The 274,951-nt window shown below is 49.9% G+C and overlaps 15 protein-coding genes, 3 long non-coding RNA genes and 2 other non-coding genes across 80 annotated transcripts; 5 read left to right on the top strand and 15 right to left on the bottom strand.

The window, feature by feature from the left end:
* Window positions 1-45,425: 45,425 nt before the first annotated feature.
* On the bottom strand, window positions 45,426-54,658 carry CHRD (chordin). Of its 21 annotated transcripts, XR_010943616.1 has the most exons (24): window positions 54,388-54,654; window positions 54,053-54,156; window positions 53,445-53,574; window positions 53,178-53,306; window positions 52,982-53,081; window positions 52,772-52,859; window positions 52,272-52,413; window positions 52,016-52,156; window positions 51,849-51,931; window positions 51,625-51,772; window positions 51,361-51,467; window positions 51,117-51,236; window positions 50,317-50,473; window positions 49,750-49,970; window positions 49,198-49,311; window positions 48,602-48,874; window positions 48,430-48,523; window positions 48,260-48,316; window positions 47,873-47,976; window positions 47,300-47,402; window positions 46,500-46,654; window positions 46,235-46,337; window positions 46,011-46,067; window positions 45,801-45,886 (listed from the first exon to the last, which is right to left on the bottom strand). XR_010943616.1 is itself a non-coding variant. In XM_067738302.1 (23 exons), exons 1-23 carry the CDS (start codon window positions 54,533-54,535, stop codon window positions 45,831-45,833), a joined length of 2,805 nt encoding a protein of 934 aa, XP_067594403.1. In that variant the 5' UTR covers window positions 54,536-54,655; the 3' UTR covers window positions 45,678-45,830. The 21 variants fall into 21 exon arrangements, 13 of the variants coding, with proteins under 13 accessions (XP_067594397.1, XP_067594396.1, XP_067594395.1 ...); XM_067738302.1 differs by lacking the exon at window positions 46,011-46,067 and having other exon boundaries at window positions 45,678-45,886; window positions 46,500-46,582; window positions 54,388-54,655; XM_067738298.1 differs by lacking the exon at window positions 46,011-46,067 and having other exon boundaries at window positions 45,678-45,886; window positions 54,388-54,653.
* A 1,755-nt stretch (window positions 54,659-56,413) lies between these two features.
* LOC137224987 (uncharacterized) lies at window positions 56,414-57,658 on the bottom strand. The gene is made up of 4 exons (XR_010943615.1): window positions 57,423-57,658; window positions 57,109-57,225; window positions 56,874-57,001; window positions 56,414-56,551 (listed from the first exon to the last, which is right to left on the bottom strand). It is a non-coding gene; the product is annotated as an uncharacterized lncRNA (long non-coding RNA).
* Window positions 56,460-66,084, top strand: THPO (thrombopoietin). 6 transcript variants are annotated; one of them, XM_067738286.1, is made up of 7 exons: window positions 57,635-57,996; window positions 58,092-58,266; window positions 58,502-58,629; window positions 58,921-59,007; window positions 60,508-60,675; window positions 60,915-60,995; window positions 61,112-61,808. In XM_067738286.1, the coding sequence occupies exons 2-7, from the start codon at window positions 58,254-58,256 to the stop codon at window positions 61,493-61,495; spliced, it is 861 nt and encodes a 286-aa protein (XP_067594387.1). In that variant the 5' UTR covers window positions 57,635-57,996; window positions 58,092-58,253; the 3' UTR covers window positions 61,496-61,808. The 6 variants fall into 6 exon arrangements, with proteins under 6 accessions (XP_067594386.1, XP_067594387.1, XP_067594390.1 ...); XM_067738285.1 differs by lacking the exon at window positions 57,635-57,996 and adding an exon at window positions 56,460-56,763 and having other exon boundaries at window positions 60,915-61,808; XM_067738289.1 differs by lacking the exons at window positions 60,915-60,995; window positions 61,112-61,808 and adding an exon at window positions 65,619-66,084.
* On the bottom strand, window positions 58,953-60,996 carry LOC137224986 (uncharacterized). Its single transcript, XR_010943614.1, has 3 exons — window positions 60,838-60,996; window positions 60,467-60,741; window positions 58,953-59,349 (listed from the first exon to the last, which is right to left on the bottom strand). It is a non-coding gene; the product is annotated as an uncharacterized lncRNA (long non-coding RNA).
* On the bottom strand, window positions 65,532-70,979 carry POLR2H (RNA polymerase II, I and III subunit H). Of its 3 annotated transcripts, none has more exons than XM_067738291.1 (5): window positions 70,791-70,979; window positions 69,249-69,715; window positions 67,921-68,004; window positions 67,743-67,836; window positions 65,532-65,898 (listed from the first exon to the last, which is right to left on the bottom strand). In XM_067738291.1, the coding sequence occupies exons 2-5, from the start codon at window positions 69,319-69,321 to the stop codon at window positions 65,781-65,783; spliced, it is 369 nt and encodes a 122-aa protein (XP_067594392.1). In that variant the 5' UTR covers window positions 69,322-69,715; window positions 70,791-70,979; the 3' UTR covers window positions 65,532-65,780. The 3 variants fall into 3 exon arrangements, with proteins under 3 accessions (XP_067594392.1, XP_067594394.1, XP_067594391.1); XM_067738293.1 differs by lacking the exon at window positions 69,249-69,715 and adding an exon at window positions 66,861-66,944 and having other exon boundaries at window positions 70,791-70,974; XM_067738290.1 differs by lacking the exon at window positions 70,791-70,979 and adding an exon at window positions 66,861-66,944.
* A 63-nt stretch (window positions 70,980-71,042) lies between these two features.
* Window positions 71,043-85,485, top strand: CLCN2 (chloride voltage-gated channel 2). 6 transcript variants are annotated; one of them, XM_067738276.1, is made up of 24 exons: window positions 71,048-71,473; window positions 73,723-73,879; window positions 74,022-74,153; window positions 74,497-74,625; window positions 74,712-74,845; window positions 74,951-75,028; window positions 75,118-75,208; window positions 75,299-75,424; window positions 75,522-75,606; window positions 75,697-75,798; window positions 76,668-76,752; window positions 76,890-77,045; window positions 77,429-77,498; window positions 77,737-77,847; window positions 78,067-78,280; window positions 78,606-78,739; window positions 78,982-79,154; window positions 79,281-79,395; window positions 79,613-79,686; window positions 79,919-79,978; window positions 80,121-80,159; window positions 80,332-80,436; window positions 84,686-84,772; window positions 84,904-85,484. In XM_067738276.1, exons 1-24 carry the CDS (start codon window positions 71,399-71,401, stop codon window positions 85,096-85,098), a joined length of 2,727 nt encoding a protein of 908 aa, XP_067594377.1. In that variant the 5' UTR covers window positions 71,048-71,398; the 3' UTR covers window positions 85,099-85,484. The 6 variants fall into 6 exon arrangements, 5 of the variants coding, with proteins under 5 accessions (XP_067594381.1, XP_067594379.1, XP_067594377.1 ...); XM_067738277.1 differs by having other exon boundaries at window positions 71,049-71,473; window positions 75,118-75,196; window positions 84,904-85,483; XM_067738278.1 differs by lacking the exon at window positions 79,919-79,978 and having other exon boundaries at window positions 71,047-71,473; window positions 84,904-85,485.
* A 615-nt stretch (window positions 85,486-86,100) lies between these two features.
* On the bottom strand, window positions 86,101-94,237 carry FAM131A (family with sequence similarity 131 member A). Of its 2 annotated transcripts, none has more exons than XM_067738283.1 (6): window positions 94,046-94,237; window positions 91,641-91,783; window positions 89,381-89,474; window positions 88,964-89,146; window positions 88,691-88,807; window positions 86,101-87,169 (listed from the first exon to the last, which is right to left on the bottom strand). In XM_067738283.1, exons 1-6 carry the CDS (start codon window positions 94,080-94,082, stop codon window positions 86,694-86,696), a joined length of 1,050 nt encoding a protein of 349 aa, XP_067594384.1. In that variant the 5' UTR covers window positions 94,083-94,237; the 3' UTR covers window positions 86,101-86,693. The 2 variants fall into 2 exon arrangements, with proteins under 2 accessions (XP_067594384.1, XP_067594382.1); XM_067738281.1 differs by lacking the exon at window positions 94,046-94,237 and adding an exon at window positions 92,423-92,704.
* Window positions 94,238-94,875: 638 nt separating this feature from the next.
* EIF4G1 (eukaryotic translation initiation factor 4 gamma 1) lies at window positions 94,876-113,376 on the bottom strand. Of its 7 annotated transcripts, none has more exons than XM_067738268.1 (34): window positions 113,221-113,376; window positions 112,344-112,400; window positions 112,028-112,121; window positions 111,650-111,736; window positions 111,109-111,129; window positions 110,351-110,527; window positions 110,022-110,121; window positions 108,828-108,940; window positions 107,946-108,038; window positions 107,681-107,747; window positions 106,537-107,358; window positions 106,183-106,271; window positions 105,904-106,090; window positions 105,678-105,811; window positions 105,391-105,549; window positions 105,051-105,239; window positions 104,666-104,863; window positions 104,313-104,459; window positions 103,864-104,100; window positions 103,549-103,653; window positions 103,276-103,435; window positions 102,972-103,072; window positions 102,027-102,129; window positions 101,686-101,788; window positions 101,226-101,458; window positions 100,964-101,082; window positions 100,666-100,838; window positions 100,245-100,370; window positions 100,005-100,086; window positions 98,363-98,461; window positions 98,115-98,249; window positions 97,908-97,989; window positions 97,627-97,767; window positions 94,876-95,506 (listed from the first exon to the last, which is right to left on the bottom strand). In XM_067738268.1, the coding sequence occupies exons 3-34, from the start codon at window positions 112,085-112,087 to the stop codon at window positions 95,322-95,324; spliced, it is 4,827 nt and encodes a 1,608-aa protein (XP_067594369.1). In that variant the 5' UTR covers window positions 112,088-112,121; window positions 112,344-112,400; window positions 113,221-113,376; the 3' UTR covers window positions 94,876-95,321. The 7 variants fall into 7 exon arrangements, with proteins under 7 accessions (XP_067594369.1, XP_067594370.1, XP_067594371.1 ...); XM_067738269.1 differs by having other exon boundaries at window positions 105,051-105,236; XM_067738270.1 differs by lacking the exon at window positions 111,109-111,129.
* On the bottom strand, window positions 103,152-103,227 carry LOC137225628 (small nucleolar RNA SNORD66). The gene has a single exon (XR_010943940.1). It is a non-coding gene; the product is annotated as a small nucleolar RNA SNORD66 (small nucleolar RNA).
* LOC137225629 (small nucleolar RNA SNORD66) lies at window positions 106,427-106,484 on the bottom strand. Its single transcript, XR_010943941.1, has one exon. It is a non-coding gene; the product is annotated as a small nucleolar RNA SNORD66 (small nucleolar RNA).
* A 4,138-nt stretch (window positions 113,377-117,514) lies between the features above and the next one.
* Window positions 117,515-126,428, bottom strand: PSMD2 (proteasome 26S subunit ubiquitin receptor, non-ATPase 2). Its single transcript, XM_067738255.1, has 21 exons — window positions 126,259-126,428; window positions 125,753-125,809; window positions 125,205-125,369; window positions 123,954-124,075; window positions 123,564-123,788; window positions 123,123-123,281; window positions 122,825-122,969; window positions 122,583-122,643; window positions 122,182-122,328; window positions 121,905-122,011; window positions 121,580-121,707; window positions 121,280-121,367; window positions 120,323-120,485; window positions 120,096-120,197; window positions 119,785-119,930; window positions 119,463-119,546; window positions 119,082-119,250; window positions 118,895-118,989; window positions 118,539-118,665; window positions 118,002-118,120; window positions 117,515-117,853 (listed from the first exon to the last, which is right to left on the bottom strand). Exons 1-21 carry the CDS (start codon window positions 126,391-126,393, stop codon window positions 117,671-117,673), a joined length of 2,727 nt encoding a protein of 908 aa, XP_067594356.1. The 5' UTR covers window positions 126,394-126,428; the 3' UTR covers window positions 117,515-117,670.
* Window positions 126,429-132,105: 5,677 nt separating this feature from the next.
* On the bottom strand, window positions 132,106-165,482 carry ECE2 (endothelin converting enzyme 2). 6 transcript variants are annotated; one of them, XM_067738261.1, is made up of 20 exons: window positions 165,227-165,482; window positions 160,895-161,178; window positions 145,386-145,472; window positions 144,903-145,038; window positions 144,467-144,682; window positions 143,885-144,009; window positions 143,622-143,768; window positions 143,404-143,469; window positions 139,442-139,630; window positions 138,603-138,745; window positions 138,205-138,319; window positions 136,721-136,831; window positions 135,683-135,781; window positions 135,498-135,575; window positions 134,867-134,970; window positions 134,578-134,688; window positions 134,385-134,452; window positions 134,013-134,203; window positions 133,810-133,905; window positions 132,106-133,101 (listed from the first exon to the last, which is right to left on the bottom strand). In XM_067738261.1, exons 1-20 carry the CDS (start codon window positions 165,420-165,422, stop codon window positions 132,925-132,927), a joined length of 2,739 nt encoding a protein of 912 aa, XP_067594362.1. In that variant the 5' UTR covers window positions 165,423-165,482; the 3' UTR covers window positions 132,106-132,924. The 6 variants fall into 6 exon arrangements, with proteins under 6 accessions (XP_067594362.1, XP_067594357.1, XP_067594359.1 ...); XM_067738256.1 differs by lacking the exons at window positions 160,895-161,178; window positions 165,227-165,482 and adding an exon at window positions 145,741-146,621 and having other exon boundaries at window positions 145,248-145,472; XM_067738258.1 differs by lacking the exons at window positions 160,895-161,178; window positions 165,227-165,482 and adding an exon at window positions 145,741-146,617.
* On the top strand, window positions 156,936-159,424 carry CAMK2N2 (calcium/calmodulin dependent protein kinase II inhibitor 2). The gene is made up of 3 exons (XM_067738267.1): window positions 156,936-157,491; window positions 158,377-158,449; window positions 158,684-159,424. Exons 1-2 carry the CDS (start codon window positions 157,323-157,325, stop codon window positions 158,445-158,447), a joined length of 240 nt encoding a protein of 79 aa, XP_067594368.1. The 5' UTR covers window positions 156,936-157,322; the 3' UTR covers window positions 158,448-158,449; window positions 158,684-159,424.
* A 550-nt stretch (window positions 165,483-166,032) lies between the features above and the next one.
* ALG3 (ALG3 alpha-1,3- mannosyltransferase) lies at window positions 166,033-171,472 on the top strand. 4 transcript variants are annotated; one of them, XM_067738262.1, is made up of 9 exons: window positions 166,033-166,390; window positions 168,271-168,370; window positions 168,468-168,615; window positions 168,725-168,885; window positions 169,377-169,497; window positions 169,920-170,125; window positions 170,266-170,343; window positions 170,937-171,080; window positions 171,224-171,472. In XM_067738262.1, the coding sequence occupies exons 1-9, from the start codon at window positions 166,048-166,050 to the stop codon at window positions 171,384-171,386; spliced, it is 1,464 nt and encodes a 487-aa protein (XP_067594363.1). In that variant the 5' UTR covers window positions 166,033-166,047; the 3' UTR covers window positions 171,387-171,472. The 4 variants fall into 4 exon arrangements, with proteins under 4 accessions (XP_067594363.1, XP_067594367.1, XP_067594366.1 ...); XM_067738264.1 differs by having other exon boundaries at window positions 166,204-166,427; XM_067738266.1 differs by lacking the exon at window positions 171,224-171,472 and having other exon boundaries at window positions 170,266-170,364; window positions 170,938-171,073.
* Window positions 171,473-171,548: 76 nt separating this feature from the next.
* On the bottom strand, window positions 171,549-184,122 carry VWA5B2 (von Willebrand factor A domain containing 5B2). Of its 12 annotated transcripts, none has more exons than XM_067738245.1 (20): window positions 183,916-184,119; window positions 183,205-183,313; window positions 182,855-183,000; window positions 182,600-182,770; window positions 180,481-180,712; window positions 180,163-180,320; window positions 179,506-179,637; window positions 179,199-179,323; window positions 178,101-178,925; window positions 177,812-178,020; window positions 177,612-177,723; window positions 176,977-177,162; window positions 175,933-176,104; window positions 175,533-175,846; window positions 174,825-175,014; window positions 174,367-174,723; window positions 172,969-173,106; window positions 172,785-172,868; window positions 172,466-172,686; window positions 171,549-172,379 (listed from the first exon to the last, which is right to left on the bottom strand). In XM_067738245.1, the coding sequence occupies exons 3-20, from the start codon at window positions 182,991-182,993 to the stop codon at window positions 171,831-171,833; spliced, it is 4,314 nt and encodes a 1,437-aa protein (XP_067594346.1). In that variant the 5' UTR covers window positions 182,994-183,000; window positions 183,205-183,313; window positions 183,916-184,119; the 3' UTR covers window positions 171,549-171,830. The 12 variants fall into 12 exon arrangements, with proteins under 12 accessions (XP_067594346.1, XP_067594344.1, XP_067594342.1 ...); XM_067738243.1 differs by having other exon boundaries at window positions 182,855-183,110; window positions 183,916-184,118; XM_067738241.1 differs by having other exon boundaries at window positions 182,855-183,064; window positions 183,916-184,118.
* A 22,984-nt stretch (window positions 184,123-207,106) lies between these two features.
* Window positions 207,107-215,637, bottom strand: ABCF3 (ATP binding cassette subfamily F member 3). 3 transcript variants are annotated; one of them, XM_067738235.1, is made up of 21 exons: window positions 215,483-215,637; window positions 215,107-215,254; window positions 214,887-214,966; window positions 214,350-214,396; window positions 214,086-214,183; window positions 213,862-213,984; window positions 213,430-213,696; window positions 213,037-213,117; window positions 212,894-212,953; window positions 212,736-212,792; window positions 212,601-212,623; window positions 212,435-212,490; window positions 212,116-212,316; window positions 211,939-212,015; window positions 209,334-209,378; window positions 209,121-209,253; window positions 208,405-208,493; window positions 208,209-208,300; window positions 207,889-208,021; window positions 207,663-207,750; window positions 207,107-207,573 (listed from the first exon to the last, which is right to left on the bottom strand). In XM_067738235.1, exons 1-21 carry the CDS (start codon window positions 215,553-215,555, stop codon window positions 207,415-207,417), a joined length of 2,130 nt encoding a protein of 709 aa, XP_067594336.1. In that variant the 5' UTR covers window positions 215,556-215,637; the 3' UTR covers window positions 207,107-207,414. The 3 variants fall into 3 exon arrangements, with proteins under 3 accessions (XP_067594336.1, XP_067594338.1, XP_067594337.1); XM_067738236.1 differs by lacking the exon at window positions 207,889-208,021 and having other exon boundaries at window positions 207,431-207,573; XM_067738237.1 differs by lacking the exons at window positions 213,862-213,984; window positions 214,086-214,183; window positions 214,350-214,396; window positions 215,107-215,254; window positions 215,483-215,637 and having other exon boundaries at window positions 214,887-214,909.
* LOC137224974 (uncharacterized) lies at window positions 215,142-215,808 on the top strand. The gene is made up of 2 exons (XR_010943612.1): window positions 215,142-215,289; window positions 215,460-215,808. It is a non-coding gene; the product is annotated as an uncharacterized lncRNA (long non-coding RNA).
* Window positions 215,809-217,329: 1,521 nt separating this feature from the next.
* Window positions 217,330-226,395, bottom strand: AP2M1 (adaptor related protein complex 2 subunit mu 1). Its single transcript, XM_067738240.1, has 11 exons — window positions 226,241-226,395; window positions 224,184-224,300; window positions 222,067-222,332; window positions 221,275-221,357; window positions 220,528-220,663; window positions 220,296-220,437; window positions 219,668-219,787; window positions 219,427-219,562; window positions 219,226-219,323; window positions 218,602-218,713; window positions 217,330-217,936 (listed from the first exon to the last, which is right to left on the bottom strand). Exons 2-11 carry the CDS (start codon window positions 224,255-224,257, stop codon window positions 217,802-217,804), a joined length of 1,302 nt encoding a protein of 433 aa, XP_067594341.1. The 5' UTR covers window positions 224,258-224,300; window positions 226,241-226,395; the 3' UTR covers window positions 217,330-217,801.
* A 1,186-nt stretch (window positions 226,396-227,581) lies between these two features.
* Window positions 227,582-244,326, bottom strand: DVL3 (dishevelled segment polarity protein 3). Its single transcript, XM_067738239.1, has 16 exons — window positions 243,921-244,326; window positions 238,457-238,526; window positions 237,812-237,933; window positions 237,582-237,691; window positions 237,258-237,393; window positions 236,987-237,080; window positions 236,702-236,771; window positions 235,928-236,067; window positions 235,684-235,760; window positions 235,508-235,575; window positions 235,203-235,352; window positions 234,472-234,603; window positions 234,110-234,277; window positions 230,620-230,835; window positions 230,110-230,520; window positions 227,582-229,254 (listed from the first exon to the last, which is right to left on the bottom strand). Exons 1-16 carry the CDS (start codon window positions 244,079-244,081, stop codon window positions 229,223-229,225), a joined length of 2,157 nt encoding a protein of 718 aa, XP_067594340.1. The 5' UTR covers window positions 244,082-244,326; the 3' UTR covers window positions 227,582-229,222.
* Window positions 244,327-249,578: 5,252 nt separating this feature from the next.
* Window positions 249,579-259,334, bottom strand: EIF2B5 (eukaryotic translation initiation factor 2B subunit epsilon). Its single transcript, XM_067738238.1, has 16 exons — window positions 259,099-259,334; window positions 257,860-257,984; window positions 256,837-257,022; window positions 256,568-256,745; window positions 255,992-256,072; window positions 255,639-255,716; window positions 254,805-255,117; window positions 253,778-253,923; window positions 253,408-253,549; window positions 253,181-253,282; window positions 252,892-252,999; window positions 252,665-252,755; window positions 252,237-252,360; window positions 251,392-251,517; window positions 250,849-250,959; window positions 249,579-250,673 (listed from the first exon to the last, which is right to left on the bottom strand). Exons 1-16 carry the CDS (start codon window positions 259,306-259,308, stop codon window positions 250,614-250,616), a joined length of 2,181 nt encoding a protein of 726 aa, XP_067594339.1. The 5' UTR covers window positions 259,309-259,334; the 3' UTR covers window positions 249,579-250,613.
* Window positions 259,335-274,951: the final 15,617 nt, after the last annotated feature.

Here is a 274,951-nt window from a genome sequence, read left to right as displayed (position 1 = left end):
TGATTCTCAGAAGAATCCGTGACCCAAAAGAGATTACAAACCATTACCCAGCAGAAAAAAAATTAGTCCATGATAATTAATTCTAAATGTTGAGCAAACGTTCAAGTTCTGTTTGTAATTTTAAGCACCTGGTTGTGGCATAGGGTTCATTCTGACTCCCAAGGAGGCTGGAGAAATTCTCAGAGCATGGAAGAGGCAAGACAGAGGGCACTATAGCAGGAAAAAGACAGAAAAGCTAGAGCTGAACACATGACCAGGTAGATTTATTTCTCTTTGGCCTCATATAGCTTCAAATGTGACTAAAAGAGGAAAGATTGAAAGTAAATATCAAAGTTCATTTATTATTTGTGCTATATAATATACATAAGTCCATATATAAAACAGTATACCTAGTTAGTTTTACCTGTTTGTTCTCAGGGCAGCTGTATGGACAGAACCAGTCTCAATTCATCTTTCTTGTTACTTTTACGAAACCCTAAATTAAAAGAACTCCACCCTGGACTTCCCTGGTGGTGCAGTGGTTGAGAATCCACCTGCCAATGCAGGAGACACAGGTTCCATCCCTGGTCTGGGAAGATCCCACATGCTGCAGAGCAACTAAGCCCGTGCACCACAACTACTGAGTCTGTGCTCTAGAGTCCGCAAGCTACAACTACTGAGCCCGCGTGCCACAACTACTGAAGCCCACGCTCCTAAAGCCCGTGCTCCACAACAAGAAAAACCACCTCAATAAGAAGCCCATGCACCACAACGAAGAGTAGCCCCAGCTCGATGCAATTAGAGAAAGCCTACGTGCAGCAACGAAGACCCAACGCAGCCAAAAATAAATTAATTAAATTAAATTAAATTAAATTAAAAAAAGAACTCCACCTGAGAAAAAGGAACCCTCCTACACCATTGGTGGGAATGTAAATTGGTGCAGCCACTATGGAGAACGGCATGGAGGTTCCTCAAAAAACTAAAAATAGAGTTGTGATATGATCCAGCAATCCCACTCCTGGGCATATATTCAGACAAAACTATAATTTGAAAAGATACATACACCCCTATGTTCATAGCAGCACTATTTACAATAGTTAAGACATGGAAACACCTAAACGTCCATCAACAGATGAATGGTTAAAGATGTGGTACACATATACAATAGAATACTACTCAGCCATAGAAAAGAATGAAATAATGCCACTTGCAGCTACCTGGATGGACCTAGAGATTATCATGCTAAGCAAAGTAAGTCAGAAAGAGACAGACGAATACCATATGATATTGTTTATATGTGGAATCTACAATATGACACAAATGAACTTATCTACAAAACAGAAACAGATTCACAGACAGAGAGAACAGACTTCTGATTGCCAAGGGGGAAGGTTGGATTGGGAGTTTGGGACTAGCAGATGCAAACTATTACATAGAGAATGGATAAACAACAAGGTCCTATTGTATAGCATAGGAACTATATTCAATATGCTATAATAAACCATAACAGAAAAGAAAATGAAAAAGAATAAAAATAAATAAGTGAAGAAAACAACTCCACCTAAAATTAAAATCAGGAGGACCTAGGCATAAAATAAATAAGATACAAAGATATGTTGTACAGCAGAGAGAATATAACCAATATTTTAAAATAATTATAAATTGTAAATAATTATTATAAATGGAGTATAATCTAAAAATTGTGAATCACTATGTTATATACCTGAAAATTATATAATATTGTAAATCAACTATACCTCAGTAAAAAAAAAAAAACACAAGGAGACAGCCCTATACACCTATTAAAATATCTAAAAGTAAAGAGATCGACTATACCAAGTGTTATTGAGGATGTGGAGCAACTAGAATGCTCTACAATGCTGATGGGGAAGCAAAATGAAACAACCACTTTGGAAAACAGCTTGGTAGTTCTTCTAAGAGTTAAACATATACCTACTATATGATCCAGCCATTCCACTCTGAGGTAGCTACCCAACAGAAATGAAAGCACATGCCATACGAAGACTTACACACAAATATTCATAGCAGCTGTGATAGCTAAAAACTGGAAATAAGTCAAATGCCTGTCAACAGATGAAAGGATAAACAAATTGTGGTATGTCAATACGATAGAATACTATTCTACAACGAAAAGAAAAGAACTATTGGTATGCCTACAACACCATGAATGAATCTCAAACCAATAATGTTGAGTGAAATGTCAATATATACGTATGATTTCATGTATATAAAATTTTAGAAAATTCAAGCTTCTCTACAGTGACAGAAAGCACATCCATTATTGTCTAGACAGGGGAGAGGAGGCAGAATTACAAGGAGACACAAGGACACTTTGGGGGGTAATGGATACATTCATTATCTTGATAGTAGTAACAGTATCGCAAGTGTATACATATGTCAAAGTTTATTGAATATCAACTACACATCAATAAAGCCACTTAGAAAAAAGAACCCCAAATGTTCACTACACCTTTCTCCTTTTCTTCCTGGAACCTTGTGCTTAGGGCCTTATTTTAAATTCCCCCCTTTCTTCCCTGTCTCTCCTTCAATTTCATAGTCTGCCTAAATTACGCAGGATTCTCCACTCTGGGCTGGGGAGTAATGTCATTCTTTCATGACAGTGAGATCGATACTGGGAAAGCTTTATCCAAAGTCCAGGCTCTTATTCAACTCACCCAAAAGAATTTGGGCACAGAACACAAAACACAAAGGAATTAAAAAAAACACACACACACACACACACACAAAGGAAGAAACACACACACACACACACACACACACACACACAGAGGCTGAGGAACAAAGAACAAAGAAGCAGTTTATTGAGGCAAAAGCAAAGGACACAGTCAGAGAAGAGTGCGGTGTCCTCGAGAGTGAGGGGTGCACCACAGGGTTTTTTCCTCCCCCATCTTATTTTCAGCCCTTTGAATGGGGGGTGGTCTTTTTGAATAGGGATGGAATGCTCTTTGAGGGTGGCCTGGATGGCACCAGGTTGCATCAGCTTCTGGTCCTGTGCATTTGTCTCCTGAAGCCACTGTTCCTGGGCTCTAAGAGCTATTTTCCCTTAAATTTTCCCTTTCTAGTCGAGCACCACACGTGGGAGGTCATACTGGGTCATCAGCAACCTGTGCATTTTTATTTGCGCATGCTCCACTGTTTTCATGGTGAGGGTTTCTTGCCCAGATGCTACAAAGTTTCTGTTTTAGATGCCATTCCTCCATGTGTCATGGACTCATTAAGTGCAAAACAAGGAGGTTGTTTGCCTTCTGCCTAATGCCTATACATGAGGAGGCTGTCCTTGGACCTGGCCCTGTCTTTCCTGCCTCAAGATGAAAGTGTCAGGGCTCAACTAATCAGAGTCCATTCACAGCATTGACCGACCCCATATTTCCTCTCACGGTGCCAATCAATTCCCAGAAGTTAACCCCACTGATCTGGCCCTATGCCAGAGGTCCGAGTTCTTTGCTAGTCTAGGCAGCTGTGGATCTCAGAGCTGGGATGGCTCTCCTGGAAGCAGAGTAAACAGAGAGGAGTGTTTTCTGAACGGCATGGCCAAGCTCAGAGCAATAGCCCCTTACCTGTTCCAAAGGCAGAAGATGTTACTACACCTTTTATTACTTTCCCCAGGGTAAAAAGTGTGACACCTAATGCTATGTATCTTGCATCAATGACAAAATGGAAAAATGTTCATGAAAAGAAAGCTGGAAAGCAAACAAAGATGGCTTCTAAACAGAGATGGATTTATAACAGGATATTACAAGTCTTTCTAAAACACCTCTTGCTGTGTACATTACACACAGAAATAATAATCAAAGCTGTTAATTCCATCTGCTTTCTATACCAAGGAAAACTTCCTTATGTGTGGGAGTCAGGAGGCCTCAGATCAATGGACGGGGTTTCCCGAGGGTCTCTCAGAACCCCCTCCTGGCTGGCTTTTTGCCTTCAAGGTCCCCTCCACTTTCCCACTGCTGTCACAGAAGGACACCCTCTGCCTCAGCTTTCTTCTCATCACCTGGCCCTTAACTCACTGCTGTTTGGCTTTGGCCCCAGCCCTCCAGTGAGGCAGCTCTCGAAGGCCCCCAGCATCCTCAGTGTTGCTCTCACGACCTTTTCTCGGGGCTGATGCTGTCATCTCTCTGTAGTGCTTACACCTCCTCTCTCTCCTGCCCTTCCACAGGTCTCCTGCTACCTCTCCCACCACTCCTGCCCACTGTTCCTCGTTTTATCCCAACCTCTTAAGCATGGGTAATTTCCTAAATTCTACCTAGGTTGGCTTTTTTCCCCTCTCTCTGCACAGGCTCTCTCTGAGTATCTTTTACCCTTCCATGCTTCAAGTTTTATTTTATTCAAATGACTCCCAAATCTACATGGCTAGCCCTAGGCTCTCTCTCCAAGCTTGAGATTAACAGATGGTGGCCTATAAATAAGCCATATTCCTAACAAATGAAAGAAAAGATATTTTTTAAATCTGCAACTCAAAATTATGAAAGGGTCCCTTGGTGGATTAGAAACTGTGGAGATTTTCTAAAGATAAAATGCTGATGAAATGATGATGGGATTGGATTGAAGAAAGAAAAAACAGTCCAAAATGTGGATGGGGGAGCACCATGCCCGGAGGAAGGAGTGCCTGGGAGCTGGACAGGACCAGGGCAGCTCAAACAGAGAACCACCAAGAGGAGCAGCGTTTGGTCTCTATAAACCAAGCCCTGCCCACATTCACGCAAACACCAGACAGAGGTGACTGGGACATCTCCCTCCTGGCAGCACAGTGGATGTGGGCTGGAGTCAGAGAGAGAAGGCAGGGTCCCATGCACACCAGAGACTGGAGCACCCATGCCACAAAACCAACCTAGGCCATCCCCTGTTTCCAGCTGCCCAACCCTCCCCTTCCCCACTCACTCACATCCCACTCCTTCCCCAAGGAAGTAGCACTAACAGATACTAGAGAGCCCAACTCGGCTCCAACGAAGACAAGCCCAATCAACAGTCAGCAAACTCTTGGGTAAGGCCAACACCATGAAAGAAGTGGAGCAGGCAACAAAAAGGAACTTACAGAGGCAAACTGTATTCACAGCAAGACCTAAACATAATCCAAATCCTCGGAGGAATAAGCGAGGGTCTGGCATCCAAGAAACAAGAACAGGCAGGCTGTGCTGAAAGAGAACCCATGCGAACGCTTGAAAATAAAAAATACCATAAAAGAAATTAAAAAATAAACAGATGAGCTGATAGCAAAATAATGACAGTTTATAAGAATTACTGAGCTGGAAAACTGACCTGAGGGCTTCTTCTGGAATGCAGCACAAGGGGAGGAAAATATGAATTGATTTATTTAAGAGATGTGGAAAATAAATTCTGAAGTTCCAGTATCCCTCTAATAGGTGTTCCAGAAAAAGAAAGTAGAATAGAGAGGGATTTTTTTAAAGAAATATTAAAACTAAAAAATAGAATAGAAAATAATATAATGTTGTGTTCCCACCAATCAGAACTGACAATTTATAATGTTTTACCGGGTGCGCATCGAGTAATATTTTTAGAGAACAAAACTACAGATAAAGCTGATGGTCCTTCTGACCCCCAATCCCCCTTCCCCACCTTTTTCCTTCAGGCAGCAACCACCACCATGAATTGGTGGATATCTTTCCAGTCCATTATTTATATATATATACATGCTATATATACATATATATATATATATATATGCGTATATATATACACACACATATATATATGATGTGTATTATATAATATATATAATGTTGCATGTGGCTTTCAAGTTTACTTATATAATAATATACTGTACATAGGGTGCTACAACCCAGGATTTTCACTCAGTAGTGTAAGTGTTAGCTTTCTCCACATTTATGAAGAGAAGACCAGTTAATTTCTCTGGACTGCTGTAGAATGTTTCATTGTATTCCTGACTATACCACATTTTTTATATAGTACTTTATTTAATAGATGGATTTATGCAATAGTTCCAAATTTTTACCACCATGAAACAATGTAATAATATGTGCCTTATGCACTTGGATGAAGGTTTTTCCAAGTGTATATCTAGAAGGAGAATTGCAGGGTGATAGGGTAGATAGATTCTGGCAAACTGCTCTTCAGTTTGTACTCCAACAAGTAGTGTATGGCTGTCCCCATTTTTCCTCAACCTCACCAATACTCAATATTTTCATACTTTTTAATTTTGCCAGTCTGATGGATGAGAAGTGATACCTCATTATAACTTTTATTTGCATGACCTTGATTTCTAGTCAGCTTGACCATCCTTTCATAGTCTACTGGCCATTTGGGATTCCTTTTCTATGAATTGTCTCTCTGCCTTTTTTTTAATTGAGATATAGTTGACATATAACATTATACTAGCTTCAGGTATATAATATAATGATTCAATATACTGAAAATGATCACCACAATAAGTCTAGTTAATATTCATCACCACACATAGTTATATATATTTTTCTTTTGTTGGGTACTTTCAAGATCTACTCTCTCAGCAACCTTCAAATATACAATACAGTATTACTAACCATAGTTACCACGCTGTACATTACATCCCCAGGAATTATTTATCTTACAACTGGAAGTTTATACTTTTTCACCCTTCACCCATTTCACCCACCCACCCCCTCCCTAAGTCCTTTTTCAGTTGCATTTATAGTGTTTTTTCATACAAAAGTTTTAAATTTTTACATAGTCAAATGTATTCATCTGATGGGAGATACTTTTTTTTTAAAGAACGGGGGTTTCTTGAACCTAAGAAAACCGAGTCCTCAGAATTGAGAGAACACACAGAGTACTAAGCAGACTAAATCTAATAAATGCCCATTTAGACCCATAGTAGTGAAAGTTCAGCTGTTTGGGGTCGGGGGGAATTGTTGTCTGTGCTACTGTTTGCAACGGGAGAAGAGAGAGGGGGAGCTCTGGGTACTGGGAGAAACCGGCAAAGAACTGAGGTCTCGCACATTCACCGGTTTCAGGCTGTCCTTCGTAGCCACTTCACAAGTCTCCAGTTCCTTGAGACATTAAACAGAATTCTGGAGACTCATTAGGGAGCATGGATGGGAGGATTTTGTTGTTACTGTTATTTTGTTTTGTTTTGTTTTGTTTAAACACAAAAACTAACAATTCAGAGTTCACAAAACATTGTTTACACATTAGGCTGAACCATCTGAAATTGCCATTTCTGTAGAGTGAAAGAGCATTGAATGCTGGCAGTGTCCTAGAGTTCAACCTAACACATGACTTCATTTCATATTGAACTCTGTGAGATTTGCACTATTATTATCAACATTTTTTTTTAGAGATGAGCAGCCGGTGGGACAGGGAGCTTAAGTTGGCCGACGGGGGCTTTATGGCAGAGGTGAGCCTGCCTGGCTCCGAAGCTCTTTGGGCAGGGCTTCCTCCGTCTGAGAAATGAGAAACACACTTCATGTTCCCCTCTCCCGCAGGAAGATTGTGCCTGTCACGGATGTCACCTGTCTTCTGGGGAGATTAAGCTCAAGATAATCAGTGGCAAGAAATGGCCTTTGCCCGCAGCACTTGACCTCGACCTTCAGACAGACAACATGCTTCAGGCACGACATATGAGCTGGAGGAAAGTGTGTCAGGGCGAGAGTGGACTGCAAACCAGAGACCATCCGGTGAGCAGGGGAGAAAGAATGATTGTTGTGCACGTCCCAGCTGCTAAATGCTACGTTCAGAACCCTAAGTGACTGGTGGGCAGTTTCCTTGCACCAACAGTATTCCAGGAGAAAAGCCTCCAGGACCTGGGTGACATCTTCAGCAGGCCCGAGATTTTCTGCTCATTTTTAGAACAGGGTCTGCAGTCACTTTGGGTCGCAAACACAGTCTCAATTCAGTAATTGGAATGCTAATGCAAGGTATTCATCGAAACTCTCAACTTATTTTTACCTTAAATCCTCTCTCTTCCCCCAGCCTGGGCCTGCCCAGCTGGACCCCGCAGTGGGGACGGTAGAGAGGAGTTGGCTTCTTCCATCGTTTTCCACTGGGCCTCCCCAGCCAGTTGCCATGGCTACAACTCTGCTGCTCCATGGGCGCAGGCGGGGAAGGGGCAGAAACAGCTGGCGGTTGACTTCAGGCTTCCTCGCCAGGCAGATGTTAAATTCTGCCTCTCTCTCACGGAGTGCTTTAATGCCCTCTCCACGAGGCTACCCACTCAGCCTCTTTCTCCCGAAGTTCCCTCCAACCTGTGAATGTATCTCAAGTCCAATCTCATTTCTGGTGGTCACCTGGGGCCCCTTCCTCGGCACCAACCTTTAGCTAGTGGGGTCCCTCCACACAGGACCCAAGACATGGAGCCCTCACAGGCTCGCTGCTGTGAGGCCCACCTCTGTCTAGCAGCAATTCCCATTCTTCCTGTACCCCCAAAAAAACTCTGGGAGTGCAGGCGGTCCTAGGGTGGTGGCAGCAGCCCAACCAGTGCAGCTAGTGAGCCCTCCTCTCACTTTCCCCCAGGTGGGACCAGATCCCAGGCCACCACGCCCCAGCTCTAGGGGTCACATGTTAAGCTCTTGGAATAGCGTCCCCACAGGCAATCATCCTCAGTAGGTTTGAGGTGAGGAAGCAGGCACTCACCCTGCCCCCAAGATGGGACTCACAGCCCAGCTCTCTTCAAGGAAATCCTCCTCACAAAATCCTTCTGCCTCCTCTGTTTCTACTTTTTCAGAGTCTCAGTGGAGCCAAGGGGTTTCAAAAGTCTTGGAACAGATGTTGGCATTTCCTGAGAAAATCTCATAAGGTGACTTGGCATCACGCTTTGGATTTTCACATCTATGATACGTATTAGTACCTCGTGGAGAATTTAGTCTTAAGGCCCTGTTGCATTTATATGCATTGACTCTTTACGTTCATAGGTACAAATAACATTTTTTTCATTTTAAAGATGAGGAAAACTTGCAACTTGCCTGGCGGTCCAATGGTTGAGACTCCATGCTTCCACGGCAGGGGGCGCAGGTTCTATCCTTAGTAAGGGAAATAAGATCCCACATGCTGCGTGGCACAACTGGAAAAAAAAACAAAAGGTAGGAAAAAAAGGTGAGGAAAACTCATCTCCGCGGACTTAAAGAGGTAAGGCCAAGGTCACCCAACCAGTCAGTGATGGAGCTGGGATTCCAATCAGGTCTGTCTGGGGTCATCTGGGAGGTACATGCCCACTGGCCTTGAGCCCAAGGAAAGAATCTGAAGACCCAGAGGGAAGTGCTTCCTTCATTTAACACCCAGGCTCCAAGAGGCTCTGGGCTACTATATAGCTGATATAGGTCAGCTCCTGCGGCTTAGTCCAGCCTACACCCTCACAGGACACATTCTGGGACCTAGTTGCAGAGAGAGGGGTGGGAGGACCGGGGTGTGGGAAGGACCGATAATTCTACTGACCTGGCAACAACCCCATCTAAATGTGACTCTCGACTCAGAGGAGGGTGACAGGAGGGCGCCAGGAGGGCTGACTCACCTAGTCCATCATCCAAGCCAAACACTGTGAGGAAAGGGCTCAGCTCAGCCAAGACTGTAACTGCAGGAGGATGGGGATTCTGTGCTGGGATCCCAGCCATGGCTTTGCCTCAGCGTTTTCTTGGTGTGTTTGGGCCTCCTTTTCTCCATGACTTCCGTGAGCTTGGGAACAAGGCATGCTGGGACTTCAACAGGTGGTCCAGAACCATCACAGGAAGGTGCTGAGAGGTGAGAGATGGAGGAACTGACTAAGCTGGTCCTTATAGGAGGGGGAAGATACGGCACTGGCCAGATCCCAAGATGGGCTTAGTTTGGTCTCCAGTGAGGTCCAGTCTGGTGGGCATTTCCAACACAGCAGCTAAGAAACCATGTTCTATCCACGATGGAATGACTATTGAACACCATGGCACAGAATGCTTAATTGTACGGAGAGATATTTACAATATGTTATTAAGTGAAGACTATGTAGAGCAGGATCCTATCTTTATAAAAGCAGTGTTGTTGCTTGAACAAGTGTTTCTGGAGGACAAGCCTAAAAGGTGCAGTCTGAGTTCTTGGCTCTGTTGATCACTGTGGGTCCCGAGATTACACCCCTTCAAATAAGTTTCTTATTTATCCTCAGGCTGACCCAAAGGCTTGAGGTCAGTACAGGGTCCAGCCCCTTCCACTTCCTACGGTCAGAGCCACTCACCTCCCTCTCTCCTACAGCCCCTTTCAAGGATCTGCTGGCCAGTCTTCTGTACCCTCCAAATAAAAAGGGAGATGTCATACCCCCATGTCATTTCCACAGACAACTGGGCCACTCATTGGGCACCCATCTGTTGAATGATCCCTTCAGGGATTCCAGGAAGCCCCTCCCAATCCTACCCCAATTTCTGATGGGGGCTGCTTCCCTGAGGCCAGAATGTGTTTTGGGCACTTTCTCAATGAAGAATACATATGTGCGCGCGCGCACACACACACACACACGTTTAATCTAGGACAGTCTACCTTGAAACAAAAACACAAACACACATATAAATGTTTTGTTTTTTATATGCAACAGGCTCATAATAGGTATATTGTCCTGCCTCTAGGATTGAGCTAAATTCATACATAGGTCTGAAACATTTCTCCAAGGAAACAGTCTGCAGAGATGCAAATCTGCTGCCCCACTACAAAGACGATCTTTCAATACGTTGTGCAAGACAGCCTGGCTTCTCCAGGTCACAGTGTCTCAAACCTCTGCGTGACAGAAGAGGGTCTTTGAATGACTTGCACAGCTAAAGACCCATAGGGAGATTGCTCAGGACAAGGGGGTGAGGTCACACAGCTATCTCCTTACACTGAGAACTGTTTTTCTTGCAGCTCCAAAATTGCAAGGTGTAGATTCTATTGGGTTGGTTTGTTCTTATTCTTTCAATCAGAAGGAAGGACTGGCTTCCTCTGTTATGTATTTATGCCTATATATGTATGCTTAGAGAAAACTCTAGAAGGAAATACAACAAAATATTAAAAGTGGTTATGGCAAGGGCTTGGAATTGTTCTCATTTTCTTTTATTGTTACCTGTGTTTTCCATAAAAATGTTCCTTCTCTACTTTGCCAAAGAAGTCAAAGCCATTTTCTTGAACTGCCTCAAAGTTCTGTTGCCTTCTCTCTATGCCTCCCTTATGTCTATACCCATCTCTGTGTTCTCATTCGTCCTTCTCTCCTTCCCTCGAAAACCAGAGACCAAGGCAGACTTTCCTTCTGTGTCCTTACTGCCTCTCATTATGTTCTTACTATGCCTAATATGTAAGACTGATCTATTAATACATTACAGACGTGTTGTCAGTAGTCATACCCCTAATAAATAAGAGCTCAATAAAAAATAATGATCATTGTTTTGACTCTTGGTATCTCAGTTTACCTCATCTGTAAAATGGGGTACAGTACCTACCTCATAGGTTTGTTGTAAGGATTAAATGAATTAAATATATGTTAAGCACTTAGAAGAGCACCTGTACATAGTATGTGCTCTGTAAGTGTTTGCTAGTCTTAGTGTTACTAGTACTAATTAGCATTGTTAGTATTAGTATTAGTGCATTCATCCATTTCTGCCAAAACCTTGACTCATTAGTTATCTCCCTCTCTCTCCCATATTTAAGCCTCTTTCTGTCTTAAAATTCCTTCCCTTAGTTTATTCAGAGTCAACTATGTCCCACCCCCCAAATTCATCCCGTGATATTACTGACCTATCTCTGTCCACCCCTCAAGTCCAGGTATCTGGGAAAAGAGCGTTTGGAGATTCGCTCTTCCTCTTGTGCTCACATTCAGCTCACCATCGCTCATGACACAATGCAATCTGCTTCCCCCTCACCTCTCCAGTGAAACTCCTCCAGCGAAGACCACAAGTACCCTTCCTTTGCCAAACTCAAAGGACACTATTCAGTTTTTATCTTTCTGGACCTTTCTTCCTTGTCTGACCTCACCGAACTACACTCTTTCCTGAAACTGTTTTTCTTGGCGCCCCTGGTCTCCTCCTTCTCTGGACTCGGCCTCCTTGCCTGGGTTCTTTCTCTTCCCTCAGTCCTTAAATGCTCATGCTCTCCAGGGTCCATCTGCAGCCACCCGCCTCCCCAGGGAAGCTTATCACTGCCTCACTACTCATCTCCTTCTCCTGGAATAACCAACTCTGCACTTCTAGCTCTGGTGTCTCCCCTAAGCTGTAGACCCATATATCCTAGTACACGCTGGATACTTACACCTGGAGGTCTCACATCACTGTCTGAAATTATACTCATCATCTCCTTAAACCTATGTGCCCTTCAGGGTTCCTAACTAAACAGATAAAATGTCAGGTGGTGACTCCACCACCACTATCCCCCAGTGAGAGGCTCAGGAAACCTTCTAGGCTTCCCTCTAATCATGCATCCACCAGCACAGCTCATTTCTCTAGCTTTTCTCAAGCCTGTCTACATCTCTCCACAGTCCACGTCAGAGAGCGGCAGTGAAAGCCTCAGTCTCTCTCCATCCTCCTCCTAACCTTCCTCTTTCGCATTCCCCTCTTTCTCTATTTACTCATTCAGTCAGTCGTCAGTCAGTCAGTCAGTCAACAAGCACGGGTTGAACGTCTACCCTATGCCAGGCTCTAAGAATATGGAAAGGAAAAAGACCACACCCCTGAGGGAGCTCAGGATTTAGTGGGAGAGGCCACCATCAACCCCAGTGTCATGAAATATGGACACACAGGGAGCTTAGGAGTCCTTCTGTCTGAACTGACAGTTATACAGATCTGGATTATGATGATTTTTACTACAATCTTTCAAAGGAGTAAAGACACTTACATCTAAGTATCCAACACCCAGCTCTATGGGATTCTGATATTTATCTTTCCTCTGTGTGTTTATACTGCATACTATATATATGTAACTATATATAATATCCATGTTTTCAAATTTCATGCAAAATGTATCACACTCTATATGTCATTTCACAGTGATTTTTTTCTCAACATTATGTTTTTGAGATTTATCCATATTTATAGATGTATATTTTCACTGCTTTGTAGTATTCCACTTATTTATTCATTCTCTCGTTGGTGGATACGTAGATGATTTCCAGTTTTTCCCCATTATGAGCAATGTTATAGTGGATTCTTATACACGTACTGTTTCCTAGTGCATATGTGAGGATTTCTCTAGAAGTCAACTGCAGAGTTGAAGGACATGCACATCTGAAGTTTGTCAGACGTTGCCAAATCGCTCTTCAAAGTGGTTGTACCAATTTATTTTCCCACTAGCTGCCTATGAGAGTTTCTGTTTATCTACTCTACATCTTTGTAAATACTTGGTAGTATCCCTTTTTAATTACTTTACCAGTCTGATGGGTGTGAAATGTTATCTCATGTAGTTTAAATTTTTATTTCCTTGATTATTAATGAAGTAGCCCATTCAGATTTCTTTTTCTCTTAATTGCCTTTTCATACTTTATGCATATTTTTCTATTCTATTTTTTATCTCTTTCCTATTTCATTTGTAGAATTTTTTTACAAATTGTAGATACTAATCTTTTGTCAGTTCTCTGAGTAGCAAATACCCTCCCCTAGTCTGAGTCTTATCTTCAAGTTTCTTTAAGAAGTCTTTTTTGAACAGAAGTAGTTCATTTAAAACAGATAAGACATCATTCATTCCTTTTGTGATCTATTTTTGTGTCCTGTTTAAGAAATCATTACCTGCCCAAAAGTCATCTCTCCATATTTATTCTAAAAGCTTTAAAGATTAGTTTTTTAGTTCTTTATTTTGGAGTATGGAACTAGGAGCCTAATTTGATATTCTTCCATGTGGATAACCAATTTTCCAAGCATCATTTATTTTTAAAAGTAATTTCTTTCCCCTACTGATTTGAAATATCAGCTGTTGTGTATCTTTTCCATATGTGTGTGGGTCTCTTCCTGGGCTCTCTGTTCTGCCTCACCACCCCACTCTCTAATTACTATTCTTTTACGATACCACTAAGTCTTCTTATCTTGTAGGTTAAGTCTTGCTTCCATCCCACCTCCTCGTGTTCTTTTCCAAAATTATCTAGCTCTTGCTCTTCCATGTGAATTTTAAGATCACTTAGTCAAATTCCATCAAAAAAACACTTCATTGAAATTTTGATTGAAATTTAATTAAATTTATAGATTGTTTGAGAGAAATTGGCATGAACATTGAGTCTTCTGATCCATGAACATATGTCTCTTCATTTATTTTCAGATCATTTTTGGCTTCTTCCCACAATATTTTGTCATTCTTTTCCATAAAAACTTTCCTATCTTCTGTTAGATTAATCACTGAGCACTTCACAACTTCATCTTGTCATTATGAATGAGATCTTTTTTTTTTCTATTACATTTTCTAACTGGTCATGATTGATGAGTAGGAAGACTAGTAATTTGGGGGGAATTCCCTGGCGGTCCAGTGGTTAGGACTTGGCGCTTTCAATTCCTGGTCGGGGAACTAAGATTCCACAAGCCATGTGGCATGGCTGAGGGGGGGAAAAGGAAAGTCAAGACTAGTAATTTTTCTATGTTGACCTTGTGTCAAGCAATATAGCTGAATTAATTTAATACTTTAATAGTTTATCTGTAAATTCTTTTGAATTATCTATGTAGACAATTGTATTCTGCAAAAGAGAATACTTGCATTTCTTCCTTTCCAATTCTTCTACGTCTTCTTTTTTCCCTTGGGTTGTTGCATGGGCAAGGTTCTCCAATGTGAAAAAGAAGTGACGATAGTAGGCATCCTTGTCTTACTCCCGAGTTTAAAAGAAATGCTTCTGAAATTGTGCTATGTGAGTATGCTTGCTGTTGATTATTGATGGATAACTTTGCCATGTTCAAAAAGCTTCCTTCTAAGCCCAGTCTGGTAAGTTTTATCCTGAATGGATTTAAAATTTCATCAGATGCTTTCTCTGCATCTGTTAAGATGAACATATATACTCTCCTTTAATTTTTTGATATAGTGAATCACATTAATAAATTTTCCTAAGTTAAACATTCTTGAATTCTGGGATAAACTCTAATTATACACCACTTAATTCATTTTGCTAGTATTTAATTTCTAACTTTTGCATCTAGGTGCTCAAGTGAGTGTATCAGTTCTCCATTGCAATAATAACAATTGTCCCAAACTCACTGATTAAAAAACAATAAACATTTATTACATCTCGGTTCCGTGTGTCAGGAATACGGGAGCAATGTAGCTGGGTGGTTCTGTCTTGTGGTCTCTCATGAGTTGCGGTTAAGACATTGGCCAATGCTACAGCCATCTGTAGCCTTGACTATGGCTGAAAGAAACACTTCTAAGATGACCCACTCACATGACTGGCAAACTGGTGTTGGCTACTGGCAGAAGGCTCAGTTCCTCATCACGTGGCTCTCCTCAGGGATGCTTGAGTGTGTCTATGATATGGCAGCTGGCTTCCTCTAGAGCAACCCATCCAAAGAGTAAGGCAGAGAAGCTCTGGTGACTTTTATGGATTAGCCTCCAAAGTCACATGCTGTCACTCCTGCAGCACTCTAGTGGACACACAGACAAGCCACGGTTCAATGTGGAAATCTACACAAGGATTCAGTGTGGGAATCTACACAAGGATGTGAATATCAGGAGATGAGGGTCCTTGGGGGCCATCTTAGAGGATGGCTACCAGTGAGATTGGTTTATAATTTTCTTTTCTTGAACTGACCTTGTTTAGTTTGTATCAAGAATATACCACCCTCAAAAATTAATTTCCCTGGTTCAATTCTCTGAAGCAGTTCTTTGAAGGTTCAATAAAACTCATGTCTTTTGAAGAGAGAGATGTTTGATAAGTTGTACGATTAGTATTGGTTAATTCAAACTTTCTATATATTCTTGGGTCAAGTCTGATTATTCATATTCTTTAGAAAAGTAGCCATTTTCTCTGTTTTCAATTTCATTGACTTGAGTTGTTCTATCATCCTCTTACTATTTTTTAAAAATTCTGGGACTTCCCTGGTGACACAGTGGTTAAGAATCCGCCTGCCAATGCAGGGGACATAGGTTCGAGCCCTGGTCCAGGAAGATCCCACATGCCGTAGAGCAACTAAGCCTGTGAGCCACAACTACAGAGCCTGCATGCCACAACTACTGAAGCCCATGCACCTAGAGCCCGTGCTCCGCAACAAAAGAAGCCACCACAATGAAGCGTAGTCCCGCTTGCCGCAACTAGAGAAAGCTCGTGTGCAACAGTGAAGACACAACTCAGCCTAAATAAATAAATAAATAATTAAAAATAAATAATAAATAAAATGTCTACTTCATTTCTAGCTATGCCTATTTTTTGTTTCTAATATTGTTCATTTATGACTTTTTCCTTTTTTTTCCTTGATGAGTCTTGCTAAAAGTTTGTGTTTTGTTTTTTCATGGAACTGCTTTTGTGTTTTGTTTCTTTGTGTTCTACTTTGTTAACTTCCATTATTTTTACTATTCTCCTCCCCTACTTTCCTTGGGCACTCTGTTATACTTTTTCTAGCTCCTTGTACTGAGTGCTTAATTTTAAATCTGTCTTGTTTGTAATAAATGCCTGAAAAATTAGAATTGTTTTGGCTTCATCCTACAAGTTTTAATCTGTAGTATTTTTGTTATCATTCAGTTCTAAATACTTGGTAATTTCTATTGTGATTTCTTCTTTAACTTGCTTTAGAAGTGACTCCTTACAGTTCTAAACAAGTGGGAGATTTAATGTTATTTTTATTGTTAATTTACAATTTACTTGTTTTGTAGTTGGAGAACACAATTTTCATGATGTTGACTGACATCCTTTTTCACCTGGTATGCAGTTAATATTTCACAATTTTTCCATGTGTTTACATTCTTTTGTTCATTCTAAGTCTCAGAAATCCAATTCGTGGGCCCATGAGAAAATGGTCCAGCCAGACAGTCCTACAGTGAAACCCACCTTGGACAGACCCCACCCGTGTACACAGAGCTCACAGTCAGCTTTTTATGCTCTATCCTAAATATTAACAAGCAAATATCATCAAACATTTGAACTTCCTGTGTGAAGAAACAAAAATAAACAAGTAAATAAAAAGGAATTTTGAGGAAATAAAGACAATTTGAGAACAGGAACAAAGCTGCTTTAAAAATCTATAATTAATATCCTCAGAGAGATAAGCAGAAACATGTGGATAATAAAAATATGAGAAAAGAAATGAAAATTTTAGAAGGAGGTTTAGAAATAAAGCTAAGGAATCTGAAGGTGAGAAAGTGAGAGAGCAAGAGAGATTAAAAATAGAAGAGAAAAAGTAAAACCTTTAAATGATCAATCCAGAAGGTCCAACACCCAAATAATAAAAAATCTACAAAGAGAAAATAGAGAAGAGATCAAAAAAATAATTTAAGAAGATCATTTGTAGAGATGTGGATGGACCTGAAGTCTGTCACTCAGAGTGAAGTAAGTCAGAAAGAGAAAAGCAAATATTGTATATTAACGCATATATGTGGAATCTAGAAAAATGGTATAGATGATCTTATTTGCAAAGCAGAAATAGAGACACAGACGTAGAGAACAAAGGTATGGATACCACAGGGGAAAGGGGGGTGGGAACTCGGAGATTGGGATTGACATAAATACACTATTGATACTATGTATAAAATAGACAACTAATGAGAACCTACTGTATAGCACAGGGAACTCCACTCAGTGCTCTGTGGTGACCTAAATGGGAAGGAAATCCAAAAAAGCTATATGTACACATATAGCTGATTCACTTTGCTGTACAGCAGAAACTAACACAACATTGTAAAGCAACTATACTCCAATGAAAATTAATTTTTAAAAAATAATAATTTAAGAAAAACTTCTAAGAAGAAAGGACATGAGTTTCTAGAGTAAGAGAGTCTCCACATTCTCAGGACAATTAATTTTGAAAAGATCCCACCAAACATATAATCATTAAATAGCAGAACAATAAGGATAAAAGAAAGGGCCCAAAATTTTTCCAGGAGAAGAAAGAGTCCTTATATAAGATCTGGAATCAAAATATCAATGGACTTCTAAACAGTAACACCGGAAGCTAAAAGGTAATAGAGCAGTGTCTTCAAATTCTGAGAGAAAATTATTTCTGACCCAGAATTACAAGTTCAGCCTAACCATCACTCAAATGTGATGGTGGAAGAGACATTTTCAGAGATGAAAGTGCTCAAAAAAATGTGCCTAAGTCTTACACACTCTTGTGTAGGAAGCCACTGAAGAATATACTCCATAAAAATGAGGGAATACATCAAGAAAGAGGAAGACACAAGGCGTAGGCAAAGGGAATCCCCATGGTGACAGAGAAGGGATGTCCCAGGAAGACAGCTGGACAACAGGCCTAGGCACAGCCACCTGCAACAGAAACAGGAGGACAGACGGTTCTAGGAGGAAATGTCCCCAAGGAAAACATGAAATTAATAGACTACCTAAAATGTTAAAAAAAATAAAATAGATTACCTAACATGTTCAGACATATTGAGAGGTGAGTCACTCATAGGAATAGAAATCTAATCAAACAAAACAGATCATTATTATCACCAGGGAAAAGAAAAAGTGATAAAAGAAAGGAAATGTAATCATATCACAATACAAAGTTTAGCTGTGAATAGTACTGATATAGTAATACTAATATGAGCATTGAATAACTAGAAAATATGATGTAATTACTTTGAAAGGGAAGAGGTGGAGAATTGGGGAAGGAGAAAAATAATATCTTTCATAATAGAAAATCAATATATAATACCTAATGAAAACTAAGAAAAATATAAACAAGGTATATAGAAACATAGATGCAAAAAACAACAAAATACTAGCTAAAGGGAGTTGAAAGTGTTTGCCTTTAGGGGTTGGGAGCTGGGGTGGGGTAAGAGGGACAAGGGACTGCAATTTTTTGTTAGAAGTTATCCACATGTACCTTGGAGATATTGTGGGTTTGACTCCAGGCTACCATAGTAATCCGAATATTGCAATAAAGCAATAAATATTGCTTTAAATTTTGCAATAAAATATTGTAATAAATTTTGCAATAAATAAGTAAACATTGCAATATTGCAATGAATTTTTTGGTTTCCCAGTACATATAAAAGTTATGCACGGGGGCTTCCCTGGTGGCGCAGTGGTTGAGAGTCTGCCTGCTGATGCAGGGGACGCGGGTTCGTGCCCCGGCCTGGGAAGATCCCACATGCCGCGGAGCGGCTAGGCCCATGAGCCGTGGCCACTGAGCCTGCGCGTCCGGAGCCTGTGATCCGCAACAGGAGAGGCCACAACAGTGAAAGGCCCGCGTACCGCAAAAAAAAAAAAAAAAAAGTTCTGCTTACAGGGACTCGCCTGGCAGTCCAGTGGTAAAGACTTCGCCTTCCAATGCAGGACGTGCGAGTTCGATCCATGGTCAGGGAGCTAAGATCCCACATGTCTCGTGGCCAAAAAACCAGAACATAAAACAAGCAATATTGTAACAAATTCAGTAACGACTTTAAAAATGGTCCACATCAAAAAATCTTTTAAAAAAATTCTTCTTACACTATACTGTAGTCTATTAAATACACAGTAGCATTATGTCTAAAAAACAATGTACATAACATAATTAAAAAATACTTTATTGCTAAAAAATGCTAATTATCATCTGAGCCTTCAATGAGTTGTAAATTTTTGAAACAGTAACATCAAAGATCACTGATCACAGATCACCATAATAAACATAATAATAATGAAAAAACTTAAAATACTGCTAGAATAAACAAAATGTGACACAGAGACATGAAATGAGCAAATACTGTTGGGAAAATGGTGCTGATAGACTTGCTCAATGCAGGATTGCCATAAATCTGCGATTTGTAAAAAACACAACATCTGTGAAGCACAATAAGGCAAAATGCAATAAAATGAGGTACGCCTGTATTAATTATCTATTGTTGTATAACAAATCACCAAAAACTAATCAGCTTAAAATAACAATAAACATTTGTTATCTCATTTAGTATCTGTGGGTCAGAAATTCAGGAGTGTACCTGGGTGGTTCTGGCTGAGAACCTCTCATCAGATCACGGTCAAGGTCCCAGCCAGGGCCATAATCATCTGAAAGCTTGACTGAGGCTGGATGACCCCTTTCCAAAGTGGTCCACTGACATTCCTGGCATTTAGTGCTGGTTGTCAGCATGAGGCCCCAGTTCCTTGCCACACAGACCTTTCCTTGGGGCTGCTTGAGTGTCCTTCCCACATGGCAGTTTCCTTCCCCCAGAGCAAGTGAGCTTAGAGAAAATCAGATGGAAGCTGCAATGTCTTTCATCACTTAAACTGAGATATCACACACCATGATGTTCTGCAATATCCTTCTGGTTACACAAGTCAGCTCTATTCAGTGTGGGAGGGTAGAACACCAGGGCATGGCTAGGAGGCATGGATCATTGGGGACCGTCCTTAGAATCTTGGAGAATTTTTAAACTTTTAAATATATATATTTAAAAATAAGTATATGTATATCTTTAACAAAAATAAGAATTTTTAAAATTTTGTGTATAGTCAATGCTCATTTAGATTTATCAACATATCTTTATCACTTTCTGTGGTTAACATTGTTTCTTGTACCCTTCCCTTTCTTTCTAGGGAGCCATGGCCGCTGAGCCTGCGTGGTTCATCTTTTCTTCTTGAAGTACATCCTATAATAATTCTTTCAATGTGGGTATGTATGGAAATGTCGCTTTTTCCTTTCATTTTAACTATAAGTTAGCTGGGCATAAAAGTCCAGGTGGACTTTGAAGCTACTACTCCAACATCTCTGGCCTTGGTTTTTGCTGAGGCCAGAAGTTCCTTTGTAAGTAATCTTCTTTTCAGGTCTACTGTAAGGTCTTTTTCTCTTTGCATTTGTTTGTCTGCAATTTCCCCCCAAACATTCTCTGCTACTACTTCCTCATGTGTTACTTCACTGTGGTTCCATTCACTCTCTTCTTCCAAAACTCCTATTGGACATACACTGTCCTTCATACAATCTATCCATCATGTCTCATAACTGCTCTTACATTTTTTAATCTTTGTCTGCGTGTACTGTATTGGTGTTAATTCCTAAGTAATGTCTTCTAACTCACTAACTCTCTCTTCATATCTAGCCTACATTTATTCTGTCTACTATGTTTTTTAATGATCAATGTTTTCATTTCCAAGATCTCTAATTCATTCTTTTTGTATCTCCTTGTTCTCATTTCATTTCTATCTGCCTCCATTCATTTCTTGTTAATGTTAAGCTTTCATTTGCCTTTTTAGGCATCCTAAACACTAGTTTTAATTCTTTATAAGATTTTCACAAAATTAAATTAATCTGGAATGAATTCAAATTCCAAATGTTGACTCTGTTGACTGTTTTTCTTACCATTAAGTTTTTTTCCTTGTATTTTGGTTTGAATCTCAGTGAGTTGGAGAATTTTTGAATTTTGTTTTTACATCTATTTTTCACTCTGTCTCTGTCCTGAGCTGGGACTCCAGGCCCAGCTGAAAACCAGGTCCTAGAATAGCACTTTAGGGCTCCCACTCTGCTGTGGTATGAGGACATCACACACCCAGGCATGTAGCCAGAGGGTGGCTTGGCTCAGCTCCTAGTCAAGAGTCTGTCTTCATCTTCCCACATTTCAAGCCCCAGGCTGTACATGGACAGCTGGCTTTTTTTTTTCCTTTGCCTCTTTTCACAAGCAGAGAGAGCCTCACCTCACCCCTGGCTTCAAGGAGCCTGGCCGTTGTCCCCTGTCTCACACAGAACTTGTAACCAGGAGCTAAACCTCTGGCAGCTACTGCTTCTTCTAGACCCCGAGGCTACCAGGCCCTCAGCCCCACTCATCACACTGCATTTCTGATCTGCTTCTCGTACACAAAGATATCTATCTTGGTTTAGGGCCCAACTATGTCCTTTTGTTTATCATTTTTTCTATCTTATTTATTATTGCTCTCTATTTGGAACAGAGGGCGTAGGCCACAGAATGAACTCACTAACCATCTTGGCTGGAAGTTGGGAACAGAACTGTGTGGTTGCCATACCTATAGAGAAGTCCTGTGTTTCCTTTTATTAAATGTAAAAGAGGAAAGATCATTGTTTAAAAATTCAGTAGGCTTTTATACATGGGCTTTGCTATGAGTGCTAACTGTGGTTCTGACAGAACATATTCCTTCCTCAGGATAAAGGAGGTAGAGTTCGCGTGTCCCCAAGTTACTCACAAGCCCACTTACTCCACACACACTCTGTGAGTTGTTCTTTGACAGTGGAGGCCACAGGACACAGACGAGGCCTCGGCAGCATCCATTTCTCTCTCCTCAGAGCAGAAGAGGGCCTGCCTGAGCATAACAGCAGGGAGTGGCCCGGGGACCCCAGTGGCCACAAGAAGAAGCTGCGGCGCCCACAGCCAAGGAAATGCCCACCGGGTTAAGATGTTCCATGCACGTCCAATCCCAGCTGACCTGGGGCCTGTGGAGATGGCACAGGCAGCCTGAAGGTCTCACTTACACAGGCCCCAAGGTGGAATTCTCTCTACTGTCTCTCCTGCTCTACCAGAACCTAGCCCACCCAACTTGGGCCAGTTCTGTGAAGGCAGCTACTTCCTGCCTGGCGCTTCTGAGCATCAGAACCTTGATTCTAGGGACCACTTGGTCCAGAGAGCTATTTGAATGGGTTCCTTAACACACAAATGTCCAGAGGATCCCCACCCCTATCGAGGCCACCCAGAGGATTGTGGAAAGGCAGTGTGTGCACGGGTCCAACATGGGTTTGGGGATGAGATAGACCTGAGTCTGAATCCCACCTCTGTCACTCACTAGCTGTGTGTCTCTGGGCAAGTTACTTAACCTCTCTGTGCCTCTGCTTCTTCATCTACGAATAAGGGTAATACTTTCTTATTTTAATGGGTTGCTGTGAGGATAGAACCAGATAATCAGATAACTCCATCTCCCATATACGTGACCCCTATTTCGGATGTGCCTAGGCTCTTATAGCCCCTTCCTATCCTATTCCTGGGACCTATAAGCTTCAATCAGCCTCTTCTTGGCCTTGGGTAGCTGTGATGGAGGGAATTTTTTGAGGAGGAACCAGGCCCAGATGGAGTCCATACAGCAGAGGCCCTACATGAGGACCAAAGTCCTCCAGACTAAGCTGTCCCTGAGAATCGCAAATTCACAAACATACCCTCTGACTGCTGGTGCCTGGGCGGCTCCTGGTTAACTATTTCCCACCCAGAGGCCTGCAGACCATACTCTCAGGACACACGCCTGCCAGAGGTATGATTCAAGTGCAGCCAAGCTGGGCTTTCAGCTGGTCGGTCAGTGAATTATTAGGCACCTGCTCTGTGCTCACACCGGGGTTCTAAGGGAAAGGTGATCTCTGCCCTCAAGGCATTCACAGCAGGGTGGGAAGGCTGACTGCAGACCCTCTCTGCAGGACTCTTTCATGACTGCTGTAAAGAGAGGTGCAGTGCACAGGAGAAGCACAGATCAGGGTCAGCCTGGGATTATCAAGGACGCTTCCCAGAGGAGAGGTTGATGGCTGGGCACTTGAATGCGGAGTTAGAATGTGCTGAGGACAAACTTCATCAATTCGTTGAACACTTTTTTTTTCAACGTCTGCCACCCTCTCCTCCAGCATCTATCCTGTGCACTGGGGATTCCATAATGCTAAAGAGAACAGCAGTCACGGCTGTCCAGGTCTTGGCCTGGCACTCACAGCTAGGCTGTGGTGCTCTCCTGTGGAACATAAACAATTCCACAGAACATCAACCTCAGACAAGGCCACTCTGTGACCGTGATGGATCTAGATAGAAACAAGCCCAAACCCTGTAAGTCCTTTCTGACACCCCACACTGAGACCTCGCAGCTCCCCATGGTATGCGTTCTCCTCCACTGCAACGAGCAATAAACCCAACTGGCTCCACTGCAGGTGAGTTCCTGGTGGTCTCTGGGTGGAGAGTGTTACAGTGATGACCAAGAGGTAGGACTTGAGTGGAGACAATTAAATGATGGGCAAGCCACGTTGGAGACATGGGGGAGGAACGTTCCAGGCAGATAGAATAGCTAGTGCAAAGGCTCTGGGGCGAGATGCCAGGCATGTTTGAAAACTAGCAAGTAGGCCAACCTAGCTGGAGTAGAAAAGTCAGAGTAGGTATTCCAGGCAGAGGGAATAAACTGTACAAAACTTCACGTAAAAGAAAGTAGGCCCTTGCCTGGCAAGCGTGGGTAGTTCTCTGTGGTTGAACAGGAAAATCAATGTGTCTTTGGTGGGCTGCACCCTCAGGCCTACAAGCCCAGTGCTTACCCAGCTTCGAGACCGAAGAAAGAGCCCAGAGTCAGAGACAGAGACATCAATGGTCTAATGGATGGGGGAGCTTACACGTCTGAAGACAGGTCCTGGAGAGACACCCCACCGTGTGCAGCAGACAGCAGGCAGGACATTTTCAGATATTTTTTTTCAGTTTCTAAATAGCCAATTCAGTTTAAACAAATAACAGGAATAGACAATAATGAATATCCTTCACTCACATGCACATGCCTCACTTTCAGAGGAACACGAATCAGCATTCAAGGTAACCTTCGCCTCCGCTGTTAGCTCAGCCTCTGTGGCCTTTCTTAGTATAAAAAACAACGGCCAGGGACTTCCCTGGTGGCGCAGTGGTTGAGAATCCACCTGCCAATGCAGGGGACACGGGTTTGATCCCTGGTCCGGGAAGATTCCACATGCCGCGGAGCAACTAAGTTCATGCGCCACAACTGCTAAGCCTGTGCTCTAGAGCCCATGAACCACAACTACTTAGCCTGCATGGCTAGAGCCTGTGCTCCACAGCAAGAGAAGCCATCTCAATGAGAAGCCCGCACACTGCAACAAAGACCCATGCAGCCAAAAAATAAATTAAAAAAAAAAAAAAACAGAAAAAACAATGGCCAGGCACAGCTGGGGCCGCCACCTTATTGTCTAACTTCTTTTTCCCACGGTAATGACAGCCAATATCTCTGCAACAGCCTTAGGGATGTCTATGAGTTCTGCATACTCTCTAGGCAGCCTCCATTCATCAAGGACAGCCACCACAGGGATTACCACATGCCAGTGGACAGCCACCCAAGGATTACCCCTGCAACTTTCAGGATCACCCCAGGAACTTTTGAAACCGAGACCCCCTAAACCCAAGTTCCTCTGACGAGTTTATGATTAACCTCTGTATCCAAAACGATATTCTCTGTCTTGTCCAACACCAGTTCTCGTCAGGATTAAGGAGTATCAAAGTAAAGGGGGGATTGAAACCAAGCAGGACCCTGTGGGGCCCTCCTGGGTACGAAAGCCTTTCCAAGTCCCCTGTTTCTTATTTGCAGGGAGGGGGGATGGGAGACTTCAGCCTCCTAGACCTTCCTGAATACCAAAGAGCAGATTCAAACAGTTGCTAATCAGGGAAGTAAGGAATGCAGAAACAAAGGTGGAGCAATCAAGAAACTCTAGGGCAGGACTTCCCTGGTGGCGCAGTGGTTAAGAATTCAGCTGCCAATGCAGGGGACATAGGTTCGAGCCCTGGTCCGGGAAGATCCCACATGCCGCGGAGAAACTAAGCCCATGCACCACAGCTACTGAGCCTGCGCTCTAGAGCCTGTGAGCTACTACTACTGAGCCCATGTGCCACAACTACCGAAGCCCACGCGCCTAGAGCCCATGCTCCGCAACAAGAGAAGCCACCATAGTGAGAAGCCCACGCACCGCAATGAGGAGTAGCCCCCACTCATGACAACTAGAGAAAGCCCGCACGCAGCAACAAAGACCCAGTGCAGCCAAAAAAAATAAAATAAGTTAAAAAAAAAAGAAACTCTCGGGCAGTGATTAATTCAGGGTCCTTGTTACTCCTCAAGGAATATACAGAACAATATCTTTGAATGCTTCTGCTGAAACTAAGGCCCCCACTCAGGTGGAGGATGGTAACTTCAGGCTGAACACAAGATTCCTGGAACATGGCCCTGTTACCTCACCACCAGCCAATCAGAAGAAAGTCACACACCCTGCAGCCCTCACCCGAAATTTTGCCTATAAAAACTTCTCCCTGAGAACCATCGGAGAGTTTGGGTTTTTTAAGCATGAGCCACCCATTCTCCTTGCTTGGCCCTACAATAAACCTTTCTCTGCTGCAAACTCCAACGTTTCGACTTGTTTGGCCTCACTGTGCATGGGGCACATGAACTTGTGCTCTCTAACACTTTGGGGCTCCACACGTTAGTGGATGGCCCCCTGAGGATTACCCCCGAAACATCCGGGCCCCACATTAGTGGCCAGGCCTCCCTACAACTTTCCATTCCCCAGCCCTATTTCCCAACATCTCGGCACTCACAGAAGTGTTCTACATCTCCTGGTCGCTCTGCCAATTGTTGGGCTGCACTCGGCAGGCCTAATAAACCACGTGCTTGCCCAGCTTCAACACCAAAGAAAGAGCCTGGAGTCAGTGACAGAGACACCAATGATTCAATGGATGCGGGAGCTTACACATCTGAAGCAGTATCTTAGAGCAACAGACACCCCACTGGGTGCGGCAGACGGAAGGCAGGACATGGCGGCAGGCTACGCTCCCCGGGGCAGGGGGAGATTACCAGTCATGGGGGAATTGATGTCAGGTTGGCTCATCGGTTACCAGGAAAACTAGCAGAAAGGCACGCCCCTCACTGTCCCTTTGATAAGCTATCAGGTGGAGATGTTCTGATCTAAAGTTAGAACAACCATTAGCTGAGGTGAGGGTAAGAATGTAGGAAGGTCAGTCGTGGACAGCGTGTGGATGAAACAGGCACTGGTCGAGCAGGGATGTATAGAGAGCAAGAGAGCGACCATCTCGCGTGGCCGGATCATACAGTCTTGTTTTGAGGAAGAGAGACAAGAGCCTTTATTGCCTTCTTAAAGAGAATTTTAGCAAAGTCACCACGGGTCCTAGCCCTCTGTCGGAGCCTCTCATGATGGCATACTTCTTTGATATGGTAACAGAGTAAATAAATCAGTACTTTCTATCTTTGAGCACCATCTACCGAAGGGAGACCCCCACCTTTTGGATGGTCCTGCCAGCTCACCCTGTGGATGTATGTCTCTCTAGCCATCTGGGGAAAAGCCTGTCCTTTCGGTGTAGGTCTAATGGGATAACATAGGCCAAGCATTTGTGTGGTCCAATGTGATATAAGAGTGGGGTGGATTGAACAAATTTTATCACCAGCTGCAATTTATGCCCCGGAAAAAATACAAAAAGAGAGTCTGCCTTCTCGTTGCTGGCAACATAAACCGGAAATTCCCTGCACCAACTCAGGGCTGCAGGCCGCAGATGTGAGCACACACACACACACACACACACACACACACACACACACACACTGTACCATCATTGAGCCCCAAGTGCAGCCAGCTCAGGACTCAGTACCACTCAGCAATTAAATTTTCCCAGAGAAAAAGTTATGCAGGTGACAGCCAAGTACTGTTTTAGCATTGGCATTTAACAGAGAACAAAAGTGAACTTTAACTCTTCCTTTCTCTAGGTGTCCTAAAATTTCTGTTTCATTAAAATTAATGGAATCAAGTAAGTCTGGTCCATGAAAGGAGTAAACTCTGACTTGAGGCAGAGCCTTAAAAACACCATGTACTAGGGACTTCCCTGGCGGTCCAGTGGTTAAGAGTTCACCTTCTAATGCAGGGGGTGCAGGTTCAATCCCTGGTCGGGGGGCTGGGATCCCACATGCCTCACGGCCAAAAACCAGAACATAAAACAGAAGCAACATTGTAACAAATTCAATGAAGAGTTTGAAAATGGTCCACATCAAAAAAAAAAGTCTTTAAAAAAACAAAAAACACCATGCACCAGATTTCTATTTCTTATCCTGCTGTCAGTCAGGAGCCATGGAAGTGTTTTTGAACAGAAGGGAGATATCGTCACATTTAAACTTTTGAAAGATCACTCTGGTAGCTTAATGATGGTGCACTGGGCCAATGCCTTCATCTCCACTGCTTTCTGAAATCCTTTTTTATTTTTTTAATGTTTTTAATATTAAAATCCATAAGGAAAGAGAGAAGAGGAGAGATGTCAAAAGCAACATTTTGGAAGCTGGAAAGCAACTAGACAGACGGGAACCAATGTACCAGAACCAAGAAAGTTCAATCCTGAGCTGTGGGGCAGTAAAGAAAAAGGTCCTATTTATACCCAGAAATGCCAAATGGTTCAGGAATCGGTGGCACCAGGTACCTCTGAAAGTGGAGAGGGAGGACAAATGCTGGTGAAGCTGGAGCCAAAAACAGGAGAACTGAGGACCGATCCCTGCCCCCACCCCACCCCATCGTTTCCCCCATTCCAACAGACACTGGAGGTGGTTTTTTCTGAAAGGGTAAAAGTGAGGGTCTCTGGACTGGCATGCCAGGCAGAGTGAGGGCAGGGGCCCACACTGAAAGCGGGATCATATCCGGGGTTCCATGCTGAATACCGAGATGCGCCCCACCCATAGCCTCCTCACCCATCTGTTCCCCAAAACTGGCAGCCACGTTCCTAACCCCCAGCCACGACACTGGATGAGCCATCTGCAGGAATCTGAGCAGCCCAAGAAGAAAACCCCAAAGATCCTGATGGCCACACTCCCTGGGAAGCAGCCCTACCAGCCCAGCCCATCCTGCAGCACCCCTTGCAGCAAACTGGCTGGACCTGGTGACCCCCGCTAGGGGGTGAGGGATGGAGGAGTCCACATGATGCCTGGCTTCTGTTCACCTGGTTCCAAAAGGGACTGACCCACGTGCCTTCCCTCATCAATCTCCTCCTCCTGGCCTGTGACCTTTTCCTCCCCCACTCCAGGTCTCTTATGCCATCACACATCTCTTGTCCCCTGTGTCCACCCAGTACATCAGACCAGGAAGGCACTCAGGCCCAGGATGCAGGGCTTTGGTCCCAAGGGACCATTCCCTCAAGACCAGGATAGATGCAGCCGCCCACAGGGGTGAGGGGTGAGGGGTCGGGGCCTGCAGTCTCTCAAGCAGGCCCTCCCCTAGGGAATGCAGGTCCCGGGCAAAAATTTTTTGTGGCGCTGTCAACATAAACAATTTGATTTGATAATGTATTACCAAAATTCATGGACTCACATGAGCCATGCTGATGGATTGAAGAGGTACTTAATTATTTGTTTATTGTCCAGTCAGAGCACTAAAGACTCTCTATAATATACAGGCCCCATCTCTTCCTGTCTAGTGCAGGAACCATCTCTTCGTGTTGTTTATGGCCAAGGTTGTCATTCTCAGTGAACTTCATAAATCTCACCTCAAGGAAAAGGTAGCAAGGCTGTCATTACTCACAATGCTGTGGCTCTTCGGAACCTGTTTATATTGAAACAACATAGACCTCCCTGCCTCTGTGGTTCTCTAATACTATTTATTTAATGTCCATCCCATCACTGCATCATCCTTTTCTTTTTTAGTTAATTAATTAATTTTGGCTGTGTTGGGTCTTCGTTGCTGCGCGCGGGCTTTCTCTAGTTGCAGCGAGCGGAGGCTACTCTTCGTTGCGATGCATGGGCCTCTCACTGTGCTGGCTTCTCTTGTTGCAGAGCACGGGCTCTAGGCGTGCGGGCTTCAGTAGTTGTGGCTCACAGGCCCTAGAGCACAGGCTCAGTAGCTGTGTGGCACGGGCTTAGTTGCTCCGCAGCATGTGGGATCTTCCCAGACCAGGGCTCGAACCCATGTTCTCTGCATTGGCAGGTGGATTCTTAACCCCTGGGCCACCAGGGAAGTCCCACTGCCTCATCCTTGGTGCGGCTTCGGTGATTCTCTCAAAGGTTGTAACGGTGCTTCCTTGATAATGATCACAAATGCAAGTCTTACCCAAAGTATGAAAAAAAAGAAAAAGCAGTTATTTATTTTCAGATTATGTTCAATTTACCATTGGGGATTTTACAGTGTGAACATAGAAGAGCACATCTTCCAACCGTGACCCCTCAGGAACGCTTTAGGTCACAGTCATGGAATTTTTAGAATGTGACCTCTTTCCCTGTTGACCACACCCCCATCCTCCACACACCATGGAAGGAGAGGCAAGGGAGACCATGGCCAGAGTGAAAGGAACAGTGTCGTTCACGCTCCCCATCACCTCACAGCAAGTGCAGACACCCATGGGAAAGGCCCCTTGCTGCCGAGCTGGTCTGAAAGTCCTTGGAAGAGATGGGAGTCCCCAGAGCACAGCCGGACAGGTGGTGTGGAGGCCCCCGGCAGGGTGGGGAGGGCACACAGGGACCGCTCGCTGCCACCCCTGCCCTTCTAGGGTGCTGTGGCCCCAGGGCAGCGCTGTGGTTAGAGCACCGCCAGGCCAGAGCTGAAACGTGGACACACACATGCAGGCTCCAGAGCTGACAGCAGCCCAGAGCCTTGAATTTGTCCTGAGTCCCGCATGACTCAAACTCATGTGATCCCACACAAAAATACTGTGCCGGCCAGCAGGAGCAATCCACTCACCAGGCTGCCCTCCGGGAAGCGGGACCCATGCACGAGCCCCAGGACGACACCACTGGTATGAGTTCCAGAACTCCTCAGGGCGTGCGGCTCACCCCAGCAGAGAGTTGGAGACACCACAGAGGAGACTGACAGGACCCGGGGCCCACGTGGGTCCTGATCCTGGCTTGGGGGCTCTGCCAGGAGGGGAGCTCTGGCTGCTCTAGGTCATCCGAGTGGGACTTGGAAAATTTTGAGGAACAGGCTTCTGGAGACCATCACCCTCACAGGCCCAGTTCAGGCTCTGGGCACCCGGCCCAGCTGGTGCTGCCAGCCCAGCCCAGCCCAGATATCCAAGTGGGTTTAGAATATTCTAAGGAGGTCACTCAAAAGCACTGGGCCCTCTGAGGCCCGGCCCAGGGCAGAGACCCGCTTGCCCACATCTGAGGACTATACTGGCCCAGGGAGCCAGTTTACCTCCAAGCTATCGTCTCAACCCTGAGCTTTGGGGGCCCTTGGTTCTTCTGGCAAAGATGGGACATCCAAGGCCCTCCCCAGGCTGTCTCAGCCTGTCTGTCCAACCTCATGCCCCCACCTCATATTCCTTCTCTCCCCCCACCGAACCCACACTCTCCGCTTGAAATCTCCCACCCCAGGGCCCAGGGTCTTCCCTCCACTGGCAATGCCTACAGCTTAGGAATCCTCCATGCCTCGGCTCAGACGCCACCTCCTCTGTGAGGTCTGCTCTGTTGCCCCAGCTGGGAATGTGTCTGTCCCCAGATCTCTGCTGGCCTCAGGCGTCATCCTCATCACTCCCCGCTCAGTGCCACAGGACTTTATGCATGTCAGGTCTCTCATACCAGATGGTAAGAACCCGGAAAGCAAGGTCTCTACTGAGAGATTGATTAGTTGATTAATTAGAGCAGAGAGTGGGGAGGAGGACCCAGGAAAGGAACACAAGGGCCCAGAGGAGGAGACGGGAGGGAGGGGCCCATAGTGAAAGGCAGGTCCTGGCATCTGCCGAGCAAGAGAAACCAAGTTATTGGTCGCACCAGTACCGCTGTAGCCCACACAAAAATGTACCCATCACGGGTTCCCCTGGTGGCGCAGTGGTTGAGAGTCCGCCTGCCGATGCAGGGGACACGGGTTCGTGCCCTGGTTCGGGAAGATCCCACATGCCGCAGAGCGGCTGGGCCCATGAGCCATGGCTGTTGAGCCTGCAGGTCCGGAGCCTGTGCTCCACAACAGGAGAAGCCACAGCAGTGAGAGGCCCGCGTACCGCAAAAAAAAAAAAAAAAAAGAAGAAGAAAAAAAAATGTACCCATCGCATAAGGATACTTTGGTCCCTAGGAAATGCCTCAGGGTACCTGCCTAGCTCACAATGGTTCTCTGTGTCTGTGAATTCTTCTGCCCTCCTACTTACCCACATCTCCACACAGGTGGGACCAGGCGGCCACTGTTCTGTGTGACTCCATTCTCTGGCCAAATTCCCTCGCCAGGGATTTGGGGATTGATCACAGCCAGGGAATCTCTGAACACAGCTGGGACTGAGTATCTATAACCCACCCCTCACCCCGCCACTGTGGGTAGATCACCCTATACTTGGAAAGGCAGCAAAGACCTGTGTCCAAAAGAGGGAACTACAGCAGATGAGCCACGATCAGGGGTATTGGCCAGGTCTCGTTCAGAAACAAGGGACAGAAGCCCAGATCAAACCAATTTGAGCAGAAGGGACAGCTGTGATCAGCAGTGGCCAAGCACAAGAGTGCCGTGTCCATGTGGCAGAGCTTTGTCCTTCTCTCCACTTCTTGACTCTACTTGGATCTAGTTCTTTCCCATCGTAGGTCTAAAAGCCTTTAGAAATGCCAGGAAAGAAATTAACACAACATTGTAAATCAACTCTACTTCGATCAAATAAATTTAAAAAAAAAAGGCAATGCCAGGGAAATGAGAATTTCTCCCCTCATGTTCACAGCTCTGCCCACTGGAGGCTCTAACTGACCTTGGACCACATGCTAGCTCTGAGGGAAGAGGAGGGCCAAAGAAGGTGATGGACGCCCTCCCCTGCATGTCTGCGCGAACCAGGGGTGGAGGGGTGGGAGAGGAGACCCCAAAGGCACTAGAAGATGGACAAGCACAGGGAGACGTCCAGAAGTCCATTGACCTCCGTGCCGCTCAGAGCAGAGAGAAGCGCCCGGCTCCAGGCTCAGAAGGCCGAGCTCCCGTGTTTGGGTGGAATCCCCTCCATCTTCCAAACACATTTTTCCCTTTTTGGTTAATCTTACTGAGGATGATTTCTGTTATTTGTGACCAGAAGAGCAAACAGCCCCAATCACGTGTATCTATAATAGCACAGGAAGAAGTCTAGGTGGTGTTCCAGAACCTTCACAGTAGTTATGTCTAGGTATTGAGGTGGTAGGTTATTTTAGTTTTCTTCTTTACATGCTTTTAAATTTTTTTCACAGGTTACATTAATTTTACTTTTATTTTACGAGTACTAAATACCTGATGTAGCAAAAATTGTAAAGAAAAGTAACAGTCTTTTTTTTCAGCAAGAATCCTGACACTCAAGGATTGAGATTATTGACATTTTGGCTTCTTACCTTAGACACACACACACACACACACTGTGGCCTATGGAGTTGAGTGACGTCACTCTGTAGGTACCCGTGTGCCAATGAAGTTGTCACAAAACGTTTGGCAACATTAAAGTAGTGTTTGGTACCCCATGGAAAAATAACTTGAACTCTAATCACATTTGGCCTTCAGAGATGTATAGGCAGAGGTAATGCACAGCTGGGTGGATGGTGAAGAGATCAAATGGAAGCCCATAACACAAGCAGCACCTGGAACCCCAGGAAAGTAATCAGCGTGAGGGAGGAAGTGGGCCAGACTCACCACCACCGTATGAAGGTCAGGGGCAGTAGCGAGATCAAGGTGTCTGGGAGACAGCGCCTGAATATTCCAAACTCACCTCCTCCTGGAATGCAAAGATCTGAGGTTAAAGGGGTAGGGAGAGGTATATCATGAGGAACTCACCCAGCTACGTTACTTTGGAAAATTACTTCTATGTACCCTGTTTTCCTTATCTGCACAATGGAGATGGGATGATAATACCAAGGCCCTCTCTTGGTTGTTTGGAGGCCCACATGTATGTTTAGCTCTTATCATAGTGCCCCTAGCTCCACGGTAAATATTCAGTAAATGGTGATGATGGTGATGATGAAGGAGGCATGCCTCATCCCAGAGGGCTACAGAGTCAAACCAGTGCCAGGGCGGTGTGGGGAAGAACCACCATTAGGAACTCAAGCATGGGACACAGACACACATGCCCCCCCCCCCACTAAAACGCTAAATTGAGGGCTTCCCTGGTGGCGCAGTGGTTGAGAGTCCGTCTGCCGATGCAGGGGACACGGGTTCGTGCCCCGGTCTGGGAAGATCCCACATGCCATGGAGCTGCTAGGCTCGTGCGCCATGGCCGCTGGGCCTGCGCGTCCGGAGCCTGTGCTCCGCAACGGGAGAGGCCACAGCAGTGAGAGGCCCTCGTACCACAAAAAAAAAAAAAAAGCTAAACTGAAATAGGAGGACTGTGAGCTCCGGAGATCTGGGGACAGGTGGCAAGGCACACCTAGGTGTAGGAGGAAGAGTGAGCAGTGCCCCATGACTCAAGGACAGAGGATGAGGGTGGCCATCATCTCCGCGTGGGCAGCCGGCACCAAGGGGCAGGTGCACAAGGAGGCAGAGATCAGTGGTCCCAGCCAACAGCAGGGACAGAGGCCCATGGCAGGGAGATGGGAGGCAAGGGACAATGGAGCAGAGAGATGGTGAGAACAGCAGCTGAGAAGAGGGAGCCCAAGCTTCAGGAAGCTGCCCTCATTTAAGTGAGACTCCCCAGCCCCCATCTCTGTCTCCATTCCCATCCTTGGTCCCAGGATACCTAGAGAAACACGGTACCAGGAAAGGCATTGGCCCGACATTTTGGCAGGTGACAGCAACTGACCCAGCACACTGAGGGGGAAACCAGTGACTTTACCCAGAACCCACAAGTGTGGGGGGCTTAGGAGCCTCCGACGGGAGATCTCTGAGCCCTCTGGCACCAGCTTAGAACAGTCTTCTCAGGGGCACATATAACATTACGACCACGGCTCTTGGCCACGGACGCATCCCGAAGTTGCTGCACCCTTGCATGGCTGGCTGCTCTGCGGGAGAGCTCTGTGCCGAGGAAGGGCCAGTCACACCTCCTGCCCGTGCTTCTGAGGCCTGTCTTTGTCCTCATTCCTCTCCTGCATCAAAATCTCCTGGGGCTTTAAAAATCTGTTGCTACCAGGACCCCAACCCCCGAAACTCTGGTTTAGGGGCTGGGCGTGGGTGTTTGTAAAAGCCCCCAGGTCAGAAATGCTGCTCTACAGAATCTGTACCTTGCAGACCTCTTTTTTTTTTTCACTTTTTTTTTTGAATTTTATTTTATTTATTCTTTTATACAGAAGGTGCTTATTAGTTATCCATTTTATACATATTAGTGTATATATGTCAGTCCCAATCTCCCAATTCATCCCACCACCACCACCCCGGCCACTGTCCCCCCTTGGTGTCCATACGTTTGTTCTCTACATCTGTGTCTCTATTTCTGCCCTTGCAGACCTCTTAAAGACCTATGGTGAAACAGACACGACTTGCTAGAGAATGCTGTAAACCGGATGAGGCCCCGTGAAGCCTTCCTCAAGGGCACCTGGATTCTGGGCACCGAGTCTGTGGACACTTGGACAGCTTGTCCCCTCACTTAAACCTGAAATGACCCATTGAATCCATGGTCCAAGAGTCAAACCTGCATTTGAATCCTTGCTCAGCCACTTATACGGAGTGTGTCTTTGTATGCCTTGCCCAGTCTCTCTAAGCCTCAGTTTACTCTTCTATAAAGTGGGGATAACTGTACCTACCCCAGGACATTGTGGATGAAATTAAGAGTGCATGGCACATGGCAGGCACCTAATAAATGACAGCCGTTATTACTCACCGTATCATTACCCCAGACCAGGAAGGACAGAATGAACACGTTAACACACCTGCCATAACAGACCCCCAAGCACACCACCAACTCCACAAAGCACAGCGGCAGAGGGGCCGGGTAACACTGCCTGCAATGGAGCAGCGTCAGGACCAAATTAGACACCCTCCCTTTGTACCGGTGACCGGCCTCCCTAATGCAGGCTTGTCCTGGATTCATTCCTCAGCTTTGAACACCTGCCTCTACTTACCTTTCTTTTCTCATTCCTGCTTCCCATCTTTACTTCTATTTTCTCCAGTCTCCTCATTTCCACCTGTTCTTACCCTATTTGTATCATCGAGTTTCGTGAGTGGCAAACAACAGAAACTAACGCTTGCCATTGTAAGCAAAATAGGAATGGGCAGGTTAAGGAGGAGGAAGCAGGGAAGTTCTCCAGAGCAGTAAGAAGAATGCCAAGGTCTCAGCACAGGACCACCTGTCCACGCACCACTGATATTGACACAACAGAATTCACCCACCACCATCCTCAAACCTTTGGTCATGAATTCTCAAGATTCACAATCCCAGGAGAGGGTATCTGATTGGTTGAGCTCAACTCACCCGCCCACTCACTGCTGTCCCAGAGAGAGAGAGACAAGTTGTCCCTTTGGTTTACACAATGGGCCATGAGCCAGCCTCTTTTCAAGACCCCTCAGAGTGGAGGATTCAGACATAGTGGGTGGTCTCTGTACTGGATGGTCACCAGCTAAGTTAGGAGCTAACAGGACTGGAAGGTTTGATTGGCAGCCACAAAATGGCAAGTGATCACGACACTGCCGCCTTTCCCCCAATTTGTATTAAGGTACAATTTACATACAATGAAATTCACCCTTTTTAGTATTTAGTTCGGAGAGTTTTTGCCAAATGCATATAGTCATGTAAACACCACAACAACCAAAATATAGAATTGTTCCATCGCCCACAAAAACTTCCCTGTGCTCCTGTGTAGTCAACCTCTCCCCCAGCCCCAGTCTCTGAGAACCACTGATCTCTTTTCTGTCCATGCAGTTTTGCTTTTTCTAGAATATCATATGACTGGAATCATACAGTAGGTAGCCTTTGGGGACTGGCTTCTTTCGCTGAGCATAATGAATTTGAGATTCATCCATGTTGTGGCACGTATTCGTAGTTCATTACTTTTTATTGCCGTGTAGTGTTGTTTCAGCGATGATGTAGCTCAGTTTGTTCATCTTGTTCACCTGTTGAAAACATTTGGGTTGTTCTCAGTTGCTGACAAGTTTTAATAAAGTTTCCATAAACATTCACCTACAAAGGTTTTGTGTGAACATAGTTTTCATCTCACTAGGTAAATACCTAAGGGTGGAACTGCTCGATTGTATGATAAACATGTGTTTAACTTTACAAGAAACTACCAGACTGTTTTCCAAAGTGGCGGTGCTGTTTTGCATTCCCACCAGCAACGTATGAGAGTTCTAGTTGCTCCACATCCTCACCAGCATTTGTCTGAAATATCTTTTTCCTTCTTTCCTCACTTCATCCATAGACCATCATCACTATAGACAAATATTCCCTGGGCATCAGCTGACTACAAAGCCCAAAGATAGGCACGGGGCCCTCTCTTCTCAGCCCTTACTTTCCCCTTCTGTCCAAGGTGCAGATATCCCCCCTCCAGCCCCACCAGCTAAGCTACAAAAGCTTCATTTCAGAGTCCTGGGCCAGGTCAGGTCCTGAAGGACGCTTGGGTGGGAGAGGGGACACTTTTTCCAGGGAAGCTGAAGAAGGAGCACTGCAGCTGCTGACGGTTACATCCTAACCCCACTCCTTTCCCATGAAATGCAGCTCCGAGAACTCTAATCCTCATAAGCCATGTCCCTGGGTTGTTCCTTCTCAGAGTAGATTTATATTGAAGAAGTAGAATTTGTGCCTCCTGATATGATCCAGTGGGAAACGTAAAGAACCCCTATGAAATGCTCCTGTGGAAAATGAACCAGAACCAGAATCTAATCAAGACTCTATATTTAACTTTCAGTTCGCAGGAAACATAGGGGATGGAGGAGCAAATCAAATGGCACCGCGAGGAGACAATACATAAATCTAGAAGGTGTGTCATTCTCTAGAGACAAATAAGCCAGTTTCTCCAGCAAATCAGTGTTATGAAAGAAAGAGGGGGAGGGACTATAACCGAAAGAGAGGATTTGAGAAACACAGTAAGAACAAAAGATGCACAGGCAAAGGCACTTATAGAGGTAATCCACAGTTAAACATTAGATTCATCATATAACTACGAAATCCAGCAATTCCACTTCTAGACAGCTGCCCAAAGAATTGAAAGCAGGGACTCAACCAGATGCTTGGACACCAATGTTGATAGCAGCATTATCCACGATAGCCAGAAAGTGGAAACAACCCAAATACCCATCATCAGGGCAATGAATAAACAAAATGTAGAATATGCATACAATGGAATATTATTCAGTCTTAAAAAGGAATGAAGTTCTGATTCATGCTACTACATGGATGAACCTTGCAAACATTATGTTAAGTGAAATAAGACTGAAACAGAAGGCAAATGTTGTATGACTCCACTTCTATAAGGTACCTAGAAGAGAAAAATTCATAGAGACAGAAAGCAAAGTGAAGGTTTACCAGGGGCTGGGGGGAATGGGGAGTTATTGTTCAATGGGTACAAAGTTTTTGCTTGGGGTGATGAAGAGTTTTGGAAATAGAGAGTGGTGATGGTTGCACAACATTGTGAATGTACTTAATGCTGAATTGTACACCTAAAAATGGTGAAAATGGTAAAATTTATGTTATATATATTTTACCACAGAAAAAGGAATTCCATCTCTATTCATATCTTGAAAAACATTAAGGGAAACTCATAATGTTTCCCAGAGCCCACAGCAACATGTTAGAATCTCTTCACTCTGGTGCCCTCTTCCCTCTCACCCCACGTACAGGGCTGTTCTCTCCTCCACATTCACCTTACCACCTGCCCCCGACTCTCTCACCACTTGATTAGGTAGATTGGCTTAGCCTCACTCCCAGCAAGAAAGAATGCTTCCTTTGGGCTGGGAAAGGAGAGGGAGAATGAGGCTGGCTATGAACGACTCTTTGACAGTGGAAGGGCTGTGGTCACATCCACAGTAGTCATTTTCTTTCCTCCCATCACACAGTGGAGACCTGAGCACTCAGTTTCCTCTACCCCGGAATAACCTCACCCTTTCATGGTCACGCCTAGCACTTTCCACCCCCCTAATGATTCTCACACCCGTCAGATCCAAGTGCAGTGAAGTCACTGAGTACCAGCTATATGTCATGCACATTACAGACCTTTTCTATAGTCCTTATAACAATCATGCAGCTAAGCGGTATTATCACCATTTTTCAGGAGACTGAGGCTCAGATATGTCAAATGACTTGCCCAAGGTCACATAATCAAAAAGCATAAGGCCTTGGATTCAAACCACTATACTAAGTTGCTGCTAGTTCAAGACTGGCCATATTTCTGGGAAGTTTTCCAAAGCAAGGAAACTGAGGTGATGGAGGTCAAGTGACCAGAAGTGTTACTAGCAAAGCAGGCTTTTCTGGTTCCCCAGGTCCCTCCTCCTCCACTCAAGCCCGTCAACTGCCTCCCTCCTCCTCACAAAATGTCATCTACTGAGCCCCAAACACTCAGCTGAGTCTTCTTGGCAACTAAAATGAATACACACGTTGCAAACTATTAAGGTGACCACAGCTATGCGGGGAGAGCTCAGTCCAGCTTTGGAGTCGCTTTTGACTGACCCTGGGGAAGCGGCCCCTCCCCACCAGTGGCGCATCCCTGCCTCCCTCTGACTGCCACTTCCCAGCGCCTGCATGGCTCCCGCTGGCCCCGACTGTGCGCCACCATAGGTGTCCAAACTCACTTCTTCATCCGAGGCGCCAAGTAGCTGCCCTGCAGTTATCTCTCTGGACCCGGACCGAGGGCCGAGTTTATCGCACGGACGCGGTTCTCAGGCTGCGAGATTTTCAGCTCGTCCCTTGGCCTCCGTGTCTGGCTGCACCCAGACGTGGCAAAAACAGGCACTGTCTCTCTTCAAACTCCGACAATCCATGGCCGAAGTTCATGAGATGTGTGACAATAGGGCCAAGTGAAGAAAAGAGGGACCTAAAACTATAAACACAGGGTAAACTCAACAAAACCCACAGAGGGAAGAAAACACTTCAAAAAACTTTGGATTCTCTGCAAAGAATTTTTCCTGGGTTTTTTCTTTAACCAAATTTTCTACTTCAAGCAAACATTATTTTTATAATTAAAAAAGATGGTTCACTAGAAATACCATTAGAAATGTTCAGGGAAGTCATGGTCTATTCATGTGCAGAAGAAAAGATAAGGGAAAAAATCAGAGATAAACGAGGATTACTTCTGAGTTGGCATTTTAATTTTATTAAGTAATTAACATTGAATTTCCTTCATTTTATACTGTTCTGTTTGCCAAAACAGAACATTACATTTATAAAGAATGTGGACTCATCCTTGAAGAGTCATTACATTTATGATCAGACAAAAATAAAACCCTACTTCTTTTATTCCTGTCAGGAAGTCCTCTCATTCATCTCTCTCTGGAGGAGGGGAGGGAGAATTTAAAAGCGACTTCTGAAGGTCTTCCCTGGTGCCATTTCCAGTGGTACCTCGGTTGGAACCTATGAGAAAAAGTTCCTTCATAATGACGTCAACCTTGCTTTTTTAAAAAAGCCTCTAAAACTTATGAAAAACACAGTTGATGTGAATCATATGTCTGGGTGGCCGAGTTCCCGCTAAGCTGGGAGAGCACACAGATGTGCAGGACAGAAATTCCGCACAGCAACTATTCCTCCCCGAAGCTGTTGAAGGTAAATAGCCCTGCCCTTGTCAGTGTCTCTGCCTGAGGCGTGGGCTGCAAAATCCCCGCCCCCTCCAACCTCCCGCTTCAGTCTACCTTTTTTCTAACCCACCCCCTTGTCAAAAAGGAACAGGATATGACGCTAATTATTTACATTTGTTGACTGGTAGTTCTACTTCAGCATGTGACCTAATATCTTAACCACTTGTTTGCATTTTAAAACTCCCATCTTCCAGTTGTGTTAGGAATTTCAGGCATCAGCCAGCAGGTGCAGTAATATTTGTGTTGGGGGATAGGGGGATGAGTCCTGGAAGTAAATGTGGGTTAGACCTCCTGGGACCTGGTGGGTTGGTCGGAAGGAGAGGTGCTGGGCCTCTCACCCGGTAGGCTCCCCACACCTCTGGAAGACAAGCTGAAGCTGGTGTGGTTCCAGCTTCTTGGGGAGAATGAGGCATCTTTTGTCCAACATCTGGAGCCCACCCTTCCAGGATGAGTCCACCAGGTACCACTCCCACCACCTTCCCTCTGCTCCCTTTCTCCCACATTAACCCCTTTCCTCAGAGTTTCCCAGCATGGTGCTTTTTTAGGTGGCATTCAGTAAGATGTCAAACTACAGCCTGACTTGTCTGCCAACCTGAAAACCTCTTCATGTTTCATGTGGCATTTTGGCCTCTAACGTTTCCAACCACAAGATATGTACTTAAATTGCAGCCTCTTCCTTGGTAGAGATTTTGCCATAAGGTTCCTTCCCCGTTGTGAATAGAACCTCTTCCCTTATTCCTTTTCCAGACTCAAAAGTGCCTGAATGGGTTGTATCTTGTAAGCAAACACTTGCAGGCAGAACTGGCACGTTAAGGTATGTAACCTAATTGTACCAGCTGGTAGATAGTTCTTTTACACTTACTCTAGTCATACTTCATCTTTATATAGTATATAATTCAAGTGTTAGAAGAAGAGATTTCATACGATTGAATCAAGACCTCATCCTCTGTTCTTGTGGAGGTCCACTTCTCTCCCTAATATTCCAAGGGTCTCCTTTTCTCAGAATCTGCTCTTGGAGTTTAGATATCTATTGACATATTGATTTCACATGTATCTCACAATTATGCCAGGTCTCTTCCCTTCTCTCCTGATAAGGAACTTAGGCCCACTCACAACTTTTTTAAAAAATCATTGCATATCCCTATGGTTCATCCTCTCCCCTCATTCCTAGTCTTTAATCAAACGTCTCCTCACCAGAGCATTCTGTGGTCATCCTTGTTAAAACTACACTCAGATCCTCCTCCCCCAGAACTCCCAGTTCCCCCGTTCCTGCTTTATTTTTTCCATAGCTCCATCTGTTTCTGGCACACTATATACTTATTATATGTATTGTCTGTCTTCCCTCACTAGATTATAAACTCTACACGGGCAGGACTTTTAGCCAGCTTAACTGACTACTGAGTCCCCATCACCAAGAACAGGGCCTGGCACCAGAAAAATGCTCAATAAATACTAGTTGAGTGACTAAACTTACAGCAGCATGGCACATTGGCTGAAAATGTGGAGTGATTACTACTCACAATGTGTTTCTGGACCAACAGTATATCACCTGGGAACTTGTAAGCAATGCAGAATCTCAGGCCCACCCTAGACCTTCTGAATCAGAGTCTGCATTGAAACAAGACTCCCAGGTAACGCATATGCACATCAAAGTCTGAAAAGCACTGATCTGTATCACAACAATGCAAACAACTTAAACTTGGATCTTGGACAACCCTGTTCTTAAGAGACATTCTTATACACAAGAAAAAAGTAACAGGGAGTCTCTGGGGAGGGGACCTGGTTGGCCAATGGGATAGGGATGGAAGGAAGAAACTATTCCCTAGGAATCATTTTGTGCCTTTTGCATGCAATTAGTAGCTATTGATAAGTGATTAAATTGATTACTTGTGAGATAAATAGTACATGACAAAAGGCCCTCTGCTGTTTCTCCACGGGATGTTTCTCCCCGGCCTTCCTTCTCTGTAGCCTCCTGTCTTGCTGCTTACTATCATCTGCCACCCCAACTCTCCCTCCAGACCAGTATAAAGAATATGTCTCGGGCTTCCCTGGTGGCGCAGTGGTTGAGAGTCCGCCTGCCGATGCAGGGGACGCGGGTTTGTGCCCCGGTCCGGGAAGATCCCACATGCCGCGGAGCAGCTGGGCCCGTGAGCCATGGCTGCTGAGCCTGCGCGTCCGGAGCCTGTGCTCCGCAACGGGAGAGGCCACAACAGTGAGAGGCCCAAGTACTGCAAAAAAAAAAAAAAGAATATGTCTCTGCTGCTACCCACTTAGAAGGCAGAAAGGACTACAGAGGTTGAGTTTTAAAGAACAAGTTCATTGCTTTTTTTTTAGATTCACATAAGGGAGAATAAAACAGAAATGAAGGAAGCTGAAAACTTCACATCCTAACAAACATGGATAAAAATAACAGATGCGGTGTGGATGCTCTGCTCTCTCTCACATAACACACTTCAGACGTGTGTGCACGCACGCATGTATACAAACACCAATGCTCCCAAAGAGCACCCAAAAAAGACACAAACTTGCCTCTGCTTTCCTGTCATCTTCCCTCATCTCCCCTCAGAGTGGGGGCTGGTCAGGACCCCAGGACTCCATGGTAAGCACCAGGGCCACCAGAAAAGTGGCAGCAACAACAGGCAGGTTCATGAGGTCCACCAGCTACTTGGCAGTTGTCGCCCCAGTACCCGGACAGCAGCCTCACCGCCCCCTGCATGGAGAAGGACTCAGTGGGATCCCTGTTGCAACTCTCCTCCCACTGGCACCTGCTACCTCCGCCTGTCCCCCCTCTTGTCTCACTGCACAAATGGAGAGTGAGGAGCCTCTGTCCCCACAGTAGGGCCAGGGACTCAGCCAGGCATGGGGGACTCCAAAAGGGGAGGAAAAGGCATGGCGTCTCACAAGAAGGCTGTGTCTCAGCCCAGGATCCAGCCCAGCCAAAGTGGACAAGAAGAGACGTGAATGACTCCTCCCAAGGGACAGCTGGGGCCCTGGCCCACCAGGAGACAGCCCCACCAGATGACGTCTACTGCCCCCAGAGGATGGGACAACTCGCAGCCCTGCCCAACTCCCATCAGCTGAGGAGCTCAGCCCCCACTGGTGGGCTCCGGTCAATTCACTGAAAATCAAATCACTGAATATCAACTTGCCAAGTTCCTTGATTTGGTGAGGATTTTTTCAGAGTTTCTGGGGGTTTGCCTCCCCTGCCACTTTATTTTATTTATTTATTTTTTTTTTTTTTTCTGTACGTGGGCCTCTCTCACTGTTGTGGCCTCTCCTGTTGCAGAGCACAGGTTCCGGACGCGCAGGCTCAGCGGCCATGGCTCACGGGCCCAGCCACTCTGCGGCATGTGGGATCTTCCCAGACCGGGGCATGAACCCATGTCCCCTGCATCGGCAGGCGGACTCTCAACCACTGCGCCACCAGGGAAGCCCTCCCCTGCCACTTTAAATGCAAAGGATCAGATTTCCCTTAAATGCAATCTCCTGCTTTCCTTATTTGTGCAGATTTACGTGTGTTCCTGCTCCTGAGTTGATCATACAAATTCCCTCAACTGGGTCAAGGAAGGCATCACAGCCCCTTCACAAGCGGGAACAGAGGTGCTGCAGGGGCAGGACCCAGAGTGGGCTCCAGCTGGGCAAAGGAAAACTCAGAAAAATACTCAATGATTTCTTAATAGTGGTTATCTAGGGGTTAGAATTCCTTCTTTCTAACAGGTGAGTTTTTCTTTCTTTCTCACACATTTGTGTATTACAATAATTATTCACAGTGATTTACTTTTATGATGAGCAGAAATAATTCTGGCAGCTCCCTTTGTTCATGAGATCATATATCAAGGCCAAAACAATGTTATAAGGGCGACTCCATTCTCAGACCACCATGATCATTTCACGATCCCTAAGAATTTTTCCACTTTTATCATCTGCAACCATGTCTCTCCAGTATTCCAGAATTTGCTCTATGTTTTTTCCTTCACTCATCCTCTTTGACTACCTAAAATCTGATGAGCTAAAATGTGCCCCTTCCAGCATGCCTGGTGAACACCCTCCTTGTCCCAATTGTGTTACTTTATGAAATTACCCCCTCCTGCCCCTTTTGTTGAGTCAGAGGTGTCACACTTTTGTTTCTCTATCTCCCATTATTTTCATAAAAGACTAAGGGTGAAATTCAATGAAACAGTTGTTCGGAAACTTTTTTGAAAGCAACAGACTCTTGTTTAGAATGCAAACTCTTATTTAGGCTTTCCCACAAGTTGAGAAGCTGACGTGCGTTTTAGAGTGGCGGACCCTGGACTCCCCACTCCCAGTAAGCACCTGGGCTGCCTCTCTCCAGCCCTCATTTCTCCCTCAGCCCTGAGGAGGCATCTTCTGCAGTCTGTAGTCATAAATTACTCAAATACCCGCTTGGACACTGACTTGGCCCAAAGTGAACTGGCAGCTGCCAGCAGCGCCACCATGCGATGGCTCCTAGTGGCTGTTCATCGTGTGACATACCCAAAATCCAATGTGGCACATGAGAGATGGCCAAGGGAAGTCACTGGAGAATGCTGAAAGGTGACTCTCAAGTAAAAAGTGGCAAAGTGGAGGGCTGTACATGAGGGAGTTTTCTCTTCAAAACCCAGGTGTATCAGAACCACCCCCATTTCTCCTCTGACCAGAGCCCCTGTTTTACCTTCCATCTCTTTCTGCCGGAGAAGCTCGGAAGCCCAGTCAAACTCTCTGCAGAGCAGAAGGCCTGACTGACCCCAGGGTAACAGATCAAATTTTAAATCCTACCAGCAACAGTTCTGAGACACTATAATACTCAGCAGAAATGCCAGCCCGGGCAGGTCACTGGAAACTAGTGTCCAAATCCTGCTTCAGGGTGCCTGAGTTCTTGAAGCTCTATTCCATCTCAAAGACGGCCCAAGCCCCTCTGTGGAGTCCGGGCATGCCAGCCCACTGCTGTGCCATCCTGTCCCCTTCCCCGGGTCTCTTCCCGCTCCCTGAGGGTCAGAGGGAAGCCCCAGGAGCCGGTGGCCCTCTCTCTCCCTGCCTACCCTCAGACCCTTCTCCACTGGGGCTCACTCAGGCCCCTGGTCACAAAGAAACAACCACTAGCCCAAAGACTGGAAAAAAACGTTTTAATAAATACAAAAATCTCCAATAATGACTCTGCTCAGCTCAGGGGCAGCAGGAGTGAAGTGGGGGGGACCCTTGGTGCTGAGTGAGGATAAATTAAAAATCCCAACAAGCCAGTGACATTATGTACAGAAGGAAAGGGGGTGGGCTTCCAAGGCAGAGGCGAGAGGGCGACAAGGCCAAAGTTGGAGTGGACATGGCATTGGTCGGCCCTGGCTACCCCTCCCCCTTGTGGAGTTGTGGTTCCCAGAGGTAGTGGGGGAGGGAGAAGAGGCAGAAAAGAGGGGCCGAAGGCACTGGGTTTCCCGCAGGAGAATGCGGGGTCCCCGGCGCCCCTCCTCCCCCAGCCCAGGCCCCATCCTCTTGGTCACGCGGCCTTCTGGCTGCTCCCTAGGAGCCTTCAGCTTCTTTCTCCAGCTCTGGAACTGTCCTGGTGTCTGCAACTGCTGGAGACAGAGGGAGTGAGCTTTAGAAGAGGAGTGAGGGAGTGGGGTGGCAGGGAGGGCACAGCAGAGCTCCTCTGTTCTGGTCCCAGAAAGATCAGAATTTTTTCAGCACGTCAGCACACACCAGTTGCATGACTTTAGCCTAGCTGCCTGATTCCTCTGGGCATCAGAAATCTCATTCCTAAAGAAAAGGTAATCACGAACAAGTCCACAAGTTTGCTGTGACGGGGGGATGGGGTGGCGCTTGTGCAGCAGGGGGCGCTATTCCCGCCACACGGCAGGGGCTCCCTTCCCTCCCCAGGCGTCCCACAGGCAGCTTGGAGCTGCTGCCCCAGGCCCCTCACTTACACCGCCGCCGGGCTGTGCAGTGGGAACAGCAGCGGCTCTCCTTCCCTGGGCCGCAGGACAGTGGCAGTGAACAGTCATCCCGCTCACAGTGGGGCACCCCTGCCTGGTGCAGGACAGACCAGATCCTGAGGGTCCCTGAGGTGCTGGGGCACAGGGGCCTTCAGCCTCTTGGGGGAAGCCCACCCCCAGGAGCCTGCCCTCCCTGGGAAGTTCCCCTCCCCCAGGCCAGGCCCCCAATGCCCGCCTCACACAAGCCCTCACTTACCCCACATCTGCAGGTGATACAGCTCATCTCCCCAAAGGGGGGCACCGAAGGGTGCCAGCTCTGGCTCTCCGGGAACCACTGCCCTGCAAAACGGCAGCCCCGGGGCCCATCAGCCTGCATGGGGTCCCCCAGTTGGGGGTGGGCCCCTGACCCCACTGTTGGCAGGGAGAGAAGGAGGGAAGGAGGGAGAGGTCAGTAGATGTGAGCTCTGTGAGGGCCATCCAGGTTTTATTTGTCACCAGCAGTTTCTGGCACTTAGTAGACGATAAATTTCGATGGATGGATGGATGGATGGATGGACGGATGGACAGATGGACGGAAGGACGGACGGACGGAAGGGTGGATGGGTGGATGGGTGGGTGGATGGATGGGTGGATGGATGGATGGATGGATGGATGGATGGATGGATGGATGGATGGACGGATGGATGGACGGAAGGACGGATGGGTGGATGGGTGGATGGGTGGATGGGTGGATGGGTGGATGGATGGATGGGTGGATGGGTGGATGGATGGGTGGATGGGTGGATGGATGGGTGGATGGGTGGATGGGTAGATGGATGGGACAGGAACTGGATCCCATCACAGCCCACTAACACATGCACATTCTTTCCAGTGCGTGTAGATCCCTGGCTCCAGGCTAGGCACAGAGCAATGCTGGGTAAATACTGATTTAGCTGAGACATCCCTTCCATCCACCCTCACTAGGCATCCCCTCACCATGCATCCCCCCGCCCCGACCCAGGACAAGGACAAAAAGCCTTATCTGCCCCAAGAAGCCTCAGTGCCCACCCCCCTCACCTGGACACTGTTTGCAGCAGTCAGTGGGGTTGGCACGGACAGGCTGGGCACAGGCCAGCCGGGGACACTGCACCTTCTCACAGTGCACCTCTCCAGTGCCCCCCTGTAGGGATCCATTGAGTGAGGGGTGTCAGGAAAAAGGAGGAGCACATAAGCCTCCTGCTTCCTCCCTCTCCTTTCCCATACCTCCAAAGTAATACATCCATGGCCTTTTACTCAGAGGCCCTGGGCTGGGGCTTTTTATGTACCTGAACTCAAATCCTCATTGTGGCCCTGCAAGGTAGGTGCTACCACATCTGCTTATGGGAGAGGAAAGTGAGACTCAGGGACGCACAGAAAGTGCCCAGGGTTACATGGAGCTAGCCAGCTGGCAGAGCCAGAGTTCACACCCCAATCAGTCCGTGCCCTTTTCCTTTATAGGAAGCCAGCTCTCAGAGCCCAGGGAACTCTTCTCATGTTATTTTGATCCTTGAGCCCTCCTCACCAAGACTGGGCTTTCCTCTCCTACCAGCCCCCTCCCCAGCTCTGCAGACCCGCTGGGTTCCAGCAGCACAGAAGACTGGGTGGCCATACCTTGCAGGTGCAGACAGCACACTTAATTAAGCCAAATGGGGGCACGACAGGGTGCCACCGGGTGCCCGCTGCCCGCCAGCTCCGGTCGCCATCAAAATAGCAGCCTGGTGGGGGACAGTGCCCAGCTGCCATTAGCACTGAGTTCATTGGCCGGGCCCACAACCCAGGACTGAGCCTCAGGCCAACCCCACAGTAGTCTAACCGCAGGGCCCACTTGTGGGCCAGTGAATCTGATGAAGTCTATCAGGTGTCACTTGTAACCTGTGCCCCTCAGCCTCCCTCCACCCCCATAAACACTCTCCCCCTCCCATCCCCCCCCCCCCCCCCCCCCGTCCCACCCAACAGCTCCTCTGGATTCCCTACCCCTCCACGCCCACTTCTGCTCACCCTCTCCAGGGTCCCTGTTCTTCGGCAGCCCCGGCAGGTCTCCGACATCTTGCTTCTCTGTGGATCCAAAGTAGTGAAAGCAGACGGTGGCCCCCTCCTTCCCTCCGCAGAGGCCTCACGCCCACACGGTGGACCCTCCATTACCCTCTCCGCTCCTGCAGGGCACTCACCCGGGCACACAGGGCAGCACTGATCCGGCTCCTGCACCGGGCTTGGGCAGCTGGGTGGCGGGCACACCATGGGGTCACAGATCACCGTGCGTCTCTACGGGGAGAGGTTGGGGGTTGACTGCGATCCTGACCCAGAACCCAGGCCCCAGTGTGCCCTTCCAGGGCCTCCTACCTGGCAGGTGCAGAGCGAGCAGAGCGGGTCATAGTTAGGAGCCCAGCGAGCCCCATGGGGGCGCTGCTGCCCCTCGAAGAAGCAGGTGTTGGGGTCTCGGAGCCGCCCGGGGCCACCAGGTTTGGCTGGCGCTGGGGCATCTGGGCCTAGCACAGCGGGCAGCGCGGCCACCTCGGCCACCACTGCATCCAGAGCCCCGGGCACCCGTACTTCTTCGGCCCCTGCTGCCGCCAGGCGCAGGCCGCCCGCCTCGCACTGGTTGGCGATGTGCACCTGAGAGGAGAGGCAGGTTGAGGCAGCGCCCGGGCTCCCCCTTGCGTCTCCACCAGCTGTGGCCAGTCAGCCCAAGACACCCTGAGCGCCCCTGCGCCCCAGGAGGATGCTATTATCCACGGCGATCATCCCAGCTGCCAAGGACAGATGGTCAGCTACTAGACTCATTAAGCACCTCATCTGGCTTCAGCCTCCCGACCAGCGAGGAGGGAGTGTGTGTGGTTCTACCAGCCCCGGGGTTCAGAGACAGCAAGGGACTGACTAAGGCACACAGTGATAGCCCAACACTGGACCATCCCCACCGGCCCGCACTGCCTGCCTACCTGCCCTCGCAGCTCCCCTTGGGGGCTACCCTTGGTGGTGATCAGCAAGGAGGCAGAGCCCTGTGCCAGGTGCCGCAGCAGCTCAGGCTCCAGATCCTTGACCACGCCCTGGGCCTGTGAGTAGACAGAATCAGGGACGGGAACAAGGCCCTCTAGGGCTGAGCCTACCACTCCCAATTCGCGGGGAAGGACACTGAGGCCCGGGGAGATTAAGTAAGGCCTCCAGGATAGCAAAGCCCAGCGGCGATGGTGTAGAGCTCAGAAGCCAGGCCTCTCTAGCCCCGATTCCATGGCAACCCACCCCACGTCGGGGGCTTGGTCCATCCCACACACCCCTCTGGAGGTTCAGGATATTACATACTAGCCAAGAGATCCCACCAGAGTAGGATGCAGGAGAGAGGATGGATAACAAAAGGCTGAGTCAGATTCATACCCGGGTCTGTCTGACTCCTGAGGCTGCCTGCTCTCTGCTTCTCCTGCCAAAGGCCCACACAGCCTTTCATGCGAGAAAGTAGATCTTTTCCAAACTGCCTCCCACCAACACGTCCTCACCTCTGGGCCATAGAATCCCTTCAGCAGCCGCCGGGGCCCTGGCATCCCAGGAGGCCCGAGGAGGTGGGCAGTGATGGTGCCCTGTTCTGAGCCACCAAGCCCAGCCAGCAGCACTTCATAGTGCAGGTGACAGTGGGTATCCAGGGAGAGCCAGGCATGCCCTGCTGCCTGGCTCTGCACGGGGGGCAACACCAGGGCTCCTGCCAGGGGCACAGGTAGTGCTGGATCCAGACAGAGGAGAGGTGACAGATGAGAAGGTGGCCTAGAGCAGCGACTCAATCCCGGCATTCCCCGTCTCCCCCAGCACGGACTCCACAAGCTGCCAGGCACTGTCCACAGGCCCAGGGCTGGGGCAGCAGCAAGTGAGAGCCCTGCACCATGTGTGGTAACAGGGAGGGTCTCCTGGCAGGGCCACCCTACACATCCCCACCTTCTCCAGATGCCAACTGGAGCTCAGGCACAGAGAAAGACACCATGCCAGGCTCTGGCCCTCTGGCACCATCCCTCACATGCTTGAGTCACAGGTTAGAGAACACCAAAGGGCAGGCAGACCCCTGGAGCACTCACTATCATGGCGGGCGCTGTGCCCGCTGTAGGGCAGGGCAGCCACGTGCCCCCGCAGCTCTCCATCTGGGAAGTCCTTGGTGCCCACGTTCAGGAACAGCTCATTCTGCAGCAGCATATGAGCCCCCCGGGCACCCAGCCCAGGGCAGACACCCACAGCCTGGAGGGCAGGGAAGGGTGAGCCCCAGCTGTAGCCTGCCAGGTCCCAGATGAACCCCTCCTCAGCTTTCACACCAGCCCAAGATTCTGAACCCTTTCCATGTTTTGTGCCCCCACTAAACCCATACACACTTCCTCACACCAGTAACACTGGATAAGAGCCTGGCGGGCCCAGGTTCAAGTCCCTTCCCTGCCACTTCCTACCTATGCAACCATCTTGAGGAGTTATTTAATCTCTCTGATCCTTCACTTCGCCATCTATAAATGAGTACTGTGAGGGCCAAAAATAACAGAAGCAAGACAACCAGTACAGTTTGTGACACACAGAAAGGCTCAATAAATGGCAGCCACTGCGATCACGTTTGCTATCACGTGATCTGCTGCACTGGTCTCCCTGTATAACTCCTTCCACTTGACATGAGCTTCCTGAAGACAGGGGCCACATCGGATTTTCTTTGTACTGCAGTCTTTAGCCTGAGACTCACTAAAAAATGTGTCCAGTGAATCAATGCATCAGTGAGAGAGCCTGTGAGTGAGTGAATGACGCGGAACATCCCTGCTCATCCAACATGGCTTCCCACAGCCCCCTGCACTGTCAGCTCTGGTGCTGGGACCTGCGGCTCTGCTCTGCCTGAAGCACTCACCATGTATCCTCCCGGCTGGAGTCCAGCCATGTGGCACAGGACAGTGTGCTGGTTCCTCCGCTGAGGCTTGGTCTCCAGCGTCATGGCCACCACCTCGCTGCCTGTACCTACCACCTGTACCTGGAGGGCAGGGTCAGGGAGGGCAAACTGGAGTAGCAGAGAAGGCCTGGGCCCTGAACCATTGCAGGCCAAAGCCCCGCCCTGCTCTGCTGCCCTCCCACCTCCTCCATCCCCCAGCTCTTACTTGGTAGATCAGGGAGCCATTTCCTAGCAGTGTAAGGCTGGCCGAGCCAGCTGCACCTGTCTGAACAGGGATCAGGGCATCGGCCCCACAAAGGACACTTTGCAGAACTGCAGAGGGGCGAGACAGGTGGAGGCAGGCTTGCTGCATGGCCATTCACACCCCCAGCCCCCAGGATCCCTCCTCTACCCCCCAGCCCCTCCTCTGGCGCTTCTCTGTGCCTCTCAGTTGTGTGTGCCCGGGGCGCCAGGCTTCGCCCTGCCTCACCATCACAGCTCTGCCTGGCAGCAATGTGTCCACTGATGCGCAGCACTGACCCACTTGCCCTCTCCAGGGCCATCTGCAGCTCCCCCAGCACCAGCCAGTCCATCTCCTGGGCTGTCAGGTTGGGCAGCACTTCAGCAAAGCCCGGCTCCTGGGGGCAGAGCAGGGTATGGTGGGCACAGCAAGAGGCCAGAACCAGTGGCAGTAAGAGCCAGACCCTTGCTCACCTGGGCCGAGGCATTGGCCTGGAGCTCTCGCAGTAGCTTCCCCTGGTGTAGAATCTGGAGCCGCAAGGGAACCTGGGCTGGTCCTGCAATAGCCGCACATGTGGATACCTCTGAAACATAGGTGATCTCCCTACCCTCCTCATATGTGCTGCCCCCATTCCACTTACCCCCACTCCTGGCTTCCAGCAGCCCACGGAAGAGCAGCAAAAAATGCAAGGAGTCCTCTGTGTCACTGAGCGTGAGGAGGGCAATGCCCCCTATGCCCTGCTGTGGGGGGCCTTCCAGGGTCAGGATGGCACTGAAGGTCTCTGGGGGAGAAAGGACCATGAGAGCCCACCAGAAAGTCCCCTCCTCAGCCCACTCCATTCCTGGGGGTAGAGAAGACTCCAAATTTCACGTCCAGGGGCTGTTTGCTCCCCTCACCAGCGGCCAGGGCCCGATGCCGGATGAGAGGCCCCCAGACCTCCCCTGAAGGGTGACTGGGTGTCACGAGTGCCACGTGCAGCTGTTCTGCCCTAAGGAGCCGCAGAGACAACCGAGGCACTGCTCGCCACACCCCACAGACCTGGAACAGAGAGATAAGAAGACTCTACTCAGAATGCAGGACAGGCCTGCTGAGAGGCCCATGTCTGGTGAGGAAGGAATATGGGAAGCTGCCCCCAGGCCCTCCTAGGAAGTTTGAGAAGGGGCCCTGGAGCCAGATGCCAGGGTCCAAATCCTGGCTCCACCACTTACTAGCTGTGTGACCTTGAGCAAGTCACATTCTGCTACTGAGCCTCAGTTCCCTCATCTGTAAAATGGGCATCATAATGTCAGTGCCTTTCTCCCACTGGGCTGTTGTGAGGACCCAAGCAGGTAATGCAGAACATGCTCTCAGCATAGCGCCCAGACTGGATAAGCACTCATAAACGGCATCATCTCACCAGGCCATCTTGGGTAGGGGCTGCAGGGTGTTCAAACAGGATGCTGCCAGTGGAGTCTGAGAAGCGGATTCGGGTAGGGCGGTCCAGCCTGGTAATGAGAGTCCCCTGAGCACGGACTCCGAGCCTGAGCCAGAAGCAGCCCCTCCAGCCTCCCCAGTTCTCCCTCCCTGGCCCCCAGCTGACCCCTCCTCCCTCCTTCCCCTTTCTCACCGCCGGTAGGAGATGGAGAACCGCAGACTAGAGCGCAGCAGTGACACTCGGGCCCGTGCCACCGCTTGCGACCTTGGCCCCGTCAGCAGCGCCACGAAGTCTGTGAGGGAAGGAAGATATCCCTAGTACCGTCACCCGCTGCTGCAGCCCGGCCCCAACCATGACCCCGGTCCTCACTTGCGCAGCCCCTGCCTACCCGTGTGGCCGTCTCCACGCCCCCGATCCTCAGCTCCAGGCTCCCCGCGGTCGCTGTAGCTTCTGTGCTCTGGGTCCCGCGGATACTCGAAGGCCAGGCCCGTTGGCTGCTTTTCCGGACCGCTGCGCTCTGCACCGGGGGTGGGGGATGCGGGTTTCAGCTGGGCACGAGGAGGGCCAGTTGGCCGCTCCATTCGCTCCATTCGCGTGGCCCAGGACCAAGCATCGTGGCCCTGCTGCCCTCCTCTCACCGCGGAGCGGGCCTTACCCTGGGGGCAGGTCTGGCAGCAGTGTCCGGGCAGCTGGCGCGGCTGCCCGCAGGCCAGGGTTGGGCACTCGGGTTTGATGTTCTTGCAGCTGACCCTGCCCGCGCCCCTTGCGCGGCGACCCCACTGAGGCTGCTCGCAGAGAAGACGGGAAAACCGAATGAGGGCAATACGCTGTTGGTGAGACTCAAAGGCGAGCCGAGAGGAGGCACGGGACCAGGGCAAGGTCCTCCCACGGGGTGAGACTGCTCTGCTACATACAAGCTGCATAACTCTAGACAAGTTACTTAACCTCGATGGGCCGTAGGGTCCTTATCTGAAAAATGGGAGTAATGATAGTATCTATCTAGCATGGTTGTACTAGGAGTTAAGCGAGAGACAGACGAAACGGAGTTGGCAAAGAGCCTGACACACAGTGGGTGATCAATAATAGGCAACACCTGAGACTTGAAGGGGGCTCTTCCTCCCCGCTTCCTCCTTCAGAAAAATATCCCAAGTATCTGCAGACTGACTTCTCTTTCTTCAGCAACTCCGAGTCCCTCCGACGTCCCAAGACCCCAGCGGTCCCCGACCCGCGAGGGCCCCGGCCACGGCCATTCGGTCCACTCACCGCCTCGCAGGCACACAACACGCAGCGCATCACCCCGAAGGGCTCCCCCAGGTCCGGGTGCCACGTCTCGTCCAAGGCATAGACCTTCCCGCCGAAGGAGCAGCCTACGGGGACGGACTTGGCTGGCGGCAGCTGTCCCGCTCCTACCGTGTACCCGCCCCGGGCGCTGCCGGCCGGGCCCCGGGTCCCCGGGCGCGACCCGCCTCGCGGCCCCCGCCCACCCCTCCGGGCCGCCCGCCGCACTGAGCCACCTGCACCCGGCGCCCCCTCCGGGCGGGCGCAGACTTGCCCCGAGCAGGACTCCCCGCCCGCGCCTCCCCCGGGGCAATACCTACCTGCTGCTCCCCGAATGGGCAGCGGCTCCTTCTCGGGCCGGATGGGCAGCGCTGGGTGCTCGGGGCCGGCGCCGCGGGCCGGCCGGGAGCAGAGCAGCAGCAGCCCGAGGAGCAGCAGCGGGGCCGGCGGGGCCGGGAGGCTCGGCATGACGCGAACGGGACAGCTGGGGAGGCGGGAGGGAGGAGGGAGCTGGAGAGGGAGGAGGGAGGTGGGAGGAGGGCCGGGCCGGGGGCGGTACGGCGGGAGGGGGCCGGGGCCAGGGCCCGAGCTGTGCGGCTAGGGGCTCGTCGGGCGGCCGCGGAGTCGGCGCCGGGCCGGGCGGGGCGGGAGGAGCGGCCGGGAGGAGCGCGGGCGGGCTGGCGGCCGCTGACCCGGGCCGTACGCGGCTCTAGTGCCCCGGGCGACGGCTCTGGCCCGTTTTATGCCCCGCGCCCGGCGCCCCGGCCGGGGGCCTCCTCCTCAGCAAACGGGGCGGCGGCGGCGGCTCGGCGAGGGGCCGGGCTGAGCCCGGGGGGTCCGGCCCAGCAGCAGCGGCCCGGATCGCGAATGGGGGAGGGGAGGGAGGGGCTGGAACCGGGCAGGGGAGGAGGGAGGGGCTGTAGGAGAAGGGGGAGGGGAGGGGGAGGGGAGGGAGGGGAGGGGAGGGACCAGGGGGCGCAAAGAGGGGAGGAGAGGCGGGTCTGGAGCCCCCCCTCCAAGCTGGACCAGGAGGTGCGTGTCCGGCCCAGGATGGGAGCCCCAGACCAGGGAGGGGCAGAGACTGCCCGAGGCCTGGGCCAGCCACTGGGCTAGGACTGGGTTCCTGCAGGAAGGATGAAGAATTGTCTTTAAGGATGATGACTCCGTGCAGAAAAGGCCCGTCAACTCATCTTCGCCTGACGCTGGGCCCACAGCACCTCTCAAACCCCACACCACTCTCACTGCCTAGCCTGTGTCCTACCTCTTCTCTGAGCTCTCTCCTCATTCTACTGTTCCCCAGGATAGGAACTTGGCCAGAAACAGACAGTATCCCCTTTCTGTCTGGTGACAGTGTTTCTCTCCCTACTGTTACCTGCGCTCAGGCCCATCCAACCATCATCATCCCCAGCCTGACGCACTTTCCCACCCTCTTCCTTCACCCTGGGGACCCTGTGCCTCTCCATCCTACCCACAACCTCTTTTGTCTTGGTTTCCTGGTCATGACGGCCTCCCTGCCCCCTCCCACCCCCACTCTCCCACCATCCTCCCAACCATCCCGGCACCCTCCTTCCTAATCTTGGGAGGCATCTCGTCTGGCTGAACTGGAGAATTCTGGGATCTAGGCCATACTCTTTAGCAGACAGCCCCATCCTGGGGAGGAGGAGCAGGACACAGCCTGAGGAAGAACTGGCGGGGAGGGGGTGATGGGAACAAGGTCAGGCCAGGAGGCCCCTGAGGACGGACTGTGGGGAGAGTGGGACTGAGGGGAAAGCAAAAGAACTAGAGCCAGGGCCAAAGGAAGAGGGGGGCCAGCGGGAGGTATTTGCGGGGGAGGTTCAGCAGCTGTCTTTCCTAAGACAGGGACACATGGGCCTGGTTATTCCTCTTGTCACATGTGGAGTGGTAGGAGATGGAAGAGGGAGAAAGACCGGGCAGGCAAAGAGGGCACTGGCACAGAGATAAGTGGGCTTAGCCATCGGAGCCACTGGGCCCCAACAGAGTGGTACCTGAGCACAGCTTAATCCAGCACAGGCACCCCCTCAGCTTGAAGGCCTCTCAAACTGTCCAAACTGCTTCCTGGTAACACTGACCCCTGACAGGCGACACCCACATTCCCACTTGCAAAGGGGGCATAAGACATGACCCCCAGAGGGTTATTGGCGAGAAAAGCAGGAAAGCAAGAGTCCTAGTAGATTTTAGCAGCAGGTGTGGTGTCCAGGGAAAAGAAATTTGGACAGCCAGGAATTGAGAGACCCACCATTCTAGAGCCAGACCTCCGTGCCTCTTCCTCAGGGACAAAAGTGTCCTGCCAGAATCCTCCTGGAAAAAACCTGTTTCCCTCCCATCTTCTCCCCCAACCAGGTCCCAGATTTCCCATCTCCTAGGGAAAGACAGATCCCCCGTTCAAATCCTCTGTGTGGTGTGCGTGGGTGGAGGATCCGGGGCTCCGCTAGTGAACCATGGTCCAGGCAGGGGCTCCAGGTCCTGCGCGGGTGGGAGGAGAAGGCGTCACTTCCGGGGGCCATTGCCAGTGTCTAGTGGCTCCCTGCTCTCTGATTGGGCAGAAGTGGCCCCGGGCAGGCTTGTGACCCCACTGCCCTGGAGGGGCTATGCCCCAGCGCCACCTGTTTTCCTACCCATCTGCTCCCCAGAGTGCCGCCTGCTCCGCACCTGGGTCCTGGAGCCCTTCTCCACCGGTGAGTGGCAAGCAAGATTTGGAGTTACGTGAGGGTAGGAAGGACAGGAAAGAGGAATTGGGCTCTCTGCTGGGGGAGGGGCAGGCAAACTGGAACCTGCAGGCACTGACCTTTGTCGAGAAGAGTGTAGCCTTCCCAGAATGGGAGGAGCAGGACAGAGCAGGGGTAGGGGGTGGGGTGCTGGGTTCTGAGGGACTGATCACAGACTTGGTGGAATACAGCACGGTCGTGGCTGGCCCTAAGGAAAGGGGACATGGTCCCAGGGAGAAAATAAGAAAGGAGGTGTTTTTTTGGACTTAGGGAACATAGCACCAAGCTGGACGCAGCCCCAATCCCCATTCTTACCCAGTCATTCCTAGTTAGCTCACAAGGTTCTGAATCCTGGGGCTGGGGAAGCTGGGCCAGGCAAGCCAAGGCACAAGGAGAGGGTAATGGGAGGAGGGCTCATGCATGTTGACAGACCTACAGGAAATCCCAATATTGAATCAGGTGCAGGCCTCTTTGCACAACTTGTGAAAGAAGGAGGAAGCCATGTGTGGGGTCCTGCAAAGGAACCGGAAGGGGTCTGCAGAGGGGGCAGGGAGGAAGGTGCAGGCTAGGAGACAGATATGGTTGGTGTCTAAGGCAAGGTAAGCCGTGCAAGGTGGGCATCATCTCACCCAGCCTGTGCTCGTTCCTGGGCAACTTGCTTCAGGAAGGAAGTTCCAGGACTGTTAGCCCATCTCCTCACCTTGGATAACCCAGTATTTCAGAACTTAGAATGCAGAGAAAAACTCCAAGAGGCTTTGTATGTTGGGGTAAATAGAAAAAGAATGAGAGGTTAATTTCTCCTACACCACCTTCTCAATCTTTTAATCACTGACCTCTAGTAGTTAAGTTTCATTTTTGCCCAATTTCCCTCCTCAACCCCACTCCCCAAGCTATCCCTGAGCACATTGTACATGTTTGCTAGCTCCTGGCCCTGTACCCCATTTCCAATCTCTTCTCCAGGCTTGTGCCACAATACTTCCCTTCTCTATCCCCATCCCAGATTTTCTCCAACCAAACAGGGTTGCTCAGACTTTGAGGCCAATTAGATGTGTGTGTATATATCCTGTCCTGCAGCTCTCGGCAGGGGGCAGGGGCACCAGAGCCACCTCAGACATCCTGAGGAACCCTGACAAAGAGGAGATGCCGTACGCTACCTTCACAAGATGATGTGGGAGCAGTCCGAGCTTTAGCAGTTCTAGGCTGGTCAGCATCTCACACCCTCCCAGCATCTGTTCCACCAGCCAGGCAGAGTGTTTTCCTTGAAATTCAATAATGTTCATTATTCCTGTCACTTGCAGGATAGATTCTAGACCCTCCTCCTTGGCCCACCTGTGCCCCACCTGTGCCCCACCCCACTCTGCCCAGAAGTGCAAGAGCCCAAGCCGCCTCCATGGCCCCAGGACGGATTCAGGGGAGAGGCCCCATACAGGGAGCCGCTCCAACCACACAGCCTGGCCAGAATGGAGCTGACTGGTAAGAAAACCCTCGAGAGACCTAGGGCCAAATCAGAACTCGGTAGAGGGGAAAGAGAAAGGAGATGTGCTGGGGTGCGGGGGCAGGGGGGACCTCAATCTCCCAGGAATAAGGCCTCTGAGAGGCAGATTCCGTGGATTTCAGGTCTGGGTCCTAAGTGGGAATTCCTGGACCACCACCCAACAATGATTTCTTCCTTATCCGCCCCTTTCAACCTCACCTCTCCTCATCTAAGAATTGCTCCTCGTGGTCATGCCTCTCCTAACTGCAAGACTAACACTGTCCAGCCCGGCTCCTCCTGCCTGTGACCCCCGACTCCTAAATAAACTGCTTCGTGACTCCCATGTCCTTCACAGCAGACTGGTGAGAATCCCCAAGCACTCTCCCCGCTATCCACCTAACTGGTGAGATACCCTGACTCCTATCACTTCCTCTCATGCCCTCCGATCACTACTCTTCTAATATTGTCTTCAGTAAGACCACCCCCCGCCTAATTATCACCCCTTCACAAGGATTATGGTTTACAATCAAACCCTCTCTTAAAAGCTCTAGTCTGGTTCTATTTCATGGAAGCCTGTCCTGGTAATTGGGTCACCATAACCCCCTCTATTTCAGCACCCTCTCCACCATCCCCCCACCAATCTTTTTCAACAGAGCCAGTGCCCAGACGTTAACCCTTTGTCCACACCCGTCCTGCTGCCTGCTGTGGACTTCAGCTTGGGAGAATGGAAAACCCAGACAGTAAGAAAGCCATCCTTTCCCTTGGTTTCCCGAATCCTGTCTTCATGTGTTTCCTACTGATTCCCATGGATTTTTCAAAATTCCTGAGCTCCCTAAAAAGATCTCACCTTCAGCTTGGCCACCCTAACCCAACATACATTCTACTGTGGGGATATCCTCTGGACAAGATGATGGCTTGTGGTCCACTACATAAAATAGAGTCAAAGTTGATCACCATGAAAAGCTGGATAGAAGTCTCTCATGGCCATGCTTTTGACCTATTTCTGTTCGGCCTTCTTAAGTTGGTGTGAAGAAGCAAGACTGATCTGTCATCCTCAGATGACACAAAACTGGGATGCACAGCTAAAATAACAAAAAACAGAATTAAGGTTCAAACTGCTAAAAGGCTAGGTCAAAAACAAGGTGAAATTTAACAGAGATGTATATAAAATTCTAGATGTGAAAAGTAATTGAATAAAATCCTATTCCAGCTTTCAGGCCACAGTGTCCCTACGTACCTCATATAAACTTCTAGCCCTAGTACTTACTATGAAAAGGACCTGGGAGGGTTGGATTGACCCCAAACTTAGCATTGTAACAACATTATTGAAGTAGCTACTTAAAAAGGTAGGGATCATAGGTGGCTTTAGATGTTTAACATCCACATTGTAGAAATATTCCTAAAAAACTCTATTATGAGTGGACTGCACTTAAACTACTGCACTGAGTACTAGCCATCCTCTTTTAGAAACATGCTAATTTACTCAGAGGGACCATAGTAAACTAGCACGTTTCCAAAAGGAGGAAAGCAACCTGAACAGTGAGAGGTCAGAAAATATGTTATGCAAGGAATGGTTTAAAAAAATAATAAAGCTTGTGTGATTAGCTTGGAGAAGAGTGTCAGTCTTGTGGTAGAGCATGAAGTGCTTCAGTCTGAGACACACTCAGGAAACCTACCAGGAGGGAGTGCTGCTTAGAAGGTCAGCTCCTCTACCCTCAAGATCCCTAGAATTCCCTTGCTTCCCTCAGGTCTTCTGGGGGATTGGGACAGGGAGGAAGTGTAATTGCTAGTGATCCCTTGTAGCTCTAGCTCTGCCATTTATCAGCAAGCCCCTTCCCTTCATCTTTATAATCTTTATGATGGTCTTATATCTACATTAATTTTTTTTAATCATATGATCCTGATTTTGTAGCAGAAAGAGTAGATTTGCAGCACTAGAACCAAGAAGTAAAAGCTATAATAGGGCAGATTTCAGCATAATGTAAGAAAAAAAAAAAAAGAGCTTTTCTCACTGAAATTACATGCGAGACCAGCTGCGTTACTGGACACTGGCGTTATTCAAGCAGAGGCTGATGACCAATTGTCGGGAGACTGAAGGAATTCCTGTACTGGGTGGGACCTAGGTCCTGTCCAATTCTCAGCTCCTATGATTCATTCTGCTGGCTACTCTTACAGGCTCCCCACCCGCTATTAGCATACCCTTTGAAGCTGTCCGTTTCTCTCTTCCATCTCTTTCCCAGGAACAGACCAAGGCACAGGACGTTCTGGGAGCCTCGACCCTTCTGCTGGAGGCAGTGATGGCAGCGCGGGGACAACTGGGACCCACTTGCCTCTCATCCCTACTGGTGCAGCTTTCTGGACAGGTCCGCCTCCTCCTTGGGGCCCTGCAGGGCCTCCTAGGAACCCAGGTAAGTCCCCAGTCAAGGGAACTATAGAAGCTGTCTTTCTTTTCTGACTCGGTCCCCTCAGAAGACCTGAGGGAAGAAAGGGGAATTTTAGAAATCTTGAGGGTGGAAGAGCTGACCTGCCAAGGAGTGCTCCCTCCAGCCACAAAGCCTGGGTTCTGGTACCTTATCTTTCCCACATAGACAGGGAGGCATGATATCTGGCCCAGGTCTCTGGCCTCAGGCCCATCCTCTGCCCTCAGCTTTCTGCGCAGGGCAGGACCACAGCTCACAAGGATCCCAGTGCCATCTTCCTGAGCTTCCAACGACTGCTCCGAGGAAAGGTGCGTTTCCTGCTGCTTGTAGTGGGACCCACCCTCTGTGCCAAGCGGGCCCCACCTACCACAGCTATCCCGGGGAACACCTCTCCATTTCTCATACTGAACAAGCTCCCAAACAGGACTTCTGGATTGTTGGAGACAAACTCCAGTGTCTCAGCCAGAACTACTGGCTCTGGACTTCTGAACAGGCTGCAGGGATTCAGAGCCAAGATTCCTGGTCTGCTGAACCAAACCTCCAGGTCCCTAGACCAAATCCCTGGACACCTGAACAGGACACATGGACCCCTGAGTGGAATTCACGGACTCTTTCCTGGACCCACACCCAGGGCCCTAAGAGCCCCGGATATTCCTCCGGAAACTTCAGACATGGACTCCCTGTCACCCTACCTCCAGCCTGGAGAGTCTCCTTCCCCAGCCCATCCTCCTCCTGGACAGTACACACTCTTCTCTCCTTCACCCACCTTGCCCATCCCCACGGTCCAGCTCCAACCCATGCTTCCTGACCCCTCTGCTATCACACCCAACTCTACCAGTCATCTTCTAGTTGCAGCCCACTCTCACTTCCGGAATCTGTCTCAGGAAGAGTAAGGTACTCCGGCACTGCCGACATCAGCATCGCCTCCCAAGTACAATCCCCTTACTCGGAGGAGAGGCCCTGGGAGACAACTGCAGCTATACAGGCATACCTCATTTTATTGTGCTTCATTTTATTATGCTTTACAGATACTGCATTTTTTACAAATTGAAGGTTTGTGGCAACCCTGTGTTGTCAGATGATGGTTAGCATTTTTTAGCAATAAAGTATTTTTGAATGAAGGTATGTACATTGCTTTTTTTTTTTAGACATAATACTATTACAGTTAATAGACTACAGTATCATGTAAACATAACTGGGAAACAAAAAAAAAACCAAAAAATTTGTGTGACTCGCTTTATTGTGATATTCACTTTATTGTGGTGGTCTGGAACTGAACCTGCAATATCTCCGAGGTATGCCTTTACCAGATTTCCTGCTTTCACCTGAAACCCAAAGCCCTGGTGAAGGGAGACATGCAGGACAGAAAAAGTATAATTTTTTTACTACATGCCATAAAACTACAAAAGCTATTTTTTTTTAACTATTAATAATGTTCACCAGAGCAGTTAGTTATCTCTGGTCTATCTTCTGCACAAATTTATAACTTACTATTTCTCTGTATACTCTTTTTCATATGAGAATTCTGCAAACGCCTGGCCTGGCCTAGCTTCTGAACAGAGGTAGGGCTTATGACAAAAAAAAGCTTTGGTTTTCTGCTCAGAACTAAGGTTAGTCTCTTTACCCCCTTTATTATCATTCTTAATGGGGCTCTGATCTGCTTTTCTTAGGAGATCCTTACTCTTGAGAAATGAATGAGAAGTCTCTCAGAAAAGCAGTTCCTAAGCAATAGACAAAACTGAGACTGTATAAAGACAGAATAAAGGAGAGGACCCAAAAGCTACCTGCAAAGCGAGGGGAAGATGTTCTTCTCATGGGCAACAGATCCCCCCTCCCTGAGAAAAAGCTAACAGGAAGCTTTGGAGAGCCTTACAGGTAAGGCTGTGCAGACGGGTCAGTCAGACAAGATGAGACCTGGACGTGACAGCTGAGCAAACAGCCAGCACTTCAGCAGCTCAGCAGGAAGCTTCACCAGGCGTGGGTTCCTGCCTCCCTCCTGTGGAGGTCAGGGGGAAATGCAGGAAGTGGCTTGAGTCAGTCTCCTAGAGCTCACACAGCAGGAGGGACAAGCACAAGTCAAGTGCAAGTTGAAGGCTCATTTCCCAATTCCCAGAAGCGTATAGTATCTAAAAAGCAACCCTGTGTGACACCATAAACTCTGCCAGGGGATCTCTAGAAAAGAAGCCCAGGCTTATGGGGCTTTCTGAATAAATGCCACCATGGTGCTTGGGAAGGTTTATATTGCCCCAAGCACTCCACTGCAAGGTCAACACTACCTCCAGAGGTGTCTGTAGGAAAACTAATGGAAGCTTTTTCCTCTCCCACCTCAACTCCCCAAAGGACAGGAAAAGTTAGCATGTAGGTAGAGGAGCCAGAAACCTAGGGTTCCAAACACTACCACAAAACCCCAGGGTCATTAAAGGCATTCCAAAACAGTAGAATGAAAGCCAGTATGTCAAGAAACTTATGCATATTATCTTTTTTAACACTCACACATTTCTATAAGGTAGGTATTATCATCTCTGCTTTACGGATGAGGAAACAGGCTCAGAGAAGCCCGGCAAGTTCCCAATGGTTTCACAGCCTGTGAACAGGAAAAGAAACACCCTAGGATGACTTAGTCTGGAGCCCATACATTCCCCAGTGTGGTGCACTGTCCAGTATATCAGTCAGTGACTCTATTATTGGAAAAAATTTCCAAGTCCTTAGGGAGTACACATCGACAGTTAAAGAGTTCTGAGTAGAAAACCAAAGCTCTTGGTGGGGTGACCAATTTAGGCATCTCCAGGTGTCTCCCCCCACCACCCCATGGACAGAACGGTTGCCATGGAGAAAAAGTCAACAAATGCACCAAGCTCAGAAGTGCCGTCCAAATCTCGGATGGTGTCAGTTTCTCCGTGGGAGAAAATCAGTTCATCCACACTACAAATTCCAGCATGGAGTCAAGAGAATAGTAAGTGGAAATTTTAACTTACTGAAATATTAAAGTAGGTTAAATTTAATGATCAAATGAAACATTTTATGGCACCTGAAAGCCAGCACCCAGTACAAGAGATGCCAAAGGGACCAGAGACAAAGAATTAAGGGTTTTCAGACAGTCAGCTGAGAGACAAAGATGGCAAAACTGCAAGAAGTATGTAGCCAGAAAGTTCCAGGCATCCAGTACTGGCATTTGACTTACCCTAGGGCAAACGTAAATAACCCATGGGCTTCTCCAGTGGGAACTAACTTGCCTCTCCTGAGCATCTAACCCATTCCCAAATCATTCTATTGGGCTGATTCAGTCCCTTCTTCCCTTTACAGAAAAGACAAAAACCTGTTACAACAAGGACGCTCTTATCTCTATTCAACTGTACCCCACTTCTCTTTCTTCTGCCACCCCACGGCAGCTAGGACAGTCTGCTACACTACCCCGCAAACTATTAGCTACCCTGCAAACTGTTATCGGTAATTAGGTTCTCCCCTCTCCAACCTAAATCCATCCTTCTCCAACCCCTACAAAAAAATTTGACTGCACGGGAGAGGTTCTACGATTCTATAAAAATTCATCCCAACTCCCACTTCATCTCCTACTTCCCTCTCCCCTCACCCCTACCCCACAGTAAAGCAAAAGAAATACCTTTTCCTCCCCCCTACAGAGGCCATTCATTTTCAACCCATTTCCCTAAATACTATTTCTAACACCTCCTGTGAAGACCTGAAAATGATGGGGAAGGAAATACCCCAGGCATCCCAGCAGGAGGACCAACTCTCATGGCAAAAAAGGGAGATCAAAAGAGACAACTACTGGGCTTCCCTGGTGGCGCAGTGGTTGAGAGTCCCCCTGCCGATGCAGGGGACGTGGGTTCGTGCCCCGGTCCAGGGAGATCCCACATGCCGCGGAGCGGCTAGGCCCGTGAGCCATGGCCGCTGAGCCTGCGCGTCCGGAGCCTGTGCTCCACAACAGGAGAGGCCACAACAGTGAGAGGCCCGTGTACCGCAAAAATAAAAAGAGACAACTACTTAATACACACTTATGATCTTTCTGGATTGTTACCCTGAACTTCCCAGGGGAAATCAGAGTCCCATGTACTGTCTGAGACCTCAAATGCCAGGCTGAAGACGCAGCTCCAATGCTGGAGTCCTTGTAAGCATCGCCATTTCCTCAACTTTGTTCTTCCCCCACTGATAAATTAGTGACTGCAGTCAGACTGCTGTATTGTCCCAGGCACTGGCACTGAACTGCCAAACCTCATTGGTATTGCTGCCCTGTCTACTTCACTGGTCTGTGAGGCAGCTCCCTGTTCAGTGTCACTGGTAAAAACCACCACCACTTACCCTCCCTCCAGGTCACCACTAGAATGTAAAGCAGAGAGCTAACTCCTCCACCCGCTTCCACAACCACCAAATCGTTCTTCCTCTCCTCTTCAGAGTTGTGTCCTATGCATGTGTCGAAAAGCCTCATCTCAAAGCTTCCATAAAAATGACGAACATTTCCAGGCTATGCAAGCAACTCATTCAAGTCAACGTGATCTGACTTCCTGAGAAACTGAAAGTGTTAGAAGAACACGAGCAGAGCTCCTTGCCTATTCAGGATTCTATGCCAAATGGGTGGTGCCCTCAGGAGCCAAAAGCACAACACTCTCTCTCCCAGACAGAAAATCACATTGGAGGATAGATATTGGGGGTAGTCAGCCAGGAGACGGAGATAACCCTGAACCCCGATACCAAAAGGTTGGGACAGATCCTACATTGACATGTGACCATCTGGCTGTGGGCCAGAAACATAATATACCATAGGCAAACTGGAAAAAATGATTTTAAAATAAATGGAAAAAACTTTGCTAAAAAAGAGGGGAAAAGAGTCTGAAAAAGTAAACTTTAATTAAAAAAATCATATACATAAAACAACTTCTGATTCATTTTAAGCTCTCCCACTGGGTCTTTTGCAGGCAAGTCAGTTTCCCATTGAGTCCAGACCTCCTAAAGATGCACCCACAGTGGGCAGAGAGCCAGCCCCTCCTGAACAGGTGAACAACAGCAACTGCTACTCGGGCTTGAACGAACGTCCATGACGTGCGTGAGTAAGCAGCAAGGCTGGCTCCCTGGGTGGTTCAGAAGGCCAGTTTCTTCATCAGCAGATAAACTCTGGAATCCACTTCAAATCCATGCAGATTGTTGGCATCACCCTGCAGCCTCATGAGCAGGCCCCCATAGGACACGTAGGCAGAGCTGAAACAGAAGACCCAGTCCCATGAGTCTGAGCTCCATAGCAACTGTTACTCAGCAGCTCTCCAACCCAACCTAAGAACAAAAAGGCATCCTTCTAGAGTATTGTCATCAGGAACCAAACTGTTCTTTATATCGGCAAAAGTGGAAAATACCCCATGCCCAGAATAAAGGAAATGGTCAAATCAATTAAGATATATCCATTTACTGGAATGTTATATAGCTATTAAAATGTTTAGGAATAGCTTAAAATGGACATGGGGAAACATGTTTTACATAACATTAAGCAAAAAGAACAGAACAAAACATTGTAATAAACAACATGAGCTCAAAGAAAAAAGTACAGAGGAAAAAAAAACCCTAGAACATTCAAGAATGTTTATGTAAAAGATTCCCTCTGGTTATAGAATTATAGGTGACTTTTTTCCTTCTTCACGTTACTTCTCTGCTTTTCAAATTTCTTACAAAGGGCACATGTTGTTTTAATAAGATTTTAAAGAAAAGAAAAAAATAGTTGGGCAGAGAAACCAAAGAACTAGGGATTGGATTGCAGAGTAGCAAAACATACACATACACACACACAGACACACACACACACACAGACACACACACACACATACACACACACACACACACACACACAAACAAAAAGGCCTAGCAGTTTAATCACTTATGCTGCATTTAGTTCTTGGAGAAGTAACCTTCCTTGGCATTTCACACAGCTAGATTACCAGTTTCTCATTTGGACCACCAGGCCCTGAGGTCCTGACAGAGGGCAAAGTGAGCAATCTACATTTCAGACTGAAAATTGTTCCCAAAACAGTTTCTTTCCGGGTCCCACCTAGGTCTGAGGTGCTTGGGGAAAGAAACCCAGGAAGCCTGAGCATGGTCCAAATTTTCAGAGCATAGTCCAAATTCTCACAAAAGGGAGGGGGCGAGGGCTCTCACAAGGCCGTGGAACTTACAGGCGTGTTGCTGCTTCAGTAGAAGTTTCATCTCCCTCAATCCTGTACACTTTCCCATACATTACATACTCAAATTGGTCAGCCCTGTGGAACAACAGTGGCAGTTATTCTTAAATGTAGTTAACAACAATAAGAGGTCCTTTAAAAATGGTAACTGGTAACTAAGTGCCAGCATCATAACAACAGGCACTTTCCAAACATAATGTCATTTAGTCCTCAGAGTAACCCTGTGAGCTGGGTATGACCATCGATATTTTACTGATGAGAAAACTAAGGTTGAAAGAGGTTAAGGTTGGACTTCCCTGGTGGTGCAGTGGTTAAGGATCCCCCACCAATGCAAGGGACACGGGTTCTATCCCTGGTCCAGGAAGATCCCACATGCTGCGGAGCAACAAAGCCCCATGCGCCACAACTACTGAGCCTGCGCTCTAGGGCCCACATGCTGCAACTACTGAGCCCCCACTCCCTGCAACTAGAGAAAGCCCAGGTGCAGCAACAAAGACCCAACGCAGCCAATAAGAAAAAAGAAAAAAAGAAAGGGGTTAAGGTTATTCAACAAATAAGTGGTAGAGCTGAGATGTGAACTGAGTGGGGCTCGAAAGCCTCTGCCTCACACCAAACTCCCTCCCAAGACACAAGGCCCACAAAGCCTAGGTCATTCAGTGGTCATTTCCTCTGCCATCAAAAAGCTACAACTCACACTGTAATCACTGCTTTGGATAAACACCTGAATGTCTGAATTCTTAAGTGCAGCAGTTTCCTTAAGGTTACATAGATTCTGCTGATAATCATTTATTTTATGAATTAAGTAAGGTCTTTCTATACCACTTATCGACTTAGTCCTCAGGCATATTTCAAGTACTCCCTGCTCCACTCCCTCACCTGGAAGGCCTATCATCTGTAGGGTTGTATTCACCATCATCCAGAGTACCATCTTCATACAAAGTACTGGCTATGACCAACCGGAACTTGTCACCTGAAAAATAACAGCAGCATCAGAGGGTGAAGAACAGCGGAAATGGCAAAAAGCCTCCTGCTGTTGTTTATGTTCAATACTTACCCAAGTCTACAGGGTAAATCTGAATGTTTACATCTAATATGAGGTCCATCTTGAAAGATTCACTCTCACAATGCAGTCGAGACACTGGAAGGAAACAGGGAAAGAGTGGCAGAGGTCATTGCCTGGCCCAAGGCAGACCCTACAGCGCAGGGCAGACTCCTACTTTGTGGGGGCTGGATGCAATAGAATACTCAATCTAACCCAACCTGTATCCACTGGCCTCTCGTAGACGTGCAGGCTCAGTCAGACTCACATATGCAGGGACTTCCCTGGTGGCGCAGTGGTTAAGAATCCGCCTGCCAATGCAGGGGACACGGGTTCGAGCCCTGGTCTGGGAAGATCCCACATGCCACAGAGCAACTAAGCCCGTGCACCACAACTACCGAGCCTGTGCTCTAGAGCCCATGAGCTACAACTACTGAGCCGACATGCCACAACTACTGAGCCCTCGCGCCTAGAGCCCGTGCTCCGCAACGAGAGAAGCCACCACAATGAGAAGCCTGCGTGCAGCAACGAAGACCCAACGCAGCCAAAAATAAATCAAAAAAAGAACCACATATGCAAGAAGGAAAGGGGACACAACTTATGGCAAGCGGATAGAATCCCCAGAAAAAAATCAAAGATCCTCTGGCAACAAATAATATCCAGGTTCTAGGCCTACCTAGGTGGTTAAGAAACCACCTGATTTGGGGCAAGTTATTCATTCATCCAAAGGTTTTATCTTTCTGTGCCAGGTCCTCTGCTAAGGGGATTATCAACTTGTGTAAGAACTGGGTTTTGTCCCAAAAAGCATCCCAGTCTCTAGGCAAAAGAAGAGACACCAAAGACAATTATTGATCAATGACATAATAAAGAGTTGTACACTAACCAGTCAACTCTATCTCCGAGAGGATTTCACAAAGAGCTAAAGACTCTGAGGGCGAAGGGCTCTGGAGGTCGGATTATTCGCTGTACAGCCTTGCGTGGGTTGCTTTGTCTCTCAGAGCAAAATGGGTAAGACACCACCTACCTCATGCAGGCTCTTGAAAGGAATACGTAAGATAAAGTGTGTGTAAGGTGCACAGTACAGCGCCTAGCACAGAGTGGGTAGCGATTAGAAAGATGCCCGGAGAAAAGGCCATCCAGGCACTGGGCACAGCTTGTGTGAAGCCAGGGAGAGCCCGGAGTCTCCGTTTCCTCATCTGTAAAAATGTTTCCTGAGAAAGGTCCCTACGCCAAGACCTGCCGGTAGGGGTAGGCTACGTGAAATGGGTGGACGAGAGGCCCAGGGGCGTGTCCCCGAGGAGATTAGCCCCTTCCCCCAAACAGCCCCTCCAAATCTTACTTACCTCGGTCAAACTTTTTGCCCTCCGGGTCAATGTCTTTTACATCAAAAATATCCTCAAACAGGATGCCCGCCATGGTGAGGGGGCCACGAAAATAGTGGAGGGGCTGAGCGCCCGACCACGACGACTAGGGGTACGCGCACCCCGTCGCGTGGAGGTAAAGAGGAGAAAGGAAAAGGCAGCGCTTCAAGAGCGGCGGCTAAGAAATAGAATAACGCATGCGCACGGACAAAAGGGAATGCGGCCACTTCCGCCACCTAGCTCTCGGGGCTTCTTAACTTCCGCCCCGAACGATTCTTTCCGAGAGGCTGCAGTATTAAGGGCGGGTCTCAGGTCCAAATAACTCCGCCCCGGGCGGCAACACGATAGGTCCCACCTCCGGCCGAGGCGGCGTCTTGTCCGGCTCTCTCCAGTGGCTCTCCTGCGCCCTCTTCAGAAGCCAGGTCAGGAAGACTGGAATGCTTGGGGGCCTACCCAAGCCAGGGACCTTGATCCTTGGCCCAGAGAAGCCCGGCCCGTACCCTACCGTGCCCGTCCGCCTGACTGCCGAGGGCACAGTCCGTGCGAAAGGCGAGCGGAGAAGAACCCCGCCCCCAGGGCGCTGGCCCGGCAGGTCTCAGGACCCAGCCCCTCCAGCTGGCAACCAGGCCGGCCCGGGCCGGCCCGGGCCGTCTCGGCCCATATGGCTGTCACCTGAGCCGGGTCCGTCCAGTTTGGGAATTTGCCATGATGTCACCATGGGAAAGAGGAAAGCCTGCATCGTCCCCACCCCTACTCTCTTCCCTTACACCGCCCCTTCAGCAGGCATTAACACCCACCCACTGCCCTCCTTGAGCACTGCCCCTTAAGCTCGGTTCTGCCCTTTCCCCCCCCCCGCCACGACCCTCTCCTGGACAAGCTCTCCTATGTGCTCCTTCATCCTGACACAATCCTCTCCTACGGATACCACCTCTTCCTTTACATTGCCCCTTCCTCTAGGGTGCCGGCTCTCACACTTCCCCCTTCCTGGACACTGCTCCCTCCTCCTGGGAACCCCCGCTGCTCCCACGTGCCCCTTCACCCTGGTGCTGCCTCCTCCGGCACACTGCCTGTTTCCTGGACACTGGCCCTTCCCCCTCACACTATCTCTGACACTGCCCATCCACCTGTGCTCACCCCACCCACTGCTCTATCCTTCTTCGGACCCTTACAGAGAACGCAGAGCGCAGAGCGCCAGCAGGCCGTTCCCCCTTGGCGGCTAGACGTGAGCAGCTACTCGGATTTCTCCTTGGGCCCTGCCAGGGAGAAGCGACCTCTGTCCCCCCACGCCCGACTCCCAGGCACCTAGACCTCCCTTCCCTCTGGTCTCACCCCTTCCCGTTCCCTCTCCACCTCCACCCCCGCACAAGCCGAAGGCCAAGTTGCTCCAAGTGCACCTACCCTCGGGGAGCCGCGAAGAAGGCAAAGAGAAAGGAAGGGGATGAGAGAGACCGAGGGTCCCAGTTCCAAGCACTCCCCTTCTGGGCCTAGCGTCCCCCGCCGAGTCCCCCCAGCTTTGTTTCTCACCCCCGACGGAGTGGAGGGGCCCTGCCAGGCCGGTCTGAGCCCTTGGCCCCAGCGAAGAAGCAAGAGAGGACGCCGCTCCTGAGGGATTGGGCCTGAAAGTCTGACTTAGACGGTTCGGCAGCCCCCGGCCCCAGGCCCTACAGAGCCCCGGCGAGTCCCGCCCCTCCCGGCCGGGCGCGGAGAGCCACAGACCCCGCCCGGCCCCTCCACGTGCCAGTGGACCCGCCCCCGCCCTGGCCCGGGCGCCGCTCTCAACCACCCGCCTCGGCAGAGACTGGGTCCGGGCTCACGCGTTCCAGGCGCCCCCTGCCGCCCCTCCCGAGCCAGGGAGGCGGCCCCAACGCGGACCCCGGCCGTGTTGGGCCGGCTCCCTTAGATGGGCCGGCGGGCGGAGCAGCACGGTGGGCACCGCCCTCGGCCCGCCCGCCGAGGCGGGGACGAGAGCGGGAGGTTGCGCCAGCGGCGCCGGCCTGGGGCCCGCCGCACTCTGCACTCGGCCGCCCAGGCTACGGGGACAGGACGGGTGTGGGCGCGGGCTCTGCGGGCCGGGAGGCGAGTCCGGGCCAGAGCCCGAGCCGCGGCGGGAGGCCAGAGGGCTGTGAGCGGAGATGGCGGCGGTGGCGGGGGCGGCGGCGGCGGAGGAAGGGATGGAGCCACGGGCGCTGCAGTACGAGCAGACCCTGGTAAGTGAAGCCAGCAGAGCCCTGAGGAGTGTGCTCCCGGACCGCTGCTCCTGGTTACCCGTGGAAGCGCGAGGACGGGGACGGGGGCGGGGGGGGGCTACCCTAAGCCCGCCCCAGCCCTCTGAGCTGGGGAAACTGAGGCTCGAGGGCCTGAGAGCCTGGAGTACTAAAGGGTGGAACGCTGCATGCAGGTTTCTGGCTGAGGCTGGGGGCCTGCAGACGACAAGGACTTCAGGTGCCTGTTCCAGGTGTCCTTCCCTTTACTCCCCCCACCAACGTTTTCTTTGCTCCTACCCACTGCCACTTGGGTCCAAGTCTCAGCACCCTACTACCCCTTCCCAGCACCACTCACATGCTTGAACTTTCTCTTTCTGCACTGAGTCTCCACCATCTGAGACATTCCTTCTGTCTCCACTATGGGCATGGCACTGCTAGGAAGATGATCAGACCCAAACCCAGCTCTGGCCCTTACCCCTGGGAGCTGGCAATCCAGCACTAGCAGGAACCCCTCAGTGGATTCTCTGGAAAAATGTGGCCTGCCACCCTGGGGCACAGGAGCCTTACGGGAGGATGGGTCAAGCAGGAGTTGGGACCTTTGCTCATCTGACCCTGGGTGTCCAGCCACCCCCACCCCAGGGCTGTCCCTCAGTGTCATTAAAAACAGGGGTCCTGGGGATCTGCGCCGACTTACAGCCACCACTGCAACTTAGTGTTTGAGAAACCTTTTGCTTCTGCTTGTGTCACTGAGGTGGGTGACCCAAACTCTAGGGAAGGGAGTAGGCCTTGTAACTCTTTTTTATCAGCGTGGGCCGGAATTTGCCCAGTAAGGAGTCAGGGAAGGAACTTCTCCAGGAGAAGGGGGCCCAGGCTGTATCTGAGGCTAAGAGGTGGCCAGTTACAAGAAAGAGTGACTGGATGAAACACGATGACAGGGAGAGGTGGCAAAGGTGAGGGTGGAGCGAGGGTAGGGGGTAAGCCTCTGCACAGGGTGGGATGTGTCTGTCAATCTGCGTGGGACGCTGGTCTAGCAAGCCAGGCACCAGCTACCTCTCCATCTCCTTCACCCAGTCTCTATCTCTGGAATGAGTTCTCAGGGTCAAGCGCTCTCCCTGGCACTCTCTGCTCCAGCCTCTCCCTCTTGTCCTTCCGATCCCTTTGTCTTTCTGTCACTCACTCACCTCCCCCTCCTGCGCTGTCTGCCTCTTTATTACTCTACTCTCTCTCTTTTCCTCCTCCCTTCTTCCCCTCTGGTTTCCTTCTCTCTCTTCTCTGCCCTTTCCCCTGGACTCTCTTTTCCCCCTCTTTCTCCTCCCACTGGTTCCCTCTCGTCCCTTTCCTGCGCTCGAGCTCTCTCTCTCCCTCTCTCCCTCTCTCTCTCTCTCTTTCCCTCCCTCCACCCCCCCCCCAGCCCCAACAGGAGCCCTTTGTGTCCCGAAGCTCTGCGGGTGGCAGCCGGAATCTACGCCTCCCTGCCCCCCAACACACACCCAGCTTGGCAGGTCTAGCCACTGCTCAGCCACTCTCGGATCCCATCACCCCAGCATTCACGGTCACACTCCAGCCATCAGCTTCTGCTATCCCCCAACCCACCACTGGTCTCAGGGCAGCTCCAGAATGGGGCTGAGGCCACCAAGCACTCTCTCCCCATCCAGAGAGGCTTTCCACTCCCAGCTGGGCTGGCAGGCTGGTGGGGGGTGGGTGTAGAGAATGGGGACAAGGGGATTAGGGTGGGTGGGAGGGTGCAGCTGAGGCGGTTCCAAGCCAGAGGCCCAGCAGGAACGTGATAAGGATTGGGGCCCCGCCTGTTCCTAGGCCCAACACAGCTGCCCCCGGTTCCATGAGGCCCTTATTGTTACCCATATGCCCTTGACCATCCCCTATTCTCTGACCTTCCCTCCTCCCACTTGCAGACTGCCGTAGGTTTTTCCATCTTTTCCTCCTCTGGGGCCTTCCCTCCCACTCCTCCTCAGTGCTCCGTGCCTCCCCAGGCTTGTGAGAAGGGGACCGATTACTCTGCCACCCCCAGAGCTGTGTCCCTGTACCGTGGCTGTGCCCATCACTCCAGCCAGGACAGCCCCCACGATCTGCAGTGTGCATTGTTCCCACACCCCAAGCCCAAGTGGGAAGTGTGAGTTCAAGAAGGGGTATATAATGTGGGGACTGGGAGAAGGGGAGTTGAGGCCCCAGGAGCCCTCCCCCCATCCCTACTCGGCCCATGTCTGCTGACCCCCATCTTCCCTGTTTCTCAGATGTATGGCCGGTATACTCAGGACCTTGGGGCCTTTGCCAAAGAGGAAGCTGCTCGGATCCGTCTGGGAGGGCCCGAGCCCTGGAGGGGTCCACCTTCCCCTCGGGCTGCCCCAGAGCTTCTGGAATACGGACAGAGCCGTTGCACCCGATGCCGTAGTGAGACCTGGGTTGGGACAGGGGACTTGGCTGTGCTGTGCTGAGGGGGTCCGAGACCATTAGAGCTGCCTGTGGGGGGCGGGGGGACAGGGGTAGGAGCACTTTGGTGCCAGCCTCCCCTTCTTCCCTTCCCTGCTCCCAGTCTGTACTGTACACTGCCATAAGTTCCTAGTGTCCAGGGTTGGTGAAGACTGGATCTTCCTGGTCCTGTTGGGGCTCCTCATGGCACTGGTCAGCTGGGCCATGGACTATGCCATCGCTGCCTGCCTGCAGGGTGAGGACAAGGGCTGGTGGGGAAGGGCTAGGGAGAACCAACCTGCCTCCTTTATGCCACACTTGTCCATTGACCACTTCCCCTGGCCAGCCTGAGTGCCCCATCTTCAGGCATAATCACTGCCACTCCCATAGGCCACAACTTGTTGCCACGCCTATCCAACTGACCCTCTTACCTATAGTGATCTTTGTCTCCGTGCATGCCCTCTAGCCCCCTCCCTACCCCTTGTGCCTGTGCTCTGTGTGATATTCCCTGGGACACCTTGTCACACCAGTATGTCCAGTGGCCAGGAGGGGACTGGGTGTGCGCTTCGGAGCTCCAATGGCACATCCTCTCCCCACAGCTCAGCAGTGGATGTCCCGGGGCTTGAACACTAACCTCTTACTCCAGTATCTGGCCTGGGTCACCTACCCCGTCGTCCTCATCACTTTCTCTGCTGGATTCACACAGATCCTGGCTCCTCAGGCTGTCGGTACAATAGAAGAGAAAGAGAGGGCGGAGAAGGGACCTCCTGAAACCGGCACATCAAATGACTGTCCTGGGATTGTGCCTTTCCAGGGTCCGGCATCCCCGAGATGAAGACCATCTTGCGGGGAGTGGTGCTCAAGGAATACCTCACCCTCAAGACCTTCGTAGCTAAGGTTATTGGGCTGACCTGTGCCCTCGGCAGTGGGATGCCCCTCGGCAAAGAGGTAAGTGCAGGTTGGGGAATAAAGGAGTCCATCAAGTGGAGGAAGAAGCCAGGCCAAGGTCAGGGTGTGCCCCTTCCCCACTCACCACCTGCCCCCACCTCCCAGGGCCCTTTTGTGCATATCGCAAGCATGTGTGCTGCTCTCCTCAGCAAGTTCCTCTCCCTGTTTGGGGGCATCTATGAGGTAAGGGGGACCTTGGGAGAAGGCAGAGGGGAGGGATGGGCTGCTGAGCCCGCACTAACGCCGACTCCCCTTTCCACCGCTCTCGCCAGAACGAATCCCGGAACACAGAGATGCTGGCCGCCGCCTGTGCCGTGGGAGTGGGCTGCTGCTTTGCGGCACCCATTGGAGGTGGGCAGTCAGGTCAGCCCCAGCCCTGCCCTTGGGTCTGAGACGATAGGCCAGGCCCAGGCCTCAAGGGGCGCTCTCCTTGCCCACACCCCGCCCCCGCAGGTGTGCTCTTCAGCATCGAGGTCACCTCTACCTTCTTTGCTGTGCGGAACTACTGGCGGGGCTTCTTTGCCGCCACCTTCAGTGCCTTCATCTTCCGGGTCTTGGCAGTCTGGAACCGTGATGAAGGTGGGGGGACCTGGGGCATGAGAGGAGCCCTGAAATGGCTCAGGTGGGGACCTCCGAGGCTACAGCCACCTCCCTCTGCTACTCTGCTTCCCTTCAGAGACCATTACGGCTCTCTTCAAAACCCGGTTCCGGCTTGACTTCCCCTTCGACCTCCAGGAGCTGCCGGCCTTTGCTGTCATTGGGTGAGGAGCCGAGGGAGCTGAGGCGGGTCAGAGAGGAGGAGGTAAGAGAGGGGAGGCCTCCTTTCACCCAGGTGCTTGTTCCCTCTCCAGTATTGCAAGTGGCTTCGGGGGAGCGCTCTTTGTCTACCTGAACCGGAAGATTGTCCAGGTGATGAGGAAGCAGAAGACCATCAACCGTTTCCTCATGAAGAAGTGAGTTGATTCTGGGGCACTTTGGGTTGTGTGAGGGTCGTGGCCTGGGGGAAGGGGGGTGACAGGTGAGATGGTAGGTAGTGGCCCAGTCAAAAACAGGCACTCAGTGGTGTTTTCCAGACTGAGCGTTTTGCCTTTTATTTGAATTACCTGAGAATTGGCACTTTTGGATTTCTAGCCAGTGGCAGGGGGCATTTTGGATCAAAGGCTAAGGCTTCCTGTAGGCTCTTGGCCTGGCCCAGATAGCAACGATCCCTGGAGAATGTTTGGGTCTTAGTTCTTCCCTCATGGAGCACAGCTCCCTCAGTTGTGACCCTGAGGATTGGGAGTGGGGAGACCTGAGACATGACTTCTGTCGGGACTGACGTCCTTCAGGGAAGGGGCAACCAACTGAACCCGCTGCCTTTGGCACCTTCGGCCAGCTTCATGAGTGACCCCGGCTTCCCCCAACAGCGACCTTCACTCTTTTTTTTTTTTTTAACCTCTTTATTGGAGTATATGTTGTGTGACCTTCCCTGTTAAGTCACCTCGGAGAAACAGACAGAGGCAGAAGAAAACTGAGCGTGAGGGGAGGCGTCACGGCTTAGAGGTGTCCAAAGAGGGCTGGGGGGATGAATTTTCTGCTGGTGCTACCCACTTAGGGAGTCAGGAGCCAACAGAAAGGCATTTGGGTTCATTATAACCCTGGATGGCCATCACCCTCAGAGACGTCGTATCATGGATGGCAAAGGGGGCCTTCTTTCAGAACTGTGTGCTTTTATGTAAGAGCCAAGGCCCTGCTGTGACCTCAGCCCTGAGGTATGTGAGGGCACCCAAGCCTATCACCAGTCTGTAGTAAGTATTTGATGCTATGAAATCTACATCTCTAGACGCCTGCTCTTCCCGGCTCTGGTGACCCTGCTCATCTCTACTCTGACCTTCCCCCCTGGCTTTGGACAGTTCATGGCTGGACAGGTAACCCCAGGCAGAACAGGAACTTGTACTTTCTCTTGGGATGCATCCCTTCTAAAGCCAACAGTCCCTGCTCTCCTGTGGGCCCCTTTCCTTCATCCTGTCTGTCCCCCAGCCTGAGGCACCCTGTTCACCTACAGCTCTCACAGAAAGAGACACTGGTCACCCTGTTTGACAACCGGACATGGGTCCGCCAGGGCCTGATGGAGGAGCTTGAGCCACCCGGAACCTCACAGGCCTGGAACCCACCACGCGCCAACGTTTTCCTCACCCTGGTCATCTTCATTCTCATGAAGGTGGGGCTCCTTACATATGTATGGCCAACATAAGCTTACTAGGTGCGGGGCACTGTTCTAAGCGCTTTCCGTATGTTAACTCCTTTAAGCCTCACCACAGTGCTGTGAGAAAGGTACTATCAGTACCCCTGTTTAAAGATGGGAAGTCGAGGCACAAAGAGGCTAAGTAACTGGCCCAAAGTCACACAGCTAGATGGCAGGGTGAGGATTTGAACCCAAGCCACCTGGTGCCTGAGTCCTCCTTTCCTTCACCTCTGGGGGATTCCAAGATAGCTGGGAAGTTTGTGCCTGACTGATAAGCAAGGTAGGCTTCTGGGGTGGAGCTGGGAGCTGCCTGGGGCCTGGAGGTGCCTCTACCTGTTTGAACGACCTCCTGCCTGCAGTTCTGGATGTCTGCACTGGCCACCACCATCCCAGTGCCCTGCGGGGCCTTCATGCCTGTCTTTGTTATTGGTGAGTCCTCAGCTGCGGTTCTCCCAGCCTGCACCCTCTGGCTGCCCCCTGGCTGTCCCCTGTCTGCCTGGGAGCGGGTTTTGGTCCAGTACCTGCCCCTGCCCCCGCCCCCCGCAGGGCAGTCCCCTGCACTGAATGACCCACCGGCCCCCTCCCCTACCCTCTGACCCTCTCTCTTCCTAGTGTCCCTGCCCACCCCCTCCACTACCTGTTTCAATTCCCACCCCCCTCCCTGAAGGAGCAGCATTTGGGCGTCTGGTGGGTGAAAGCATGGCTGCCTGGTTCCCAGACGGGATTCACACAGACGGCAGCACTTACCGGATCGTGCCTGGAGGCTATGCAGTGGTGGGTGAGTGCTGCAGGTCCCCCGTTGTCTTGGAAAACCCCTGGCTGGGCCACAGGGCCAGAGGCTCTGGCGCCCCCTGCTGGCAGAAACCAGGCTTCTCTTGGCAGCAGAAGCCCACTCCCCAGGATTGTACTGGGCAGCCCAGAGGGTCCCTACAGGACTGGCGGGTGGCGTCATCTGGGGCCTGGGCACCCTGAGGAGACTGAGGGTGGCTGTCCCCAGGGGCGGCTGCGCTGGCAGGAGCAGTGACACACACAGTGTCCACGGCCGTGATCGTGTTCGAGCTCACAGGCCAGATCGCCCACATCCTGCCTGTTATGATCGCCGTCATCCTGGCCAACGCCGTTGCCCAGAGCCTACAGCCCTCGCTCTATGACAGCATCATCCGAATCAAGAAACTGCCCTATCTGCCCGAGCTGGGCTGGGGCCGCCACCAGTATGGAGGACTGGGTGACAAGGGGGGAGCGGTTGAGGGGCAGAAGCCACCCTAGGACTCCCTCCCACCCACCTCCAGCAAGGTCTTCAGCCAGTGAGGCTGGGAGACCAGCCACCCTGCTCCCTCCTGGCCAGAGCTGCCCTTGTCCACTCCCTGGGGGAGCTGTGGCTGACCCACCCCATCAGAACGAAGGCAGTAGGTACACCTCGGTCCTTAGCCCTTGTCCCCATAGGCTCTGGGGCCTTCCTCACGGCCCTGGGATAGTAGTGCTCCGGGCTACCCTCCCCATGCTGATGGCAAACCACGTGCCTCTCTCTGCTCTCAGGCAGTACCGGGTGCGAGTGGAGGACATCATGGTGCGGGATGTTCCCCACGTGGCCCTCAGCTGCACCTTCCGGGACCTGCGGTTGGCACTGCACAGGACCAAGGGCCGCGTGCTGGCCCTAGTAGAGTCCCCTGGTGAGACCAGGAGAGGGCCCAGGTGCTAGGGTCATCTGCCTGGGTCGCTGCTCAGGAAGGGGGAGGGGCAGGAGCTCAGGACCAGTCTCCTTGGTTCCAGAGGCAGTAAGCTAGCAAACCCAGCCAGGGTTTCCCTCGGGAGTGTGGTTTGTGTCCAAGGCCCCACACTGGGTGTGAGAGAAGGTCAGGGGGGTAGGAGGGCCTCACCCCAGCTCCTGAGTCCTCCCACCTGCTCTCTCCAGAGTCCATGATCCTCCTGGGCTCCATCGAGTGCTCACAGGTGGTGGCATTGCTGGGGGCTCAGCTGAGCCCAGCCCGCCGGCGGCAGTACATGCAGGAGCATCGAGCTGCCCGGACCTCTTCCCCCTCCGATCAGGAGAGTCCCCCCAGCCCTGAGACCTCCCTCCTCTTCCAGGTGAGGGGAGAAGCCCCATGGCAGGGGCACCCAGACTTCCTAAATGTCATTGTGTAGACTGTTTGGGAGGGTGACTTAGAGGTGGTCCAAGGCCATGGGCTCCCCAACCCCTTCCTGCCTGTGCAGGTGAACACAGAAGACTCGGGCTTCCCTGCAGCACGGGGGGAGACTCACAAGCCCCTGAAGCCTGCTCTCAAGAGGGGGCCCAGCAACACCATGAACCTCAAGGAGAGTCCCACAGGTGAGCCCATCTGCTAGCACGACGGAGCCAGAGACCAGCCCCGGAGATGCATTAGGGTCCCTGCCCAACCTTTTTACTGGAGCACATCCCAGCTAAGAGGCTGCCCAGATGGGCCAGGAGCAGAACCAGGACGCCTCTCCCCTTGCCCTCCTCACCTCTCCTGATCCTCTCCAGCAAGGATGACATTGCCCTCAGGGCCTTGTGTTTGGGAACACAGGGAACGTGGAGCAGGCAGGCATCGCCCTCAGAAGCCTCTTCTGTGGCAGTCCACCCCCCGAGCCTGCTTCAGAGGTGAGTGGTTAGAGCCTCTCCATCTGGCTCTTTCTCTCCAGCTCTCTCTCTGACGCTGAGACCACCTGTCCGTTAACCCTGCAGTGCCTGCCTCCACTCTCCCTGCCCTTCTTCCCTCCTGGATATCAGCTGTCCCTGCACTGTGCCCTTCCTCCCAGCCCCACCACTTTCCCTCACCTCCCTCCTCCCTATAACATCAACTCCTCTTCTCTCTGGTTTGGCCCTAACAAAGTTGGAGAAGTCGGAAAAATGTGACAAACGCAAGCCGAAGCGGGTCCGAATTTCCTTGGCGGTAAGTGCTCCCTCTCTTCCTGCAGCTCAGGAGCACTAGACAGGGAGGGCCGGGCTCTAGGCAGGGTAAGCTTCCCCTGAGCTGGTGAGATACACCACCTCCCCCAAGCCCCTAGCTGCCAACCTTCCTTCCTCTCTCCTAGAGTGACTCGGACCTGGAAGGCGAGATGACCCCTGAGGAGGTAAGGTGTGACTGGACTCTGGACTCTTCTTCCTGAGTGTGTTCAGTCATCATGTTGGCTGCTGTCCCCATGGGAGGGACCAAGGGGTAGGAAAAAGGGCAGGCCAACTTTCAAGGAGGTGAGAGCAGCTTTTGGTACTTTCTCCCTAACCCTCCTAGTCTTGTCCCCTCAGATTCTAGAGTGGGAGGAGCAGCAACTAGATGAACCTGTCAACTTCAGCGACTGCAAAATTGACCCTGCCCCCTTCCAGCTGGTGGAGCGAACCTCTTTGCACAAGGTAGGGCCAGAGGCCCGGGGCCGCCTGGGCTCTCAGGAGCACAGGGTGGGGAGCTAAGTCCTCCCACAAGTTTGGACTCAAGCCAGTGGGGAAAAAGAGACAGGAGAGAGTGGACTCTGTGCTAAGATGTTTTTCAAACACATTGCTTCAAACGATGGGAGGCCAGGAGCAGGGCCCCTTAGCCTCTTCCTGCCTATGGTGAAGCCAAGCATCATTTTTCTTCTGCTCAGCCTTGCCCCCAGGGAACTCTGGACCAAAGCGGCAACAAAGACAGGGCTGGAGCTGGGTGGAAGCCAGAAGGCCTCTGACCTTCTAGAGTCAGAGCTAGGCAGGAGGCTGCCAGCGCCTGACAAGGCTGATACACCCACGCTGAAAAAAATGGGTGAGAAATAGGCAGGATAAGAAAATCTAATAAACAAGCGAACAAACATCCAAGTAGGATTGGGGACACTGCAGAGAAGAGATAAACAAAGATGAGAAGTGCCTAGTGGGGGGCTTGGAATGTCAGACCCCAGAAAGTCTGACTCAGTGTAGGCCAAAGGAAAACTGGTAGAGACACAGGAAGATAGCTCAGCAGAAGGGCACAATGGCCTGCATAAATGCAGAGAAAACTGGAGTGCAGACAGGTTGGCGGTGGGTGAAGCTGACGCTAACAGAGGGCAGGAGCTGTCTTTGCAGGACTGCCTCGGGCCCCCCAAGAATGGCGCAGCCGGCATCACTGGGCACCTTCAGGCCTCTGAGCGAAGGCAGGGAGTACAGGCACACCCAGCAGGCTGCTTGGGCAAAAACCAGGGGGGTTTAGCTAAACTGTTGACAGATTTAACGTGCAAGCCTCTGAGCACATTAGACGGGGGAAGAGGAGGAATTTTCCCAAGGTCTGCAGCTTGGGCAGCTAGCTTAGACACAAACTGTGCCCAAGAGCCAGCCTAGTGCAGACAAGCAGGGCAGGAAGAACAGGGGACAAAAACAAGAAAGCAAAAGGTAATAAAGGAACGTATAAGCCTTTGGGTAAAGACCTCGGATCAAGATGAGTGGGGAACTGCAGTGCAATTGCAAGAAAAAAAGAAGATAGGCCTGTGAATAATACATTTGGCTTTTATTTAAAGCCTTTCTTCCTAAGACCTCTAAAGCGTTTCTATCACCTTACTTAATCTCCAGACATCACACGATGACGATGATAACGCTGACGTGTTTTTTTTTAGTGCCTGCTACATGCCAGGCAGTGGGCTAAGCTCTTCACATGTTTAATTTAATCCTCACAACCACCCTGTAAGATGGGTATTGTGATATTCTAGTTTTTCTATTCTAGTTTTTTTGTTTTGTTTTGTTTTTTTGTCTTTTTGGTGGTACGTGGGCCTCTCACTGTCGTGACCTCTCCCGTTGCGGAGCACAGGCTCCGGACGCGCATGCTCATCGGCCATGGTCACGGGCCCAGCCGCCCTGCGGCACGTGGGATCTTCCCAGACTGGGGCACGAACCCACGTCCCCTGCATCGGCAGGCGGACTCCCAACCACTGCGCCACCAGGGAAGCCCCTCTATTCTAGTTTTTATGAGGACATTGAGATTCAGAGAGGTTAAGCAGGTTGGCCAAGGTTACACAGCTAGTAAGTAGCAGAACTAGGGCTGGAATCCAAGATGGTCTGACCCAAAAGCCTATGTATTTAACCATGTTAATACACAGGGAAGCTGAGGCAGTGAGGAGGTTACTTGCCCGAGTCAATATAGCAGAGTCAGGCCCAGAGGCCAGATTTCCTGGCCCCAATCCCAGGATTCTTTCGGAAGGCAAAACTGAGCCTCTCCCTGTCAATTCACTGTTTCCAAGCCCAAGAAGTATGGGCCCTCCAGTGGGCTCCCTGGTGTCTAATTAAATGAAAATGAAAAAGAACAAAGTAGGTGTTTGTTGCAAACTTAAAAATCAGAGGAAGAAATGAAGCCTTTGAGGAACCAACTAACAAAAGTATAAAGAACTGAAAGTGATAAGAACATACAAGATGAGAATTCAAAATGTCCTTGTAGGCCTGAGGAGTCAGTAAGTAGTAGCCCCGTGAAGTCCAGGAAAGGAACATGCAGAGGGAAGAGGAATACACTGGAGACTATTTAGGAACCTGTGCCACTGGACGTCCCCGTACCATCAGAGTGCCTCATTCATTCAGGGCCGCCTGCAGAGCAGCAGTGGGTGGAGGGGGGAAGCTAGAGTGCCAGTGGGCTGAACCCGAAACCTTGTCACATTTCTTAGCCTCTGTGCCTCACTTTCCTTCTCTGTAAAATGGGATCGTTGTGCCAACATAGGTTTTTCTGAGGATTAAAGTTGATAACATGTGAAGCACTTAGAACAGTGCCCAGCACATAGTAAGTATTCGATACATGTTAGGAATTACTGCTACTACTTATACTGAGAGGTGACCAACAGGAGACTTTAAAAGATGGTGTCGTGAGGGAAGGGCTGAAGCGTGGAAGAAATGGATGTTCTCAGAAAAGGATGAGTGATTATCTGAGGCTGGAAGCTGGGGTGGCTGGCGGCATCTGAGGCTGGAAAGACAGGCTGAGGTGAGTTTGGGAAGGGTCTTAATGGGCCATTCTGGGGAGTCTGGGGTCTAACTCAAGTTTGAGAAAGCTCTTAGTATGGCAGAGCCAAGTTGGAGGGAAGGGAGGCAGAAAGCAGAACCCATTAGGATGTTGCAGCCCTGTCTGGCGAGGATGGTGAGGAGGTTGGGGGGAATGGCCAGGATGTTCAGAAAGTCAATCAGTAAGGCTTAGTGGGACAAGTGGTTTGGAAATCTAAAAAGCATATAGTCTGCCAGAAGCTCACTCTGATTAGGATGGTGGAGAACAGAAAATCAATGGGAACTATTTAATAGGATCCTTGGGAGAAGCTGAGAGGGATTATTAAATGATAAGGCAAGGCTAAGGGATTATTGAAACAGGAAATATAACGATATGTTTCCCTCTGAAGTCTTATGAAGAAATTAAAGATAACTTGTAGCACATAGGATTCAAGTTAGATATGAGGAGGAACTTGCTAACCACATGACAGTTATGACGTAGGCATGGAAGGAGCACAGAAAAGTGTATTCTAAAACTGAACTTCTATCTATCTCCTTTTATAATTACTGTCATGTCTTAGATGGAGAATTTAGCACTGTATAATAAAACATTTTTAAAGTGTTAAGATGATAACAGTGAGTTCTGAGTAAGTGGTACTCAGGAAGCTGGGTTATTAATGCCCATTTTGATTCAAATATCAAGCCAAAACGCTTACAAGTAAACTCAAAACAGTGCGATAAATGATGGGCCAAAAATTCCAGGAACTGCTGAGTCAGTAGAGTGGTTTTCAAGACATCTGGCCCAAGAAAATCCACTTAGAGCACAAGGGGAACTGCCTGACAATTTCTGAACCCTCGGTGATTACATTCGAAAGCCTGGGGGGAGGGCCCGAGGCAAGAAAAACATGGGGGGATGGGCGTGACTGTTGTCCTCCTGGACTGCAAGCTACATCTCAAAAGGACCCGGGATGCTACTTGGGCCCCAGAAAAGGCAAACTGTTTGAGAGGTGTAGAGTGCTGCAGGCCAAGATTGGAGGGGTACCAAAACTGGCCAGCCGAGAGCCAATGGGAAGCATGTATCAGCCGCAGAGGTGAGTTAGGGGCAGAGGATTCAGGGCCAATACCCCTAAGGGGGAGTGGGGTGCGTGTGGAACTTTGGTCCATGACTAATTGGACAGCTGCATGGGATGACTGGTGCTGTGCTTCCTCCTTCTATAATGTGATGAAAAGTGAGCTGGGGCTGCAAGGCCACTTCTTCCTGGTGACCTTGAGCGAGTCACTTCAGCTCTGACCTTCATGTTGCCTCTCCTGTAGAATGGGTATCATACTTACTTCTCAGGACACTACTGAAATTAAATGTTAATGTAGGAAAGACCTAGCCCAGTGCCTGGCCAATCATCTGATGTCGTATTTCAACAGTTGTTCTCTCTTCTGTCCTCCTTTCTAACGTGGGACAAAGAAGCCTTCCTCTGTCCCTTGCTCCATCAATGTAAGCAACATAAAGATTCCCACTATCAAGTTTCTGAGGCCTGGTTACAGAAACATTCTATTGTTCTTTTTCCTCCAGTGGTTCTGTCCCCTTCCTCACCATCCATCCTCACCCCTTCTACTGCCCCCCACCACCTTGTTCTGGGTCCCTCTGGCCTATAATCTAGAGCTGTCCCCTCACACATCAAGTCCAATGTGTTTTCTCCCCACCCCGCAGACTCACACCATCTTCTCACTGCTGGGAGTGGACCATGCTTACGTCACCAGTATTGGCAGACTCATTGGAATTGTCACCCTAAAGGAGGTGAGATGATAGTGACCACTTCCACTTCCAAAAAGGCTCAGAGGCTTATGTCCAGCCACCTGGGGAAGTGCTGGGGAGGAGTCTGAGCAGGGAGCTCCGAGTCCACACATCTGATCCTCTCACCTTTCCAGCTCCGGAAGGCTATCGAGGGCTCTGTCACAGCACAGGGTGTGAAAGTCCGGCCGCCCCTTGCCAGCTTCCGAGACAGTGCCACCAGCAGCAGTGACACAGAGACCACTGAGGTGCATGCACTCTGGGGGCCCCGCTCCCGCCACGGCCTCCCCCGGGAGGGCAGTCCTTCTGACAGCGACGACAAGTGCCAGTGATCCCCTCAAGGGGTGGCCTGGGATGGCAGTGGCCATGGCTGTCGGCCCAGATCCTGCAGCTCTCCTGTTCCTTCTGCCTTGGGAAAACAGGAGTTCCAGCCCTGCTTCCAGACCTGGGGTGCTAGCATCTCCTGGCTCATCCTACCTGAAATCTGACCCAGTGCCCACCTGCAGCAAATGTTCCAAGGGCAGGAAGGTCAGCACTGCCCTGACAGGGTGGGGGTGGGTTCACTGGACCCCTGCTCCCCCTTTGAGGGAAGGGGTAGAACTAATATGGGTTTATACTGGAACCTCCCGTCACCAGATGTACATAGAGATTTACAAAGATTTTTATATTAATTTAATAAAACAAATTCTTAAATAGAACAAAATAAACACCTAATGAGCCACTTCTATGTAGAATGCTTGTGCCCACCGGCTCCTGTTCTTACCTTGGGCCCTCTCACCTGCCAACGCCTACGAGGCTCCACATTCAGCAGCCACCCACCCCCCCGACAGCCATAAAACTCCAGAGCCTGCTGTCCGTGGAACGCAGGGTCTGCAGAGGCCGCCACCACCGCTTGCCATCAACACCCTGGTTGGGGCGCAGTCCCCCAGTAAGGTAGCTTTGACCTTTTGTTCAGCCAAGAAAGGCACTACCCTCTTTCCTCCCCAAGGAGAGACGCTCCCTCATGACTGTCACTCGTTGGCACCATTCCTGCTGGCAGCTGCCCGGCCACCTGTGTGGCCCCCTCGTGGCCCTCTCTGGAAGAACATCCAAATCACGGCTCCGTGGCAACCAGAGCCATCCCGTCTTCCAGCTCCACCCTAAAGAGAACTGTTGAGTGAATGGGGCAGCCCCCAGGCTGAGAGCCACCAGGACCCTGCCCACATGTCCTACAAGTAGCTGGGAAAGGGCCCAGACCCCGCCGGGAGGCCAGGGAAAGGGCCGAGAGTACAGGCCTTCATCATTCCAGTGCCTCCCAGAGAAGATCCGACTGAAAGAACAGACCAAGACCCCTCTTTAGGAAAAAGAAGATTTAGAGATGATGGACAGGTGAAGCACAGCACGAGCCCAGCTGGGCGAGGGGCCCTTGGGGGGACAGCTCAATCCAGAGGCTCCAGGAGGGTCAGAGCCACCCCCCACCCCGGGCGGGGGCAATTCTGTCAAGCACTACACATGGACTCGGAGGTGAGGAGAGAAGCAGAGGAGAGGCAGGGGGAGGGGGTGGGGAGGCAGGGCTCCCTCCCGCTCCACCCCACACAGCCCAGTCACAGCTGCCCCCATAGGGGTTCACATCACCCAAGGGGGAAATGTGCACGTGGTGGTTTTGATTTAAGAACATGAACATCACTGTCTGCCACAGCTGTAGCCATGCCCCAGGGGCCCCGGGCAACCCCCGGCAAACCCCAGGAGTGGGGGCAGGACATGCGCCCCCAGCCTGGCCCCTGCCTCCTCTGAACACTTTCATGCAAACACACAATGGAGGAGTGAGTGCTCCCAGGAGCCCTCCAGGCTTTGGAGCTCTGCTGGAAGCCTCGCCCGTGCTTGGGCACAGAGGCTCTGCCCCCAGCAGCAGCCAGGGGACACATGCCACCACCGGGCATGATTTGGGTCACTGTTCCTCTGGCTCCACCTCATCCTCGTCTAAGGACACCACCCCAGAAGAAGCTACGTCAGAGGCTTGCCGCTGCTGTTCCCAGCTGCTCGCTGGCGGCAGGCAGAGCGGCTGGCAGTCCTTGCAGGGGGCTGGCTCCTCCTCAGCAGGAGAAAGGCAGGACTCTGTGAGGGGCGAGTTGTAGAGCGAGTCCTGGGCCTCCAATGGGCCCAGGCTGCGGAAGGCACTTTCCCGGCTGTGGGGCAGTTTGGCGAGGAGCAGCTCGTCGCCCAGCAGCTGGGAAGCCAGGCGGGCCGGGGAGCCCAACAACCCGTCCTCCAGGCTGCACAGACTAGAGCACAGGGTCTCTGGGGACACGGTCTGCGAGCAGTCGCTCTCGGGTTCCACGGAGCCCTGGCGCATAGGCCGGGAGAATCGGTGGCCGGTGAAGAGGTCCTGGAGGTGGGGCCCCAGGGGCAGCTGCCCAGTCATGTCTGCAGGGGGAGAGAAAGAAGACAGCCCTGCTAGCCCCACTTCAATTGGCCAACCTGGAATGGAAGCCGCATCCTCTCAGCTCCACCCTCACAGGAGCTGAGTAACTTGGAGCAAGTCACTTAACCTCTCAGTGCCTCGATTCCCTTAATGGTGAATTGGGGTTTATAAATTTACAGGGTTCATGAGAGAACAACAGACTCTGGTACACCATATGAAACAAAATATACAGGGATACCATACATGGTGCAGGTTGTTCACTGCACGAGGGGAGCCTGTCCAAGGCAGTGAGTGAGGGCTGAAATTCAGCACTCACTCTACCCACCAAGCAACATGCTCTAGCATGGGTCTGTGCCCACCAGATAAAGACATGCCTTTTTCTAATTTGCACAAAGATTCCACATAGGCTAGTAGTGGCCTTGGATAAATGTTAGTTATTATCATTATACCAGGAGTCAAAGCAAGCCTGGAACTCAATTAAACAAAAACGCCTGTGGTTCAGGCATCCAAATCAGTCCCCTCTAGACCACAGCAGCAGTCTCCAGTCTGCTCTAATGTATTGCCCACCTTGGAGAACTTGTTAATTAGCTGGAGGGGTCGGGGTGGGCGGAGGCAATGATCTTCAAAGGCAAAGGGGGGGGGGAAGGTGGCCTGTGAGGTTTGAGCCCAGAAGCTACAGAGAAAGTCAGCCATGTGGTTCAGAGAATGGAAGATGAAAGGAGGGCCTCTGCACAGCTGCACGGCCCCCCGCAGGGTCCCCTCTGCATGCCCTGGCCCAGAGAAAGGTCCACAGGCAGGCCTTGGCTGGAAGGCAAGGATGCTGAGCTGGAGCCAGCGGCCCTGTGGGCAGTCCAGGCCCAGCAAGCCTTCCTGTTTGCCTGGGGCCCCAGCCCTGTGAGGAGCTGTGCTGCTGCACTGCGGCTCCTCTGCGCTGCCACAGCCAGCCAGAAGTGGACCCTCTCAGAGAGCAGCTGCTGAGAACGTATCAGTGAGGTCTCTGGGCCTATTTTTTTTTTTTTTTTTTGCGGTACGCGGGCCTCTCACTGTTGTGGCCTCTCCCATTGTGGAGCGCAGGCTCCGGACGCGCAGGCTCAGCGGCCATGGCTCACGGGCCTAGCCGCTCCGCGGCATGTGGGATCTTCCCAGACCGGGGCACGAACCCGTGTCCCCTGCATCGGCAGGCAGACTCTCAACCACTGCGCCACCAGGGAAGCCCTGGGCCTTTTTTTTTTTTCAGGACTGCAAAGCCCAACTGCACAGACAGGCAGAGGAGGCTCAGCACCTGTGAAAGAGGAACCACTCCATTTCCAACTGCTGACTGCCCACCCACAAGCGTAGATAGCCCACCTGCCCCTTGAATGTCAAGGACTGCCTGGACAGAGTCTGTCCCTCTCCTCTCCCCTTCCACAGCTTGAGGACATTCTGGATCTCCCCTTCCAAAACAAAGGCCAAGCTCTGAATCACAAGGCCTATCAGGCAGTTCCAGCCCAGCTGGCAGCACTAGCAATGGGATGTCCCCTCACCTGAGTCAGTTCCCCCAGCAAAGTCCTCATCATAGGATTCATCGGTGGAGTCCTCCCCATCCACTGATGACCATGCCCGGAGCTTGGCTTCTGCAATGGCGAATTGCTCGGCCACTCCTGAGAGGAAGGACACAGAATTCGTTTAGCAGAGAGGATGAACTAAGACTAGGGCTCAGCTTGGACACAGGAGAGGGTAGACACAGGGGTGTAGAAAGACTCCAACCCCCACATCAGGCCCAAGGAGAGGCACACGAGCATCCCTGATAAACCCACCTGCTGCAAAGCGAGCCTCTTGTTCACCCTCACTGAGGTCTGAATAGGAGGAAAAGGCTGATTCTAGGGCAGCGGGCGAGTCACTTGGCTTGCTCCAGCCCTTCCACTCAATGAGGTGAGCCACTCGGCCCTGGGCCATGGCAGTGGGCTTGGTCACGTGGTCCTTCACTACCTGGGAAATACCTGAAGGTGGGCCAGAGTGAGGAAAGCTGGTAAGGGGAAAGACCAGGGAGCATCTGGGAGGGAAGTGGTAGGGTCCACATGTGCCCTTGGGTGGGAGGAGGAGGCTGGGAGTCATCTGAGAAAGAGAGGAAAAGGGAGATCCCAGCAAGAGCTCACAGGATCCAGTTCCCAAGGGCATGTGCAAAAGGGCAAAGAAAGGACCAAATGGCCAGAGGCACGGGAGAGGGTGCATACCATGCAGGGAGGATCTGGCCAGCGCAGCAATCTCCTGGATAGTTAGGGCTCTTCGGGACTTGGGCAGCATCGCGACTGTGTCTCCAACATTCACCTTGGGTGACAGCATCAGAGGGTGAGTGCCCCTCTGACAGCAGTGTCCCCCAGATGCCCGTACTCCACCCAAGGCATCAAGCGGATGTGGGAGCCGAGAAGAGATGCGAGAGCATCTCAGATGTCCCAGTGGCTGCTGGGATATGTAAGAGGGTAAGAAGCCAGGATCAGCAAACTGTGTCCTCCCAGGGAGCAACAGAGACTCCGTCAGGCCCAAAGAAGCAGAACTGCAGCTAACCCTCCACCGTCCCAGCTTGCAGAGGGGAGGGAAGCAGGTTGGCAAGTAAACGGAGTGGGGCCTTTGAGAAGAGCAAAGAGGAGGGGACAAGGGTATGGGAAGAGGGACTTCCCTTCAGGTCCTCTCTCCCTTGCCCCTCTCCTCCTCTCAGTCTTCTGACCCCCATTCTAGCTGTTTCTAGAGCCTACAGCATGACCAAAACCAAGCCCAACACCTTCTCCCCATATCTGGCCCTGCTTCCAGACTTCCTGACTTTGCATCACCCCACCATTCGCCCATTCAGCCTGGCTCCAAACCTCAGCTCTCCCCTATCTTGCTTACCCGTATCTGGTGTTAAAACCTAATGATTCCATCGCCAAACTGTCTCTTATAGTACCCTCAACCATTCCACTCCCACTGCCACTGCCCTTCCTCAAGGGCAAGCCCTCAGTGCCCCTTGCCCAGATTAGCACAAGTGGTGGTCCCCCAAGTTCCAACTCACGCTGAGACTTGGAACACACTGTTTTCTCAGCCCAGAATGTTGTGTATGTAAGTGTTCCCCTCCCCCCTTCCCATGACTGTCTGGCTCTTTCTCATCTTTGGGGTCTTGGCTGAAATATTACTCTCTCAGAGGGCCTTCCTGGCCACCCTACCAGTAGTCCATCCTCCCTCTGTAGTCTGTAACAAGCCACCATCCTCAATCGACGTACCCCGTGTGTGTCATTATGGTCTATTTCCTGTGTTTCCTTATTTCTTGTTGATCTTTAGCTCTTTGAGGAATTTGGTCTCTCTTGGTCACTGCTGCACCCTTGTGTTTAACATAGCGCCTGGTACACAGTAATCGCTCAAAATACATAGGCTGAATGAATGAGGCAAAGTATAAATGTAAACAAATAATTTTCCTGGAGTGCAACTGCTCACAATATGTCCCTATTTAAAATCTTTCCTGGACTCCTCCAAGGCCCAGTGAAGCGCAAGCTTCACAGTCAGGCACTGAAGGAACCCACTCCGTGAGGCCCCGGCCTCCTTCCAGGCCTGCTTGGAATCCACCACTGATCTCCTCTGCCCAGTAAAAGTCCACTTCCCCACCTTCCCTCCAGGCAAAGGAACGCAGCTTTCCCCTGGGCGAAGAATGCCATCCTTGCCTGACAAAATGCTCCCTACCATTTAAGGCCTGACCCTCAAGTGCCACCTCCCATTACGTTTTCAGTCCAGTTTCTCTCTCTGTCCTCTTGGATGCCTGCAGCCCCACCTCAGCGATGCCCTTGCATCTCTCCTGAGGGATCTTGGGATGGCAAAGCCTGAGTCTGATTCACCTGGGTTCCTACCTCCACCCTACCCCTGGCTCAGCGCCCCTTGGCAGCCCGGGGAAACGTTTCCCTCAATGAATGAATGAAGTCAGAGGCACACACCCCCTCCTCGGCATTGCCTAGCTCTCCTCCGTTACGTTCCCACCCCTCAGAAGAGGGACTCCACCTGCCCCTTGACCTCAGGCCCACCCTGTCCCTCCCCTTCAGTACCTGGCTGACAGCGCCCCCAGGGTGGTGCCGGCAGCTTCTGGCCAGGCCTGGGGGGAGGAGCACCTGCTGGGTGTTTCCTGACTCGCCCCCCTCCCACCCATCACTCCCCCCAGCCACCGCCATCCTTGCCTGCGCTCACGCAGCTGCGGCCCAGGCCCAGAGAAAAGGTGTATGTCTCCCTGGCAACCCATCACCATGCAACAGGGTCTCCAGGGATACGGCCCGGGATGCGCTGACGTCAGGGCCCAAGGCGCAAGAAAGCCCGCCCGCTGGCACAGCGCCAAGCAGAGCAGACCGGCATGGGGGCGGCCTTGGGGCCCCGCCGGCCGGATAGCGCCTCCGCTCGCTCGCAGGAAAAGGGAGCCAGGAGTAGGCTGGCGAAGCGGGCTGCGGCACACCCTCCCCACTACCAAAACCAGGGGCCCAGCACCTCTGGCAAGTCCTGGCTGTCCACTGAGGAAGGACGGGAGGACCGGCTCCAGCCTCGGAGGGTCCGAGCAGATCCCAAGGAAGATAGAGAGAGGCCCCGAGGAAGTTCGATCCACTCCACAGCCCACGCCGGATCCGAGGCCACTGAGGGGTGGGGGGAAGGTTTTTCAGCGGGGCTCGCACTTCTGCCGAGATCCCCATTTTCATCCGGGGTTGCCGTTCCATTTCTCCATACCACCTCCCCCACCTCCCAGAATATAAGCATCCACCTGGAGCGCTCCGCAAGTCTGAAAGCCCCCATCCCACAGCCCTGAACTTCAGGCCTCCGGGGGCCCTTTGGTGGCAGCCACTCCTCACCATCCTCCTCAAGATATATCGTGTCATCAAAGCCCTAGGTATGAAACCTAATCTTTGATAAATTCGGAATTTTCTCAGGTTTCTCAGCCTACCCATTCCTCTTGGAAAGCACACCACAGTCTTCCACCACCATCACCACCAACAACTTGGACCCTTTACAGGCTTGCTCTGGTTCCTTCCTCTCGCCAGCCGCAGCTTGTGCGCAGCCCTTTACTCTTCTTTTCTGACAAACCCGTGATTTTTTCTGACTTTCGCCCCAGTCCCCTAAGGCTTTTTCTTAATGCCCTGTTTGGCCCCAACTTGGTTGCTCCTATTTCAGCCTGGTTCCCAAAATCTAAGCCAGAGTAATTTTCCTCTTGCCACATAAGCATCCTATTCCTCAGCTTCCCATCACCTCCCAAATCACATCTGCGTCCCTGATCTCACCTCTGCGACTTGTCTGACAAGTCCATCGTCCTCCAGGCCCTTCACGCTGCCACAGAAACATTTTGCCCAGCACAGAAATCATAGGCATGCTGGCTGTGTTGATGCAGAGAACCAAAAGCCCAGAACTGCTCCAGGCTCAGCTCCCAGTTCTGTTCCTATTTTGGCTCCGGATGCTGAGCCAGTCCCCTCCCCACTTGGAACCTGTGCCTAGTCACATAAGGAGAACACTTCTGCCTCATGGCTTTGAGGAGGTGGGAGTGCCAGGGCCCAGCTGAGCTCTCTGGAGCTCAGGGAGATGAGGCTCATCCCCTAGACAGTGCCAACAGGCAATGTACATAACAACTGACCTTTAGCTGGAGCAGCCGTCTCTGTCCCTGAGCCTCAGCCAGCTGGTGGTCCCCAGAAATGCTACCAACCAGAAGGAAGACACAAGGTTACAGGCCATCCCTGGCTGCCAGCTGGTACCTAATCAGGGCTCTTGAGGCTAGTCATGAGGTCAGCCAAACTCTCCTGACTAAAGGAGGGATGGCTTCCTGAACTCTAAGCCTTAGCAGGGCCAGAGGAATCAGAGCAGCCTGCTGCTTCTCAGCTTCAAAAGTCATGAGATTAATTTAGGACTACAAATCCCAGAATTCCTCATGTGAACCCAAGTAAAGTACAAATCTCAGCTAGAGTCTTAGCTCCAAAGAACCTCAAGTACCACACATACTAAGGCCTGTGTGACTGACCACCTGCCCTGAAAGCCCAGGACCCATTCCAAACCCAGCCCTCAATGTCACAAGCTCCTGCCTGGCCTAAGGCATGGAGAAATCCATGACACTGGAGTTAAGTAGGCTGGCCCACCTCAGACACTAGAACTACGGCCAGGCCCCAGCGTGCACCACCATCTGTGGGAACCAAGGCCCAAGCAGGGATCAGCAGTTGTGGGAAGGATGCCTTGATAGCCTCCCTTGGGCTCCTGTTTCCCTCCACAGGGTAGGGTGATTTTTGTTTCCGTTGGGAGTGGGGTAAGGGAACTAAAACAGTTTTAAGAGGTGAGAGGTGATCAGGTGCTCACAGGTGCCCCCAAATGGGGCCGCGGTCCACTTCATCAACCTGCAGACTCTAAAGCAGGTAACAAGTTTACTCAAAAACTCCGTGGTAGGGAGCATGGCCAGCGTTTCCAGACTACCTCCTGAAGGGGGTTGGGACACAGCTCGGAGAGGCAGGTTCCCAGCACAGGGCCACTCCCAGGACAGTGAGAGGAGAGATGTAGGCAGAGGGGGGTAATCGTGAGTGGGCGTGCAAGGCCAGTCGCCACGGGCTGGAGAGGGTTGACCAGTCCCTCTCTAGGCTGTGCGCCTCCTGCCACCCTCAGCGGTGGGGAGTCAGGCGGAAAGCCCACGAGTCCACCCCGCAAAGCCCAGAGGCAGGCAGCAGGCCTTTAGGAGCGAGCCCGAGTCGGCTAAGCCCCCTCCCGGCTCGGCCCGCTCCCTCCTCTTGCCGGGCCCGCCTCCCCAGTGCAGGCTCCTCCCTCTCCCAACACCAGCCCCCTCCTCAAGGAGGGCCCCCCCCGCCCCGCGGCCCGCGCACAGGGCAGCCGCAGCCAGACTCCCCAGCACCGGCCCGGCCTCCGCCTCTTACCCTGACCCGCCGGGCTCCGAGAGCCGATACAGCCCATGGCCGGGCACCCAGGCACGCTAGCCCGCGCTCGGGACCCGGGCCATCGCCTTGCAGAGGGTCGGGCCGCGGCCGCCACCGGGGAGGGGAGAGCCCGTGAGAGGGGAGGGGGTGGGAGCCGCGCGTCCGCCAACGCTCCCGGGAGAGGGAACCGGGCTGGTGACGTAAGCGCGGGGGCGTGTCCACCCCCGCGTCACCACCCAAAGCGGGCGGGGCGAAGCGGACGTCACAGCCACACAGATGGGGTCTGGGGCCGAGTCCGGCGAGAAAAGCTCGTCCTCTGCTCCCAGACCCGACTGCGGAGTGACCTGAAGGCAGGAGAGGTGGGAACCGAAGGGACGGGGCACGGACAAAGACTCACTGGGCCCGTGCTACCGGGCATACTGCATGGGGACAGAAAACCTCATTGTGTCCAGGGTTCTCCTCTTTTCAAGATGAGACCTTCAAACCATAGGTTTCAGCTATAGACGGCCTGAAACCCAGGGCCTTCACACACAGGAGTCTGCATCACATTCTGGTAGGAGCCGAGACAGGCAAGTGTGTTCTATGAAGTACCCACAGCTGTGTCCCCCTTCTCCCCTCCTAATCAACAGTGAGCCTTACCATGTCCACTTTGAGGGCCAACCCTCCAGGAAAGACTCCCTAGCCCTCCCGATCATGGACAGGGGAAGAGGCAAGAGGGGTGCCAAGTTACCCAGAACAGTGCTACAGTGCCAGCTCTGGAAAGGAGGTTGCCCACCTACCCAGACCCCTTCTCCAGAGGGAGCAGGCCATAAAGCAGAGAGGCAGTGAGCTTAATTGAATTCATGTTTAATAATTACAGGCACCGTGCCCCCCCTTCCCCCTGCCCAGGCAGCAGCAGGGGTGGTGCAGGGGCTGGGGCGTATGCCCCCAGCAGCGAGGACGGCAGTCCCAAGAGTGATTTTTCAGAAAATAAAAAAGGACCAGGGGCAGGCAGTGGTGCCCCCCCCCCCAAGACACACCAAATTTCAAGACTTTATATATATCTCTGTGCCCCAGGGGGAGGAGAGGGACACCTGGCAGCATCCTGGAGGGGAGCCCCAAGCAGCCCCAAGCCATCCTGCCTCTTCAGCCACTTTATTAACTCAGACATCGCACTACAGGCACCCACTGCCACTGCCGCTGCCGCTGCCGCTGCTGCCACCCCCCTTGCAGTCCGGGCGGCTGGCTTGGCCATCCGAGTGTCCATGGGGCTCCAAGTCCCCGGCCCCACCCACCCTCAGTTGTGGTCAGACTCCTCCTCCTCGGCCTCACGAAGCCACTTGAAGAAAGCTGTGACAGATTTAAGGGCCACACCCTTGCCCTGCTGTTCAGCGGGGTCCTTGCTACTCTCCCAACTATAGAAGGCGTCCTCCTTCACCACGTCCTCATCGTACAGCGCATCAAAGAACATCCGAAGCAGGTCTGCAAGCAGGCAGGACAGCAGTTACAGGCATGCTGCCCACAACCACTCCATCCCCCCTCCCAGGGATCCCTCCCCTAAGCTCCACTGCTGAGACAAGGCCCTGACCCACCGTGCTGACATTTGTGTGTCTGGCCATTCCAGAGTAACTATGTCTCTGACAGGATGCTTATCTCATGATCTAAGAGACTGATGTGCAAGAGTGAGTCACTTGGCCAAAACTCAGAAACCTACATGCACACCCTCAGATCCACAACCGCTGCCTACGGACAGCCTCCCACCCCCATCCCACAGCAATGGCAGCAACAGATTATTTATCCCAAGCTTGTTCTCCAAATCCCATGCACACCCATCCCGGGGACCCTATACAATCAATTATCCACTCTGCCCTGTATTTTCAAGCCCAAGTTTCTCCCATCTAAACACAAAAGGGCTCCTTTACAACTGCTATCTCTTTACAGCCAAAAAGATCTGTCTTTTGACAAGAGATTAGTTGAATTCAAAGATTTTTGTCTACACTTGCTGTTTTCTTTTCCTCCTGATTCAGGTATTACTCTGTCCTTTCCAATCCAGATCCTGCCCCCTGCTGTACCAAATACTGTTTCTGCCAGGGTGGCCTCTATGTTTTCACACTCCAGAGGCCCTAATTTTCAGATCTGCTCCTATGGAATCCGGGTGCATCTGGCATTACTGACCACTTCCCTCTCCTAAAATCACTCTGTCCTTTGTTCATAGGGTCCTATCCTCCTTTGGTCCCTACCTGTGGAACCTCTACCTCCTCAAGGCTGTATCCCTTGGGCAATCCTATACCCTCTTGTGACTTGCACATGTGTTGCCCTGTGCCAGCAGTTCAAGAGATGGGCCTCCAGCCCTCACCTCTTCCTCTCCAAATGAAATCAGATACCCAGCTGTCTACCTGACTGACATCTCTGATCACCCCGACCAGGACCATAAACTCAACATGACCAAATTCAACTTGACCCAGTGTTCCCTACCGCCCAGTGAATGGCACCCCCCACTAACACCTCACCTGCTGAAACTATCCTGGGAGTCATATATGTCTTCCAATCTCTCACCACCCGCCCCCCAGGCCAGTGTGTGTCTTGAATCTGCCCACTCCTCTCCCATCTCCATTGCCACCAGTGAGGCTGAGTCACTACCAACACACCCCTGATCTGCTGATCCAGCCACATTCACATTCACCCCACTCCAAAACACTCTTCCCACTAATGGCCAGGATGATCTAAAAACTAAAAAGAATGTTTAAAATCCTTGCTTAAAATCCCATAAAGGCCCTTTCCTATCCTTAGGTTAAAGCCCAAAACTCATCCCATGGCTTACACAGCCCTGCATGACCTGGCCACATCCACCTCTCCACCCAACTTGCCTCACATACAACTGGTTGCTGTGCTCTCCCACCCACACTGGTATTCCTTCAACAGTTTTTACCTTGCATCATGTTTTCTACCTCAGAGCTTCCCTTAACACACAGTTCCTTCTTGTCAAGTCTCCCCCTCCCACTTGTCATTTAGCTCCCATGTGTCAATTCCCACTCATTCTCTGACTAGGTAAATTCTCCCAGAGTACCCTTGCAGGATCCATTTTCCAACATTCATCTTGACTCCATGTCAACATGGGAACTATGCTTGACTTGATCACTGCTAATATCCCAATGTCCTGGCACATACCTGTTTGCTAAATGCATTAACCTCAAGCATGTTAACCTAAGCCTCAGTCTCCCAATATGGAAAAGGGGGGAACACCATCTACCCTAAACAATAGTTGTGAGGATTAACTGAGGCAAAGAAAAGCAGCTCAGCCCTGTACCAGGCAGAGGGAGCACAGGATACTTGGGAAACGTTACCATTTATCACCTCTGCACTCCTGGCATCTAACAGTTGGCTAGGCACAAAACAGGTAGTCAATTAACCTTCAAGGCCGAGTCTTGCACTTGTAGGTAAGGAAACAAACGAATGTTTGTTGCAGGGGAAAGGACTCAACCATCAGGATATTTTGCTCTCCAGTGACCACCCACTTCTCCTGGATTGAGACCCTTTCCACAACTGCCCCTACTATCTGGTAGTTCCTCCAGCCCACCCCATCCCTGTGGCCTGGCTCTTACTGGGGGGCTGTTCTAAGGTCACTACAAGGGCCTGGAGGGCGTAGAGCGCCTGCAGCTCCTTCTGCTCGTCACATAGGTACTTCTGCAGCAGTTTCGCTCGCGCTTTCAGCACCGCAACATCCACTCGGAGAGGAGTCTCAGCTACAGGGAGGAAGACAGGGATAAGTGGAATAATGCACCCTCCTCAGCCTGGTTCAGAACTGGAGACAAAGACCAAAACCTCCCTCCCTCCATATCTGTTGGGCCCACCCTTGCCCCACCAACTCCCTGGCTCCTCTTACAGATAATTGCAGAATAGCAGACCGTTGTCATGAGAGCTCGAACTAATGTGTTGGATGCTACCTGCTGCTCATTCACGTTGGCCTGTGCAGAAGAAAGACAAATGGCCCATAAGTTCTGAATTATGCCTGGAAGGCTCCATTCTTGCTGCCCTCACTTGCACTACCTTCTCCTTTATCTCTCTTCCCCAATATCCAGGAGAAATATACCTCTATCCAGTCAAACACCCGCTGGTTAGTGCTGCCCTCCTTTAGCAGCTTCTCCAGCTGCTTGCTCAGCTCCTCAGAGGACAGCAACCTCTGGCCAGGGGCTTCTGACTCCTCTCCCAAGGTATACTCCACCTTCTGCAAGGAAAAAGGCCCACAGTTGGGAGGTAAGTGTGTCATGTGAGATGAGGGAAGAGGAAAGGACTTGGCTGACCCCAACTGCTAGAGCTAACTTAAGTCCAGCTGCAAACCTGCGCAGTGACAAAGGCACCGACATCCTGGCCTTCAGGTAAAAATTCCTTCCAGCTGAGTCCAGCCTCTCGCCACAGCGTCCCCACCTTCTTGGGACCCTGGAAAACATAAGACCAACTTAGCAACTCTCTTTCTCTCCAAGAAGCTAACAGCTCCACAAATGTCATCCAACAAATGCCTACTGAAAGCCCACTAGGTGCCTGCTAGCAGCTCAGGATGATACAGAGGTACTGAATGGGAACAGTACGCCTACGGTCTAGTAACGGGCACAAACGTCAGTCAAATAACCACCCCAAGTCACAAGAACTCACCCACCACCATGCTATGAAACCTGGGGGATGGCCTGAGACCTCTAGGAAAATGTCAATTAGCTGTCACAGGATTCTCAAAGAATTACTGGACCACAAAATGTAAACAACCAAATCCAAATATCTCATCCTAGCCTTCCACACTCATCTACATTTTTTTCTAAAATAGCTTAGTTTTTCATTATTGCAAGTAACAAATGCTTATGGAAGCGAAAAACATCTAACAAGTATGTTTATTTGGTTCCCAAGTCCAGAAAATTTTAGAAGCAGATGTTAAGTCCCCACCCCCAACCCAACACAAATCAGAAATCTTCATGTAAACGGCAGTTTGAGTTCATTTTCTGTAAAGGGCAAGAGATTCTGAAGCCATCACTGTTTTACAATAACAGATATTCAGGATGATGCCATCAACCCTTGACAAAATTACTGTACTTCATGGATTTTAAAAACGCCCATTTTAACACCACTAAAACAGAGTTGTCTCACAGCTGGCATATTACCACATTTTAAAAATATGACCATGTCTTTTCTTTCTCAGCAGTGCATAGATAAGACGTTGTAGAATCTATGGCACCTTAGAGTCAATGAAATACATAAATAGTCCCATATGCTTTTTCTTTTAAATTATTATTTTAAATTTCTCAGAAACTATCCTGGTACATATTTCTACCTAAAACAAGTAATATGCTACTGAAAGAACAATTCCTCTCGATTCAAAGACTTACTCCTCTAAGTTCCAGACAGCTGAACTCTTTTAAAAAACTGCACTTCCCAACATCTCACCACTACTAAGTACCACACCCAACTTGCCTTTCCCATCATTTCACCCTTCTCCTTGCTAATCAAAATTAATTTTAACAAAGCGGTTTCTGTCGTGAACGTTACCAAATAGACACCCTTTTGCAACTTCACAGTACCTAAGGCGCTCCATTTCAGCTATTTTATTTCACACTTTACTTCACACTGTTGTTTTCATTAAGCTGTCGTTTGTTTCTTTTCCAACTTGTTTCCTAACTGTGTTTTTATTCACTGCTGTGTTCCCAGTACCTAGTATACGGTAAATGTTCTAAAAGATGCGAGTTGAATGAATGAGTGAATCAATCAAGGGCCTAGGGCCTTAGATTCTCATTCTCCTCCAGCCTTGGCCAGAACCTACAACAGGCACTGGTCTGAGGGAGAGTGCCAGCCTCGACATTTCCTCTCCCAGGTACCCACACAGCACTACCATCCCACCAAAGGACCATGAGGCTTCAGGGTCACTGCCAGCACCCAAAACCACATGGTGGGAAGAGAAGTTCTCAACACACTACCTCTGAAAGGCTCTCTCACTCACCATGCTTTTGCATAGGAGCCCCAGGATCTCCAGCAACAGGGAAGCAGCTTTGCCCAGGGGTCTCAGAGGTTTTGTAATCTCCCTACAAGAGAAAAATCCAGTGTTGATAGCCTTCCACACCCTCTCAACACACTATCCCATCCCTCCCTAAAGCCGGGGGTCTAAGTTGCCACACCTCCCCTCCCTCTCCCCTCTTCTTCCTGTTTTTACCTCCCCTGAATTCCACCAAAGGGGACTAACCTGAACAGCTCCCCCATGGGCACCCCACCTTCATGCAGAATGGGCGTTACCAGTTCTGCTAGGTAGAGCCACACATGAGGGATGTCAATTTCCATGTCTTCGGCCAATTCCAGGATTTCATAGAGCCTGCAAAGAGAATTCAAAGTCAGCTAGGAGAGACAAGCTGCACTACCCTCCTGCTGGGGCAACAAAGGCGCGCCTAAAGGATCAACGTGGAGCACTTCAGCAACTTCCTAAACATGGGGCAATTATCTCAAACTAAGGCCGTCGTCTTCTCCTTAGATGGCTCACCCCCAACCCTGCCAAAAGTTATGTTGACCAAGATGGCTAAGGAGCCTACATTCATATCTAAGGTTCCACGGGTCCTACAAAGGAGGGAAATTTGTGGGTATGTAAAAGTGGGAGGCCCACCAAGTCATACCCTTGGTAGTACTGAGCAGTGGAGAGGTGCCCGGCACAGAGCAGCTGGTGCAGCAGTCGCCCCATGTGCTCACGGGCAATGGCGCTGCGCTCCAGTGTGGACTCGATGCCGTGCCGCACAAAGATGAAGAGCAGCGAGGGCGAGGCCAGCTCCTGCACACACTGAACCGCCTCCTGCAGGGGCGCAGCGCACAGAAGAGAGACCAGTCACTGTCTGGCCCAGACCCTACACCCATGCCTGTCGGCACAGGCCCCTTCCCGCCCACCCTGCTGTCACTCAGACCACTCCCACTGCTTACCTTCATGTCATTGAGATGGAGGTATTCCTCAATGATGGCCCTGGATTTCTTCTCCAGCTCCTCTTCAGAGAGCGCAGCCTTCGGAGGACTCACAGGGGGCAGGGCGGCTTCTCGCTTCACTGAGCATAGAAAAACAGATCAGAGATTCTTCAATTCCAGTCTTCCTAGCAAGCAGGGTCTGGAGCCCTGAAGACACTGTCTGGGTACTAGCTAGTCCCAAACCAGCCCACACCCTTCCCTTCCCCACCCCCCAGCCCCTTACCAGCATCCCGCCCGCGGTCCCGATCCTCCGTGAGGCTAGCTGCCTTGCGCAGTCCCTCAGGTTGAGAGGGCCGCTCTCTACTCCGCTCCTCCACTTCCTTGCTGAAGCTCCGCTTGGTGGCAGGTGTCCGTGCGCGATCAAGCCGGTCACCACGGTCACCTCCCCGTTCACTCCGCTCTAGGCGGTCTCCCCGGTCCCCAGCTTTCTCACCTCGTTCCCGGCTCAAGCTACTCCTGGAAGAAAGACAGGCACATCGTCTCTCACCTGTACTGCCCACATGCACTCCTGTTTAACTATCCAACATGCTGAGCAACTGTCAGGCCTTGTTCTTGTCATCAGGTATATGCCCCAATCTCAGCCGGGAGCTCTGAGCATTACAGGTGTTAAGGATTCCTATGGCAGCAGTCAAAACCCAATCAGTACTCCCAGTGTGAAAACAAAGACACCGAGAAAACCCCACCTCTGTACCACACGTCTGTTATCTGTGCTTTCTGTAGGTACTGCTTGTTGAAGGGCTGAGAAGCGATTCAAAGTACTAGTAGCTGGACGAGCAGCTTCTGATGCTGGGGAGGGAGAAAACCCAGATTAAAACATATTTCTGTACATCCTATCTCCTACTCGCCAATTTAGGACGCTTGGTCCTAGTCCTGACACTAGAGTAGTTCAGTCCCTAGTGCCAAGTACACACTGCCTGTATTACCTAACTAACCACTCTGTAATGAAAGCCCCCGGTACAGAGAAGACGCTGCCCTCAGGAGAGCTGATTCCTAACCACCCAGCTCTTTACAGTGGCCTCCATACCTGCATCGGAGGGCTTGGCTCCTGAGCCTCCACTGCTACCCTTGCCCCAGCTCAATCGCCCTCCAGGTGCAAACAGCTGGTTGTTAGAATCAATGGAGCCAGGCTGAGGAAGGAAAGGGAGTGAGAGTCACGGGTCTGATCCAGCCAAAGCCCCCGCCAGCTCTCACCACACACAGCCGTAAGGGGCCCCTGGTTACAGGAAAACTTTCCCTGTAAAGGGCCAGACAGTAAATATTCACTACAGACCAGGCAGTTTGAACTACTCAACTCTGCCGCTATAGCACAAGAGCAGTCACGGACAATACTTAAAAGTGATGAGTGTGGTTATGTTCCAATAAAACTATGCACACTGAGGGCTTCCCTGGTGGCGCAGTGGTTGAGAGTCTGCCTGCCGATGCAGGGGACACGGGTTCGTGCCTTGGTCTGGGAAGATCCCACATGCCACGGAGCGGCTGGGCCCGTGAGTCATGGCCCCTGAGCCTGCGCATCCGGAGCCTGTGCTCCGCAACGGGAGAGGCCACAACAGTGAGAGGCCCGCGTACCACCAAAAAAAAAAAAAAAAAAAAACTATGCACACTGAAATTTAAACTTTATGTAATTCCTTAACACAAAGTATCGTTCACTTTTTGATTCTTTTCAACCACTAGACAATGTAGAAAACTCTCATTCTTAGCTTGTGGGCTGCAGAGAAGGAGGGAATGGCTGGCTTTGGTGTGCGTGTCAGGGTGCTGACCAGTGGTCCAGACCAATGTGAATGCATCCCCTAGAGCTGGAAGTCCCTCTCTAGCAATCTAACCAGCTAGTCTAAGGGGGAAAACTGAGCTGTCACCTTCCCAACCTCAGACAAGTGAGGGGATTAAGATCCAAACCTGTGCTTAAGGCCCATCTGACCCCTCTTTATCCTCCCATCACTGACATCAGCCCTTCCAACACACACACCCCTACCTTCGTGATCTTAGTGAGTCGTGAGGTGTCAATAGGGCGGCTGCCCTTGCTGATGGGCACTGTGTTCCAGCCACCATCATCCACAAGTGGAAGGCCACGGCCTGGGACAAAAAGGAAAGCATACTGGAATGATGGGTAAGTCCCAAGAACCCCGCTCCCGAGGGCTGCCCCCAGCCTCCCTTCCTCAGATCCTCAGTTCCATCATGGGGTCTCAGTGGCCCAGACACGTGGCACTAACAAGAAGTCATCAGTGGAAAGCACAACCCCTCACACTGTCCCTCCTTAGTCCCAGCCTCAAACTTACTGATGGGTGGGCCTGGAGGACCACCCCGACGCTTGTCGCCGCCCTTGGCCATTAACTGCTGCACTTTTATGTGCTCCCGATGCTCCTCCATCTCAGCTTCCTTGTGGATTTGGTCAATCGTCTTGGGACCCTGGTCCCCTCGACGCGGCACCCAATTGCTCTGTGGCGACAGGCCAGTCACAAGGTAATTACATCAGACAGGGCCAGATAAAAGTGTCAGGAACTGGGACTGTGGGGTCAGAGGCAGCAAACAGTGGGAAAGGGGACACACACCCGTCGCAGATCCAGCACGTCTTGCAGCATAAAGCGGATTCGGGATGAAGTCTTCTTTTCCTTAATGATTTTTTCCATCTGGTTGAAATACTGATCCATCCGGGGCTAACAAGAAGCAAAAGGATCAAGTTCAGGAACTTCTAAAACTTCACCTCCAACTACAGGCCATGCCCCTCCTCAGGCCTTCAGCTCCGCCACTGTAGCTCAGTGGCACACAGTGCCACTCAGACACAACAGCTGGAAAGGGTGTCTGCCAGTGGACCGCAGACCCCACGCGCTTCAGCCTGTCCTCTCCCATACCCCAGGAGCCCCTACCTTGGCCTTTTCAAAGTCCAGGTCTTTGCCAATGGTGGTGAGCAGACGGCAAAGGCATTCGAGGGACTCTTCATCATGGTTCTTAAGTAGTTTAACCACACAGTCGTGCATGATCGCCTCTGTTAACATCTTCAGCTTGAACAACTCCCCGATAAACTTGATATTCCCTAATGAGCGCCGCCGGGCTATGTCTCGAGCCTCTTCCAGCTCTTCCTTCAGGCGTCCCCGTTCCTCTGCCTGCCGGTCATGGGACAGGGACCACATCAAAAAGACAGCCAGCCACTCAGCTAAAACTGTTCTCTCTTCCACTATCTAGATTCCTAAACCTAGCAGCAAGCACTCACGTCCTAAGGCAGAGAAACCCCCAAAACACCAATATCCCCACCCCCACTTCTGCAGCTGAGTAGCATCTGGGTGAGCAGTGGAAATGGGAATGGAGTTTCTCTCACCGTGGCAGCTTCATCCATCTCTTTTTGCTTCTTCTCAAAAACCTCATCATCATCTTTGTCTTTTTCAAACTCTTTCTGACATCGATTTAACAACAGTTTTCTGAAGTTCACAGTCACTGTTGGCTTTTCTGTAGTGGGCACTTTCAGCTGTATGTCAAAGAGAACGCCACATTCAGACTAGTCCAGGGCAGGGAAAACCCTCCAAAAGTCTTCAACTACCTGACCCAGGAAGACCTCTGGCCCTGGCTCTGCCACCAACAGCACAGGATAGAGAACCAAGAAGCTGGACTCAGAGTCTTAGGAAGAGAAGTGGGAAGCTAAACCACAAGGTTTATAAAACAGTGGAAACTAACCGCCATGAGGCAGCGGCACATGTTGGCATAGGCCACGGAGAAGTTGGGTTCTGAAATGGCCTTCTCGAAGATGAGGTCAATGACCCCTTTGAGGCGTTCCTCGGTGTCAATGGCTAGCTGCGTCACCTGCTTCATAAGCTGCTGGAACATCTGGGGTGTCAGCTTATTCAGGATGGAGCGCACCCTGCGGAACAGGTCCTGGAGAGGAGAGGAGACAGAGAAAGCATAGAGTCCAATGAGGTTTTCAGAAGAACAGGGGCTGCTGGGAGGGATGGACAAAGTAGTTACCAGTGATGAGAATGGACAGAGGCAAAGAGGGCAAGGCTGGCTCAGAGGGCAGACCTTGCAAAGAAGGAATGGAGACCAAACCACGACTTCCAGGTACCTGGGTTTTGCTGCCATCGGTGTCCTCCTCCCCTCGGTCCTTATCAGTCACTGTCCGCTTGCTACTGGGTTTCCAGGCCTTCTCTGCTTTGTTCAGCTTTATATCTTCAGTCATTGACACCGTGGCAATGATCTTGCGTGGTTCCTTTCGGGGGCCCTGCTGAGATCGCCGGGGTCCCAGACCAGCCTGCTAAGCAAGGAGTGGGGACAAGAGAAGCCACAGAACTAGTCAGCACGACCTACTACCACTACCACACATCTCCAGGGCAGACTTCTCCCCACCCCCTCAAATGAGATACAGGAAGCCAACACCCCCAACTCCCCTTGCCAGTCCCACTCACCGGCCCTCGGGGCAGCTCCCCACCTGGCCCACCCCTCGGGGGCCCACGGCTGCTAAGGGCTGGTCGGCCAAGGTTGGCAAAGGACGGAGTGAAGTCTGGGCCACAATTTATGCCTGGAAGTCTGGCGGGATCCAGTGGCCGCAATGGTGTTTTATTGGCCTGCGAAAAGGACAGGGAAGGTATGAGAAACAGGCTACGGCTAGCTACTGACCACTCTTTCAAGACCTCTGGCTCCTCCCCAGCCAGCCAACCTGCCCAAACTTACCCTCTCCCTTAAGCCCACCAACCTTATCCAACACCACATCACTGATATGGGGCAATCCCTCTGGCTTCTGCATACTGGCAAAGATGAACTGAAAGCCAAGCAGGAACTCACGGTCATAACGCTTTTTCTCCTCAAGGTTTAGAGGCTTCCACTGATCTGCGAGGAAAACAGGATGAACCAATCACACTGCTTTCTCCTGGGGCCCTGGTAAGCATACTCAACCCTTCTCAACCCTTCCTTCTGCACACCTGACTTATATTCATACTTCTGTTCCCCCGGCTGGATGTTCTCAGCATTTTGAATCTTGTCTTCCTTTGAGTCCCAGGTCTCGTCTGCTTCCTCAGGTCGCGGGGGCACACTGCTGCCCTCAGGCTCTGGGCTGGGATTGTTGCCTACAGGAGGCTGATTTTCTACCTCTGGTACTCCTGGGTTCACCTGTAACCATTGGACATTCCGTTTTGGTTGCAATGTGACCGCTGTTCCATACCCAAACTTTGCCCTTCTCCCTCCGCTTTCTGATCCCTTACCTCCTTGAAGGCATCTAGAAGGTCTCCTACAGCCTCCTTCTTATTGAGCTCCTTAATTTTCCGTCTCCTCTTTGGCACAGATACTGCCACTATTTGGGGGGGAGGAGTGAGAATAACTTAAGGAGTACCCCCAACCCCTCAGAAAAATAAAAAGCAGCCACTGTACAATATTCCCTTTTCTCATCACACCCTCTCTTGACTTAGAATTCCTTAATCCAACCCTTAGGTTAGATGGAATCTAACCCTTCCATTACAGGGCTTCTATGACCCAGACACAATGGCACAAGAAGTCATCAATGAAGAAAAAGAACCACACCCAGCGTGCCCCACCTCTACCATCCAGCCACACCTTACCTTGGGTGGCTGATGCCACCTCCAAATTCTGGGACAGGTGGGCTGGGACAGGGGTGCTCTCTAGGGGGAGCGGTTCCTCTCCTCCCTTCTCACCCTCAGCTTCTCCTTCCTCTTCCTCTTCTTCCTCTTCCTCCATGTCCTCCTCCTGAGCAGGGGAAGCAGCTGGAGGAGCCACAGCTGGAGTGGCAGAAAGGATGGTGGGGGGAGCCACCGATGCTGTAGCCTCCTTGGCCTGCTCCTCTGGTTCACTGACGGGGCTTAAGTCCACAGCTGGTGGCGAGGGGGCTCCGTTGAGCAGCTCCTCAGGTTGGGCAGTTGGAGCAATGGGCATGGGGGATTCAAAGGGACAAGCCGGGGGAGGGAGAGGGGCAAGCTCCGGGCTCGACTCCAACTCTGGTTCCAAATTCTCAGATAGGACTGTGCCATTAGGCTCAGGAAGAATTTCCACCTTGTGAGATGCCAGGGGGGTGGGAACCTGGAGAGGACTGGAAGAGAACTCAGATTCTGGAACTGGTTTGCTAAGTGTCACTTCTACTTCCAGTATGGGTTCAGCGAGGGGAGTGGGTTCTGGAGAGAGGCAATATGGCTCCCCAGTTTCAGGGGGCATGGGGGTTGATTCTTCTACAGATGTTTGTATCATCCCCGTTGTCATAGTGTCCCCAGGAATAGGAAGGACTGTGAGATTAGGCTCAGACCCCGGTTCCAAGACTGGGGGTGGTGATGGGGTCGGAGAAGGTGATGAAGGCTGGGATTCTGAAGGGCTGTGCTCTGGGCCAGGCAGCCCTGGCCGCTCCCCAATGATTGCTCCCTGCGACCGGTCATCTGCACCATAGTAAGAACGAGTAATTAGAGGCAAGTCCTTCACTGCTACTGCTCTTCCTCCTCCCAGCCAAGCATTCCCAACCTAACAGCCCCCTACACACACACCAGTCTTCTCCCACCTAGGTCTTTTCCATTCTCACTCAAAATCCAATCTACCCTAAAATCTGACTACCTGACACCTAGTTCTTCTCTGAAAGGAAAACAGGATGAACCAATCACACTGCTTTCTCTGGCACCCAATTCAAGTCACTCCACTTCCTTGGTTTTTTAAATGTTCACACTCCTTTTCCCCATAAAGGCTCTGCCCCACCTGCTCACTTACCTGGCCGGACAACAACAGCAACCTGGGGTGTCTCCCCATTAGCCTGAGGCTCCAGACCACCTCCCGTCTGCAGGACACAAAGGGTTACCAAGTTTGCCCTGAAGAGTCCCACAACCCTTCTTTACTAGAGCCATTTCTACTTTAGCCGCCTAGAAATCCAGGAAAGCAGGGAAATAAATCCCTTAGTTGAAGAAAAAGATCCAGGGACCTAGGAGTCCAGGGCAGAACAGCCACCCCAGCCAAGGCATCACTCAAAGAACAGTACCTGGGGAGGGGTGGGTGTGGAGGCAGTGCGGGCCCCAGACATGATCTCCTCCGTGATATCCTTCCCTCCTTGGTTTGGGTCTCGAATTCGGATCTGGGGGAAAAAAAAGCTACAGGATGAGTGGGAAGCAGGAGGAACCCACCTCTCCACCCTGCCCCACTCCTAGGACTCCCCACCCCTCACTGAGAAGCAGGCAGGTGGGTGCCAGAAACTCCATGAGTTCTACTGTCAACCCATCCAGCTGCTCTTATAGTCTCCTCTTGGCCGCTACCCCTAAGACACCCTTGACCTCACAGCAGCCACGTACATCACAATGCCCCTCCCTCCCTCATCCCTGCCCAGCCAGAAGTCCCCAAGAAGTGGTTGCATGCCCTGGGGCCCAGGACCCCCATCTAGCACCCATCCGGCTCACTTGTGGCTAGTCTGCTTGATCTCTGGGGGCAGAGACCAGATCCAGTGGGTGGAGCGAGGGTGACTCAGCGGCTTCCCCAGCCCTGGCACCCTATTCTGGGCACCACGCCCAGGGCTTGAGGACCGAGCAGAGGCGGAGGCCTCAAGAGCTTCCAGGACTGGGGGGTGGGGCCACAGAAAGCAAACCATTTCCAAGGCAAGCCACCAGAAACCCAAAACCAAACTTAGATGTTACGGACCCAGGACCCAGGTCTCTAAGGAATTTCCCCACCAGACACTCCAATCTTCCAGTAAGCTTCTTCTACACGGAAATCTTAGCACCTTACAAAGAACCTAAGCACTTCACAGGTCCCCATTCTCTGCCTACTCTCAGCTGAAGATCTCCCTCAATTTCCTGCTCCCTGACCCACAATGTGCCTGACCTTGATTCTCCCTTTCCCAGATATCCTAGAGCCCCCCGCTGCTACTCACCGTCTTCCGCTCCCTCTTGGGAGCAATCTGGGGTGGCTGGTTCATCAAAACCGGCGGGGGAGCCACACCAGTGGGAAATTGCTGCACACCCTGGGCTGGGTAGTAGGCGCCAGCTTGGGGGGCGGGAGGGACACGGAAAGGAAGAACAGTGGCAGGGTCAGAGCCCAACCACATACAAATGCCTGCTTGAACACCTCCCACCCCCTAGAGAACCTCTCATCACCCACAGCTGGCCCCTCGCCCTGCCCCACCCTCCTCCCCAAGGGAATGAGGTGTCTATCAAAGCTGGGGAACCAGTCTGAACTGCGTTTACAAGAATTCCTAACACTGACACACACACCCCTTGTAGGCAGGCACTTCTTCCCCACCACACACCAGCTACCAGGACTATGTCTGCTCCTCTTCTACCCCGTAAGGTAACACGTATGCACCCCACCCCCAGCAAAACACACACATATACTCTGAGAGAGCAGCAACTACTTAACCTGAAACAGAATCAGGTCTTTGGCTGGGAATGATAAAAACAGATTTGCCAACCCTGTTCCATTCAACCTGAGTCCAATTCCAGTCTCCAGCCCTTTGCTAAGGGGCAAGGAAACAAAAAGTAACATTATGAACCAGGCCCAGGATGAGAAAAATTCCTTAAAGCAATGGTCTCCAAAATGGGATACATTCTTTAATATCATCCATAACCTCCACTTGTTTGTTTCTGACAAGCAACATTAAGTGCTATTTGTCTAAATTATGCATACGTATAACAAACAAAAACATACATTAAAAGTACATACTCAAAATTTTTCCTGATGGTCAAAAAATTTTGGAAACCACTGCCATAAAGAACAGACTAATCCTTTCCTAGAATATAAATGAAAAACAGCTACAGAAACCTCTCAGATCCATGTTACATGGGCTCCCCCCAACCATGGAACGAGTGTCACAGGGAATATTTACTAATAGGCCTTCAAACTAGTGCTTGAACTGTATTCCTTGACATGGGGAGGACTCCAACTCTCAGCAACAGTATAAAATCCTCTCCGCACCACCCCCCAACACCAGTTACATATTAAGCAACAATCCCTGCTACCCCTGTCATTTTTAGACCAAGAAACAAGCCTGGGAAGGGTCTTAGCAATTAATAGGTGAGTTTAGATGCTCCCTGGGATTCACTCACACCTGACTCCCTCCCCTGCTTACCGTAGGTCCCAAACTCTGTAGGGCTTGCACCCGGATAGAAGCTTGGGGCTCCCGGCTGCACAGGATACTGCTGTGTCGGGACAACATATGTGGAACGCCCCTGGTGGAGGGGAAGGGGGAGAAGGAGGGGAGAGGAGTTGACGGAGCTACGAATACCGTATCAGACTACAAAGAGAATATAAGGCAAGACAGGACAAGCCAACTCTAGGCAATGACCAGAAGAAAGTCCCACCTCTGGAGAAGAGATGGGACTGGGGGGTCAGGGTAAGGAAAGTGGGAGTTGGGGTACAAGGTTGTGTGGCCTCCAGCCCCCAAGCCTCCAGCCTCACCTGTCCAGGGATGTAGTAGGCCCCCTGGGAGGCTGGGTAGGAGATCTGGGAAGGGATCATCATTACTTGGGATCCAGCAGGGTAGACATGGGCAGCTGGGCCAGGGCGGGCGGGGGCTGCACTCTGCACTCGGGAGGCTGCACTGCTCGGGGGCTGGGCCCGGCTAGGGTAGAAGTGCTGTCAGGAGGGAGGAAGGCAGTTGGCACTGGGAAGGGAAGGAAGTGGACAGCAAAATGGCCATTCTGCTATGCCTCTAGTCTGGACAGAAGTGCCAGGGGCTTTGGAGCATGGGGACCAACACTTCCAAGATTCACCTGACCAACTGATGTTTAAGTGGCCTCTTGTACTCACAATGTGCCCTCCAAACTCAGATACACACTTTGCACTCTGCATATTTACTCCCTCCTTGCCATGCATACTCATGTCACCTCCTCCAGTCTATCCTTCAGCAGAGGCTTCCTAACACCCAGATGCATCATGCCTAAGTAAAGCCTTTTTCAGCAACATACTCCCCAGCATGCACTGCTCCACCCTAAGGTACTGAGGAGCTAACCGCTAACATGCAAGTCTCCCAGTTCCCAGATACGCGCTATGCAAGATTTAGCCCCTAACATGCATTGGTCAGCCTCAGAATGAGGACCTGGACAGCAAACAAGTCCCCACCCTGAGGAACCCCAGTCCCTGTCTCTAGCCCCTGACTAGGGTGGAGGGTAATGGTGAGACCAGGAGAGAGTCCAGGATTAGCAAAGGGGTATTACCTGCAGAGACCTGAATCCTCCCTGAGAGCACATGGGGACAGGAAAGAAGAGAATTATCCCCAAGGTGAGGGGAAAAGATGAAGGAAAATATGAAGGACGCAGGACAAGAATCCTCTCCCACTTAATGAGGAAGAATTTAGGGAATAGAGAAAGGCAAGAACCAGCTGGAGTGTTTATTTTCCCACAGTCCAAAGAGAAAGAAGGGATGGGGAATGGAGCAATGGCAACCTCCCAGTAAAAGGAGGAAATAGGAAAGCAGGGCCCAAAGAGTTGGCAGCAGGGCCCAACACTGGTGCCCCAATTCTTAAGGCACCAGGACCCCTAGTAATACCATCCCCACCGACTACATACTAACCGAGGGGCCAGCCACCGTAAGTAATCAACAGTGCAAAGTGCAGAGCCCCATGAAAGAACACATAGCAACTGTCAGGAAACTGGGGCAGGTACAGGGCCTCCGTAGTTTCCATCCTAGGCCCAAACTGGCCTAAGCTTTACGTGGCTCCCACCCATGCCCCCTACTCCCCTCCCCACAGCCCCTCACCTGGCGGGGCTGAGAAGGCGTGTTCATTTGTGTCGCTTGAGGCGTACTGAACACCACCGGTGCTGTCTGCCCCGGGGGAAACGCTGGCTGAAGGGGGGAGACCAGATTTCAGCAAGAGGGGAAACCCAGGTGGGGCAGAAACTCAAGCTGGTGAAGGGGGCAGATCTGTGGCAAGAGCCTCAACAGTCCACATATACCCTCCCCATGACAGCCCCTGGGAACAGCCCAGGGGCCGTGTCTCAATTTGGCAGCAGGAAGCTGCACTTTGCCCTCACACAGAAAGGGGTGGGAAAATCCAGAGGCTGGAACCTGTTCCTGACCCGGCTGCCTGGTCTCCCCAACCTGCACCCCAGTCACTGCTAATTCCTCCCTAATTACCTGTGGGAGTCCAGGGGATGGGGCAGGTGGGGGGCCTGTGGGCTGTGGAGCTTTGTTCATTTCATTTGGTGCCACATCAGGGTCCCCCCAGCACCTGTTGGGAAAGAGAGGAGCTCAGAAAGGGGAAGGGACCCAAGCTGAAGGCAAATGGAGTGGGGGAAGGGCTGAAGCAAGGGCTGGGGCCCGCAGCGAGCCCCGGAGGCGCCAAGCGGGTGAAGGAGCATTAAAGACCCAGCTTACGTCCCCACCAACACCCTGTCAAACCCACACCGCCTCCAACCACCCCCCTGGCCTGCTGAAACAGCCCCTCACTCACCCCCTCGGTTAAGAATAAATCCACGGTGCGGCCTACAGGTTCTGGGCATCCGAGGGCCTGGGGTTGGGAGGTGAGGGGTATCAACCTGGCTCCGCGGGGCCCAAGACCAACCAGACCGGAAATTCCAGGTCTCGCTGGCACCAGGCTCCCGGATCACAAACGGAGCTAGCAGCTTCGGCCGTGGTGTCCCCACCCCCCACCCGGGGACACCGGGTTCGGGGCCTGGCCCGGGGGCACACGAGGCACGCCTGCCGCGGGTGACCGCGGGGGCACCCGCGCGGGGCCAGAGACGAGGCCTGCCGCTGCCCAGGAGTGGAGGCCAGGAAGGGCGGCAGTCGGGCCGTAAAAGGCCAGGCGGGCGGCGGCCGAAGAGGAGCCGGTTTGAAGCAAGTGAGGGTCGGCCCGGAGGGCGGGCGGGGCCGGGGGCTCCTCCCTGCCCGCCGCCGCCGCCTCCTTCCCCTGCGCCCTCCCTGCGCAGCGCCGGCCAGTGCCAAAGAACAACGTGTCACTTCCCGGCGGCCGGGCCGCAAAGGGGGGAGGGGGCGGCGGGCCGGGAGCCGCGGTGCCTGCGCCCGCGGGGCCTCCTCGGGTCGGACCGAGGTGGCACTTAGCGGCCGGGGAACCCGGCGCCCTCCCAGCCCACGGGGACCGCATATTCCGGCCCCGCGATCCCCCACCCCCACCCAGCAGCCAGGCCGGGCCAGGCCGGGCACACGTGGGCCGGGGATCAGGCCCTGGCGGGCCGGGGCCCGGGCTTGGGCCACGGGGCCAGGGCGCCGGGGCGGCGGCGCAGGGTAGCCGGTCCGGGCCCGGATGGCGGCGGATGCGGGGGGAGGGGGTGGGGGGGCCGGGTCGGGCCCGGACATGGCGGCTTTACCTTCAGTCTCCTTCAGTCCGCGCGGCCGAGCCCCACGCAGCCGCACAGACGTAGTCCACAACCATTTCCGGCTCCCCGCACGGATCCCGCTCGGCGGCCACCGCTTCTCCGCAGGCGCAGCCGGCGCCCCCACGTGACCGGCGCAGAGGGCGGGGCTTCGCCCGGCGCCGTGGAGCACATGGGATTTGCCCCGCCTCGTCATGTGACAGGCACTGCCCGCCCCGTGTCCCCTCCCGAACTTTGGAACTCCCCAGACCGAATCCCCTCTGCCTCTCTGTTCCGCGGTTCTTTAGTTCATTCATACTTTGAGCAAGTATTTATTGACTGCATACTGTGTGCTAGGCGAAGTGCTGGCTGAGGGCTGAGAACACTGAAATTAAAGACTCAGTCCTGCGGAAGTAAATCTTGGACAAATACGGAAAGAAATACGAATTAGGCAGCTTTGAAATAATGTAAATTTGATCATTGAAAGACCTATTAAACTGAATGTTACACTAAAAGGATTGAAACATTCTAAGTAGGGAATTAGTAGATTTGTCTTTTATAGAGATCGGCCACTCCCAGGGAGGGACTAAAACCAATCACGGAAAGTTCAAATAGTGATGGAAGAAGTAATCCAAGACCTCTCCCTGCCCAATAGCCAAGATTTTGAACCGCCTGAAGGGACACACTAGAGCCACATCTAGTTACTCAGAGTCAGCCTGGATTTTAATCCAAACTCTGCCACTTACTCCCCTGGCGATGCACCTACTATCTACCTACTTAATACCTGTTGTAAAATGGGGATATTTGAAACGAGGCAGTCTGGCTCAGTTCTGGGCTTTTACCCATCGTGCTTTCACGCTATTGGATTGTGAGGATTAAAGGAATTAATTTTTGTGAAAGTGCTTAAAACTGTGCCTAGGTATCTAGCTCTGTTTTCTCTCTCCTCCTCCCCACCCCCCTCTCTGTATACAAACACATATAATCTCAAAAGAAAACATTTTCTTTGCACCAATGATGAACTGGTCACTCAATATATGACCTTTGTGATCTCACTTAATCCTCACAATTTCCTACAAAATGGGTTGTATTATTATTCCCATTGTATCTGAGTAACTGAAACTCCAAAGAAAGGAGAGCAAAATAGACACACAGAGGAGGAACCATAAGGAGAATGAAAATGCAGATCTAGAGTGTTCTCTGTTACACTCTTCACTTGACTTCTGTGACTTTATCATGTATGGCTGGCTCTGTTTTCTACTCTTCTCATTTCTCTTTCTCCCTAAGCAAACTAATAAATAAAAATCAGTTACTGCCTGCATGCCAATTCGTTCCTAGCTCAGAAATCACTCTCGAATTCCAGTCAGAACAAGGTACTACCTAAAAGACATCTTCACCTAGTCACCTCACAGGCATCTTAAATTGTGTATGCCCAGGTAGAAATGCATCATCTCTCCCCACTGGATAGAGTCCTCCTGTTGCTCCCAAACATGTTTTGCTCATGTATTCTTTTTTATGAATAAGTGCCTAAACAGAAAATTTGGGATTCATCCTACATTCCTTCCCATACACGTCTCATCAGACATCAGGTCCTATTGGTGTTTGAATCAAAATCAAGTCCTGTTGATTTTGTCTTTAAAAGCACTTCTGCCCTTCCCCCCTCCCCATTTCTACTGCCATAATTCAGTTCATTTCCATTGCCTGGTCTCCAAGCCTCCATGGTGAGCTTTCTCACCCAGATAGCTAGCTGACCATGTCACTTTCCTGCTCTCATTCATTGGTCCCCATAGAGAGACACTGTCAATTTCTTAGCACAACAAAGCTCTTCTAAACCTCATCAGCCTGTGTCTCTTATCTCCTACCACAGTTTCCCATAGCTCTATACACAGCCAAACCAAACTATCCACGGTTTCTGAAAACAAATAGCTTGTCTGCCTCTTGCTTTTCCTACTCCTTTAGCCATATCCTGCCTTCTTTTCCTCTGGATAAACTCATCTTTCTCCAAGAATCAGTTTCCTCAAAAATCTCCCCTCACTTACCCGGGCACTTAGGCCCTATTTCAGTGATCCTAGAATAACTTGTTCACACTGCAGTACAACATAATTATTTTCTTTTTCATCATATAAGCTTTGTGAGGATTTGCTTTTCTATATTTGCATATCCACAAACTAAAATAATGTCCAATGCAGAATAAGTAAGTCTCCATTGATATTTATTGCTGAATGACATTAAATGTGAAACGTTAAGAGCCACTGTGAAAATTTCTTACTCTAAAGTACAATCACTGACTTGGATAGAGAATTATCCTTTTATTTATGTTTTCCAGCTTACAATCACTTTCTAATTTTGTTTCATGTTTTAAAACTTTATTTAGGTATGTTATAAACTGCACATGTTTAAAATGTACAGGGAATTCCCTGGCAGTCCAGTGGTTAGGACTCTGTGCTCTCACTGCTGAGGGCCTGTGTTCAATCCCTGGGTGGGGAACTAAGATCCCACAAGCCACGCAGCCAAAAAAAAAAGAAAAAGTACAAGTTGATGAGTTTTGACAGATATGTTGAATATCATCACCACCACTACCACAATCAAGATACTGACCAATTCCATCACTCTCAAAAGTTTTCTTCCTTTGGAATCATCTTTGTCTTCACTCTAATCCACAGATAACCACTGATCTGCTGTCACTAGAATTGTATATAAATGAACTGATAGAGTATGTACTCTTCTTTTTTTATTCTTGTACTTTTTTAAAATCTGGATTCTTTCATGCAAAATAATAAATTTGACATTCATTCATGTTGTTATTTGTCACTTTTTTTTTTGCTGCCCTGTGCGGCTTGTGGGATTTTAGTTCCCCCGACCAGGGATTGAACCTGGGCCTTCGGCAGTGAGAGTGCAGAGTCCTAACCATTGGACCGCCAAGGAATTTCCCTTGTGTCACTTTTTATTGTTGAGGAATGTTCCACTGGATGGAAATCACCTTCTAATTTCTTAACATCACCACCATTAGAAATCAGGTAAGACAATTACTATATCCCCAATGTAGAGATAATAGAGGCTTATCACACTGATTTGCTTAAGACAGTTCCCATTAAAGGGGCTTTACAGGTCTGCTGACTCCCAAGTCCAGCATTTCCACCTTTTATACAGGTTTTACACAGGCTGCTAAGTGAGACTAGAGAGAAGACTATGGAGATACTCCATCCAAAGCTGCTGCTTCTCCAGCCTAGCCAAGAGCTTGGACTACTACAGGGTCCACAAGTCTCCAAGGCTACAGAGACTGATTAACAGTGAGAAGGGCATGGGCCTTGGAGTCAGATGGACTTAGATTCCAATCCTGGCTCTACTACTTACTATGTGATCCTGAACAAGTTACTGAACCTCTCTGAACTTTACATTCCTCACCAAAACACAGGGATAATACCTACCTCTCGAAGTTCTTGTGAGGTATGTAGAGCAATTATTCTTTCAACATTTATTGATGACCTATCAGGTGCTTGTCACTATTTGGAGCTTAAATCCACAGTGTTTTCCCAGCAAGTGTTGGATAAATGCTAGCAATTATCTGACAGGGCCACGTGTTCTCCTCCACTGCGTCCACAGGGGTCTAGGCCCCCACCGGCAGTATAGCTATACTCATACCAGTCCCACCAGGAAGGAGCACTACAGATCAAGAGTGATTACATTCCAGGAAGGAGGCCATTTCTTTCCCATTGCTCTACTAAGAGGAAGGTCAGGATCAAGCTTTCTTGCACCGTTCCCGCAAGGACAGCCTAGAGGTAGATGTTAACATGATCATATCTCTCAAATAGCAGCCTCCCCAAAAGGACAAGCGGGTCATACGAGGTAAAGATGTTCATTTCATTCAGTAGCACAGAAGTCAAGTTAGGAAGAGTGGAACTAACTCTGCTGCCTCTTAAGAGAAGGGATCCTTAGTCCAAAGACAGGGAATGATGGGCTTGAGGTGGGTGTGCGTTGGCAGGTGGGAATAGGGGGGATGTTTGGGATCTACAAGCCCCTTGGAAAGTTATTTGTAAAAGTTTAAGTAAAAATTTGTGTACATACACCTCTTAGAAAGAAGATCCATTACATTTATCAGCTTCTCAACAGTTCATGCCTCTAAAGATGAACCACTGTTCTAAGATGATTAGGAAGGAGGGGAGAAGGAAAAGGGGCTTAGTTTTTTCCATTCTTGGCAGCCTCCCTGCTAGCCCAGGCTCAGAGTTGCTACAAACAATACCCTCTCACATCCACTCCCCACCCCAGTCTGGCCTCCAGCCACAATACCCCAGAAAACAGACACAGAGGGACCTTGGGGATAAAGGTCTTTATTCAACAAAGTTATCTCACTCAGTAACAAAAGAACAGGAGGTAACAATTCTCCCAAAGGTTTGGAGCAGTGTCCACCCCTGATGGAAGGAAGCATGACCCACTGACACAGCTGCAGCTCAGCGCCTCTGGTGGCCACTTAGAGATCATAGTTTGGGTTCTTCCGAAGGATAACAAAACCTTCTAGAATAGGGGTGACGGGAAGGAACTCCTCAGTGGCCAATTCTGCCCGCTCCCCGTGAGCCAGCAATACTGGGGTTGTGTGTGTCTGGAACCCTGTGATGGTCTTGGGCTTGCCGGCCTGGCCCACCACATCCACTGCCTGTGGGATGAGAAGACTGAGATGAAGAGACTCTGGATAGGAGTACAGCAGCAACCCAGTGCCAATTCACGTTTCAGAGAAATGGTACCTCTGCATTCTACAAGCTCTAGAATACAGACTGAGCCCTCCCCTCTGCTCAGCCCCTCACCTGGCCCACGCGGACAGACACTGGTAATGGCCGCAGCTCCTCATCGAATGTGACCAGCATTCGGGGCTGCATGGCAGCCACCAGCCCATATAATACATAGTGTGACTTGCCTAAGATGACTAAGAGCACAAGACAAATATAGTTAGAGGCATGCCTGAATCTTGGGACCCCACTCCAGCCCTGACTCTTTAATCCCTCAGTTATATAGCTGAACCCACAACCCTCCCCTCATACACCCTACTACAAGCTGGAGATGCCACCCCCATACTCTCCCTACAGGTTGCGGACTTGATCATCACTTTCCCCCAGTCACTCAGAGGCAAAAACTGGGCTCAGTTCTTCATCTTCAAAAGAAAATCTTTTGGGGTCAGATCAAAAGTGTGGGGGATGAAAGTCTCAACGAGGCCCAATGAACCTCAGGAATCCAGAGCAGCAGAGTTAACTCAGAGTCTTGCTCCTAAATTACCAAGGAGGCCCTGGTAGGGGAGTGGAAAGGGTGCCATATGCCACCATGTAAGATTCCTGACAGGGACTCACTGTTGCGGACATCCAGGAAAGAGACAAGCACGGTGAGCAGCCCAGCCACGGCCACTTGACTCATAAGCTGCCGGTCACTGTGGTAGGGGCAGAGGGTGAGTGTGCCCTTCCCTAAATGGGTCAGGCCCTGGGGAAAAGAAAACAAAACAAAATGGAGTGAAGTGGACGTGGGGAGTCACAAGTCACATCTAAGGAGAAATCACCTAACCCAGCCACACAGAAACCTCACAGCTCGTTCACACCCTCCTTTCCAGGCCAAACTCAAGGTCCCCTTCACGAAGCGTCACATCTCCCTTCCATCACACAGACACTTCCTTTGGCACATTCACTCTAAGGAGAAGAGTTCTATTCTCTACCTGTGCCAAGCGCACCATGAAGAGGTTGTTGGGGTCCTTGGCATGATACTGGGCTAACTGGCGCAGCATCGCAGCCAGACGGGCATTATTGGTACCTGGAAATGTTAAGCATTACAAAGACTTGAAAAAAGGGCCTCAACAACCCTTCCCCCAAGATGCTTATGATCTCTTTCTGACCAATACTCACCACTGCCCACCATGCCCATGGCAAAGATGGAGTTATAGGAAACTTCTGGGTCAGCATCATGAGAGAATTTGCTTAGGGTATCCAAGATGTTGAGTCGTGGATTTGAAACGGAGATTAAGGCCAGTGCTAAAGGCACAGCCCTTCGGAGTGTAGGCTCCCCATATCTCAGCTGGTGATAAAAGAAAATAACAAGGGTATCACAGAAAGCAGAAAAGAATAAGCTCGGTTACACGAACAGATGGATAGACGGGGTCTTAATTTTTGTAGAAAGGGTACAGCAAAAAGACCATTTCTCCACCGACAAAACCCATCAGGGAAATTCCTGGGGAAACCCCAGGCATCAAAACTAATATACTTCAATCTTCTCCATGGGATACTCACCAGGTGGCCAAAGGTTCGTAGAGCCATCTCTGCACCAATCTCCTCCCCCATAGCAATAAGGGCAATCCCCAGCACCGCTACTCCCTGCAATTGAAGAGGCAGCAGAGCCCAATAAGCTCAGGGAACAAAAAACTCACCCCTGACTCAAGTCCCATGTAAGAAGAAAAAGCCATCCTGTGGGGCACACCCTGACCCCTCATGTATGGAACCCAGTCTCATGCTATTTCAATACACAGTGATACCCAGAGACTCTAAAACAAACAAACCCACAGTTATCTTTTCTCAGAGCTTCCCTCAGAGGATGCCCAGCTGCCCACAGAACCTGATGTGCTCCCATGTCGGCAGGGGCTTCCTTCTTGTCCTTGTCCTTCTTTTCCTTTTTGTCTTTGTCTTCCTCCTTTTCCTTGGAGTCAAAGTGTTCGCTGCAAATGTGGAGCAGCTGCTGCACCTTCAGTACATTCCCAGAGCCTGGGGCAGGGTGGTAAGGGAGAGAAAAGGTAGAAATGAGAAGGCACCAAGGAAAAGCTTGCTCTAGGAACAGAAGCTAAAGAATCTAAGGCAATCCAGAATGACTTAAGAAAGGAGGTCCAAGAGAGAAGTGAAGAGTCACTGAGGAAGAACAAAGACACAGACCTGCATAGGCACACACATCCACCAGTGTGTTGGCAAAACTGCGGAATGGCTCTGACACAACCTCCAGCGCGGCCAGGATGGCCTCAATGGCCTCTCCCTTCCCTAAAGGAGAGATTCGAGGGGTCAGAGGACATGTACTCCCTTCCAGCACAGCCTGACTCATAAACTCTCCCTGTTGTATCCAGTTACTACCAGCCTTTTGCCCAAATAGAGAGACATCCCCTAACCTAGGTGGTTGAGGCCCAGTCCAAGAGGAAGCCAACGGGCGTAAGTGTCCTTGAGCTCAGTCTCTGACTTCTCCATGATGGTCTGAAGGATAGTGGAAGTGACATCGCCATTGCAGGATCCCACTGCTATCATTCCACAGGCTAGAGCTGTCACACCTGCCACCTAGCAATAGGAAAATCGACATCAAGTTATTAAAATAAGGTGTTAAAATAGTTGTTTACCTATCTTGATTCAAGATAGCCAATTCCTACAGTCCACTGAAACCACATGAGGTAATAACCCCTTTCTGATGGTAGGTCAAAATAACAGTAGCATCAACCATTCACTGAATACTACAGGTCAGCCACTAAGTCAACTCGCTTGCATACTATTAACATTTAATCCTCACAACCCCATGAAACAGGTCCTACTGTTATTCCTCTTTTATTGATGAGAAAAATGATGCCTAAGGAGACTGAGTTACGTGTCCAAGATCACATTGTTTGTAAGGAGAGGTGGCAGGATCTGAACTGAAGCCTATCTGACTAAAACCTATGCTTTTAGCCACCATACTATATTTATCCATCACTAAAATGATTCTGCACAAGTAAGAAAATTTAAAGTTGGCTCATGACTAAAACAGTGTACCCACCCCAAGCTGGGTTAAGTTACTCCCCACTCTAGTCTGGTACTTCCTCATGGATCCCAAGGGCTGGAACTCAATACTAAAATGTTAACTCTTTAGCCTCAATATCTCCTGAGACTTAGAAGCCCAATTCCAAGCAGTTTCACTGAAATGATACATCTCTGTCTCTGTCTCTGTCTCTGTCTCTCTCTCTCTGTCTCTCTCTCTCTCTCTCTCTCTCTCTCACACACACACACACACACACACATTTTTTCACCATTTATCAGAGACCGGCAAGACTCAGAGCACCTTCCCTACTATCTCCCCTAAGTGATCAACAAACTCCACTCACCTCCATACTGGACTTGGAATCTCCCATCACAGGTAGCAGCAGTGTTAGAACATCTTCGCGATTGGAGCCAGCATAGGCCAAGCCAAGCCTGCAAAAGCCAGGGAGAGGCAGTCCCCGACACACACCCGACGATAGGACAAGGAAGAAACAAAAAGAGGATTGGTCATTTCAACAAATAGTCACCCAGAGCCAAATACTCAACAGGCACAGTGGTGCTCTTTGGCAATACAAAGGTGAAAGGGCCTGATTCTGTTTTCACAGAGCTTACAGGCTAAGCACTACCAAAAGGAGAAGCCTTACCCAAAGATGGAACCAAGTCTCATTGTGTTACTGTTGTGGAGGACATAGTCTGAGAGGAGTGCCAGAGCAGGGTCACACTCATTTCGGACACCAGAGTTCACGATGCCACAGGCCAGGAGGGCTCCCGACTGAAAAATGTAAATAGATCCTTCACTCGGGCTACTCTACCTTCCTCACCACAAAGGATGCAACATAGGCCTTATTATAGCACCCGCCTTAACTGGAGTTAAAAACAGGGTAGACCTTACCAGTGAAAGGGAGGTCCTGAGAGGGCCCTAGAACATGGGAGGGGATGTCTGCATTAGTGGGTTGTACCCAGACCAACCTTGATATAGTCCTCAGAAGAGTACAGGTACTTGTCAATCTGGGTAAGGCCACCATCCACATCCCACAGCAGAATCATGCCAAGGGATGCAGCTGCACTCAACATTCCTATACCAAGGAAAAATCTATCAGTCTTAAAATGGCCCTGCCCTGAGAAAACTGTTATAAAGAGCTCTCCAAAGAACTGCCTTGGGGATCTGCCATTATAACACATGAACCTAGGAGAACAACAAGATTGACCAAAATTATACAAAGATAGAGTAGGAACAGAATTATACCATGATCCTTGTTCTTGTAAAGCCATTTGTTGCCATCATCAGTCAGCAGCTTGTCCTGGCCAAAGGCTGCATTCACAAAGCCGTTCACAAAAGAGGAGGCCAGGTTCATGCGGGCCGAGTCCACCTGAGAGCCACTGCCCCCAAACCCTGCAAAGGAGGGAAGGAGGAAATGAAGGTCTAGAGTAGGACAAGAAAAGAACACAGTATGGCAGCTGGTCTCTGATTCTGAGCTGGCCCCTTGGAATCCTCTATCTATAACCCCAACAGTGACCTAGGGAAAAAGTATGTGGGAATTCTGAGCTCTATAGGATTCCTAAGTATGTTGGGCCAAGCCATCACTCTCAATACAAGGGGCATAATTAACAATCTTCCAATCCCCAAACATGGAGATGTTTACTCACTGTTGTTCTCTAGGTGGGTTTTATAGATGTCATCAGGCACCTTGGGTTCCATGATGTCCAGCTGAAGAGAAGTCAGAGGATCACAACTGCTCCCCCAGTCCTCCCCTAGCTGTCCCTTCTGTTACCCCATTGAATGGCAATTCTAACCAAGGAGAGTCTAGTCAGAGGCATAATCAGGGAGGTGAAATGCCAGGTATCATCACAACCAAAAAACCTTGTTGGAAAAGGGCAAAGACTCTCACCTCCCGAGCTAAAGCCAAGAAGTTGCTGTTGAGCTGCACATTGGACATGATCTCTGTCAGGTCCTCATACTCCTCCACATCTTCACTCAGCTCCAAAAACACCCCATGTCGGCCTAGCATGAATGCCATTTGCTTCTGTACAACCCTGTGGGAGAGAGCCATCACATCTGCTCAGCCCCCATCCACTAAGGGCACAGAAAAGCCCTTCAAATCCTAACCAGAAACTACATGTCCCAGCACTTCATGCAAATGTCCCACCCATGAGCTTATCGCTTTGCCAACTTTTTCCTTTACATACACGTCCTTGCAGGAGGTGAAAATATCTTCTACCAGCTCCATGTCATTGAGCATCAATGCCAATCTCAGTGCTTCAGGGAAGCGACTGAACTTTCGGAACACACCCAGGGCACAACGCAGTAGGGCGGAGTTCTCAGGCTCGGGCACGTAATTCACACAACTACAAAGGTAAAAATAATAAAGCTATCAGGCATTCATTTACCCCGTTTAATTCACTTACCCAATACCGAATGCCTACTACATACCAGGAAGTATACTAGTTATTGGGACTACTAAGGAGACATGCCGTCTCTGACCTCAAGGAGTTCACAGATGTTAACAAATTCACTACAGCTTGATTGCGACCTTTGAAGCAGATACTCTTGGAGAATAAAGGAGTCACAGTTGAGAAGAAGTGCTGGGGAGGGCAGGCCCGCCACCATTCCCCACCCTGCTCACTCACCTGGTGAGATAGAGGCAGACCTTTGCATATGCATTCTCATCAATGTCTTTCTCCAGCATATCCACCTGCTCAATTTCCATAAGCAGGTCGCAGGCCTCATGCTCTGCATTGTGGGCCATGTTGTAGGGGACAATCTCCTTCACCAGGGTCAGCAGTGGCTCCCGCTGCGTCTTCTCTGCATCATCCAGCTCCTGCCACTCCTTAGCCACTTCTCCTGCCAGATGCCTACGGACAGGCCCAGACTATTAGAGGAGCAGTGCTTCATGGGAAGCACTTCCCTGTGGGTCAAGGAATTCACTATCTGGGAAACTCAATACACTGGTACTCCAAGACAGAACTCAGAACTATATCTCAGAACCCCTTCAGATTCCCAAGAAGAAAAGGTCTTACCTGACATACTCATGACCCCATGATGCCAATTCCTCCTGGGAGCCCACTAGACGATATTTGAGGCACTCACGCTCCCCGCTCATGGTCATGGCCAAAACAGAGATGATGTCAGCGGCAAAACGCTATAAAGAAACCAGTCCTTTGAAGTCAAATCCAGGGTAAGGGGAATGTTACATTATGGAATCAAGATCACTGTCACTACCCCCAAAATTAAATGCTAATTATATCACCAGCCTCCATACTAAAAACTTAAAACATGTTATATCAACTAAGCCTCATAATAATCTTAAGGTTAGTGTTGCAATCTCCCTTCTGAACCAACATGACTGAAGGGTGATAACAAGTGGAGAGTGGAGAAAAATGGAGACTCTGAATTTTATTCCAATCGTAATAATAAACTATTAAAAGGTTTTAAGCAGAAAAAATTCACACTCTAGAAAAGATCACTATGGCTGCTGCATGAAAGACAAACTGTGTAGGAGGTCACAGACAAAAGGAAGAGGGTCAGTTAGGAGGCTGCTGCAGTAGTTCCGGTGAGAACTGAAAACTTGGATTAGGGTTGTGCCAATATGCAGGAAAGTTACTGAACTGGGAATATATTTTAGAGGTAAAACAAATGAAGGTGCATGTGATACAAAGAAAAGAAAAATATTAAGGTTAAAGGTAAGTTAATAATAAATCATGATAATAAAATCCCAAGGTCCAACATAAATGACAGAAACACTGTCATTTCTGAAGACAATCTTCCTGTCAGCTCTTATGTGACCATTTCGATTACGACGAGCAATGTTTTGTTGTTTTAATTTTTAAATTTAATTTTATTTATTTATTCTTGGTTGCACTGGGTCTCTGTTGCTGCGCATGGGCTTTCTCTAGTTGTGGCGACTCTTTGTTGTGGTGCGTGGGTTTCTCATTGCGGTGGCTTCTCTTGTTGTGGAGCATAGGCTCTAGGCGTGCAGGCTTCAGTAGTTGTGGCACGTGGGCTCTAGGCGCGTGGGCTTCAGTAGTTGTAGCACACGGGCTTAGTTGCTCTGTGGCATGTGAGATCTTCCCGGACCAGGGCTCAAACCCCTGTCCCCTGCATTGGCAGGTGGATTCTTAACCACTGCGCCACCAGGGAAGTCCCGGGCACTGTTCAACTAGCTCAGATCTCAGGTCTATCAGGCTTCCTGAGATTCACCATGAGCCCCATGGTCTAGACGAAAAGGAATTCCTAAACTAGGCCTCCACCAGCTTCTTCAATAGTTTTACCTTATTCTCCCCAGGGGCCATGTTCTCATAGATCTCCTTCAGTTTGCCGTAGTGTGGACGCAGAAATTTGAGAGGCTTGGGCACTGAAGTCATGGAAGTTGTAGAAGAACGAATCTGCCTCCTCAGCTCCTCCAGGGCTGGTCGGTACAGGGACGTGTCCTTCTCCTGATCAGGAGATGTTAGGGCTCAGACAAAAGGAGTCTCATACCTTAAGTCATAATACAGAAGTGTTCAACAACCTCCTAGGAAAGTAACTAACTGTGTCTTATCCATCTGTGATTGCCCAACGCCCTGCACACACACTGCCTGACACAAAAACAAATGTCCCAGGTTAAGAGTTCAAGAACTGCTTCTCCCACGAAACAAAGCTACAAAATCTTTCAATTATCTTTTTTTACTCCCCTCCCTCACAACATGGTTGCAATATGACTCCAAAATACAGTCTCTCTTTCCCTATCTCATATAGGAGTTGTTGCCCCAAGTGGAATAAAGCAAACAAGTGGGAAAGATCCATACATGCACCGGCTTTTGTTAACATCGTGACTCACCCCCAGTCGTTCCACGAGCATCTCCAGTTCATCCTGAAGTTGTTTGTCCTCCTCAGACTGGAGGATTGAGGGAAGAAGCTCATCAAGACAAGGAATCTCAAACACATCCTCCTCCCATTCACCCTGGGGCAGGTGGAGAGTGAGCCTGCCTCCTTAGGAAGGACCAGGTGAGACAAGGAAAGAGAGAGGGAATGGGAAGCCCTGGTGGGAAGGCAGCCTGGCTTCTGGGCCAGGCTTTACTTGAACGCTGTTCTGAAAAACGAGGGTGACAATGACCCGCCCGGGCCCACCTCACGAGTCGGTGGTGAGGACTGGTAGGGGCGGCGGCGGTGACAGCGCGGAATGGAGGATGAGGGGCAGAGAGGCGGGTGCCGGGAGCCCCGAGGGTCGCCCTATCCGCCCTCTCCCGGGCGCGGCGGGGCCGTTGGGAGTCGGGCCCGAGGCCTGCGGAGCCGCCGTGACTCAGCCCGCGGCCTTTTCCGCCGGCTCCCGGGGCCGCGCCTCACCAGCTCCTGCTCTTTGTCCTTGTCTCCGGCATCCCGCCGCTCCTTGCCGCTCGGCTTCTCATCCCCGCCACCGGGGGACGTCGCTGGGGGCTGCTGGGGCTGCAGCGGTGCCTTCTCCCGGCCACCCTCCTCCATCGCCGCCGCCACTGCCGGCCCGCTGCGCGCGCACCGCCCCGTTTCCCAGATGTCCTCGCGCGCGTGGCCCACGGCGCCCCTCCTTCTCCAGAGCCCGCCTGCGACCGGAAACGCCGCGGCAACCCACCCACCCCCGCGGCCTGGGAGTTCCAGCCCTCGGACCTCGCCCTCCGAAACCAAACGAAAACTCTAATTCCCAGCTTCCCGCGTGCCGTAGGCAGCTCCCCGGTTCGAACCTGGAGTTTCCTGAACGCCGTCTGGGGTTTGGGGGCACCAGCTGCAGTAGGAGTTGAGCTGGCTGCGAGCCGAGACCGCCCCTCGATTCCGCCAAAGCAGTGTGAATAGTACACCCCAGTGATACCCCCGTTAGCCGCGTGGTGGGACAAACAGAAGAGATTCTTGAAATCCTGGACGCTTGATTGCCGTCTTTGTGAAGTCTGTGTAATCTATGTTTAGTCCCACACTACTGTGGCATATTCACCTCCCCAGCTGAAGAATAGTGCTCTACTATTACCATAAAGATGTGGATACCATCTTAAATCCACCTGCGGAGCCAGATGGAGTAGAAATGAATACATCAAGCCCTATACCCTAATGCGAAGTTCTGGAGCTAAAAACGGGACAAGATAAGGTCTTTGTCCTCAGTGTGTCTTTTGGTCTTCCTCTCCCTCTTATGACTTAGAGGGGATGTGACCGACACTTTATGTCAGGACTTATTTTAAATGATATATATTGTTCGCACAACTTTTTGAGTTTGGGAGGATTGTGTCCATTTTACAGCGGAAATCGTACAGTAAGTAGTAGAATCAGGATATGAATCTCCATCTTTGAGTCTCCCAAGTTCTTGAGTGTTTCAGGCAAACCTCAAAGTTCTTCTGATCGGGCTATGTGTATATATCTAGAAGGTGAGAAAAGAGGAAGTAATTCTTCTCCCTTTCATCTGGTGGGAACACTCACCATTTGGCCTGGAATCTTATTTTATGGGTCCTGAGGCATTAAAGAATGCAGAAAATGTTTGTTTAAAAAAACAAACCACCTGTCACAGCACAGTTAGCATTGAATGAATGTTGTTGGCTAAACATTTGTATAGGTATTGATGTAAGGGTCTGATGCCCATTTTAAAACTTGTTGCTCTTTTCCACTCAGTGTTTGGATACTGGGGATGACCTTCCACTTGCATCACCGGTGATGGCCCCAGCCCTAGTCTACTGACAGAAATTGGATGGTCCATAGCTGGTGTGCCTACTCTGTTTTCTGGCTTCGAGATGTCCATACTTTGTCATGCTTTCTTCAGTCATCAGTAGAGGTATTTCTCCTAAATCTTTCCTATTTCCACGACTTCTTTCTATCCGATCTCAGATTTTGTCTTTTATACCAGTCACATCCCCACCAGTACCTTAGAGGAGACGGGGTGATGTTGTGGCATAAAGCACAGGCTATTAACAGCTGGTGACTCCAGGTGAAGAGTAAACGAATGTCTGTGTACTATGTTTCAACTTTTTTGTAGGTTTAAAATACAAAGTTGGCAAAGTTTGTAAAATAAAAAGTTTGTAAAATAAAAAGTTGGGGGTGGGTGGGAGAACATAAGCTTTAGAGAGGACAGACCCGGTATTTAAAACTAAATTCTGCCCTTCACCAGCTGTGATATTTGGGCAAGCTTCCTAACCTCTCTCAGCTTGGTTTCTTCTTCTATGAAATGAGAGTAATAAAGTATCTCCCTCGGAAGTTTTTATGAGAATAAAGTAAGACAGTGTATATAAAGTGCTTAGCTAAGTGCCTGGCAACTGGAGAGGAGGCAGTTAGCATTTTCCAGCTTCCTCAAATTTGCAGGGCTGCCCCTTGCTCCCCACCTCCAAACACTCAAGCCCCAAACCTCTCTGGCCAAATGCAGATGTCTGGCAATTATTCTCAAGGCCTTATGATAACATTGATTTCCTGCCTCAAGCTTCATTTCGGTCAAATTGCTCTCCCAGAAGCACTCCTTCCTACCATTTGGCCAGACTCCCAGCCTTGTGACCAAATTGCTCTCCAATCAGGGGACAGCCCATCACCTGTCCCTTCCTACCACCTTCTTTCACATTGCACCCACTGGCCAGCCATGCTTCCCCCAAACGTATGGCCTGAGCTATAGAGCTACACATTTTATGGATGGCTCTACTCATCTGAGAATCATTCGACCCAAAGCGTCACTTATGTAATACCAGAAATGCTTCAGGCCAGACACAGCATTGCACTGTTTCCACTGGGTTGCTACTTTCTTTGTGTGATATTTTTCAAAATCAGATTGCATTGTGGACCTTTTACTGTTAATTCCCAGGACTGAAAGCAGTTGTTACAATCCCCTTTTTTATAACTACTGTTACAACTTCCCTTCTTCAGGCTCTCACCTCTCATTATGCCCCTTGCATCTACCTCCTTCTGATCTCCCTGAACATTTCACCACTTCTGAACATGCCCTGCCCCTTCAAGCTGGATTAGTCTTTTCTTGTTGCTGTTATTTCTGTATGGAATGCCCTTCACTGTTTTTGGCTAGCAAATTCTCCCATCCTCTGTACTCCAGCTCAGTATCACCTGTGTAGGAAGCCTTTCCTGTTCTTTCAAGTTATTAATTTCTTCCCTGTACTCCTACAATGCTTGATACATACCTCTCCCTTCCTCCACTCTGAGCTCTTAGAGGACAGGAACTGTGTCTTATTCAACTTTGTGCCCCTAGCACCCAATCTAATACCTGGCTTGTGGTAGGCCTTGACAAATATTTGTTGAATAAATGAATGAATGAATGGCTTTGCATTCAATTTCAGGTCATCTTTGTTTATAATAATAGCCCATTGGGAGCTCTCTTTGGAGCCCAGAGCTCAGCACTGGGAAACTGTCAGGAGTCTCCATTTGTGACTCGTGATAGGTCTACTGAAACTGTGCTTATTTTATGGAGATTCTCTTCCAACTTGACATTTCGAGAGCACTTCCGAGTGTGAAACCATACTGTTTGGCATACGTTACTGTATTGTGCATGGGAATTAGTCAAACTTCCAATGGGATAGTGTAGGGTACGGCCCAGCACCTTACTAATAACTATTCTCATGTGTCCACCCAGGAGGACCATCCATTATTCCCCCTTCTGCTTTAACACATCAGAGCATATTGCAGATGCATATTTATCAGTTTGGCAGGCTACTAAGGGTGGAGGTTACATCTGTCACTTGATGTTCACCTTGCCTTGCCCATGGAACCAAGCACCTGCAGAGTGCTCAACAAACAGTGCCACCTGGCTTAATTTCAGGTCAACATGTGCTTAGGTTTCCTGCAGCTGCATGGTTGTCACATGTACCTGGCCCGGATGAGATAGGGGCCATGAAAGTGCACCTGCTGGTAATGGCCTCACTTGGAAGCATGATAAAATTGCCCAGAAGGCAGATGTATATGCTTGAGTCTAAATTCTGCCATGACTTAGCAGACTAAGTGGTGGTGATTAAGAACATCTGAATCCCAAATCTGAGGCTCTGAGTTCCAAATTGGACTTCAATGTCTTAGCTGACACTGGAACTTATGTCATCTTTCTCCTTAATTTCGCCACTTGTAAGATAGAGACAATGATAGGACCTCCTTATAAGTTGTTGTGGGAATTTAATGAGGTGATGTTTTTAAAGTGCTTAGCACAGGCTTAAGCAAAAAAAGAAAAAAAAAGGGACTTGGTAAATGAGGGCTGCTCATTATCATCATCATCATCATCATTATTTGACACTTCGACCTTTGCAAATATGGAGTTTTTTTTTTTTTTTAACCGGTACACAGGCCTCTCACTGTTGTGGCCTTTCCTGTTGAGGAGCACAGCCTCCGGACGCACAGGCTCAGCAGCCATGGCTCACGGGTGTAGCCGCTCCGCGGCATGTGGGATCTTCCCGGACCGGGGCATGAACCCATGTCCCCTGCATCGGCAGGCGGACTCTCAACCACTGCGCCACCAGGGAAGCCCACAAATATGGTGTTTTAATGCCACAATGGCCAGCTGGTCAGTATCCCTAGCTGGCCTCTGAAATCAGGTGTCAAGGGAAGGGCAAGGCTTTGTGAAACCAACCCTATCTCCTCTATCATTACACTGACATTATAAATCTCATACTCTGTGCAAGACCCAAACTTCACAAGCCATTTCTTAATATTTCTTTGGGTTCTGGAACCTGCTAAGCCCATGAATTCACTTCTTAAAACATTAAAGCTGATCTAGTCCTCAGAGATCATCTCATCCAACCCACTTATTTTACAGACTGCTAAGGTTACTGAGATCTGAAGAGGGGATAAGCCATGCCTGGTGTCACAGCTGGGGAGTGGCAGAACTGGAGCCAGAACCAGATTTCCAGATGTGACGGCCTTCCTCTTTCCAATACACTTTGCCACCCCCCCTCCTAGAGTTTTGCTCTCAGAGCAGAGACTCAAGCCATGCTTTCCCTTGGTCTTAGAGTTCCCAAGGCCACTTTTCCTTTTTCTTAGTAGCCAGCAATTTCCTTCCCTTGGTGAGCAGCCACAGTTCCAAGTAACTTGACAGAGACCCACATACAGCTCTTTATGGGGACAGTCTGATGCTGTGACAGGATACAGACTGTGGGACATGTGCTGGTGCCATCGCCCAGGAACCAGTGACCCCAGCAGCAATCACTGACAAAGCTTCACTCTTCCCCCTCCAAACTTAATAAACCCACACCTACTTACACCTTGGAGAACACTGCATGTTAAAGAGAACTGAGACTGGACTCTTTCCACCGCTTTGCTCTGGTTCTTATTTTACAGATGAAGAAACTGAGGCTTGTAGAGGTTAGGGAACCGGCTCAAGCTCACACAGCTGTCAGAGCTTCAGTTTCAATCCAGGTCTCTTACTGCAGTGAAGTGTTTACAGTTAGACCTGTAAAGTGGAAACTGGAGCACTTAGAAAATATGTTGCTGCGAGGATCGGGCAAGCTTATGAAGGTGAAAGTGCCAACAGAAGAAGAGTCACCTGAGGGAGGGAATCATCGTATTCCTCTTTCCGTCACCAGTGCCTGGCACATTATTGGTAATCAATATACTTATAAAAACAAATCTATGAATATATAAATGTATAACTAAATGAATGAAGAAAGAAATGAGCCACCTAGCAGAACACAGAGGTGTCAGTAAATGCTCCGTTTCCCTCGCTTGTGCTGGAGGGTGGCAGCCAAACCCGCAGTCTCTGTGCCTGGAACTTGGTAGGCCTCGATGCGCGTGTGTAGGTGGGATGAGCGGCTCTCAGGAGCGCTAAGCCTTTGAGAACATGGAGAAATGCATGTCTTCTCAGCCACAAGCAGAGGCTGGTGCTCCAAGCTCCAGGGAGTGAAATGCTACCTTGGCCAGGGCCGCCCTCCACTGCAGGGTAAGGGCCACCCGTCTTCCAAGCCGACCGTGGCCAAGTAGTTACCCAGACTCAGTGTCAGACCCAGTTGCATGCACCAGCGGAGGGCCGTAGCAAACGCTTCCAGCTATAGAACAGCCAGTGATGGAACATGGCCACCAGTGAGTGGAGGATGTACTCCACTTGCCAGACTCAATTTCATGCTATTCCTCCATCCTGCCTCTTTGTCTTCTTGGGACTTCAAATTTCAGTCCCCTGTGCCTGGTGCGTGAGTAAATGCGTGCCTATAAGAGTACCTGGCATACAGCAGGTACTCAATAAATACTGGTGGAATGAGTAAATGAAAACAGGACTGAAGGAAGAGACAGGCTGACTGATGCGTGTCTGTTTATTGGCACAGGGTCCTACAGGGCCAAGACCATTCCTTCCCCACCCTCTTTCCTGTAAAAATAAACTCTATCCTTCCCTCTCCCTGCTCTGTCTGCTTTCCTGCTTGGTCCAGGGAGAATCAGTCATCCGCTAAGTCTTGCATGCCGAGACACAGGGACTAGCATCCCCTACATGTACACTGTTCCCCTCTGAGCCTAGGGAACCTGGGAGGCGGCAGGAAGGTTCGTAAAGGCTTCCACTAAGCACTGAGCACAGGTGGTTTGTCAGCGAGGGCTGGCAGCAGTATTAGGAGCAGCAGCAGGAAGAACACGGGGTGGGGGCCACCCCGAGGGTGGGGCTGAAAGGAGCTCTGTCTACTCCCGAGGGAGCACTGAGTGAGCCTTGGGGAGAAGTGTGGGAGGCACACCAGCAGGGCCCTGCGTGGTCAGCATGTGGCAGTCACAGCAGGCCCCGTGGCCACCAAGCCCAGGGAGCTTGGGACCAGAAGAGGTGGACTCCTTCCTGTGGGAACTGGTGCCGTCTGCCCAGGCATCCTCCAGGCAGGGTGACGCGGAAGAATGTCACAGTGAATGGTGGGGACTCTGCTGGAGGCAGGGACACCCCCAAAGCCTTGGCACGATGTGGTGGTCGAGGAGGGACTAGGACTCATGTCATCCGTGGTGTGGAGGGGCCGGACCCAGCCCAGCTGGCATTTGCCTTCTCCAAACCGCAGAGCAGACAGCCTCGCTGGGCAAACTGCCCCAGGCCCTGGCAACAGCTGGCCATTTCTCCCCAACCCAAGTCTACCACACCTCACAAAGCAGCCCTGAGTTCATGGGGGAGCCGACAGGGCAGCCGAAGTGCCGCAGGAAGTCACGGGAGTTGGCGAGCGTGCCCAGCACGCGGAAGCGGGCAGGGCTGTGGGGGTCCGTCACCAGCCCCTCGTGAGAGCTCTCGGGTGTGCGGACCGAGCACCACACCTGCAGGCCAGGACAGACATGGGGACACAGGGTGTCTAGTGCGGGCAAGGCCACTGCCCCAGTTGCAGCAGAGCCATCCTGGGGACACACGGCACCACCGCCCCAGGCCCTGGGCTCCGGGAGCCTCAGGGATGTAGGAGAGGCCTTAGCCGGGCTGTCTCAGCCCCGACCCCTTGCCATCGGCACCAAGGGAGGAGAAAGCGCCCTCCCTCCCAAGTTCCTTAAGGGCCTTTCAAAGCTGCCTGGACAACGGGCTGCCTAGATGGATGTGTCCGAGGGGAAGAAACCCAGCCCCCAGAGGCTGCCTGCTGTAGTGCAAAGTACCTGGAGGAGACCCTGCTGAGTCTGCCACTTACTTTATTCCTGGGTAGCCCTGGAGAGCCACTTGGCCCCGCGCTTCCTCCTCCACAGCCACCTCACGGGAGCATCATGGAGATCAGTCCCGCTCCCCACCCCTTGCCCCATCAGGCAGGGCAGCCCTGCCCTTCGAGATCTGCAAAAGCCTCCTGAAGCCTTCTCCCTCCTCAGCCCTCCTCACGTGCTTTTGTGGACCCCGCCAAAAGGCTTCACGAGGCCTTCCCAAACCACTTTCCACACTCCAACTTCGGCCCCATTTCCCAGTCCCTTCTGCGTGCCCCAGACTTCTAATGACGTGCCCAGGAGGTTGTAGGAGAAGGGCAGACCCCCGGCCTCCCAGGAGGGCAATACCTGGGCAAATCCCACAAAGAAGAGCTGGTGGTTGGTGAGCCCCACGGCTGGTAGCTGCTGCTCCTCCCCATGCTTTCTTAGCCATGCTTTGTAAGCCTGGGGTTGGGAACGGATGGCAAGTCTGTTGGGGCCTGCCCACCAGCTCCACCCAGTGCCCTGCCCCCCCAGGGCAGGTGAGCCTCAGCTACCAGGGGGCCACTCACGTTGTAGGCAGCCTTAAGCCCTCCGTTGTCAGCAATGTTCTCCCCCAGCGTCTGGCGGCCGTTGAGCTTCTCCCCGTTGACCTGGTACTGGCTATACTGCTCCTCCATGCAGGCCGTGTGATTCCGGAAGGCTGCCAGCGACTCATTCTGCCACCATGGCCGCAGGTTCCCTTCCTTGTCATACTCGCGCCCTGAGGAGAACTAACCTTTGCACCCCACCGAGAGTAGAACTCAACCCTTGGGGGCACAAGTGCCCCCACCAGCCCTAGTCCACAGACCCCGGGGTCCACGGGGCCTGCTTCCAACATCCCAAGGTTTTGCAGGAGCCACTAGGAATTCTAGGCTGGAGGAGACAACTACATGGACCTCTACCTTGGTCATCAAAGGCATGTGTCAACTCGTGGCCCATCACCACGCCGATGCCACCAAAGTTCAGGGCCCTGGTAGGTGAGGAATGTTGAGTGAGGACATGGTGGGGGGACTTCTAGATCCCACCTCCAGCCCTGCTCCCAGCTCACCCGCAGGCCCAGGCCCCAGCACCCAGCCCCTCCTGCCTCAGACACACTTGGGGTGGTTGCGGGCGTAGAAGGGGGCCTGCAGGATGCCGGCGGGGAAGACGATTTCATTCTTGGTTGGAAGGTAGTAGGCATTCACTGTCTGGGGGGTCATGCTCCACCTGGGGGAGGGAGAAGCTGAGGCGGAGCCTGACTCTCTCGATGCCCAGCAGCCCTGACCTACATTCTAGAAGAACCTCGTGCCTCATTTGGGATCCATCTTGCCATCCCCTTCCCTCAGCCCTGGAAACCTCCCCTACGTCTCCTGCTGCCCCAAGTGTCTGCAGCCCCCATTCTTACTGGTCCCGGCTGGGAGGCTTGCGGAGCTGGTCAGCCATCACCTTAGCAGAGAAGTTGTACAAATTCAGCATGTTCTGGAAGAAGGAATCTTCAGACACTTCATACTGTGGGAATGGGAGGAAGTAGAAAGCCAGTGAGAGAACACGTTGGAGAAGATAATAGTCCCAGTTTGGCTACTAATTAGCACCCTTCTGAGCCTCAGTTTCTTCAACTGTAAAATGGGTGTAAAATAGCTAATAAATAATAATTGCCAATATTATGTTGCAGCTGCTTTATTTTTTTTAAATACTATCTCCTTTTATTCTCACAACAATCCTATCAGGTAAGTGCTAATAGGACTCCCTTTTACAGATGAAGAAACTGAGGCCCAGAGAGGTTATACAACTTGTCCAAGGTTACAGTTAGGTAAAAACAGGTTTGACTACAAATCCCTGCTTGTGAACACTGCATTCTACTGCTGTCTGGCCTGCAGCCTGGCACACAGCCAGCACTTGAGCAATGCTGGCTGCCTGCACTTGCCTCTGAAAGGCACCAACAAGTATCTCCTTCCCTCTCAGTGCTTGAGCTCCCATTCCTGAGCCCTGTGCCCCCCACAGGGCTAAGGTTCAGTACTGATGGGCAGGGTACTCACCCCATCATAAACATCATCCAGCTCTTTGGGCTCCAGGATGAAGTCTGGGAAACCAATCATATCATAGATGGCATCTGCCTAAAGAGACCAGGTTAAGGGTTTCCCTCCCCAGGCTCCCCCCAGCACCAAAACTGTATTCTCCATCTTCACCTCAAGATGGCACCCCAACCCTGGCCACTGCTCACTTTCTCCTTGGCTGCCTGGCGGGTCTTCTCATCCATCCAAACCAACTGTCCCAGGGCCTCCTCAAAGGCCGTCCGGATCTCGCTGATCATCCCCTCTGCCTGGGACGGAGGGTGCACAAGTCTGCCTCCCACTCGCATTAAAGCATCCTTTCTCCCCATCTACCCTAGTGCCCCATCCCCCCTAGTGCCCCATCCCTGTCCTTCCAGGGGAGCACATGGGAGTACCCAGACTCTTGAAATAAGGCTGAGCATCTGGGCAGGATGAGAAGGAAACATGATTTGTGAAGGTACTGGGACTGTGGTGGCTTTTTTTCTAATTAATCAAAAAACTGACAATAAGTTAACTGAATTAACATTATAATTTAATGTAGTGCATTGATTTTTATCCAATTATGAAAAGAAGGCACTAATAGCAGAAAATGTGGAAAATTGAGAAGAGCTGAAGAAGAAAATAGACCATTTAAAATCTTATCCCTCACAGATAACTCCTTTCAACATTTTGACTACCTATGTCTAGTGTCTTCCCCTGCTGAGATATTCATATATATATATACATTTTTTTACACACGTATACGTATAATATGGAATTATGTTGTACAACATATATACATTTCATAACCTACTTTCTTTTCACTTAACAATCATCAGTTTTAAGGCTGCCTCATAATCCAGCCTAACCACAATTTGTTTTTCCAGTCCCCTATGCTGGACATTTAAGCTGTTGTCATTTTCACCTATTATAAACAACACTGCCATTTACATCCTTATAGGTAATATTTTAAGTACAAACATCATTTCCTAAAAAATAAACATTATTTTTCTAATTATATAGGTAACATAAACTCATTGTAGAAAACCTGGAAAACACAGAAAACTTTAAAAGAAAAAAAAAAACTCATAATCCCAACCACCCAAAGTAATCACTGTTAATTTGTCGATGAATTTCCTCTACATTTTTTCCCTGTAGGTACATACAAATATGAATGGTGAATTTTAACTAAAACAAGGGGCAGTGTTGGAAGGACCTTGAAGACTCACAATTTCCTTACTCTGCCGGTCAAACGTGGCCTTCACAAAGAGGGAGCCCAGAGCGAAGCCAAGGGCGTCGTCCGTGTTGGAGATGCAGGTCTGCCACCTTGGTGTGCAGGACTGGAAGGGGTAAAGAGCCAGGCTTCCTGGAGATCGCTCTGCCCTCCAGTCTGAGGGCCTTTCTCTGTCTCTAGGGCCAACCCCTCTCGCTCTGCACATAGGAGGCCTGGGTTTGGGGTGCCATCTCTCCTTCAGACTCCAGGGAAAATGAAGGGCAATATCGCAAAGCATGCCAACCCCAGCAACGTAACCTCAGGAGGGACATGTGTGCTGCCCACTCTATTTGCAGCACTCTCCTCCTCTTATGTTTCTCAGAGGCCCACTGGGGTCCAGATGTTTCTTTGCTCAGCTGCACTTCTCAGTCTTATATCCAGTCAGTCCCCCATGCCAGAAACCTGGGAGTCACCAGCTTCCTCCATCTCCCTACCCTCACGTTCAATCTATCACCAGATTCTAATACTAACTCTGCTTCTTAATCGTCTCCTCCGTCCACGCTGTTGTCACTTCCCTGTCCTGTAACACTGTTATCTCTTGCCTGAAGATTGCAGTGGCCTCCTAACTAGACACTCGACTCCATTCTCATCCCCCTCCCGTCACCCTCTCCATCCATCTTCCATTTAGCTGCAGAAAGATGATCTAATACATAAATCCAACCAGGTTACACCTCTGCTTAAAACCATCCCAGGTTCTCTATCCCTGAATCAAGGCCAGGCTTCCTAGGCACAGCGTTCAGGTCCCTCCAAGGATTGCCCCAGGCCCGCCTCACCACCCTCGGCCTCTCCGGTGCCCTGTCCTCAAAGTCATGCCAGAACACATGCAAAACGCCCACGCTCCTTCTGGCCTCTGGGAATTTACACATCGTATTCCTTCAGCCTGGAATCCCTTTTCCCTGGCTTTCTTGAACTCATTCTTCAAATGTCACCTCTTCAGAGAAGACTTTCCTAATGCCCCCCATCCCCCAGGTAAAATGTGCTGTCTCCACCTCTGTCCTACAACACAAAGAAGGTTCGTCACTCAGTGTGAGCACTTATCACCCCAAAATATAATGTTTGTTTACACATCTCCTTCCCCCACTTAACAGGGCTTCTTGAAACTAAGAACTGCATTTATTCATTCTCTCCTTCACCCTCATCATCAAAGTTGAGTGCCTACACAAAGCATGCACTGGGTAGGTGCTTCACTTACGTGAACTCAGTCCTCATAACAACCCCACAAGAAATTCCTGTTTTACAGACCAAGAAATGGAGAGTCAGAGAGGTGGGGGGGATATGCTCAAGGTCCCATAGGCCAAGAAATAGAGGAGTTAGGAATGGAACCCAAGTCAGCCTGATTCCTAATCCTATGCTCCATGTGCAAATGGTGCCTGACACACAGTGGGTGTGAAGTGTCAGCCTGACTGGATTGGAAGGTGGGAGCAGAGTCAGAAAGCCCACCTTCTTGGTGCCATAGAGGGTCTCCAGCAGCTTCTCTTGTGCAGACTCAAAGCGGCGGTCCAGGCTTGATGTTGTCTTCTGTACCAGGTTCCAGATCAGGTAATTGTTCAGGACACTGGCATTCAGGTAGCCAGAACATAAGGTAAAGGCAGGTAACATTTCCACCCCAAACCAGCTCTACCAGCATGCAGACAGCAGGAGTCCCGAGAGGCACGTGTGGGAGCTGTCCCATAATCCCTCTCTCTTACCCTGGGACCACACACCTGCCTGTAAAAGTCAGGTTGGAGCTAGGTGTGGAAATAGAGACCACAAGTGGGTCCCCCGAAGCCCTGGCCTAGGGGAAGAGCCTGCACAGAGCCCTGAGCCCTACCCCTGACACCTTGGGCTCCACCCCCCACCTTGGCTCTGTGCGGTTGATGAGCTCTGACACCTGCTGCAAATAATCCGTCCCATACACCACCACAGGCTCAGAATCACCCAGCTCCAGCGGCGACAGCAAGAAGGACAGGAACTCCAGCCAGTCCATGGAGGGCGCCAGGGCCTGTGAGCAAAAAAATCGCAAGCGTCCCTGCCCCCTTGGCTTTCAGCAGACCACTCCCCCACTGATACACTCAAGCTGGGAGCCCTTTCCATTGTCATAGCAACAGCTACTAGCTGCTCGGAGGCCCCTTCCTATCATAAACCCGTTTTCAGGCCTAGGTGCTCTTCAATCAGGTAACCCAATCACATATCGTACAAGGAAAACCACCACGTGTGATATTTAGTTGGACTGCAGATATTCAAATATCTTTCAGACAGTTAACAAACTCCCCAGATACCACCCAGGGTCCCTACATACCTGGCCTCTCCTCCAGAACTCCCCCTTACCCAACTTTTCCATAATCTAACGACTAAGAGGCTGATGCCTGGCACAGTAAGGGCCCTCCAGGAGATGCTTCCATTTCTCTTCTGATTGTTTTGTGGACATCTTGTACAAGTTGTCATGGATTTTTAACATAATCCCTCTATGCATCCCCAGGCAATACAAAAGGGACCAAGGGATGGCCCAGTGGGGGTGCCCTAAAATGGACACCACTTTTCCTTCCAGGATAGCAACAGTTCAGCTGGGAAGCTCAGAGGAAATAAGGAAATGAGGAGAGGCTTGGCTGCTTCAGACAGATGGCATGAAGGGAAGCTGCGTGGCCTGTGCTGGGGCTGCCCCCCCCCCCCAGCTGTCTCTATTCCCTGCCTGCCCCACCTGCAGCTCTGCGATGCTCATCTTGTGGTAGATCTTCTCCTCATCCCGCCGCTGGTCCTGGGGCACGGTGATGTTGGCCAGTTGTATCTCCAGCTCCAGCACCTGCTGCATCTGCTCCCGCGTGGAGGCTGGATGTCCTCCTAGCAGCATCCCCAGCTCCTCCATGTAGTCCAGGTAGGCGGTAAGCACCTGTCAAGGCCCCAAGTCATCCTCAGAGCCCAGCAACAAGTCCTGCCCAAGGCTAAGACGACTATTCTGGCTGCTACCCCTGCTCACCATCTCTTCTGCAGACCCTCCTCACTGTCTCGTCTGCAGACCCTCCTCGTAGAAGCTTTCCTGGATGACCCTCATCATTTCTGTCATACTGCTTATCACCATCTGCTAGGATCTTTTTTTATTAATTTGTGCAACTGTTCATCATCTGTTTCCCCAAGGAGAAGGTAAGTTCCAGGAGAGCACTGTTCCAAGTTACAGCGGCTTATTCACCACTGTATCCCAAGGGTCTGGAATAGGGCCTAGCACAGGAGCCCTGTAAATATTTGTCCAGTGGATGGATCCGCTTCCCATACTGCTCTGCCTTCTCATTTCCTAAAGCCCTTCTACTTTTCCCAGCCCATCAGTGACCATGTGCCCTCACTTAACAGCTGAGTGGACCCCAGTGGGGAATTTGGTCCACAGTGGCTTCAATTTCCTTCTACCTCCCATCCTGCCAGGCCTCAAACTTGCTGCCTTCCCCTCTGGTCTCCAAGGGGGAGAAAAGCACAGAAAAGAAATATTTAGTGACTACATGTACATACATGTATCAAATTCTCTGCTTGCGTTCTACATGTAATATATCTGCCCCGACCCCGCGCCCACCACAGCAACTCCATATAGTTCCATCTTACAGATGAAGCTTGGCAAGATTACATGATTTGACTCATACTACAAACTAGCAGATGGCAGAGTTGTGGCCTAGGCCTGATGACTCCAGGGCCACAATCCCAGCACTGCCTGGGCTCAGAACAAACCCATGTCGCCTCAGAGCCTGCTGGCACTTTAGCTGCATGGGGGCAGGGGCTGTTTGTTCTGTTCTGCACTGTAGTCTCAGGCTCTAGCACAGCATCTGGCACATAGTAGGTGCTCAATAAATATTTGTTGACTGATGGATGAAAACCCATGCACAGACCCTCAGCCCTGCTCAGCACTGACTTCCTGTGGCCCTCCTCCCAGGGACCACTGTCACTCTTGCCCTGAAGCCCCACCCGGGGCTCCTTTCATTGCCAAAGGCCATCTCCTCTTCCACTTTACTGAGAAGTTTTAGATCCCTTAATATCCATTCTCTGCGAAATATTCAAATATCAAGATATTCAAAATAACTCCTTTTTCCCACCTCCCCTCTTTCTTGCTGCTGCTGTCAGAAGAAGAGGTTTGCATACCAATTCCAGTCATCCCAGCTCCTAAAGTGGATGGTTGGTTCAACCAGTGATCTTGCCCCACCCCCCAGCTCACTTACCCCTCTCTCCCTACTTCCTTACTTTCAGCTTAAGACTTGCCTTTTTTTTTAATGTGTTTTTTTGTTGTTGTTGTCGTTGTTTTTGGCCGTGACACTCGGCTTGCGGGATCTTAGTTTCCTGACCAGGGATCGAACCCAGGCCCCTGGCATTGGAGGTGCAGAGTCCTAACCACTGGACTGCCAGAGAATTCCCAAGACTTCCTTTGGCACTACAGCTTCCCCTAGATGCTGGCACAGGAGACTTCCTACCCAAGACAACTGGTGACACACTGAGAGGTAAATCGAGGCTTCTCCTGCCCTTTCCTGGGGGTCAGACCATGTGGTTCTCTCCTGAATTCTCAAAATTCCTCCCCTGACTCAGGTGATATCAAAACCACACATCTGTTCATAACACTCTCCACTTTTGAGTTTCCTATTCCATTTCTTTTGGGATAAATGCTCAACTTGACCCATAGTGTTTATGTGTACCATGACTCCACCTACCAAGTCCAGAAGGACTTGGCCCACTCTCCCCTCCCACTCCCCTCTCTGATCTGTCAACAAGTCACACCCCTTCCCACCTCAGAGCCTTTGCATCAGCTGTTCCCTTTGCCTAGAACCCTCTCCCTTCCCACAGCCAACCCTCACCTAGGACCAGGCTGGCTCCCTGTTACTGCACTCTCGGAATGCCATGCTCCTCCTCTTACAACAGTCCCAGCAACTGTACAAAGGATAACTGCACTTGGCCATTTCATGCTTTCTCTCCCACTGAGTGGCAGTGTCTTGTTCACCACATGGTAGCAGAGGGTCTGGCTGAGGGATGCTTGGTAAGTGTTTGGGAGTGAATGGGAGAAGGACAAACACCCCTCTTGGTTGTCCTTCCCCACAGAAGTCTCTCTTTCTCCCGCTGCCCTTGAAATACAAGGATCTCCTCCTTCTTTTTTTAAAAAAAGTATTTATTTATTCATTTGGTTGCACCGGGTCTTACTTGCAGCACACGGGCTCCTTAGTTGTGGCATGCAAACTCTTAGTTGCGGCATGCATGTGGGATCCAGTTCCCGGACCAGGGATCAAACCTGGGCCCCCTGCGTTGGGAGCACAGAGTCTTATCCACTGCGCCACCAGGGAAGTCCCAAGGATCTCCTTGTTTTCCTTCTCTAGTCTTGCCCTTTCTCTCACTTCTCCTAAGCCTTTGTCTAGGCTTTTAAGGAGATGCCCCTCAAGCCTTTGGCTCCCTCCAGGCCCGTGCTCTCTCCAGGACCCCACCCAGCTTTCACAGCTGTCTGCTGACCTCTGTACAGAGATGGTACCCAGTTCCCTCACACTCACACGTCTGAAACGAGCAGCTCCCACTCCCTAAGGGTCTGCCACGTGCAGAAGCGTAAACTTGCATCTTCCTCCTGCCTCCAAGCACTACATGAGGTAGATGCTGTGATCCCCATTTTTCAGATGAAGAAACAGCCTCAGAGAGCTTAATCAACTTGCACCAAGCTGTCAAGCTGGGATTAAAATCAAGGTCTGACTTCAAAGTCTGCCTTTTTCCTGTGATATCACCACCTCCCCAATGTGCTTGAAGCTGGTTCTCCCTGTAGGCATCCCGAATTCTCTAAGGACCCCTCCACTCCACCATCACTCAGGTGCACAGCCTCAACTATCTTTACCTGTTCCTCCTTCTACTCCTCTCTTCTAACATCCAGGCATCAACAATTCATGATTTGGCCTGGATTATGTCTCTTGCATCCTCCCCTTCCTGACTTTCCTTCTGCCACTTCTGCCATTTGGGTCCTCACAGACTCAGAGCCTGGAGTACTGTAGACACTCTTAACTGATCTCCAGGCTCCCTCTCTTGCATCTACTTTTCACACCCAGCCATACTGCCTTCCCAAACTAGTTCCTACCCACTTTTCCACCCTCTCATCTGCTTTGAGCTCTACACTTTGCCAAACTGGACCCCTTCCTGTGATCCAAACACACCTTAGCTTTTCCTTCTTCAACACTTTTGTTTAAAATCTGAGCATGCCCTCACCCAGTCCTAGATATTCTACAGGGCCTGGCTCAAATGCAACCTTCTTAGGAAAACTTCTCTGGCTGCCAGGTCTCTCCTGAGTCCCAGAGGCCCTCTTTTGAGCCGTGTTCTCGGCTGTCTAGGTCTGTGAACCCATCTACACTGAAAGCTTCCTATGACAGTGGCTCTGAAATGTACGTCTCACAGCAGGTGCCTGTAAAATGTTTTCCTGGAAGAGTAAGAGAAAGGAAGGAAGGAAAGAAGGGAAGAGGAAGGGAGAAAGGAAAAGGAAGGGAAGAAAGGAGGGAGGGAAGAATGCAGGGAGGGGAGAATGAAGAGAGAAAGAAGGAATGGTAGTCGGCTCACTAGGTGACAGGATAGGCTCACCTTCGCCACTCTGACCCTGGGTAAAGGGAAAAGTAAACAGGGATCAGCCCAGCTCAACAGGGGGGTCAGGGTGGATATTCTGAGGATGCTCCTTACTTTCTCATTGGCAGTCCTGTTTAGGTAGTAATCTCGAGAGGGCAGAAAGAGCCCAGACTGGTCCACCTGCAATAGCAAGGTGAGGAGTGAGTCCTCCCCCCATGAAATCTGGACTCTTGTGCGGGGGGAGCCACCCCAGCCAGCCCAGCACAGGGGAGGGGAGTCTGGTCTCAGCAAATAGTCCGTAAGTCCCTCCCCACCCTTCCCCAGCCCAGTACCTGGATAACATTGCTGTTGGAACTCTTAGAGTCGGCACTGATGTAGACAGTGAAGAAGGGGGTGGCCCTGTAGGTCCCTGCTACTGCCTTCAGCACCTCCATGAAGTTGTCCTGGTCCCAGGGCCCCGTAATGTTCCAACCACCAATCTGAGTAGAGACCATGGTGGCGCCTCTGGAACAGGGGCCTCTAAAGCTTTCTGGGGCCACATCCTCTCCCAAGGCCTGTGCTGCTCCCCTACCTGCAGCCCATCCCCGGGGCCTACCTTGTCAATGAGGTCTCGCAGCGGCTGGGCTCCCAGCTCTTCAATGCGCTCCACCTGTAGGCAGGAGAGGTAGAAGCGCTGTGTCTTCCGCTCAGCTTCACTGCTGGAGTTGAAGGTGGTGTTTTCTGTTGAATAGAACACAGGTCCGGGTGGCAACCATGCTGACTGCTAAGAGGGGTCCTGGACCCTTGCTTGATCCCTCTCCTTGCCTTCTCAAGGGGGTAGTCCTCCTAATGTAGACCCAGGAAGACTGTCTGCCACAGCAAAGAGTAGCTTCCTCTCCCCTGTCCAGGGAGACTCTCAAAGATCTCTAAGCACTACAGACTCCCTGGTGCCTACCACACCTCAACAGTGTTCCAGAGTGCAGAGAGGAGTCCCTTCATTAACCTCAGAGGTCTGCCCCCTCAAACTCATCTCCACCCCTCAGGAGCCCCCTGCTCTCTGTATCCCCTACGCCAGGAGTGGTGGCAGTCATCCACTTATTCATTCATGGACATTTCTTGAGTACCTACTAAGTGCCGAGCCCTGTGCTGGGAACAAGGCATGTACTTGGCTCAGTGCCTCCCGGACAGGCCCATTTACCGAGCAGGTGCTTCAGTATGGCCTGGTTCTGGTCCCAGAGGCTGTTGAAGGTGTTCCAGCGAGAACGCCCATCAGGCAGAGGGTTTCTCCGAATCCAGCCTCCACAGGAGAACTGGTAAAAGTCTTCACAGGGGCTCACCCCACGGTCCAGGGACTCCAAGACTTTTCCAGCCACTCGAATGCAGGCCTCCGTGAGGCAAGTGCTGTGGGATGGGTCTGTGGCAGGGGACACGGGGGGGGGGGGGGTAGGGGGGGGGGACTGTCTGTCAGTCTGGGAGAGGCAAATGCTTTGGGAGGGGCCGTGACAGCAGAAAGGCTGGGAGGAGGGAGAACAGCTGGGGGAAGGCTGGCCCCACCCAGGGAGAACCTTAGCAGCCCCTTCTGCCTCCAGAGCCCCCAGGCTAAGAGGGCTGATGACAGGAGTGGGCCCACCTACCTCTGTGGTACTGGACCCACAGGGCCACCAAGCAACCCAGAAGCACTGCAGCCAGCAGTAGAGAGACACCAGCCAAGACCAGCTCCAGCTGGGTGTGCGAGCCCAAGAGGTGTCTTGTCCTCTTCCGGAATCCCACCTGGGGAACAGAGGAGGACCTGGAGCTAGCAAGCTGCAGGTGGGCGACCCAATCACAGAAGTCCTCCCAGAGGGTGAAGGCTCAGGCAGTTTCCAGAGCCATGAAGCAAAGACGCTAACGGGGCTAACTTGGGGCACAGGGGCAATGAAGCAAGCTGAGATGATCCCTCAGCCTGTTTTGTGCAACGTCATGACTTCGAATCGCCTCACCATAGTCCTAGCGCAGAGGCCAGAGATGGATCGGAGGTGGGGGCAGGTGACCCTCCAGGGCAACCCAGAGCTCCCGGGTGTGCCGGCCGTCATGCCAGGGCGGGGGCCTGGTGAGACAGGGATGACCCCCTTGCCCACCTCCACGGCGTCCGGGGAGGCCCCGCCCTCTACGGGGGTCTCGGGTGCGTCTTCATCCCGCAGCGTGGCGCGTTTGTACTCCACCATCTGCCAGACAGTCGGGCGCCAACCCAGGTCAGGCAGACAGAGCTGCGCGCCCACTGCCCTGCCCCGGCGCCCCTTGCCCGGCCGGGCCCCTCCTGCATGAAGTGCGGGCTCCTTCCCTCCCGCCCACCGAGCTCTCCGGCCTGGGTCCCTCCGACCCCCGCCCGTCAAGTTCGCAGCCCCTTCTCCGCGAGCCGGAGCCCCTTCCCGACGCCGCCTGCCCCTCTGCCTCCCCACAACCCCGGTCCTTTCCCCCGGGGCCCCCACTCACGTTGCCGCCGCCGCTCATCTCCTGCAGCGCGACGCTCATGGTGGAGTCGGGGCCGGCGGCACCTTAGGGCTCCCGCCGGCTGGCCCTCGCCGGGGCCGTGGCCTCGGCCCCCGGCCCGGCCGCGCCACCGCCCTTCATCGCAGCAGTCGCCGTAGCCACTTGCTCCGCTGCCGCCGCCGCCCCCGCCTGCCTGCGCCCCCCTCCCCCCGCGGCGCCGCGCCAGGGGTGGGGGAGACGTGGGGCAGGGGGAGGAGCGCGCCTGCCGCGCCCCGCCGTCCGCCCGGCGCCCAGTCCTCTTTCCGGGTACCCGCGGCCCGCCCCGCAGAGCTGCACCCAGCCTGCTGCCCTAGCCGGAGCGAGCCGCCCTGCAGAAACGCCGGAGACTCCCTCTCTGCTTCGTGGTCAGCACCCATCCCAGCAACACCCTCTTGCAAGACTCCCGGAATTTACATTCCTTTGACCCAGGCCCAAACCCTGCTGATATTTTTTGGCCCAACTCCCCAGATTGCAGGCCCTCCCCATTCCCTTTAACACCTTTGAGAAATTGTGCTCTCATGGAGAACGTCTTCCCCCAGCTGTCCGCACTGCCCCTCTTCAGCCAGCACATACAGAGCAGCACGGAGGAGGTGACCCACATTCAGGATGTCAGCACGATATCTATACAGGGAGCGCATAGACCCAAAGTACACAGGCAGGCACTCAGCCCGACACACGGTCCGCACACACACACACACTCACCACTCACAGAATGCACACACTGCATATTCACACAAAATGTATACATGCACCAGGCACCCAGAGCCAACATATGTTCTATACTGAGGTTCTGGACACACACACACACAACACACATACAACACACACAAAGTGTTCGGGCATCATGTACACACAGCCCACACTCTGAGTCCACCCTTACATGTTGTTTCAAGACTGCACTTTTACTCTCCAAGATAATTGTTGTCATCAGATCATCTCACAAAGGAAGGGTTACAGATGGTGACAAATCGGCAGGGAAAAAAACAGCTATGCACAGATATTTAAAGGAAAGACGAGCTAACACTTCTAACTTGAGGAAAGCAAATCACTTTATTTGGGAGGTTTACAAGGAAAAAAAAAAACCCACACACCAAGCAATATTTAACTGAAAGGCAATAGTGTGGCATCTATGCATCTGCCATCTGCCTTCCATATTGTCCTTCCTTAATCAAGCCTGGTGGTGTTACAGTCTGCTTCACTGAAGAGTGCCTAGTTTTTTGTTTTGTTTTTTTACCACAAAATTTTTTAAAGTGCCTCATCCTCGTCCCACCTCTCTTTTGCAAAAGAGTATATGGATTTGACCTGAGAAGGCTTGGAATGGAAGCAAATCCACCACCCATTTCTTGACTCTCACCTCAGTTCTCAAACCTCTTGCTGTGAGCATTTCTAACATGGAATGCTCTTGTGGCTGAGAGAGGGTAGGTGATGAATGGATCAGGCTGAGAAATGTTGGATTGCTGTCTTTTGGCATTTTCCACCCCAAAATTGCATGTTCTCAAACAAGAGACAGTACAGTGTCATAGTTAGGATGAAAGATTCTGGATTCGGACTCAATTTCCTCTCTTGTAAAATGGAAATAAGAATAGTACCTATTTCAAAGGATGGTTGTGAGAATTAAATGGAACAATACTTGTAAAATGCTTAGGACAATGTGTGGCGTGTAATGAGTACTCTAGCTGCTATTATTATTGTTGTTGTTGTTGTTGTTGTTATTAAAATCCTATAGGTAGAAATGAGAATTGTACGGCTGGAGGAAGCCTGTTCTATTTCCCAGATGGTAGAGTAGGCACATGGGTTCTAGGTTAGTCAGGGGTTCCCTGAGCAAGGAACTTGCACATCCAGCCACACTGTGGTCTGCAGCAGCACGACCTTGGGATATCCACATAGGACAAGTCTCTGGAGTTGTTCATGTTCAGTCTGATGGCAATGTGGCATCACATCACTCACCTCTTTCCCCTCTCCCCCAAGCCTGGATGAAGCGAAACATGGCAGCAGGGTCAGTCCTGCCACATGGAAAATTCCACCATGACATGGCCATGTGAGTATAAGCAAAGCCACTTTGTAAGGACTTTCTGGCAACAGGTTCATTAGAATAGTCCCATGGCTGCTGCAATGACGTGCTGTAAGTAGCCAGCTTATGCAGCACTGTACCATGGCCAGCCACTGCACTAGGTGCTTTACCTCGATGTGCTCATTTATCCTCGTGGCACTTATGAAGCCATTTTACAGATGAGGAAACTGAGGCATAGAGAGGCTGAGTCACACAGCTAGTAAGCAGCAGAGCTGGAATTCAAACCCAGGCAATCTAACAGCCCTCTGAAGAGCAGGTTGGCAATATGAATCAAAAGGAGGATATACCTCCTCCCAGCATTAGTTGACAGTCTTCTCCACATCTCTGGAAGAGTAAGGGGAAGCACATAGTTTTCAAGCCAGACAAACCTGGACTCAAATCTGACTCAACTCTTTATCAGGTGTATAATCTGTATTAATTTATTTGAAAGCTCTGACCTTTCACTTTTCTTCATCTGTAAGGCGGGAACAATCATCCCTATCTCAGAGTATTGTTGTAAGAATTAAATGCAACCACATAAGAAAGAGGCCAGTACCTGCTTTTACAGTGTTCCCAGTTTCACTAGGTTTGGCCTAAATGGACATTTCCTTTCCATGCCTCTTTGATGATCCAAATCATTTATTAGGTTCACAGCTATTCCTGAATGCATGTTAAGTACCCTATGTATAAAAAGGCTTGGAGGTTGCTCTATTCTTTTTTTTTCTTTTGGCTGTGCTGGGTCTTTATGGTAGCAGCACGTGGGCTTAGTTGCCCCGAGGCATGTAGGATCTTAATTCCCCCGACCAGGGATCAAACCCACGTCCCCTGCATTGGAAGGCAGATTCTTAACCATTGGACCACCAGGGAAGTCCCTGCTGCATTCTATATTTCTATTTTTTTTCCCTCTGTGTTTATAACCTTTGACTCTGTTTTATTCTCTCACTATTATTTTCTCTCTCTTTTCTGCTCTTCTTTTCATATAAGAGTAAGTTTTGGGGGTCTATTTTTCTCTAAATTGACTGTGAATTGAGAGGGAATGGAAAATGTTTATGTGTTAACTTACAAGAACAGTATAGTTATGAAGATAACAACACACATTAATGTCCAGCGTTGACAAAGTTGGGGAATGTGGGCACTGTCATATACTGCTGATGGCTTATAAAACTGATACAGTCTTTTTGGCAATATGAATCAAAACGTATGTGTACATATTTTCTGACCCAGAAAGTTGAATTCTAGGAAATTGTTCTAGGAAATAATCATTATCTACAGCATGTTTGTATCAATTAGCTTTGGCTGCATAACAAACCTCCCCAAACTTCATGGATTAAAATAGCAAACATTTATTACTTTTCATGTTCAGTAGATTGATTGGGTGGTTCTTCAGGTCTGGGTTAGCTCACCAGGAGCTGAATGGTGTAGCTGAATGACCTCATTTACATGCTTGGGCCTCAGCTGGGATGGCTGGGCCCAGTCTCTATGTGGTCTCTCCTTCCCCAGGAGGCTAGCCCAGGCTTCTTCATATGGTGGTCTCAGGATTCCCAGCAACAAAAAACAAGGCAAGCCCTAGTACATAAACACTTTTCAAGCCTCTGCTTGCATCACATTTGCTAATGTCCCTATTGAGCAAAGCAAGTCAGGTGGTCAAGCCCAGATTCAATGACGGAGAAAAAGATTCTACTTTTTTTAAAAAATATTTATTTATTTGGCTTGCAGGGTCTTAGTTGCGGCACGTGGGATCTTCACTGTGGCATGAGGGATCTAGTTCCCTGACCAGGGATTGAACCTAGGCCCCCTACATTGGGAGTGCAGAGTCTTAACCACTGGACCACCAGGGAAGTCCCAGATTCTACTTCTTTTTTTCTTTTTTTTTAATTTTATTTTAACATCTTTATTGGAGTATAATTGCTTTACGATGGTATGTTAGTTTCAGCTTCACAACAAAATGAATCAGTTATATATATACATATGTTCCCATATCTCTTCCCGCTTGCGTCTCCCTTCCCTCCCACCCTCCCTATCCCACCCCTCCAGGCGGTCACAAAGCACCGAGCTGATCTCCCTGTGCTATGTGGCTGCTTCCCACTAGCTATCTACCTTACGTTTTGTAGTGTATATGTGTCCATGCCTCTCTCTCACTTTGTCACAGCTTACCCTTCATGCTCCCCATATCCTCAAGTCCATTCTCTAGTAAGTCTGTGTCTTTATTCCTGTTTCACCCCTAGGTTCTTCATGACATTTTTTTTTCTTAAATTCCATATATATGTGTTAGCATACGGTATTTGTCTCTCTCTTTCTGACTTACTTCACTCTGTATGACAGACTCTAGGTCTATCCACCTCATTACAAATAGCTCAATTTCGTTTCTTTTTATGGCTGAGTAATATTCCATTGTATATATGTGCCACATCTTCTTTATCCATTCATCCGATGATGGACACTTAGGTTGTTTCCATCTCCGGGCTATTGTAAATAGAGCTGCAATGAACATTTTGGTACATGACTCTTTTTGAATTATGGTTTTCTCAGGGTATATGCCCAGTAGTGGGATTGCTGGGTCATATGGTAGTTCTATTTTTAGCTTTTTAAGGAACCTCCATACTGTTCTCCACAGTGCCTGTATCAATTTACATTCCCACCAACAGTGTAAGAGGGTTCCCTTTTCTCCACACCCTCTCCAGCATTTATTGTTTCTAGATTTTTTGATGATGGCCATTCTGACTTGTGTGAGATGATATCTCATTGTAGTTTTGATTTGCATTTCTCTAATGATTAGTGATGTTGAGCATTCTTTCATGTGTTTGTTGGCAGTCTGTATATCTTCTTTGGAGAAATGTCTATTTAGGTCTTCTGCCCATTTTTGGATTGGGTTGTTTGTTTTTTTGTTATTAAGCTGCATGAGCTGCTTATAAATTTTGGAGATTAATCCTTTGTCAGCTGCTTCATTTGCAAATATTTTCTCCCATTCTGAGGGTTGTTTTTTGGTCTTGTTTATGGTTTCCTTTGCTGTGCAAAAGCTTTTAAGTTTCATTAGGTCCCATTTGTTTATTTTTGTTTTTATTTCCATTTCTCTGGGAGGTGGGTCAAAAAGGACCTTGCTGTGATTTATGTCATAGAGTGTCCTGCCTATGTTTTCCTCTAAGAGTTTGATAGTTTCTGGCCTTACATTTAGGTCTTTAATCCATTTTGAGCTTATTTTTGTGTATGGTGTTAGGGAGTGATCTAATCTCATACTTTTACATGTAGCTGTCCAGTTTTCCCAGCACCACTTATTGAAGAGGCTGTCCTTTCTCCACTGTACATTCCTGCCTCCTTTATCAAAGATAAGGTGAGCATATGTGCATGGGTTTATCTCTGGGCTTTCTATCCTGTTCCATTCATCTATATTTCTGTTTTTGTGCCAGTACCATACTGTCTTGATTACTGTAGCTTTGTAGTATAGTCTGAAGTCAGGAAGCCTGATTCCTCCAGCTCCGTTTTTCGTTCTCAAGATTGCTTTGGCTATTCGGGGTCTTTTGTGTTTCCATACAAATTGTGAAATTTTTTGTTCTAGTTCTGTGAAAAATGCCAGTGGTAGTTTGATAGGGATTGCATTGAATCTGTAGATTGCTTTGGGTAGTAGAGTCATTTTCACAATGTTGATTCTTCCAATCCAAGAACATGGTATATCTCTCCATCTATTTGTATCATCTTTAATTTCTTTCATCGGTGTCTTATAATTTTCTGCATATAGGTCTTTTGTCTCCTTAGGTAGGTTTATTCCTAGATATTTTATTCTTTTTGTTGCAATGGTAAATGGGACTGTTTCCTTAATTTCTCTTTCAGATTTTTCATCCTTAGTGTATAGGAATGCCAGAGATTTCTGTGCATTAATTTTGTATCCTGCTACTTTACCAAATTCATTGATTAGCTCTAGTAGTTTTCTGGTAGCATCTTTAGGATTCTCTATGTATAGTATCATGTCATCTGCAAATAGTGACAGCTTTACTTCTTCTTTTCCGATTTGTATTCCTTTTATTTCCTTTTCTTCTCTGATTGCTGTGGCTAAAACTTCCAAAACTATGTTGAATAAGAGTGGCGAGAGTGGGAAACCTTGTCTTGTTCCTGATCTTAGTGGAAATGCTTTTAGTTTTTCACCATTGAGGATGATGTTGGCTGTGGGTTTGTCATATATGCCCTTTATTTTGTTGAGGAAAGTTCCCTCTATGCCTACTTTCTGCAGGGTTTTTATCATAAATTGGTGTTGAATTTTGTCGAAAGCTTTCTCTGCATCTATTGAGATGATCATATGGTTTTTCTCCTTCAATTTGTTAATATGGTGTATCATGTTGATTGATTTGCGTATATTGAAGAATCCTTGCATTCCTGGAATAAACCCCACTTGATCATGGTGTATGATCCGTTTAATGTGCTGTTGGATTCTGTTTGCTAGTATATTGGCCTGTAGTTTTCTTTCTTTGTGACATCCTTGTCTGGTTTTGGCATCAGGGTGATAGTGGCCTCGTAGAATGAGTTTGGGAGTGTTCCTCCCTCTGCTATATTTTGGAAGAGTTTGAGAAGGATAGGTGATAGCTCTTCTCTAAATGTTTGATAGAATTCGCCTGTGAAGCCATCTGGTCCTGGGCTTTTGTTTGTTGTAAGATTTTTAATCACGGTTTCAATTTCAGTGCTTGTGATTGGTCTGTCCAGGTTCTACTTCTTGATTGGAAGAGCTATTAAATATTTGGGCCATTTTTCTCCTACAACAAATGTTCATCTCAGCACTGTCTATAATAACAAAAAAAAATGGGAGGGGATTCAATGTCTGAGAGTAGAGGACTTGTTAAATAACTCAAACATCCATACAATGGGATACAATGCAACATTTACAAATGATAGAAAAGAAGAGTTAATACTATCGGGAAATGTTCTCCATATAGAGTTAAGTGGAGGAGAAAAAGAATTACAAAATCTCATTTTATTGAAGCAAAAACGTAACAAAGCATAGGTTAAAAAAAGAGATTGGAAGGACATGCAACAAAATGTGAATCTGAATGTATCTAATGATGAGGTTACTGTTAACTTCTTCTTTATGCTTTTCTGTATAATAGCTAACAATTCTATTGTCTAGCATTTACCTAAGCACTTTATGTATGTTAACTTATTTAATCCTCACAATGACCCAATGAAATAGAGTCTACCAATATCATTGTCCAGATGAGGAACCTACAACACAGGGAAGCTTAATGACATACCTAAAAGTCACACATCAGCGAGAAGGCAGATCCTTGATTTGAATCTAAACTCCATACTGTTAACTACTAATCTCCTTTCTAAGTCAACTGATTTGTCTAGGGTCAGAGTGTGATGTTTGATAAATGGACTATATCATCGGTTTTAAACCTTTTTTTAAAAAAATCACTAAAACCTTTTTATTGCAAATGTAATATACTCCAGAGGTATATAGAATAAAAGATGAACTTCATTCTGCCAGGATCCCAGTACCGTCCTCAGAGATAAACATTATTAGCAGTTGGGTATGTATCCTTCCTGCTCTTTCTTTTATATTCATTTACATACCTAAATACACTGGTGTGTGTGTGTGTGTAAGTGTGCATACGTATGTATACACACATATGAAATCATACTCTACACTTGTTCTTTGGTGAGATTTTGGCAGGCCTTGGAGATCTTACTATGTCCGTCCACACAGATGTGCTTCATTCTTTTTTGTGATTTATCAGCTTCTGCTAAATAGAAGAGTCCCAGAAATACCCTCATGGTGTAGGCTTCCCTTGAGTGGACAGGGTGGGAGCAACGCGTCCGGGGAGAGCTTAAGAAAGGAGAAACATGATCATGAGAGATGTGAAAAGATGACCCCCAAATATTTGTAACTGATTGTATTTGTTTCCTAGGACTGCTGTAACAAAGTACCATGAACTGGATGGCTTAAAACAGAAACTTAAAATGAATTCCCTGGCGGTCCAGTGGTTAGGGTGATGGACTTCCACTGCAGGGGCCGTGGGTTGGATCCCTGGTTGGGGAACTAATGCCGTGTGGTGCAGCCAAAACAAAAAACAAAAAAACCCCAGAAACTTATTCTCTTACAGTTCCAGAAGTGAGAAGTCCAAAATCTAGGCAGGGCCATGCTCTCTCAGAAGGCCCTAGGGAAGAATCCTTCCTTGCCTCTTCCATCTTCTTGTGGCTCCCAGCAACACTACGTGTTCCTTGGCTCGCAGCCACATCACTTCTATCTCTGCTTCTTCACGAGGGCTTCTCATGTGTGTATATGTCTTGTTCACTTGTCCTCTTCTTACAAGGACACCAGTGATTGAATATAGGGCCCACCCTAATCCAGTATGACCTTAGCTTAATTTGGCTAATTAACATCTGCAAAGACCCTATTTCCAAATAAGGTCTATTCTGAGGTTCCAGGTAGACATGAATTTTAGGGGGGGACCCTGTTCAACCCACTACACAGGCCTACAGTTCCCACTTGAATAAAAGTGTCATTAATACTCAATTGTCAAAAGGCATATTATTCTTCTGAGAATGTATGGATTAATCTCACTAGGTTTTGAGGGGCTTTTAAAAGAAATTCAATGCATTTTCACAAAAATCCAAGCAAACTTTACTTCATTTTAGCTGTGAAAATGAATTTTCATCTCATGGTCAGGGATGCAGAACATCAAAATTTAAGTAAAGGAGCATAATTTAAAGAACTCCCTCCAGGGCTTCCCTGGTGGTGCAGTGGTTAAGAATATGCCTGCCAATGCAGGGGACACGGGTTCGAGCCCTGCTCCGGGAAGATCCCACATGCTGTGGAGCAACTAAGCCCGTGTTCCACAACTACTGAGCCTGTGCTCTAGAGCCCACGAGCCACAACTACTGAGCCCACGCGCCGCATCTACTGAAGCCCGCGCTCGAGAGCCTGTGCTCCGCAATGAGAAGCCCGCTCACCGCAACGAAGAGTAGCCCCTGCTTGCCGCAACTAGAGAAAGCCTGCACACAGCAATGAAGACCCAAGGCAACCAAAAATAATAAATAAATAAAAATAAGTAAATTTATAAAAAAAAAACTCCCTCCAAATTTTCACAACATAGCTGAAACATATATTACTATATCTTTACAATTATGCACTTATGTCTTTTGCTTTAATCACAATCCAGCATGTACCTTACAGGACTAAGATTATTTAAGAAGGATCTCCAAGTTAAATTGTTGTTCCTCCAGTCTCCCTCATTCTGAGGGGAGAAACGAGAAATGTTTCAGTTCCTCACCCAGTGCTCTCATCCTATTCTTGGCAAGAAACTGGATGGCCCCTTTAGCATTTTTGGTAGGGGCAGCTCATTACCTCCTGAGACAAACCACTTCACCTCATAACAAGTTCATCTACAAAACTATCATTATGTAGGTTCTATCATCTCTAGGCTTCACACTAGAACATGCAGGCTCAGAGAGGTATGCATATTACGCAAATGCATGAGAAAAAGATGGGAAGGATATATATGAAAGGTTCTGTGTGATTTTCCAAATTTCCCTAAAAGGTTACAGATACAAATGAACTAATTTTTTAAAACTAATTGTGGGGCCATCAGTTCAAGGCCACACAGAAAGCGGCAGAGGCTGGATTGGAACCCATTGCTGGACAACCCCCTGCGGGGGTGGAATTTTCTGGACTCTCTCCTAGTGACCCTGAGCTCCAGCTTCTCCTGTCCTTCCAGGTCTGGAGGCTCCTCTCACTCCAGATGGGCCTCCACCTCCAGCTTCAGCCCTCATCCCAGAGACTAGGACACAGCAGAGGAGGGTTTGATAGGGATAGGATTATGGTCTTGAGTGAGGCCTGTTCAGAGGCAACTCTGGCACTTCCCAACCTCGTCCTGAGGGCAGCCCCCATGGCATTCGCCTTTGTGTCCCCAGGACTAACACGTGGTGAGGAGTTGCTGGAGGAAGGAGACCCAGCGCCAGGAGCTAAGTGATTTAGAGGGCGGGAGGAAAAGCGCTTCAGGGACAGTGGAGAACTCTCCGCCTCGAGTATGGACTGAACGTCCGGATGATAATTACCCTTATTAGCGCTGTCGTCACTGTCACCGAATGTGAGACGCCCCCCTCCCCCAAGGCCAGAGATTGCGCCAGAGCCCCAGCGCGCTAGCGAGCAGGTGACGAAGCCGCTGACGGCCAGAGGGGGAGGGGGGGAGAGAAGAGAGTGCGTTACAGTTCTTGAGGCGAGAGCTGTTACGCGATGCACCGCACCCAGGGCGGAGGCGTCCTCTATCCCTGCCCCTCTACCTCTGGACACAAACTCGCGCGCGCGACGCGTCCTCAGGCGCTCCGGGCTTCCCCGTGTCACCTGCAGCCAGGGCGCCCCCCGCGACGCCTTCATTCATTCCTCCTACACTGCAAGCGCAGCGCGGGCCTCGGGGGCTGGGAGAACCGCAGGGCGCGGCGGGCGCTTTGAGCCTGAGTTTCGGCGGCTGCAACAGCGCTGGGGGTGGAGGGCTGCCCTGGTGAGCGCGCGTCGGCCCAGTTACCGAGAATCCTTCAAGAAGAGACCGAGACCCCCAGCCCTGTTGCTGGCGCCGAAACTCGGGCTCAAAGCGCCCGTCGCGCCCTGCGGTTCTCCCAGACCCTGAGGCCCCCATGTGTCACTACGGCACACAGAGGCCAAGAATGGAGACAGATACAGAAGAGCAGAGACACTTAAGAGATAGACGTAGACAGAGACCATGACACAAAGAGATATGGGGCACTGAGACAGAGACACAGACACATGGAGATAGACTGACATATAAATAGGCACAGACAGAAACAGAGGACAGTCAGAGAAACACAGGCTCCAGATGAACAGTTTAATACCCGAAGAGCAACCCTGTACAAGACCGCGCCAGCCCCGAAGAGCAACCCTGTACAAGAGCGCGCCAACGGCGGGGGCACCACCTATTGGCCTGAGCTATTCCCGCGTCCTGCGGGTTCCAGCACATCTCCGCCGTATCCGACCCCCCACTCCTCGCAGCGCTTCCGGTGTCCGCCTCCTGCACCCGTTGGCCGGTACCATTCGCCCAGCAGCCAGTCCCGCCAATGGCAGGACCCTCCCATTTTCGCTCCTTTGCCTCCGCAGAGAGCTTGGGCCCGCTCCTGTCCGCACACCACCCCACCCCCGCGGCCGGCCTCCCTCCCTGCCCTGGCCGGTGTCCTCCCCACCTCCACTGCGCCCCGCCCGCCGCGCTCTGCGGCAGTCGGGCGCTCATCGTCATTCCGCTCTCGCCGCCGCCGCCACCCCCGCCTCCCCGCGCACCGCCTCCGCCCGGTCCCCGCCGCCGCCGCCGCCGCCGCCGCCTGCCCAGCGGCCCGGGAGGCGGAGGCGCGGGGGAGGAGGCCCCGCTTGGCTCCGCAGCCCCGGATGCTGTATGACTTCATCTTTCCGCCGGCTCCCCTGCTGAGCTAGGGCCGGTCCGGCAGCTAGCCCGCCGCCCGCGCCCGCGCCCCGCCGCAGTCCCGCGCCCACCCCGCACCCGCCATGTCCGAGATCCTGCCCTACAGTGAGGACAAGATGGGCCGCTTCGGCGCCGACCCCGAGGGTTCTGACCTCTCCTTCAGCTGCCGCCTGCAGGACACCAACTCCTTCTTCGCGGGCAACCAAGCCAAGCGACCCCCCAAGCTGGGCCAGATCGGCCGAGCCAAGAGAGGTACGCGGCCGGGGCCCGGAGTCGTCGCTTGACCCAGAAACCCTCCGCCGGGCGCCCCCCGGCTGCAGTTCCCCGCCAAGCGCCAGCAGCTCTTGCCGCAGACCAGCGCAGCCAGCCGCTCGCCGGCCAGGGTTGGAGGGGGGGTCCCTGCTGCAGTGTTGTGTCCCCCTCTTCCCCTCTCCTGGGAAAGCAGTGCCCCGGATTCGATGCTCGCCACCTCTGGAAGTAGAGTCTTGGCACCCGGGCGAAGGGGAGGGGCCGGCCGCGGCATTTGGGGTTGCCTGAAGTGGGAACATGGGGCGACGGGCCGCTTCTTCGGGAGCAAACGCTGAGTCGGTGTATGCTACGGAAGAACCTTCGGGTGGGGAGGGATGTCTGACTGGAGAATGGGCAGGGGGCCGGGGGTTCGCTTGTCCTGGTTGTTTGCATGGGGAAGGGGCTCTGTTAGTGCCAGGATCGGAAGAGGGGTTCTAGCCGCAAGAAGGTTAGGTTGGGTAGAGGGCTGGAATAGATGGAGATTAGGTTTGAGGAGGGAATTCTGTTGAAGTGAGGGTGGAAGAGGGGGATCCCATGAGCAAAAGCTTTCCGATCAGCTCGGATGGAGGAGAGCTCAGGCGGCGGGAGGGTTTGGACCGGAAGGTTGAACGGCTGGAGTCTTTGGAAGAGGGGCGTTCCTCCACAAGGAGAGGAGTGGGTCTGTGGGAGCTGGGGTCAGCAGTGGGTTGAGTCGGCAGGAGAGTTCGGACGGGGAGGTCACTGTAGCACGGAGGTCCGAGGGGCGTCTCTGGGCCACGGGCAGTAGCTGAGCGGGGCGCGGGGACCAGGGCCCCATTCTCGCCGCCGCCCCCCGAGACCGCGCGGCTGACGCGCTTTCTCCCTGCGCAGTGGTGATCGAGGATGACCGGATAGACGACGTGCTGAAAGGGATGGGGGAGAAGCCGCCGTCCGGAGTGTAGACGCGCCGGCTCAGGCGGCGGGCTCCGGGCCCAGCCCCGCGGCGGCCAGGACCGCGGGCCGGCGATGCGGCTGCCGGCCCCCCCCCCCCCGCCCCGGCCCAGGCGCTCGCGGGCGGGGGCTGCAGGGCCGCGCCGCTTTCGGGTCATAGTCGCTGCCGCCGCCGCCAGGCACTCCGGAGCTGTCCGCTTCAGCACCACGGCGGCGGCGGTAGCGGCGGCGCGGACCGGCCCGGAGCCCGCCGCCGCGCTCATGCACTTTAGAACCTCGGGCCGCAGCCCCACCCCGCACACCGGAACGGACAGAGACCCGCGGCCCTCAGCCCCGGCCCGTCCCCTCCCGCACGGCTCCCCTGCCCCGCCCCTCTCAGGCAGGTCTGGTCCGCAGACCGGCTGCCTGCCGGTGTCGGACCTCGCACGCGGCCAGGGATGTTTGGCTGCACATTTGCATGAGCTTCCCACCCACCTGAGTCCAGCCCTCCAGGCGCTCCTCACCCTCCACCCCTGTCTGGCGTGACCCCAGCCTCAGCCTCTTTCTAAGGGACTTCCTCAGCACATTTGTATTTTTATATCCGACTCTTTGTTTACTGATTCCCCTCGTGGTTCATGCCCTCCCCACCCCCCCACGGTCTCGGCCACGCTCTTCTGCGCCTGGCAGATAGGATGGGTGTTGAGGCTGGGATGGGACAAGCCCCTAACATGGTAACCAACCATATGACCAGTCTGCCCATGGCTGACCCCAGGCGGCTCTCTGGCAGACCCCTCCCCTCAAGGTATCACCTTCCAAGGGCCCAGGTCTGATTTTACCTTGGACCCCTGCGTCCTGCCCCTGGGAATCCAAATGCGGGCTGCATTGCATCTTTGGATGACACCTGTAGCCCTAGCCCTGGAGATATTCTCAACCCCAGGGATGTCCTTTGTAAATGTTCCTCCATCCTCACTGTACCAGGAGTGTGTGAATAAACACAGACCCCCCTGTGTGTGCGTGTGTGTGTAGCTGCTGCTTTGGTTTGCTATAGGAGCCAGCCCAAAATGGCTCCAATTCTTTTTGGGGAGGGGAGCAGATACTTGGGAATCTCAGGTGCATGTAACTGACAGAGAAGCGTTGCCAAGTAAACACAGGCAGGTCAGCCTGGCCTGGGAACATCATTACAGCGTGGCCTCCTTGGGTAAATAATACAACCTGAGCAGGATAGGTCACCGGAGTTGGGGCTGGAGCTGGGGTCAAAAGCAATCTAGATTCAAAGTCTGCAGCCTCCTATGAATAAATCCAGGTTGAATGGGGGTCAGTAACAGGCCCCAGGGATACAAGTCTCCAAGTCTGGCTGGCATGCACAGGGGTTGTGCTGAGATTTGCCCCTGGGGATGAATCACTGATGGTTCAGTATGGTGGGGGAGGAAGTTGGGGAATCCAGGAGAGATCTGAGGAGCCTAAGAAGGAAGTCAGAAACCTGAGATTTGGGATCTAGTTTGACCTAGCCTGTATTTTTTTCATGTGGGGTTGCTCCCATCAGCTCTGTCTTAGTTAGGCATGAGGCCCCTGGGATGTGGGCACTTTGGACCTGACCTTAAGCCCTGAGTCAGGAATTCCGAATACTTGAGCCTGGGGCAGAAAGGCAGGAGAACCATGCTTCTGGCCTCACAGCTGAATGGCACTGAGGAAGTCCTCATGATCTGAGTCCTGGAGGAAGCAGGGTGGGGTGGGAGGTCTAGGAGGTGAGAGGATCTGGGCCCCAAGGGCCAGCTGGGCCACACTGAGCTCTTTGCCCTTCTGCATAAGGTAGAAATGGAAGTGGAAACCATTGCCATAGGTTGCATGCCTCAAGGACCAGCCGTAACGAGCTTGGGCGTAGTGTCTTGTCCGAAAGTGGGGGGCAGCAGGGGTCATTGAGATGAACTGGCCCCCAGGGACCAGTACTCGGCTCACCTGAAAGGCAGATAGAGAAGCCATTGGTGAGAAGCCCATCTCCAGGTTCTCAAAGGTCAGTATGGCCCCAGATGCCCTCCCAGTGAAATCTCAGGTACTACCCTCCATCCAGTAGCTCAGGGCTTTCCATGGCAAAAGAGTGAGGCTTCCTCTCTGCCCCTGGTTGTTCCGTGGGGGTAGGGCTATATTTTAAACAGGTAGGAGCATAGGAGTGATGTCAGGTGCAGGGGGCACTGCCTTCCTGTCAGCTGCTTACCTTCCCTACCTGGAACCTGGCCGCTACCTCATCTCTATGGCAACACAGTATTCAATCCTCAGCCTCTGTGAGCCTGGCCACTCCAGCCCCCTACAATCTCGATCCAGCTTAACACCCGCTTCCTTCAGGTAACCATAGTCCCGAAGGGACCCACTACTTGTTCCAAACCATGCCTCCTTCTGGCTTCTGAGTTCTTCTAGTCTCCTAGAATCTTAACCCCTCATCCCCACCTCTTGATCAGCCATCTTTCCCTTGGTGCTCCCTCACCTCACTCAGCACCTGGTCCACAGTGTGGATACCTTCAGAGGACACATTCCAGGGATCCTGTTCTCCAGTCAACAGGGCATCCAGCGTGCCCTTCTCGAGCACCACGTCAAAGGAGCCACTGGGGAAGCCCAGTGCCCGCACGTCCATGGTCTCCCAGTGCAGCTCGGGCACGTGGGCATATCGAGCCCGCATGGCAGCCACCACTACTGATGAGTAGTCCACACTGGTCACATCAGGGAAGCCCCCAAGGAATAGTTCGTAGCTCAGGGCACTGTTTCCACAGCCTGGGGTGAGAAGGGGTGGATGACAAAAGGTCTAGGTTAGCTTTGGTTCTCACCTCCCCAATTATCCATCCACTCTTGGCCTGTTTTCTCTCAGCTCAAACCCTCCCGTACCGAGGGAGAAGCAGCACGGTACAAGAGCATGAGCCTTAGAGTCATACAGATCTGGGCACATATCCTGGCTCTATCATTCCTGGCTGTGTGGACTAAAGCAAGTCGTTTACATACTAGGAACTTGGATTTCCTAGTCACAAAAATGAAGATAACAATACCTAGCCTACATGTAGGATGTGATGTTCTAAATTTAAAAACTAAACAGCTGAAGAGTAGGAGCTTTGAACTTAGGAGTTCAAAGATTTGGGTTCTGATATCTCTAGTCATACAGTCATGGCAGGTCATTCAACTCAGCCTCAGTTTCCTCAGACTCAGAATGGGGATAATATTGGCATCATAATATTATTAATAGGATAATGCTAGTAGTATCCTAATTCCTAACCTCTCAGAGATCCTCTGATGATATCAGCCCTGGGAAGACTTCATGTTAGGGGTTTTTATCTTACTTTGCTTTCCAAGGCAGAATTAACAAGTGAAGGGGAAACTAAGTGGGGACACACAGTGGAGATGATTCCTTGTAATTTCTTCATGTATGACTGAGCGCCACATATTGGGTTCTGCTGATGAATAAAGAGCTTCTGCCCTCAAGGAGCTGATGCTCTGGTGAGAGGAACAGATGTGCAGTCAGAAAACTGCCACATAATGCAATGAGAGTTTCAACAGGGACAGGCTGCAGGAGCACATAGGACAGTCCCTGTCCCCACCTTAGACGGGTGGGCCAACAGGATCCGGGGAACTGACAACCAGTCAGAGTCTTGAAGAATCATAACACTCTGGTGGGAAGTGCCCAGAAAGCAGTCCCAAAGTGGTGGAGGGTGGAGGTTAGAGGAGTGGATGTGGACCTACTGCCCAGTGGGCATGGCTTCCTTCAAAGATCTGTTGGCCTCTTCCAGGCCCTCTTGTGGTCAGTATCAGCCCAAGAACAGGCCTGGATGACAGTTCTTGGTGGCCTCACATGGGGATCCCCAGCTCTTGGGATTAGATTGCCTTTAATCCCCATTTGCCTCCCTAAGAGGATCACAGAATCAGCTGTTGGGATAGCCCTAATCCAGCAGGCAGAGCTTGGCACCTGGACAGGTGCCAGAGACTGCTGGCTGGTCCCCGGCTGCCCCTTCTTGTGTTCCTCCTCAGGCTCTGGGGCTCAGAAAGAGTACAATCTTACCTGGGAAAACCCAATGTGTGCGTCCCAACACTGGAACCACAACAGGCTCTGGGACGGGAGGTGAGGGTGGCTGAATAGGAGACTCTAACCCAGTTCAGCCTGAAATCCCACTGGGTTCTCTGACCACAATGCCTTCATCACCCAACACCTGACCTCATATGCCTGCAGAGCTCTGCCTAACTGTGGACAAACACAAATTTCCTTCCTTCGTTTCCTTTGGTACAGGAATGGTATCTCCCAAAACAACTTTATTAAAGATGAATGGAAAATAAAACTTGACCACAGGACCAGTTATGCCTACAAAGCAGTGACTTGGGGCTAACAACTAAGATGAGGCTTGGAACCGCCACCGCTTCCCTGGGTGGGGCCTTAGGGAAGCAGAGCTCTGGAGAACTGAGCCAGATCCAAGAACCCATCATATGGGAGCCCAGAGCTATGTGGATGCTATCCCAACACCAAGAGACTGAAGTGTAAACCAGAATATCAATTCGCTTATTTATAATAGGAAAAAATACCCATCATGGGGTCTGGACAGTCAATCCTCTGGTCAGTCCCTTGTGTCTCTATAGGAAATGCAAATTGAAGCCAAATTATAATCAGAAGATTCTACAGAGCATGGAGTCAAGCAAGAAGAGAGAATCAGAGAAGTATAATGACAGCAAAACTGGGACGGCCACATGAACTCATCTGTAATGAGGAATCTAGCCATAGGGACCAGACACACAAGTCTTCAGGCAAGGTACTCTTTCTCCGAGCAGTCCTGGAGAAAGTGCCTCTCTGACTCCCATTTTCGATAATAATAATGATAGCTAACAGTTTTTGAACACTAGGTCCCATGCTGAGTACTTTATAAGGATTATCTCAGTTTATTTTCCCAGTAGCTCCATACTGAAGATTCTATTATAAAAACCATCGCCATTTTCTAGTTGTGACACCAACTGTATAGCCTGAAAGACCTAAAATATTTACTATTTGGCCATTTTTCAGAAAAAGTTTACTGAACCCTAACCTAAAGTAGTTCTCATTATATTTATCACTAACCTCTAGGGGTTGCCATGAGGATTAAATAAGTTAGAAAGGGCTCACCACATTCCCTAGCACCTACCAGGTGTTCAATTTGTTTGTTTAGGTGGAATGTAACATAGGGTAGCCCCCAAGCTGTGGGTCCTGTTCTTAGATCTTGGGAATCCTGTCTGGAAAGTTTTTCTTTTTGATTTTTAGACTTTTCCCTCCTCTATCCAGAAAAGGATATCTCCCAATCGGGCAGAACTTAAGGCAGTGTTACTCTGCCAATTACCAGCATGAGAATCAGTCTGTGGGCTTGTTGAAAATACAGACCCCGGGACCCGCCTTAGACCATCCCTGGAATTATATACTCAGAGTGGGGTCCAGTTTTCCAGGTTATTACACTAAAGCTTGAAAAACATAGATCTATGGTAAATCTATAAATAAATGCAATTGTTTAAAGCCACAAAACTCAAGAGAGGTTTTACCTCTGGGGGGAAGAGGTTTGGGGGACCACACAGAAAACCTTGGATATACAAGGCTTTTTATTTTGTCAGGCTTTTTTCTAGTTATCTTTCATACTCACTCAATCATCTTAAAAACCTGATAAATAAGTATGTACTCTTACTTTTTTTTTTTTAAGGCTGAGAAAATGGAGGCACAGAAATTTAAGTATTTTGCCCATGATTCCACAGCTAAGATGACATGTGCTGAGATCCCTACATAATTAGCTGCCTCCAGGGTTCAAGTTCTTAAGCACTTTCTAGTCCTAGGAATGCTGTATTTCTCAAACCGAGTAGGGTATACACACACATTCAAGTTATTATTTATACCTTACATATATACTGTATTATAAATGTCTCATATATGTGAAATATTTCACTTAATACATGGTTTTAAAAATAGCAAAATAAAAACTATAATTGGAAGGAAATCCGTTGTTTAATCAAACTTCACTGGAGCCCCCAAGGCTGGCAGTGGAAGGAGAACCCCAAGGGGGGCAGGTGGACCTCTCAGAGCCCCACCTGAAACCCCAGTACTTATTCCTTTTGGGGAGTCACACCAATCTCGGCTGCAATCTCCCCTCAGAGGGAGCTGTCCTCATCCTCACTGCACACGGTGGGATGGGGGTGGGGTGGGGGGGTGGGGACGACGACGACATAGGACCAAGTTTCAGTTAGAGCTTGGAGAGTCAAGAGATAACTCTCTAGGCGACAATGGCTCATGGTGCCCAGTGGCGCACACAGAAAAGCGCTAGGCATTGCGCTCAAGGCTTGGAGAGTCAAGAGATAACTCTCTAGGCGACAATGGCTCATGGTGCCCAGTGGCGCACACAGAAAAGCGCTAGGCATTGCGCTCAAGGTGCCTGCACGTGCCTTATCCGACTTGATTTCGCAGTCCCATTTCTAGAAGTGAATCCGGGGCTCAGAACAGGCTCATGATTTGTCCTAAGTCCTACAGTCAACTAGCGCTGGGACTTGAACTAGTTACTGTGAACTCTCCAGTGCTCGAGGCTGCCTCCCCAGGGTCCGGAAAGGGGTCATGGGTCACCTACCACACTGAGACTCAGAGAGACTGTCTTTCTCCTGGAGGGTCCCCGGACTAAGAATCTCTTGGCTCCTGTTTGCCCTGCCTAAATACTGCCGAGATTCTAAAGGTACTGGATCCTGACTTCTGACTGGGGAGTCCTCTGAGAGGGGCAGGCAGGAGCGAGGGGCGGGGCCAGTCCAACCAGCTCCACCTGGGCTGGGCAGCCCGGGGACTACCCACCTAGCACGAGGATACGGTCGTCCGGCCTCAGCTCCGGCTCTAGGAGGTCACGGAAGGAAGAGAAGTCCCCGAACCACTCGTAGGGAGCAGAGTCGGCAGCGTTCCGGTAGCGCTGGTCCCAGTACTGGACCTCGCGGTACCCACAGTTCTTCTCTGGTAACTCCGGCAGCGGCGCCCAGGCCCCAGGACAGGCCATGATTGCGGCTGCCGGGCCTTGAAGACAACTGGCCCCCACGTCTGGGCGGGGCTTGGCCCCTTATGTAGCCAATTGGAATGGCTGCATATAGGAGGCGGGACCCTTGTGTCTCCGCCCAGCACCAGCAGTTGCTCAACATAAACACGTGGAACTTCCGTCCTCTGCTAAGCGCTCTTGGAAGAATCCTCCGGGTGGGAAAATAATATCGTCCAGACCCTGAATCCTCTGGATGCGCTGCTCACTAACTTCTGAGAGCCACACTCATGGTGTCAGACTCACTCCGGCTCGTCATTGCCCCTCTCATATCTTCAGTTTGGCTCCTTCCATTAAGAAGTCTGAAAATTAATGAAACATTCATTTCTTCCTAGTTTTGAGCACCCGAAAGGCTCTGGGGGGTGGCGGGAGTAGCGCGGACAGAGTTCTTGCTCTCCAGGAAAGACTGGCATGAACGCAGATATTACCAACATAGGCGAAGTGTTATGCTAGGCGGGGGAGGTGCGGAGGAGTGGGGGGAGACATGGCGTGGGCAGGAATGTTAACTTTTCTGGACAAACGTTCGATCCACATTAGCTCTTGTGTGCCCAGGGCTAAGTGTGTACTGAGGAGTAAGACTATTCCTGCTCGTATGGAGCACGCAGTCCATCAGGGGAGACATGTGGAAGAAGTAGATTTTAGTGGAGTAAATAAGGACTCCGGCAACTCCAGTCAGCCCTCGGTCCGTTGGGGCACGCGGCGCGGGAAGCGGAACCTAAGTACCAAAGGGTCGGGCTTCCGGGGTAGCGGGCCCGCAAGTGCGGCGCACCTTCAAGATGGCGGCAGGCCTGAGGAAACGCGGTCGGGCAGGTCCCGCAGCTCGGGCGGTGGGACTGTGCGGGCAGTGGCTGCGGCGCGCCTGGCAAGAGCGGCGCCTACTGCTGCTGGAACCGCGCTACACGCTGAAGGTGGCCGCCTGCCTCTGCCTGGCGGAGGTGGGCATCACCTTCTGGGTCATTCACAGGGTGGCATGTGAGTGCGCCGAGGGGGAGAGGAGGGTGGGAAGGGGGACCGAACCCCCGACCAAAACTGGGACCCACATTCGGAGCTCAGACTTAGACCCCTGATCCACTCAGTCATCAGTTGCAGACTCGTATCTTTTACCCAAATCCTGCTCCGCGGAGAGCCAAACCCGATCTTAATCCCTCCCAGAAAACCTGGGTCCAAGTTAATGGCTGCTGCTGCTGTTTGTCTCTGTGGCTTTGGACACGTCACTTCCCTTGCTGGGTCTCAGTCTTCTCATCTGTTCAATTCTGAGGTCTGGAAGTCTCTTCTCAGTGATGGCATTTTCTGACGGTTTGAGTCTGTTTGGCATTATTGGTGACTCCTCTCCAGGCTGAAAACACTGGACTTAAGGCTTACTTGCTAAAGACATATTTCAATACATATTTACTGAGTGCTTATTATATGGCTTACACTATGCTAGGTACCAAGGGTACAGTGGTGAAAAAGATAGACACATTTCCTACTTACGTGTGTGGGCCTGGACAAAGATAACAGAAAATTACAACACATCATATTCATCATGATGGTAGTAGACAGGGTGCTTTAAAGGACATAGGAGGGCATTTAATGCAGACTTGAGGAGTCAGAGAAGGCTTCCGAGAGAGTGCTCCTCGAAAGATAAGAGCTAGTTCCTTGAGGAAAGAGACAAAAGGGGTGTGTGTGGGGGGGAAGAGTACTCTAGGCAGAGAGAATCCTGTATCAAAGAGCTCCTGTCAAAAGAGAAAGTCTGTTTCCTTTGAGGAACTGAAAGAATTTTTTCAGAGCTGGAACACAGAAATCAAGTGAGGGTAGTACTAAGAGATGAGATTGCAGAAGTCAAGACAAGATCATGAAGGAATCTGTACGCTGTGTTAAGGAGATAGTTAGCATGGTGTTTAAGAATTTAGAGCTCCATGTGTTCCAATCTCAACTCTACCCTTCCTAGCTCAGTGTTCTTGAGCTAGTCACTTAACCTTATTAATTCATAATTTCATCTTCTAAAAATGGGAAGAATAGAATTTGGTCTTTATCTTAAGAGCCTTGGGGAATCATTGAAGAGTTTTAAGCAGAGAAATGTGATATGATTTCTATTATAGGATGAGCTCTCCGGTTGCAAGGTGGAAAATATATTGTAGTGGGGTGAAAGTGGAAGCTGGGAGCCTCGTTAGGGAGTTCTTGCACCATTGTGGCTAGAGATTATGTTAGGCCCAAATTTGAGTGCATGATAGCAGAGAAGGATGAGATAGTAGAGATATTTAGGATAAAGAATAGGCAGGGGGCTTCCCTGATGGCACAGTGGTTGAGAGTCCACCTGCCGATGCAGGGGACACGGGTTCATGCCCCAGTCCGGGAAGATCCCACATGCTGCAGAGAGGCTAGGCCCGTGAGCCATGGCCACTGAGCCTGCGCGTCCGGAGCCTGTGCTCCGCAACGGGAGAGGCCACAACAGTGAGAGGCCCACGTACTGCAAAAAAAAAAAAAAAAAAAAAAAAAAAAAGAATAGGCAGGACTTGGTGACTGGGAGTTGGAAATGAAAGAGAAGGAAGTATCAAAGGTGTTTCCCAGGTTTGTGACTTGAGCAGCTGAGAGGTTAATGGTACCATTCATGGAACCCAGGAAGGGGAGCAGATTTGGAGTGGAAGGTTATGAATTCCATTACAGACATGTTTGAGTTTGAGATACCTGGGTTCACCCAGAGAATGTCAGATAGGCCTTTAGAGAAGGGGTTATGTTAGAAGTCCCGAGGATGAGCTGGAACTCTGTGCTTTGATGGGCTGAGGCAGAGAAATTCTGAACCTGGAAGTAACCACACCATCCTGTCGTTTTCCAGATACAGAGATTGATTGGAAAGCCTACATGGCTGAGGTAGAGGGCGTCATCAATGGCACCTATGACTATACTCAACTGCGGGGTGACACTGGACCTCTTGTGTGAGTGGGGATCGGCTGTTCAGTGAGGATGGGAGGGGCTGACTGGATGCCAGGCCTGATAGCTTGACCCAGACTCACGTTCTTTCTCCTCTTCCAGGTACCCAGCCGGCTTTGTGTACATCTTTATGGGGCTATACTATGCCACTGGCCGGGGCACTGACATCCGCATGGCCCAGCACATCTTCGCTGTGCTCTACCTGGCCACTTTGCTGCTTGTCTTCTTGATTTACCACCAGACCTGCAAGGTGAGTCCTCACTACCAGGAACAGGGGGCCCCAAACTGGGAGGGCTGGGGAGTGGGGATGGTTCAGGGTTGGTGAGCTGACCTTTTTCCCCACTGTGCCCACCTCTCAGGTACCTCCCTTCGTCTTTTTCTTCATGTGCTGTGCCTCTTACCGTGTCCACTCCATCTTTGTGCTGCGGCTGTTCAACGATCCAGTGGCCATGGTGCTGCTCTTCCTCAGTATCAACCTCCTGCTGGCCCAGCGCTGGAGCTGGGGCTGCTGCTGTTTCAGGTCAACACCCCTCCCTTCTGGCCCCCTCTTTCATTTTCTGTATTCCATCACTTTCTCCCCAATTTTCTGCAGCAGAGGAAGTAAGGGAGTGGCCAGACAGTGTAGGTCAGTTAGGGCCATACTAGGTGAGTCCAGGATGTGTAGAAAGTCTTCACCCCCAGGCCCCCTACACACACACCCTCTTCCCATCCTCTGTTTCCTCCAGACAGCATCTGCTGTTGGCGTTGGTCATTGCACTTTCTAAATACTCAATATATATTTGCTCACTTAGTCTGAGTGTAGAGACAAGGTATGAGCACCCTACTCCCAGCCTCTTCCCAGGCTTCCTTATCCTCCCTCCAGCAGTTATGAGTATGAGTGCTCACCCTCTGCCTGGAGCTTGCTGGCAGGGGAGGGGAGGAGTTGCTGTGGTGATGGTGGGCTGTACATCTTTGGGTGGGGTGCATGGCCCTGGAGCTGATCTCCACTCTCCTCTCCCCTATCCACTGCAGCCTGGCAGTCTCTGTGAAGATGAATGTGCTGCTCTTCGCCCCTGGGTTACTATTCCTTCTCCTCAGGCAATTTGGCCTCCGTGGGGCCCTCCCCAAGCTGGGCATCTGTGCTGTCCTTCAGGTATTCCCTCCTTACCCTTTCCCCTTTCTAATGAAGTGGAGGCCACTCTGTCTGGCCTCCTTTCATCCTTGAGACTTCCTCAAAGACAAGAGACAGAGTTTTGGAGTTGATTCTGATCTGGGCAGCCACCACCTCTAGGCTTTGGTTTCTTTAGCTGTCAAACAAGGGTGTTGAACTACATGGTCTCTGAGCCTTTCTAACTCTGCGCATTTATGACTTGGTGAATCCAAACTTAAAGCACTGTTATTACCTGCTTCTTTGGCCCAAGGCTCTTGTCTGGGTGGGTGGGCTGGCTTTCTTGCTATTCCTAGTGGGAGTTAGGGATCCTCTGAGACCTATACCCTGTTCCCCCTCCTCTCAGTGATTAGCATGAGGCTGAGGGTGAGCCTGGGCAGCTCTGTTGACATCACACCCATCCTCAGGTGGTGCTGGGGCTACCCTTCCTGCTGGAGAACCCCGTCGGCTATGTATCCCGCTCCTTTGACCTTGGCCGCCAGTTTCTCTTCCGCTGGACAGTGAACTGGCGCTTCCTCCCCGAGGCCCTCTTCCTGCATCGTGCCTTCCACCTGGCACTTTTGACTGCCCACCTCACCCTGCTCTTGCTCTTTGCCCTCTGCAGGTGGCACAGGTGAGAAAGGGGAGCAATTTCATGAGCAGACATGGGGGAAGGAGTGAAAGGCCTAGGCCTTAGGGGCTGCATGGGGAGATGTTGAGCTCCGCTTGGCCCACATTGGGGGCTTGATAAATGTCTCAGTGGCTTCTCCCCAGGACAGGGGAAAGTATCCTGTCACTGCTGAAGGATCCCTCCAAAAGGAAGTTTCCACTCCAGCCCCTCACACCCAACCATATCCTTTAAATCATGGGAAGGTAAGTCTTGCCCTCTCCAGCTGAAGTTGGGGTCCTTGTCAACTAGCCCTGCATGGCTGGTGATCTGGGAGAGGGAAAAGGAGATAGCAGTAATAGCTACAGGGCCCATTCATAGAGCTCTTACCAATACTGTGCTGAGCACTTTACATATTTAAGCATTTTTTATTCTTTATTCTAAATATTATTGAGTTACCATTATGAGTGCTCACTCTCTGCCTGGTGCTGCCCTAAGAGGTTTACATACATTCTAACATTTAAAGCTCACAAGAGACTCTGTTTTATCCTCACTTTACAGATTTTAAAGATGGGAAAATTAGGGCTTTAAGAAGTTAAGTAATTTGCCAAGGTCACATAGCTAGTAAGTGATGACTCGTTAGGCGTTAGGGCTCTAGATATTACTGCCTCCACATCAGACTGAGGAATAGGTCCAGAGAGGTTAAGAAACTTGCCCAAAGGTATGCATCTAGGAACAGCAGAGCCAAGGGGCTATCTGACCCCAAAACTTTTGTCCCTCTGCTTTGAAACCTCCCTACCCCTTCTGCTCCTGCCCTTGGCCTTGACCACTGTATACAGATTGTTTCTGCCCTCTTCACCTCCAACTTCATTGGCATCTGCTTCAGCCGCTCCCTTCACTACCAGTTCTACGTCTGGTATTTCCACACACTGCCCTACCTCCTGTGGGCCACGCCTGCACGCTGGCTCACACACCTGCTCAGGTACCAGCTGGGACAACCTGGGGGCGTGGGAAGGGGTAGGGAGCTCCTCATCCCAAGACTGTGACCATGGAGGGGCAGGGGGTGAGCTGAAGTGCTGCAGGCCTAGAACCTGGACGGACCTGGAGCTTATTTCTCATCTCCAGGTTGCTGGTGCTGGGGCTCATTGAGCTCTCCTGGAACACATACCCATCCACGTCCTGCAGCTCTGGTGCCCTGCACATGTGCCATGCTGTCATCCTGCTGCAGCTCTGGCTGGGCCCCCAGCCTTTCCCCAAGATCATCCAGCACAGCAAGAAAGCCCACTGAGATCCATCTCTTCCCCTCCAGTCTATTCTCAGGACCCTGGATGGGGATGGACTGTGTGCCCTTCCCAATAAACTTTCTGAAGTCCACTTCTGTGCAGCCTACATGGAGGTACCTGGACCAAGCTGTGAGGGACAGGCACGCAGCAGATAAAGAACTCATTCAGACAGTCCTAAGAGGCACTTTATTGCGTAGGATTTAGGGACTGTGGCTCTCTCCCCTTCTACTGCACTGCACAGAGCTCAGAGGGGAAGGGGCATGGGGCGGAAGGAGCAGGAGAGAGCACAGGCAGGCACTTTTTGTGGGGCAAGAGGATTTTGTGAAGGGAATGAGAAGCAGTAGGGGCGGACTGTCACCAGCCCACCCCTTCCCAGCACCAAGAGGCCGGCTCTGGGTGGCAGTGACTTGAGTTTGTTGGGGGGTGCCAGCCAGAGCAACCAGTGACCCTCACATGTTTGCTGGGCTGTAGCACAGCAGGTGCAGCTGCAGGTTCTGGTCCCAGTGGCGCAGCAGCAGGAAGAGACCCCGGGCTGCGGCCTTGAGGTTGGCCAGGTCGAGGCCGTCGGGCAGGTGCTGGGCCTGCAGCCAACAGTCAGCCTTAGCTGCCGCCAGTTCCCACTCGCCGAAGGCCGCGGCACAGCGGTGCTCCAACCACGCAAGCGCCACAGCAGTGGCCCAAGTCCGGCCCCGCAGGTCGGCACCACCAGGCCCTTCCGCCCCCTCCGAGGCCTCGGTGTCTGAGCCCCGGCCACTGTCCACCTGGCCTGGACCCTCGGAGCCTGAACTGGGGGATGGGCTGCAAGAGGCCGTGGCACTGTCACCCTGGCCAGCACCATGGCCTAGAAGTGCCCAGGGAGAGGAGGCCGAGGTGGGGCTGAGGCTGGTGCGATGCGCAGCGAAGGGCGAGGCGCGGCACAGGCGCTCCCGCGAGATGCGCACCGCTGTGCAAAACGGCGCGTCTAGGCGGAAGGAGCCAGGTGCCTCCTGCAAGCGCACCTGAGGAGAGAGGAGGTGGGGGGAGAATCGAGCTGAGACAGCGCCCTGGCCGTGGCAGTGCCACCCTCCACCTCCCGAGTCCTCACCAAGGGCAGGTAGTCATGGTTGCTGCCTTCACTGTTGCTGTCACTGGCTTGGCCCGTGTTGGGGCTGCAGAGTCTATGGCTGTCTGGGCCTCTGGCCTTCTGACGGCCCAGGCTGAGCCGAGAGGGAGGCTCAGGGGGCAGACGATGAGGACCTCCGATGGGGGCTGCGCGGTCCCCCAAAGCAGAACTGGAGTTGCCAATTTGGTCCGGCTCCCAGCCGCCTGCCAGAGAGCCTCCCTTAAGTCCTGAACTGGAGCCATTCAGTGGTGGTCCCTAAGCCTTGGTTGGTCCCTACCATTTACCCAAACTTGAGTGTTACCTTTAGAGTGGACGGCTGTGGGCAGAGGAGCTGCATCTAGATGACCTTGAGAGGCGGGAGGGGTGCCTGGGGGTTCGGCTAGCTCTGCAGGGGCACAGAAGACAGGGGTGAGGTATGTCTCAGAGGGTGGCCAGTGAGATAAGAACCCGCACCTGGGAGGTCACCTGGAAGGGACCTTACCTACCTGAGCTGTGCACCTGCAGGGCTGAAGGTAGGACCTCTCTGGTGGTAGCATCCACAGCTACAGGGCAGGTGAAGCAGGAAGGGGCAGAGCTGACCTTGCTTGTCTGAAGGGCTCGGAGCCAGGGCCTCCGGGCATGACCTGCAAAACCAAGGGGCCGGGCTTCCCTGGTGGCGCAGTGGTTTAAAATCTGCCTGCCAATGCAGGGGACACGGGTTCGAGCCCTGGTCCGGGAAGATCCCACATGCCGCGGAGCAACTAGGCCCGTGAGCCACAATTACTGAGCCTGCGCATCTGGAGCCTGTGCTCTGCAGCAAGAGAGGCTGTGATAGTGAGAGGCCCGCGCACCGCGATGAAGAGTGGCCCCCACTTGCCGCAACTAGGGAAAGCCCTCGCACAGAAACGAAGACCCAACACAGCCATAAATAAATAAAATTAAAAACAAAACAAAACAAAAAAAAACCCAAGGGGCCACATGTTGACTGGGAGGGGGGTGTGCTCCCAGCACCCACTCTCTACAAAGGGCTTCACAGAAAAAATCTCAGTGCTCCCATAGCTTCTCCCTCTGTACATATTTTTGGGTTTTTTTGGCTGTGCCTCCAGGCTTGCGGGATCTTAGTAGTTCCCCGACCAAGGATTGGACCTGGGCCCCAGCAGTGAAAGCACTGAGTCCTAACCACTGGACCACCAGGGAATTCCCAGCCTTCTGTCCACTTTTGAACAGAGTGGAGTTCCTTCTTGGGGTCAGCACAGACTCCTCAGCTTTGACAAGAAGTGGTTAGGCTGAACACTCAACCACATTGTACCAGGACTAGGCCCCTGGCCACCCACAAAGTCAACATTCTGGATACAGCCCAGAGGAGGCATTGACTGGTACCTTTTCCATCCACTCATTTCAGCACTGCCCAACAGAACTTCCTGCAATGATGGAAATGTTCTACATCTGCATGATCCAGTATAGTAGCCACTAGTCCCATGTGACTATTAAGCATTTGAAGTGTGGCTAGTGCAACTGAAGAACTGACATTTTAACTTTATTTAATTTTAATAATCTTCCTAAATGACAGATTTGTTTTTATGTTATGGGCACTGTGAATCATTACAAGATGAAATTCCCTCTCTGTTGGCTGCTAGGAAGCTTGCCAGTTTGGGGTCCCATGCTTGCAAGGGCACAAAACCTCATGGTGTGCATCTTTGATATAATCTCATTCTCTGCTTCCTTTTATTATCCCTTTTTTCCCCATTGCCCTGCTTAATTTTTTTTTCTTAATGTGGGTGAGCCGCCTCAAATCACTTGTGAGCAAGGTGAGGTATGGCGAGTGATCCCACAGACCTATGCCTCTGCCACTCTCTGTCCCATACAGGCTCCTTGAGCCCTGACTGGGGCCACCAGCAACTCACCCCGGTCAGCCCTGGTCTCGCCCCGTCCTCGGAGAGCCAGCTGCTCGTTGTCCCGGACCACGGAAGCCGCTGTCAGTCGATGGAGTGCTTGGTCCCAAGCATTTCCGCTTTCAGGGGGTGACGGAGGCAGTAAGCCAGCATCCCTAGGCCCCCACAGCATCTCCAGCCCAACACCCACCTCCCAGCTCATAGGCTGCTCCCCGCACAGGGCCCGGATCACCACATGGCAGCGCGGAGGCTGGGGAGGCAGTGGTATTGCTGGAGGGGCCAACTCCCCACTGGGGGGAACAGCCGTGAACAAGAAGGGTGGTTCCATCAACATGTCCCAGTCCATGGGGGCTGGGGAGAGCAGGTTTCCTGGGGAGAGACGATGGTAGGAGCAGGGGCAGTGGAGTGCCCTGGGCTCCACCTCCCCAAAGTCTACCTGGTGTCAGAACCCAGCTCCCCATAACCCTTACCTGAGTCATCCAGGCCCTGTCCCAGCAGCTGCCCTGGCTCAGGGCCTGGCCCATCTGGTGCTACACCCAGAGAGGGGTACCGGAGATGGCCAGGGACTGAGTTCACCCGGCCGGGGGGCGATGAGAGGCTTCGGCCAGTTAGAGCTGCTCTGTGTCGACGGCCCAGCACCTCAGCACTCAAGGCCCCAGTCTGCATGTGTGAAGGTGGGGGGGGTCCAATGGTCAAGGAATGCAGAGCTCCTGGACATCAGACATACATACACAGCTGGCCACATGCCCCTTTGTCTGGAACCCTGGATGGCTGCTCACCACCCTTAGGGGTGAGGCCAGACTCCTTCTGGTGCCTGACCCCCTTCCCATCGTCATCTCACTCCATGCCTATGTCTCAGTTGAGGTTATTGCTTGTCTGTTTTTATTCATGTCTTCTCCCGTTTTGCCTAGCTAACTTCTTATTCTTCCAGAGGTGCCTCTTGCTTTCCTGACTCCCTCAGACAGGGTTAGTCACCTTGACTCTGAACCCCCATAAAGCCACATCCCTGTGCTCATCAATGTATGTTGCATGGATTCATCACTATACATTATACCATCATTACCCATCTATTTCTTCAGGTAGACTTCATAGTAACCACTGCACAATTTATGGCATACAGCCAATGGTCAATAAATATTTGCTGGATACATGGTAGATGGATGTGGATTGAATCTCACCTTGACTGGAGCCAGTGGGGGTGGAGGCAGGGGGCAGGAGTGGGAGCCAGCAGATTCTCCCCAGGCCAGGCTGCGGCAGCCCTGCTGAGAAGGGGGATCCAGGGGAGCACTGCCTTCAGGGGACCCAGGGCCCTGGGAGACGGGGGACTCGCTGCTGCCTGTGGAGCCTGGGCCTGGCTCTGGGCTGGCAGAGCAGTGGGTAAGCACATACTGCTCCCGGATGTACGAGGACTGGAAGATGCGGCGCCATATGGCTGTGTCAGAAGAGGGGTTAGGTCCAGGGTCCGTGACTGGGTCTGTCAGAGCATCAGTACCTATTGGGAGGCAGGAGAATAGATCCCAGCCCTGGCCCCTCCCACTGCCCACTCCTCCTCCAACACACACACACTCAGGCACTCACTCCGATCTGAGTCCCCAGCAGCCCACGGGCTGGACAGCTCTGCTGACACAGTGCCTGTTCCCAGTGGCTCTGAGGTGCCAGTGGGCTCAGTGCCAGGGCTGGTGGCAGATGGTGCTTCCTCTGGGGATGGGAACACGGAGCTGCCCAAGCTCTGCCAGCCAGGCTCTTGGCCCTGGAGAGGGATAGACGTTGGGGGAAAAACAACAACAACTGATTATAGTTATACACTACCTCTTTCCAAACAGGATTTAAGATGACTCACTGCAAGAGGCGATAAAGATAATAAACCAGAAGTGAAAGCCCAGTACTAAGGAAAGAGGAAGCATACATGCTGACCATAGGGTTACTAGAGATGCTGTGGCTGAGCTGCAGGTTTGGCCCTGAGCTTCCGGGCAGCCAGGGGAAAAGACCAGCAGTCCATTATACAGCTCTCCTGATCAAAAAGTAGGAAGCATGCTTGGTTCTTCTAGAGAGATAAAGCTTTTCATAATAAAAATAACAATCATTTATCCAACTCCTCCTATGTGTCAAGTATCCTACCAAGAGCACACATGTTATGACTTCTAATTACAACCTTATGAAAAAAATCAGTACAAGGAAATGGGCTCAGAGAGGTTAAGTGACTTGTCCAAAATCAAATGGTTAGTACATGGCAGAGTTGGGATTTGAGATTTCATTTAGACAATGCTCTGTCTGTCCCTGAATGTTACGGGAAATAATCCAGATGGTGCTTTTTGCAGGCACTGTGTGAAGTAATGAGCAAGTTTCAACAAAAACCTTGAAACTAATGCTGGCGCTGTTCCCTGTAACTGTGTGCTTTAGTGACCAAGGGTAGCACTTTACAGGACAGCTCAGTGTAAGACCTTATGAGGGAGGCAGGCTGCAGCCACCTTGAGGGACCCAGTATCGTCTCTAAGGAGGTCTAGTGGGTAGCAGTAGGAGCGTTTGGCAGAGAGAGGCACAGGGAATAGGAAATGGGTTTTGCAGAGATGCAGGGGCTTCAGCCATCCCAGGCCCACCTCCCACACCCCAGCCCAGGCTTACCCCTAGGGGGCGGGACCGGAAGCCGTCCACCCTGAAGAGTGAGCAGTAACCGAGCAGCTGGTCCCCAGGATAGAGCGCTGGGATCTCCCGGGGCGTCAGCAGTGCCTCCACCGCATCGGGCACAAACCAGTCCACAGAGATGTCGCTCAACGCAGGCTCCAGTGCCTTCCGCAGGGCCTGCACCAGCTGTGAGGAGTGACCAGAGGGAGGCCATGGGAGAGAAAGAGGTGCCACGCAGCCAACAGAGTGGGAAGGCTGCCCTTCTGCTGATGCCATCTACCCAGCCCCTGGCTGAGGGGAGCAGGGTCCGGCTGGCGTTGGGGGAAGGAATGGGGGTAGGAACAAGCAAGGGGACTGAGAGTTCAGTGCTCAGGGCTCGGTGCTTCTCCTGGCCTGAACTGTGCCACGTGGATAAGGCAAGACTTTTCAAAGATATGGCTTAGTACCCGGACAAAACTGAGAGCAAGATTTGGGAAGCAGTCAGAGGCCATGTCCCCCACACTTCCAGCCTCCTGCAGCACCCCACAGCAGGGTGCCTGGAGACCCCACGACCTGACCAGGTTCTGTTTCAGACTCAGTGCAACTTGGGAGGAGGACTTAGACGAATAGGGAACAGGGCCCAGGCTCAAGCTCACCATGGGCTGCAGCCTTTCCCCAGGCCTCAGGAAGTAGGCCTGGCCCCTGCTGAGGGCAGACAGACCCTGCAGCAGCTGGCGGCAGGCAGGCCCCAGCCCAAAGGAGAAGCACCTGACAAGAGAAGGGGAGCAGCCGTGACCTTCCGGAGCCTCTCTGGGAGGCCAACCTCAGGATCCTGGCTCTGCCCACTCCATCCTACCTGGCTGCCCCCCGGTGCCACCTCATGAGCTCCAGGGTGTGGTGGGTCGCAGCAGCCATGGGCGAGGCAGCGGTGAGCAGGAACAGCTGCCGAGGGTGGGCCCTGTGCTGGGGCTGCCCAAGGGCCCAGGCCAGCGCAGACCTCACATCCGGCGGGCCGCCCGCAGCCTGCAGCATCTCAACGCTCTCGCAGATCAGCTTCACAGCTTCCTGGAGGAAAAGGACATGGGCTGGGCCACACTGGCTGAGACGCCTCTGGCTAGGCCACCAAAGCCCCGGGCCACACTCACATCATTGCAAGGCCGGCTCTCTGGGAAGAGGGGCTGCACCAATGTGCCAAACGTGGCCAGGTTGATGAGTGTCTGGGGCGGGAGAGACTTCACGGCCAAAACGATGGCATCCTGGGGAGAGCCAGGGAGGGCAGGGTGAGGCAGGCCCCACTGGCACCGGTAGAAAACAAGGGATGCCAGATTGCTTGCTTTCTCCAGGCCGTGTGTAGAATGAGGGGTAATCTGGGTGAGGCCCTGTGTGTGTGAGGCTGTGAGTGAGACCCTGGCATGTGAGGGAGACTCTGTATGAGAGATGATTGTGCATGTGACCCTGGAGGTGTATGTGAATCCTTGGGTTTGAGATTCGGTGTGACTGAATGTAACTTTACATATGAAAGAGGCTCTTGGAATCTGGGAGAAATGCATGTATGTATGAGCATGAGAAGGAGAGAGAGGGGTGTGTGTGTGTGTGTGTGTGTCTTCAGGAGGCTGCCCCCCAGCCCACCTCAGACCCACTGCTGCACCTAACCCCAGGCCTGCCCACACCATGCTCCCACAGGCCTTGTGTGCCACGCTGCTGCCATCCAACAGGAAGAGGAGCTCCCGAGTAGCTGTGCCCAGGTGTCCAGGCTTGGAGCTCAGGTCCGGGCAGAAGCTGAGCACCAGCACGGGGTTCAGCAGGATGTCCTTGTGGAAGCGTCGCTGCAGGAACCACACCTGAGCACGGGAGCCCCAAGTCATCCTGGGCCAGGCTGAGTGCAGCTCCGACCTAGGCTGGCAGCAGGACCTAGCCCCGGAGACTTTTTCAATCCAGTCCACCCAGAGGGGGCACCCTTTTGTAGTCATCTGAATAAAAGCGAGGGCGGAGACAAGTGGCTGTCCTCTGCCTAGGTCAGTCCTACCCCCAATCCTCCGAGACACATTCCAGGGACATTTGAGTGGGCCCTCCTGTGAAAATATTCATCAGTCCTCTGGGACGGTAGTGGCAGCTACTGAGAGCTCCTGCTGAGAGCAGAAGCCCCCTGCCCATCCCAACGTAAGCCTGCTCGCCTTCTCCTCCTGCACTAACACAGCCAGAAGTGGGACCAGGGGCCAGGCCAGGACCCCAGGCAGCCATACCTGCCGGTCCCCCTCACTGTCCCTTCGCTGCAGCCTCTGGAAATCCCGGCGGGCCCTCACCTGGGCCTCATATTCTGCTGAGCTCAGGCTGCCGGCCTCCAGCATCAGGTGTGGCTGGTGGGGCTCTGGGGAGAAGGGGACACAGCTCTGTCAGGGGAGTCCCTGTCTCTAGACCCCAACTGCTCAGGCCCACTGTCCTGGGAGAACTTTGCCGGTCCGGCCTCCCTGTACCACCAGGCCCACCCTCACAAATGAGGTGGTCCTGAAGCAGGTCAGAGCTGGCCTACTGTGTGTCCCAATCTCTCACCACTGGGGTGCAGCAGGATCTCCAAGGCCCGGTCGCAGTGGTGACCCTCTGCCAGTGTGACACAGATGGTGGCTGCAGAGCTGGCATGAGGGGGGGCATCTGCCCGCAGAGCGTGAGAGGGGCTCTCCAGGCCTGAGGGATGTAGAGGCAGGGGGAGGTGATGATTGCCCCACCCCAAGCCAGTACTAAGAGCACAACTATCACCTTCCCAGGCAATAGTGCTGGGGGCCGGGATCATGACTGATTGAGCTCAGCTCTCAGAGTCCAAGCTATGGAGTGGGCAAGCGGGGATTTACCTGCTTTCATGGACTGGGAGCAGAATTCCCAGGTGCATCCTGCCTGGCCAAACAGTTCTATATCAACCAACTGCTGATTTAACGTCCTGGTCCACCTCGTGCACAAGAAAACTCAAATTCATCACTTGGACCGGTCTCATTGTAAGCATCTCTCTTCTCATTGGCGAGTGGAGTGGGATATAAATAAATGACACTGACAAACCTAGGGGTGTGTTTGTTGTGTGGAAGTGGCCAGGGGTGATCCCACTGTGAGACTAGAGGTTCCTAAGGCTTAGGTCCCTGTCTTCTTTTTGTCCTGTGTTCCTCCCATCCCTGAGCCTTCAGTTATTTCCCAGTCAGCTATGCTGGGAGGGGCACCTACCTGCGAGCAGGCATGGCCCGGTCACCAGCATCTCGAAGGAGAAGGTGTACGGGGCCGGGCAACGGGCAGGGCCTGAGAACACGTCCAGAGGGGCAGCTGGCTCCTCCCAGGCCGGCCCCTCCCCCACAGGGCTGCCCATTCCGAAGCAGCTGGTGGGGCTGGAAAGGAACACAAGGAGGGTCATTACCAGGGCCCCTAGCCCCTCTGGCTGACTGGCCTCAGCCCTTCCCCACCCTGCCCATCCCCCGGGGCACCCTGCCAAAGCCCCCTCACCCGCACTAGACCCAGAGAAGGCGAGGGAGGGACGAAGAGAATCACCATAGGCCCAACCTGTCGTCACAGAGCCCCGGAGGCCTGGGGGGCCCCAGCGGGCCTGGCGGGGCCAGAGGGGTGAGCACGGAGGGCAGGGCCACGCACAGCACCCCGTCAGGCCTGGAGGGCAGCTCCCGGCTGCTGCGCAGGGTCACTGTCATGGTGCCGGCTGCGGCGATGAGGCCTGTGGGCAGCACCAGTGTGGACCGGGCCTGGGCCAGATCCAAGACAAGATGACCTATGATGAGTGAGGAAAGGGGTCAGAGGGGGCTGGAAGCAGATGAGATGGGGGAATCTGGGGGTAGGAGCAGGCACTGAATCAGGGGAGCTTGGGCAAGGAGGATTTTGTGAGGTTGGAGGGATGCTGGGCTAATGCACTGGTGAGGCAGGATGGAGGCATGAGATGAACGATGGTTGAAGGAGAGGCAGGTTGATGGTAGAAGGAGCTGGCTGTCATTAGGAAAGGCAGCAGTGACATCACTGCTAATAGAGGGCTGAGGAGAAGGGGGCATGTCCACACCACCCCTAAGGTCCTGGGGGACCCATACCCTCCACCTCTCTTTCTTTACCTGCTCCAGCCTGTTCAACCCTTGGGCCTCATCTTCCTAAAGAACCCTCGCTGACATCTCCCATAGCCTGGTACCCACCTGCTCACAAATTCCCTGCTCATGAACAGTCACGGACTCCCCACTGCCCACTAGGTGTGGCTCCAGAATTTTCTACCCAAGAGGAATTCAGGAACTGTAATCTATTTGGAAGCTAGCTAGAGGACATTTACATACCAAGCACATCATTTTACTTAGATCTCGGTTTGTTTGGGGACGGGTGGAGTCATGGGCATCACCACTGCTGCTAAAGGGAAAATGGCCAGGGCTATACAGTGATGGTCAAGGCCCTACATGGTCTGGCCCCAGCCTACCTTTACAGCCCTACTTCACCTCATTTCCCCACAATAATCATTTACCCATTCTTTTGAAAAATACTTGCTGAATAAATGAAGGGAAGAAAAAAATGGAAGGAAAAAAAGGAAGGTAAGAAGGAAGAAAGGGGCTTCCATCCCAGGCAGCTGAGGCTTGGGACAGTCTGATACAGTGAAGAGAGCACAGTGTCAGGTTTTGAGTCTCCACTCTGTGATTTCTAATTCTATCCTTTGGTAACTCTCTTGTTTAGAGGAGCCTTGGTTTCCTCATTTATAAAATGGGGGTCATAATTATATGTCAAGGACTGCGGTGAGGAATGAATGAGATGATATACATGAAGCATCCAACGTTTAAGAGACTGCTGCTGTTACTTTTGTCACCTATAAAAGGGGGAAGGAGAACAACACTTGCATTACATACCTCTCTGGATTCATATGAGGTGACATCAGTGACTGGGCTTTGTCAACTGTGAATCACTATAAACATGAGGTATTTTATTACCATCACCCAGTATAACTTACTTCGAAACCTTTGCTTACACGATTGCCCCTGCCTGGGGTGCCTTTCCTCTCCTCTCCATATCACTACATCCAACCCTTCCTTTCAGTCAAATGCTGGCTCCACTTCCTTCTGGAATTTTCCTGAGGCCTCAGCCTAGAGCTCACTCTGGCCTCTAACTACGTGCTGGGCTTGTGCCAACTCTCAACACCACTGAATTCTGTTCCTCTTCTCACCCAGATGGTAAATCCCATGTGCAGGAATCAAGTGAATGTACAAATAAATAAAGGAATGAAGTGCAAGCCAGAAAACCTAGCAGAGGGGTGGGCTTCCATCCCCTCACCCAGCACTCACTGATTCTCTTTGTGCTACATTTTGTGCCAGGTGCTGGGATTCTGGGACTCCGAGATGACCAAAACCCCGTCCCAGGCTCAGGAGCTAAAGCTCCAGAGGGAGAGAGAGACGTGTGGACTGCCTGCCTTGTCTATCTACCTGGCTGCAAACCTCGGGTCAGGCCTGGTTCACATTCCCCCAGCACCTGGCCCACGTCAGGGGCCCAGTCCTCGACTGTGGAATAAAGGGATGAATCAATGAATGAAAAAAACAGTGGCTGGAGGGGGAACAGAGAGGGGCGGGATGCAGAGCGGTGCAGGAACTAAAGTGCGGCTGCTTTCAGGGAGATGGGGCGGGAAGCGCCCTGGACTCACCCTGCGCACAGCGGCGGGGTGTTGAGGCCCCCAGCGCGGGGCCCACCGCGCGGCAGCAGGCGTCCTGCGAGCGGCGCCGGCTCTGCAGCTGGAAGGAGACGCGCCGTCCGGCGGCCTCCGCCTCGAAGCCCGAAACCACTTCGGCCTCGGCCAGCGGGTACACAAACACGCCTGGGGCGGGAGGGGGGCACCGGCGATGTCGGACCTTGCTAGGCTTGCGCTGGCCACCACCCTGTGCCCCCGCCCGGGCCTCACCGTCCACAGGCTGCGGCTGTGGGTTGTGGTAGGTGAGCCGGGCCCGCAGGCTGAGGCAGGGTCCATTGGCGCAGGCCCGAACCCAGGAGTCCGTGAGCGGCAGCGGCGTCCAGCTGGAGGGGCAGTACAGACCGGGCATGGTGCCTCTGGTGGAGGGGGTGCTCGATGAGGGGTGCGCGGCGTGAGTTCAGGGCGTTCCGCCCCACCCTCCTGAAAGCAGGCGGGGAGGCTCTAACTCCGGCGCTGGGACGCGGACCTGCAGGGGGCGCGAGGCTGAGCCCGGCCCGGCGGACAGGTGGCGAGGGGAGAGAGGCAGCAAGGGAGGCGGGATGGGCATCTTCGCCGGTTACCTGGGAAGCCGGGGCGGAGCGCAGCTCCAGGCAGCACGGGGACCCGGGGAGCGGAGGGTTAATGTTTAACTGGAGCTACGGGCGCCCAGCAGTCCCGCCGCCGGCTCCTCTAGGGGCGGGGGGGGGGGGGGTAGTGTCGCAGCTGTTCCATCACACCCTCCCGGGCCTCACCGCCACCCCAGTACCTGCCGGCCCCCCGGGGCTCCCCGCGGCTGCCAGCTGTTGGAAGTGGCGCGGGTGGAGAGATGGAAGATGCTCTGGGTGGGGAGCAAGGGTTTAAAGGGCCAGCATCCTTCTGGGTCTCCCCAGCCCAGCAAGGGATAGCAGGGGCGGGGTGGGACGGGGAGCCGAAGGGCCGCAGTCCCTCTCTCTCTCTGTCTCTCTCTCTCTCTCTCTCTCTCTCTATCTCTCGGGCTCCTCAACTGACAAGGGCGCTGAGACGGGCTGCAGGCCGGAGTGGAGGGGATTGGGTTGGGAAGAACGAGATGGGAAGCGAAAGGAGGGGGTCTTACGGAGGCAAGACCCGGAGAGGTGTTGGGCAGAGGGATTAGTTGGCATCCGTCCAGGGCACCTCTCCCCATCCTGGCAGAAGTGACCTGGGATTGGGAAGGGGGGCTGCAGTCGCCGCCGCCCGCACAGCCGAACTGTCTATGGATGCTGCGGGCTGGGTCTGGGGATCGTCCCCCTCCCCTCAGGCAGCCCCAGCCTCACCGTCGCGTCCTCTGCGGAGTTCTGGGCGCCACGACGGGACCAGGATAGGTGGTACCGCCTCTGCGACCCGGTCCACATTCAGTCTGGACACCTGCCGGGCGCCCGCCGCGACCGCTCTGAGTCCGCCCAGGGGCGTCGGCCCGGTGGGTGCTGGTCCCGCCCCCGCTCGGAAGGCGGCCCCTCCAGCTGGCCTTGGCCCCGCCTGTCGCTGCGGCGGGGCTGCTGCTCCCCGCCCCCTTCGGGCGCGGTACCGCCTCCGCGCCAGCGCCGGCCGCTCCAGCCAGACCAGGCGCCGCAGTGCAGGAACCGCGTCCTCGCCCCGCGCAGCCCCCCATCAGTGCGGGGCGGAGGCCTTCGAGGCCCCACCCTTTCCGTCCTTCAGGAAGTGAGGGGCTCTGCAAGTGCAGCAGAGGGGCTCAATTTTCAGTCCCGCCATCCCCGCACTGCAGCAACCCCAGCTATCCCGATATTACCCCACCCCTGCCCCCTCACCCCTCACCCCCACAATGGCTCAGCTTTTCATCACTGCAGTGACCCTCATCACTGCAGCGAACCCCAGGGCCCCATCACCGTAGGAACCCCGAGCCCCCAAGAAGCCCGACCCTTTCCTGTGCAAAGCGCTACTTCACTGCAGAAACCTCCCCCTCCCCCATCCCTGCAGGTGTCTTCAGCTAGTGTGATCACTTCCGTGACCACTCACTCCAAGCAGGGAATCCCCATCACTGCAGGAGTTCTTCCCCCTCCAACAGCCAACCTTCCCACCACTGCTGTGCCATCTCCCCACTTTTTCTGGGGATGGGGAGGGTAGGCAGGATTGCCCTCTCAAGCTATAACTTTTGGGTACCTTCAGTTGCCCACCACCTTGGAGTGAGGCCTTTCGGCCTGCAGAGCCTTCTGGCGGCTGCAGACTGCCCCCATTGTAGCAGTGACCCCTCACCCCATCACTGAAGCACCTGTAGCAGAAAACATCCCTGCCTGTTACCAGGTTCCTTTGTTACTGGCTGAAATTTCGTGCACTTGACAGTGTTATGCTGCAAAAGACTAGGGAAGTCTGTAAAATCTTCCCCAGGATCCCTGAGGGAGAGAGTCTGGGAGCCCTGGGAAAGTGACCGTGTTGGGGGTCACCCATGCAAGCTTTCTTGGAGAGGCCACACTCAGATTCTGCCAAGAGAGCTTGAGGAGAGCTGGGAGTGGGGGGCAGCCAGTAGGGAGTGGGCTTCAAGTCAGGCTCAGGGTTCTCACCCCTCCCCATTTACTGTATCCTGATTCCAGTCACTAGCTCCATGCTGGTCCCAGGGGGGATCCCCTGCCTCCTTGAGCACCTGAACCCTCCACTCCAGCCCTTTCCCTTGCTTGAACCACTTAGCGTGGTGGAGATAGCTTGGCCTTTTCCCAGGGAACTTCATGGGTGGAAATGCACAGGGATGATACAGGAGGCATAGCCACCATCACAATGATCCAGCTCACGGGGAGCTCCAGCTAAGTCCTAGCCTGTTCTTTTCTTTTTCCTAATTAAAAAAAATTTTTTTTTAATTTTTTTGGCTGTGTTGGGTCTTCATTGCTGCATGTGGGCATTCTCTAGTTGTGGCGACCAGGGTCTACTCCGTTATGGTGCACCGGCTTCTCATTGCGATGGCTCCTCTTGTTGTGGAGTTCAGGCTCTAAGCTCACGGGCTTCAGTAGTTGTGGCTCACGGGCTTAGTTGCTCTGCGGCATGTGGGATCTTCCTGGAGCAGGGATCAAATCCCGTGTTCCCTGCATTGGCAGGCAGATTCTTAACCACTGCGCCACCAGGGAAATCCCCAGCCCTGTTCTTTTCACACTATCTGAGCCCTGGTTCCATTGACCCCCTCTCCTCCCTTCTCTGCTGAGCCCTCCCCCAGCCTCGTTCAGAGTGAAAATTCCTCTAACAGGCTTGGGGAGAAAGAGTAGATGGTGGGTGGGTGGATGGGCCCTCCAGGTGCTCCAGGTCTCCGGACAGGACCAGCCCTGGCCCACGAAAGTCCAGGCAGCGACCACCTCCCTATGGGTGTTTTGTGCTCTGCCCCTTCTGCAAATGAGCCAAGAGCTACCTGTACAAATACGAAGCTGCAAGGAGCAGTCATTAAAGGGCCTCAAACACACAGAAATGGAAAAAGAGGTCCTTGTTTTGGGTCCTGAGGAGGGCTTGGATGTAAAACAGTGTCCCAGGAAGATGGTTTCTTGGTCAGAGACTAGACAACACATTGGTAGAAGCCAAGCTTTCCTGGGAAGCTGGACCAGCCCTGAGATCCTGCTGGGAAGGCTGTCTAAGATAGGTCAGCAGCTTGGCCGGAGGTGTAAAGCATTCTGCAGGATGGGGCAGGGCAGTGCAGGCTGCCTGGCTCTGGGGAGGAGGGGGGTTCTGTGGAGGGGCTCTGAGGCCCAGCTGGGAGGCACTTTGGTGGTGGGGCTGCAGCATGGCAGGCAGCTGAGGGCTGGAAGGGGCAGCACAGACCCAGGGGGTCCCAGAACCACATTTCAGGAGGTAGCGGCGATCCTAGGCAGGGCTAAGGAATGGCCTGGGGGCTGAGTGCTCTGCTATGTGCCAGGCATAGGGGAGGGCATGAGGAATATAGAGCTACAAAGGCATAGCCTCTGTCCTGAAAGGCTCACACTCTGATAAAGAAGGCAAACACACAGTTACAGTAGGCTAGGATGACGGCTGCATTACAGGGATATCATGGATATTATAAAAGCTTTTAACTGAGACCTTTTAGGAGGGGTACCTAACCTGGTGGTTGAAGGGTGGTGCCGTTTAAGTGGAGTCCTAAATGGGAGTTAAGCAGTAAAGAGGAAGATGTTTCAAGCAGAGGGATCAGCTCATCAAAAAATGAAGAGCTAGAGGGACTAAGGAAAGGCTAAGTAGGTGTGCATTTGTTTTTTTCTCTTAGTTAATACTTGTCAAGCACTTACTATTGGCCAGGCACTGCACTAAGCATGCATCACCTCCTTGAATGATTAAAATAGCCCAAGAGACAAGCACTATTATTATCTTACAGGTGAGGAAATCAAAGCCCAGACAAGCCCAAGAGACAAGCACTATTATTATCTTACAGGTGAGGAAATCAAAGCCCAGACAAGGTAAGTTGCTCATGATAAGCTAGTAAAGTGGTAGAGCCAGGATGTTGAACTCAGATGATCTACCCTCAGAACACTTGAACCTTTGTTTTTAAACTACTACCACAGACAATAAAATTTCCTTAATGTTTATTTCCTGGTTTATTTCTCTTTGATTTTCCCTAAATCTCTTTTTTTTTCTGAAACTTTTTAAAAATTGAGGGGCTTTCCTGGTGGTCCAGTGGTTAAGATTCCACGTTTCCACTGCAGTGGGCACAGGTTCGATCCCTGGTTGGGGAACTTAGATCCTGCAAGCTGCTCAGCACGGCCATAAAAAATATATATATAAATAAATAAATAAATAGAGATATAATTGACATATACCAATATATTAGTTTAAGGTGTACAATATAATGATTTGATATATGTATATATTGTGAAATGATTACCACAGTAAGTTTAGCTAATATCCAATTAAATTTCCTAAATCTCTTAATATACCTCCTTTTGAAAATTCCCATCAGTCTTGGCTGACCTCAAAAGAAAGGGACAGGTGGAGAAACAGGTGTAGAGTGGGAGACCTAGTGCCAAGCCAGTGGGCAAAGGTGGGAGCTGGTGGGGCCCAGGCAGGGAATGGGACAGGACAGGTGGTTGAGTCTAGAGCCCACATTTACCTCTTGAGCCAGTGAGAGCCCCTGGGAGTGACTCTCTTTCTATCACAGGCCCTGGCACACAGTAGGTGCCCAATAAATGTTGGCTGACTCAGTTACAGGGATGATGTGAGAAAACTCACTGGCCCTGTTAGTGGAATAGACCCTATTTTCTAATCTCTGTGTGGAGCAGGCCGCTGGGCCACTGAGGTCCCTGTCCAGGATACCTCTCACCTTGGCCACCACCAACCTAGCCTGTAGGTTGCTTCTCCTCTGATCTGGCCCAGGACGGAGGATTGAACTTGTCCCCCCAGGTCAGGAGAACACTGTCCAGGTCAGGGCCAAAAATGTCAACAACCTTTATCAAGGGTGGTGGTATAGGGATGGGGACAGGGTAAATCTAAAGGGAAAGGGCCTCAGAAAATGACATTCAGCCGTGTCACTTGTTGCAAAACGCAACTCAGTTGTCTTCTGCTTGTGGGCTGCCTCCCTGCCTTCGGGACCAGTGGTTGTGTTTCCCCAAGCCTCAGAAGCATCTACATGCTCATATTTGAGCTCCAGGAGAATTAGGCCTAGAGAAAGAGTTTTACCTCCTGCCTGTCTCAAGCTCAGTATCCAAAATTCCCAGCCCCACGTGAAGCCCAAATTGGAAGATGGCTTAGTTCATTAGTATTCAGTCAATAAATATTTCTTGTTGTATGTGCTGGGTGGAAGCCACAGCAGGAAACCAGACAGTGGCAGATCCTTCCCCTCATGAAAGACATCAAACATACATTAACATACAGTTAATTTGTAAACTTCTGAATCAGAAATAATTTCAAAATGTGTACAAAAATTGGAAGATTAGCATTTTTTAAAACTAATTTGTTGTTCTGAACCATAGATTGTTCACATCGTGCCTCTTTACCCGTAAATACTTCAATGTATGTTTCTTAAGAACAGGGACATGGGACTTCCCTGGTGGCACAGTGGATAAGACTCCATGCTCCCAGTGCAGGGGGCCTGGGTTTTATCCCTGGTCAGGGAACTAGATCCCACATGCATGCCGCAACTAAGAGTTCACATGCCACAACTAAGGAGCCCACGTGCTGCAACTCAGGAGCACACCTGCACCAACTAAGACCTGGTGCAACCAAATAAATAAATAAATATTTTTTTAAACAAACAAACAAACAAAAAAGAACAAGGACACACTCTTACATAGACACAGAATAGTTGTCAAATTCTGGAAACTTAACATTGAAACAATTCCATTATCTAAACCGCAGTCAGTATTCCAATTTCACTAACTGTTGCAAAAATGTTCTTCATAAATACTCCCCCTCCCCCATCCAATCCAGGATCACACATTGCATTTAGTTGATAGTTCATATCATGTGTCAACTTGAAGGGTGGGTTTGGATGAGATTAACATTTAAGTTAGTTAACTGTTAGTAAGCAGACTACCCTCCATAATGTGGGTGGGCCTCATCCAATCAGTTGAAGGCCTGAACAGAGTAAAAAGACTGGTCTCTCCAGCAAGAGGGGATTCTCTAACAGACTGCCTTCAGATTTTGCTTGAACTATCACAGATAATGTTGCCAGATTTGTTCATTGTAATGCTACTATTTTTCTTTTTGTAATTAAATAAGTAAGTACTTTTGTAGAGATTGTTTGATTCTATGTAACTATCCTAATCTTCATCAAAATCTTACCTACAAGTTTTAGCCTCCATTAATGTCCCAGTTAATATTTTATGTCAGTTTTATTGAGGTATAATTTACATTACCATTTTTATTGTGGTAAAATACACATACATAAAATTTACCATTGCAACTAGTGAAAGAATTCAGCAAGGTAGCCAGATATAAGATCAATCTTCAAAAATCAATAGCATATCTCTACACCAGCTGTAACCAAGTAGAAAATGCAATAAAAAAGATGCTTTCACAATGATGACGAAAACTATAAAGTATCTAAGAATCTACTTAATCAAGATCACATGAGACCTCTATGAAGAAAACTTTAAAGCTCAAAGGACACAGAAAACGATCAAAATAACTAGAAAGATACTCCATTGTCGTGGATGGAATGGCTAAAAAACTAACAATGTTAATTTTTCACAGTTAATCTGTACATTCAATGCAATCCCAATTAAAATCCATGAGGATTTTCTAAAGTGTAATAAACTTACTCCACTATATATACAGAGACAGTTTCAAAATTAGCAAAGTCAAAATTCAAAGTTTCAAAATTAGCAAAATATATAAAAAGAAGGAAGAGTGGGGCTTACCTTATCAGATATCAAGACATGCTACAAGACTACAGTAATCAAAAGAGTATGGTAGGGCTTCCCTGGTGGCACAGTGGTTGAGAGTCCACCTGCTGATTCAGGGGACACGGGTTCGTGCCCCGGTCCGGGAAGATCCCACATGCCACGGAGCGGCTAGGCCCATGAGCCATGGCCGCTGAGCCTGCGCGTCCAGAGCCTGTGCTCCGCAACGGGAGAGGCCACAACAGTGAGAGGCCCGTGTACAAAAAAAAAAAGAGTATGGTAGTGTTACAAGAACAAGTTGGGAACTCCCTCGTGGTCCAGTGATTAGGACCTCGGCATGGGTTCCATCCCTCGTTGGGGAGCTAAGATCCCGCAAGCCTTGCAGCATGGCCAAAACAAAACAACAAACAAACAAAAAGAACAAGTAGATCAATAGAGAACCTGACTCATGTATGATATGATATAAATGAGAACATAACATGCAACAAATGTGGCACCACCATCACTGAGAAAAGGGTAGCTTGTTTGGTAGATAGTGTTAGAAAAACTGGTTCATTATGTAGAGAAAGGTGAAAAAACATATTCTTATACAACAACACATACATAGTGAATTCTACAGGATTCAACCTAAATAAGAAAAACAAAACTATACAATGAATAGAGAAAACAATGTTGCAAAAAATCTCTGTTACCTAAGGGTGATGGGGAAGGACTTAAACATTTTAAAAGAACAAATCACTGTTGCAAAACACTGATGACTTTGATATTATAAAAATTAAGTATTTCTTCTCCACAAGAGTCTTATTAATCACAAAGGGAAAAATAGCAATTTAAAGCATAGAAACCTGGCAGACACCACCTTAACCAAGTAATCAAAGTTAACATCACCAGTAATGGGACAAATTGACATCACATGCCTCCTGATAAGACGTACTGAGAAGGTACAGTCTCACTTCTGTGATATTCCTGCCCAAAATGCACAGCCTGAATCTAATCATGAGGAAACACCAGACAAACCCAAACTGAGGGACATTCTCAAAATGAATGTCCTGTACCCTTCCAAAATGATAAGGTCATGAAAGATAAAGAAAGGTTGAAGAACTGCTCCAGATTAAAGAAGGCTAAAGAGACAGGACAGCTAAATGCAATGTGTGATCCTGAATCAAACATATTTTTTTTCTTTTCATATAAAGGAAATTGCTGATACAATTGGCAAAATTTGGATAAACTCTATAGATTAGATAATATTACTGTATCAAGGTTTATTTCCCAATTTTGATAATTATACTGTGGCTACATAAGTAAAGTCCTTGTTTTTAGAAAACAGCATATTGGGTACTTAGAAATAAAGAAACATTATGTCTGCAACTTACTCTCAAATGACTTAGGAAAAAGTATACACACACACATACACATAACACAGAGAAGGATAAAGCAAATGTGGCAAAATGTTAACATTTAGGAATCTGGCTGAAGAAAAGAGCAGAATTCTTTGTAATATTTTGCAATATTTCTCCAAGTCTGAAGTTATTCTAAAATAAAATGTTACAAAAATTAAGGATTTCTGATTAATGAAAGATACTAAGGAGAGAGTTAATGGTTGCCATGGTGAGAGAAGGTGTTTCCCTACATATAAATTTATAGGTTTACGTGTTCATATGAGTATAAAGTTTGGAAAGATATCTATGAAACTGGTAACAATAGTTTCTTTAGGGAAGAGGGAACTAGAATTAGGAGGGAGAGGAGTATATTAACTATTTGAATATATCACCGCATTTTTCAACTTGTTACAATTCATATATTATTTTTATATTTTAAAAATATATTTTTTAAAAATTTGAAACAATCTCAAGCATACAGAAAATTTTAAGTACAGAACAAAGAACTTCCCACCATGAACCATTTACAAGTAAGTAGCCAATTTATGTCCCATCACTCTTGATATAGTGTGTAGTTTCTACAAACAAGGACATTCTCCTACATAACTACAGCACAACTGTCAAAATCAGGGAATTAACATTGATACGTCTCTACCATCTAATGATCATACCTCACTTCAGTTTTGCCTAGTGTCCTAATAATGTCCTTTATGATAATAATTTTAAAAATCCATCTCAGATCACGTGTTGCATTTTGTCATCTCTCTGGAGTCTCTTCTTCACTCTGGAACAGTTCCTCAGTCTTTTCTTGACTTTCATGACCTTGATATTTTGAAAGAATACAGGATATTTATTTTGCAGAATGTCCTTTAATTTGGGTTTATCTGATACTTTCCTATGATTAGATTCAGGTTGCACATCTTTGGAGGGAAAATCACAGAAACTATGCTGTGTTCGTTTTTTAAAAAAATTTTAGGGACTTCCCTGGTGGTCCAATGGTAAAGAATCCTCCTTCCAATGCAGGGGACACGGGTTCGATCGCTGGTTGGGGAACTAAGATCCCACATGCTGCGGGACAACTAAGCCCACATGCCTCAAAGAGAGAGCCCACGTGCTGCAAACTACAGAGCCCACACGCCCTGGAGCCTGCACACGCCACAACTAGAGAGAAGCCCGCGCGCTGGCAACGAAAGATCCCACGTGCTTAAAAAAGATCCTGTGTGCCGCAACTACGACCCCACGCAGCCAAAAAAAAAAAAAAGAAAAAAAGGAAAATAAATAAATATTAAAAAAATTTTAAACCATTTTTAATTGAAGTATAGTTAATTTACAATGTTGTGTTAGTTTCAAGTGTACAGCAAAGTAATCCGAATATATATATACATATTCTTTTTCAGATTCTTTTCCTTTATAGGTTATTACCTAATACTACATCCAAGATATTGAATATAGTTCTCTGTGCTGTACAGTAGATCCCCCTTTGGTAACCATAAGTTTGTTTTCTATGTCTGTGAGTCTATTTCTGTTTGGTAAATAAGTTCATTTGTATCATTTTTTAAGATTCCACATGTAATTGATATCATATATTTGTCTTTGTTGGACTTCACTTGATATGATAATCTCTAAGTCCATCCATGTTGCTGCAAATGGCATTATTTCAGTGTTTTTTATGGCAGAGTGATATTCCATTGTATATATATATACCACACTTTCTTTATCCATTCATCTCTTGATGGACATTTAGGTTGCTTCCATGTCTTGGCTATTGTAACTAGTGCTGCTATGAACATTGGGGTGCATGTATCTTTTTGAATTAGAGTTTCCTTCGGATATATGCCCAGGAGTGGGATTGCAGGATCATATGGCAACTCTATTTTTCATTTTTTAAGGAACCTCCAGACTGTTTTCTGTAGTGGTTGCACCAATTTATACTCCCACCAAGAGTGTAGGAGAGTTCCTTTTTCTCCACACCCTTTCCAGCATTTATTATTTGTAGACATTTTAATGATGGCCATTCTGACTGGTGTGAGGTGATACCTCATTGTAGTTTTGGTTTGCATTTCTCTAATAATTAGTGACATTGAGCATCTTTTCATGTGCCTGTTGGCCATTTGTATGTCTTCTTTGGAGAAATGTCTATTTAAGGTCTTCTGCCCATTTTTTTTTTTTTGCCCATTTTTCAAATTAGGTTGTTTGGTTTTTTGCTTTTCTTTTTTTTTATAGTAAGCGGTATGAGCTGTTTGCATATTTTGGAAATTAATCCCTTGTTGGTAGCATTGTTTGCAAATATTTTCTCCCAGTCTGTAGGATCACATGTTGTTTTTGTTTTGTTTGTGGTTTCCTTTATTGTGAAAAAGCTTTTAAGTTTGTCTCACTTGTTAATTTTTGTTTTTATTTCCAATACTCTAGGAGACAGAACCAAAAATATATTGCTGTGATTTATGTCAAAGAGTGTTCTGTGTTAGGAATTCCCTCTAGGAATTTTATAGTATTTGGTCTTACATTTAAATCTTTAATCCATTTTGAGTTTATTTTTGTATATGGTGTTAGGGAATGTTCTAATTTCATTCTTTTGCAGGTAGCTGTCCAGTTTTCCCAGCACCACTTATTGAAGAGACTGTCTTTTCCCTATTGTATATTCTTGCCTCCTTTGTTGTAGATTAATTGATCATTAAGTGGGTGGGTTTATATCTGGGTTTTCTATCCTGTTCCATTGATCTTGTGTCTGTTTTTTTGTGCCAGTATCATACTATTTTGATTACTGTAGCTTTGTAGTATAGTCTGAAATCAGGGAGCATGATTCCTCCAGCTCTGTTCTTCTTTCTCAAAATTGTTTTTGTTGTTTGGGGTCTTTTGTGTTTCCATACAAATTAAAAAAACTTTTTTGTTCTAGTTCTGTGAAAAATGCCTTTGGTAGTTTGGTAGGGATTGCATTTAATCTGTAGATTGCCTTGGGTAGTATGGTAATTTTAACAATATTGATTCTTCCAATTCAAGGACACAATGTATCTTTCCATCTGTTTGTGTCCTCCTCAATTTCTTTCATCAGCATCTTGTAGTTTTCAGAGTACAGGTTTTTTGCCTCCTTAGGTAGGTTTATTCCTAGGTATTTTATTCTTTTTGATGTGATCGTAAATGGGATTGTTTCCTTAATTTCTCTTTCTGATATTTTGTTGTAAGTGTATAGAAATGCAACAGATTTCTGACGCTGTGTTCTTCTGATTGCATCCTATTGGGTGGCACAAGATTTTGATTTTATATTACTGAGGATGTTTCCTGTGATTACTTGATTAAAAGTGGTGTCTCTTAGGCTTCTCTACTGTAAAATCACTCCTTTTCCCTTTATAATGAATAAATGTTTTGAGTGGAAACATTTTGAAAATATGTATCTCATTCCTCATCCAACTTTTAATTTATTCATGTATTTATGTATACCAGTATGGATTCATGGTTTTCTATTTTATTCAGGGGTTACAGTCTTTACCTATCATTATTTATATTGAGCTCAAACTGTCCCTAATTCATCCAGTGGGAGCACTTCAAGCTGACATTTGTGTCTTTTTCCTATGTCCCAAACATTCTTTCAGTACTTCTTTGCTTTCAAGTACAAGATTTCCAGGCTCATCTTGCATCTTTTCTCCTGCAGTCCTAGAATCAGCTATTTCACTAGGGAGCCCTTGTACCTTATAGTGAAGAATGATATTTAGATGCTAGGATTTGGGCCCTGGGTGTGCTTATTGCCATTGGGGTAGAAGTGTCACTTCCCTAAGGCCCTATCAATAGCCAGAGGGACTTCCCTGGCTGTCCAGTGGTTAAGACTCCATGCTCCCAATGCAGGGGGCATGGGTTCAATCCCTGGTCAGGGAACTAAGATCCAGCATGCTGCGTGGCATGGCCAAAAAATAAAGAAAGAAAGAAAATAAAAAATAAAGACAAACTATTCTTAGTTTAAAAAAAATAGGGACTTCTTTGGTGGTCCAGTGGTAAAGAATCCGCCTTGCAATGCAGGGGACACAGATTCGATCCCTGGTCAGGGAACTAAGATCCGACATGCCACAGGACAACTAAGCCCACGCACTACAGCTACTGAGCTCGCACGTCTCAACTAGAGCCCACGTGCTGCAAACCACAGAGCCTATGCGCTCTGGAACCCACGTGCCACAACTATAGAGCCCATGTGCCCTGAAGCCAGCGTGCCACAACTAGACAGAAGCCCGTGCGCTGCAATGAAAGATCCTGCGTGCCTCAATGAAGATCCCACGTGCCGTAACTAAGACCCCATGCAGCCAAAAATAAATAAAAATATATAAATAAATAATCTTAAAAAAAAATAGCCAGAGCTGGGACAGAGCTACACACACACTTAATTCTGTACTTATTTCTGTTGTCCATCTCTTTGTATTGAAAACCATGAGTTCACACTAATATCTCCAGTTTTAATCCAGCATTGCAATGTTCATTTGTTTTCTCCCTTCCTATATTTTTTTAAAGGATTTATTTATTTATTTAGGCTGCTTCGGGTCTTAGTTGCTGCACGCAGAATCTTACTGAGGCATGTGGGATCTTTCATTGCACAGGCTCTTGGTTGTGGCACGCGGGCTTCTCACTAGTTGTGGTGTATGGGCTTTCTCTTCTCTAGTTGTGGCGTGCGAGCTCCAGAGTGCGTACGCTCTGTACTTTGCAGCACAGGGGCTCTGTGAGGTGCTCGAGCTCAGTAGTTGTGGCACGTGGGCTTAGTTGCCCTGTGGCATGTGGGATCTTATTTCCCTGACTAGGGATCGAACCCGCGTCCCCTGCATTGGAAGGTGGATTCTTTACCACTGGACCACCAGGGAAGTCCCTCCCTTCCTATATTTGTAATTTCCTTCTCCAGCTGTGAGAAAGAAACCTGGCTCCCATTTACCCGAATATATTTATTCCCATGATCAGTCTCCCATTGCCACTGCCCTCTTACACATTTAGATACCCTTCTCACTCTACTTTGTCTCCAACACACTGTGTTGGGTTGCTGCCCCCTTCCACGTCAGTGAGTGCCCTCCTCACCCCAACCTTGCCCAACACCCTGTCCTGGTCATCCCTTCCTCAGGAATGCCCCCTCCCCCTTCTTGGGCTCTGAGTCTCCACACCAGGCTGCACTCCCATCCCCATTGTTGCAGGTACACCATCGTCACTCTGTTGGGTCTCTGGTACCTGCAGCAGGCCATTCCCATGCATGGATGTCCTCACTTCACTTGGGCTCTGACACCTCACGCTGGGCAACCTTCCTACACAGATGCCCTTCTCACCCTGATCAGGTCCTGACATCCTGCTCTGGGTCTCTGAGGGGGATCCCACCTTATTGTGGACAAGTACCTTGCTCTACCCCATCTAATGGCTTCAGGACTGAATTGTTCAGGGAGGGAAGGGAAGGAAAGAAGAAGACTTTTTTAAGTTTTAGAAGTTTAAGGGCACTCTTAGGGCGATGAAACTACTCTGTATGATACTATAATGATGAATACATGTCATTATACATTGTACAGAATGTACAACACCTAATGTAAACTGTGGACTTTGGGTGATAATGATGTGTCAGTATAGGTTCATCAGTTGTAAGCTTCCACTCTAGCGGGGGATGCTGACAATAGGGGAGGCTATGCAAGTGGGGGGCAGGGGGATGTGGGAAATCTGTGTACCTTCCCCTCAGTTTTGCTGTGAATCTAAAACTGATCTAAAAAATACAGTCTCTTTTAAAATGAGATAAGATTTTTACTTCTTGCAAGAAAATTGCATCTCTATGTTGTGTTGATTTATGTAGTATAATAATGATTACTGAAAAATGACTGTATGAGTAACTTGACATTTTACACTACTAATTCTATAAGAAAACCTTTTATAAACTGCAAACAAAATGAAGGGAAACCAAAAGCTGAACCTTATCCTGTCATAAATGTTAAAATGATCACAAAAAGCGATCAAACATTATATTCCATATAATTCCATTATGTTAGTATGTAACACTTATAAGTATTATCCTGGGGTAGGGATGGGGGGTGGGGAGTTCAGGGTGAGGAAGCAGGATTCACAGTGCAGGCAGAATATGGTGGTGTAGAGGAAATAAGGTAAGCCAACATGACATGAAGGATAATTGCTGAAGCTGGGTAATGCATTCATAGGGGTTCATTATTCTGTTTCTCTACTCTTGTACGTTTGCAAATTTCCATAATAAATAGTTTAAAATATATATGCAATATAAAGAGAATATATATCATCATTTAAAAAATTTGAGATCAAAGCTTTACAATAGCAGAAGAAATGTACAATTAATATCTTCACAAGCAACCTGGTGACAGGGATGTCCGAACAAGTGCTCCACCATATTCTTTCTCCCAAAGGAGCTGCACCAGCTGTTCCAACCAAAAGACCAACACATATCATCAAATTGTACAAATATTCCTGTGGACTTACTGGGATACAGGCCCATAGGCCAATGGAGTTTAGTTATGGAGAAAAGAATATTCCTTTTCACAAAACTTTGAGTTTCACTATTGTTTACCTGGCTCATTGCTGGCACCTTGAAGGATTCCAAGATAAATCCCCTTTCCTGCAACTTGGATACAACAGATGCAAGGTGGAATGAGGCCAGCATTCCAAGGGGTTGGAAGCAAAGTGCTGTGGGAACCCAGAAGGAGAAAGGGGAGATGATTTCAGAAGGAAAGGGTTTTAAGAAAGAAAGAAAGAGAGAGAGAGAGAGAGAGAGAGAGAGAAAGAAAGAAAGGAGGGAGGGAGGGAGAGAGGGAGGGAGGGAGGGAGGAAGGGAGGAAGGAAGGAAGGAACAAAGGAAGGAAGGGAGGGAGAAAGAGAGAGAGAGAAAGAGAAAGAAAGGAGGGAGGAAGGGAGGGAGGGAGGAAGGAAGGAAGGAAGTTAACGTTGAGACAAACTATGCTGCTTCCCTTCTTCCTTTATCAGGAATTGCCCTAATTTCTGTTTACTTTCCTGACACTGTCTACCTTGATTTGTCACTGAAGGGTGTCCAAGCTAAATGAAACAGAGTGTTTTTTTCTTGGGGCTGGAATGAAATAACTTGGGTTGGCAAGTGTGATTATTTAAGGCTGATCAGAAACTGTGATTAGTACCATATTACGTCTTTTTTTTTTAAAAAAAATTTATTTATTTAGGCTGTGTTGGATGTTTGTTGCTGCTCGCGGGCTTTCTCTAGTTGCGGCAAGCAGGAGCTACTCTTCATTGTGGTGTGCAGGCTTCTCATTGCGGTGGCTTCTCTTGTTGCGGAGCACGGGCTCTAGGCACACAGGCTTCAGTAGTTGTGGCACTCGGGCTCAGTAGTTGTGGCACATGGGCTCTAGAGCGCAGGCTCAGTAGTTGTGGCACATGGGCTTAGTTGCTCCACAGCATGTGGGATCTTCCCGGACCAGGGCTCGAACCCGTGTCCCCTGCATTGGCGGGCGATTCTTAACCATTGCGCCACCAGGGAAGCCCCCATATTATGTCTTTGATTACATTTTAATGGGAAAATAATTATTTAATAAATTAGGTTTGTTTCGTAGATAAAATCTTTCAAAACACAATGGTATGCTCCAGGTGGGCTGGTAGGCTGCTCAGACACGGCCCCCCTGAGCCCCAGTACCCACTGAGGTCACCCCAGCACAGAGGTGCTCCTCATTAGCTTAGATCCCAAACGTCAGCTTGGTCAGGTGTCTTGCTGTGCTAGACTGGGCAAGCTGAAGCTTTGGGCCCATCCTGACCTCAGGGCAAACCCCAGCGCAGAGACTCATGAGTTGGGTAGACCTAGGCAAGATTAGTTTAGTTTAGTTTTTTAAAACATTTCTGAGTTTCCACTTACTCATAAAGTGCCGATTTTTAAAAGAAAATTATTGGAGTATAGTTGATTTACAATGTTGTGTTCGTTTCAGGTGTACAGCAAAGTGATTCAGTTATACATACACATATATCCACTCTTTTTTAGATTCTTTTCCCACATAGGCCATTACAGAGTATTGAGTAGAGTTCTCTGTGCTATACAGTAGGTCCTTATTAGTTATTTGTTTTATATATAGTAGTGTGTATAGGTCAATCTCAATCTTCCAGTGTATCCCTACCTGCCCCACACACAAGGGATATTAGATGAATGTGTGGTCATCATGGTTGGTACAGTCCATCTGCTTTTTTTTTTTTTTTGAATTTTATTTATTTTTTTATACAGCAGCTTCTTATTAGTTATCCATTCCATACATATTAGGGTATATATGTCAATCCCAATCTCCCAATTCATCACATCACCACCACTCCCGCCGCTTTCCCCCCTTGGTGTCCATACGTTTGTTCTCTACATCTGTGTCTCTATTTCTGCCCTGCAAACCGGTTCATCTGTACCATATTTCTAGGTTCCACATATATGCGTTAACATACGATATTCGTTTTTCTCTTTCTGACTTACTTCACTCTGTATGACAGTCTCTAGATCCACACACACCTCTACAAATGACCCAATTTCATTCCTTTTTATGGTTGAGTAATATTCCATTGTATATAATCCATACCACATTATTTTGTTGTGAGGATGAAACAAGTTAACTCATATAAAATGATTAGAATAATGCTTGGAACATAGTGCCCAGTAAATTATTATCATTGTTGGATCAAGCCAAGTGTTTTTATCTCCCACTGTTGAAACTTAGAAGAGACTGATGTATAAACCAGATGTCAGTTTATTATCATTAGAAACACAGCCAACAGGGGGCCTAAAAATCCATTTTTACTGGTTAGTACATCCACTCTAGATGAGAAAGGTCACACAAACCAAGTCACAAGCCAAAGAAATCAGATGAGGGTGGAATGGAGTGGGGGAGTTAGTGGATGGAGCTCAGGGGCCTGTGGTGTCAAGCTCTGATGGACGAAGGCATCCAGTGCCTCTGAAGGGCAAGACCTGCTAAAGGGATAAGCCACAAAATAGAGTCTGCTTCCTCTCAGGCAGGTCTGGGGACCCACTGACCAATTCTTGGTCCGTCCATTGCAGGATTCTGGCATTCTTGATTTGAATCACATTTCATGTGCTCTTCACATCACTTGTGTTCTTCTTTGGCTAAATAATATACACTCATCAACCTGATGGTTGTTAAATGTCCCCTCCCGACCCTGAAACACACATACACCAGCAAACTACAATTTACAAACTCTTGAATGACTTCTACATTTCAACCATTGTTTGTTCATTCTTACTAGTTTTACTCTAAGATAACTCTGCTCCCAACTTCTGGGTGTGCCATACCTGGGTGTGTTCTGACTGTAGAGTTCATGCAGGAGGTACAGTAAGAAACCTTTGGTGGGGAGAAGGTTCAGAATGACTATGCTTAAAGGTCTCTAGCAGTAAAGAAAAACCTAGACTTCTACAATGATGGAGAGTCACCAACCTAGAACAAAGTATTGAGTGATGGAACAAACTGAGTATAGAACATTCAGAAAGAACTAGAGGGGCATGTGTGTGTGTAGAAAAATCAAAAGAAAAAGTCTCTGCAGTGGGAGAAGAATCCAAGAAAGGGTCCCTTCTAGGCCCAAGGACACAAAATAGGAGGTGTGGGTACATGTCTTGTTGCTTGAGGCACCATGACTAAACACAGTGGATTTCAGCCACAGGGCATTGTAAGCAATATCTCACTAAAAAAATAAAGCAGTAAAGGTCGCAACAAATACTAATCATCATCATAATGGCTACCAATTATGGAACTACTAGGAACCACATGAGAGTTTTGCTTTTATTATCTGATTTAATATTCACCATAACCCTACCGTGTAAGGACCATTATTATTCACATTTTATAGATAAGGAAACTGAGGCACTGAGAAGCTAATTTGCTGAGGTCACACAGTTATTAGATAACAGAATCCGGAATCAAATGCAATTCTGATTCCAGAGATGGCTCCCTAATTTACAAGTTTAAAACAAATTAAAATAGGTTCATAGTCCCCCTCATTCTGGGTTCAAAATATTTCCCTACAAGGATAGAAGGGCACATGACCCTGGGCATACTCACTGGCATGTGTGATATGAGAATGTCACCCATTGTATGAATAGCTGTGGAACAAAGTTCATTATAGCCGATCCAGAAAGACGTGAGAAGGCTGGGGACGCAGATACTTTGGTTATTGCCCCATCTCTGCATGCACAGAGGTATCTGAACCTAAGCAAGACACTTAACATCTTTTTTTAAAATTCCATTCTTTTTTTAATTTATTTTTTATACAGCAGGTTATTTTTTTTCCATAAATCTATTTATTTATTTTTGGCTGTGTTGGGTTTTCGTTGCTGTGCGTGGGCTTTCTCTAGTTGCAGAGAGCGGGGGCCACTGTTTGTTGCAGTGCGCGGGCTTCTCATTGTTGCAGCTTCTCGTTGCAGAGCATGGGCTCTAGGTGCGCATGCTTCTGTACTTGTGGTACACGAGCTCAGTAGTTGTGGCTTGTGGGCTCTAGAGCTCAAGCTCAGTAGTTGTGGCGCACAGGCTTAGTTGCTCTGCGGCATGTGGGATCTTCCCGGGCTAGGGCTCAAACCCACATCCCCTGCATTGGCAGGCGGATTCTTAACCACTGTGCCACCAGGGAAGCCCTATACAGCAGGTTCTTATTAGTTATCTATTTTATACATATTAGTGTATATATGTCAATCCGAATCTCCCAATTTATCCCACCACCACCACCCCTTCCCCCTTGATGTCCATACGTTTGTTCTCTACATCTGTGTCTCTACTTTTTAAAATATTTATTTATTTTTGGCAGCATTGGGTCTCTGTTGCTGCAAGCGGGCTTTCTCTAGGCGTGAGGAGCGGGGGGCTACTCTTCGTTGCAGTGCACAGTCTTCTCACTGCGGTGGCTTCTCTTGTTGCGGAGCATGGGCTCTAGGCACGCGGGCTTCAGTACTTGTGGCACGTGGGCTCAGTAGATGTGGTGCACGGGCTTATGTTGCTCCGCATGTGGGATCTTCCCAGACCAGGGCTCAAACCTGTGTCCCCTGCATCGGCAGGCGGATTCTTAACCACTGCACCACCAGGGAAGTCCTGTGTCTCTATTTCGGCCTTGCAAACCAGTTCAGATGTACCATTTTTCTAGATATGTGTTAATATACGATATTTTTCTCCTTCTGACTTGCTTCACTCCGTACGACAGTCTCTAGGTCCGTCCACGTCTCTACAAATGACCCGATTTTGTTCCTTTTTATGGCTAATATTCCATTGTATATATGTACCACATCTTCTTTATCCATTCGTCTGTTGATGGGCATTTAGGTTGCTTTCATGACCTGGTTATCCTAAATAGTGCTGCAATGAACATTGGGGTGCATGTGTCTTTTTGAATTATGGTTTTCTCTGGGTATATGCCCAGTAGTTGGATTGCTGGGTCATATGGTTTAGTTTTTTAAGGAACCTCCATACTGTTCTCCATAGTGGTTGTATCAATTTACATTCCCACCAACAGGGCAAGAGGGTTCCCTTTTCTCCACACCCTCTCCAGCATTTGTTGTTCATAGATTTTCTGACGATGCCCATTCTAACCAGTGTGAGGTGATACCTCGTTGTAGTTTTGATTTGCATTTCTCTAATAATTAGTGATATTGAGGTTTTCATGTGCCTCTTGGCCATCTGTTTGTCTTCTTTGGAGAAATGTCTATTTAGGTCTTCTGCCCATGTTTTGATTGGGTTGTTTGTTTTTTTTTAATATTGAGCTGCCTGAGCTGTTTATATAATTTGGAGGTTAATCCCTTGTCTGTTGATTCATTTGCAAATATTTTCTCCTATTCTGTGGGTTGTCTTTTCGTCTTGTTTAGTTTCCTTTGCCGTGCAAAAGCTTTTAAGTTTCATTAGGTCCCATTTGTTTTTGTTTTTATTTCCATTACTCTAGGAGGTGGGTAAAAAAGATCTTGCTGTGATTTATGTCGGAGTGTTCTTCCTATGTTTTCCTCTAAAAGTTTTACAGAAGACACTTAACATCTTTCTGCTTCAAGCTTCTTTTCTATAAAATGAGGATAACTCAGCAGGAGCCACATAACACGAGATTATTGAGGAGACAAGACTGAAAGAGAACATTTGTGGAAGCATTTCTCAATGTTAAAAATGCTATAGCATGGGTTGATAAATATTTATTCTAATTTAGGATTTCAAAGGTCTCTCTATATACAGTACGGCAGAAATCCCTTCCAAACCATGCATTTATTTAACATAGAGAAACCTACCTAGAATTACCAACCATGTATAGGGCATGGCCTATACATGTTATTAGAATGGGCTTTAATTGCAGTGATTTCTAACTCAGCGGGTGCCAGGCAGAGTCTCACGCTGCATTCCTGCTTTCTGATGCTTGGGTTAGCAGATGAGGACTATGGGGTGGCCCTCCTGGGGCCATCATCTTGATGATGGCCTGGAGTGCTTGTGTGTGTATGTGCGAGTCTGCGTGTCTCCACAGGAGACTCCAGGCTGCTCTCCTATCACTCCTCCCATGAAATGACACCCTTTGGATCCACAGCACTTTACAGTGTACAACAAATTTTATTCAGTTTACACAGGACCTTGTCTTATTTAATCCTTCCTCCTACCCAAGAAGCGGGCAACACAAACTGCGTTATGCCCATTTTATGGATGGTAATTTATTCAGGAGAGATTGATTTGCCTAAGATGCCATCAGTGGTAGAGCTGGCTAATCCCAGTGCATGACTTTTCCACTATACCACAGGTATCGAATCATTTAATGAACTATTCACGGAGCACTTAGCGTGTGTCAGCCACTGTGCCAGGACCTACTCATCAGCTTGTTCTCCCGAGAGAAGCTTCTTCAAGTCCCCCACCTCCCATCCCCCACCCCATGCAATTAATGATGAGTTTTAAGTGATTGAATTAACAAACTCTCACTATTCAGCACATGGTGCTAGGAACTGAGTGATAGAGCAGTGTGGCTACTCAGAGCTGTGCTCTAGAGCCAGACTGTCCTGAACCCCTCCCACTATGTCAACTCCATTTCCTCATCTATAAAATGGGGATAATAACTGTGCCAGTTCGTAGGGTTGTGGGGGTTGACTTAGTGCAAGTAAAGCACTTACTACGGTGCCTACTGCGTAACAAGAGCCCAATAACTATTAACTGTCATTATTTCCTTAACATTGTCATAAAAGAAAACAAGGAGACGTTTGGAAAAAAAAACAAACAAACCTGGCCCCTTTAATCTGTCTCTTATGTCCCAAAGCTTTGCACCTCCACCTCCGCTGCTCTGACCCCATATCCTTAGGGCTGGGTTTCGGTCATGGCCTGCTTGTCTCCTGGCCTCTGTGCTTTCCTTCTCCAATATCATTCCCTACTTTTTCTCAAATAATTTCCCCCAAATATTCACTTCTCAAGTATTTTTATTGAGCACCTCTTTATGTGCTAGGCACAGTAGTGGTTGCTATAGTGGTTGCTACGATGAGCTTTCGGGAATGAAGGACTTGCCGCACTAGCTGCTGAGCACTGACTGATGGCAGCAAGTCCTCAGCTGTCACCACTTAGGGGTAACTGCCTCAGCTGAAGGAAACTTCCTCTCCCAATGTCCTCACAGCTCCTTCTGGTGGCAGCCAGCATCCAGAGACTGTTCAACTCAGTGGAATAAGGCTGGACCCACTGCCTCAACTCAGAAGATCCCTGCCAGCTCCAGAATGTGGGGTTGATTGAGGCCTTCATTGGGCCTGCGTCAATACTCAACTTCTCCCTCTGCTCAATCTGGAGCACCTCCTCCCAGTAAACATACCAATCTCCTCTTCAAGCTGCTTCCCAGGAAACCCAACCTGCGACAGGGACAGAAGATGAAAAGATGAGCAAGCCATGGTCTGGCCTTCAAGGATATCAAGGCAAAGTGGGAACTACAACCCTAATAATGGCAAGCAGCTTACAGTGAGGGACACACAAAGTGCACTGAAGCCCACCTGGAGGGGGGCGGGTTTGAGGGGAGTCCATCACTCCAGGTGGACCCTGTGGGATTTCCCAGACTCTGACATCCAGGCTGCACACCCAGGCTGGTGCCGGGCAGTGGTGCGCTGATGTTGACATTGTTTGGTTTGCATCTGTGGGTGAGCCAGGCCCAGGTCTGGGGAGCGGCTCTTAGTAGAATGTGATGTTCTAAATGACGAACTAGACTGGGGCATGACCAGTGAGAGTAAATAGCCCTTTCTCTACTCGGCTAAAATTTGCCTGGAAACCAGTGAGAACTTACCTAAATGTTGTCTACATCCGACGAATCTCAAGATGGCAATTCCACATTGAAATAAACAGTTCTCTGACTGGCACCTTCAAGTGCCTTGTAGACTCGTATGGAGGAACCCATGACCCTTCTGCACCCCTGCACTCTGCCTCCCACAGGGGACCAGCCAGGTTGCCTGAGAAGGTGCTGGTGAGTGTGGTAAGGCCCGGGATCCTGCAGGGACAGCAGGATTTCAATGAAGACCCTGCAGACAGGTCTTTTAACTGGGCCAGCTCCTGACTGGCTTTAAGGCTCCAGTAGAAGAAACAGCTTCCCAATGGCTGGGGTTGGACAGGCTCTCCATAGTGTGGAAAGGGTAGCTTCACCCACTGTGTGCCAGATTCCTCCCTTCTCTCTGCCCTGTGTTTTCTGGAGTGGACATGGCTGACACTGCCTTCATTTTCTACCCATCAGGACAACCAACTTCTCCCAACTCCCCCACCTCTAATCCCCCAAACTTCACCTTACACACTTACTGTAGGGTCTTTCTCAACTGCTGCAATTCATTCATCCCAACTTTCTAAGGTCTGCAGTAGGCCTGTGTTGTCATATATACAGGCTCTCATATAATGGAATCATAAAATTGGGAGCCAGCTTAGAGGCCATAAGAGCCCTTCTCTAGAGAGCGGTGGGGCTGAACAGTCCCAGAGGCCAGGAACTATCAGAAGGCAGCCTGAACTATTAAGAAAGTTTTTCCTTCTTTTGAGCCCAAACTTGCCTACCTCTGGAGTCATTCAGAAAAAATTCATTACTTTTTCATATGATGGTCCTCCAAATCATAGACTGGTCACAGAGGAATCCATTTGAGTGCTTCTGTAGGTGCCAAGGAGAAGGTGTTCAAAAAGGCCAACTTGCTGTGGCTACCCCGCTAACATAGGTGACCCCTTCTACTACCAGTAATAGAGTTGGGATTTGATCATAGATTCAACTCCAGTGCTCTTCATACACAAAGCCACCTCCAAAGAAGCAGATTCTGCCACAGAACCTTCAGCAGCACTTCCAGGGACTCTAAAAGAATTGGGAGAACTCAGACAGGGACCACAAGCTGGTAAGGGGTGAAAGGCCTGAGAGTCTGGCAAACAGGCAGGCACAGACCCTACACCAGCTAGCCCCAACTGGCCCATCTGCAAATCTGAGGTTGGAAGAGAGTGATGGGGCCTGTGAGAAGGCTCTCAGATCAGAGGTCCAGATCAGAGAAGAAGGGTGAGCCTGGGCCAGAGACCACTGGAGAAAGCAGTTGGCAAACCATGTTTGAGGCCAGGTTACAGAATCAGTTTACTCTCTCAAGCAGTGGGGCTGAGACAGCAGAACCCAGACCCCTTCAGCTGAGGCTGAGCCCGGGCCAGAGGGAACAGCACTGCAGTGATGTAATATGCCGCCCTTCATCACTAGTTTGGTCCACTGCAAGGCCAACCCCCAGCGGCTTCAATGACATCTCTGCCCAGGGGCAACACTGATACTGCCATGGCCTCCTCCACATGACCGACACAAATGCCACAGGAAAATGCCAAATCAGAGAGCCTACACTCCTTAACTGTGGGCAAACACTGTAGCCCCGCGCCAGGGAGCAGCAGAGGCGAGGCGAGGAAGATGCAGGGAGATTTAATTTACATGTGGCCACTCAGAGCCCAGTCGCAGCTGGGGCAGTGGGGGAGAACCTAAAATCCCAGAGGGCACCCCCATTCCCTTCCTCTTGGAAGACCAGTCCTTAAAGACCCTTAGGTGGGGCTCCCTGGGTTGCGCAAGAGGACGCTCCAATCAAAAGGAGAGATTTAGGAATAAGGCTGTCCCCAAAGTCGGGGTAAGTCCATGGCCGGAGATGGTTGCCTACGTGGTGGCCCAGGGGTCTGAGAGACCAGTCCATGTCCTGGGCACAGTCCTCAGCTTGGTGGCCCTAGAGGAAGCCCTCACGGCGGAACTGTTCCTGGAGAAGAGCTCGGTACTGGTCAAATCCCCCCTCGACCCGGGTGACGCCGCCTCCTTCACACACCCACAGCTCTTGGCACACCAGCCGGATGAAGCGTTCATCGTGGGACACCAGAATCACACCACCCTGAAAGACAGGAGACCAGGGAGCACTCAGGGGGCCCCTAAGGGGTGCTGAGGCCTGGGAAGGAGTGGGCAGTGTGAAGGTACACTCACCCTGAAACTGTTGAGAGCGCGGCCCAGAGCCTCAATGGTCTCCATATCCAGGTGGTTTGTGGGTTCATCCAGAATGTAGAAGTTGGGGCTGGAAGGCAGAACCCAGGAAGGTGGGAAGTTACGGGGGCTGGGAGAAAAGGAACTCTGATACGAAGGCAAGACAATCATTTTCCATTAGGAAAGAGTGGGAAAGGGGAGGGCAAAGCTCTTGAAAAGGAGGCCTCACCAGGGCATGGTCATCTGAGCAAAGGCCACACGGCTCTTCTGGCCCCCAGACAAGCTGGCAACAGGGCGCACGGCCAGTTCTCCAGAGATGCCATACCGGCCCAGCTGGTGACGGTATTCCTCCTCAGGCCGTCCTGGAATAGGCCCCACCCCACCGTGTGGGTTCTCAGCCCAACTCCCTCCCTTCACATTCCCCCCAACCCCACCCCCAATGCATATGTCCTCACACCCAGCGTCGGGGGGCTGCTCAGCAACCCCAGGTAGGCCTAGCTGTAGGCGTCAGGCCCGGCCCTCCTTCCCCAACTCAAATCCCTGACGCACCGGGGAACTTGCGTGCCAGCAATTCCACAGCACTGACATTCAGGTCCAGCTGCTCCACGTGGTGCTGGCTGAAATAGCCAATCTTAAGATTCCTGCAGGCAGACGGAAAGGTGGAGAGAGGGCATGGAGGGCAATGGCCATAAGAGAGTGCAGCTACAGCACAGGAGGGTTTGGAGAGCGGCGATGTGGGCCCTACCTGTGAGCATGTCTGATGCCCCGAACAGGTGCCAGATCCCCCATAAGGAGCTTCAACATGGTAGACTTCCCAGCCCCATTCTCCCCAACCTGTAAGAAGTAACAAGAGAATGTAAAGAGCACCCTTGTGCGGGATACAGAAGTGGAGGAGATGAGAATGGGTCTCAGCTAGTCCCAGGGACTCCAACAACTAAAAAAATATTTTTAAGGAACTATAGAAAAAAATGAAGATGTAAAAGGGACCAATACCTAAGTATCCACTAAGTGCAAGGGAATTAATTCTCCCAATAACCAAGTGAGTTAGACATTATCTCCATTTTAAGGATGAGGAGACTGCTTAGTAACCAAGCTAGGAAATGGCAGAGTTAGGAATCGAAGTCTGACCCTGAAGCCCATGCTCTCTCCTCTATGTTCCACAGTTTGAGGAAACTCAGAGCTGAGACCAGTAAGACAAAGTACTGCTCTAAGTATTTATAAAATACCACATGCCAGGCTCTCCATCTATGCCGCAGAGCGGCCCTGTGAGGCTGGAGGAGGGGCCAGTACAAGTATAGCAAAGTCCTCCCCCGGGAGGTGGGGCCAAGTATAGCAAAGTCCTCAGCCCAAGCGCTGACTCCTACTCCTGGAGACCTTCTCCCCCATGTGGCCAATCCACACCACATACAGGGGTGGGAGAGTCCAGTCCCAGCTCACGAAACAGAGAAACACCAACCATACCACACAGATGCGGGATTCAAGATCAGCAGAGACGGTGAGACAGCTGAAGATGACATGCTTTGGGTCATAGTAGAAATCCACCTCATCTAGCTGCAGAATTGGTGGTGAGAATTTCTCAAACCCATCGGGGAACCTGCAAGAAGTGGGGGTGAGGAGCACGAGGGCAGCCAGAAACAAGAGCTTCCCCACCTGCCCCTCTGGCCCAGCACTCACTTCATCACTACCTCCAACTCCTTGTCCACGGGTTTCAGCTCCGGTCTGAGGAGAGAGGAGACAGACTAGGTTTACAACTTTAAAAAATAAATTTGTTTTTGTCACACAAGTAATATACATGCCAGAAAAACAGGATTCTTTTTTTTTGGTGGTTCTTTTGTCCTCCCTGTTAATATACTGTGACGTATGTTTCAAGGTCACAAAATCCTAAATAAGCCTTATGACTCCCCTACCACCAGCACATCCAGAAATATTGCTTCAAGATTAAACCTCCGGGGCTTCCCTGGTGGCGCAGTGGTTGAGAGTCCGCCTGCCGACGCCGGGGACACGGGTTCATGCCCCGGTCTGGGAAGATCCCACATGCCGCGGAGCGGCTAGGCCCGTGAGCCATGGCCGCTGAGCCTGCACATCCGGAGCCTGTGCTCCGCAACGGGACAGGCCAAGGCAGTGAGAGGCCTGCTTACCGCAAAAAAAAACACAAAAAAAAAACGAAAAAAAAAAGATTAAACCTCCAATGCTCTCCTGGGTATGTATCCAAAAAAAATGAAAACACTAATTCGAAAAGATACATGCACCCCAATGTTCACAGCAGTATTGTTTACAACTGCCAAGATACAGAAGCAACCTAAGTGTCTGCACATCCACAGATGAATGAATACACACACACACACACACACACATAATGGAAAACGACTCAGCCACAAAAAAAGAATAAAATTTTGCCATCTGTAACAACATAGATGGACTTGAAGAATATTATGCTAAGTGAAATAAGGCAGAGAAAAAATATACTGTATGATATCACTTATAGGTGGAATCTAAAAAATAAAGCTAGTGAATATAACAAAAAAGAAACAGACTCACAGATATAGAGAACAAACTAGTAGTTACCAGTGAGGAGAGGAAAGGGGTGGGGGGGGCAAGATTGGGGTAGAGGATGAAGAGATACAAACTACTATGTATAAAATAAATAAGCTACAAGAACATATTACACAACACAGAGAATACCGCCGATATTTTACGATAACTATAAATGAAATGTAACCTTTAAATATTATGAATCACTATGCTGTACAAGTGAAACTTATATAATACTGCATATCAACTGCACCTCAATTAAAAAAACCTCCGCGGCTTCCCTAGTGGCGCAGTGGTTGAGAATCTGCCTGCCAACGCAGGGAACACGGGTTTGAGCTGTGGCCTGGGAGGATCCCACATGCCACAGAGCAAGTGAGCCCGTGCGCCACAACTACTGAGCCTGCATGTCTGGAGCCTGTGCTCCGCAACAAGAGAGGCCACGATAGTGAGAGGCCCGTGCACCGCGATGAAGAGTGGCCCCCGCTTGCCCCAACTAGGGAAAGCCCTCGCACAGAAACGAAGACCCAACACAGCCAAAAATAAATTAAATAAATAAATTTTAAAAACAAAAAAACCCTCCAATGCTCAACACCATTAGTCATTAAGGAAATACAAATCAAGATCACAATGAGATATCACTTCACACCCACTAGGATGGCTAAAATTTGAAAGACAGATAATAAGTGTTGGCAAGAAGGCAGAGAAATTGGAACCCTCATATATTGCTGGCAGGAAGGTAAAATGGTGCAGCTGCTTTTAGAAACAGTTTGGAGGGCTTCCCTGGTGGCACAGTGGTTAAGAATCCGCCTGCCAATGCAGGCGACACAGGTTTGAGCCCTGGTCCAGGAAGATCCCATATGCTGTGGCGCAACTAAGCCCATGCGCCAACTACTGAGCCTGCGCTCTAGAGCCCGCGAGCCACAACTACTGAGCCCACATGCCACAACTACTGAGCCCACGTGCCACAACTACTGAAGCCTGTGCACCTAGAGCCCGTGCTCTGCAACGAGAAGCAACCGCAATAAGAAGCCTGCGCACCGCAACGAAGAGTAGCCCCCACTCGCCACAACTAGAGAAAGCCCACATGCAGCAACGAAGAGCCAACAGAGCCAAAAATAAATAAATAAATAAACAAAATAAAATAAAATAAAATAAAAACAGTTTGGCAGTTCCTCAAAAATTTAAACATAGAATTACCATGTAACCCAGCAATTCCATTCCTAGGTATGTACCCAAGAGAATAAAAAACACATGTCTATACAAAAACTTGTACACAAATGTTCACAGCAGCATTATTCATAAGAGCCAAAAAGGGGAAATAATCCAAATGTCTACCACCTGATGAGTCAACAAACAAAATGTGGACTATCCATACAACAGAATATTATCTGGTCATAAAGAGGAGTGAAGCACTAATCCATGCTCCGACACAATGAACCTCGAAAACGTTATGTTAAGCGAAAAAAGCCAGACACAAAAGATTACGTGTACAATTCCATTTATACGAAATGTCCAGAATTAGCAAACATATACAGACAGAAAGTAGACTGATGGTTGCCTAGGCCTGGGGGCAAGATTAACTCTCCAAGAGCAGTAACAGAATACCCTGCCTTCCTGCAGGGGAGGAAATTAAAGTTGGTTTGTAGAAAAGAGGAGATCTAAAATGGGAGGGCAAGGGGTGGCCTACAAAGTGAGGGAAGAAAATAAGAGACATGAGTCAAAGCCTGGTCAGAGACACCGTACTCACAGCTTCTCCAGCATCTTGAGTTTGCTCTGCACTTGAGAGGCTCTGTTGGCGTTGTAGCGAAACCGGTCAATGAAAACCTGCAGGTGGATGAGTTCAGGTACTGTTCAGCTCCCTCACTCCCCACAACTCTAATACCCATGGGATGGGGCAGGTCCCCAGCGCTGCCTGCTCCCACACCTGGATATGCTGGCGATATTGCTGCTGGGCCTCATATTCACGCTGCTGATTGAGCAGCCGCTCCTGCTTGCTCTTGATGAAGGTCTCAAAGTCTCCCCGGTAACCATCCAGCCGCTGGCTGTGCAGGTGGATGATGTCTGTGGCTATGGCATTCAGGAAGTTGCGGTCGTGGGAGACGACCAGGATTGTGGAGGGCCACGTCTGAGGGGGGGGGTCACAGGATGGCAGGCCCAGTTTGGGAAGGCAGTCAGCTCCCAGACCCCAACGGTCTTGGAGGCAGACCTTTCCCAGACTTACTCTGGCACCTGTAGGCACTCACCTGCAGGTAATTCTCCAGCCACAGGATGGCCCTTACATCCAGCATGTTTGTGGGTTCTGGAAAAGTGGAGGAGGACACGTTTGGGATAGAAGGGCTAGAGAACTGGGAACTTGGGTGATGGCATGCTTTTGCACCCCAAAGTCAGGGTGCCCCATTTCAAACTCACCATCTAACAGCAGCAGATCTGGCCTGTGGAAAAGAAGAACACAAGGCTTGAGGTTTTAGGCCAGCAACTTGTTGCTACTCGCCAAGAGCCAAGCCCATCCTCCACAGTATCCATACCCAGGCCCAGGAGACTCACCTAGCAAACAAAGCCCGGGCGAGGGCCAGTCTCATCCTCCAGCCACCTGAGAACTCCCTAAAGAGAGACAGAGCTGCATCACAAGGGCGAGTGTTCACGAGAACAGGCAGAGGCAGAGCCAACAGTGTTCAGAGCCAAGAATGGTAAGGGCCACTCACCGCGTGGGCTGCTGCTGCATTTTGGGGGTAAAGCCAAGCCCAGCAAGAATGACTGATGCTCTAGGAGTGAAGAAATGAAAGAACCTGGTTGGAAGAGGTAACAGAAGGAGGAAATCTGAAGAAAGGAAGGGAAGTTTAAATACCTGGCAGGTGCTTTGTCAGCCTCAATCTCCTCCAACTTGGCATAGATTTCTGCCAGCTGTGCAGCTTCTGAGCCCTCGGCCCTAGGAATGGGGGAAGGGCAATCAGCCTGAGTGGGCGCAGTCTACTAGTATATCCTGCACCCCAGGACAGCTGCAAAGCAGGCCACTGGCTGCCTTGTTGCCGGGACAGGAACAGAGCACAGGAAGGACTTGCTCACGGCGGTGAGGGCAATGGGCACTGTGCCAGGAACAAGGGATTTACAGCCCCACAGCGCCAAGTTCTAAGATCTGCTGCCTACTAGGATGGGCACACGAATTGTGGATTGTGCCAGCACGGCAGGCACTCTGTGAAGCACAGCCGCTGCTGGTCAATCCCTCGCCAGGAGCCCTCACCTGCCAGCAGCAATCTGGGCGCTGAGCTCCCGCTCCCGACGCAGGAGATCTTCTCGCACAGTATCACTCTCCAGCACACTCTGCAGGGCAGGGGTGTCGTCTCCAGCAACCTCCTGCTCCACGTGCAGCAGGGAAATGTGGGCTGGAACCCGCAGGCTCCGGGTGGCCAGCATCTTCAGCAGCGTCGTCTTCCCTAGTCCATTCCGACCCACCAGCCCATAGCGGCGGCCCCATGCCAGGTTCACATCTGCTCCAGCCAGCAGTACCCTGCAGAGGTGGTAGGAAGGAGACAAAGGGTACTCTAGAGGTAGTTGCACAGCAAGTTTAACAACAGAAACCTAACTATTTTTAGCCCCATTTCACCTCTCCTAATTCTCCTTTAACTGGAAAAAGAAAAATATCACCCGCACTCCCCCACTGCCACTCCCTCACCTATCGCCAAAAGACACATCAAAGTTCTCAATTCGCACATCGTAGGATTTGTTCTTGCCAGATGATTCCAACCGACTCTCCTTTCTGCTGCCTGCCTGGCTGGCTGATGCCTCTTCCAAAACTCTTTTAAAGGGAGAAACGGATGGCTTTTAGCACTCCCAAGCACCCTTCCATCCCAATAGAGACTGCTCTGCTCTCTTCTCAGCCCTTCTCACTAAACTCACAGAGGGCTGCTGGTCTTGAGTGTGTCCTTCTCTGAGCGCTTCTCCTGCTTTGCCTTCAGTCGAGCCTCAGCTTTCTCTAGCTTCTTTGCATTCACTGTCTAAGGGTCCAAACACAACCATTTCATCCTAGGGTGTAGGCTCAGAGACTCAGGAAAAGACAATCAGAAATCCCCCAGAAAGATACTCCAATATTTAGAGACAATCAACTCCCACTCCCCCCCATAGATACAGCCCTCTCCTTTTCTTCCTCCTCCCCCTCCTCACCGAGGACTGTTCCCTCTTTAGCAGGCCTGGAAGTTTGGTGCCACAGTCTGTAAGCGATAAGAAAAGCTGTCACCTTCTCCCTAAGGGAAGGGAAACTAACATTTTGAGTAACTATCACAAACTAAACACAGACACATACATTTAAAGGAAAGCCTTACAAATTCTGGAGATAGGTATCATCCTCCCAACACTTAAAAACAAAACAAAAACTCAATTCACAGATTAAGGATACAGAGACTGGGAGCAGACAGGCAACTCTTACAAGATCATGCAGTTGGTTAGTAAGTCGCAAAATTGGGGAGTGAACCCAAGACTGTCCAGCTGCAAGGCCCATATGCTTCCTACCACACCCAAGAGCTTAGAGAACTCTCCAATCCTAATCCCTTTATTAACGGGCTCATCTGCCCTCTGTAAAGACATCAACTAGTTCCTACAACCTTGTTCTGTGGAGCAGAGATACCAAGAGTCCTGAGCTCCAGGGGGCGGAGGCCAAGAAAAGGACACAGGGCAGCTAGTTCAATCTTCCCTCACTCTCACCGTAGCTCTCTGTTATCTTTGACAACTGGATGGGGGCGTCTAGTAGCACCTGGCTGTTTCCCTGGGTCTGTGGCTCAGTCCTTGAGGGTAGGGATAGAAAGCAAAGAGTTAGAAGTGGAGGAGAAAGCTCTGTGGCCGTCAGACCTTCCTCCCTCACGTCTCCTCTCCTGACCGTCCGCCCTCCCATCTCCCCCACGAATATCCCTGCCCTGGCACGTACAGGCGCAGAGTGTTGTACATGCGCTGGCACACGGCCCTGATGCCCGCGTCATCCTTGCTGTCCCCGGACACCTCTTGCAACAGTTCCCCCACAGCTTCCACCAGGTCATCCACAGACTCGAAGTCCGCACTGCCGCTGTGCAAGACGCCTAGGGCGGGCGTGGCAAGACGAGGAAAATACCAGGTAGGGTGGACATACAAGCAGTTTTAATCCCCGTACCGCGGCCCCAGTCCGGGCTCCAGAACCAACTGGCCCTCGGGACAAGAGGTCACGCAGAGGAGAGGCCTAGCAGCGGTCCCCGGCACTGCCCTCCCTTAGTACTCCCCCCCTGACTACCACTTCGGCATCCCCAGCGCGTTGATTCGGTTCGGCTCACCCGTCACGTAGTCGAAGACCTGTCCGTCAATTTCGGGGAACTCGCTCCGCAGGATTTCTGCGCAAGTCGCCATGTTCCAGTTGGGATCCCGTCCGCGCAGTCGCCGTGAGACCTCGGCCAAGGCCCGCCCCCTGCCCGTCCCCGAAATCTCGCCCTTCCTTCCAAAGCGCATGCGAAACGGTGACGTAAGAAATGCGCAGAGTGCGCAGAACCCGGTGGGCGGGGTGAACGGCGCTGGAGGAACGGTGCGCAAGCGCCGCTCAGAGTCTACGCTGAGCCACACTCTCTGCGCTTGCGCAACCCTTTCCACTAAAAAATTAGCCACACGTGCGGTGCTCGCTGCCTTCTGGGAGGTGGAGATCCTGCTGGCGGCGGGGGCGGGGTGCAGGGAAGCTCGCGGTTTATCTGGGAACCTCCCAAGAAGGGCGGTTGATAAAGCACTTCGGCCTTGCTAGATTCTGTACGCTCACTTGAGGCGCGTCAGCCGCTGCGCGCCTGTCCGGGTCCATTTTGGAGCTCGCCGAGAGCTTTGCTGACTCAACGCTGGTCCCTGAGCTCTTAGAAGCCCCTGGCGCCGTTCTGTGCAGCCGCGCGTTTTGTTCCGGTTCTCTGGCCCTACGGGCTGCTTGTCTTGGTCAGGTAGCCAGCCCGCCCGCGACCTGCACTCAGTCCTCTCACACTTGACAGCTCAGCTGACTTCAGCGAATTACGTCCTCCCACCACCCCCGGGGCACTGCCTCACTGACCGCCACGGGGCAAGAAAACCAGATCGACAAGGTCTGTGTAAATGCACTATTTATTCCCTACCTACACCCAAAGCAAAGAGACTTCTTCGTACCCTGATGATGCTACTGCTTCACATTTAATGTGAATATTCTTCCAACTGGGCTCTAAAATTGTCACCTAAAGTCACAACGTTATCCATCCTTTTGGCATTGTGAGGAATCGATCCTGTTATTTCCATTTTATATGAAACACAGGGAAAGTAATTCTGACGGGGAAACTACAGAACTATTTGGTTTCTTCAACATTGCAAGAGCTAAGGGAAAACCTGTGATTTTTAAGATTTAAGAAGCATTCACCAATCACAATGGACCTTGTTTGGATCCAGATGTAAATTGTGAAAATTTTTGTAGGACACTTGGATTAAGCACGAACACAGATTGGATGTGATATTAAGGAGATGACAAGTTAAACCACCATGATGCGACATGAGGGTTCATTATATATTTTCTCTTAATACATGTTTTAGGTTTAAAAAGGTTGAGACCAAGCAAGGGAAAACCAGTGATGGCAAATCTTTATCTGCTCCAACACATCAGCAGAAGATGAAGCACTCCCCTCACGGACTCACTCACCACACAATTCTATGGAGAGGGGGAGGCACAGAGGGAGGAATTTTCTAAGAGGCCTGGGAAGAGTCATTTTTCCTTTTTACAACCCACCCACTGAGGTCTGTGAAGCCTGAGTAACTGCCAGGAGGATGGAATTAAGAGGTCAGTTTCTAAGGATGGCTGGAAAGACCAAATGTAAACCTTGCTTAATCTCTGCTAATTAGAAAAATACCTGCCTAAAGCTGAGAATGATTTTAAGGAAAGAATCTCTACCCTCAGGGAACCGGGGCCAGGTGGGGCTGCTTGTCCTTGAGGCTATTTTCTCAGAGGAGATGGGAGACCTGGGGCTAACACCTGTCAGGGGCTTAGATGGCCCTGAGGGACGTAACAATTGAGACAAAATAGAGTTTGGAATAGAAAATTCTACTCCTGGCAGGCCAAATAAGACAGGGGAGGACAGTCCCACCAGACCCCCTCCCCGTGTACCTTCCACTTCAACATTTAGCCAGCAACACCATTCTACAGAGTTTATTAGGTTTATAACTGGACAAAGTCACACGTTGTACAAAATGAAGCTCACACTATCCCAAAGCAGAGTAGGAATCGAGGGCTGGGGATCTGTTACTGGCCTTTGGGGGAGCTCCGAGGTGAGGGGCAGCCAACCCTCCCACTCCAGAGATGTGGCCACAGGGGAGGGGAGGAGATGGGGCCCACCTGGCTTTGGTCGCAGAACTCAGAGCCTGGCATGGGGCTGGGGCAGGCAGATGGACGGAGGAGCAGGAACCTCAGAAACCATCCTGCCCAGGGAGCCCAGGGACTGCTCCAACAGTCCCGCTCACAACGTGGTTGGTCCAGACCTAGACGAAGGGGCTGGTGCAAAGGGAAGGCAGCAAAGCAGGAGGGAGACACTGACGTGTGGTGACCAAGGGCACCCAGACCCGTGGAAGAGGGTGGGTGGGGAGGCGGGCTAGCTGCCACTAGGCAGCTAGCAGCGGGTCTCATAAATGCCGCTGCGGCCAATGTAGCGCACCCACTTGATGACGTCGTGGTCGCTGTAGTTCAGCTTCGGTTCAAACACCTTCAAGTAGCGCACCTTGAGACCAGAAGGCGCGAATGGCACCTGGGCAAGGGACGGCTCCAGTTAGGAACGTGACCTTCCTTTCACTGCCGCTCTCCTCCGGGAAGTTCCATAGCCTTGCCCTACCTCATCTCTCTACTACAGGTGTCTGAATGGTTGGGACCCTGAAAGAAGCTGAAGGAAGCTGGGGTGGTGAGGGGTCCTCTAAGAGGTTACTAAGGAAGAAAGCATATCCAGGAGTAACTAGCAATCATTTGGGTTTGAAGTCAGGCCCTGCCTGTGATGACTTGAATCAATTCCTTTAATGAGCAGGTGGCAGCAACCAAAGACCTGCCTTAGAACATACTTATCCTGCTCAATATTAGGGACTTAAACAATAAGGTGGAAAAAATTACATGTCTAACGTGCACAAAGCAAAGTCAGCCCATTTTCCTGTCTGTAAACTTTGTGTCTTACCTGACATGAAAGCTGTTTCAGTTTTCCCTAAGAATTGTTTTATGACAAGCCAAAGGAAGTCAAGGATTTTTGTCGGTGTGAATAGCAATTTCTAGTAGGAGGCCTAAGGCGGGAAGGAATGGGTCTGTGAATTGCAATCACTTCTCTCTGGGCCTCAGTTTCCTCGTCTGCAAGGTGGTAGGTGCAGAGGTTGATCTGAATGATCTCTAAAGCACACCCTGCCGTGGCTCTAGGCCCCTTCTCTGCCATACCTCAAAGTTCATTGAAATGGGGGGTCGAGCCCATTTCTTCTTGTCGTTGGTGGGCAGAAGCTCAATCTCAGCGCTGATCTGCGATTCCTTCATGCCTGCCATGCGCTTGATCCTGGGAACACAGGGGCCCTGGTAGCCTGGAGGAGCTTCAAGGGGGGTTGCCCCTTTGGGGAGGTTGCGGGGTGGCAGGGAAGAGAACCCAGGAGCTTGTGGGAGGTGCTAGGGCAAGGAAATGTGGTGAGGACTCTGATAACCTCTTGCTATGAAACCCTGGGTCTGTTATTCCTTTAGCACTGTGGGCTGCACGCAGTTTCTGCTTAGATACATGGCCATGCTATCCCTTGCTCTCTACTTCACAGAGGTATTGCAAGGGCAAATAGGGAAATGTTAAAGAATCTTGATAAATAAATGCATGCATGCATGCACCCCAGTGCAGGCATGTGCACACTTACACAGAGGTATAAGGGGTGAGAACACAAGCAAAGGCTCCTGGAGAAGCAGTCACCCCCGTTCCCCCCACCACCACACACACACACTCACTCACAGGACGAAAGGTGAAACTTAACAAGAGGGTACACCAAGGCATCTTGAGCCCTGCTGTGGCCTCATGAAGGAAAGACTCACTTCCACACGATGGCGTTCTCGCTGGCCTTGTACTTGGCCTTCCCCTTCATGCAGATCACCTGCACCCCACTGGTGTTCAGGGGGGTTGGGATCCTCACCTAGAAGTGATACACCTGTCAGGGAGCTCTGTCAAACCCTGACATCAGCTCCCTTTATTCCTGGAGACAAGTGCTTCCTCCTCCCCAAGTCCCTTATCCTCACCTCAATCTTCTGAGCCAGTAGTGAGGGCTTGAAGTTGGACTTAATGACCACCTTGACCTCCAGCTTGGTGCGTCCCACTTCCCGAACTAGCGGGATCACTCGGAAAGGAAGGATGATGTCCTTGGTGGTGCGATACCTTTAGGGGTGTGAGACCTTCAGGTTGGCACAGCAGAGCCTGTTCTCCTCCCTCTCTCCCCATCTCTGCCAACAGCAACCCCTGCTCCTCACACCCCAATGGCACCTCATGAGCTCAAATTCTCCGTCTGGTGGGATGAAGCTGATGCTGCGCTCCGAGTCAAACTTGCTGAGTCGCACACACTGGTGGAAGGTACAGTCGTCAATGGCAATTGACTGCTTCCCGCTGCAAGCAGGGACAGAAGGTCTCCTCATTGGTACAAGAGACTAGCACGAGAGAGTCGGGCTGGGAGATTAGCCCACCCCCAAAGGCTGCCAGAGCCTGGACAGGCGTGCACTATAATCTATGGAAAGCTGTCAGAATGCAGCTGTCTGGCTTGCGGGTCCTTGTCCCAGAGTTATGGATGAGTGGGAGCTTTGCAAACTCATCATCTTTTGAGAGCTCTGCTGCTTGGAACCCAAAAGTTTCAGGCACACTGGCCAGGGGCCATCAGTATGTACAGAAGAATCTTGGTCCTTGGGATCAAACAAAGGGGCTTATTCTGAGTAGGATGAGGACAATCCCCTCATCTCTCTTAACACAGATACCAAGAGCAACCAAGCCAAGCACACCCTTAGGAAAAGGGAGTTTGCATTACTGCAAAAATGAAATCCAGAAGGAACCTGTGATTCACCAGGCTCTGCTCAGCCCTCCAAGGTCCACCCTCTCCCACCAGCTCCCCTGCCCCAGGCACCTCTTGCTTGTTTCATCAGCTGTGCCTTTGCCCTGCTTCTCAATGACAATCTTGTCATTCATCCCAAACTTGCACTCGGGCATGCCACTCAGGTAGCTCTTCATCACCACCCGGCCTGACACATGGGCGCTCAGCACCTGCCCTGGTGATGGACAGATAAACAGGAGCAGCTGAGTCAGGACCAATATCCTGCCCTGGCCCCCATCCCGCTTCATCACGAGAGGGCCCTCACCCTGTGGGGACATGAGGAGGTTCACACTCTCCAGCACATCCAGGAAGAGCTCGTTCCGGCGATACTTGATGCCCTCCCGCCGCCAGCCAATCTGCCCGGTCACCTGGCTGGTGATCTGAGACTGCTCTTCTTTTGTCTACATGGGGAATAGAGACAAACAGCAAGGCCTCACTCCTCTCCCCCTTCAATCCACTTGTCTCCATCCCCACTCCACCCTCATCCCCTCTCCCTTCTAGTCCCCACCCTGTGACCCATCTTCCCCCATGGGGCAGCGCCTGGAGGAAACTGAGCAAAGCTGCAAGGGTGGAAGCTGAGGGAACAGCTTACCTGATGCTGGAGAACACAGGGCCAACATGGTGCCCACAGGAAGCAGCAGAGGAGCGCAGATGGGAAGAGGCAGGCAGAAAAGAAGGAGAAGGCTATGAGGCCTGGATCCTAGAAGAGGGCCCAAGCTCTCTCCTCCTGAGGAATGCCAAGCCTCCAGAGCAGTCCACACCCACCCTTCCCGCAGTGTAGAAGGAAACTGCTTGAGCTGTATCCCCAGTAACAGAGATGCTGAGTTGGCAAGCTCCAGGGGTGGGAGAGGGCTACACAGAGCAAAAGAGGCCTGCGGTCATGGCAGGAGGCTCAGGCCAGCACTTCCTGTCAGGGGCAGGCTCATGAGTCAGCTCAGACAACGCTTGGGGGCCAGCGGGGATGAAGGGAGGTTGGGCTCCACCCTGACTACAGCCTGTACAATTTGAGTACCTGGCTCTTGATGCCCTGCTGGGTGATGAAGGTTTTCAGCGCGCCTGTCTCTGAGTTCTGTGGGTAGCCAAAATCTAGGATCTCTGCAAAAGGAAGGGAGCCATCAGCTCCTAGAAAAAGCGGAAGGCTCCTTTGATCCAGTTCCTCCCCTGGCCTGGATATATCTGGCCAGCATAGCTCCAAAAGACATTTAGGCACCATCTGCAGCGAAGTTTTAGCATTTACTCTAGGATTTGTGCTTTATAAGAAAACATCACGGTTTTTTTTCAAACAGAAAAAATCAGCAGAAGAGTTGCATGGCCAGTGGGTGAGAGGTCAAGAAGCCCTCAGCCCTGAAAAGACAGAGATGTTGGGAAGATGAAAGGACTCTGTTCACTTAAATCATACCCTACAGAGGAAGAGAGGTAACGACGCGCCCGGAGGGGCCTATATCATCTCACCCTTGTCCAGGCTCTGAGGCAGCTGTTGCGATGGAAAGCTGGGAGGAGAGTCAATGTGGTAAGACCCAAACCACAAAGATAAGAGGATGAAATGTGCTTAACTGAACTGCAGGAGGACCAGCCACCAAAAGACCTTTTGGTCTTCCCCTACCTCCATTCGCTAGCCTATTTTTGTATTCACTTCAGATCAGCCTTTAGTTCTGGATTTGGACTGTCCTCCTCAGAGCTCAAAATACCAGATAGTCAGGAAAGGAAGTTCAGAGGGCACTGGAGCCTCAGACCTGCTCCCACCTCCAGGCCAGGCCCCAGCAGGTGCATCCCCACCCTAGACCCACTGCCCCGCCAGCCTCACCATCCAGCAGCTCATATATGAGCACAAAATTGTTCTTGATGTTCTCTTCGCTGATCTTGCCAAAGTAGGCAGCCATTACGTCACACATCTTATAGAGGAATTCGAAGACCATGGCAGCATTGACATTCTGCTTGGTGACAGCTGCCAGCCAGATGTTGGACCGCTTAACATGGAAGAAACTGGTGCGAGCAATATTGGTGACGGGGCTGCGCACCTGCTGCCGGGCATGGATAACATTGACCCGAAAGGCGTCCACTGCGTTCCTCCTGAGAGAAAAGGGTGCACAGAGGCTGCTCAGTACATGGGCAAACCTCACTCTGCAGGGATCAACCACAGCTAACAAACAGCCACCCCCCGCTCTGCTGAAGTCTGACATGCACTCTAAAGCCAATGCCTAAACTGTTGGGTGGTTCCCTAGGGCTCCTCCCAGTGGGGGCACGGGGTGGGGCGGCGGGAAGGGCCAGTGCTAGGCTGATATCTGAAGGCCACGAGAGACAGGGAAGTCAAGTGGCAATGACAGGACGGCAGATATAACCACAATAAAGTGAGGTCCATCAGGTTTCGAGAAGTATGTTCCTGACTTCCAGGCCTGGCCCCAGTTTTCCTGCTGCCACCTCTATAGCTTCTCAGTAAGCTCCAGGCCCAGATGAGAAAGAGACGCTGCTGCTTCTCCAGTCTTTCCACTAGTGATCCCACCAGTGGGGAAGGCTGCCTCCTCCAGAAGTTAGACAAAACCAGCATGACTTCAGAGAAGGCTCTAATCTACTGAGGGAAAAGCCGAGGGGCCATGGAGCTGGGCCATCCCATTCTTGTCCAGGATCCAATTCCAGGGCAAGTTCAGGGATGAAAAAGGATGAACAAAACAACGATGTGGGGACTGGGGTGGGGGGACAGGATCCCCCACCCACCTGTGCCTGGGCAGCAGCTTAACAGGCCGCTTACCTATTGCTACGGCAGCCAATGAGATGGGATGAGAGAAATGATGCCAGCAAGAAGAGGAGAGTGACAGCAACGAAAGAGAGGATTAGACACCAACACACTGGGGTGGGCAGCACACACCATGAGGTGGAAGCAGACTGGCAACAGGCAAGGGGTGGAGAGCACAGCAAGGCATGCAAGATGGTGTATGTCCTGGCCTTGGCTTAACCAGGCCCATCCAGGGTGCGAGTGGGGTGTGGGTGGGTATACGCAAGCCAGGCACTGCCACAACTCTAGCCCATGCCCCACCACCAGCCAACGGACAAACAGCCACAAAGACCAGGCTAGCCCATTAGCCAAGAAACCAGGAGCCACTGCAGCAGGCCCATCTCTGACTGTCTATTCTAAGCAATTCCAGGAAGAAAAACAGGGCAGCATGAACCAAAGGAGCCTAATCTCGTTAGAGCCGCTGAGGCTGGGGTAAGTCCCCTCTGTCAGGGAACAGCAGTGGCATGCAGGGTGGGGCAGAATGAGAAGTGAGGCTGTGCCTCCTTACAGGGGTCTGAGGCACACAGGACAAGGAGCTGTTCCCAGGCTACTCTGATAGGCCAGAAAGGCAGCACAGCCTCCCTGCTCATCCCTCAGTGACCCGGAGAGTGTCTCAGGCTTGCTCACCACCTCTCCTCCAGGAGTAGCCCAGAGGTACTGAAAACAGCTGAGTCAGCAGCCTGACTCCTGAGAAAGGGAGAGGCGTTCAAGAGTCCAGTGAAGACTCTCACCATGAGAAGGGCTTGTGAGAGCAAGACTTAGGTGGATTAGTACCACCAGCCTGACCACTGACTCCACCCGCTGGAGACAGATCTCCCTTCTCCTCAAAGGAGGGATCAATCTGCCTGGCCAAAAGCACTCAGCTCCAGCAACCAGGTCTGTCACTGCAGCAAACAGGAGGCAGGAAGGGCAGGAGTTCCTAAGACTGTGGGGGGCCTGCCTTTTCACAGGTCCCACCAAGCAGCCAGCAACTGGCTGCCTGGCCAACACCACCAGACCTAATGGGAACCAGGCTGTATTAGCTGAGCTTCCAGGATGAAGCAAGGGGTGGGGGCGGTCCCAATCAAGCCTCTGGGAGAAAGAGACCTGGTCCTGCATGCTGGGGAGGTGGGTGGGGGTGGGGGCACAGCTGGCTCAGCCAGGGGACTCACCCGATATCATCTCGGTAGACTCGGGAGATGAGCACCTCCCCCTTGTGATTATAGATGAATAAGCCTCCAATCATGGCGGCAGCTCAGTCTCCGCGGCCCATCGCTCTCAGAACAGACCTAGGATGGGGGGGTCAGGGTAAGGGAAGGTCTCAGAACCCCTGCCAATGTCCCCTGTGGGGCTGTGCAGGTCACTGGCTGGGCTTTTTTTCTGACTTGATCCTCCAGCAAGTGACCCTGCAACCCTCCCAGGCATGCCCCTCCCCTTAGCCAGGCTCCAGTTCCTGTTTATCCCATACTGGAAGGGAGAAAAGGGAGAGGGACTGAGGCCCAGGATTCTAAGGACATTTTGACCCCCCCCCCCCCGGCCCCTTTTCTGGGGCTGAGCCCAGAGTAGCCCCTCCCCCATTTCACAGTGCTGAGCTCAGCAAGGCCCCTTCCTGTGCAGACTCTCACTCAGGCTCTAGCTGGTGAGTCACGGTGAAGGCCTGCCTGTGGCTGCAGGAATGGTGGTAGGAATGACTCCAGTTGGTTCAGGCCTGGGGCCCCCAGGCAAAGCTTTAGGAGCGCCCAGTCCCTCAGGCTCCACTACCCTTCTGAGAAGGCACCAGGGCCCGAACCTCCAGCTCTCTAATTCACCGAAGTCTAAACATTCCAGGAAAGGGTGTGCAGGGTGTGGGGAGGAAGAGAGAAGGGAGGCCTTAGGCCCTGACATGGACCCTGGAGTGTGGCTCCAACCTCTCCCAGGCAGTCAGATAAACAGCAAAAGAGCAGAGTAGAAAGGCCCCAGCTCTGACAGACTACACTTCAGTGACCCAAGCTGCTTATTAGTTATTTTTGACCACCTCTCTTTTAAAAAGAAAGGCTCCCTCTCAGCTCCCAAGTGCAATGAAAATACAGGGGTGTGGGGGAATGGGGTGGGTGCAGGTTCATAAAAATCAAGAGATCCTTCCAGCTGAAATTCTGTGATTTCAGACCCACAGCATAATTCGCTTCTGACCCGAGTGCCTATAAACGAGGGGCAGAATCCCTGAATTATCCAAATTATTTGGGTCAAACTAATTTAGACTGTTTGCAGTGAGAAAAAGGGTTAATTTAGTTCTAGATTTCCTGGATTAGCCCTGGTGTTAATTTCACCGGGGGCAGTTTAGCAGACTTTTCTAAACTGGAAAATAAAGCCTATTACTGTGGCAGTCAAGGTCTCCCAGACTGCGTGAGAAGTCTCTCAAGGTGGTGGACACATCCCATTCCTCAGTCCCAAAGAGACTGGGGGAGGAAGCGCAAAATGGAGGTAGAGCCCTGGGCAAAGAACCAAGTTCACAGGTATCAAATGGTAGGGAGCTCAGGGCATCAGAGAAGCAGAGGTGGGGCCCAGGAAAGGAATGGCATATTTAGTTAAGGGACAGACTGGCAGCAACAGCCAGGAAGTATACTCAGGTGAGCCCACAGCGGCAACAGGTATGGTGGGGGCACCTGGAAAAGAGAGTTTCCAGTATGTCAAAAGTCAAGGCTTTAAAGAGGAAAAAACGTTAGGGAGAGACTAGTAGTGGTGAATAAGGGAAAGCTGGGTAGACGTAGCTTGCTGTGGCGTGCAGGTGTAGAAGCAGGCGGGGGTGGTGGGCTTTTCGCCCTGGGGAGGAGAACGTCGCGTGTAAAGATGGTTCCAGGGAGTGCGGGGGCTGTCACTCAACTGCGAGGAGGGGTGCCGCAGGGTGGGAAGCTTGTCCTTGCGCCGAGAGGAGGAGGCGCCGCGGGGTAGGGGGTTGTCACGATCCTAGGGAGGGGGCCGTCGCGGGGCATCCCTGCTCTGGGAGGATTCCAGTAGGGTCCCCTTCTCACAGGAAGCCCCGGGCGGGTCAGGTGGAGGGCACCGCTCAGCGCCCGTCCTGCAACCGCGCCCGGGGCGCCCCCGCCCCGCCGTCAGCTCCCTCCCGGATCTGAAGGCTGAGGCCACTCCCGGGTGTGGACTGCTTTCCGCGTAGCGCAGTGTAGGGAAGAGCAAAGCTGGGCAGCCAGGCAGGCGTCTTCCTTCACCCCGTACGGCTAGATCCCTAACTCACCTGGTGTCCGCAGGCCCCTGCTCAGCCAGCCTGGCCACTCTCCGGATCCCAAGATGTCCGCCCGCCCCCTGCTCGCCTGCCCGCTGCCTCGGCTTTCACTGCAGTGCCGCGGCACCGCCCCGGCCTCTGCTGCGCGTGCGCATCCGCCGAGGCAGCAGACTACAAATTCCGTCAGGCCTCTCGGCCTTCTCGCTTACAATTATAAACCCCCTAAGTTTGGCAAAACTACAACTACCGCGGCCTTTGAGAACCTTCGAAGGAGGGGGTAGGCGTGCCTTGGGGGAGGGGTAGGAGTGGCCTTATTCAGCCCTACCCGAAGTACACAATCCAGAATACGCTGCTACACTCACTTCATTTTCCCCATTGAGCATTCTGGGGATTGTAGTCTCTGCAATCCCTCCTGTTCCTATTTCAGTGTTTCCGAGAGCCTCAGAGGATTAGTGCTGGTTGTTGAGGCCCGGCTGTTAAGCCTTGAATCGCTGTAGGCCTTTTCAGTCTCCAGAGCCCGAGGACTGGTTGTCCTCACTTTACACACGCGCGAGCGCGCACACACACACACACACACACACACACGACTTGGCAGTAGAAGAGTTTGTACTGAGTTTACTGCTTTATAACACCACCTCAGATTTTCCCAAGCTTTTTTGCATGATATATTTGTTCTAGACATGAGCCTTTTCCCAGGGATCAAGACCCAAGGTAGGGGGCAGGGTGTGAGGCGGCAAATATTTGGAAGAAACTAGCTAAAGCTTTTCGAAAATATGTCTGTTCTACCTCAGCTATACCTATGTGACTGTGAGCTCCTCAAGGCCAGGAGGACCTGTGCGCCTTCTAGTGACAGGCATATATATTGCTTAAAAAACCGTTGGCAAGTTGAATTTAATTTGACATGGGATTTGAAATCCCTTCTCTGATGGAGTTAATTTTCACATCCAAGCTGAGAAGAAGAGACAGAGCCAGTCCTGGCACATGAAAGGCCTTCCTGGCTCTTGCAGGACCTGCAGAACATCTGTTGGCTCTTCTCTTTCTGTAGGAAAAGATACCCTGCTGCCTTCCCTAGGCAGGGCTGAGCCCATCATGAGAGGAACAAAGGGCACCAAACGGTAAACCTAGTCGCAAACCTTACTGTTCCTAGCATCCTCCTGCTAGAAGCCAGAATATGGCAGGATGATCTGACTTCCTGCAAATCGGGGTCACAGCTTTAAGCCGTTAAATGACTGAATACAGGCACTTCTAATTCTTGAATCAGCACTCAAGGTTTACTTCTACCTTTCCAAAACCTTCGTCCTCAGTACATATCCTAAACCCCTACCAATTTAGAATAAATAATAATAATAATAGTAATAATAACAATAGCTACCATTTATTGAGCACCTATTCTACTGTGTGCCAGGCACTGTGCTAGGCACTTTTCGTACAATATCTAACTTAAATCCTCACAACAACCCTGTGAGGTAGGTATTATTATCATCATTTTACATATGAGGAAACTGAGGCTCAGAGAGACTGAATAACTCTCTTATCACGCAACCAAAAAGTAGTAGAGCTGGGATTCAAACCCAGAATAACCTGACTCCAAATCCCATGCTCCTGTGAACTAGAGTAGAGGCAGAGGGGAGAGGAAGGGCCAAATTCAAGAAAGATTGTTGGAGTGGAATGGATATGATATACTGACTAGTAAAATATGGGAAGGAATTTAAGCCCATAAATGTTTCTAGCTGGTGAGCCTATGAAGAGTGTGATGAAGGTAACCAGGATTGGAATTCAGAAGGAATACACTTCGGTGGGGGTGGGAAGGAAATGAGTTGAGTCCACGTGGACACGTCCACGGAGAGGTCCAGCGGGTGATAAAAATACAGATCTAAAGATAAAGGGAAGTTAGGGCTGGAGATACATATTTGGGAATCACCAGCATATTAATGGCAGTTGAGGATGTCAGGATGGATGATACCGTTTCGGGAGTAAATACAGAGGAAAGAGAAGTGGAACAGAGATAAAATACAGGGACCCTGAAGGGATGAGCAATAGTGGAGGAATCCTCAAGAGAGTCAGAGACAGAAGAATCAGAGGAGGAAGAGAAGTACAGGAGGCAGCCCTATAGTGGTGGCTAGAGGAAACCATGTTCTGGGTTGGGAGCAAACCTAGAGCTCCCAGAAGAAAGGCAAGACTGAGTCACACTTCTAACACAGCCCTCATGCACCCCAAATCCCAGGGAATATTTGTTAAATGAATGAATGCCAAAATACCCCTACCCTGGATTGCTCCAAGACCTGGAGCTTAGGACTTCATCTTACGCTTGACATCCCAGACCTAAAAATATGGAAGCCTAGGTGAGCCAGAATTTATAGAAGAGGCTCACAGAGAAAGTTGTGATTTGCTTAAATGGGAGAATAAGGTAAAAACTAAAACTTGGCACTCTGTCTGGAAGTCCCAGAAGTCCCCCTGCCTAACCTTGCTCTGGGTTATCATGGTGATGGTGAAAACACAGGAGGGTGTGTGGGGCGCGGGGCAAGGTGAGAACAGCCTGTCAGTTGCCTGGGGGGGTCCTGCGCTGAGCCCAACCTGAGACCCAGATTATGGGCTTTAACCAGATAGAAATATTATGGGGACATGTGTGGGAGGTTTGAGGGCTATGAAGAAAGGGAGAGAGAAATCAGGGGACCAGCCCCATGACCTAGGAGTGGACTGGGAGAGAGGGTCCAGCCCTCTGGTCAGGGACCAGCCCTGAGGCTTAAGTGAACTTGCATAGGCACGTGTGTGTTGGGGCAGGGGGTGGGGGAGGTGTGTGTGAGAAAGAGGGAGAGAGGGAAAGAGAGTGAGTCTCTCACAAATGGGCAAGAGGCTGGGTGCTCCTCAGAAGCCTAGTGACTCAACGGGTTAAAGTGTGGGTATGGGGGCTGAAATATCCTTGGGAAGCCCTGAGGGGCTGCTGAAGCAGGGCTCCTGGTCTCCTCGGAGGCTGGGCCTCCCCTCGCTGGGGGCTCACAGAAAGTCAAACAGCCCGAAATTCTTGGCTGCTCCAGGCCCAGGAAAAATTGGGGGAGGAAAAAAGAAAGAAAAGAAATGTTTCAGGCCCCGAGGTGAGATGAGCCTGCTGGTTAGTAGGGTTAGGGTCTGAAGGAACCAGCACACCGGGCAGGCATGGGGCAGCGGTGGGGCTGGGTATAGAGCACAGATGCTCCCTGGAATCCATTAGCAGCTCAGGCAACTGAGGGGGCCCGCTGGGCTTCTGCTAAGGTTGAGCGCAGGTGGAGTTAGTGTGGATGGTTACTGGAGGTGACTACAGCTCTAGGGTGCGGGGCTGAGGCAGTAGCAAGGGCAGTTAGGAGGAGGGGCAGAGGAAGCAAGTCTTTTTTTTTTTTTTTGTATCAGTATTAAGGGGAAAAAACAAGAAATCGGCACGCATGCTTGAGGGGATGGGTTAATAGAGGGATGATGCAGCTGAATGAATGGTGAAAAAGAACTGAGGGAGGGAAAGTGGGGATGAGGGGTATGCAGGCCCTCAAGGGCACCGCTGGGTCAGCTCCTGAAGTCTGTGTGGTGGTGACGGCGGGTGGTAAGGAGCAGCACCAGCAGTTCGGGTCCCAGGAACACGAAGGATCCCGTGAAGTCCTGTGCAGCGGTTAGTGGGCAGAGGAACAAGCCGGGGCTGGTGGCAGGTTAGGGGCTGCAGTGGCGATCAGGTGCACCCTGCCCTCGCTGCACCCAGCGAGCGGTTAGCGGGCCTGGATTTAGTTCCATTTATTTCCCTTTCAGGTACCAAAGTAAAAATGACGGACGGACGGAGAAAGGGACGCGGCCTGCCCGGGGCGGGGTGGGATGGAAGTGGGGAAGGGGCCCTGCTCACATCACATCCACAAAGAACTCACTGGGGTTTCCCATGGCCATGCGGAAGGACTGTCTGCTGGCGGTCAGTTCAGGGGGCACGGAGGCCAGGTCGCGGCCCGGAGGGGCTCCCGGGGGCCCCATGGCCGCAGGCGGTGGGGGCATCATCAGCATGGGGGGGCCGTAGAGAGGGGGCACCCCGGGGGGGCCGTAGCTCGGGTGCGTGTGATGGCTGCGCAGGCTGCTGGCCAGCGAGTGGTGGCTGCGGTGGCTGTGCTCGCTGGCGGCAGGACCCGAACGCTCGCTGGGCGCCCGCTCCCGCGCCCCCCGCAGGCTGCTGCGGGTCGTGTGGTCCGACTCGCTGCCGCTGCCGCCCGACTTCGAGTCCCCGGTCTTCGGGTCCTTCTCCTTCCGCCGGTCGCTGCCGCTACGGTTGGAGCCACTGCTCCGGCTGCCTGCAGGGGACAGGCAGGGACGGGGTGGGGGACACTCAGAGCTTGCAGAGGAAGCCTGGGGCTCGCCTGGGGCTCCCTCCACGACCCCCGCCGCCTTACCTTCACTGTGCTGACTGCTGGCGCTGCCCCCGCCATAGCTGTACCCCAGCTCGGGGAAGCCTGGGTGCGGGTTGTAGGGGTGCGGGGGCGGCGGGTACTGGTAAGGGAAAGCCATGGGCCAAGGGGCAGCCCCTGGGTGCGGCAGAGGGGCCAGCGTGTCCTGGTCGGAGGCGCCGCTGGAGCCATCATGATCGTGGAGGGAGAGGTTGGCCATGTCTGTGGAGGGGAGGGGAGGGCATCTGAGCTGGGTCTATCCCATGCCTTCCCACCCGCAGTCAGCAGAGAGATGCCCAGCCTCGGCCCGGTGGGTGCGTTTGGGAAGATAGTGACAGCAGTGGCAGTGTCCCACCAGAACAGGAGGAGGGACAGGCCAGAGATCTCTCACTCCTTCAGACCCCCTCTGTCACCCTCCAGAGGTGGTGGGGAGGGAGATCCTGCAGAGCCAGCCCCCGAGAAAACCGTCCCCAGGAAGGCCCTGAGTCACCACTTCAGATGCTCAGTGCCAAATCCCAGTTTCTCCTCCTTCCTCTGTGGGCTGGAGGAAGGGGCAAAACTCTTGCTTGGCAATCGCCGCCCACCCCCGACTCTGTTCCCTTACGGGAAGGGTAGGGTGGGGAATATGGGAGGCCGAAATACCAGACAGCCACCAGCTACTGCATACCTGCACTTCCTCAGGTACAGTGCAAGCACTTCATCTCACGCAAACGTTACCACCCCATGAGGAAGGTTATTAGTCACACTTTTTCCAGATGAGGAAAGTGAAGTCCAGAGAGGTTAAATGACCAGCCTGAGGTCAACCCAAACTGCAGCCAGAGCAGAAGCTAAGAGTTGCTTACTTTCTCTTTACCTTTCCAGATGAGGGCATTAGTAAGGAGGAGGGGGCAGTTTGGGGAAATTTAGGTGAAATTTTGCCCTCCTCACTCACTTAGGACTAAAAAAACACCCATTAAAAGCCAGAATGAACACAGGGCCTTTCAGAGCCTCCCCACACAGAAGGCCCTTGGCCCAGATCAATTTTCTGGTGCTTCTGGGGAGGGTGGGAGTGGGGTGGAAGGGTCCAGAAACAGAACAACTTAGATGCCTCCTCTGTGCTCTCCACCCCATTCCCAGCCAGGCCTAGTTCTTCACAGCACTTGAGTCACTGCACTAACATTACTTCTTTCATGACTCTGACTCCCCAGTAAACTGTGCACAGGCAAGGCTGCTCCCACCAATGTTGGAACTATCTGGAAGGGAGTATAAGGGGCCACTAGATCTGCCTGCCTGGGACACGCCTTGTTCACAGGTCCCTGGGGTGAACAGGTCCCTGGTTCTCTGGGACCACCCATACCAGGTCCCAGAGCTCTGAGAGAGCTGCAATTGCCCAGGAGCCAGCTGCTGGATACAGACTGAGCCCTTTGTTGCAAGCCCTTAAGGGAGCTGAGCCAACCTTACAGGGGAGAAGAGGTCAGGAGAGGGGGCTGAGGCAGCCTACGGAATCTACCAGCCAAACCATCAGTCAAGGCCGGCAGCTAGCATGAGAGGTGGTGGCGGTGGGAAGCAGGGGCGTGCCTCGGTGACCACTTCAGCTGCCAGGCTGTCATCCCATGGGGAGTGACTGTGTGCTCTGGGGGTTACCCAGGTCCCCAGCTATTCCCTTTGAGCCTGCTGTACTCCCAACTGAGGAGACCTCACCAGTGAGAAGGAAAAGACCTGTCCTGTCAGCATCTCCCTGAGCTCGGCTTCTGCTGGACTTGGTCCATGGGTAGGAGACCCAGAATGCCCCTGGGATGGAACAATGTCTCTCTGAGCAAAAGCCACAGCTATCCTGAGAAGCTTTATGTACCCATGAAGGTTTGGGGCCAGGGCTCACTTCTACTAATGATGATAATAATAGCCGTATTTGACTGAGTCTAAGAAGCCATTGATTATAAGATGCACCCCAATTTCAGAGATACTGAAATGTGAAAAAAATGTTCATCTTCGAATTAAATATATGATAAATGGACAACTTTTTTAGAGCAATTACTGTGGGCCAAACACGGTGCTAAAAGCATTACATACATTATCTTATATCATTCTCAAAACAGATCTATAAGTTTTACTGTTACCTCCATCTTACAGATCAAGAAATCAAGGCACTGAGAGGCTGTGTCACTTACTCATGTTCACACAGTAAGGGTGGAGCTAAAATCTGAACTCAAAACTAACTCCAGGGCTTCCCTGGTGGTGCAGTGGTTGAGAGTCCGCTTGCCGATGCAGGGGACACGGGTTCGTGCCCCGGTCCGGGAAGATCCCACAGGCTGTGGAGCAGCTGGGCCCGCGAGCCATGGCCGCTGAGCCTGCGCGTCTGGAGCCTGTGCTCCGCAACGGGAGAGGCCACAACAGTGAGAGGCCCACGTACCGCAAAAAAAACAAAAACAAAAACAAAAACTAACTCTAAAACCTTATGCATCTATTACTACCCCATGGGGCCATGCCAGAGCTGCTGAGGGACAGGGACCCCATCCAGCCTCCACCAGGGACTTATGCTCCACAAGAACAACCTTTCTAGCCCCTAGAACCTAATCTGAAGCATTTTAAGGGCTAGCTTTTGGACTCCAGCCAGCACCACTGGGCTGAGAGAAGCCTCCCTCAGACAGGGGTGGCTGCTGGGGCCGTGCTTCAGCTCCCAATCCTGAGCACTGCTGCCCTGTTTTGAGGACTCCTCTTCCCGAGAGCTGGCCACAGGCTCCGGAGAATGGGGGTTCCCTACATACTTCTCCTGCTTAATAACCCTCATTGGCTTTGTACTCTCTCAGGATCAAGTCCAAATTCCTTGGTACAGCTTACGGAGTCCTCTACAGCCTGGCCCTGACAGCTTTTCCAGCTTCACTGAGAGGCACAGCCCCACCCTGAGAGGTCTGAGGAGGCTGTGGACTTGAGGCCTCAGGCCAGCTCCAGGACGTCCTGCCTTAGTGGAAGCTGCTTGGTGCTGTGAAGGTGAGCAGGGGCCAAGGCTAGGAACTCTGTTTGGCCTTGCTGGGACAATGTTTCTGCAGCACCACACACCTAGGACAACCCTGATGGTGGGAAGAACAAAGGCTCTGGAGCCAGAAAGACCTAGATCCAAGGCCTAGCTCCTCTGCTTCTAGCTGTGAAACGTGGGATGGACGGCTTAACTTCTGTAAGTCTCAGTTTCCTCATCTGAAAACAGGGATAGTAATCCGTCTCCCCAAGGGTTGTGGGGAGGTTGTGAGGCTTGAATGAGAGTGAGATGATGCTTCAGAAACAATCAGCATGGTGCCGGGCACAGAGCAGGCACTTAGAAAATGCCAGCCCCCAGAGGGGGATGTAGGGCAGGTAAAGAAGCTGGACTGGGCTCTGCCTCTACCACAGAACTGTCCGGTCTCGAGATTCCCCCAGCTCTGCTACCCCCTCATCTGGGTTCCCTAGAGTCTGCTGCCACATCCCCGGGCAACTCTCCACTTCCAAGCAGGAGACAGGGCAAGGAGGTGGGGGAGGCACGTACTGCCACAGAGGTCGCCGAAGATGTAATAGCACTGCTCAGAGAAGGTGATCTTGTTGACAGTGTGGCGGATGAAGCCGGCCTTCAGCAGGTTGCTGGCGTATTTGCGGGCCTCTCGCCGGTCAGTGAAGCCTTCCACGTTGTGGTACAGCCAGTCCACCACATCCGAGCCTGAGGGCAAGGCTGCCACTTGACTGGGAGGCCCACCTGACCTGGGCTCTTCTGGCCTCACAGAAGCCATGAGGCTAGTGCTGATTCCAGCTCAAAGGAGTGGCCCAAGGGAGTTCTTGGCACCCCCCCGCCACAGCCTGCCCTGCCCCACTGCTCTCCACCCTGTCCTTCATCCCACCATGGGGCCCTCTCACCGATGAAAGCATTGGGGATGGTAATCTTGAGCCACATCCTGTCACGGACCTCCAGCCCAGATTCAGGGGAGGCCATGGCTTTTACGATGGCGGCCATGTCACTGTGGATGGACAGGTGGAAGTCGTCTAGGCCTGGGGGTAGGAGGCAGAATGGTGAGGCAGAAAGGGGCTATGGAGCTAGGTACACAGAAGTTTGCATTCCAGCTCTACCACCTAATAGCATGGACCAATGTCGAGCAAATCACCGATTTGTTGGACACTCAGTTTCCTCTTCCATAAAAATAGGGACTTTAGTATCTATTTCACAGGATATTTAAAGAGAGAATTAAATAGTGTAAATGAAGGGGCTTAGCCCAGTGTATAATGCGTGCTATGATAATAAAAAGGCAGTCATTTACTGAGTGCTTACTTTATGCCACACTGTGACTGATGCTTTACTTGTATCCTCTCATTAAACCCCCAGGAACCTGGTAAAGTGCATATCATTAGTCCCATTTCACGAGAGGAAACTGAGGCTTACTGAGTGCTCAGGACAGGTTCAGAAGCAAACTCTGTTTGGTGAGGGTCAGCATCCACTGAGGAAAACTGCAGAGTAAGGTAGCTGGAATGAACCGAGTCTCCTCCTCTCCAGCCCCCTCTGACGCTCAAGCAAGAGGCTCCAGGTGGGCCTTCAGCAGTCCCTCCCAGCTGGCCCTGTCTGCTGGGCCCAGGGGTCAGGGTTGGACACTCACGCTCTGTGTCAGGGATGGAGCTGGTGATGGAGGAGCTGGTGGAGGTGATGGTGCTCAGGGAGGGGCTCATGCCGTAGGCAGGGAAGGTGCCGGTCATGGCTGCAGTGTGGGAGACCCAGGCCGCGGGGTCAATGGGCCGGATGGGCTCGCCTGCAGGGAGGATGAGGAGTCAGGGGCTGCCTGCCCTGCCTACTGCTTGGCCCAACAGGGTAGGTATGAGGGTTCAGGGTAACACGGAAGGAAGGAGAGATAGGGCTCACATAGGTCAAGCACCAGCTTTAGGGCCAACTGCCCCATCCACTTACTCCTGGGCAGTGTGAAGCACCCACGTGGACTTGGGTCCCAGCACTTGGCTACAGTCAAGGTGATGGGCCTGAAAGCAAGGGTGTCCCTAGTAAGGGCAGGATGTGCGGGGGCCAAACCAAGCCCCTTGCCTGATAGCCAGAAATACCTGCCCCCTCCTCCCCAATGCCATCCATACCCTGGTTTGTGCACGATCTCCCGCAGTACCCGGACCGCGTCGTCATTACTCATGTTCTCAAAGTTGATCTCGTTTACCTGGGAAAGAGGACCGGGAGTGGGATAAGCAGCTGTGCTGGGGAGGTGGGTAGGGAAGCTGAGTTTGGTGGGCCAGGGGGTCTTCCCCTTACCAAGAAGCAGGGTACAGACGGCATGGACATCTCCCCATCCCTATCCATACCACCACCCACGGTGGGCAATGGTACCTGTAACAGCATATCTCCTGGCTCGATGCGTCCATCAGCAGCCACGGCCCCCCCCTTCATGATAGAGCCAATGTAGATGCCTCCGTCACCACGCTCGTTGCTTTGGCCCACAATGGAGATACCCAAGAAGTTATACTTTTCTACAGGGAGTAACAAGACCTTGAGAGAGGAACCAAGTTCCTACCCAAATTCCAAGCCCCATATTAGAAAAGGGTAGAAAGGGACAAGAACTAACACTTATTGGACCTGAGTCAGGCACTGTATTCCACATGCTCAAACATGCTTTCACTTGATCCTCGTTGGCTATGAGGTAGGGACTCAGTCCTGTTTTACAGAGCAGACAACTGAGGTTCAGAGAATTTAAGTGACTTTTCTAAGCCATGAAGTGGCAGAGTCAGGATTCAAACTCAGATTTAAATTCCAAAGGGGCTCTTTTCCCTACATCCAGCTATCTCCTAAAGAAGAGCACCTAGGGTAGAAATCAGAGAGCAAGAATGCAGTGCCTGAAAAATGGAAAGCTGGGAGGAATCAGAAATCACTTCCTCTAGGAAGTCTTCCCGGATGCCATTCTCTGCGTCCATAGTTCCCTGTGCTTATCTCTCTCATAGCCCTGATCATGAGATACTGAAGTGATCAGTGTATGTACCAATTTATGCTTATGAAAGAGAACTTCTTGAGGGCAGGGAACGTAGCCTGTGCCTCTCTGAACTCCTCGAGTCTGCCCAGCGTCTGGCACGTAGCAGGTGCTCACGAGAGTTGTTTCACCAGACTCACCCATGTTGAGAGTGACCGTGATGATGTTGAGTGACATGGTGGAGTCCGTGATGCTGCTGAAGGATGAGGACTGGAACAGACAGAGGCCCTGAGTAGCAGGCAGTGCTGGCAGGAACTCACTGCTCCCACCTGGCTCCGCCTCAAGGTGAGCCCTCAGCACCACCTCCCCTCTCAGGTTCTAAACCCTGACCCAAGGGGAGGGGTCTAAGGAAGCACAGACTCTGGCCCTGCCTGGGCAGGAGGGCTCGGTCTGCTCCCACCCACCCTAACATCTCAGCTCCATACCCTCTCAATCCGCGAAACCTTCTGCTTCCGCCGCCGCCGCTTGTGTCTTCTCATCAGGCGTGAGGCGCTGCTCTGCTCTGTGGAGCTGCTGAACCTGTGGGGCCCACAGTCATTCCCCACCGAGCTGGCCCAGCCCTGCCCCATAAGAGGCACCGCAGGGCCCAGGTCCCCCCCACCAAGCCCAGGTCCCGCCCAGGGGCCCAGCATCCTCAGGGTTCAGGGCTCCTCCGGGGTCACCTGTCCCACAGTACCCATGAAACCAAAGCCCCACCTGCTGGTGGAGTCATCCTCATCTGAATCAAAGAAGCTGGTGGTTTCCAACTCGCTGCTCATAAGGGTGGATGAGCTGTCATACCCCCCTGGCTCTCGCCGCCGCTCCCCCTTTGCAGTTCCATTTAGCCGGGTTGCTGCAGGAGATGGAGGCAGTTGGGTTCACAGATGCAGGAGAGAAGGAGGAGCAAGGAAGGAGCAGGGGCTGCACTGGGGCCAGGCGTACCCAGAACTCAGGAAGTAGGGCAGAGAGGTGGGTAGCTGAGTGGAAACTGCGGGGGGGCGGGGTGGGGGTGGGGAAGGTGTCTGTTCAGGGAAGACGCACTGTGCTCTGGGCCATCCCTCCGTCGTGGCCGCTCTCGCTGGGCAGACACCAAGGAGTCAGTCTCTGTGTCATTGTCCAGGTTCTCCTGGCTGCCCCCACCAGCATGAGGGCTGCAGGGAAGAGAGGACTTGGTGGGGGAGGGGGCAGGCTGGGGGCTCCCTCCCCCAGCCCTGAGCTGAGCTGACGTAGACCTCCCCCATGGGCCCTCCCCACCCTCAGGTCACACTCACTGGAAGGATGGGGGCCGGGAGTCCCCAATGCCTCCTGTGCGCTCCATGGGCGGTGGCAGTTCCGATGGGTTGTCAGCACAGAAGGGAGCTGGCTCTGGGTGTGAGCCCTCAGCCGACACCAGCTGATGGGGAGAAAATGCATGGATAGTAGGGCGCAGGGGCCCAGGGAAAAGGGGATAGTTGGCTTCTGGCAGGGCATGAGACTTGGGGAGAATGAAGCAAGGGACATGCAGGGAGAAGAAACAGGACTGTGTTAGGTCAGCTGAGATGAGGAATGGACCCACTGCTGGGCTGATGAGGAGGCTGGGAGGCATGGGTTGGTGAAGTGGGATGGGGGCAGAGAACAAGAGTCAGAGGTCCAAGGTAGAGGTCAGCAAGTGACAGAAGGGAACCTGAGGCAAAGTACCTCAGAGGACATAGGAGACGTTTTTGTCTCCAACGTGTATTTCTGTCTCTCTTTTCCCCCTTCTCACCACTCCCTCACTTTTCACCAAAGCTATAGAGTCTGGGGTGAGAGTCAGTTCAGTTAGAAAACTCAAGGAATATTCAGATACTGAAGCATAAAACCACAGTCTCAGCAATGCCTTTCCTCCATCCAGCCCACTGCAGGAATGCAGGTGGAGAGGGCTGAGGGGGGCTCCTTACCCAGGACACCACCCGGCCATTGAAGCAGGGCAGCTTGGCATTGTCGTCCGAGATCTCCTCCTTCACCACTCTGCAGGGAAAGGTGGGTGTCAGAGCGAGCTTTCTGAGGTGGAATCGGAGGCATCCTCACAACCCCAACTCTCAGGGGCTCCTCTTCCCTAAACTGGGAATCAAACCACCAGCATAAGCCTGTTCAAATGGGAGCAGGGATGGGCTGACCAGGGACAGCTCTTTGTCACCACCAGGAAGACACCAGCCATGCCCAGGCCATCTGCCTTCCTGGGGCATCCTCTTGGTCATCAGGTGATTGCAAATTACACCTGACAAATCACTGTCCCCAATGAGTGCAGTCGCCCCCTAGAATCTCGAGAGCTGTACCCATCCTAACAATGGCTCTCCTGGGCTGGACTTTATCTTTCCCTCTGACCCTAAACTAGGAAAAAGCACACCCATATCACTGTTCTTCCCTTCTCATTTGGGAATCCTAATATTATTCTGGGAGATGTGGATGAGGAATTTAAGGAAATTAGGAAAGAGAAGGGGAGAAGGCATTTACCAAACATCCTCTACTGCCACTATGACATTAGTAACAACTGCTCTCATATATTGAGAATGTATTGGGTTGGCCAAAAAGTGCGTTCGGATTTTTCCGTAACATCTTATGGAAAAACCCCAAGGAACTTTTTGGCCAACCCAATATTATAGGCCAAGCACAAAGCTAAGTACTTTACTTGTATCACTTCGTTTAACATTCATAGTAATGTTATAAAATAGATACAGATGGGGAAACCAAGGCTCAGTAGGTTCAGAAATTTACCTACAGTCACACGATTAATAAGTGAAGAAATGGAATTTGAATCCTGGTCAGCCTGATTCCAAAGCCTTTATTCTTACCTATTATACCATCTTATCTCCCTATAGTTAGAATGTATAATCTTCACATCACCCTCATTGTATAGACCATATGATCCTGATTTTATGAATAAGGAAACTGAGAAACAATCAGTAACTTGTTCAAGGTCACAGAGCTAGATGTCAGAGCTGGAATTCCACCCCAAGCTCGTCTGACTCCAAACCCCATATTCTTTCCATGGTATTTCACATTCTTTCCCGTACAGTGAGAGAGGTGATGTGGGTCTGTGTGGAGGGTGACGGTGTGGGAGACAGTGATGTGGGACATGGGGTGGCGGATGGGGGGAGGGTAGGATGTAGTCTCAGGCATGTAGTTTGGCCTGGGGCACGCAGTGGGGCAAGAAGTCAGACCACAACTACAATATGGGGCCAGGAAAGGAGATAGAAAAGCTTGAGGCCTGCACCCCCAGACTGATCAAATACCCCAGGAGCACAGAGCTAGAAAGCTGTGATCAGGGGCAAGAGGAAGACACATGCCTGGAGTTATGAGCAGAGAGGGAAGACAGCAAGGAAGGAGGCTGGGAAGCCCAGTCCTCCCTTTTTCTTAAAGCAGCTCCTGCCCAGAGCTCGGGACGTGCTTGGCTTCTTGTGATGCTCACATTCTTGGACTCACAGCCAAGTTCGAAGGCTGAGCCTGCCCTCCTCCCTCCCCTTCAGCTTTGGCTCCTCCACTGTTTCCAACCCCACAGCAACCCCAGGAAAGCAGCTCAAATCATCCTGCTCAGGCCCACCATGGCAGAAAGCCTGGAGACAGAACAAGCTAGAAAACAGGGACACAGAGATAGCTCAGACCCACCAGCCAGTCTGACCACAGGGCACTCCAAGCTCGCAGCCCCCATGGGAACTGGGGCTCAAATTAAAAGGAGGTATGTGGGTCACGTGGCAGGGACTGTGATCTGCTTTGGAGAGGGTCTCAGCAGCCCTGTGGTGGGAAACTGCTGCTGAGGCCCCACCACACAGCTCAGCACTACAGATGTTTCCTCTCTTTCTGGGGGTCACCGACAGGTCACCAAGGCTCTGCTGACTCACAATGATCAGCTGATCTTCAGGAGCCTTGGGGGACCTCAGACAGGCCTCCCCTTCCCGCTGTGGAGCTGAATGGCTCAGGGTTCTGCAGCATTTATGCACTCACATACACACACACACCCCAAGTGGAGTCGGACAAATCTGGGTTCAAATTCCAATTCTGCTACTTATTAGCCCTCCTATCTTAGGTTTCTTGACTTTTCCAAGCCTTTGTCTCATCCTTGTAAGTGAGATTTGAAAGTGCCTGGCATGGTCCAGGCATACACTAAAAACTAGTTACTAACTTTGTCAATGTTTTGTGGGATCCATACTCTCTTTCTAACTAGGTGTAAGTTTCGAAGGGCAGGGGCCAAATAAATCTGCTTATCACTCCTTGTTCATTCAATTAAAAAGCCTTTGCCAAGAGCCCAGTGGGCTTTAAGTTTTGTGCTTGCCGTTGCATGGATCTCAAGAAGCATTAGACCTGGAGCCTGTCTTGTCCTTGGAGGTTACTGTCCAATGCATAGTTCACATGAGTATATTGCAAGTGGGAAGTGATCAGAGCTGTAAGAGCAGCAGATGTGTTCACTGGACAGACATCTACTGAGTACTATTTAGTGTTAGGTCCTGGCTAGGAGCTGGGTAGGTATAGGGATAAATAGGAATAAGTGCCATAACTTTAAAAGTGCAACCCAGAGGAAAGGAGAATTTGGACCTGGAGAAGACAAGGGAAAAGAAGTACTCCAGGTAGAAGGCCCAGAGACAGGCTAGTGTGTGACATGGAGCGGGGAGCCAAACAGTTAGTGGCCTGACTTCCCATGTTACTCCTCCCATGGCTCAAGGCCCCTCAAATGGTGGTACCTTGTTCTTCCATCCACTATCTCCTCAGTGCTGAAAATATTTAATTCTTCTTCTATATCCCAAATAATTTAAGAGGGCTGGACCTACCCTGAGCTTGACAAATACTTCTGGAGACCAGATGGGAGTTGGGAATCCTCAAGTCTTACACACCAGAACCCCAGAGGGAGAGCCTGTAAAGCTGGAGGAGATGGCAGCCTTCCTCCTCTGACCCACTTTCCCATCTGTCAGCAGAGGTTGCTGGCCCCTGCCAGACCTCCCTCTCATGGGGCTGGGATAAGGGGCAGCCCTATCACCTATACAGTTTGCCAAGGCTCAGCATCTCCCTCAGAGAGGATGTCCCTGTTAAATGATGATGATAATACCTACAATTGTGTGATTAATGCCTTAGACTTTGGAACCAGGTTCCTAATAAGCTCTGCCACTTATTAGCTGTGTGACCTTGGGTAAGTAAGTTACTTAAGTTTTCTGTGCTCTAGTTTCCTCATCTATAAACTGGAGATATTACTATCTATTCCACAGGACTGTAAAGAGAATTGAATGACTAAAGATTTGAAAGTCATTTAGATCAGTGTCTGCACACTGTAAGCACCATAAAAAGAGTTTGATAAATAAATGAAATACATATATAAATATATATTCCTCAGCTGTTAGTCCTCTGTGACAAGACAGCCCTACCAGGTCTCCTGATCATTAATCCTTTTAGGAATAAAAACAAAATCAATCTCCTCCACTTCATTTTTACCATAGTTCGCAACCCTGCTAAAATGGCCTACTATAATATTTTGCAAAAGATGGTTCAAGTTCCAGTACCACTGATGAATGCAAGATGGCTTCAGGTGTATCTGAACGAATGTTTAATTCGAGAGTTAAACATTTATTTTTAACATATTTTAGAAAGAAATATAAATAGAATGTCAGACCTGTGGTTTCATATTATTGACTAGGTCAAACTAAGAAAGCGTGAGTGGGCTGACAGTGGATTTAAAGAACAATATTAAGTCAACAGTGAGCGGATATAATGGGGGTTAGGCCTGGCTTGACAGCAGCCTGGGGAGAGTGGGAGGCAGCCCACAGAGATCTAGGTTTAGGAGGTGGGGGCTAGGCCCAGTGGACTCTGGGATGAGTGGGCGGTGGAGACACAGGTCTAACCCAGTCCCTCAAGGCACCTGACCCCAGGGTGGCCCCAGCGTACTGAAATGCAGCTGATTTTCTCCTATCCCATACACTGAGGCAGTATCTTGGTCTCTTCTAACTCCATTCTTCCTTTATCAGACCAAGGCATCTGCCCACCTCACTCCCACCCCTTGCAGATGGATCCCTCTTCAGCATCTTCCAATCAGGGGTCTCTGTCTCTGGACTGAAGCCAGACAATCATTACTACACTAGGAGTACCCAACCCCAAGGCAGGAACAACAACAGAAACAAGAATAGAAGCCGCATAGCACTTCCCACTGTACAAAGCACTTTCACACATATGAGCTCTTGGGCTCAACAAACCCTGAGTTCCAAGGGGAAATGTGACAGCAAAACATGCAGAAGACAGAAAAGGTGCTAGCGTCCCAGAGCCAGGGGTCCTTGGAGAGAAGCCAGGCTGATGAACACGGGGGAGAAGAATTTCTCCCCTCACTCAGCTCTGGGCCTCTGCTCTAAAGAGCAGCGTAGGCCTCAGGCTAGGCTGGAGAGGCGGCCTTTAGGCCGGGAGGGCCCGGGAAGGCCTTCCCCGCAGGCCTCCAGGCCCAGTGCCCAGTTAGTGAGGGGCAGGCTAGTGTGGGGGGCCTCCCCCTCCCCCAGTACCCTGGGAGTTGGGGGGGGGCGGTGAGGGGATCCACCAGGCTCCCCCTCCCAGGCCAGCTGCTACAGAACCTTCCGGCTCCAACATTCCATCCCCTCTTAAAGGGGAAGTCACTGCTTCCAAAACTCCGCCCGTCCAAAGCCCTGCAGCTGGGTGGATAAGACCCCTCCAGGGAGGGGAGGATGAACATCAAGAGACCCTTCCTGGCCCTCCCATTAAGAGGCCCCAGTTCTGTGAGGGACTCTGCACCTGGGCTAGTGGGGAATCCTCCTCAGGGGTGAGGTGCTCTGCTCCCTGACAACATCCCCAACAGCCCACAAGGGACAGGGGAGACAGCTAAGTAAACATCAGAGCTGCAGGCCTTAGCTTACAGCCTAAGCACCCCCCAGCCAGTGCTAAGTCCCACAGCATAGCCCTTAGATGCTCCATATTCCAAATATGGCTCTGAGTTGTGGAGCTGAAAAGATGGAGAAGGCGAAGGCCGAGTGCCGAACACCCGAAGTCTCTGCTAGAAAGGTGGCTCTGTTGGCAGGAGGAGGGTTGGGAACTGTGCTCTGGAACGGGTGGAGGGGGGGGAAGGTGTGTCTGTGTGGGCCGCTGGTCTCTGAGGAGGTGAGGAGGCTTGACTGCGCTGGAACTGACTGCTCTTAGGGAGTTGGACGTCCCCTTAAACGAGGGGACCAAGGTCCCCCACAAGAGGGGAAAGGAGAGTCCCTAGAGGGGCTGGAACTCCAGCCTCTGAAAAAGCCAGTGGGGACCAAATGGCCGAGTCGCCCCTAGAATCCAGAGGAGGGGTAGAAGCCAGTGTAGCAAGGGGAGTCCGAACTGGCCGAGTGGGCCCCTAGAAGCCGGAGGGGCCGGGGTCCCCCGGAGGCGAGGCGGGGCCATCCTCACCCGAAATCGTCGTCCATAGACTTGAAGAAGAACTTATAGCTGGGTCGCTGCAGAACGCCCTTAAAGTCCGCCAAGGTGACGCGCTCGGCGGGCAGGGGCAGCTTCACCAGGTACGGCGTCTCCTGCCCGTCCAGGTGGTAGATGATCTTGGTCTCGCCCATGGCTCCGGCCTCGGGCCCGGCGGCCCGCGCGCTGCCTGCTCGGGCGGCGGGGCCGGGCCTCTCCGGCGGCGGCGGCGGCGGCGGTCGGCGCGGCCCAGCGGCTCAGCCCAGCTCCGCGGCCGGCCGCGGCGCCAGCTCCCTTGTTCTCCGGCCGCTCCCGGGTCCCAGCGCCGCCTGCCGCCGTCGCGGCCGCCGCTTCCGCTCCTCACTCTCCCGGCTCTGCTGGCGACGGCGACTCTTCCGGTGGCCGCGGCCCTGCCGGCTCTTGGCTGCAGCCCGGTCCACTCCCCGCCCCAGACCCAGGCGCGGCTCCGCCCCGGCGCAGGCCCACCCCCGGCTGCAGCCGAGCCGCGCTGGCCGCGCGGCAGATGGCCTGGCCCTCGGCCGTACCCCGCAGACACCCCGCCCAGCCACCCTGCGGTGCTCAGCTCTTGCGCGCTGGTCCCAGGCCCAGAGGGGAGCGTGGCGGCGGTCGCCTACGCCCCCAAGGATGGAAGGGGCAGATCTCTCCAGCCCACGTTCCCGGACTCTTCAAGGCCCTGGCTCTGGACCCAAGGGGGATCGGCTGCTTCTCTGCAGCTGGGGAGGGATGTAATGTAGGGGTCGCTTTGCTTTCTGAGAAGGGACGGGGGGCGCGGTTTTGACCATGTATCGCTGGAGAAAAGGGACCTCGACATGGCCTTTTAGGGTCTGTTGAGAAGCACAGCTGCTATCACTGAGTCTACCAAACAACTCCTTAAGGTCAGAACAAGATCGAATTGATTCCTTCTTATAACTTCAGTACCTAGGTGTAAAGCAGTGGTTTAATAAATGGGTTGAACGCAGAATGAGTACAGGAATGAAGATGCGTGTGAGACTGGGACATTAAGTCTCAAGCCAGAACTATAACAGGGGAAAGAGTAATATGGGTGGTCAGAAAAGGCCTCTTCCATTTGAGTTAAGACCTAGAACTAATGAGGAAGCAGCTATAAGAAGGTCTGGTCTGGGGGAAGAGCATTCTAGGCAGAGGGAACAGTGAAGTATAAAGGCCCAAGGCAAGAATAAACTTGCCAAATTTGAGGAACAAAAAGAAGGCCATTGTGACTACAATGATAGTGGTAGATGAGGCTGTAAAGGTAGACTGGGACCAGACCACATAGGTCCTTTTAGGCCACAGTAACAAATATGGGCTTCTCCCACTCCATTTTGTATACTGTTGCCAAATTAGCATTTCAAGATGAAGGACCTCTTTCAGACACCTCTTCAACTCAGAAACCTCTCCATATTTCGCAATGCCTTCCAAATATCCTTAGCATGATATTCAAAGCTCTCCATAATCTAACCTCTACCTACCTTTACAGCCTTTTTTTCATTATATCCTGACTAAAGTTTTGACTTAAGCAATTCAACCTACTTGCCAGCCCCTGCACACACCTTGTATATTTTTATTTCATACCTTTCCCTCTACTTTAAAATTTCATCAAATATGTGTGCATAGACAAATATTAAGAAAACTTACAGCAGTCCTGTCTCATTTCCCTCCCCACCCCACCCCAGTGTACCTTTTTTTAGCTCATATTATTTCTTGATATATGCATTCTAGACATTACTTATTGATTTCCAATTTTGATTGATGGATTTACCTTTCTTCCACCTCCCCCTAACCTCTTAAAATGATAAGATCACATTTTTTGGTTAAGATAATACAGTACTTATATTACTTATAATATAGTATTGACATTTTGACTATGAATAAATGCTTCCTTTACAACTTTTCCTCCTGGCATAATCATTTTTTTAAAAAATTAATTTTTGGCTCCATTGGGTCTTCGTTGCTGCGCGCGGGCTTTCCCTAGTTGCTGCGAGTTGGGGCTACTCTTCGTTGCAGTGTGTGGGCTTCTCACTGCGGTGGCTTCTCTTGTTGCAGAGCACGGGCTCTAGGCGCGTGGGCTTCAGTAGCTGTGACTCGTGGGCTCTAGAGCACAGGCTCAGTAGTTGCGGCGCACACGCTTAGTTGCTCTGCGGCACGTGGGATCTTCCTGGACCAGGGCTCAAACCCGTGTCCCTGCACTGGCAGGTGGATTCTTAAAAACTGCGCCACCAGAAAGTCCCAGCATTAATCATTGCCTTGCTTTTTCATTTTTTTTTCTATAGTGTACCTATCATTAAATCTTTCCACATACTCTAATAGGTTCTCAATTCATATTTTATTCATTCAGCCCAATGTATTAGATAATCCGTTTTCTTTCCTGGGGGCTTCCATTCCATTGCTCTGGTCTGCACTGCTGACTGTCTCAGCCTGTGAACAGCTGTCATCCTGGGACTTCTCTGCATCATTCTCAGAACTCCCTTTACCTCTCATCTGTGTTGGATCCCAGTTTCTTGGATACTTTACTCCTTTGTTTAGTAAAGCACATCCTTTGGTAGTTCCCCTTGAAAGCATGGGAAATAAAAACTTGTGGCGGGGGGGAACTATAATGGAAAAGAATCTGAAAACAGTATATATTGATATAAAACTGAATCACTTTGCTGTACACCTGAAACTAACACAGCATTGTAAATCCACTATACTTCAATAAAAAGTTTTGTTTTGAAAAAAATTTTTAAATTTGGGGAGAAACCTGAAAAGATGAAAGTATGATTCTGAGTTGAAAGTAATTTTCCTTCAGAATTCTGAAAGCATCACTCCATTGTCTTCTAGCTTCCAGTGTTGCTATTTAGTGATCAGTTTGATCTCTTTCCTAGGCACTTGTTTTTAACTCTTTGTAAGTCTTTAGGAAGTTCTATTTATCCCTGAGGTTCTCAAATTTCTTGGTGATGTGCCTTGGTGCTCATTCACTGTGCTAGGCATTGGGCGAGCCCTACCCATCTAGAAATTCAACAATATTTTCTTGAATTATTTAATAACATCACTACCATTTTTCCTTTCTTTCTGCAACTCCTGTTAGATGTTGTACCTTCTGGATTGATCCTTTTATCTTTTTCTCCTTCATCATCCATTTCATTTTATTTTCAAATGATTTCACCTTTTTGTAAGGTTTTAACATTACTTCCAAACTTTCCCCTATCCAACTGTATAGGTAAAATATTCACAATTAAAAATTCAATAAGTATATAAGGATGGACATATAATTTCCCTATTTGGTTCTGTAGTCCTCCAGTTCTCAGTAGGAAAAGAAAATTCATATAGTTTTTTTAATTTCTAAAAGCTCTTTTGTTCTCCAATTCTTTTCATAGCACTTTATTCATAGACACAATATTTTCCCTGAGTTTTGAGAATTATAGCCATTTCCCCCCCTAAAGTTTTCGAAAAGCTCCCTACTTTGTCAGTTTCCTTGGTTTCAATTTTCTGTTTGTTTTGGTCTCCGCCTTTCATACGTTGGAAGTTTCTTCAAATGTTTGGTGGCCTTTAACAGTCTATTCATATGTAAGAGTGAGATACTAAAAATCTGTTTGGAAGTTCTGTCCATGTACGCAGGCTAACAGGCTTCAGTGTTCAGTATACGGCGAGCAGAGGAAGATGGCTTTTTTTTTTTTTTTGAAACAAAATTCTAAGTATTTGTAGGCCTTTGGTCTGCAATTGTTTAGTTAGTTTTGGCCTGGGGGTATAAGCCAGTGTGTGCTGACATTCAGAGCCCTACCACTCATATACTTTCATTTAATACCTCATTTTCAATCTAGCCCCTCAATCCCATCCCCACCACGTCTCCTATCGAATCCAGAGGTTCTAAAGATTTATTTTCCCTGAGGTTCTGAAATTTCGTGGTGTTACTTTGTTCATTATGCTGGGCACTCATGGGCTCTTGTCAGTGTAGAAACTCATGACCTTTGGGTTTAGGAAACCTTCATAGATATTTCTCTGGAAATTCCTCCCCACCATTTCTCCAGACTAAATCTCCCATTTCCTGCAGAGGAGAAGTAGGGGTAATCACTTGGTTGGATCAGATAAAGTGGGGACCTGGGGGAGCTTTTTCTCATACAGATCTTTGTCTGATTCTCCTCCATTCCACCCCCAGTTCTCAGGACCCAATCCTTAACCCCTCTACTGAGCCTTTTCTGGGTTCAGAAGGGCACACTGGTTTGCTTCTTGTTAATAACCACCTCAGCAGGTAGAGCCCATCTCATTCTGCTCTGCTAGGTCAACTTTCACCCTTCCATTTATTTTTTTCCCCAAAATGTTGATGTCTCTCATTCATTGTCGTCACCTTCTGTTTTCCTTATCATTGAGTCACGTGCCTTTTTTGAAGAATTCCTTTGCTACCATTTGAAAGTGGTTTTGGAGTAAAAAGCTCATGAGTTTTTTCTCTTTTTTTTTGGCCGCTCCACAGCACAAGGGATCTTAGTTCCCCGACCAGGACCAGGGATCAAACTCGTGCCCCCTGCAGTGGAAGCACGGTGTCTTAACCACTGGACCGCCAGAGAAGTCCCCAAAGCCCATGTGTTTATTAATCTGCCATATTTAAATGGAAACCCTTTGCTTTGCTCATAATGTTCCCTCTACCCTTTCTATTTTTTAGGCCACTCAAGTGTCACAATCCTGTAAGCCTTCCCTAATCACTGCAACTAGAAGGAATATTTTCCTCCTAAAAAGTTCTATAGGCCACTTCTGATCTCTGCCACCCATCAGGTATAAATCAGAGGTACCCTACAGTTGCTTGTATTTAACCGCCCCTATTAGGTCCATGCCATAACCTTCAAATGCTCTCTAGTCACTAGGTCCTGTATTTGACAAAGGAGAAACTGAAATTCACTGAATAAGAAAAGTAAATTAAGTCAAACCCTGGCCAGCCTGTTTTTTCCTCTTTAGAAATACTGAGTAATGCCCCTTAATACCCCTTAGTACAGTTCAGTATCCCCTTCCTCATCTTACTCCTCTCCACCCAAATGAAATGAAGAAAAGGCAACCATTTTACCTGTGATGTCCAGGAGGGCCACTTGTTACCAAAGACATCTGCTACAGTTTAAGCGTTAACAGAGTAAGGTTTATAGGAAAGCAACAAAGAGCTCAAAAAGGTGAGATAGAAGGGCCTGTCTCATGTTTGAGGTTAAAGGAGACAATATAGGTGACAAATTCCAGCTCTAGAGTCCAATAACAAATCCTTGCTCTATCAATGACCAGTTACAGGACCTCTATGAACTTCAGCCTCTTCATCTGAAAATGGGGATAAGACCTACTTCATAGGGCTGATGTGAAGGTTAACTAAAATAACACATGAAAAGTATTTAGCAAAATGACTGGGGACTTTCCCTGGTGGTCCAGTGGTAAAGAATCTGCCTTCCGATGCAGGGGATGCAGGTTTGATCCCTGGTCAGGGAACTAAGATCCCACATGCCTCGGGGCAACTAAGCCTGTGTGCCACAACTACTGAGCCCATGTTCCTCAAGTATAGAGCCCACGTGCTCTGGAGCCCGCACCACAACTAGAAAGAGAAGAAACCCGCACGCCACAACTAGAGAGAAGCCCGCACGCCGCAATGAAAGATCCTGCATGCCGCAACTAAGACCCGATGCAGCCAAAAATAAATAAATAAATGTATATAAAAAACAAATGTCTGTCATGCAGTAGATACTCTCTCAATATTAGGGGACAGCCCATTTCACAGGTTCTTCCTCTGTTCTTAGGATATCCATTGCTGGCTTGGGGTTGTATTTGCCTCTGGGGGCAATTTCCCTTCACTGAGACACTGAATATGCTGAAGGAAAAAGAATTCTGGATTATGAGGCTCAAGTCCTTAGCTTTACCCCTCAAGAGTCATGAGACCTTGAGCAAATTCCCTTATCTATAAGATGAAAAGTAGCCCAGCTTCTCTTGACAGTAGTACTGGATCAAATGGACAGAGCATGTGACAGACTGGCAGTGGTTAATGGACTTTACATATGGTTGGCATCATCACCTTCTGACAGAAAAGTGTTTGGACTAGGACTCTCTACAGAACTAGGTTCAGGCACACCACTCCAGGACCACAAATTGGCCCACAAAGTCTGGAAAAGAATCTAGGCCCTCTACCACCATGGCCATGGCAATGGTCAACTAGCGAGGCACCACAGTCCCACCTAGTGGCCATAACACCCCTCTTCTCCCTCTCCACCAGGTGTTAAGAAAGGCTACCACATCAGAGGTTGAGAACTCTTTGTTGACCTACTTCAACTGCTGATCAGTCAGAGTTGCAGAGAAACCAAATATACCCCTCTCTCTGTTTTTTAATATTAACAAATACAAGCAACAGAGAGGGCCAACTGCTCTCTGCTGTTCCCTGAGGGGAAACCAGAGCACAAAGCTGTTCCTCTGGCCTTCCTCTAACTGCAGGGCCTGCCTAGCTCCTCCTTAGGCAGAGTTGTTATCCAGCCCAACTTCCCTCATCTCAACTCCCCAGTCAGGATGGGAGGCACATGGCTGCTGGCGGTGGGAAGAATACTGTAGCTCCAGCCTCTGCTCCTTTAAGTCTCAGCTCAGATGGTGGTCACTCATCCTTCTGCAACTAGCCTCTCACTTGCCCTGGCCCAGAAACCAGGAGGGCAATCAACCACACCCACAGGAGCAGGTAGTGCGACTTCAGTCATCTTCAGATGACTCCTCTTCTGCCTCTTTTAGCCACTGGATGAACCTCTGCAGCTGTAAGGAAGCAGAGCGGAGAGCTACTGAGGGAGGGGCACATAACCCTCCTTTTCTCCTTAGCAGATAAACAGCTCTAACAACCAGAGTCCCAGGGACCAACCACCTGGAGTCTAAGGCCAGGAGCCAGGGAGCCAGGCAACCACTGCAGTGACAGGAAGGCAGCCTGACTTACCTGCTGGTTCTTGCGCAACTGCCGGCCCTTGTCAGTTGTATCCCTTTGGCTGAACCAGCTCAGGATTGTTTCCTCAGCCAGGATCTCCAGCTGGTAGAAAGCCATCAGTACCTGCAGAAGGCCAGCAGAGGAGATGAGATCTCAGGGGCCTTGCAGGGTTCAGCGAGACATAATGGATAACAGAGGAAGAGGAGGCAAGATCTAGTGCCTCTCTACCAGGCCCTCAGCCTCCTTCTACACACGGAGCAGCCTCCTCCAAAACAGGTAAGAATGAGCTCTTCACTCTGATACTGGGACAGGTTTGACTTCTGGAACTATTGCTGGGTAGTGCTTTGCACATTCCCAGGGTAACCTCCAAATGGTTGCCTTACTAGTTTGGCTCCAAGCTGTACTATCCCAGCAATAAGCACAACACTAGGGGTGGATGAAGCTGTTAACCAAACTCCATACGGATTCATGTCAGTCTATTTTGTGTCTCCACGGAGGTCACCAAGGCCTGTTTCAAAGTAAGTGCAGGACTTTGGGGCTTGACGTGGTATTCACCTTGGCCATGGAAGTACTAAGGGCTTCATGCTCCAGGAAGAAGTCCTCAATGGCTGCCAATGCTTCCAAATGATCAGCTGCACGCTTTATGTAGTTCCTAAAAACAGGGCTCCAGGTCTTGAGCAACTGTGGAAGAAAGGAGAAGTTGCAATATATTCCTGAGCATGCACCTACACCTGGACAGCAAAGAAAATCAATATTGATAACATGGGTCTTTCAAGACAAGATGGGGAGTTCCCTGGTAGTCCAGTGGTTAGATTTCGGCACTTTCACTGCCATGGCCCAGGTTCAATCCCTGGCTGGGGAACTGAGATCCTGCAAGTCACATGGCAAGGTCAAAAATTTAAAAATTAAAAAAAAAAAAAAAAAAAAAAGACAAGAGGGAGATGATACAGGTCCTGTGGAATTATGTCAGAGGGACTTGGGAGTGCTGGCAGTCAGGACTGGGGAAAAAGAAATTTCCTAGGGAAGGTGAAGGGGGTCAGATGCTGCAGGCTTCCTCAGAATACCTGTTTCCAGCCTAAAGGTTCACCTCATTCTGGTCAAATCATTTTCAGTCAGACAATATGACAGTCCAGGTCTATTCTGGGTATACCTTTGGGGTCTAGTACTGTCTGAATACTGGAATCTCAAAGGCCACTCAGTATTGAACCTAACTTGACTCCCCTGGACCAGCCAAACCTGCTCTAGAACCTAATCTGTGTCCAGAGGCAAGGAGAAAGGAACCACAAGTAACATATATCTCACAAGACCTTCTACTCCTGATTTCCTTTAAAGTCAAGCCCAGTAAGGATGTGTACCTGTCTCCACCCAACCCCTTGTACCCAGCCCCAATCTTTGCTTACGGGAATCAGCAGGGCACAGTAGCGGTTTGGGTCAAGTGGGGAATCCATGTGTTGCAGGGGGAACTCCAGGACCACATGGCTCAGCACCTGCATCACCTCCTTCAGGCTTATGTTGTAGGCGTACCTGTGGGGAGACTGGGGTGACACCAGGGCCTTCACTGGCCCTTTCAGCATACTGTAGGACTACGACTTTGGCAGGACACTGGGGGAGAGAAAGTCAGATGGAACAACATGGAAAGAGAGGGTTTTGGAAGGAGGAAGTCTATGCTGAGGCAAAAACATAATGTTCTCCTTGCTCCAAATGCTACCGGCCTTGTCCAGTTGGGATGTCGAGGGAACAGGTTCCTATTTGGAGAAGAAGTAGGAGAGAACCTACACCTGCCTGGGATTACCCCGAGGAGATGAGAATAAGGAGGAGCTGCTCTTACTTGAGAGAGTTGATCTCTAGGACTAGATTGTCACAAGAAATGTTCTCCTCCTTGCCCCGCTGTAGAGTTCCCAGGACTTCATTCTGGAACACTAAAATCAAAGCAAGAGTAAGTTCATGGGCCAATATCACTCCAGGATGCTTTAAGTCATCCAGTTCTGACTTTATGCCCAACCAAACTGGAGGCTTTCCTCTTTTGTCCCAGACACTGCTCCCCTGGCCACTTACCTTTGATGTCATCCATCTGTGGGGAGCCTGCCCGGCTATCTAGCTCTTCAGAATCCATACTTCGCTCACTTTCAGTTTCGCTCTCTTCTTCCATGTTGATTTTGAGTCCTGAGAATCCATAAAGGGTGAGAAAAGAGAAAAATACTGAAAGAGCCATTGACAGAGAGCAATATATCTGCTCAGTTTGCATAAATAAAATAATGAACAAGTAGTCTGATTCTGAAGTGTTCAATTTCCCTCAAAATAATCTGATTTAGAGGGTGGGTGGCAGGAATAAGGCTTAGCTCACCCCACAGATTCTGCCGTAGTTCCTCCTCTTCCTCCATGTTCATGTCTGCTGTTTTCCAGAGGTAGCCCTGGCCTGCAACTCCGACTTCTGCTGGATTGTAATCTGGAAAAGGCACGGATCTTTAGCAAAGGCCCAGTAGAAGCACCAACCCCTTAGGGGGAACCTTGGTTTTTCTATGGAGCAGAGAGACACACAGATAGATGCCCCACACCTGCTGAGCCTCACACCTTTCAGCTTCACTTTCTCCTTTTCTTGGTCAGCCCCAGAATCATCACTGAACTGACCATCATCCTCATCATCTTCTGCATCGGGAGGGTGCAAAGAGATCACCGAGCCCTCAGGCAGCGTGATATCTGGGCCTACCACCACCTGGAGGAGAAAAAAGGAGTGGGTGGCACAGACTGATTAGTGTGTTGGGGAAAAGTACATCCTGAAAATCAGAGTGACTTTTATTTACCAAGCCAAATAGAAGGTAAATGAAACCACTGGATTGGGACTCTCAATTCAGGGTGGACTGGGTGGACATAAGGCCCCTTTCTGGCTCAGCATAACCACCACTCAACTTGGGGCCTATGTGCAGTGTGGAACAGGTCTTACCTGGGAAGTGAGGACACAGCGTGGCTTCAGGATAACTTTTTCCTTGACCTCAGCATTGTCACAGAGCACAGACTGACGGATCTGTGCTCCAGCAGCCACTCGGACGCCCTGCCATAGGAAGGCCTCGTCCAGCACCACATTATCACCTGGCTCAGGACAGGAAGGATTCCTGGTCACCCAGGGCCCCAATTCCAGACCAGGGCCATTTGTGGAGAATGGGGCTGACTGACATCAGCACAGCTCCCACCAAGCTCTACTACTCCCTCCCCAATTCACCAGCAATACCCTCTCCCTAAACTTGGGCCAGAGACGCCTGACTACACTCCACCAGGTTTACAACAATTACAGACTATATACTGGACTTAAGAACCTGAGAACCCTTAAGATTTCTGGAGACTCCTTGAGCTCAAGAACCTTATTAGAATTAAATCCATGCCTAAAAGTAGAACCAAATTATTCCACCTCTTCTTGTACATTTTAGAATTAGAATCTTATTGTTGTTCTTTTAAAGGGGTGGTTCCATTACAAGCATCACTTTCTTATAACCAAAGCAAGTTACTAAGAGTAGAAAGGACACTGGATTTAAAATCAGAACACTCAGATTCAAGTCCCAGCACTGCCTCTTATTAGCTATGACCTTGGGTGAGACAACCTTACAGCTTTTTTGTTTATCTATAAACTTATCTATAAATAATACCTACCTCACAAGGTTTTTAATAATGTATGCAGAAGCCCTTTGTAAACTGCAATGCACTAAAGAGATGTTATTATTGCATGTTAATTATCCAGTTGGTCCTGAATGTGAATATAGGGTACCCTGAAATGTGAAGAGTCACCCAATAACAGGCTCACAGGCCACAAATTAAAGTATCACTGTTTTTACATCCCTATTTCTTCCTTTATTAAGGCAGCCACTCTAGTTCCTTATTCTCTGGGACTATCCCTCTGTATCCTTTTCTAGAGACATGGGGTTCCCCCAGGTTCCTGCTCCTAGGATGGCCAGCTTGACCTCCCCACCTGTACTCACCAATGTGACAGCCGGGGCCAATGACACTGTTGGTGATGGAGCAATTGCTGCCAATGACAGTGCCAGAGCCCAGGAGCACATTTTCCTCCAGTATGCTGCCATGACCCAGGCTGACCTCAGGCCCTCGGTAGATGTTGTGTCGGGAGTGAGTGCAGCTTTGGGTTGTGCTGTCAGTGAAGTTCGCCTCTGGGGTGAGAGGATAGACCCATCGGCGGATGACATCAGCGCAGATAGCAGCATACATGTGTAGGTTGGAGACCCGGGCACCATATTCCTTAGTTGTCACATGCATGTGGATCTGGTTTCCTAAGATCTGAATGAGGAGAAAAAAAGAGAGGTCACTCAAGCAAGCAAGAGAGAAAGAACATCCCAGGTATAATTCTATTCTAACTTTCTTAAGTTTCCTACTGCCTCTCAATGTCACAGCCAAGTGGCCTGAGACTTTTCTCTGTATACTGCTTCTCTCTCCTCTCCAGCTCTTTTCCTTTCTCCTAAGGTTTAATAAAACATAAAAGGGGACCAAAACTCCCCCAACCCTTCCCAAGGGAAAACAAACTTTCACATTATGTGTAATGGTGGATGTTCATGTTTTTAGCAATTTATCTGTTGATCTTGAGATGTTTTTAGCATGTCACTGGTGATCAGATGGTATTGGGGATCTGCCAAAAACCACAAATGAATCTTTTGCTTTTGTGTGTCAGTAGGGTCTACTGTGCCCTAAAAATGGGCAGAATAAAAAAGCAAATGGAGAGAGAAAAAAAGGGGGACCAAATTTATCAGCATTGAGATAAAATCACAGCCTTCTTCTAACGAGGCATTGGGAGCTTTTCTTACCTCCTCATTTACTAACAGGCCTCGCACAAAGTCATCTCGAGTTTGGTAGTCGAAGTTGTCTGTAAAGAGTTGAGCCACCTGTGTGGGGAAGTCAGAGGGGGCCAAGGTTAAGCATTATTCTCTGGAAGCAAACACAAGCCCCCCAGAGACCTATCAGACACTATGACAGCAGGATATGGGCCAGAATCCCAAAAAAGCCTGCCAATAAGATACTGGGGTCAAGATGATAGCACCTATTTGCTGTAGATAAGAGAATGAAGGAGAAGAAATATACCCTGGCCTTTTAAGGGGGTGATAATAAACCCTCAGAGTTCTACTCTTTAGATGTGCAGGCTTGGCCCTGAGGAGCTCACCTGAGGAGAGCAGATGCTGATATGACAATCAAGTAAATCATAGCGAATCTCCACTCCATCTCCACTGCCCTGGAACAAGCTCTGTGGGGAGAAGTTACAAGGACTTATTATTATTATTTTTTAATAAATTTATTTATTTTCTTTTTGGCTGAGTTGGGTCTTCATTGCTGCGTGCGGGCTTTCTCTTGTGGCGAGCAGGGGCTACTCTTTGTTGCGGTGCGCGGGCTTCTCATTGTGGTGGCTTCTCTTGTTGTGGAGCACGGGCTCTAGGCGTGCAGGCTTCAGTAGTTGCAGCGCGTGGGCTCAGTAGTTGTGGCTCACAGGCTCTAGAGCGCAGACTCAGTAGTTGTGGCTCATGGGCTCTAGAGTGCAGGCTCAGTAGTTGTGGTGCACGGGTCTAGTTGCTCCATGACATGTGGGATCTTCCTGGACCAGGGCTCAAACCCGCGTCCCCTGCATTGGCAGGTGGATTCTTAACCACTGTGCCACCAGGGAAGTCCCTACAAGGACTTTAACTCATCTCTCCTGCTGAAGCCTGTCACTTTCCCACCTCAAGAACCCCAGATACCCACACACCAGAGGAAAAGAAAAACGTCGGAGGCCTTGGGTCTTCTGGAAATGGAGCACCCGGTTTGTGGCACTATCCACAGCCACTACCACATTGTCCTCATGGCAACGAGTTGGGTGGCTGGGGGATGACTCCTTGAAGATCATCGTCATCACAGACACATTTTTTTCCAGCTTCCGCCTTAACCTGTAAAGGATAGGAGGGAGAGAGTTGCAAAAAAGCAGTCTTAGGGCTCTGCTGGTCCCAAACCTCATCTCTACCATTTTCCCATCCTGACCTGTGTTCTTCCAGGGCTCTGGTAATATTGATGTTTGAGATGACATCCCCATACACCAGAAGGAAGTCAGAGCGCACCAAGGCCTTAGCATCAACATCACGGAGAATATCCCCCAGTGATCTATAGAGCTCTGATGTAATTATTCGAACCACGTTGAGGGATGTAGGGCGGCACCACTTGGATTTCCTAAAGGAAGGGAGGTGAGGGGGATGAGTAAACCAAGCATAAACATCATGCAGAGCTTCCCTATTTTTTCTCCCCACTCAACATTCACACTCCTTTGCTATGGCTTTTTCTGGGTTCCTGTCAGCATCCTTGACTTCAAAGAGGTTTATGAACTATAATTAATGGTTTCAGCATAGTCTGTCACTAGTCTTGTTTTATGGGTTAGAGAAACATGGCTATTTCCTCTCCATACCCTGACCCCTGTCCCTAAACACGGATTTGAACTAAAAATCCCGCTGAGACTTAGGTTATACAAAGTATCCTGGGAACACACATTTCATGCCACTTTTCTCCTTCTAAACCTCATACCAAATTTAGGAGCTGTTTGATGAAGACCATGCTAACATCCTAGTCTTTATTTCCTAAGCTTCCATAAATCCTGAGATTCACTCTTTTTCAAAAACACTTCGCTAAACATTTGTTAAGTGTTTACTATGTGCGTGGTACTAAGCTAGGCACCAGGAATACAAAAATGAGGAAGAGCTCAATATTTAGAAGCTCAGTGGAAAAACAAAGATATTACTCTTGTAACTTGCATATTGGAGCCACTAAATAAAAAGCAAAACCCATTGGGTACAAACTTTGTGAGATTCAGAAAAAATCCAAATGCTATTCTTTAATCTTTGTCATGGCTTCAGCTGCTCACCTCCTAAGTGAAGAGAATGCCCTTAGACCTTATGATGGGATCCAAACAAATACATTTTTCTCCCTCATAATCTCCTCTTATTTAGTTATACCCATCCTAAGGAAACTGGGAAAAAATGGTGAAACATGGAAAGAAAAGTTGCAGAGCCTTACAATAAATGTTCCTTGATTTGGGCAGCCTTCCAGCAACAAAAGACAAAGGTTTCCTGTACACCTGTGGCAGTCAGAAATTCCAGAGTGTAGTCAATTAGCGCCACATTGGCCAGGGGCAAGAGGACCTGAGGGTAGGAGATGAAAAAAAGTCATGAGGGTCCTCTGAGTATCATTCTTTTCCCCATTCCAACCACAATTTTCACTCCTCTATCAGTATTTTCAAACACTAGTTTTTACTTTATCTTTCCTATTTAAAACTAATCAGGCTGCTGCCTTTAATGTTCATGGCATACTCTAAACATCAGAGTCTAATGGGTTGCAATTGGGATATAGTAGGCATGGAATCTACTTGCTTAGCATCAGACACAGAGCTGGTATAGAACAGCAAACTATCCCTGACAAAGGATAATATAGAAATCAATTACATCTCCAGAAGCTTAAGTACCACTCATGCTTTTTTTCCCATAAAATTTCCTTCCTTGATCCCTTTCTAAGAGTCAGGGGCTAGCCATCCCAATCAACTGTACAAAATAAACAGCCATTAGACTATTTAGAGGGAGTGGTGAGTCAAAGAGGTTTTTCCTGAACTGAATGCAAGTCCTTTTCTTTGAACTGGGGACTGCTGAATGACCCAGCAATCCCTAGGACTAGCTCAGTCCAGTTCCCCAGTGTCTGGACAATACTGGGGACGCGGGCAACCAGCCACTGAACCTGTTCTGTTCTCCTTTTGACAGATAGCACTAGCTGTCACTAAAACCTGAAAAGAAAAAAAGCACACTACAAGAGATCCAAAACAGCTGTTACTATGGAATCAGACCAGCCTGCTCTTTTTTCAGGCACATGACTTCCCTTTTGGAGGCAAAAGGAGGTGACAGTCCCTTTCACCTAAGGATTTTTCTTTCCTCTACATAAGTGCGGCGCAGCCTCCTCTTGAGGCACTGAATCCCCGTGTGAAGGCTTCTCACAAGCACTGCTTCCTCATTAGCCCCTGCAGGCCTCCCAGACCTGAGGTGGACAGCATTACGAGTGCCCAAACCTGCCTGCCATTCACTTGGTCAGGCAGTCGTCAGGGCTTTAGACGGTCTCTCCGCCTTTTTCCTAACCAGATAAAACCGATTTCTGGGAAAGACCGTGGACACAAGTCCTTCCAGAGCGCGCCTCACTAGGCAGCCAAAAAGATAAGTTGGTCTAGCTCCGCCACCTCCGGACCCTCTGGCAGCTTTCGCGCGCGGCGCTCACCCGAGGCTGGTCCTTGGAGATGGGGAAGAAGCGGCGGTTGAAGCTGTCGGCCACCAGAACTGCTTGTAGGGGCGGCGGCTGTTCCTCCTCCGCCCCTCTGGCTGCTCCACCGCCGCCGCCGCCGCTGCCACCGCCTGCCGGCCCGCTGCCGCTGCGCTTGTTGGGCCGACCGGCCACCACACCAGGCGGCGCCACCACAGAGGCCGCCATCTTCTTCTCTCACAGTCACCACTTCCGCTCGGAAACTGACACGGCACGCAGTAGGGGACAAAAAGATCCAGCACTCGAAATGCGAAGCACTAGCGAAGGGAGGCCGGGAGGAGCTGAGGAGAAAGGAATGCGCATGCGTCTCCCCTAGACCTGCCTGAAGGCTGAGCAGGAAGGAGCACGGCCTGGGGCCCTGCGGCGCTCGTGGCCGCATGTTGAGGCGCCCGGGGTTGGGGTCCTGTGGACTGCAGACTCCATCTGCAAGTATTATCGGCTGTCATTTGTTCGTGAGCAAGCTGAGATTCTTGGGGGATAATGAGACACGTGGTCTCTGCGAAGCGGCCAGATCCTTTCTGGATGTGTAATCTTCTTCGCCCCGAGCATGTTAAAAATTGTGGTCCTCCGTCTTCATTCTCATCACCTAATGTGACCCAGCACCCTGGGGAGCTCAGAACCGAGTCAGACATTCCTTCCCTCAGGGCACTCACAGTCTACATAAATAAAGAACGTGGAATAGAAGGGAGAGTAGTAATTCTATTAAGCGCTGATCGTGGCGGGGAATGATACAAGCATTATCGCACTTAGTTCGTCACACGTCTCTGAGAGAACATTTTATCCATTCGTTCAACAAATATTTCTTTTTCTTTTTAAATTTATTTTATTTATGTATTTTTGGCTGCTGTGGGTCTTCGTTACTGCGCGCCGGCTTTCTGTAGTTGTGGAGAGCAGGGGCTTCTTTTGTTGCGGAGCACGGGCTCTAGGCACACGGGCTCCAGTAGTTGTGGCACGTGAGCTCAGTAGTTGTGGCTGGTGGGCCCTAGAGCACAGGCTCAGTAGTTGTGGCGCACAGGCCCAGCTGTTCCACGGCATGTGGGATCTTCCTGGGCCAGGGCTCGAACCTGTGTGGCCAGGGCTCGAACCTGTGTCCCCTGCATTGGCAGGCGGATTCTTAACGACTGTGCCACCAGGGAAGCCCCAACAAACATTTCTTCAAGTCTCAGTGGGGTGAAGTTCACCCAGCTAGTAAGTGGAAGAACTGGTGTTGGAACCCAATCCATATGATGTCATAGCTCCACAATCTTTCTGCCATGTGTGGATAAAAATTTATTATTTTATGATGTCTTCATTTATTCACTAATTCAGCCTATCAGGATTTATTGAAGCTCTACTCTGTGCCTTAATCAGATTGGAAATAAAGGCGGAACCACGAACACTCTAAAGTTGAGTAGGCCTGGAAGATGTAAGCCGCAAGGCCCGAGTCTTGAGAGGCGCGGCACCAAATGGGGAAAGAGGCAGTGGGCTGCAGCGGGTAAGCCAGGCCTACGGAAGTGCGGGACCTTGGGGACGTGGTGGAAGCGAGGTGAGGCAGCTTGGGTGTCCTTAGGTGGACAAGGAACTTGCCAGCAAGGCACCGTGCTCTTCCAGCACGAGAACTGTCGGAGTTCCACCATCGATTCCTCAAAGTTTCTGCAAGCGTCGTTGCAGAACACACCCCCACGGCCGCGTTGCATGTCTGGATTCGGAGTTCCAAGGGCTGAGGTTTGTTTCCGTCTGGCGGCTGTGGCTTGGCCCGCGTTACTCAGGCACCCTCCTCGTGGGTCCGAGGAGTCTGTCATTTCTACCCTCTACCAGTTAATGAGAGTGCTGAGCGAAAACTGTTTCTTCAGAATTTTGGAAAATTTAGCCTGGAGAAGGAAAGGCAGAAGGCAACTCAGTAAAAGTTTTCAATTAAAATGAGCGTACATTGTAGAAGAAGGTGTTCCACTGTCCTACAAAAGATGGGTGAGTAAACAAACAGGACTAGTAATTTGTGCGAGTACACACACGAGGGGGTTGCGTGGGGGTGTGTTGAGGGTATGGGAAATAGGTCCAATTGTAGAAAATTTTAAATGACTCCTGACACCTCTGAAAATGTGAGTGGTAAATCCAGGCCTTGTAATTCTGTAGACAGGTAGCTGGATGCATAAGATTTTAATGGATGGGTCTTAAGGAGACTCTTTCTCGACCGGTTGTTATTTTTTTTATTTTTTATTTTTTGCTTCAAAACTTAACAACAACGAAACAAAAATGGGCAAAGGACTTGAATGGACATTTCTTGAAAGAAGGTATACAAATGGCCAACAAGCACATGAAAGGTGCTTAACATGACTAATCATTAGGTAAGTGCAAATCAAGACTGCAGTGAAATATCATCTCATGCTCATTAGGATGACTGTTATCAAAACAAACAAACCAAACCCCAAACCAAAAACCAGAAAGTAAGAGGCATTAGTGAGGATGTGGAGAAATTGGAATCCTTGTGCACTGTTGGTGGGAATGTAAAATGGTACAGGCACTGTGGGAAACGGTATGGTGGTTCTTTGAAAAATGAAACACAGAATTACTATGTGATCCAGCAATTCTACATCTAGATATATACCCCCAAAAAGTGAAAGCGGGGACTCAAACAGATATTTATACATCCGTGCTCATAGCAACATTATTCATGATAGTTAAAACATGGAAGCAACCCAAGTGTATGAATAGGTAAGTAAAATGTGGTACCCTAGCATATAATCCTCAGAGCTGGGTTCCATTCCAGCTTCTAGTCATTTACTAGCTGTTTATTCTTGGGCAGGTTACACAATCGCTCTATGCCTGGACTTCCTCATGTTTGAAATGGGATAATAACAGTACTTACGTCATAAGGTTGAAAAGCCCTTAGAACACTGTTGACACATTGTCAGTACAACTTAAGTATTAGCTAATATTATGATGATGCATTTTTGTCTGCAACTTAATTTTTATTTAATATATGGTGGAATGTAGACAAACCTAGCTATTTTCAATGATTCCATAACATTCTGTAGTATGCATATACCATTATTTATCCAACCGTTTCTCAACTGGTAAGCATTCAGATTTTTTTGCAGTTTTTGCTATTACAAATAATGCTGCAACTAGCATCTTCCTATTGATATCTTTATACATTTGCATTTATTTCTTAGAATTTGTTCTTAAAGGAGAGTGACTGGTTCAAATTGAATTCAATTCCCATGGCAGGAGATATGCTGTTGAACTCACTGGGAAACCTGCTGAGACTTAATTGCTCATGATGTTATATTACTTAATGGCTATCCATGGAAAATGTGCCATTTTGCCCTGACACTGGCAGTGTATGAGAGTGCCTATTCCCCTACAGCTTCACAGAGTGTGTTGTCAACAGTTTGGACTTTCTGTCAATCTATAGGGGAATGAAGTGTAGTTTTAATTTGTATTTCCCGTTTTTAAAAAAATAATTTTATTTTATTTTGATTCTTTTCTCTCTTTTTTTAAAAAAATTAATTAATTTATTTTTGGCTGCACTGGGACTTCGTTGTTGCACGCGGGCTTTCTCTAGTTGTAGAGAGCAGGGGCTACTCTTTGTTGCAGTTGCTTCTCTCATTGCGTTGGCTTCTCTTGTTGCGGAGCACGGGCTCCAGGCATGCAGGCTTCAGTGGTTGTGATTTGCAGGCTCGAGAGCATAGGCTCAGTAGTTGTGGCACATGGGCTTAGTTGCTCCATGGCATGTGGGACCTTCCTGGACCAGCGCTCGAACCCGTGTCTCCTGCATTGGCAGGTGGATTCTTAACCACTGCACCACCAGGGAAGCCCTGTATTTCTCTTAGTTTGAGTGAGGTTGAACATGTTTTCATATGTTAAAAGACCATTTGGTCAACCGTCAGTTCTGGTTCTTTTTGTAAATTAATATATTGCCATTAAGGTTTCAAAATGAGTCTTGAATATCACCCAGTCTAGAATGCAAGCTCTGTGAAAATTGGGGATTTCTATCTGTTTTAGTCACTACTGTATCCCAGGTCTAGAAGAGTACCTGGCACATGGCACATGCTCAATAAATATTTGCTGAATGAATGAGTGGTTGTTGCCACTCAGTAAGTGAGAATCTCATCAACTTTAGACAAATAAGTAGAAGTAATTTCAGGCTCCTCAAGCTGAAGCTTATGGGTTTTTTTTTTGCGGTACGCGGGCCTCTCACTGTTGTGGCCTCTCCCGTTGCGGAGCACAGGTTCCGGACCCGCAGGCTCAGCGTCCATGGCTCATGGGCCCAGACGCTCCGCGGCATGTGGGATCTTCCCAGACCGGGGCACGAACCCGTGTCCCCTGTATCGGCAGGTGGACTCTCAACAACTGCGCCACCAGGGAAGCCCTGTTTTGTTTTTTAAATTGTGTTAAAGTACACATAACATAAAATTTACCATCTTAACCATTTTTAGGTGTACAGTTCGGTGCTATCAAGTACATTCACATTGTTGTGCTACCATCACCACCATCCATCCACAGAACTCTTTTCATGTTGCACAACTGAAGCTCTGTATCCATCCAACAATAATTTCCCATTCTCTTCTCCCCTCAACCCTGGCAACCACCATCCTACTCTCTGTCTACATGATTTTGACTACTCTAAGTACCTCATATAAGTAGAATCAAATAATATTTGTTCTTTTGTGACTAGTTTACTTCACTTAGCATGGAAGAATGCTAAGTGAAATAATGCTTAGCATGAAATGTCCTCAAGTTTCATCCATGTTGTGGCATACATCAGAATTTCCTTCCTTTTAAAGGCTGAGTCATATTCCACTGTATGTATACACCACATTTTACTTATCCATTCATCTGTAATGAACACTTGGGTTGCTTCCATGTTTTAGCTATTGTGAATAATTCTGCTCCGAACATGAGTGTATAAATATCTGTTTGAGTCCCTGCTTTCACTTTTTTGGGGGTATATATCCAGAAGTAGAATTGCTGGATTGTATAGTTTAATCTTAAACCACCATACTGTTTTCCAGCACCTGTACCATTTTACATTCTGGCCTACAGTGCACAAGGGTTCAAATTTCTCCATATCCTCACCAATGCTTGTTATTTTCTTTGAAAAAACGTTTATTTTATAATGTCCATCCTAACCGGTGTGAAGTGGTATCTCACTGCGGTTTTGACTTGCATTTCTCTAATGACTAGTGATGTTGATCATCTTTGCATGCACTTATTGACCATTTGTCTATTTTCTTTTGAGAAATGTCTATTCAAGTCCTTTGCCTTTTTTTTTTTTTTCTTTGCCCTTTTTAAAATCAGTTTTGTTGGGACTTCCCTGGTGGTCCAGTGGCTAAGACTCTGTACTCCCAATGCAGGGGGGCCTGGGTTTGATCCCTGGTCAGGGAACTAGATCCTACATGCCGCAACTAAGAGTTTGCATGCTGCAACTAAACATCCTGCACGCAGCAACAAAGATCCCATGTGCTGCAACTAAGACCCGATGCAGACAAATAAATAAATAAATATTAAAAAAACATCAGTTTTGTTGTCATTGAGTTGTAGGAGTTCTTTATATATTCTGGATTTCAATCCCTTATCAGATATATGGTTTGCAAATATCTTCTCCAATTCTATAGATTGCCTTTTTACTCTGTTGGTGGTGTCCCTTGATGCACAAATGTTTTAAATTTTTTTTTTAATAAATTTATTTATTTATTTATTTATTTTTGGTTGCGTTGGATCTTTGTTGCTGCACGTGGGCTTTCTCTAGTTGCGGTGAGCGGGAGCTACTCTTCGTTGTGGTGCACGGGCTTCTTATTGTGGTGGCTTCTCTTGCTGTAGAGCACGGGCTCTAGGTGCGTGGGCTTCAGTAGCTGTGGCATGCAGGCTCAGTAGTTGTGGCTCGGGGGCTCTAGAGCGCAGGCTCAGTAGTTGTGGCACACGGGCTTAGTTGCTCCGCAGCATGTGGGATCTTCCAGGACCAGGGCTTGAACACATGTTCCCTGCATTGGCAAGCGGATTCTTAACCACTGCACTACTAGGGAAGCCCGATGTTTTAAATTTTGATGAAGTCCAACTTATCTATATTTTTCTTTTGTTGCCTGTACTGTTGGTGTCATATCCAAGAAATCATTGGCAACCCTGTGTTTTCTTCTAACTTTTATAAATTTACTTATTTTATTTATTTATTTTTGGCTGTGTCGGGTCTTTGTTGCTATGCACAGGCTTTCTCTAGTTGTGGCGAGCAGGGACTACTCTTCGTTGCGGTGCGCAGGCTTCTCATTGCAGTGGCTTCTCTTGTTGCGGAGCACAGGCTCTGGGCGCGAGGGCTTCAGTAGTTGTGGCATGTGTGCTCAGTAGTTGTGGCTCGTGGGCTCTAGAGCGCAGGCTCAGTAGTTGTGGCACATGGACTTAGTTGCTCTGAGGCGTGTGAGATCTTCCCAGACCAGGGCTCGAACCCGTGTACCCTGCATTGGCAGGCGGATTCTTAACCACTGCGCCACCAGGGAAGCCCCTCTTCTAACTTTTAAATGGCACTTTTTTCAGGTTCTACCTGTAAAGATGTCAAAATAATGGTATGATATATCCCCTTCAGGGCACCCTTGATACATGTACAAGAGCTGGACTTTTCTAGACATTGCTAAACAGTCAGTGCTCTGTTTATTGTATGCATCGAACCGATGGATTAGAGCACTTTCAGGGTAAAGCTTAAGGCCTTTCATGCTTCTCAGCTGGGCTTACTTGCTGCTTAGTGATCAGAGCCAATTATTCACTGCATGAGTGTTTATTTTTCTAATAACTTGCAGGTCTGGAGTATTTGTTCTGAAAGTTGAGGGTTGTTAATATGCTATCGGATAGCTGAGGTTTTTACTGTTCATGTCCTAGCTTGCTGGTCTCTCTCTGTCTCTTTTTTTTTTCCCCCTGGAATCTTCACTATCACCTCCAGAGGTGTAACTAGTCTCTAGAGGTATGACAATCCTCTTTGTCCAGGATGAGAGTTGAGGAAAAATATTCTTTAAACTTTCTCAAAAGTTCAGTTGAGGGCTTCCCTGGTGGCGCAGTGGTTGAGAATCTGTCTGCTAATGCAGGGGACACGGGTTCAAGCCCTGGTCTGGGAAGATCCCACATGCCGCGGAGCAACTAGGCCTGTGAGCCATGGCCGCTGGGCCTGCGCGTCCAGAGCCTGTGCTCCGCAACGAGAGGCCACGACGGTGAGAGGCCCTCGCACCGCGATGAAGAGTGGCTCCCGCTCGCTGCAACTAGAGAAAGGCCTCGCACAGAAACGAAGACCCAACACAGCCAAAAAATATAAATAAATTAAAAGAAGGCTCAACATAAAAAAAAAAAAAGTTCAGTTGAAACAGGTTGAGGTTATTCAAAAGAAACTGCACTTAAAAACTTAAGGGAGGGGGCTTCCCTGGTGGCGCAGTGGTTGGGAGTCCGCCTGCCGATGCCGGGGACACGGGTTCGTGCCCCGGTCCGGGAAGATCCCACATGCCGCGGAGCGGCTGGGCCCGTGAGCCGTGGCCGCTGAGCCTGCGCGTCCGGAGCCTGTGCTCCGCAACGGGAGAGGCCACAACAGTGAGAGGCCCGCGTACCGCAAAAAAACAAAACAAAACGAAACAAAAACCAACAAAACTTAAGGAAGGAGAAGGGTGTGGGAAAAAAAGAAAGCGATTGACACACATAAAACAGTACTTTGGCTAGACCCTGAGATACTGGAGGGTGACCTGTGGAGTTAGGCAATACCACCCCCTAGAGGTAATTGCCGTGCACCAACCTACTCACCAATTGTTAGTAGACCTTTCAGGCTGGATGGGAGAGCCAGTAGGGTTCCTGAGGCAGTATTGCCAAGAGGAAAAAAAGTGTGGCCAAGCAGACCAGCCTGAACATCAAGGTCTTGAATCCAAATGAGCAAGGATTGTAGGAACAGTGTGCGAACCTAGAATTGTCTTCTCAGAGAAATGATCTTTCAAGAACAAGAAATAAAGACATTTTCAGATAAACAAAAACTGAGACAATTGATCATCAGAAGACCTTGACTAAAGGACTTTGACCTTCTAAAGTTACACTGTCTAGTGCAGCAGCCACTAGCCATATATAGCTATTAAAATTAAAATTATATAAAATAAAAAATCCAGTAATATAATCACATTTGCCACATTTCAAGTGCTTAGTAGTCACATGTGGCTAGCAGCTAGTATACTGGAAAGTGCAGATATAGAAAATTTCCACCATTTTGAACAGTATATTGAACAGCACTTCCTCAAGCAGGAGAAAATTCCAGAACAAAGGTCTTAGCTGCAAGGTGGAAGATCTAGTAAACAATATTGTAAATATATGAGTAAAGTGAAACAAATATTGATACCAAAAATATTAATGTCTAAATTGGGGAGGATCAAAAAAAGAAAGTACTAAATTACTTATATGTATAAGTCAGGAAGGAGGTGATCAGAGTTAAAAAAATTCTAAGATCGTTATTCACATAAAGACTGGACCAAGAAATAGAATGCAGCAATATGCTGTTTACAAGCGATACACTTAAGACATAAGGACTCAGAAAAGCTGAAAGTAAAAAGATGGCAAATGTTGTCCAAAACTAATCTGTCGGTAAGCTGTGCTAGAAATAGAACTGGTCATGTTATAATGATAGAACTTTAATTCACAGGAATATAAAACATTTCAAATTCTGTGCACCTACAAATGCAGCTTTAAAACATATGAAGTAAAAATTTACAAAACTATAAGAAACGGTTGACAAATCCACTCTCAGAGTAAGAGATTTAAAATGTATTTCTCTCAGTATTTGGTAAGTCAAGCAGATAAATGAATAGGATACAGAAGTCTTGAATATCACAATTAATCATGTTGATCTAATGAATTTATGTAGAATACTGCACTCAGTAATGAGATAATATGCATTATTTCCAAATGCCGGTGGAATGTTTGTGAACATTAACTGTGCATAAAGCAAATCTCAACAGATTGCAAGAAATTGGTGTCAGATAGACCCTTTGAAAAGTATGGTTCATAGAGCAGCAGCAGCACAATAAAGCCTGTTAAGAAATGTGGAAGCTCAGGCCCCACTTCAGACCTCCTGCGTCAGAAACTGCATTTTGACAACACCCCCAGGGGATTCATGTGCACATTCAAGTTTGACATGTGTTGACACAAAGTATATTTTCCGACCACAGTGTAATTAAGTTAGAAATCAGTAATACAAAGATAATTTAGAAAACCCCATGTATTTGGAAATTAAGAACATACCTCTAAAGATAGTTATATATGTGTACATATATGTATATATAAATGCCTGTTTATATATATAATGTTGTTTTTTCCATCTACAGGCATTACTTGGTATACTTGTGCATTCGTCAACCCCACAGGTTGGTTCCCTGGGTCCACAACCCCCAAATTGGGAATCACTGTCTTAAACTTTGTGACAATAATACTAGTTTAATTGTAGACAATATTTTGAGAGCCAGTAATGTGCTTTTTTCTTTATCTTTCTGAATACATGACATCATTATGGTTGGTTTGAGGCTTGCATCTGCCTGAGAAGAGATTAGGATTTGTAACAGAAAGGAGGCAAAGAGAAAGAAACAAGCAGTGAAAAAAAATTTTCATAATGAAAAAGTTAAACATACACAAAAGTAGAGAAAATAGTATAATGAATCCTAGATACCCATCACCATATGAAACAGTGATCGACTTATAGACAGTCTTATTTCATCTGTACCCTTCAGCGTGCTCAGAGTCACCAAGGCCACCAGCACCAAGAAGCAATTCCAGAATTTCTGAGACTGGACACCTACCACTCCCCCAAACAAAATAAAGTTATTTTCCCAGTAAAAACAAAAACAAAAAACAAAAATCTTATGATTTAATCTGTAAATATTCCAGCATTTATCTCTAGAAGAAAAGAATTATTTAATAAAAATAACTACAATGTCATTATCCTGCTGAAAATTAACAGTGATTTTTTGATATCATTAAATATCCACTCTGTTCAAATTTTCCCACTTAGCTAATAAGTGTTTTTTCTTTCAACAGTTTATTGTTTAATTCAGGATCAAAATAAATTCATACATTGCAATTGGTTGAAATATCTCTTAAGTTTCTATCTTTTAAAAAATAATCATTTTGAAATAATTTCAGATTTACAGAAAAGTTGCAGAATAGTACAGAGAGTTTCCTAATATACTTCCCCTAATGTTAACAATTTATATAACCATAATATAATAGTACATGAAATCCGTAAAATTAATACTGGTACAATATTACTAAGTAAGCTATAGACTTACTAGAATTTCAACAGTTTCCCCTTTCAGTATCATTTCCTGCTCCAGGATTAGATCAAGACCCCCCATTGCATTTAGTTTTCACTTCTCCTTAGTCTCCTCACATCTGTGGTGACTCCTCAGTCTTTCCTTGCTTTTCATGACTTTGACACTTTTTGGTAAGTACTGGTCAGTTATTTTGTAGAATGTCACTCAATTTAGTTTTGTTTAGCAGCTTTACTGAGATATAATTTACATACCATATAGTACACTCATTTAAAGTGTGCAGTTCAGTGTTTTTAGTATATTTACAGAGATGTGCCTCTATCATCGTAATCTAATCTTAATACATTTTCATCATCCCATAAAGAAAGCTTGTATCCATTAGCAGTCACTTCCCATTCCTCCCAACCCACCGCTATCTCCTCCCCCACCAACTCTCGGCAGATATTAATCTACTTTTTATCTCTATGAATGTGCCTATTCTGGACATTTCATATAAATTATATGACACAAGGTGGCCTTTTATGTCTTTCACTTACAGAAAATTGTCAAGGTTCATCTATGTCGTGGCATGTATCAGTACTTCATTCTTTTTTATGGCTGAACAATTGTCCATCATATGGATATACCACATTTTGTTTATCCATTATCAATGGATGGACATTTGTTTTTTTTCCATTTCTTGGCTGTTATGAATAATGCTGCTATCAACATTTGTGTAAAAGTTTTGTGGGGTTATGTGTTTTCATTTATCTTGGGCATATACCTTGGAGTAGAATTGTTGGGTCATATGGTGACTCTATGTTTAACATATTTAGGAACTGTCAAACTATCTTCCAAAAAGGCTACACCATTTTGCTTTCCAATCAGCAACACATGAGGGCTCCAATTTCTTCATGTCCTCACCAACACTTGTTATTATCTGTCTTTTTGATCAGAGCCATTCTCATGAGTGTGAAGTGGCCTAGCATTGTGGTTTTGATTTGCATTCTCCTAATGACTAAGATGTTGAACATCTTTTCATGTGCTTATTGGTCACTTGTATGTCTTCTTTGGTGAAACATCTATTCAAATTCTTTGCTCCTTTTTATATTTTATTATTTTGGCTGTGTTGGGTCTTCGTTGCTGCGTGCAGGCTTTCTCTAGTTGTGGCAAGCAGGGCCTACTCTTCGTTGCTGTGCGTGGGCTTCTCACTGAGGTGGCTTCTCTTGTTGCAGAGCATAGGCTCTAGGCATGCAGGCTTCAGTAGTTGCAGCACGTGGGTTCAGTAGTTGCGGTGCATGGGCTCTAGAGTGCAGGCTCAGTAGTTGTGGCGCCTGGGCCCAGCTGCTCCACGGCAAGTGGGATCCTCCCAGACCAGGGATTGAACCCGTGTCCCCTGCATTGGCAGGCGGACTCTCAACCACTGCACCACCAGGGAAGTACTATTTTTTATTTTAAAAAAATTTTATTTTATACTGGAGTAGAGTTGATTAACAATGTGTTAATTTCAGATGTACAGCAAAGTGATTCAGTTATACATATACAGGTATCTACTGGTTTTCAAATTCTTTTCCCATTTAGGTTATTATAGAGTATTGAGCAGAGTTCCCTCTGCTATTTATTATTTGCTCCTTTTTAAATTGGTTATTTGTCTATTTATTTTTGGGTTATAAGAGTTCTTTATGTTTTCTGGATACAAGTCCCTTATCAGATGTATGAACCTCAAATATTTTCTTCCAGTCTGTGGGCTCTTTTTCCCCCGCTTCTTGATGATTCTTTTAAAGTACAAAAGTTTTCAATTTTGATGAAATCAATTTATCTATCTTTTTTATCATTTGTGCTTTTGGTGTCGTGTATAAGAAATCATTGCCCAACCTAAGATCATGAAGATTTACTCCTATGTTTTCTTCTAAGAGTTTTAGCTCTTGCATCTAGGTCTAAAGATATGATTTGAGTTAATTTTTGTGTATGGTGTGAGATAGGGATCCAAACTCATTCTTTTGCATGTTGATCTCTAGTTATCCCGTCACCATTTGCTGAAAAAAAGAAAAGATTCTTTTCCCTATTGAATTGCCTTGGTCCATTTGTAAAAATTAATTGATCATAAATGTTAGGGTTTATTTATGAACTCCCAATTCTATTTCATTGATCTATATGTTTATCCTTGTGTTAGTACGACACTATCTTGATTATTGTAGTCTGTAGTAAGTTTTGAAATCAGAAAGTGTAAGTCTACCAATTGGGTTCTTCTCTTCCATGATTATATTGGCTATTTTGAGTCTCTTGCATTTCCATATGAATTTTAGAATAAGCTTCTCAATGTCTGCAAAAAATGCAGGATTTTGATAGGGATTACGTTGAATCTGTGGGTCAATCTGGGAAGTATTGCCATCTTCACAATATTAAGTTTTTCCAAATCTTGAACATGGTATATCTTTTCATTTATTTAGATCCTCTTTAATTTTTTTTAGCAATGTTTTATAGTTTTCAAGATACAAATCTTGTACTTTTTTTGTTAAGTTTACCTAAATGTCTTATTTTTTATAATTCTTAATTTTATTTTCAGGTTGTTTATTGCTAATGTATATAAATAGAATGCTTTTGTATACTGATCTTGCATCTTATAATCCTGTTGAACTTATTTATTAGTTCTGATAGATGTTTTAGTGGATTCCTTCAGATTTTCTATTTATAAGATCCTGTCAGCTGCAAATATAGTTTTACTTCTTCCTTTCCAATCTGGATGCCTTTTATTTATTTTTCTTGCCAATTGTCCTGGCTAACATTCAGTACAATGTTGACTAGAAGTGGAAAGAATGGACATCCTTATCTTGTTCCCAATTTTAGGGGGGAAAGATTCAGTGTTTTGCTATTTAGTGTGATGAAAGCTGCAGGTTTTTCATAGATGCCCTTTATCTAATGATTGAAGAATTTCCTTTTTATTTTTAGTTTGTTGATTTTTTTATAATGAAAGGTGTTGGATTTTTGTCAAATGCTTTGTCTGCATCTGTTGAAATAATCATGTGGGTTTTGCCCTTCGTTCTTTTTTTAAAAAATAAATTTATTTATTTATTTTTATTTGTTTATTTTTGGCTGCACTGGGTCTCCGTTGCTGTGTGCGGGCTTTCTCTAGTTGCAGTGAGCGGGTGCTACTCTTCGTTGCGGTGCGCGGGTTTCTCAGTGCGGTGTCTTCTCTTGTTGTGGAGCACGGGCTCTAGGCACGCAGGCTTCGGTAGTCGTGGCTCATGGGCTCTAGAGCGCAGGCTCAGCAGTTGTGGCCCACGGGCTTTGTTGCTCCGCGGTATGTGGGATCTTTCCGGACCAGGACTGGAACCCGTGTCCCCTGCATTGGCAGGCGGATTCTTAACCACTGCGCCACCTGGGAAGCCCTACATTAATGTACTTTCAATATTAAATCAACCTTGTATTCTTGGGATAAATCCCACTTGTTTATGGTGTATAATCCTCTTGATATGTTGCTGGATTCAGTTTGTTAGTACTTTAGTAGTTTGAGAATTTTTGCTTTTAGATTCATAAGGGATATTGATCTGTAGTTTTCTTTTTTATAATGTCTTTGTCTGATTTTATTTTATTTTATTTCATTTCATTTCTTTTTTTTTTTTTTCTGGCTGTGCTGCACGGCTTGTGGGATCTTAGTTCCCCCACCAGGGATTGAAACCGGGCCCCCAGCAGTGGAAGCATGGAGTCCTAACCACTGGATGACTAGGGAATTCCATGTCTTTGTCTGATTTTAGTATCTGGGTCATAACACTGGCCTCATAGAATAGTTATGAAATATTCCCTCTGCTTTTAATTTCTGGAAGAGATTGTGTAGAATTGATATTAATTATTCTTTATATATTTGACAAAATTCCCCAGTGAAGCTATCTGGGTCTATGGGAAGTTTTTTCAAATTATTAAAATCAGTTTAGGTTTGTTTGGTATTTTATCACGATTAAAGTTATGCATCTTAAATCTCTTTTACTTTGTAGATTCCTTTTCTCCCTTTCTATATATGTTTGCAGTTTGTGAAAAAAAAAGTTTTGAATGAAGCAACATTTAATGGCTTACATTTGAAAGTGATTATATAGCAAGATAATAGGCAGTTTGAGAGTGAAAGGAATTTCTATATATTTTTATATCCCTCTTTAGCATATCAAGGACTAGGCCTAGTTGGTCAGATTAGGAGTTTTTCTCATAGTGTAGAGAAGATAATGCTGTCATTTTGTCAAGAAACTAGAGTTAGAAAGAATGATGATGTGACATAGGGAAAAACCTAACCCCTGAGATCCTAGGGGATTGTAGGGAAAATAAGAGGGTCAAAATAGGTGAGACAGTGGCAAGAAGGGAGATGGTCAAATGCGTGCCTTTGTTTCCCCTCTCTGGGCCCCAGTTGAGTGCTATGTACCAGTAGCAAGGAGAAAGCTTGCCTCTCTTTGATTGATTGTGAAGATCAGAACGTTACAGTTCTCTGAGGGGATCCCAGAGGTAGAAGCTTGGGGAAGAGCTGCCTCTAACTGCTTGCTGCTATGGTCGTTGGCAGACCTGCCTGATGTGTGTGTGTGTGTGTGTGTGTGTGTGTGTGTGAGAGAGAGAGAGAGAGAGAGAGAGAGAGAGAGGTAGCTACACTAATGTGTTTAATTATTTCCAGTCCCTGCAGATGGAAGGGGATTGCTACCTGGTCCTAGATTGACCTGGGAATTAAGAAGCACCCTCCATGTGCTTCAGCAGAATAAAACTGTTTCATCACTGGTTCATAAGAGCAGTCTATTCCAGGCCGTCCACAGTTAAGGTGGTTTGCTCTAGCTCAAAAGACTCTTACAATGTGACCTATATAGGTGCTGAGGGAACACAAAATCATAAACAGGCAAAGAAAATTGACAATTTACTTAAGGGGATTCAGTCTCAGGAAGAATGACTCTATTAGTCAGGGATTATAGAGAAACAGGATATTTATATTCTGAGGAAAAAATATATACAGAGAGAGATTTTAAGATTTTAAGAAATTGGCTCTTTCTTTTTTTTTTGGGGCCACCCTGCGTGGTATGCGGGATCTTAGTTCCCCGACCAGGGATCGAACCCGTGCGCCCTGCCATGGAAGTGTGGAGTCCTAACCACTGGACCACCAGGGAATTCCCAAGAAATTGGCTCTTGTGATTCTAGGGGCTAAATCTGTAGAACAGCCTGAGAGGTTGAAAGTTTGGGAAGGTGTTGATGTCAAAGTCTTGAGTTTGAAATCTGCAGGGCAGGCCAGGAGACTGGAAACTCAGTCAGGGTTTCTACGTTGTACTCTTAAAAAAAACTCTTCTTTATTGAGGTATAATTGACAAATATGTTGCACTCTTGAGGCAGAATTCCTTCATCAGAAATGTCAGTCTTTGCTCTTAAGGTCTTCAATTGATTGGATGAGGCCCACCCACATTATGGAGGTTAATTTGCTTTATTTAAAGTCTATTGACTGTAAATGTTAATCACATATAAAAATACCTTCACAACAGCATCCAGACAATTATTTGACCAGACAACTGGGTTCCATAGCCTAGGCAAGTTGACACATAAAATTAACCATCTCAATGACCAAG

This window comes from Pseudorca crassidens, chromosome 5 (genome assembly GCF_039906515.1).
Source record: "Pseudorca crassidens isolate mPseCra1 chromosome 5, mPseCra1.hap1, whole genome shotgun sequence".
Taxonomy (NCBI): domain Eukaryota; kingdom Metazoa; phylum Chordata; class Mammalia; order Artiodactyla; family Delphinidae; genus Pseudorca; species Pseudorca crassidens.
Note: the sequence above shows the minus strand (reverse complement) of the source record. Positions and strands in the feature narration are given on the sequence as shown.

What these genes read in the sequence shown, in the direction of transcription:
- CHRD (XM_067738294.1), bottom strand. Translation starts at nt 54,535, where the DNA reads ATGCCGAGCCTCCCGGCCCCGCCGGCCCCGCTGCTGCTCCTCGGGCTG. An exon ending in GCATCGGGCCCTGGCCGCTG is followed by an intron (nt 52,157 to 52,271) that starts GTGAGGGGAGCA and finishes TTTCTCCCCCAG; the next exon opens with AGACCTTCAGTGCCATCCTG. An exon ending in ATGGCTCCCTGATCTACCAA is followed by an intron (nt 51,237 to 51,360) that starts GTAAGAGCTGGG and finishes CCTGCCCTCCAG; the next exon opens with GTACAGGTGGTAGGTACAGG.
- THPO (XM_067738285.1), top strand. An exon ending in ATGTCCTTCACAGCAGACTG is followed by an intron (nt 58,630 to 58,920) that starts GTGAGAATCCCC and finishes CTTTTTCAACAG; the next exon opens with AGCCAGTGCCCAGACGTTAA. An exon ending in AGGGCCTCCTAGGAACCCAG is followed by an intron (nt 60,676 to 60,914) that starts GTAAGTCCCCAG and finishes CTCTGCCCTCAG; the next exon opens with CTTTCTGCGCAGGGCAGGAC.
- POLR2H (XM_067738290.1), bottom strand. Translation starts at nt 69,321, where the DNA reads ATGGCGGGCATCCTGTTTGAGGATATTTTTGATGTAAAAGACATTGAC. An exon ending in GATTTACCCTGTAGACTTGG is followed by an intron (nt 67,837 to 67,920) that starts GTAAGTATTGAA and finishes GTTATTTTTCAG; the next exon opens with GTGACAAGTTCCGGTTGGTC. An exon ending in ACTGAAGCAGCAACACGCCT is followed by an intron (nt 65,899 to 66,860) that starts GTAAGTTCCACG and finishes CTTCTGTTTCAG; the next exon opens with CTCTGCCTACGTGTCCTATG.
- CLCN2 (XM_067738276.1), top strand. Translation starts at nt 71,399, where the DNA reads ATGGCGGCGGTGGCGGGGGCGGCGGCGGCGGAGGAAGGGATGGAGCCA. An exon ending in TGCAGTACGAGCAGACCCTG is followed by an intron (nt 71,474 to 73,722) that starts GTAAGTGAAGCC and finishes CCTGTTTCTCAG; the next exon opens with ATGTATGGCCGGTATACTCA. An exon ending in CTGGGCTGGGGCCGCCACCA is followed by an intron (nt 78,281 to 78,605) that starts GTATGGAGGACT and finishes CTCTGCTCTCAG; the next exon opens with GCAGTACCGGGTGCGAGTGG.
- FAM131A (XM_067738281.1), bottom strand. Translation starts at nt 92,510, where the DNA reads ATGCCTATGATTTCTGTGCTGGGCAAAATGTTTCTGTGGCAGCGTGAA. An exon ending in AGAGGCTCGCTTTGCAGCAG is followed by an intron (nt 88,808 to 88,963) that starts GTGGGTTTATCA and finishes CCTTCCTCTCAG; the next exon opens with GAGTGGCCGAGCAATTCGCC. An exon ending in TGCTGGGGGAACTGACTCAG is followed by an intron (nt 87,170 to 88,690) that starts GTGAGGGGACAT and finishes CTCCCCCTGCAG; the next exon opens with ACATGACTGGGCAGCTGCCC.
- EIF4G1 (XM_067738268.1), bottom strand. Translation starts at nt 112,087, where the DNA reads ATGAACAAAGCTCCACAGCCCACAGGCCCCCCACCTGCCCCATCCCCT. An exon ending in AGCCAAGCCCTCCGATGCAG is followed by an intron (nt 101,789 to 102,026) that starts GTATGGAGGCCA and finishes CTCCCTCCCCAG; the next exon opens with CATCAGAAGCTGCTCGTCCA. An exon ending in CCCATGGGGGAGCTGTTCAG is followed by an intron (nt 100,087 to 100,244) that starts GTTAGTCCCCTT and finishes TTTCTCTTGTAG; the next exon opens with GGAGATTACAAAACCTCTGA.
- PSMD2 (XM_067738255.1), bottom strand. Translation starts at nt 126,393, where the DNA reads ATGGAGGAGGGTGGCCGGGAGAAGGCACCGCTGCAGCCCCAGCAGCCC. An exon ending in TGGCCCCTGGGGAGAATAAG is followed by an intron (nt 124,076 to 125,204) that starts GTAAAACTATTG and finishes GTTTCTTTATAG; the next exon opens with CGTTTTGCCGCTGACATCAT. An exon ending in TTACAAGAACAAGGATCATG is followed by an intron (nt 122,012 to 122,181) that starts GTATAATTCTGT and finishes TCCTTGGTATAG; the next exon opens with GAATGTTGAGTGCAGCTGCA.
- CAMK2N2 (XM_067738267.1), top strand. Translation starts at nt 157,323, where the DNA reads ATGTCCGAGATCCTGCCCTACAGTGAGGACAAGATGGGCCGCTTCGGC. An exon ending in GATCGGCCGAGCCAAGAGAG is followed by an intron (nt 157,492 to 158,376) that starts GTACGCGGCCGG and finishes CTCCCTGCGCAG; the next exon opens with TGGTGATCGAGGATGACCGG.
- ECE2 (XM_067738261.1), bottom strand. Translation starts at nt 165,422, where the DNA reads ATGGCCTGTCCTGGGGCCTGGGCGCCGCTGCCGGAGTTACCAGAGAAG. An exon ending in GTGGGTCCAGTACCACAGAG is followed by an intron (nt 144,683 to 144,902) that starts GTAGGTGGGCCC and finishes CCCCTGCCACAG; the next exon opens with ACCCATCCCACAGCACTTGC. An exon ending in TGCGAGACCTCATTGACAAG is followed by an intron (nt 143,769 to 143,884) that starts GTAGGCCCCGGG and finishes GTCTCTACTCAG; the next exon opens with ATTGGTGGTTGGAACATTAC.
- ALG3 (XM_067738262.1), top strand. Translation starts at nt 166,048, where the DNA reads ATGGAGCACGCAGTCCATCAGGGGAGACATGTGGAAGAAGTAGATTTT. An exon ending in TTTACCACCAGACCTGCAAG is followed by an intron (nt 168,616 to 168,724) that starts GTGAGTCCTCAC and finishes CCCACCTCTCAG; the next exon opens with GTACCTCCCTTCGTCTTTTT. An exon ending in TGGGGCTGCTGCTGTTTCAG is followed by an intron (nt 168,886 to 169,376) that starts GTCAACACCCCT and finishes TATCCACTGCAG; the next exon opens with CCTGGCAGTCTCTGTGAAGA.
- VWA5B2 (XM_067738245.1), bottom strand. Translation starts at nt 182,993, where the DNA reads ATGCCCGGTCTGTACTGCCCCTCCAGCTGGACGCCGCTGCCGCTCACG. An exon ending in ACAGCCGCAGCCTGTGGACG is followed by an intron (nt 182,771 to 182,854) that starts GTGAGGCCCGGG and finishes CTCCCGCCCCAG; the next exon opens with GCGTGTTTGTGTACCCGCTG. An exon ending in TCCGGTCCCGCCCCCTAGGG is followed by an intron (nt 176,105 to 176,976) that starts GTAAGCCTGGGC and finishes ATCCCTCTCCAG; the next exon opens with GGCCAAGAGCCTGGCTGGCA.
- ABCF3 (XM_067738235.1), bottom strand. Translation starts at nt 215,555, where the DNA reads ATGGCGACTTGCGCAGAAATCCTGCGGAGCGAGTTCCCCGAAATTGAC. An exon ending in GAGTTGGAGGTAGTGATGAA is followed by an intron (nt 209,254 to 209,333) that starts GTGAGTGCTGGG and finishes CACTTCTTGCAG; the next exon opens with GTTCCCCGATGGGTTTGAGA. An exon ending in GGCATCAGACATGCTCACAG is followed by an intron (nt 208,301 to 208,404) that starts GTAGGGCCCACA and finishes GTCTGCCTGCAG; the next exon opens with GAATCTTAAGATTGGCTATT.
- AP2M1 (XM_067738240.1), bottom strand. Translation starts at nt 224,257, where the DNA reads ATGATTGGAGGCTTATTCATCTATAATCACAAGGGGGAGGTGCTCATC. An exon ending in AGCAGGGCATCAAGAGCCAG is followed by an intron (nt 220,664 to 221,274) that starts GTACTCAAATTG and finishes TTCCCCATGTAG; the next exon opens with ACAAAAGAAGAGCAGTCTCA. An exon ending in TACTGGCTCAGAAGATTGAG is followed by an intron (nt 219,324 to 219,426) that starts GTGAGGATAAGG and finishes TATCACTTCTAG; the next exon opens with GTGAGGATCCCAACCCCCCT.
- DVL3 (XM_067738239.1), bottom strand. Translation starts at nt 244,081, where the DNA reads ATGGGCGAGACCAAGATCATCTACCACCTGGACGGGCAGGAGACGCCG. An exon ending in CATCCCCAATGCTTTCATCG is followed by an intron (nt 234,278 to 234,471) that starts GTGAGAGGGCCC and finishes CCTTGCCCTCAG; the next exon opens with GCTCGGATGTGGTGGACTGG. An exon ending in CAGCAGTCAGCACAGTGAAG is followed by an intron (nt 230,521 to 230,619) that starts GTAAGGCGGCGG and finishes TGTCCCCTGCAG; the next exon opens with GCAGCCGGAGCAGTGGCTCC.
- EIF2B5 (XM_067738238.1), bottom strand. Translation starts at nt 259,308, where the DNA reads ATGGCGGCCTCTGTGGTGGCGCCGCCTGGTGTGGTGGCCGGTCGGCCC. An exon ending in GCCTGTTAGTAAATGAGGAG is followed by an intron (nt 255,118 to 255,638) that starts GTAAGAAAAGCT and finishes CTCCTCATTCAG; the next exon opens with ATCTTAGGAAACCAGATCCA. An exon ending in ACTACGGCAGAATCTGTGGG is followed by an intron (nt 253,000 to 253,180) that starts GTGAGCTAAGCC and finishes ATGGATTCTCAG; the next exon opens with GACTCAAAATCAACATGGAA.